Source organism: Gorilla gorilla, chromosome 7, assembly GCF_029281585.2.
Source record: "Gorilla gorilla gorilla isolate KB3781 chromosome 7, NHGRI_mGorGor1-v2.1_pri, whole genome shotgun sequence".
In the NCBI taxonomy this organism is placed as follows: Eukaryota; Metazoa; Chordata; class Mammalia; order Primates; family Hominidae; genus Gorilla; species Gorilla gorilla.
In genome coordinates this window covers 41,713,871-42,002,228 of record NC_073231.2, presented here as the reverse complement: position 1 = coordinate 42,002,228, position 288,358 = coordinate 41,713,871, and the positions used below count along the sequence as shown (strand labels likewise).

General features: G+C 35.1%; 1 protein-coding gene, 1 long non-coding RNA gene and 1 other non-coding gene across 6 annotated transcripts; 1 reads left to right on the top strand and 2 right to left on the bottom strand.

Annotated features, from left to right (window-relative positions):
• Window positions 1-36,487: 36,487 nt before the first annotated feature.
• Window positions 36,488-36,595, bottom strand: LOC115935670 (U6 spliceosomal RNA). The gene has a single exon (XR_004071290.1). It is a non-coding gene; the product is annotated as a U6 spliceosomal RNA (small nuclear RNA).
• A 31,982-nt stretch (window positions 36,596-68,577) lies between these two features.
• LOC129523963 (uncharacterized) lies at window positions 68,578-195,622 on the bottom strand. The gene is made up of 3 exons (XR_008667598.2): window positions 195,484-195,622; window positions 193,550-193,650; window positions 68,578-68,670 (listed from the first exon to the last, which is right to left on the bottom strand). It is a non-coding gene; the product is annotated as an uncharacterized lncRNA (long non-coding RNA).
• PKIA (cAMP-dependent protein kinase inhibitor alpha) lies at window positions 153,337-240,353 on the top strand. 4 transcript variants are annotated; one of them, XM_004047175.5, is made up of 4 exons: window positions 153,698-153,910; window positions 209,869-209,997; window positions 235,504-235,681; window positions 238,887-240,353. In XM_004047175.5, the coding sequence occupies exons 3-4, from the start codon at window positions 235,531-235,533 to the stop codon at window positions 238,964-238,966; spliced, it is 231 nt and encodes a 76-aa protein (XP_004047223.1). In that variant the 5' UTR covers window positions 153,698-153,910; window positions 209,869-209,997; window positions 235,504-235,530; the 3' UTR covers window positions 238,967-240,353. The 4 variants fall into 4 exon arrangements, with proteins under 4 accessions (XP_063565272.1, XP_004047224.1, XP_004047223.1 ...); XM_063709202.1 differs by lacking the exon at window positions 238,887-240,353 and having other exon boundaries at window positions 153,337-153,910; window positions 235,504-235,520; XM_004047176.5 differs by lacking the exon at window positions 209,869-209,997 and having other exon boundaries at window positions 153,691-153,910.
• Window positions 240,354-288,358: the final 48,005 nt, after the last annotated feature.

Genomic DNA, 288,358 nt, shown 5'->3' with positions numbered 1-288,358 from the left:
ATATAATAGGCTGTCTGCAAGCTGCTGAGCAAGGAAGCAAGTCTGAGTCTGAAAACCTCAAAAGTAGGGAAGCCAATAGTGTAGCCTTCAGTCTGTGGCCAAAGGCCTGATAGCCCCTGACAAAGCACTGGTAGAAGTCCAAGAGTCCAAAAGTTGAAGAACTTGAGTCTGATATTCAATGGCAGGAAACATCCAGCATGGTAGGAAGATGAAGGCCGAAGACTCAGCAAGTCTGGTCCTTGCAACTTATTCTGCCTGCTTTATGTTAGCTGCACTGGCAGCTGATTAGGTAGTACCCACCAAGATTGAGAGTGGGGCTGCCTCTTTCAGTCCACTGACTCAAATGTTAATCTCCTTTGGCAACACCTTCACAGACACACCCAGGATCAATACTTCGCATCCTTCAGTCCAATCAAGTTGACACTCAATATTAATCACTACAATAAGAAACCCCCAAATTAAGAACTCAAATATTTTGCAATGGGCTACAAACAAACCTTTGCCCTGGGGGGAAACATTATTTTTCTTATACAACAAACCTTCCTTTTGTTCTGAAGGGGGGGAACTATCTACCTTCCAAAGCTACTTACTATACAAATACCTCTGAAAATACACTCTGGAACGAAATGGTTTTTTTTTTTTTTTTTTTTTTTTGAGACAGTGTCTCACTCTTTTGCCCCAGGCTGGAGTGCAGTGGTGCAATCTCAGCTCACTGCAACCTCTGCCTCATGTGTTCAAGCAATTCTCCTGCTTCAGCCTCCCCAGTAGCTGAGACTACAGGTGCCTGCTACCACAACCAGCTAATTTTTTGTATTTTTAGTAGAGACAGGGTTTCACCATGTTAGCCAGGATGATCTCGATCTCCTGACCTCATGATCAGCCCACCTTGGCCTCTCAAAGTGCTGGGATTACAGGCGTGAGCCACCAGGTCCAGCCTGGAACAAAACCTTTCAATACATCTGCTTGCAAGATATGCAGAAATACAAGGAACCCATGGACAACTGGCTTCCAACATCCTCCCAGGCCTAAAATAATATATGACACAATGTATAAATTCAATATATGTCTTTTGAGTAAAACCTCCAAGAATTTCTATTTATAACAATATATTCTATCTCCACAAGAAAGATAAATCTTTTTTTATATCTTGGATATAAAAGGAAGTCTGAAATAAGAAGTTAAGAATCAAAACTTGTAGGAAGATTTGCTACAGGAGAGTGGCAAGTGGAAATTACAAACTATATTGCCTTTCTCATCTGTAAATATAAATTATAAATTTACCTGTTAACTTTTCAAAGGATCTCTCAAAGTAATCTCTCTTAGTCCCTTCTTGACTCAATCTGAAAAGGATGTACTGCTATGTTTTATTAAGGCAAGAACATTTAGTTTAACCATGCAGCTGAGGTCTTTTATGCTTACAGTATGCAATTCCTAGATATTATATAAAAAGTAGATAATTAAAGAGGTCTAGAATCCAGCTTCTTTGTGGACAAATGGGAAAATATTCAGCTAACTTTCTATTTCTGTCTCTTTTCAATCCCAGACCCCCAACTTAAAAAGAGTAAAAATTAAATTTTGGCCTTCAAGGTAGATCAAGACAGAGTGGGACTTTTGGCCAGGCTTTTTCTGGGTCCCTCCAATCAAAATCCTCTAGACAAAAGAGATCCATATACTAGTCCAGTCACACTCTTTGGTATTCTTACCTGGGACTTTAAGCCAAACCCTTATATTAAGCCATACATAAATTCCCCCTCAGCCTTGCTTTGTCCTTTGAAAGAGGTAGATGGTTAAGAACAGGATCTGATTTTCAGGACCTTTTCTGTATAAATATCTATTGGCAGTCTAATTCTGTGCAATACCCAGCACATAATAGAACAACTATGAAAGAGATGGCTTCTGTGTCTTACAATCATTTTCTGTATTCTGCCTCATGTTTTTTTTAAAACAAATAGAAAATGCTATAAAATACTTATTTACATAATTTAGCAAACAGCAAACATAACAGTGTTCTTTTTCCATATCTATATAGTTTTATCTTCAAGAATATTATGCCACTTTCAGTTACAAATTACTTTGTATATACTATACTGCCTTTCCTTGGTATGTTTAAAATTCATATAATTTCAGTTGTTGCTTATTTTTTTTTGGTCATTGAGTTGGATTCATTTTGTGTTATTCTGAGAAATACACTTACATTGTGGATCATTTATATGTTCCCTGTACAGCTAGCTAGTCTGACATTTAAATTGCTTATTTCAGTAGTTTAAAATCATAAATGTCTAAATTTCTTTATTTAACTTTTATTGAGATTTCTTGTTTTTCCTCGTGAATGTATTTCTCAGATCAGTAATATTATTTGGAATAATTCTAATTTTATTACTGAGAATTTTTTTTATATTTTTTATTTTTTTATAATTCAAACAAACCAATTATTTATCACAAGTATTCATATGTTTGCAATTACTTTTAAATTAGTTGCTTCTTGTCTTAAAATGTATAATGATTATCTTCAGTGCTCAAAATACCAAAATAAATAATTATTGCATGACATTACAATATTTTTATATTCTATACTTTTATTCCTCCTGTCTTTGACCTTTTGTTCAACCATAAATATACCTCAAACTCCTTAACAAAATCTTTAAATGGTTAATGATGGAATAAATAATTAAAAAGTAAAGACAAAAGAAAGATGTTGCCTCATGATCTTTTGTAGTCAATATTTTTCTGTTCTTCAAAGGACAATTAAAATATTCTGTCAAATCTACACTTGCTCTGCTTATTAAAGCCATTTTTGCATGTAATAGAGAAATATTTTTAGCAATTCAGAACTTAATTTCTGATTTTAAAAATGCAACAACACCATAGTTTCTAGATAATAACAGACCCTCAAAAATATTAAAGGAACAATTGCTTTATTAGCCAGATGTACTGTACTATAAGTACTTTATATCATTTTCTGTAAATTTCCTATTGGATCTGTATAATAATTTTCCCAATTTTTCAGACAAAAATTTGAGACTCAGATTATACCATTTATGGTAGATAAACCAGAAATTAAAATCAAGTCTTTCCATATCCAAAGCTTATGCTCTTTCAATATACCATGCCACACATTTCTGTGTATCTTAATTTGGAACAAAGTCTATAGAAAACTTGAACAATCATTTTTTGATGGCCAAGTTATTTAAAAAAAAAAAAGGAAAGATTTTTCCTATTCTGTTCAACTTTAACTGTCTTTTTTACTTTTAAAATTTTCCAAAAAGCAGCAGAGGTAGAAAAACACTTAAATAGGGACATCACTTGTAAGGTCTCCTCTTATGAAAGTACTATTTATAGCTTGCAGAATATTTAGTTAGCAAGAGATACTTGTCTTCTTATTATGCAGAGAGTGCTGCATTTTCTGTGACTGACCTTCTTTTGCATTTCAGCGACGATTAAAAATCACGATGATATTGCCGTCAGGCCGACTCCCATGACTCTTCCCCACCTTAGCCCAAACCAGTAGCCCTGCAATTTCTTTTCAAAATGTCTTATTAGGTGAGAGATACAGTTTGAATTTTAAGATCAAAAGATATGCTAAAAAGAAAGAATCTTTAGTGTTTTTTTACTGAACATTCAAACCCTTGGAGTTTTTATGTCACTTGCTTTGTGTCTTTCTATACGCTACCTTGTATTTCAAATTTTCTTCCTGGAGCTTTTCTAGTTTGTAATCTGTCCCAGGAGCAGGTTTAAATGACAGGCCTCATGGAATATATTTTTAAGATCTAAAGAGGAAAAGATGGAATATTGCCCAAAGGGAAGAAGTATTTACTCGGAAAGAGAAATTCTCTAAAGAACACGTGCACCATGAGTAGGTCCACTTTTACTATCCCTGTAGCACGGCTGTGTAGACTTAACAGGCCACGTTAGGTGGTCAAAGGAGACTTAGGGAAAAAGCAGAGGAGCAGAGCAGGATGATCTTAGGATGGAGAAGAAAAAGAAAAAAAATACATGAAAGCAGTACGGCATGCCTGTTAAATATGAAAAGAAACCCCAAACCAGTAGATATAATACAGGTGTTAACAATGGGGACCTTAGATGGGTCAGCCCTGGGGCACCAAACCTTCTAGTAGAAAAAATATTCAAAGAGAAAAGAACCCTTTCTTTTGAGGCGAGAAGGCTTCAAACAGAAAGCATTCTCTCCAGAATAAAATATGTTTGAAAAAGGGAAGATCCAATTAAGCTTCCAGAACTGGAATATCTATTAAATTTCCTAAAATGTTGAGTTTAATTATCATCCAAGGTGAATCTAACATGAGAAAAATGGTACCAGTTACTCAGTCGCTTTGGTAATGATAGATAGTAGGAGTATAAGAAACCAAAGACTTTGTGGAAACTTGAGACTATTTTCAGGTGAAATACACTGAAGCAAAATATAAACATGGTGTTTAGAAAGCCATGGGAAATAATAAAGTTTAACATCACACCTTCCAATTATAATTAAAAATATAATTTTCAAATAAGTAAAAGGAGTCTATACTATGGTCTCAAAATTTTTAAATGTTATTTTTTGAAGTGATTTGTTTTCAAAATGCCAAACAACCTTTTTCTCAGAATACAAATGCTAAAATTAAAATCTTTGTTAAAAAAATCACACATCAAAAAATGAAAAAAAGTAATGTTCAAGTAAACTTTAAAATTTTTATTTATATTTCTCTATACTCCCCTTTATAATGACATAACATTTTGCAGATGATCTCCTGTGACTGTTGTGAAGACAGTATTTTAGTGGTGTGCCTTTCAGTGGCTGCTATTGTAATACTGTTTCAAAGAGAGAACTTCATCGTGCTTCTCTCAAAACCTATCCTCCACCCTCTAGGTCACTTTTATAAGGATGAGAAAAGTCCACTTGCAGAAGTGCTATTTGACTGCCTCTTTTTCACATCTCCCTGACAAAATGCATAAAGTTGTAAATACCACATGTTGATGCACTTTTGTTCAAGATACAGTCTCTGGCTCACATTATTTTTTTTCCTTTATATGTTACAATGTATGTACATAAAGGTCTGTATTAATCAGCTTGGGCTGCTATAACAAAACAACACAGATTATGTGATTTAAACAACATAAATTAATTTTCCTACAGTTTTGGAGGCTAGAAATCAGAGCTCAAGGTGCCATCAGGGTTGGTTTCTGGTGTGGTTTCTCTTCCTGGCTTGGCGATGGCTGCATTCTCACTGTGTACTCAGGAGGCCTTTCCTCTGTATGTACACAGTGGGAGAGAGACCTCAGGTGTCTATTCCTCTTATACACACACTATTAGGCCCTAATCCTAATACTGGATTAGGGCCCCACCCATGTGACCTCATGTAACCATAATTACCTCCCTAAAGCTTCTTTCTGCAAACACAGTCACACGGGGAGTGAGGCCTTCAGTATATGAATTTGATGGACACAATTCAAGCCATAATGATTTCCTAAGATAGTTTTCTCTATCTTTAGTCTCTCATTACTAACTTTTCTTTGGCCTAAAAATTGTCCAAGTTTCCTTAACTAAAAAAAAAAAAATTTAAAAATAATGTTTTCTTTCATTAGCCCTTTCCTTGAAACGCCCTCTGTACTGCTTGTCATTTCTTAGAAGTGAAGTCAAACTTTCCTCATGTCATATTCATAATTCCCTTGCTATAACAATGCATCTGCTCCCACAACTCTACTGAAGTGGCTCCTTTTATGTTGATTTGCTTTGTTCATCAAATCAGAAAGTTTCTTTTCCATTTGTATAACCCTTTTGGAAACAACTGAATCTATTGATATTTATTTTTAAATTACATTTCTATACATCTCATGGTAACATTATAATTTCTTCTGACATATCACCTGAATTTCTGGCCATTCTTTTTTTTTTTTACATTGTTTCTCTATGTACTCCTTAATTCTTGGTATTGTATACAGATGGTCTTCTTCTCATCTCCTATATACTCGCTCTCTCTTACTCCAGTGTCTTAGCATACCATTTAATATATTTGTTTCTTCAATTGCCTGGCACCTTTCATAGGCTCCCAGCATCTCTCTCTCTCTCTCTCCTTTCATTTCCCTACTTTAGTCTTCACCACTCTCTTCCAGCTCCCACAGGAGAGGATCTATTTAACTCAAGACTCTCAGTAGAAAATAATAAAAAGTTATTACTCTGCTAAGTAAAGCCCATTACAGATCAGGTAGTTCCGATTCATTTTAGAGCCATGCCATCTGGAATACATGGCCTCTAATACCTCTGGGATAGGGGACCAGACAGATGGAAGAAGGACAATGGTTCCCATTGACCTCAACTCAGAAGTGATAACATCATTTTTCACATTTGCCATTGGCCAGAATTAATCAAAGAACATCAGTCTAACAGCAATGGAGGATGAGAAATGTAGGTGAGCATGTAGGGTATTTCATGAGCACAGACTTTCCAGGTGACACCACCTCCCACCAAACTCTTATTTCACAGAGAAGACATATGCCATAAGGCAAAAACACCCCAACTAATTCTCTTTATGTACAAGCACAATTTTCTATGTAACTTGTTAATATCTATTCTCCCTTTGTTGGCTTTTTTTTCCATTTATTTTCTCATCTCACTTGTATCTTTAAACCTTTCCTTTATTAGCAATTTCACTTTGGCATATGAACATGTGAAAGCCCACTCCTTTCTCCCATTAAAAAGTGGTCATGCTTGATGATAAATCATCCTTCCAATACTTTTTTCTCTCTTCCCAATTTTACAGCAGAACTTACCAAAAGTTTCACTTATTCTCATTGTCCATATTTTCTCTCCTTTTATGTACCTCATAACTCACTGCAATCTTGCTATTTTCCTCTTACTTATCTCCATTGGAATTGCATGCACTGGCAACTACTTTGTAGCCAAACAGAATGAATATTGTTTGTCGTATGTCAAATTTCTGCAACATTTAATGTTATTGATCAAAATTTCCATCTCAAAAGTCTCTCATGGTAACAACAATAACACATCTTTATCTACTACTTTTTCCTCCTATCTCTGGACTTTCTTTATCATTCTCTTCCACAGGGCACTCTTTGTTGCCCAAGAGGTAAATATGTTGCTTTTTAACTGTCTTCTGCCCTTTATGGATGATCTCAGCTCTAATGGCAAGGATGGTATCTTATTCATTACTGTATTACCACAATTTAGTACCATGTATGGAACATATTAGATTTCCAAAAAATATTTGTTAAGGGACTAGGTGAATGAACGAATGGATAAACAGAAATAATTTCAATTGGAACTTTGAATTATCTTCTGAACTCCAAAAGTTCGCCTTCTTATTGATCTCAACTAACAGGAATCTTTTCCTAAACTTCCTTCATAGCATTCATGATCCCTCTGAATTCTTGACAGACCATAGAACTATGGTTGCCAAAAGCTATCTGTGCACTATAATCATCCTGTCATCCGAATTCAATATACATATTTCTGGGTATCTTCTGAGAGCTACTTAATCAGAATCTGTGGCAATGAGGTTTAACAAGTTACTCAAATGATTTTTATGCAATGAGCCTAAAATTGGTCCATTTTATGGTCCATGTATGGAAATGACAAACATAAGAGATAAATTTTTTTTACTTTGCAAACTTATACAACCCTTCCCTTTAGCCCTATCATGTTAAAGAAAGAATATGAGCAGGTACTCCAGGCATCCAAACTTCATAATGATTAGATTTTGCATTTTTAAACAGAGTAAAAGTTAAAGCAAATCTTCCCAAGATAAAAAAAAAAGACCACACATTTTCACTAAATGACCTTGCTTCAGGAAAAAAAACAAGTTAAAGAATTGTAATACTGTCTAACATGGAAAACAAATTTTAAAAATTTTGACCAATAAGCCATATGCTTGGTATCACTTTGCTTTAGTGTTCTTTTACACCTTACTCAACAGCTTCTATTTTATAATATTCATAAGTAACCAATTTTGTTGAAAAATACCTATCATTTTCATAGAAAATATAAAATTTTATTATACTTCCAATTCAACCTACCTTTGAAGCTTTATTTTCCACCAAGCAGAAGCATACACCCTATGCTCTAGTCAAAAAAGTCTCTTTTGTAATCGTGTGTGTGTGTGCGTGTGTGTGTGTGTGTGTGTGTGTGTGTTTCTCACTTCCAGGTTGTCCCTTCTGGTTGATATGTCCTTTACCTTTTCTTCACTAGAAAATTCCTACTCACATTCAAAATTCAATTTAAATATCTCTTTATTACTCATGTCCTGTTCCACATCTCTGAGCAGGGTTATCTGCTTCCTCCTCTGTTTTGCAGAGTTATGTTTTCATGATGCATTAAATAGCATACCCCTATTGGCTTATAATTAATTGTTTATGTAGCTCTTATAGTACCTTTGGAGTTCTCTGAGCTGTTTATCCTGGTAATCCTGACACATAAACATAGTGCTTGCCATATAGTAGGTGCTAAACAAATCTTGTCTAATTGAATTCAGGTACCTTGTAACCTCATAATTTGCAAACCGTTAATTTAAATGACTTCAGATTACTCTTCCTTTCTTAACTTCTATTACTATAGAATTTGCCATCAAAATACCAAGGTCACTGAGGTGGGAGGATCACTTGAGCTCATGAGTTTGAGACCAGCCTGTGCAACATGGCAAAATCCCATCTCCACAAAAAATGCAAAAATTAGCCAGGCATGGTGGCTGGTGCCTGTAGTCCCAGCTACTCAAAAGGCTGAGGTCAGAGGATGGCTTGAGCCCAGGAGGCAGAGGTTGCAGTGAGCCAACAACCAAGATCACGCCACTGTACTCCAGCCTGGATGATAGAACCAGATCTTGTCTCAAAAAAAACAAAAAAAAACAAAAAAAAAACAAAAAAATCAAAACAAGATAAGCATCCTGCAAAGTTAGTGTTCTTACGGCCTTCATGTATATAGTTGCTTCCTTTATAATTTTATCTTGTATACAACTGCTAAACATAATATTAAAAAAAAAAACTCCTTGCCTATTAAAAAACTTCTGTTAGCTCTTTCCTCCACACTGCACCAAACTTTTTTACTTATTTCCTTAAAAATATCCTGTCTTATTTAAAGTATGCAAAACTGCCTTTTCCACTCTTGGCTCTCATCTTCAATGGTATCACATCATTACCTACGGACCACGGACCAGCACAACCACTGACTTATGTTGGTTTCCTCGCTAAAGGTTGAAAGAGGCTAGGATTATCATGACCAAATATTAAGTGAACAGAATGATGACAGGATTCGGTTCCATGGGAAAATTTTTACCTGGGACAAAATTGTTCTCAGAACTGAAGGTACTGCCTAAGTCAGTTATGTTTACTTCAGACTCAAATCAATGTTTTGTGTTTACCAGAGCCTTGGTTACATGCAGAAAAAGTGCTATAAAGCTCTTATTGTAAATACAGTCAGTGTGCAGGGCCACTCTCTCAGATGCCCCTGGGTCCTCAGCATAACACCTGGGGGAGTGGTAAACATTTGTCAATGTTTGGTGACTGACTCGATAGATCTTGTTAAACCTCACCATCAAACATCTGAATTATTGAACGAGCTTCTCAAAGCTTTCATTCTCAAAGAAGAAACAAAAGAAAAACAGATGTAAAGAAATTTCAAATTGTACAATGTTCTGGTTGTCAAATTTCAATAGGGATCCTGTGCAATGGAGAGGCTGGCTGGTGCCAATTTCACATTTTGTTCTTTGGTATCTGGTCAAAGTCTGATCTGCCACAGAGCTGACAAGCTGAGAGTGCTCCATGCTCCACAGGCACATGGGAATATTCTACTTTTCTCAATGTTTCCACACTACATAGGTCAAGGACTACATTCACAGTGAAAAGAGTTAAGAGTAATCATCAGCAGAGAGTTTCTTCCATTTTCAAGGTGGCCACATTAGAGTCTGGTTTAGTCAATACTGCCTCTAAAATAGATTATGTATTAAAATGAGAAATCTATCACCTACTATGGCCAGAGAGATTAAGGGAGTTGGACCAGCTGACCGCAAGAGACACCTTTAATTCAAAACCTAAACCACGAACACAGTGATTGTGATTGAGGAGCTTTACAGCACATAAGGGATTCAAAAAGCATATTAATCCACCTCCAGTAACACTGCCAATTTAAAAGGATGATTAACCTTCTCTCCCACTTGATTCAACCTGGCATATATATTATTCCACTCTAACTGCTAGCAGACCCCATGCTTATGGCTTCCATTAGGTAGCATTTAGTGTCCATGAAAACTTTCTTCAAGAAGTAATTACTTTTGAGACCATAGACATTTCAGATGGGAAAAGAGAAAAAGAAAAGAGGTACAAGTAAAGGAAACTAGGAAAGAGGAAAATACCAAAAAAATACGGGCAGGCTGATTCAAAAAGGTAACATAAAGGTAATTTAAGTAATATTAGATGAGCATATGTTCTGTCTCTACTTCAGATGAAGTGCTCTTGTCTGTATGTCAGGAGTTGTGTTTATCTGTTTTGCCATGCTATAAAGAAACAACTGAGGCTGTGTAATTTATAAAGAGAAGAATTTTATTTGGCTCAAGTTTCTGCAGGCTGTGCAATCATGGCGCCCACATCTGTTCAGCTTCCAGTGAGAGCTTTAAGATGCTTATAATCACAGTAAAAGGCAAATGGGGAGTCAGCATGTCACATGATGAGAGGGAGCAAGAAAGGAAGGAGCCGGTTCCAAGCACTTTTAAACAATCAGATCTTATATAAATGATTAGAGTGAGAACTCAGTCATTCCCCTTGGAGAGGGCACCAAGCCACTAATGAGGGATCAGCCCCAAGACCCAAACACCTCCCACCAGGCCACACCTCTAGCATTGGCGATCACATTTCAATATGAGATTTGGAGAGGACAAAACATCCAAACCATATAGGGGCTATACTTTCCTATTATCTAATATATGTCAAAAGCCTCTTGAAAGAGTTATTTATTGATTCTAGCTTCCTAAGCACCTAGTCTATGAACAGCACAAGCAAGGGAAGTCTGGGGTAGAATGGACCCCACAAAGGCTCTGGAATTCTCTTACTCATTACCTTTGAGACTAAGCATCCTCTTCTATGTAGTGTTCATAGTACCAAGTGTAGCTAGGACATGGAACTACAGAAGGTACCCAATACGGTGGATTAATAAAAAGTAGGTATTCAATATTACTTTTCCAACAAAACATCTTGTTTTAGGAAAACAAATACGATTTCTTTGCAATGAGGCTTTCCTGCAAACTCTACACTTCTAAAGAGTACGTTTTGTGAACAATTTATTTGTTTGCCTCCCTCTCTTACTCTACTGACAATATTCAGGCAGGGTTACTTCCATGGAGTTTGACCTGTATTTCAGATCTACCTTCCTGCTCTTCCTTTCCACTCACCCTCATTCAAAACATTATGATCCTCTGTTACAATGCAAACAAACCTGGGAAAATTTGAAGCAAAATATCACTAACAGCCAGCTCTATTATGAATATACCAGGGGTTAAATTGTAAGTGATGAAGCCAGGATGAAAGCCTGTATTTGTCTGACTTCAAAAATCATCAGTCTCACTGCTGTATAATGCTGCTGCTCTGAAACTCAGATAAAGGCAGAGAATCGAGAGGAGACACCTGACGAAAAGGAGAAGGTAAACCAAGAGAAAAGCTTAATTATTTTAGAATCAGAAAAAGATTTATATTGTTTTACAGAATATGGTATAAGATAGTGTTAAAATAAAATTCCTCAGTCAGGCGCAGTGGCTCACACCTGTAATCCCAGTACTTTGGGAGGCCAAGGCAGGAGGATCACCTGAGGCCAGGAGTTCGAGACCAGCCTTGCCAACATGGCAAAACCCCATCTCTACTAAAAATACAAAAAATTAGCTGGGTGTTGTGGCAGGTGCCTGTAATCCCAGCTACCCGGGAGGCTGAGGCAGGAGAATCACTTGAACCCGGGAGGCTGAGGTTGCAGTGAGCCAAGATCATGCCACTGCACTCCAACCTGGGCAACTGGAGCGAAACTCAGTCTCAAAAATAATAATAATAATATTAATAATAATTCCTCAAAGTGAGAGAGCAACCTAATGGAACACTGTTGAGGTAGGGCCCTTAATAAGCCACACCATACTGTTGGTCCTATCCTGCCTGAAAGTCGAATGACAGGGGATACTGATTTGCATCACACTGGCATTAGAAGCTGACCTAATTTTAATAAAGTTTTACTTCATGGACTGAAGTTCATTTAATGAAAGGGTGAGCTCTTTCCTCAAGAAATGCCTTTATGAAATGATCAAAGAGGTAAGATTGGTGATATTAATTGCTCTAAGTGCAGAATTTTGTTTGGCAAAAGGAGGTATCAATCAGAAAAAGAAGTGACCAATAATTATTTTATATCATCGTTTCACAAGTAGGTATTAAACCTATTTTTAGATTAATTAACTTCTAAGTAAAGTTTACCAAATATATTCATTTAAAGAAAACCTGTGCAAGCCCCTGAAAACAATAGGTATTTTATCAGAAGTGACCAGGCCACCAGACACCTACCCCAGAGTTACTTCTGCAAATGGCTACTATATAGTAATTTCTGACAAGAAGAAGTAATAATCAAGTTTCTTTAAGAAGCCGGTAGGAAAAAAATTTAACATTTTATGATAAAATTTTTTTCAGCTGATTCCTCAGATCTTAGAGGCATGCATTAGTTCCCCCTAGGTGGGAGTGAATCTTGCCTCTAGAAAATGCTTCTTGAAAAATAGCATTAAAATCTTTTATTTCTTATTGCAAAAATTGCATATGTTATTAGAAGACCACGAAAATGCTGATATTCACTATAAAATTATGTTATAGTAGTGGAAATGAAGGTAAAAGCAACTTGCATTTTATTGTAATTCTACCAAAAGAAAAGGAGGTTCTTTTCCACAAAGACTCTCATCAATGCTAATTTGAAGAGAAATATTTGTAGCTGTCTTACAGCTTAGTAGTGACAGATTTGCACTTTTTTACCTGCCTGTCATGTGGAAAATGGTACACACTTTGGGTGGGGCTTCATGCTGTGGTAGGAAAAGAAAGAAAATGACACTCATTAACTCTGTGCTTTAACTAGCTCAGCTAATGGCCTTCAGGATTTCTAAACAGAAGCAATTAGAAAGAACCTTAAATTTTATGTGTTTCTTCAGAAGGATGAAAAGTTGAGATATTTTAATCCTGGATTTATTATTTGGAAGACACAAGAGTTACATTACTCTCTGTCAAAGCAGAAATCAACCTCTTGCAAGGAATAAATGTTAATTAGGACAAACAGATTAAGCATATTACATTAAGTATATTTGTTTCTTTCCTGAGCACTTCAGCTGCAGAAGCTCTAACCACAGTTTCCGGAGTGACCATCAATGCTTCTTAAAAATGCCAATACAGTTACAGTGTTCTATCCAATTAGCAGATGCATAGACCAGTCAGAATGCTGATGTATTCCTTAAAGGAGGTGCGGGTGGGAACCAAATGGAATCAGAGAATATTATCTGTCTTGTGTGCTTTACAAAACAAGACTCCTTCTATTTCTATTTCTTCTCATGACTCCTCCATCTCGTCCTTTTCCTACATTGTCTAGTATGCGTTGTACAAGTCTCCAATAAGAGAAAACAGAAAATGCTCGGGAAAAAGATGACTACTTCAATATAGAAAGTTTCCCCGTTCAACATGAGAAGAACCTAGAGTTACCAGGGAACATCCCCCTCCTGAAATAACTGTGTGAAACACAGAGACTTCCAAAATTTTCCCAAGTTCCCACTGAATGGGCTATAAGCGATTATAATTATTATTTCTTAAGAACAGTAGATAAAAGGATTCTGTTGTATGCTACAATCCTTAATGATTGTTTACCTTCCTTTTTTGTTTTTCTTGTCCCAGGTTCCAGGCGACAGTGGCAGTAACAGATACCCAGATGATATGAGGACAGAACTACAATGGTGCATTGAATGCAAAAAAAAAAAAAAAAAAAAAAAAAAAAAAAAAAAAAAAAAAAAAAGAGCCAGTAAAGGTTCCCGTAAATTTCTAAGGTGAATCAGTGTCAAACAAAGGAACAACCTTCCCCTAAGGGAATTAGGAGCAAATTTTTGCTCCTATTAATAAATTCAAGAAACAATTTTGAGCTTATCAGTGACCACTATTTCTAAAGCAACCAATAGCTTTATAACTACTAGTTTACTTAGACTTTATTTAATGCAATCATTCAGAAATGTTAAACAGTTCTCTAGAGCAGTGTTATGGATACAAAATGCTTTCATAAGCTCAATGTCTGTGTTTTTATGTTGTGTAAACACTGGAATTACAGTAGAAAATCTGGTAAACTTGAGAGGAAACACCAGATGTCAGCAATTTGCTGTGTAAGATTTAGAGTGGGCAACGCTGTTAACCTTCATCAGAAACAATATTGGTGGGCCAAACCACAGGGGCTCTCCCATCCGTCACATTCACCCAGGATAACGTGAATAAAGACCTGAGGTCAGTCAGACATGAGCCACTATGCACAGATTCCACTAGCAAGAAATGGCCTCAGCCGGCTCTTGTTATTGGAGAAAATAACCCTCTAGGAATCAGCAGGATTCTTATTTTCAGTGTTAGAGAAGGAAGGATGCTATTTAAACTTTGATCAAATGTTGTTCTTAATAGCTCTTAATTGTGCTGGGTACACAGGATTTCACATAGTAAGAATAAAAGATTTCCCAGAGAAAGAATTTTTTGTTGTTGTTTTGCTATAGTATGTTCATTGTACAGCACATAGAGATGAGGTCAAAATTTCTTTGAAAAAATAAAAGTTTATAAAGAGTACTATTAGGTTCCAGCCCCAGCTGAAGTCTGAGGGGAGTGGGTGGATAAGTGGCTAATAGCTGAAAGAACACTTGGGGGGGGCCACAGGCAAGCAAAATATGGTTTTATTCAGCAGCAGCTCTCTCACCCTGTCTGCTCTGTCTCAGCTGCTTGCTCTGGCCGCTCCCACACACAGCTGCGCAGCCGGCTCTTCCTTTAGGATCAGTAGCTTAACTCTTCTATCTCTGGGCATGAGCAAGCCCAGCTGTGTCCTGGCTCTCCCCTGTCCATCCGCAAGATGAACACAGCTCTGACTGTCTCTTTATCTGGGCATAAGTGCATCTATACAGAGTCAGCAAGGCAATTACACCTTTTACAGACAATAGTGGTGTAGAGCCAAGTGATGGCCTTCCCATGTTATGGCTGCTTAGCTGTGTTTACATTATACATGGAATTGTGTGCCTGCGATCCAATCCCGCTGAGTCATGAGGATGTTCACCTCGGCCACTCCTTGATTGAAGTGAATCCATGTACCTTACAAGTACATTATGATCTATTTTTAAAATATACCAAATGAAAGGAACATGATGAAATTGAAAATATGGAAGAAGAGAGATGAACTTCCCTGATGTTCAATTGTGTCCCATCCTCTGGTGTAAGAACATGGCGACTACATAACTACTTTAATCCTGGTAGATTTTCAAAAAATAACAGAATCTTCCAGACTTTGGTAGCCCTTGATAATTGCCTCTTGCCTCATGCCAACTCTCTCACACATACTTTCATCAGCTACCTTCAGAGTTGTTTTCCTTTGTATAATTATTGCAGTAGATTGTTAGAATATTGGCCCCCAATGAATCATGCCACACTGTATTCCTCACCACTGTGTGGTTCTCACCTACATTACCCTAGGTTAAGTCGTGTGACTCATTTTGGCCCAATGGTATGTTAACATCTGAGGCTCGGACGGCTCTTCTGAACCAGAGCTTATCCTTATGGAACACTTGCCATCTGAAGAAGCTTGAGGTAGCCTGATGGAGACACCTGGCCTGGCCAACAGTCAGCCCCAGTGGCCAGACCTGTGAGAGCAATCAGCCTCATCTGATTTGCTAGCTGATAATAGACTAATGGGTAACCTCCAGTGAAATCAATGTAGATCCACCCAGCTAACATCAGCTTGAATTGTTAATTCACAAATTATGAGCAGATAAAATGCTTGCCATTTTAAACTACCAAGTTTAGGTGTGATTTATAATATAGCAATAGATACAAGTACTTTAGCATTAGATTATCTCCCAATTTTATGCCACTTTTTTCTTCAAATGAGTATCCCTTTCTCCCAGATTCCAGAAAAGAGAGAACAGCTAATATAGCTTTAACACCTTTCTTCAATTTAAATATATATATTCATAGGCTTAAAAATAACTGTCTTTAGTAAACTCTAATTCCTTGTCACAAATTGATTTGCTTCATTTACCATAAAAAATAATGCAGAATTATAATAACCTCGTAAATTTTGAAGCTCTCAAAGTGTTTTACCTCTTGCTTTCAAGTCAGGGTGTACTTTATGTGGACATTCACTTTTGCAATGTGATTCCAGGAAAGGAGAGGTTTCATTTTAAACCCTGAGTCTAAAGCATCTTAGGATATTTTACCTGAGGAAAATGACATATTAATCCATTATCGGCCATTAAGCCTGCAGTTTTCTTTATTTTCTAAATTCCCTATCTTATGCAGACGGTACAAAACTGCCATGATTAGGAGAAACGTAGTACAGAAAGAGCCCCCCAAATGGGATAGTGCCCAATCATGTCATTATACTGAAGCGGGAGAGCTATGGGGCAACTTGCCGCCAGGAAAAGGAACAGGTAAAATGTAATGAGGATTAAAATAATGAGTCCTATAATTTAATTTTAAATATGAATGTCAAAGGATTCTGGGAATTACGGTGGCTACAGAGAAGGTGTTTCTGTCTCAGATATCCTACTCCTTCCCCATAAGATACACCCACACACACAAAGAAAGAAAAAAACTACGATAGCAAAACCAAAAATTTGCTGACAATATCAATAGCATGATGTCCAAATGAACTGCAACATACTACCACGTGGGGACAAAGCAATGACAGCAAAAAGACCTACATGTGGTATTTCACTGTGCAAGGAAGTTGGGGGAAGAAGATGTAATTATATTATTTCAGAGAGCAGGAGAATTCCACAATTGCCATGAAGAATTCACTGAGAACAGCAGCAGAAACTAAGAGTTGGCATTAAAGACTCCAATTTGCAGGTGAGTGCAAGAACTGCAAGATGGTCTGACAGTGCTAAAGTGGTCTAGTGTTAATGAAACCTTGACACTTTACCAAACCAAAGCACCCTTCCAGAACAAATTCCCATGCTTAACAAGACAGGGAAAGTGAAGGTCCTGAAAAAAGGAGGGCAAAGGAGGAAGATTTTAGAAATTATAAGGCCTTTTTTTTAAAAAAAAAAAAATCACATTATGAAAACAATAGAAGAAAGTGAACACTGGTGTTTTGAAGCTAGGACATATATTCTGATCTACCTTTCTCTCCTAAAGGGGAAATCATTTTATTTAAAACTGGGCAACAGGCCAGGCGCGGTGGCTCATGTCTGTAATCCCAACAATTTGGGATGCTGAGGTGGGCAGATCACTTGAGTGAGGTCAGGAGTTCGAGACCAGCCTGGTCAACATGGTGAAACCCTGCCTCTAATAAAAATATAAAAATTAGCCAGGCGTAGTGATGGGCACCTGTAATCCCAGCTACTCAGGAGGCTGAGACAGAAGAATAACTTGAACCCAGAAGGCAAGTGTTGCAGTGAGCCAAGATCACACAATTGCACTCCAGCCTGGGCAAGAAGAGCTAAACTCTATTTCAAAAAACAAATTAAATTAAATTAAATTAAATTAAATTAAATTAAATTAAATTAAATTTTTAAAAGTGGGCAACAGAAAAGTAGTCTAGTTAAATTCTAAAGAAATTTAGTAGTGGGGAAATAAAGGAAAATAAGAATGGGAAGAAAGTCCTAATACATACTGAATCACGTCAGAAAGACATGCTCACAAAAGAGACAAAATCTGTTACCTAATAATTCAAAAAAGGATATAGGAATTTAAACAGTGATATAGCTAATTTAAACATGACTGTTGAAAGGAATGTAAATTAGTGCAACCATTATGAAAGACAGTATAGAGGTTGCTCATAAAATTAAAAATAGGACTATCATATGATCTAGCAATCCTACTACTGAGTATATATACAAAGGAAATGAAATCAGTATGTCAAAGAGATATCTGCACTCCTAAATTCATTGATTCACAATAATTCACAATGCATTATTCACAATAGCCAAGAAACAGAATCAAATTTAGTGTCCAACAATGTATAATGGATACAGAATATGTAGCATATATACACAATGGAATACTATTCAGTCATAAAAGAGAAAGAGGCGGGACGCTGTGGCTGAAGCCTGTAATCCCAACACTTTAGGAGGCTGGGGCGGGTGGATCACGAGGTCAGGAGATTGAGACCATCCCAGCCAACATGGTGAAACCCCGTCTCTACTAAAAATACAAAAATTAGCTGGGCATGGTCACACCTGCTTGTAGTCCCAGCTAGTCGGGAGACTGAGGCAGGAGAATCGCTTGAACCCAGGAAGCGGAGGTTGCAGTGAGCCGAGATTGCGCCACTGCACTCCAGCCTGGTGACAGAGTGAGAATGCCTCAAAAAAAAAAAAAAGAGAGAGAGAATGAAATCCTATTTGGAATAGCTTGAATAAGACTGGAGGACATTACATTAAGTGAAATACTGTATGATTTCACTCATATATGGAATCTAAAAACAGTTGATCTCATAAGAGTAGAGAATATAACAGTTACAAGAGACTAGCAAAAGAAGGTAGAGAGGGGATAGAGGAGAGGTTTTCGAAGGGTACAAAGTTACAATTACCAAAAAGAGTAAAATCTGGTGTTCTATTGTACAGCAGAGTGACTGTAGTTTACAGTAAGGTACTTTATATCTCAAACTTCCTAGAAGATAGGATTTTGAATGTTCCCACCACAAAGATTTAGTAAATTTCTGAAGTTATGGATATGCTAATTACCCTGATTTGATCATCATGCAATGCATACAAATATCAAAATATCACATTGTACACCATAAGTACAATTGTTATGTGTCAACTAAAAATTTTAAAAAAAACATAAAACAGAATTAGCAAAATTCAGAAATAAATGATTGAAGAATAGGAAGATTTAAAAAGAAAGTTGAAAGAACTCAGTAAATAATCTTTTTTTATTATACTTTAAGTTTTAGGGTACATGTACACAATGTGCAGGTTTGTTACATATATATACATGTGACATGTTGGTGTGCTGCACCCATTAACTCATCATTTAGCATTAGGTATATCTCCTAATGCTATCCCTCCGTCCTCCCCACACTCCACAACAGGCCCCAGTGTGTGATGTTCCCCTTCCTGTGTCCATGTATTCTCATTGTTCAATTTCCACCTATGAGTGAGAACATGCGGTGTTTGGTTTTTTGTCCTTGGGATAGTTTGCTGAGAATGATGGTTTCCAGCTTCATCCATGTCCCTACAAAGGACATGAACTCATCATTTTTTATGGCTGCATGGTATTCCATGGTGTATATGTGCCACATTTTCTTAATCCAGTCTATCATTGATGGACATTTGTGTTGGTATCAAGTCTTTGCTATTGTGAATAGTGCCGCAATAAACATACGTGTGCATGTGTCTTCATAGCAGCATGATTTATAATCCTTTGGGTATACACCCAGTAATGGGATTGCTGGGTCAAATGGTATTTCTAGTTCTAGATCCCTGAGGAATCGCCACACTGACTTCCACAATGGTTGAACTAGTTTACAGTCCCACCAACAGTGTAAAAGTGTTCCTATTTCTCCACATCCTCTCCAGCACTTGTTTCCTGACTTTTTAATGATCGCCATTCTAACTGGTATGAGATGGTATCTCATTGTGGTTTTGATTTGCATTTCTCTGATGGCCAGTGATGATGAGCATTTTTTCATGGGTCTTTTGGCTGCATAAATGTCTTCTTTTGAGAAGTGTCTGTTCATATCCTTTGCCCACTTGTTGATGGGGTTGTTTTTTTCTTGTAAATTTGTTGGAGTTCATTGTAGATTCTGGATATTAGCCCTTTGTCAGATGAGTAGATTGCAAAAATTTTCTCCCATTCTGTAGGTTTCCTGTTCACTCTGATGGTAGTTTCTTTTGCTGTGCAGAAGCTCTTTAGTTTAATTAGATCCCATTTGTCAATTTTGGGTTTTGTTGCCATTGCTTTTGGTGTTTTAGACATGAAGTCCTTGCCCATGCCTATGTCCTGAATGGTATTGCCTAGGTTTTCTTCTAGGGTTTTTATGGTTTTAGGTCTAACATTTAAATCTTTAATCCATCTTGAATTAATTTTAGTATAAGGTGTAATAATCTGTTTTTTTTTTAAATCACTTCTTGAATGAAGGTTAAACTAAAAGGAACGCAAGTTTGTATAAACACAATGGATGATGTCTCCTTGGAAAAATAGCTAATTTTAAATCCATAATATGAAATGAACAAGATGTTCCCAGAAAGCTTAGAAGACAACCAAAATCTCCTGAGAACATCTTAAAAGGACTCAAGGGCCACTTGTATAGAATCTATGTTTCTAAGATGAGACAGTTTCAGGACTGATAATTATAATAACCTCATTCAAAAAAATAAAAGAAATGAAACAATTGATCATCTTTAGGAAAAGCTTTAAAGTCTTTTTTTTTTGTAAACTGATAAATCTTTTTTTCTAAAGAAGCATTCTTTTCTTTTAAAAGAAGCAATCACCCAGCCATTCCTATTTGCACTGAAATTCAGAGAAGCCACTTTAAGGACAACATTCTAGCTAATAAAGAAAGAATAGTAATACAATTAGTAGAATATCTCTTGGCATTCTTTAATAGGTTATGGATGTAGCCATTGATCATTAATGGCTGTGACATCACAATCAGACAACCAGATGCTTGAAAACTCCTTTGGAATTAATCAACATCACCTACAAAGTAAAAATGCCAAAAAATCAAACCTGAATCTGGTTCAACCCTATAGATTTTTTGACCAATTGACAGCATACAGAGCTCAAAAGAGCATGGTAAATGTACAAGCGTGAAGGGGAAGCAATCAGCATAATCCAGCCAAGATTCTACAGGATGACTGTTTTGGATTCAAAAACAAATAAATAATTGCAAGAAAATAAAAACAGATGGAATTTTTTTAAATTTTATAGTTTAAAAGATATTGTATTTGGATTTGTATTTTAAAAATGGTTAAGAAAATTAAAGTACATCTATAAGACCATCAAGAAAATGTGAAATGTCTGAATATTTATTGATTTTAAAGAATTATTGTTATTTGGGGGTGTGTGATATTGACATTGTGGCTACGTTTTAAAAAAATTGAGTTCTTACAATATAGAAATATACATACTAAAATTTTTACTGAGAAAAAGAAGTTTGGAATATGCTTCAAAATTTCTGGGCTTATGGTGATGGTAACATAGGGTATAAAGAAAATACATTTGTCATTTGGTCAGTAATTGATATTAAAGAGACTGATTGATGAACATTTCTACTTTTTTCTAATTCTGTAGCTATTTGGAAATTTGCATACTAAGACATTTTTTGTAAATGCAGATAGATTTGAAATTTGTTCTTCTGAGCTCTATGAAAGAATAAAGTAATTCTTAAGCTAGGAGTCTTCTTTTCTAGCCAATAATTCTAATTATAATTCTGTCTCACATCTCTAAATCTGGAACTCTGGAACCCAGACTGACCTGAGGTCTGTGAGTGGTAAAATAGACAAGAACAATAAAAAGGATTTTAAATCTTACCTAGAAGAAGACAACAAAGAGGGATGGCCTGTGCTTGGTCTGGGGCAAACAGAGTAATATCAATATAATACAAAAATATATGCTTTTTTTCTGAAAACCAGTATAGACTTTTACTGTGACTTTTTTTCACTTTTAGTATTAAAATAAATTTACTGTTTGGGCAACATTTAAATTATCATATATTCAAAGCCTAGAAATGACCATCTAGGCTGAAATTAAGTTAAATCTATGATATAGTTTGGCTGTTTCCCCACCCAAACCTCATCTTGAATTGTAGCTCCCATAATTCCCACATGTCATGAGAGGGACCCAATGGGAGGCAATTGAAGCATGGAAGCAGTTCTTTTCTGTGTTTTCTCATGATAGTGAATACATCTCATGAGATCTGATGCTTTTATAAAGGGGAGTTCCCTTGCACATGCTCTCTTGCCAGCCACCATGTAAGATGTGACTTTGCTCCTCATTTGCCCTCCACCATGATTGTGAGGCTTCCCAAGCCGTGTGGAACTGTGAGTCAATTAAACCCTATTTCTTTAAAAATTACCCAGTCTCAGGTATATCTTTATTAGCAGCATGAGAACAGGTGAATATAGTAAATGGGTACTAGGTAGTGGGGTGCTGTTGTAATGATACCTGAAAATGTGGAAGCAACTTTGGAACTGGGTAACAGGCCAATGATGGAACAGTTTGGAGGGCTCAGAAGAAAAAAGGAAAATGTGGGAAAGTTTGGAACTCCTAGAGACTTGTTGAATGGATTTCACCAAAATGCTAATGGTGATATGAAAAATGAAGTCAAGACTAAGGTGATCTCAGATGGAGATGAGAAACTTCCTGGGAACTGGAGAAAAGGTCACTCTTGTTATGCTTTAACAAAGAGACTGGCAGCATTTTGCCCCTGCCCTAGAGATCTGTGCAACTTTGAACTTGAGAGACTTCATTTAGGGTATCTGGTAGAAGAAATTTCTAAGCAGCAAAGCTTTCAAGAGGTGATTTGGGTGCTGTTAAAAGTATTCAGTTTTATGTACTTCCAAAGATATGGTTTGGAATTGGAACTTATGTTAAAAAGGGAAGCAGAGTATGAAAGTTTGGAAAATTTGCAGTCTGATGATACAATAGGGAAAAAAAACCATTTTCTGGGGAGAAATTCAAGCCTACTGCAGAAATTTGCATAAATAACAAGGAGTTGAATGTTAATCATCACGGCAATGGGGAAAATGTCTCCAGCGCTTGTCAGAGACCTTTACAGCAGCCCTTCCCATCACAGGCTCAGAGACCTAGGAGGAAAATGGTGTCCTGAGCTGGGTTCAGGGTCCCTGTGCAGCTTAGGGACTTGGTTGCTTCCAAATTGCTCCAGCCATGGCTAAAAGGGGCCAAGGCACAGCTCAGGCCATGGCTTCAGAAGGTGCAAGCCCCACGTCTTGAAAGCTTTCACATGGTGTAGAGCCTGCAGGTGCACAGAGGTCACGAATTGAGGTTTGGGAACCTCTGACTAGGATGTATCTCAGAAGTTGTATGAGAACGCCTGGATGTCCAGGCAGAGGTGGCCTGCAGTGGCGAAGCCCTCATGGAAAGCCTCTGCTAGGGCAGTGCAGAAGGTAAATGTGGGGTACAAATCCCTCACAGAGTCCCCACTGGAGATCTGCCTAGTGGAGCTGTGAGAAGAGGATCACTGTCCTCCAAACCCCAGAATGGTAGATCCACTGACAGTTTACATTGTGCACCTGGAAAAGCTGCCAACACTCAACACTAGCCTGTGAAAGCAGCCAGGAGAGGAGCTGTACCCTGCAAAGCCACAGAGGCAGAGTTGCCTAAGGCCATACAACCCCACCTCTTGCATCAAGGTGACCTGGATGTGAGACACGGAGTCAAAGAAGATCATTTTTGAGCTTTAAGATTTGACTTCCTCACTGGATTTTGGACTAGCATGGGGCCTGTAGCTCCTTTATTTTGGTGAATTTCTCCCATTTGGAATGGCCATATTTACCAACCCCCCACCCCATTGTATCTAGGAAGTAACTAACTTGCTTCTGATTTTACAGGCTCATAGGCAGAAGAGACTTGCTTTGTCTCAGATGAAACTTTGGACTGTAAATTTTGAGTTAATGTTGAAATGAGTTATGACTTTTGGGGACTGTGGGAAGGCATGATTCATTTTGAAATGTGAGGACATGAGATTTGGGAGGGGCCAGTGGTGGAATGATACAGTTTGGCTTTGTCCCTACCCAAATATTATTTTGAATGTAGCTCCCATAATTCCCATGTGTCATGGGAGGGACCCAGTGGGAGGTAATTGAATCATGGGGGTGGGTCTTTCCCATGCTGTTCTCATGATAAGTATCATGATAAATATCACAAGATATGATTTTTTTATAAAGGGGAGTCCCCCTGCACACGCTCTCTTGCCTGCCACCATGTAAGATGTAATTTTACTCCTCATTCACCTCCTGCCATGACTGTGAGAACTTCCCAGTGATGTGGAACAATTAGTCAATTAAACCTCTTTCCTTTATAAATTACCCAGTCTCAGGTATACCTTTATTAGCAGTGTGACACTAATACAATCTATTCTGGCAATTATTGTGTATTCTCCCATCTTGTTTGCATTGACAACACTGTCATGAAAAAGTATAATGAGTTCTCCAAGTCATTAGTTCCAGGATTCAACATAGGATTTTTGTAACTCATATCCTCCATTCTCTACCCATTTTCAGGAACCTCTGCTTTCAGACGCATTTAATTAATTGATCCCTGAGATTACTGTATATGGCACATCTTTCCAATGAGATCAAAATCTCCTTTAAGAAACCAGTATTATTCACATAAATTCACTGTTATCTCCCCATTTCCACACAGCTGCTTTCAAAATTATTGTTGCTCAGTGTATGATTGACCATAAAGAAATTACAGAAACAAATCTATTATATCTAAATTAATAGTAACACATTAGAAATGTGGAGGTAGAAAATGGAGGTAACATTAACAATCTCAGATTATAAAATGAATTATCCCAAAAACTATTGCCCAATCTATTGATTATAAACAAATGCTTGTAGGCTGGGCTCCATTTAAATTTAAAATTAAGGGAAATGTTACAACAAATTTCATTACAAAAATGTATATTTTAATACCTAAAATTTTTAGCTCATCTTTTAGTTTTAATAGAATAGATAAGATACAAAGTATTCATTCAGACTCATAATGATTCATTTTCTATTTTTTCTTATGAAACAATCAGTTAGAACTATTATACTAATTGAAAAAAAAAATGGTGAGTTCTTGAATTGAGTAAAAATTCACCAATTTCTTCTTTCTCTGTTTTCCAAGGTTTGGTATTTGGTGTTAGTACAAACATCAAAGCCTTGACCCAAAATTGAATCTAGCAATTGTAAAATCCTTCATAAGTATTACTTTCTAGGAGTACAAAATAAAATCGAAATTGGAAAACCACTGAGTATGTGCTGGGGCATGACTCATCAGTGATTTACCTAATGTGAGATAATCTTCACACTGCACAGACTAGAATTTGAATTTCCAGGTAGACCATTAAACCACACCTTATCTTCCCTCCTTAAAGCCATTGGACATGCACCTGCCACCTGACTTTTGAGATCTGCAAAGATACCACATTTAGATCCTTTGTCTCTTTCAACTTCCCTAACTCCCTTTTCTGGTTTCAGAGATGGCAACTCCCAGATCTGTAAGGGTACAAATAGTGTGGTTAAAAGGGCAGCTTAGTCTACTCTTGCAGCCAAGTCACTCACAGAATAAACAAGTTGGCTTACAAAATTGTTAGTTTCTTCAAGAGTTTTGTTAAAAGGAGTCTCAGCTTAAGCAAACAGCCTTGTCTGCCATCTGAAATAACTGTGGAAATTAAATTTCATAATTATGAAATATGTATATGAATTCAATCCTACATGCATAATTTTACTACTTCTTTAAGCCTGGGAAAATATACAGGCAAAAGAAGACAAAAGAGAAAATTTGTCTGATACCTCATGCTCTCCTCATCATCTAGCACCTTGTTTTTTTCCCTTTGTCTTCAGAAAATTATATGTTTCACAGAAGAAAATTTTTACAATTATTTGCTTAGTTGTCTCCATTGTTAGTAAAGTTCCCAAAATATTATTACTTCCTCAGTACTTTCTAAAAGAAAGCAAAAGGCCCAATTTTGTTTTGCTCTTGAGATTAAAGGTATAATATACTGCAACCACAAATAAATGATAAATGTTTGAGGTGATGGATATACTAATTGCCTGATTCATTCATTACACAATCTATGCATGTATCAAAACATTACATTGCACCCCCTAAAAATGTGTCAATTATGTGTCAATTAAAAATAAAAATAATTTTTAAAACCTCAAGGTTTACAGATATATTATTTTGAAACCCAAACACGTAGAACTATTTAATCTCATTCTAAATAACATTTTGTTCTCGTCTGCTTTCCACTGATATTTTTCCTGCTGCAATTGTACTTTACTGTTGGTGCTACATGTCATTGTTGGATTTCAAGTTCTGAAGCTGAGTTGCATACTCTCCCTTTTACAGAAAAAGAAGAATGGGTTTTATAATGACTGTTTGCCTTGAGAAGCCTCCTTTTCTACTCTCTCCCTGTTCATATCTACGGGTGGGATGCCTAAGACAGATGAGTGGACTCTTGCCTAGTGATCTAGGAGTGAGTTTTCTAATTATTTGATCCATATTCAAAGCAGCTCCTCCCTAAATGGTGGGCTTTCTACCTGTGGGGTGTAGCCCAAATCTAATCTACTGCTGGGATCTATCACCAGCAGCAGAGATTTCTCTCCGTGATAAAAACACTTAGGTTTTGTCTATTGTTACTTTGGCCATTTGCAGGACCTGACTGAGTTTTCATGATGATAAACAGTCAAATGGTGAGGCTGGTGGAGAAAAGCCGCTGCCCTGAGCATACCAAAGACCAGGAGTGAGCCTGAACAGCTGGCCTGGCTCCTGCTCCAGCTTGGGATGAGTCTGGGAACAGTAGAGCTGTGATCCTTGTGGTAGATTCTCGGCAGCCTCAGGCAGCTTTTCAAAGTTAGACGCTGAAAACCAACAAATGGAACTACGAGGAAGAATAACGTAAATGCCCTTACTCTACTTATAGTTCTCTTTGGGACTTTTTCCATCGAAATGCTACTCTCAGCAATTCTCAAATCAGAAAAATTAACATGGGACAATAGTTTCTAAGTTGTTCATTATCAATCCCTACACTAAAGCAAAAGGTAAAAATTTGAGGTACTCTGGTAAGTAAAATATCTTTTAAATTTTTATTATTTACGAAGATAAGATTTAACAAATACAAGCAGACCCCCTTTTATTGAGCTTTCCTTTATTGTGCCACATTTTATTGTTGTATTAGTCCATTTTCATGCTGCTGATAAAGACTTACCTGAAACTAGGTAAATTATAAAGAAAAGAGGTTTAATTGACTCAGTTCCACAGGGCTGGAAGGCCTCACATCATGGCAGAAGGCAAGGAGGAGCAAGTCACATCCTACATGGTGGCAGAGAAGAGAGAGCTGGTGCAGGAGAACTCCTCTTTATAAAACCATCAGATCTCCTGAGATTTATTTACTATCATGAAAACAGCAGGGAAAAGACCTGCCCCCATGATTCAATTACCTCCCAATGGATGCCTCCCATGGCATGTGGGAATTGTGGGGAGCTACAGTCCAAGATGAGATTTGGGTGGGGACACAGCCAAACCGTGTCAATTGTGCTTCACAGATAATTGTGTTCTTTACAAATTGAAGGTGTGTGGCAACACCGCCTTGAACAAATTCATTGATGCCATTTTTCCAACAGCATGTGCACGTGTCTCTGTGTGACATTTTGGTAATTTTTGTAATATTTCAAACGTTTTCATTACCGTTATATCTGTTATTGTGATCTGTGAACAGTGATCTTTGATGTTACTATTGTAACAAAAGGGGCGCCATGAATCATGCCCATATAGGACAGTGAATTTAACTGACAAGTGTCATATGTATTCTGACTGCACCACTAACCAGTCATTCCCTTATTTCTCTCCCTCTCCTCAGGCCTCTCTGTTCCCTGAGACACAACAATATTGAAATTAGGACAATTAATAATTCCACAGTGTTCTCTGAGTGTCTAAAGGAAAGGAAGAGTTGCACATCTCTCACTTCAAATCAAAAGCCCGGAATGATTAGGTTTAGTGAGGAAGGCATGCCAAAAGCCAAGATAGGCCCAAAACTAGGCACCTTTTAACCAAACACCCAAGTTATTTGTGAATATGAAGTAAAAGTTCTTTAAGGAGATTAAAAGCACTAATCCAGTGAACACACGAATGATGATAAAGTGAAACAGCCTTATTTCTGATATGCAGAAAATTTTAGTGGTCTAGGTGGAAAAATCAAACCAGCCACAACATTCCCTTAAGCTAAAGCCTAATCCAGAGCAAGTCCTAAACTCTCTCAAATTGTATAAAGGCTGAGAGAATTTAAAAAAAAAAAGTGCAGCAGAAAATAGTTTCAAGTTAGCAGAGGCTGGTTTTTGAGGTGTAAGGAAAGAAGCCATCTCTATAACATAAAAAGTACGAAGTAAAGCCTCAAGTGTTGATATAGATACTGCAGCAAGCTATCCAGAAGATCTAGCTAAAATCATTAATGAAAGTGGCTACACTAAACAATAGATTTTCAATGTAGACTTAACAGTTTTATAATGGAAGAAGAGGCCATCTAGAACTGTCTTAGCCAGAGGAAAAGTCAAGGCCTGGTCTCAAAGCTTCAAAGGACGAGCTTTTTTTTTAGAAGCTTATGCAGCTGGTGACTTTAAACTGAAGCCAATGTTCATTTACCTTTTAAAAAAATCCTAGGCCTCTTAAGAATTATACTAAATCTAATCTACCCTGCCTATGCTCTATAAATAGAATAATAAAGCCTAGATGGCAACACATCTGTTTACCACACAGTTTTCTAAATATTTTAAGCCCACTTTGACCTACTGATAAGAAGAAAAGGATTACTTTCAAAAGATACTGCTCATTGACAATGTGCTGAGTAATCCAAGGGCTCTGATAGAGATGTACACAGAGAGTAATGTTTTTATGCTAACACAACATTCATTCTGCGTCTTATGAATCAAGGAGTAATTTCTACTTTCAAGTCTTATTATTTAAGAAATACATTTTATAACACTACAGCTGCCATAGATAGTGATTTCTCTGACTGATCTAGGCAAAATAAATTTGAAAACTTCTGAAAAAGACTCACCATTCTAGATGTCATTACGGACATTTGTGATTCATGAGAAGAGTTTAAAACATCAACATTAAATAGATTTTGGAAGTTGATTTCAACCCTCATGATGACTGAGGCATTTAAGACTGCAGTGAAGAAGGTAGCTGCAGATGTGGTAGAAATAGCAAGAGAACTAGAATCCAAAGTGGAGCCCGAAGATGTAACTGAATTGCTGCAATGTTATGATCAAACTTGAATGGATGAAGAGTTTCTTGTTACACATGAGCAAAGAAAGTGGTTTGTTAAGATAGAATTTACTCCTGATCAAGATGCTACGAACATTGTCAAAACGAGAACAAATAATTTAAGTATATTCCACACACTTAGTTGATAAAGCAGCAGCAGAGTTTGAGAGGATTGCCTCCAATTTTGAAGAACATTCTACTCTGGGTAAAATGTTATTAAATAGCATTGCATGCTATACAGCAATAATTTGTGAAACAAAGAGTCAATCAATGTGGCAAACTTTATTGTTGGTGTATTTTAAGAAATCACCACAGTCAACACCCTGGTCAGTAGCCATCAACACTAAGGCAAGATCTTCCACCAGCAAGAAGATTACTACTCAGTGAGTGTTGTGTCTTTTAGCAATATTTTAATTAAGGTGTACATTGTTTTTTTAGACATAATGCTATTGTGAACTTAATAGACAACAGTATAGTATAAATATAATTTTTTTTTGAGATGGAGTCTCACTCTGTCACCACGCTGGAGTGCAGTGGCGTGATCTTGGCTCACTGCAACCTCTGCCTCTGGGTTCAAGCGATTCTCCTGCCTCAGCCTCCCAAGTAGCTAGGATTACAGGCGCACCACCACACCCAGCTAATTTTTGTATTTTTAGTAGAGACGGGGTTTCACCATGTTGGTCAGGATTGTCTCCATCTCTTGACCTCGTGATCCGCCCGCCTAGGCCTCCCAAAGTGCTGGGATTACAGGCATGAGCCACCACGCCCCTCCAAATATATCTTTTATAGGCACTGGGAAACCAAAAAAAAAAAAAAATTTGTGTGACTTGTTTTATTGTGATATTTGTTTATTGCCATGGTCTGGAACCAAACCCACAGTATCTGTAAGGTACACCTTTATCTACTGTGTGCCGGGGAAAATAAACATAATAACATGCCTACCTTAAACACAGACTTTTTTCTAGTATTACTTTTTTAAACTTTAAGCTATTTGATATGTGTGTAAGGGGATAAGCAGACAATGATAAAATCCAAGATATATCTTCCCACATTTGAACAAGGTTAGACTTCAAATTACTCAATAGTATTGTACTATGATCTTAGTGGATACTGAAAGATCTTCCTGTCTCAAAGTATCTCTGTTACATGAAGCCTAGAGGTGCCTCACACTTGAGTCAAGATACTCTTTATTTGTTTGAATCATTAAGTCAGACATTTCTTGTTAACAATGAGTGCAGTTTTTCACCAGAAATCTACCTATCACGTAGCTCAGAGAAAAACTCTCAGAGAAAGGAAACCCGAATAGGCAAAATGTCAAGGTTCCACCTCCCACACATAGGCTACTGAGAGGTTTGTAAGACTCACAGAGGCACCTAGGGACACTGGACATTTAGTAAATAGATCATGAAAGAATGCTAGAAAATAAGACTACCACTAGGCAAGGAGAAACTAAGTAGGTTAAGTTTGTCTTTTATACTCTTCCCCCTTTTTCTATAGCACTGCTGTTTCCATCCAGGGTCTTTTTTGCATCCTCAATAGATTTACACACACACGCTCATGCCTTCACATGCCCAGACACACACACACATACACATATAACAGAGAGACTCCAGTTTGCGCCAATGAAATTCAACTCATACCAACTCAGAAAAACACATAATGCCCTATATTTTACACACTTTGAAAATACTTGCATTTTTATAGAAATACTTGCATTTTATCAACTCAAACCCTTTCTAACGAAGGAAATCTTTTTCTAATACTGAAAGTTGGCAGTTGGCAAAGAAAATTTGGGTTCCACCGAAACAGGCCTAGCCTCTTCCCACCACCATCTTTCATATACTTGGGGGAAAATGTATCACCACATAGGCTGCAAAGTCAAAATCAAGCTTTACCAACATTACAATTTCACATAGAGCTCCTTGACTTGTACTAGACATTCAACATATATTTGTTGAAGGGAAGAAAAATATATGAAGGAGGGAATTGTCTGAAACTATAGTATACAACACTTAAGTGACTATACATCAATTTATATACCTAATTTTAGGTAGAATTAAATTATAACTTGAAATTTTAAAAATATTTTTGGATGGCAAAATATTTTGAAATATTTTTGAGATGTCAAGCCCCAATGTAAGTTTATATATTCAGAAAAAAAATATTTGGTCCAAGTGAAGAAAATCTTTAATTATTGTTCTTTCATTCTGAAGGAAACAAAGATTTCAATTTCCTTCCCATGAAATACGATTATGTGACAAAAAGACAGTAAATATGTTATATTTTTAAAAACTTCTACAATCAAATTATTGGCATCATTAATCAGTTTCAATAACTCTGAATGTTTCCCATCTACTCTTTAGCTTCACCCATGGAGTTGAGCAACCTACTTTACAGCTTAAAAATACGCTGTCCCAGATATCTAAATATGCAGTTCACAGGTTCCACCACTAGAGGGCAATAAAAGTTGATTCCACGCCATACCATGAAAATAAAAGGGAGTTTAAATTTCACAGGACGCTTTTCTGACCAATATTATATGTAATAACTTAATGGATTATATATACATTGATTATGAAAAGCAGCAGCACACATCACTGGTCAATTTCTATTGCAAGGGAGAAGTAATTTGAGTCTAGAAAAATCTTATACTTACAACATAAAATTCTACCTCCACAGAACTTACTCACCAATGAAAAATTGTAGGAATAATAGCTTTCTGTGACTCAATAACCAGATTACCATTATCAAGAATAGAATTTATCTTCCTATGATGCTCAAATGCACAGGAAAAATGCATATCTAGGAGAATGGATAAACTCTGAGTGACATAGGAAAATAAATAATTCTGTAAATGGAAAAAGCATGAATGCGTTCAGGAAGGGGCAGTTTGCTCTGCTCTACTGTGGATACACACATAAAGAGTCCAAGAAACATAAAATCACTTCCAGAAAGTAATTGGCAAGAGAAGAGCATTATCATGGATGGAGAATAAACGAAGAGATTTTTATGTCTGTGTTTGTTTATTTTTAGAGACAGGATCTCATTCTGTCACCCAGGCTGGAGTGCAGGGGCCCCAATCATAGCTCACTGCAGCCTCAAACTCCTGGGCTCAAGTGATCCTCCTGTCACAGCCTCCTGAGTACCTGGGACTACAGGTGCAAGGAGAGATTTTTTTAAATTTTTATTACTTACTTATTTCTCTACTTGATTTATCTTTGAAATATAAGGAAACATTCAGGTAAGTATCCCAATGGAATAAAGGAACTGAGGATGCTACTGGAGCCCAGCCAATGGTTGAACACCTTGTAATAATGCTAGTGAAATATAGCCAAATCATTTGAACTACAAACATCCTCTCTGAAAACAATTTTAAAATATCTACCTTAATTTAGGTGTTAAGAAAGTTATATTTTCTTTAATTGGGTCAAATAAATAATAATGTCTAAACCTCATGGATATAAACTAATCTGACTCCTACAATTTGGAAAATGCTTCTTTAAAGGAGTTCTCTGACTCCTGTTATAAACCAAAATAGTAACTGTTGTAAAGCATTGTTGCTACAGAAACTGTATATTTTATATTGTATTCAATAATCACTATATAAAATGAGAAATTAATCATCATACACTAATTTAATTGGTGGAATTAATATTTAACTACTTTTATTGAGATATACTTCACATACAATAAAATTCACTTGTTTATAGTATACAATTCAGTGATTCTTTTAGCATATTTACAAAGTTATGTACATTCATCACTACAAAAAGAAACCGCAGACTCATTACCAGTCACTCCCTAAACCCTCTTTCTCCCCAATCCTCTGCAACAACTAATCAATCTGTCTCTAGGGATTTGCCTATTCTGGACCTTTTATATAAATTGAATCATACCATATGTGGTTTTTTATGTCTGGCTTTATTCAATTAGCTAAGGTTTTTAAGGCTCATCCATGTTATAGCATGTATCTGTCTTTGAATGCTTTACATGGCTGAATTACACTCTATTGTATGAATATACCTCACATTTATACATGCATCAATTGATGGAAATTTGGTTTGGTTCCACTTGCTGACTATAATGAGTAATGTTTCTATGAATATTTGTGTACAAGTTTTTATGTAGATATGTTTTCAGTTATCTTAGCATATACCTAAGAATGGAATTATTGAGTCATATAACCCTGTTTAATTTTTTGAGCAACTGTCAAACTGCTTTGCAAAGTGTCTGCATGCGGGATTTGAGGGTTCCAACTTCTGCAGTCCTCATTCCTCGCCAACACTCGTTATTGTTTATCTTTTTTATTAGAGCCATTTCATAAGCATTTTAGAATCAGCTTATAAACAAGATTGCAAAAACAATTTGTGAAGTGGTATATCATTGTAGTTTTGATGTTTATTTTCCTAATGACTAATAATGTCACACACCTTCTCAAGTGCATATTAGCCATTTGTAACATATCTTTTCGGAGAGATTCTTGTTCAAATTCTGATGCCCAGTTTTAAATTGGGTTGTGTTTTTATTGTAGCATTATACAAATTATTTTATATTCTTCATTCTACTCCTTGATATCAGATATATGGTATATGAATTGGAGATATGTTCTCCCATCCTATTTATTGTGTTTTCACTTTCTTAATCGTGCCCTTTGAAGCATAAAAAGTTTGAATTGTAATGAAGTTCAATTTATCTATTTTTTCTATTGTTGATTATGCTTTTGGTGTCATATTTAAGAAACTGTTGCTTAACCCAAGGTTATGAAGACTTATGCCTATGTTTTCTTCTAATAGATATGTGTATATATATTTATATTTAGATCTGTGACCTATTTTAATTTTTGTAGAACATGTGAGGTAGGCATCAAATTCTTTTGCATGTGGTTATCAGTCACTGAAGAACCATTTGTTGAAAAGATGATTCTTTCCTGCATTAAATTATATTGGCAACCTTGTTGATAATCAAATTGATCATAGATGTATTGATTTATGGACTCTGAATTCTATTCTACCAACATATATATCTATTGTTATACCAGCATTACACTATTTTGATTACTGTTGCTTTGTAGTAAGTTTTGAAATTGGGAAGTGTAACCTCTCCAGATTTGGACTTCTTTTTCATATTTTAACTATTCCAGGTTCCTTGCATTTCCATACAAATGTTCAGATCAACTTGTCAATACATGCAACAAAGGCAGCTGGTATTATACTAGGAATTGTGTTGAATCTGTAGATCAATTGGCAAGTATTACTAGCCAAACAGTATTGTCTTGCAATTCATGAACACAGGCAGGCTGTTTTTTCACTAATTCAGGTCTTCAATTTCTTCCAATGATGTTATTTAGTCTCCAGTAAACAAATCTTGCACTTCGTTTGTCAAATTTATTTCTAATTATTTTATTCTTTCTGAGGCTATTGTAAATATATTTTTTCTCCTACTTTTTAGATTGTTGATTGCAAGTGAATAGAAGTATAATTGATTCATATATATTACATTTTGCAATCTTGCCAAATAGGTTCATAAACTTTAATAGATTGTGGATTGTTTAGAATTTTCTACATGCAAGATCATATTATCTGTGAATAGTTTTATTTCTGGATTTTCAGTCTAAAGGCCTCTTATTTTTCTTGTCTAATATTCCTAGCTCGAGCCTCCAATACAATGTTTTTGTTAATTTTGCTGACTTTTTCAAAGAACCAACTTTGGCTTCCATTTATTTTTCTATTGCTTTTTTATTTTCTATTTGATTTGTTTTCATTCTGGTCATTTTTTTTTTCCAATTGCTTTGGGTTTTTCTTTTTTAGTTTCTTAGGGCAGAACATTATGTTATTGATTTGAGATATTCCTTTTAATAAAGATGTTTATAGCTATAAATATTGCTTTCATTGTATCCCATGAGTTTTTATTTGTTTTTAATTTATCTCAAAGTGTTACTAATTCCACTTTAATTTTCTGATTTGACCCATTATTTATTTAGGAGTGAAATGTGTCCACATTTTTGTGAGTTTCACAATTTTTTCCTGTTAATAAATTCTAATTTAATTTCATTGTTGCCAAGGAGCATACTTTATATTGCTTACATCCTTTTACATTTATTAAAGTTCATCATATGACCTGGCATATGTTCTATCCTGAATAATATTTCATGTAAACTTGAAAAGAATGTTTTTTCTACTGCTGTTGGTTAGTGTTCTATAGATATCTGTTAGGTCTAGTTGGTTTATAGTGTTGTTTAAGTCTTTCTTTTTCTTTTGCATTTTGTGTCTAGTTGTTCTGTTATTGAAAGTGAAGTACTGAAATATTCAGCTACTATTGAAGACCTGTTAATTTTTCCTTTCAATCATGTCCATTTTTTCTTCATGTATTTTTAGGTTCTGTTGTTAGGGGCATATATGTTTATAATTCTTATATATTCTTGTTGGGTCAATCATTTCACCATTATTAAAATTTATTTGCCTCTAATAAAAATTTTCATCTTAAAGTATATTTTGTCTGATATTTGCTTAGCCACTTCCAATTTTTTTCTTTTTTACTATTCTAATGGCATATCTATTTCCACCCTTTTATATTCCACGTGTCCTAGAATCTAAAGTGTATCACTGTAGAAAGCATATGTTTGTATATTCTTAAATCCATTTTAAAATTTCTGCCTTTAGATTGAAATGTTTAATTCTATTACAACAAATGTATTACTAATCATTTAGAATTTATGTCTGACATTTTGCTATTTTCTATATGTCTTGTATCTTTTTTGATTCCTCTTCCTCTATCACTGCATTCTTTGTTGTAAAATAGTTATGTTCTAATGACCACTTCTAAACTCTTATCTGTTAACTATATTTCTGAGATAAGGATTACAATTAACATCTTAACTCACACTAATTATTTTTAATTCCAACCTAATATCAATGATATTAAAAAAACTTGCTTCTAAGAAGTTTTATTCCATCAGCTGCCTTCGTGCTTGTATTGTCATAAAAACTACATCTATGTACATCATATACTCAAAAACACAGATTTATAATTACTGCTTTATAAATTTGTCTTTTAAATCAGAGAGGAGAAAAAAGTATTACAAACATTTTATAGACTTGTCTTTTAAATCAGAGAGGAGAAAAAAAGTATCACAAACAAAAAGTACATTTATACTGTTTTTAACTTTTACCTATATAGTTACCTTCATCAGTGCTCTTCATTTCTTTATAAGTATTCAGTTTACTGTATAGTGTCCTTTTATTTACATCTAAAGGAATCTCTTTAGTAGTCCTTGTAGAACTGGTTTGCTAGCAACAAATTCTCCTAGTTTTTATATAAAAATATTGAAGACTTCACAAATTTTCACAGAATCCTGGTGTAAACACCATGTTAATCTTCTCTGTGCCATTCTAATTTTAGAAATATATTCTGTGGACATGAGCATTTAATATCTACTCATATAGTATAAAATTTGAAACGTTATAGAGGATGAAGTTATAGACACAGACTTGCTATTTGTTTAGGGGCCATTTCAAGAGCACACTTGGGCAATATTAATATTGATGTTGCAACTTCAATGTTACAATGTTGCTGAAAGATAAATAGACGAACCTCAAGTCATAGATGAACATCATCATGCAGCAAGATGACTAGCAAGATAAACAGATAAGCCCTAAGGTATCAAGATAAATAGATGAACCGTGAGTCATGACTTTTTGCTGATATGTAAGATTAAGCTTAATTACAAGTTGTCACATTTTTGCTGGTTTTCTTTAGTTAAAAAAGATCCTCTATCCTTTAGCATAAGTGAAATAAAAACATGGTAAATTTTGCATTAATTCCTAAACAAAAACATAAGCACTTTCAAAAATGAAACCCATTAGCAGAGCTTTGTGTTTCCTGGGAAAATTAAATATATTCCACTGCCTTAAAAATTCATACATATTTTGAAATTTATATGTGTGTAAATTATTCCAGCATTTTAAATGATTTCAGTGCACACATAATTTCTTCTACCACCATCCTCTTCATTCCTTCCAATTAATTTTTTTAAGGAATTTTTTTTTCTTTCTTTACCTTTTGTAGTTGTTGTTCCTTATTACATTTAGGTATGTTGAGGCCTCCTCTTCTGAACTCATTTTCTGCTGACAAATAAATAAGGCCTAGGTGCTTGTTCTGGCTTCCGAGGATGTTTAGGCTCAGACACGCTGGACTAGGCATAACCTAGCATCACTCTGTTTCTGAAGAATCTTTGTGGAGCTGATGAGCTTCTGAACACCTCAAATAGACATTTAAGAAGACTAAACACTCTGGGGGGTGGTGCATTTTATTTCCATCTTTTTATTTTCATCATTTGTCTGGATAATACATGCCTTTGGAATAAAATTCAAAAGTAACTGGTGAATGAAAAGTAATTCTCTTACATTCTTTTTGCTTTAGATACCCAATTCCCTTTCCTAGAGTCAGTCACTGCTACCAGTTTTTTATGTTTCAAGGGTAGTTTAGGCATATATGAGCATGTGCCATATAGAGGCTGCTTTCTTTGATTAGAGTAAATTTGCAGGTTTTTTCTGAATTATACTCTGCAGGAATCCGAAGTCTCTTGCTAAAATGAGACTCAAAAGGTAGAAGCCAGCTTTAGCGTGACCTTTATTGTCTCCTCATGGTCTCATCCAATCGGTATCGTCTTTACATCTCATCAATTAAAGTGAGATCCATTCACTTTTACTGTGCTGATCCGCTCATCAGGGGGAAAGGATGTTATGTGGTGAGGTTTTAAACTATATGGATTGACACATTCATGACCTTGTTGAAATCTGGGCTGGGTCTCTCTGTGCTTGGGGCACAACCCTCAGGTTGCTTTCTGCCTTTAATAGCACCTGGTGGGTTCCCTTAACCTCTCTCTGGGGTTGAATCTCTTACTTTCTTTGTCCCACATGATTCTTATTTTTGGTTTTCTACTTCATATTTGTGAAGAATATATTACAGTTGCTTCCTGGGAAATGGCATGTGAAAAGCAAAATGTTTAAAGATCCTTTATCTCTCCAATATCTTTATTAAGTTTGCACATATATGGAATTCTAGGTTAGATCTCATTTTCCTTGAAAATGTTGAACATATGAATTCATCAATCTAGGTTCCAGAGTTGATGTTCAAAATTCTAAAGTAATTATAATTCTCAATACTATACATGTTTATTATTTGTTTCCCTCTTTTTTGTGAACAATTAGAACCATATCTTTGCTCCTAAGTGGTGTTCTTAACTTTACCATGATATGTTTAATTTAATCCATTATCTTGTGTGCTTGGTGGGCCTTTTAGGTAAAGAAATTTATGTCCTTTGTCTTCAGAAAACTATTTTCATGATTTCTCCCTCTACCTTTTCTCTGCTCCATCTTTCTGAAAATTGTATTACGCAGATATTGCATGTCTTGTATGAGTTTTCTAATTTTCTTTTTTCTATTTGACTTTTTGTTCTATTTCTTGATAGATTTCTCAAACTAATCTTCCAAATCTATTTTTTTCCCATTTGCTCTCTAATATGTTTTAATGTTTTTGTGAAGAAGGCAAAGCGTTGAAATAGGGATACCTATTTGAGTAGGTATTCCCAAACAATAGCATGTAAAGCAAGGGACTGGGAACTGTAATATACATGCATTTTCATGCAAAATGCTTAACACATAGCAGACTCTCAATAAATGAATGGCCATGGGATGGACGGATGGATAGATACATAGATAGATAGATAGATAGATAGACAGATAGACAGATAACATAGCCTACATTCTAGTCTCAATTTATGCATCTTCCTCACATCATCTTTGGCATGCCATGCCCTCTCTTGGTTTGTTTCTAACTAGCAATTTCAGACTACATTTTTCTCTCTGCCATTAACAGCTCTAACATTATTTGATACTATCAATCAATTAATTTGTATTTTTATTAAATGCATAAGCTTTGATCTGACTATCCCGAATAACAAATTATATATGACTGATACATATATATAACATATATGCATATGTGCATATATGTTTTTCTAATTTACAAAGATTTAAGTTATCTCATATATAGGACTTACTATACAGACAGACAATAACTAGTAACTTAGGATAGGTAAAAGAACTGAGCTCTCTATTATTTGAAATAAATTAAAAATCCACCTGAATTTACTTTTTTAATTTTCTGCAACACCTTAAAAATTTACTTTTAGTAAATAAATCAGAAAAGCAGCAGTACTGTGATTTGGTAAACTGAGTTCTTTGCATACATTTCAAAATGATTTCTTATATAATATATTATACACAGACGCAGCTATCCATACTGGTTCATTAAAATGTGGAACAGTTTCATACAACTCCAGTCATTTAGCAAGGGTCACATGAAAAATTTTCTTGTGACATGGAACATTGCAAAAGTTTTATATCTCTTGATACTGATTAAACAAAGGCTATCAAGCCTTCTCATACAATAATTTCCTATTTTAAAATAGTTTAAAAGTAAGCCTTCTAAATTCAATACTTTCACATATTTAAATCAGGCAGACAACAGCCAGATTTTTAAAAATCTTTGGGTCTGTTTGCCAATCCACTAGTTAAGAAGTATGTTTTTCATTCATCTTTCTAAATGAAAGCAGCCTTGTCTGCACTGATTTCATCATCTCCATTGAAAATGTTTATCTGCCAAATGAAAAAGAAGAGTACAAATTAGAAACACTGATATATCTTCTGACATTATTTATGTAGGAGCTAGTTCTCAAGTTGTCATTACATTTACCACATGCAAATTAGAAATGATTTGTTTGGAGACCCATAACTATTTCTAGATTCAAGATGTTTGGACAACTGTGGATAAAGTTTCATTATCAGACTCAACTAAATATGCTGTAATTATATATAAATGAGGATAATTTTTGCTCTATGAGCTTAAGTTATTAATCTACACAGGCCAAGTATACAGAATACCATCATTCTTCAAAATTATACAAGAGTTTTTCCCAGCCAACTATTTGAGAAGTGATGTTTGAAAAGTAAGGTCAATGATTGGTTGGACAGACAATGTCCACGTTTCTATCTGACTTTCCATGTTTCTTCTGGTGTGTGAAACCCAGGCTAGCTTTGTACTTCACAAAACCTTGTGTTTCCCAGTTTTTTATCATTCATCGTGCCTGAAATTATTAGTTAAATGTCTATTTTATCCAATAAACAATAGGTTCATAAGGTCCAAAGGCTCTGCTGTCTTATTCTCTTCTATATGTCTAGTGCTACCATATTTGATTTCAGCAAATGTTTGTTTAATTAATGGATTAGTAGATGAGTGAGACATGAATCAATGAGAGGAAACCTAATGTGGGCTGTCAATTAAATTATGGTATGGAAATTAGAAAGTTAAAGTTTTAATTAATGCTGTGTTTTATTAGATTTTACCATGGCAATAATTTGGTTAACTTTGATATGCAAAATGTTATGTGCATGGGGTTTACGAATAGTAAAAAATTATGGTATAGGTACATTTCCAGTTACCTGAGTCCTAGAGAGAGTAAGGAATCAACAACTAACAATAACAACAACAAAACCATTCAAGTTCTGTGCTGTATTTAAGAAATAGGGTTTAAGCATTCACCAGTATACTGAATTATGATTGCTAGACTAATTAGCATCATAATTCACTTAAATCACCTATGAGATGCAGACCTCTCAGAATACTTATCATATTAATCGAATTAAATTTCACTGAATTTTGAGTTTTTCTAGTACATCAAAATTTTGTACTTAGGTAAAGATGAGATTGACATTTCCAACAACTGTTCTTTTCTCAAGTATAGAAAATTTTTGCTAACTTTGCATTTTGCGCTCTTTTTAAAGCAATTTTCTGTTTTCTTTTGCTATGTTAAGGAAATTTTGTTTATAAAAATATGCACTGTTTCCCTGCAGACATATAAACATGACTAGAATGCTACAATAGCACTGCTTTAGATATAATCTTAAAAAATTCCCTTATGTGAAACAGCATAGCCCAATGATTCATGAAATTGCTAAGTGTTGGGCATATTCCTTCTTATAAGACTAAGAGTTTATTCAAAACATTTTTCTTTAAACTTGGAAATAAAAAACACAAACTCCACTCAGTGTGTCAGCATTTATATTAGGATGAATTTCTTACTCATGGGAAAAGCTTTAATTAAGTGCATTGGAAGTTTCATATCAGTAGCACCTCATGGTGAAAAATTCAAATGTTTCACTTCCTAGATGGCTGGGAATAAAACAGAAAACACAGAAAAAGAAAAAGGAAAAACAGAAGGGAGGTCCTTTATCTGCCTATCAACAAAACTATTAACCTACCTGCTTCTGTACTGTGTACTCAGCCTCCCTCCTCTGGAAAGGAAGAAATGTCTATTCCCTAAAAAAGGTCTTGTTCTCTCTTGGTGCTCAGGATCCCATCCCAGATTGCCAACCAGACTTCCCATTTGAAACTGTCTTCTTTGTTCCACATCATCAATTTCTCCTTCTATACTTGACTATTTTTCAAAAAATGTAAGAATGCTCTAGTATGTCTCATTTTACTTACTTTTTTTTTTAAAAAAAAGCATGTTCCATTATCTCATTCTGAAAAAAGCAAATTTCCCTTAATTGAAAAATCTCTGTCCAGGTACTATCTCATGTCTCTTCTAACAATCACAGCAAAATATATAAACACATTTTGTATCTCATCAGATAAGGTTTTCCTTGAGTACCCAAGGTAAGGTCTTCATTACTGTCTATCATGTTTCATTGTTAATTTCCTTTATTTTTACCTATCACAATCAGAACTTATTATATTTATCTAATTCATTAACTTTTAGATTTTATTTTCTTTCTCCTCCAAGTACCATGTAGGTTCTTTGGGGCAGATTCCTTTAACTCTCTTGTTCATCACTGCATCTTAGGCTCCTAGAAGTGCTCAGAACATAGTAGTTCCTCAACAGGTATTTATTGAGTGAATGAAAGAACCTATACCAACCAGTTTCTTTGGAAAAATTAACAGTATCTGAACCCTGGGATTAGAGGTCAACGCTAATTACAGTGCAAACGAGGCAAAATGTTTTGTTACCACCTTGTATTTATCCTTTCTCCTTCTTTCTTCCAGATACCTAGTACCCTTTTCTCTTTTCATTGTAATATTCTATCTAGTATTTTGCCCTTTATACAGACCTCAATTCTCAGTAATCATTTGTTTCAATAATCACACAATTCAAGTAGTCCATCTCTCTTTAGAAGAGTATTAAGAAACAAGCTATTTAATTCATCATATTTATAATAAATTTAAGAATTTTTCTGCCTACTTTCCCTGAGTGCATCTTAAATTTTTCAAAGAAACAATTACATCATAGCTGTGTTTGGCAGGAAATCAGGTTTTGTCCGATTCTTCAAACATCTTCATTAATTCCCAAAAAGATCTATTTAACTATTTCCCAAACAACTTTTACCACTTTTTCCACTGTCATTGTATATTGGTCCTCAGCATAGCATACATAATTTCTAAAATTACTTTCATAATTTTTATCTTTCCAAACCTTCTTTTCTTACTTTTCTCATTTCTGTGAATAGGACCATCATCTACCTTTATCGTATTTGACAATCACCATAAGACTTTATTGCTCAAGGTACAAAAGAGTTATCAACTTACTTCTCTCTCTACTTATTTAGTTGTCAAATGATGTTAGTCCTACCTGCAAAATGACATAAAATACATAAATTCCTCTTCTTACATATAACTTTTACTTGTTCCATTTTAGTTGTGAACCTTGCACCATGCCTTCCAAGGTAGGCCCTCCTTTTACATAAATAAGCCTTGTCCACACAATCAGTATATCTTGCTAAAATGCAAATGTTTATGTCATTCCCACAACAAGAAAATAATCCCTTCACAATCTATACCTTGCTTTACTTCTCAAACCTAACTCTCGACCTTTTCATATACAACACATGACAATTATAACTAAAATGTCAACTTTTATTGAGCATTTATCCCATTCCTTGTGGCATTCTAAATGTTTCACCTGGAGAAACTCATTTATTTCTTACAATAACACATTGAGAAAAAAGCACTATCATTGGAATCAATTTAAAGATGAATAAAGTGATGCCTACAAAGGTTAAGTAATTATCCCATGTAGTGAGGGGAATCAGGATACAGTGTTTCACTGTTTCCAAAAAAAAAAAAAAAAGAAAAAGACAAAATAAATAAAGACTGTGCTTTTGCTCATTTCCATCATCACTGTTGTGTAAAGAAACTTAGGCTCATAGAGGGTAGGTAAACATCCTAATATCACAATTTCAGTAAAACTCTTGAGTAGCTGAGCCCAGGCCAATCTGAATCTACCTTGTGTCTCCTTTACTACTCCAGCTCTTAGAGCATCTAGTCCTTAAGATGAGCCAGAGAACCCCAAAACACTCACTCTTCCAACATATTTTAGGTATTGACTGCAATTTGATGACTTCATTAAATGCCTTGGGCTATACATGACAACGTTCGAAAAGGAAAAATGTTATGAAAACATCTGGTCTACTTCATTCTCTCCAAATTCCATCTACCAACAGTTTAACATCAATCTGTGAGAACGTTAAATGTATGCAATTTTCTTTAAAACAATGAGGAAAATATTATTTTTTATGAAGTAAAATGATGTGATTAAAGCACTAAATTCAGTCCAGTTATGACTATGAGCAAGGTTAGAAATGAATTGAGGTCTCCATATCATATAGGGCATTAGTGAAGTCATTCCAAGGGTCAATAACCAGGAATGCTTCAATGGCTCAAATATACCCATGAGTGCTCACTCAGGCTGCATGTAGGTTCAGAAATGACTTCTGTTTTGAATGAAGATGAAAAGAGGTACTAAAATTCAACAGAATTTTGTAATTATAAGTCAGACTTGGCAAATAGTTTAATAATCTAACACAAACAACAACCCTAAAATTATTTCACTTTTTTCCTACTAGGCACAAAGAGTCAGAAAATATTTTAGACATTCCTCATACTGAAAGGAAAGTAAGCACAGCTGAATGTCACTGTAGGCTAGGAAATTAGCATACAGATTTTTTGCTGTTGGTGATCATAGACCATGTAATTCCAAATAAACAGTAATAGAATAGTGTCCATAGTCCTAACACAAGGTCTACATTAATCATCAGTTAATTTTTAAAGTAAATTCATTGCCAGTAGCTATGAATCATAAGAATCCTTTAGCCCAATAAATACATACTTTTATATTGTGTAAATGTTCTCTATCTTGGTAAACAAGTTTAGCTATTGATAATTGGTATGGTACACCTGCACACATTCTCTAAGTATTTGGACTGACAATCAAACTGTGTAACTTTGAAGAAGTTTGAGAAGAGCAGAGCCCAGCCCAGATGATGAACACTGAGCTTGAATATACTGGAGAAGATGTAAATGTTAGCACAGCAATTCTTTTATTGCATTGAGCTTTTTTTACTTTTAGAAACTACATATCAATAAAGCTACAGGTGTTCAGTCTCCCAACAGGCTGTTACCAAGTCACTCGAGTTTATTTTTTCTACTTTTCAGTTTCTCCAATAACATTATTCAAACGATGAACCAATTTCACTTTTAACTATTAAGTAATTTAATATTGACCATCTGAATAATTCTAAAATATATTTTTGTGAAAATTTATTATTTGGAGTTTCAACATTTAATAAATGACAATCTAAATAGTTATTACTCATTGCAAAATGGTCAAACACAAGGTTTAGTTGTTTCAAGGTGAAACCTTCCTTACTTCCAATAATTCTTCCATTAAAGGGCCAAACATAATAATGCCAATTCCAAAGGCAGAACATATGAGCAGAGCAATCTGTTTAAAAGAGCATTCCTGTGGGGAAAATAGAAAAATACAGGAAAAATATCTCTATTAGAAGGAAAAGGCAAATAGCGAAAATAATGAGCTTTGAAGTTAGAGACAGCAACTCTCTTTAAAAATGGTCTAGCAACTACTTATATACAGCATTGATGGAACATAATTCACAATAAAACCCACAAGAAAAGTCATAATTTCTGTAATTGCTATTGTCAGTAATAATTTTTAAAAACCCTTCTTTTTTAAACTAAATTTTGCAACATCTACTTACAGGTGCTGACAGCATCTTGTGTTTCACTGACTTTTTTTACTAGAAGTGCTATTAATGTGATCATAATCAGAAAAATTCACACTGAAATGCACTAGTTTGAACGTGAGATGTGCTGGCAAGCCACTCTCATTACAAGTGACAAGGGATCTGATGCCTTTGTCACCCCATGAATGTTCTAGGTTGATTCTATCAAGCAAGGTACTTTTTCTCCTGCAGCTCCACATTTCTGCAATTTAGCACATTTCAAGATAAAAGAGGTCACGTGCGTAACCATCACCAACATTACTTATTACTTTTCTTCTGCAGTCTTTCATATCCAACTTGAGTGTAAACCTCATGGGGGCAGAAGCAAGAACTATTTTGATTTTGCTCACTGGACCATCTCTATTGCTTAAAATAGTATCTGGTGCATGGAAAGTGCTGAATGTTTGTTGAATGAAAAAAATGAATGAACAAATACTATTGCAAGTTGATAACATCTGTCCCTTTTAAATACTTACAATTTTTTAATAAAATAATAAAAACAGAATTAAAAGTTCAATAAGCATTTATTCCATTCTACTTGAATGGAAGTCTTCATATTTACAACAACAGCAAACTCTAATGTTCTATGCTGGGTACTGTGCATACAGAACTTTTTATACCAACTGTGAAGTAGATATGACTATTGCTCTTTTACAAATGGGAAAATGAACCTTATAAGAGACATGTAAATAGACCAGAGAGAGTAAGCGGTACGGTTAAGATTGTAACTGATGTTGGAAAAGCTCATATATTAAGTCAAATTAAGTTTGGCTTTATAACAATCATGACTTAAACTCAAAGCTGGTGTGGCAGCTGTACTCTCTAAGGTTCTTAGGAGCTGACACTTCATCCTGCTCCCTTCTCTAATGTACTTGAAGTGTCGTTTTTGTTCTCAGATGCCAGGTAGCAAGATGGAGAGAGAATTAAAGATGAGTAGTGAGGAATACATAAAAATTGCCTGTTAATAAAGGCTTCTAGAAGCTAACACATTTGCTTACATTTCATTGACCAGAATGCAACCACTGTAATAGGCCGAGATATGTCCTCAAAATTCATATATGGAGGTCCCAACTCCAGTACCCCAGAATGTGACCTTATAAAATAGGCTGAAAACAGGGCATTGTGGATGTAATTTGTTGAATTTATACCAGAGTAGGGTGGGCCTCAAATCCCAAATGACTGGTGTCCTTATAAAAAGAATGCCATGTGAAGAGACAGACATGAACACAGTGAGAATCCCTTGTGAAGACTGGAGTTATGCTACCACTATCCAAGGAGCAACCAAAAGCCGGAAGAAAGGCCTGGAACAGATCCTTTCCTAGCACCTCAGAGGGATCATTGCCCTGCTGATACCTGGATCTTGGACTTCCAACACCCAGAACTGTGAGACAACACATTTCTGTTGTTTAAGCTACTTAGTTTATGGTACTTTGTTAGGGCAGCCCTAGCAAACCAATACAGTAACCTTTAAGGTGGTTTGGAAAAAACTAGCTCTTTGGCTCTAAACTAGCTAAAACTTTTTTTTAAAAGAGGAAAATCATTATTACAGGGTGAAAAACACTTTCTGTCAAACTGTGCTACACTCTGAAAGGTGGTCTTAAAACTGAATATTTCCTTGAATCTGTCACTATCAATTGTGAAAAGTATATTAGTATATTATATTTTGATTCACCTAGAAAGAAAAAAATGCTAGCAATTGAATTATCATAGGTCATCCACTGTAAGTTTCATTCTTATTTCAGAGATATTAAATGTAATAAAAAGAAATAGACATCTTAGAATCAATGAAATACAGTAAATGATCTATATACAATTTAGTTATAACAGTGAGCACAGAAGACATGTTGTTTACATGGGCTGGGATTCAATTCTTTAGATTGTATAAAACTTAGACTTATTTGTCTTACTACAGGATTTTATAAAGTATATATAAGACAATAAGATACAGAAGATATAAATATGTCAATATGAGTGTTGATATAGATACAAACATATAAAAAGAAAACACTTCTTTGATTAACCTTGTTCAAAATGTTTCCAATATATTAATGGAATGTAATATCAATGGTATTATACATTCCATTTAAAATAAAGTAAATTTTGATAAAAATTATGCTTATTCTAGAAAAGGATAATTTTTTGTGTGGTGGTTTTATGAAAGAAATTCAATACTTCTTTCCCTACCAAATAAAAAATAATAATACTGCTGTAATTGGGAATAATAAAAAAACTAATAAGTAAGGTCATAAAACTGTAAAGTCATCAAATGCAGTAATAATTAATTTCCTTGTTAAAAATTTTTGCTTTTATTTTCCATTTCTTTATGAAACTCAGTCCCATTTACTTGAATTATTCTTCTCATTATATATTGGCTTCCTTAGAAATGACTGTGATTCTTTCTCTTTAGTCCCAAAGGAAAGTTTTAATTGTGTGTTGCCATGATAAGTTGAATTATTAAGATACATATTACCATATATTCCTACAACTTTCTAATTTTAGAGGGTTTTATCAAGAATGCCACTTACTTTAGATGTAGCTGAGATCTAGAAAAAAAGCAAAGCAGACCATTTGTATTACCATTCACTTACTCAACCAGGGCTGGAGAATGGAAGCCAGGATCTCCCACCGTGAAAGCTTTGATAACTTTTCATTGATGAGCCTACAATTGTAGCAACTGAGCTGTGAAACGAACCAGCTATTCATTCTAGTATTAATAACTATCATAGTATTTGGAGGTAATAAAAACAATTTGAGATTCAACTCCATCAATAAACGGCTAAAATTTTAGTAAATATATTAGCAAATACATACACGAAAAAGTGAAGAATTTGAAGAGTGAATTTGTGAGGTAAAAAATGCATCTGTGAAGCAAAGAGTTGGGTTTCTCATAAAGATTGTTAGATGTTGTGGCTTTAAGCAAAGCAGCCTCTGAGCAGACACAGGGGTGGGGGTAGAATTTGGTGGTGATAGTAATTCTAGCAAGTGAAAGGGAGAACGGGGCAGTGGAGACATGCATAGCATAATGGAGGTAAGAAGAAATCCATTCTAAAAATTTAAATGAATTTAATCATTGGTAAAAATAAAGGTGCTACAGAAATGATGCATTGGGGGTACAGTAAATTTAAGAGCTCTAGATTGCAAGAGGTTCATCTTTAGCAGAAATGTATTATATGAAACAAATAATTTAAATCACGAAATTAGTATCAGAGTTTCTATCCTTAAGATTTTAAGGAATCAAGCAAAAAAAAAGATTTCTCTTTTTCAAATTTTTTACAACAGAATTCAATTTGAAAAATACCGAATGAGGCAAAAATTCAGCAAAATAATTCTGTTGGCACATGGCCTGTCAAGGAATCTCTTCTTACTTCGGAGATGCCTAATCTTATCTCCATTTCCTTGAAAGCTCATCACAATGTCAGCTGCTTCATGTAGCCTTTCCTGATCCGCATAAGCAAATGCAATGGCTCTATATGGCATTTATTCAATTATACATATTCTCGTGAACATTTATATGCTTGACTTATCTGCATTCTAGATCTGGAGTTGGCATCCTTTTTCTATGAAGGAATAGGCATTGAATATTTTAGCCTTTGTCAGTCATTTGGTCACTTTCCCAGCTATTTAATTTGGCCATTTTCATATGTAAGCAAGCATAGATGGCACACAAATGAATGAATGTGGCTGTGTTCCAATTAAACTTTATTTATGGACACTGAACTTTGCATTTCATAGACTTTTTACAGGCCACACAATATAATTATTCTTTTGATTTTGTTTCCAACCATCTTAAACGGTAAAAATCCTTCTTAGTTTGCAAGCCACACAAAAGCAGATGGCAGACCAGATCTGGTTCCCAGACCATGGCTTGCCAACCTGTGCTTGTGACTTTTTAAGGTGAGGTATCTCCTAAACTCATCTATACTATCTCTGTGTACCTATTGCATTGCTTTGCATTTAGTAGATGTGCTATACATTTTTTCAAAGTGAATGCTATGCTGACATTATATGGATAAGCTGCAGTGAAGAAAAATGGAATATAGAGAAAGTTCATCCTTTGTTCTGTCCTGACTGTCTTCAAGCAGGTTGCCTTATTTTCCTCTTTTGTAGTGTGCTGTTCTTTTCCATTAAGTAGTTACCACAATAATTATGCATTTATTTTGTGGGTTTTCATGTTTATTACTATATCCATTTATATTGCTGCTATAATAAATTACCACAAACTTAATGGCTTACAGCAATACATATTTATCTCATAGTTGCTGTAGGTCAACAGTGAGATGGCTTGGCTGAGTCTCTGCTTAGATTGATACAAGGCCAAAATTGTGGTGTGAGCAGGGCTGTTCCTTTTTCACAGCTCTAAGGGAGAATCTTCTAGACTCAGGGAGGCTCTTAAAAGAATTCAGTTCCCTACAATTGTAGGACTGAAGTTCTTATTTCCCTCATGGCTGATGGCCTGGGATTATTCTCTGCTCCTAAATGCTGCATCATTCCTTGACCTGTGGACATTTGCCTTCAAAGGTAGTAACCACTGATCAAGTACCTCTCATGTCTCATCTGTCCTGTGTTTTCTTCTGCCCCTTCATCTCTCTCTGACTTCAATCAGGAGAGTCTCTGCTTTCAAGGGTTATTATAATTAGATTGGCCCCCTCATATAATCTAGAGAATAATTAGCTCAGCCCCCTCATATAATCTAGAGAAATCTCTACCATATCAAGATCAGTGACCTTAATCACAACTGCAAAGTCCCTTTTGCAACGTAACATAACATATTCAGAGGTTTCAGAATTTAGGGCATGGACATTTTGAAGGTGGTTGGGAGAACTTGCTCATCATACTTTTGGGTACAATGTTCAATATTTCAGTAATAAGTACACTAGCAGCCCAATCCTCACCATTTTGCGTTTAATAACCATGTAACAAACAAGCACATACTGTAAAATAAAAATGTTTTAAAGTCGCATATTCCTATTCTAAATAGTAACCACACGTACATTTCTCAATAGTATTTGTCAATGTTGAAATTTACATTACTTTATGTAAACTTCTACACATGAGGGAAAACACTGTAATATTTGTACTTTGAATGTAAATATTTTACATATAAAAAGGATATATTATTAAATGTGCTATATGAAAAAAATCATCCTATCATTCAGTTTGAGAAATACATTACTATTATTATTATTATTGAAGTCCTATTCACACCTCTCTCTTAATGCATCCTCCTCTCCAGCCCTTTATTGTTGGTAGGGACTATTTCCTACCATTGCGATTTTACAGATGCACGTGTGTAGCTATAAACAAACAGTGCTTAGGTTTATTTGTTATTGGACTTTGTATAAATAATTTATTTTCAATATTGCATGGCATACCATTATATCTGCACATGTGTAAGCATGCATGTATATAATATATAATGCACACAGTTTTACATATATAATTTTATATATAACATATTTATAAATTATATACATAATTTTATGCCTTGTTTTGTCAATGGATATTTAGATATTTAGATTATTTCTAGCGTTTTTTGCCAAACAATATGGATATATTCATTCATTTCTTCTGCAATACATGTGTAAGAATTTCTCTCAGGATTACACAGAATAAATGGATTTTACATTTCAACATTATTAAACAACAAATCTTTTCCCAAAGTAATTTTACAGAAACCAATTCTCATATAAAGAGTATAAGACTTAATGCCCTTCCACCAATACTTGGTTTTATTAGACTTGTTAATTTTGGTCTGGTTAGAAATAAAATGGGTTTTTCTGGTTATTAATGAAGTTGAAAATATTTTCATATTTGTATTGGTCTATATGTTTTAATATTTCACATGCTTCTTGAAATAATTGTCATTTTTCCCATTGTTTTATTCTTATTTTTTGTCTCATAAATTAGATTTTTGTGTGAGGTAAGGTCTCTTAGCATCTCGCTTGCTTGAAATATCTTTGTTTCACCCTGTTTTGGAAAACTGTCATGTGAGATATGCAATTCTTTGTCAACAGATATTACTTCTACAACTTGTGAGTATTTTCCCACTGTCTTTTGATGTTGAGAAGTTCAATTTCAGCCTGATTCGCTACTTTGTGGATGATATTTATTTTGTCTCTGGTGGCTATGTCTTTGGTGTTCTGTGGCCTCACCATGTGGTGACTACATATGTATATCTATATATTTATTATGTTTAGCTTATGTGGTGGTTTTAGAGTCTGAATTTTTACTTCTTATCAATTGCCAAAAAGCTGTAAACATTGTATATCCCCCATTCTTCTCTGTTCTCCTTTTAGAATAGTTAGATACATGTTAGCTCTTCTTGTTATCGTTTTTGCCACTTAAGCTATCTTTTAAAAAGTTTCTACATCCTAGCATCTATGTGCAGCACTTATGTTATTAATTCTTGCATAGTAATTTATAATTAGTTTATAATTTTTTAGTTTATGGTTTATCTTTTATGCTATATTCTCTAACTCATCCATGGAGATTTTGATTTGAATTACTATAGTTTTTAGTTCTAGAACTCTACAGAAGAAAATTATTCTCTGTGTTCCCACACATTTTTCAGCCTTCTTGATAATGATGCTGTCTGCTGGGTTTTGAGCAGTGATGGTCAGCCTAGTTCTGACTACCCAAGTATTATAAATGTTGACATTCCTCTACAAGTGCTTCAGTCTTCTTTGAAGAGGAACCTGCTTTTCCTCTACTTTGAAGAGGAACCTCAGATGAGCCTGTTTGCTACCCTTCAATTATACCTTAGCTTTAGCCAAGAGGAGAACCTTATGTTGAGATGGCAGAGCTGTGAGGTTCATTCAGCTTGGATATCTAAGTTGCTGCATAGAGGACAATTGCCAAGGGGAGTTACCTGACTCTTAGCAGGCTTTAAGGGTGTACAAGGAAATTTTGTTGTTGGGGTGGCTTTTTGCTGCAACATAGCCTTGCCTACCCTGATTAATCCAAATTTTCAATGTTTCCTTTTCCAATTCTACTTGTTTATCTCTTATTTTTTACTTAATTTTTTAGACACAGGGTCTCAGTCTGTCACCCAGTTTGGAGTGTGGTGGCCCAATCATAGTTCACTGCAGCCTCAAACTCCTGGGCTCAAGTAATCCTCCTGGCTCAGATTCCCAAGTAGCCGAGACCACAGGTGTGTGCTACCATGCCTGGCTTATTTGGTTACTTTATATATCCTCTTAACCTTTGTCCACTTTTTTGAATATATATTTAATTCTGTGAGCATTTTATTCTTTTTGTTTTATATTCTATAAGCAATGACTTCAATCTGATGTCCTTGGGGTTTAAATTGTTCCCTGTTGGTTTTTTCACTGCATGTATTTGATATTTCTTGTAGTTATACATTCATATTTGATTGCATTTCATCTGTGGAAGAATACAAAGAACCTAGGTTAAGAATGATTCCCTCCAGAAAGGCTTCTGCTGCAGACAGAATATGCCAACCAACTGAGACCCCTGTTACTTAGTATCTCAGCTTCCAGTTTTCCTGACCACTCAGCTAGTATAAATGAAAGCCCCAAACTGGTGTGAGGCAAGCAAGCCTATGACATATATTCCTAAGAGCCACGTGCCCCGCCATCTCTGGCTATTGGCAAGAAATCCAGGTTTTAATGTCTGTTTCCTTTCCTTGCCACTGGATTTTTCCAGCCTGCTCTTTCACTGAGGGTATACACTTTTGGAGAAGGAAGATTTAATTACAATTTTCAGATCTCATTTCTCTTCTTCCATAGGCCTAATAACTTGAACCTCATTTAGCTAGTCCCTGAAATTCCAGGTTGTTGTATTCTCCCCATGCCCAAAGAAAAGCTTCAGATTTCATGTTGTCTTGAAATATTGATTTCAGCTTTTAATTCCTTCTGTGTTGTTGAGAGATTTCCTTTATTGTCTTGATAATTCAGCTATGCACTTAAAAATATGTTTATTTTAGCTTAGCTCATGTTTATATGTTTTTAAGGGAAGACTCTGAAAGAAAGAAAACTATGTATGTCTTTATAGGCAGTTATATTCCTACCACTTAGTACTATATGAACACAAAAACATACTAATAAGTGTTATAGAACAATTTAGATTGAAGAAAAAAAACACAAAAATAAGACAAACTAAATATTTGCTGATTTCTCGATGTTTTAAGAATAAAAATATAAAGATTAATATAAAACAATCAGCCTAGTTCTGACTACCCAAATATTATAAATGTTGACATTCCTCTGCAAGTGCTTCAGTCTTCTTTTAGAGTAATACAACATTACCAAAACAAATACTTCTAATTAGAGCTAATTGAAAAGTAAAGGATTTATTCATGCATTCTTCCAATTAACATACATTGATTTACAATTAAATATTATATACTATGCTTAGCACTGGAGATTCAGAGATAAACTATATGATTTAAATTACTTATATTTTAGGTGAATACTGGAGTTATACCTTTCAAAATAATATTTTACTAAGACTGTGTTATTGATGATTCAATCTCATTCCATAAACATTTATTGAGCACCTAGGGAAAATCTAGCAGTGAAAATAAAGGAGGGGGAAAAATGCTATAATTATATAGAATCTTCTTTATTACTTACTGACACTGTATATCTTAAAAGAATTGACTCATCTATGTATGTTATCCCTTGCCTTTCACCTCTATTTGGATTATTTATTAATCCTTGACAAAAAAGATCAATATATTGTGAATTCATTTATATACACTTAATATCAGTGAGATAAAATATAATTATGAAAGTTCTATTACATGAAGAAGTACAGACAGAACTATTATAGATACTTAGAGAAGAGCTATGCCTCTCTCATTTCCTGTACTTTGCTGTACAAGTAGATATACTATTTCTTCCATTATGAATTAAAATATTCTTAAATTTGTTGAAGAATTTCAATAAAGCCAATGAAAAGAATTATTAATCCCCTTGGATAGTAGTGGGAAATGTACTGTAATTGGTAGGCTTCATATCAGAGTTCTTGGAATTTCTCCAACTGCATTAGCAATTGGTCATCTTAATTACATGGTCCATTAGCTGAAATCTGCATCACAAAACTACCACGCACAATCCTTGCCAGCTCTGATCCATTCATTGTGAGGTCAAAGTTTCCTTGCTCATTGCAAAATGAAATGAGATATATTAAGTTAAAGTATTTCAAGCTCATTAAATATACAACTTCAAGTTATTCACCATATCACATACAGAAAATAACTGCAATTCTAGAGACTATGCTTCCAATACTTTCAGAATTTTTATAATGTAAGATAGTTCTACAAAAATCTGGACACATTCAAAAAATTTAAAAAGAACATGTCAATCACTGAGCTTCTACTTTCTATGACTTATAATTACCCACAATATTGACACAAATGTCTCAGTCTCACTGATCATAATCATTAGTGTGTTTCTAAATAAAAAGTAGATTCAGAGCCAACTTCATCATTGTCATCAGGCATTTGGACAGAAATATCCAGGGAATCTGAAAGAAAGCCACTTTGCAATGTTTCTTTTATCACTGTCCTTACCCAAAAGTTCTTATATAACAAATTATTTAATGACTTTATTCAATATTCATTTCTTCACTCAGATATTAATATTTCTGAGTATTTACTATGTGCTCCATGCTGGTACATCAAGATAAATACAAGATACTCCCTGAATCCAGGACACCCATGACCAAGCCCATTTTATGTAACAGAGTGCAAATTTATCAAACGTTTTTATCTAGTCCAGAAACTTTATTCCTCCATTTCCTTTCAAAGGACATAATAGAAAAATTATTCTGATTTCTTGCAAAAAGACAAAGACTATGTTTATACATTTCTTGAATTTGTTCTAATGTATCAAAATATTGAGGTTAACCTAGAGTATAGTATATGATGAACTCAGGCTAGCATTATTCTAAATCATTCATATTTTTGCAAATTACCCATAAGATAAGCCATTCTAGAATTTGCCTGGTACTCAAGACATGTTTATTGATTTATATATTATGACCCCCAGTTTTCCTTTAATAAAGGTGGTAACAAGTATCTGTTTCCTATATTCCCATATTTCCTTCTAGTTCCCCCGAATCCTTAGAGATCACTGAGAACATTTCAAACGCATGTGCAAGTTCTCATAGTAACTGAGCTCCATTGTTGTGAGTTGGAAGAGCTGCTAAGTAGTCACTTTACACTTTTCATTCAATCATGATTTCATATGAATGCTTATTCTAAAATAAGATAAAGATTCTAAAAATATTTCCTTTTGACATGAAGCAAAATAGAAATGGTTGAGTAGAACTACTTTCTTGAACTCTTTGCATTACAACTTTTGTTTCAGTGAGTAGTCATGCCTTAATATTCTTCATTCATTGAACAAAATAACCAAAAAAAGAAATTAAAAAGCATTTTTGTTGTCCATATATTTTTTCCCTGCAGATCTAAGCATCCTTGGTGTATCTTACATTGCTCTGTGTTACTGTAAAGAACATCCTCAGCTAAACGTCATCCAGGCCATCTTTTCCACCAATTCTTTTAAAATAATGCCTTATTGGATTGCTGTCTATCTAGCTATATCTCTCTACATATATTACCTTCCCCATTTTCTTTATCACTAAGATCAATGTAATTTTAGAGTCTAATATGCATTTTGGGAGCCTCCCAACCTTTTTAACTCATCCCCCCTTTTAGTGGGTCAAGCAGTGGCATCAAATCTGTTGTGGTGGAAGTTTTAGAGAGTATATAACTAAAGTCGAATCATCTTATGCAACTCTGGCTGTCTGGAAACAGGAATAAAGCAGTTTCCTGAAAGAAACTGTGTAGATAGGATGAGCTCTATAGAGTTCAATCTAGTTTCTTATCCTATTAGGCCTAGGAAGAAGAGATAAAAGAACCATTAAAGTGGTACAGACATGTCCTGACCTTGTGATTGCACCCTAATCTTTGACAATGGTTACCTCCTGTGATCAGCGAAGAGGCTGCTAATGCTGAGGAATTTCAGCAATGATGTTCTTTTTTGGCGGTGGCAAAGGTAAAGGGAACAAAATCACACTTTGTGTTATTTTCTAGGCTATGGCTACACAGTGTTATTGAAATAGGTTAGAGGAAACTGAGACAAACTTCTACCACCTTGGAAGCTAAGACACAAGTGAGAGCAGGGAGAGGTGACAATTTTAAAGAGATAGCCAAAGAACAATAGGGTATTTTATTATTATTAGCATCATCATCATCATCATCATCATCATCATCTAGTACTATGACCATATTTCTAGGTTGATATTGCCTGGGAGCTCCTTATCTCTGCAGAATTTACACTTTTCCTTTTATAGCATTTTTGACACATGTCTAATTCCGTCCAGCATTCCATTCACTAGTAATTGAGAACTCTAAGGTGACAAGGCCCTTCTCACAAGAACTCCATTACTCTCTTATTAAAATACAATTTTTGCTGTTTTAAAAATTAGGTTAAGAGTAGGTCACATCACTCCTTCTATCTTCTATTTAAAATTGAATAAAAATTTCAGCAGCTACCTGAACAGTTGAAGATACAGAAAGAGAAATAAATGTTATTTGAATGTCCATTATGTTCCAAGTACCTGTATTTTAAACTTTTACATATATTATATTTAGTATTTTAACATCTCAAACTTTATATTTTGAGATAAACTGATCGGTGTTTAGGAAGAGAAGAGAGAATATGGGGAAAGATGGATGAGATGGAAAGATCAGAAACTCTGACCCTCACAGAGTTTAGAATGCAGAAACACAATTACGTGGCTCTCCACTCTACTGCTGAGCCTCATCTCTCTTTGGGATGGCATCATGCATTTCTTCGTCTGGGTACACTGGCATACTACCATAGTCAGAAAATGATAATTTTCTTTCCTTTTTTTCTCATTCCTAGTAGACTCTTTGCTTAAAGGCAGGGAGCGACCATTCAGGGCTAATTAGCTCTTCTCCCTGGCAGACTGGGTTCCATTCCTGTATCTGTCTCCCTACCTGCCTGTCTAATGTGAATATAGCTGCACCCCATGGAAGTTTCTGTTCTTATCTCCACACCCAGGACTTAGCCTATCTCATTCCCTACCACACCAATAATAATAATAATAATAATGATAATATAAATAAATAACCGAATCCTTCTAAGGAATGGGGTGCTTTTTGGCTAAAAATTAAAAGAGTTCATGGAAGGGCTTTTTACAGCTCAGAGCACAAAACTTTGCTTCAAAATTTCTGTTTTCTTTCCAAGCTAGGTCCACAGCATCAGCTCCTATCCCTTTTAAATTCTGCCTTTCAGTTTCTCTTTCTCCTTCCTCTGACATTCTTCACTTCCACCTTGGCCCTTTCATGTCTTTTGTTTGCTTCAAATGTGGATTAATTTATCTCCTCTAATACACTGCATCCTACAGTCATCATTTATAAGTCTCCAAGTTGACAAAAGGACAGCAAATAACAGATCCTCCCATTTGTTATCTCAATCCATCCTCCTTATAAAGTGACTGTAAAATTATCATATGACATACATTTTTGTCACATATTTAACACTTTTTGAATGTCTTTTATGTACAAGACTCCTTGTGAAGTGTCAAGAAGGTAGAAAGAAGTAATATACAACCACTCAGAAACTGCCTCCATCGATAAAGGCACTCACAGATAAATACATAATTAGATGAACAGGATATACACAGATACATATTCAATGATACAGGTAGCTTAGGTGTTAAAGGATGAGAGATGAGAAAGGTTGAGTAAGATAGCAGTCACACGTAGGTAGAGCTATGAACTAAAAGTTTGGTCAGCGATGTTGCCCCACTTCTGAGTAAAAAGAATTCTTGAAGTCTTAAGCACAGACAACATGAGGAATGGGAGGGACAATGATGAGTCGTGCATCATTAGGCTCACAGTGATTCATATGAGCTGTGCTTGTGTTCCCTCCAGTGAAATCTCCCTTGGTTTCTGATCCACACTTTGGATTTCCATACCATAAGCAGTCCCACTGTTCCTGCCCCCATTTGTAATTATTTTGTCCTGGGTACTTCCTCCATTTTTATCCCCTTATCACATCATTCCTAATATTTTCAATAAAATTACATTTTGTAGATTTACCCAAGCCTTTTTTCTCCCTCCCACCACTGGCCACTGAATTTTCATATTGAAGGGGTCTTCATAACATAATATCTTGATAAATATAAAAGATGCAGTCACCTTCAGGAAAAGATTCCTTCTTGAAGTATTTTAAACCATGGCCCAAAGAAGCACATTTTTGTTTATTAAAATAATATTTGTAGCCAGTCATCTTTTCCCAAATTTTCAATTGTTTTCCTAAATCTCATGCTTTATGAGAAAGAATAAATAAAATGCTCCCCTTATTTCTAAATCATTTTTCCCCCAAGGTAGCATATATGCCATAAAAATTACTTTCTGGTGTTTCTTCATCCCTATTCTTCCTTACCACTTGTATGAGTGATTGTACTCATTCAACAAATATTTAAATGAGCCTTTGATTCTGTTAGCTTCTGGAGATATTGGTGCAAAAGATGACTTCAAAGATCCTGAGTCAAATGGGAAAAACCATGCAACACGATGACTAGAATGAACATGGTATCCTCAGAGTGTTATAAAAACCCAGAGAACAGGTACATACTTCTTAACTCCATGGGGGTTAAGGCGTGTGTGGAGGCAGCAGGCTCAGGGAAGGCTTCCAAGAGGACATAACACTTGAGCTATTGCTACTGCAATCAGTTGCACCATCATCTATCAAAATGTTTAAGTTGGAAGCCAAGGATTCAGCCACTTCAACTCATTCTCCCAAACATTTCCCTCAACAAGTTCTGTTGATGCTGTCCTTTGCCTCCTTAAAACCACTTGAAAATTTGCAGTTTTCTCCGTCCTTGTGCCCTATCTTATTTACACTTCTAAAAAAAGAGAGAGAGAGAGAGAGAGAAAACTATTTCTGGTGTATATATTTGTGTAGGAAGATAGTTTTTGGAGATTGCATTTATAAAACACAATAAACGTTCTCCCTTTGTTGACATGAAAAAAAATACACTTCTATCTTTCTCTAGAATACAGGCAGTCCTTGACTTATACTTCCGCTTACGACTTTTTGACTTTATGATGGTACAAAAGAAATAAAGTTTTTATCCATTCATCATTGATGAACACTTAATGTTGATTTCATATCTTGGCTATTGTGAATAATGCTACAATGAACATGAGAGTGCAATTATCTCTTCAAGATACATTTCAATTCTTTTAGATTTATAACCAGAAGATTGCTAGATCATATGGTATTCCTATTTTTAACTTTTGAGGAACCTCCACACTATTTTTCGTAATAGCTATAACAATTTACATGTCCCAAAACAGTGTGCACATGTTCCCTTTTCTCTACATCCTCATCAACACTTGTTTTCTTTTGACTTTTTGATAATAGGCATTCTAACAAGTATCAGGTGATACCTTATTGTGGTTTTTATTCATATTTATCTGGTCATTGGTAATGTTGATAATTTTTTCATATAATTGTTGGACATTCATGGGTCTTCTTTTGAGGAATGTTTATTCATTTCCTTTGTCCATTTTTTAAATTGGATTCTCTGCTTTCTTGCTATTGTTTGAATTCCATATATTGTTTGATATTAACCCCTTGCCAGGTGTATGATTTGCAAGTATTTTCTTCCATTTCATCGGTTGTGTCTTCACTTTGTAGCTTCTTTTGCTGTGCAGAAGCTTCTTTGTTTGGCACAATTCTATATGTCTATTTTTTCATTTGTTTTTGCTTGTGCATTTGGGATCACACCCAAAAAATCATTGCCCAGACCAATGTCAACACTTTTTTTCTATGTTTTATCTAGTAATTTTAGTGTTTAGGTCGTACATTTAGTTATTTAATCTATTTTGAATTGATTTTTGTACATTATTATGGGTTGAATTTTGTGTCATGAAAAAAGATGTTGGAGTCCTAACCCCAACTTTGTCCTCAAATTTGACTGTATTTAGAGATAGGGTCTTTAGAGAGGGATGATGATAAAATGAAGTAATTGGGGTGTGCTATATTCTGATATGACTAGTGTCCTTATAAAAAGAAAAAAACATGGATGCTGGGATAGACATGCACACAGGGAGAATGCTGAGTGAAGATTAGAGTTCTGCTGCCACAAACCAAAGAACTATCAGAAACTAGGAGAAAAGCCTAAAAGCAGATCCTTTCCTAGCACCTTCAGAGGAAGCGTGATGCTGCTGCAAACTTCATCGCAGACTTCCAGCCCCCTGAGCAATTAGATAATAAATGTCTGTTGTTTAAGCCACACACTTTGTGGTACTTTGTTATGGCAGCCTTGTCAAACTAATCATACCTGATGTGAGATACAGATTTAATTTTATCTTCTGCATATGGATATCCAGTTTTCCCAGCCTAATTTTGAAAGAGATTGTCCTTTCTTCATTATGTGTTTCTAGCATTTTTACTGAATATCAATTGATCATAAATGTGTGAATTTATTTCTGGGCATTCTATTCTGTTCCACTGGTCTATGTGGCTGTTTTTATGCCATTATCAGGCTGTTTTAACTACTATAGGTTTATAGTATCTTTTGATATCAGTTAGTGTACTACAACCAGCTTTGTTCTTTTGCTCAAGACAGCTTTGGCTATTTGGAGTCTTTTATGTTTCCATATGAATTTTAGAGTCTTTATTGTATTTCTATGAAAAATAACATTGTAATTTTGATAGGGATTACACTGAATCCATAAATCACTTCAGGTAGTACGGACATGTTAATAACATTATTTCTTCCAATCAATGAACGTGGAATACCTTTATGTTAGTGGTTTTCCAATTCCTTTCATCAATGTTTTATGGTTTTTAGCGTACAGATCTTTCCCCTTCTTCCTTAAATTTATTCCTAAGTATATTATTCCTTCTGATGTTATCGTAAATGGTATTATTTTCTTAACTTCTTCTTTGTATAGTTTGTTGTTAGTGTGTTGAAACTCTACCGATTTTTGAATGCTGCTTTTGTACTCTGGAACTTCACTGCATTGATTAATTAGTTCAAACAGTTTGTTGGTAGGGTTTTAGGCTTTCCTCCTTATGATATCTGCAAACAGAAACAATTTTACCTTTCAATTTGAATGTATTTTATTTATTTTTCTTGACTAATTTTCTGACTGGAACCTACAATACTATATTGAATAGAAAAGTTAAGAATGAGCACCCTTGTCTTCTTTTCTTCCTGATCTTAGAAAAAAAGTTTCAACTTTTTACCATTGAGTATGATGTGATCAGTGAGCTTGTCATATATGGTCTTTATTATGTTGAGGCATGTAGTTATATTTATGTTCTATACATTATTTATTAAGTATTTTTATAATGAAATCATGTTGAATTTTTCAAATTTTCTTATGCATCTATTGAGATGATCATACAATTTTTATTCTTCTGTTAATGCGGTATATCACATTTATTGACTTGCATATGTTAAACTATCCTTGCATTTCAGGCATCAGTCTCACTTGACCATGATGGCTGATCTTTTAAATCTGCTGTTGAATTTGGTTTCCTGGTATTTTCTTGCGGACTTTTGGATCTATGTTTATCAAAGATATTGGACTGTCAGTTTTGTTTCTCACAGTATTCTTGTCTGGTTTTGGTATTAAGGTAATGGTGGCCTCATAAAATTGAGTTTGAAAGTATTCTCTGCTCTTCAATTTTTTTGAAAAAGTTTGGCAAGAATCAGCATTAAGTCTCCTTTAATTGTTTGGAAGAATTCTCCTGTGAATTCTTCAGGTCCTGAGCATTTTTTTGTTGGGTGGTTTTTGACTCCTAATTAAATCTCCTTATTGGTTATTAGTCTGGTCATACTTCTCTTTCTTTATAATTCAGTCTTGTCAACTTTACCTTTTCACAAAGCCAACTCTTAGTATTATTGATCTTTTCTAGTCCTTATTTATTTCTGTTCTAATCTAGTCCTTATTTCTGTTCTAATCTAGTCCTTATTTATTTCTGTTCTAATCTTTATTATTTCCTTTCTTCGTCTATCTTTGTGCTTAGTTAGTTCTGCTTATTTTATTTTTCTGAGGTGTCAAGTTAGCTGTAAAGAAAGATTTGAGGTTGGGCATAGTGGCTCACACCTGTAAATCCAGCACTTTGAGAGGCCAAGACAGAAAGATTCTTTGAGGCCAGGAGTGCGAGACTAGCCTGGGCAACCCAATTTCTACAAAAAAATAAAATAAAATAGTAGGTATGGTGTTCCATGCCTGTAGTCCTACCTACTTGGGAGACTAAGTTGGGAAGATCATCTGAGCCCAAGGATTCAAGGTTATAGTTAGCTATCATTGCACCACTGCACTCCAGCCTGGGCAACAAAGTGAGATCCTGTCTCTAAAAACAAAAACAAAAACAAATTAATGTAAACAACTACCACTATAAGTTTTCCTCTTAGAACTACTTTTGCTGCATTTCATAAGTTTTGGTAGTTTGTCTCAATATATGTTTTATTTCCCTTTTGATTTCTTCTCTGACTCATTGGCTGTTTGAGAATATGTTGTTTAATTTCCACATATTTGTGAATTTTCTAATTTTCCACCTTTATCAATTTCTAGATCCATACCATCATGATCAGAAAAGATACTTGATATGATTTTAATTTTCTTGAATTTATTAAGAGTTTTTTTGTGGCTTAACATATCATGTATTCTAGAGAATGTTCTGTGACAGCTTCAAATATATATATATTCTATATATATGTTCTATATATGTCTATTAGGTCCATTTGGTCTCTACTGTCATTCAAGTCTGATATTTTCTGATTGATTATTTTTTCCTGGATGATCGATATATTGTCGAAAGTGGGGTATTAAAGTTCCCTATGGTTATTGTATTGCTACCTCTTTCAACCTTCAGTTCTGGAATATTTGCTTTATGCATTTAGGTGCTCTGATATTGGGTACATATATATTTACAACTGTTATAGCCTTTTGATGAATTGATCCCTTTATCATTATTAATGACCTTGTCTCTTGTGATAGTTTTTGACTTAAAGTCTATTTTGTGTGATATAAATCCAGCCTGCCCATTCTCTTTTGATTACCATTTAATTGAATATCTTTTCTAGTGCCTTCACATTCAACCTATGTGTGCCTTTAAACCTAAAGTGAGTCTCCTGTAGGTGGCATATAGTTGGATCTCATTTTTTTAATCCGTTCAACCACTCTACGTCATTTGAATAATCCATTTACATTTTAAGTAATTATTGATGGATAAGGATGTACTGCCATTTATTCATTATTTTCCAACTATTTTGTAGTTTCTTTCTTTTTCTCTTGCTATCTTCTTTTGTGATTTGATAATTTTTATAAAAGTATTCTTTTATTCCTTTTCCTTTATATTTTGTGTATCTACTACAAGTCTTTTTTGTGGTTATAATGGGGCTTAAGCAAAACATCTTGTAGTTATTAAAGTCTGTTTTAAGCTGATACCAACTTAATGTTAACCATATTTTAAAACTTTGGAAACTTTAACTTTTCCTCTCCCAATATTTTATTCTATTGGCATTACAATTTACATCTTTTTATACTGTGTTACCATTAACAAATTACTGTAGCTATAGTTATTTTTAATTGTTTTGTCTTAACATTTGTTTTCATAGAACAATCTAATTTTCAACTTTATGTTAAAAACAGAAATTTTGATTTAACAAAGAGCTATATTATTAGTATAAGCTCTAGAATAGCCAAACCTTATAGACTTCGCTTTTATTTATTTCAAAGTCTGTGTCTTGTTCACTCTTACCTTCACTCCTCAACAGTAGGAACTTGACAAGTTACTTCTATAGACTAAATATTCAAAGACAACAGTTAAGTGTAAATTAAAAAAAACTAAATTGCACAACTTGAGATTCTTTCTGTGTAAATACAGCATGAAAAAATAAGTTTGGGATCCAATTTATTTTTCTCCAAATAAATTTCACTGGGTTTTATGTCTTTATTCCTGATGGTTTGTATCATTTTAGAGTGAACATTAAAAAAAAAACAACTAGTGGACACAGTATTATTCATAGAGAAATTTGAAAGAAAAAAAATCTGAGGATTAATGTCTGCAATATTCACTTTTGACAGCCTGTGTTCAAGCTTGGGTTGTCTGGTCAACATTTGGGTCTGATTCGTAGTTTCCAAATCATGGTGCATAGTGTTCTAAGTCAATTCCCTAGGAGAGTTTTAAGGATAACTTTTCCACAGATTTTCTCAATTAAAGATGCATCTAGCTCTTTGCCCACATCACCCACATCTGCTCATAAAAAAAAAATGAATAATGGAACACACATGTGCTGACTTATTATTCATTTCAGCCTTTTGCAGGTGCAAATGCAAGTTTTAAGGTGCAAAGTGGAGCCACAAACATTGTGGGCTTGTCCAGCTGAAATTCTAGGCTTTAATCACAACTAAGTAACTCCTAAGGTGATGTGATCATAGGATATTTTACTCACAAAAAGGGTGTAATAAATATTATAGGTTTAACTGGTGTATATTAACAGATGAGGCTACATTATTTAGAGAAAATGAAATGCAGATAATTTTCACCATATTTGGTATTTGATAAAGAATTATTTTTATATGTTAACCTAAAATTCACCTTAGTATGTTTCATAAAAACTTTTACCAAATAAAACAGGAAATAAAATACTTTTATATGTATACATAACTGAGTCAGGGATTTATATTGACAATTAACTTGAATCTACCATCATTACTTCATCTCTGCAGCTGGAGTAGACTTCTAGCAGACAAACTAAGTCAACATTTGGTTACAAGAAGGAATAGAGGGGCTCATTGGTGCAGATAATCCTAAACAGCAGAAAATCCCAAAATCATTTATTTTCAGCTTGGATATGTATTTGAAGTATTCTCTTTTTTCCCCCAGCAGATACTCACTTGTAATTTCATTTTCCAAAGATTCTTTCATAATATGTCTTACTAATGATTAAATTGCCAAAGAACTTTCATTAGCCAGCACATAGAAGAGTATGCAAGAATGTGTCCCTTGCCAGTTAAGATGATATAGGTGACATGGCTGTTGGAAGATCAAGAACAGAGCTTTTTTTCTGAGGAAACAACTATATCCAGAACCACCTCTTGTGACCAGATTTCCATGAAGTTTATTAGACATGGTATGCTCTGCAACTTCCAATGCCCAACTATATTTCAATCGGTACTTTGCTTGAGAAGAGAAAATCCCTTTCTTCCTACTCTGATGAAAAAAAAAGAAAAAAAGAAATATAGCTGTCTGGTTTCTTTATGAATTAGAGAAACCCAGTTTTCATAGAATGACACACACCACACACCATACCACACCAACACAACACAACACACACTCACTTGCTTTTATTTCACATTGTAAATATAACATAGTATCATAATTATGGAAATATTTTATTTTCCAAGCAACAGATGTGATTATATCATTATCCAATAAAATATAATAGAAAAGATATTGTCCAAGGACACTTATTTTTAAAAAATTATAGTGATAGTGGAAGAGAGTTCAAAAGTCAATGAAAGAGAGAGGACATTTCCCTCTTGACTTCATACTTAAATATATTAATCTTATTTCATCAAACCCAAGGCAGAGAAAACTGAAAACTTAGCTCTGTTTTTACATTTTACTCATATTATAAAACCTCTCAACACAGTCCTCCCTACTCTGCTTCTCCAAATCTAAATCCTGCCCATTTTTCAAAATACAGCTTAAATCCTGACTCTTGTAAAGCGTTCCCTGACTGTTTCATCTGGAAGCAATCTTTCCTTCTTTTAAACTTCCACAAGACTTATTTTCCACACCACTCATTTAGCACTTACTATTTACTGACTGGTAGAGATATAATGCTTTCAGAAATGTTGAATCCATAATAGAGATTTTTATCCTTTTGTATTGTACACAAATTTTTATTTTTAAAGTAAAATAAAACTATGTTTTTTACTTTTTCTTTATGGATCTAAAATTTACTTAGATTATCGACTACATCATCATAGCTAAATGGAAACATGTAATGCTTATTGTATGCCAGATACTCTTCTGAGGAACTTAGAAATATTAGCACTCTAACTACTTTATGAATATTAGATTAATAATAGAAGTTATATATATAGTAATAGTAGATGCATATGTAAATATGTATTTTTGTGTGCACTGTATATATATATACATACACATATGCATATATGTGCATTTTTATATAAACTTTGCTTACATAAATATCCTGGAGAATTGAAGTAAAACAATATTTATTCAGGTTTTTAATTAAAATACATCAATAAATTATTAATAATTATAGATTTATTATTTATTATAGATTTATTATTTACTATAGATTCATTAAAATTATGCTATTTTTTCACTTTTGTAACAGATAATAATAAAGACTGCTAAATAATAAGAAACCCAGAATATCTTAACACTTTACATCTTTGAAGAAGATAAATTTAAGAAGGAAAAATAATTCATATACTTTGTGTCACACAAAATTAGACTTTATGTCTCTGAACTTAGGATACCCTCCTCTTTATCTAGCAAACATATGTTGACTTTAGTTTTCTAAGGAAAAAAATGTGGACAAAAACGAAACTTAAACAAAAAATGCTCAAAAATAGTCTGGAAGTCCTAGATTTTAGTCTAGCATCAAACTTCAAACAGGTGTAAGTGGTTAACTTCTTTCTTCTTTGGTCTTTTCCGTGGTTTCTTCCTCTAGAGATGGGCACCAATTTGATTAATAATATTAAAGTATTACATCTTCAAATTTCAAAATCTATGTTATGATTTTGCCCACAATGGATGAAAACCTACTCAAGTGAATTTTAAGAACCATACCTATCATCAATTTTTTAAATCATGTAACTTAATTTTAATGAAATACAGGCAAAACTTTCCATTTCCAGAAGCTGATACAGATAAAAGTAATTATAATAAAATTACAGGACTCATATCTTATCTACATTAGCCTTTTATAGGTTTAGAAATTTCTTGAATCAGTGTCATTATTAGAAGTGTGCCGAAGACAATGGAAATGATTTAAAGCAGATGAGCAGAAAAAGGTCATTCAAAGTCCTGGTCTCTGTTCTGGGTGAATCCTTGGAAAATTTCCAAGGATTCTAGACTAACAGATACTCTGCCTTCTTTCCATGTGCCTTTTTAATGTCTAGTGTTAAATGCATTGCTTGCTCTGCAGTTCAGTCAAATGCAATCACACTTCTATCACTGTTAATTCATGAATTGTGTCTCCAACATCTCCTAAAAGAGGGCTTTCAATTTGAAATATATTTGTTAAAAACATGTAATGAAATGAATAGATGGCAAGAGCATAGCTTAGTGCCTGTACCAAAAGTCAGCGGGAAAAGTCCACTGCAAACAAGGCTTCAGACTTTTCTTTTAAACATTTCTTATTAAAATAACAGTGAACTTAAAAGAGGAATATCATTTTTATCTCTGTTTGTAAACTTTCTCTTTGTTGTGTTACTTTACTATCATCTGAAACTATAGATTATTTCCAATGAAACAAAAACTCAGAGTGAGAGTCTAGGCCTTGTGAGCTCTCTAAGAATCAATCAATCACTCTCTCCTCTCTTTCTCTCTCTCTCTCTCTCTCTCTCCATCTGTCCATCTATCTAGGCATTTCTGGTTGTCTGGCAAGCTGGTTCCACTAATAATTGCTTTTTAAAGAGAAGACCAATAAGCCTCATGGATATGGTCATTTAAAGGCTAACCAATACAATCCCCCAAAAATAAATATTCAAGCTATTGAGGCGCAAAGCCCATCTTTTAGCCACCCAGGCACTGTACTCAATTAAGAAGGAATTTCCTTTAAAGAGAAAAGTTAGTTGAGGGACAAACCTCAACTATGACTCAACTTCGGGGGTTGGGAATCAGGTGGAGGTTTTAGTTCTCAGCCTACAAATCATAGTTCATATGTCTGCCTAGGTAGTTCATTGAGTAGAATAAAGTGTACCTTAAAATTGTAGGCAACTGTACCCTCTTGCCTAACCTCAAGTATCTGAAACATCATAAGGGAGAGAGAATATATAAATTGACAAACCCAATATTTAATAAGAAGCCAACAGCAAAGAACCATTCTGTTGTTTACAAGTTTTAGTAATGGATTATCTTTTTACTGTGGTGATGCAAGAGCACAAAAGGGAAGAACAATGCCCACTTCATAAAGACAGAGAATATTACTTGAGTAAGCTCACCTGGGTCATTGGAGAAGCAGATAAAGGCCTTACCTTATGTAGGCTGGTTATAGGCAGTAGAGAGACACTGTGGATGGGAGGTAGAAGACAACAGGAATGTACACAAACATTATGAGATGGTCCCAGCTAGAAAGAACAGAGGAGAAGGTGTGTTATAAATTATTTTGGTGATCTTTGCACCAACCCAAAGGATTATGAAAACTGAAGAAACAATAAACGTAGCAATTTTTATATTACATAGATTGATGAAATCAAGTGCAGGTTATAAAAGCTGGGTAGCCAAACATAATTTACTTATCTTAAAAATGTCTTTTTTTGTTTTACATTTAGGAGGCCAAAAGGCCATCATACAGCATTTCAAGTTTTTTTCTTGGTCAAAAGTCATCTTGTACTATTTTATGTACTAACATTTAAGGCCTTCAGATTGTTACTGACTTATTGTTAATTATTTTTAGAAGCACTTACCTTTTCTCACTAAAACTAGGTTACAAGCACCTTTGAAGAAAAAAGGAACACATGTAGTATCTATTTGATTCTCTCGCAATGTGTAACAGAAACCTAGTACAGACGTTTGATATACTGAGGTTCATACATAGAGGGATATTCATTTGAACTCACACATTAACTATGTCTTGTCTACCAATGAAAAATACAAGACAACAGCTGAGATCGCTGCCATTAATATTAAGTAAGATTTATTATGGTGCCAAATTATATTCTAAAGTTCTACTCTATAATAAATTAGAAAATGAGTGAGGTATCACCTCACAAAACTTTTGTTTCTATATTTTACTTATTTCCTTTTATGGGTGTCTTGTTATTAACCATCTGCTAATCCTGTGTCTTTCAAAGCCATTAAAACACAAGTTCATGGTTATGATTAGATTAAACTATTTTTAAAGTATTTTTTATCAGCACCTTTTCCTTTCTGCAACACAGGACATAATTTAGTAGAAAGGATACTGGGGTGGTGACTAAATAATTTGAGAAAAAGGCTAGAGCAAGTGTCTTGTGTATAGAAAAGTAGAATGGTAATAATCCATACCAGGGAGGGCATCCCCAAAAGTGGACCAACTCCCCCCACCCCAAACTTCCTTATTTGAAAGATTTTCTAATTCAGCTGCGTTTTGCTTATTGTATTTATTTTTGTTGCACTTTGGGAAGTAAACTGGAATTCAAAAAAGAATTATTTCCTGCCCTTTGGTGCCATCATGAGGCCAGAATAACAAAATACTAAGAAAAGTTGATCTCCAGGGGAACCCAAGGTTTTGATATTTTTCTTTAGGGGGACCCGAGTTTTTGATATTTTCTTTTTATTCCAGATGTAATTATCCAGAGAATGAGAGTTTACTTCAGCAATGTAATTACCTTCACATTAATTGAAACCGTACAAACTACAAACCATAGCTCATATGCCTACAAGGGTAATTCAGTGAGTGGATTAAAATGTACCTTAAAGTTGTAGGCAACTGTGAAATTCTAGTTTTGTCAATTTGGAATCAATAAAATATTTATGTTTTGATGTTACATAACCATATACTAAAGCTTTTAGAACCAAAGCTTTTTAAAGTATTTTAAATCATTCATAGCAATATTTTAGCTTTATATATTTATTTAATGTATTCACCCTGTGGTATTGTACAATAGCATATAAGACAGTATGATATATTATCTGAGATGCCTCAAAACACAAGGTTATGATATAATAAGAGAATATGCTATTTTGTAAATAAAAGCAATGACAATAGGAAGAATATTGCAAATCAATGCACTAGAAAGAATGGCTAATGAACATCCAAAGACTTTCTACCCAGACAAAATCAAAGTAGTAGAATAAATCAGATGATTTGGTATTTAAAATATTACCACAAAATGAATCTGAAAATTACAAAAATATGTTTTATTAAAAGTTTCAAACTTGAGGCGGGTGGATCACGAGGTCAGGAGATCGAGACCATCCTAGCTAACATGGTGAAATCGTGTCTCTACTAAAAATACCAAAAATTAGCCGGGCAGGAGGTGGCACCTGTAGTCCCAGCTACTCAGGAGGCTGAGGCAGGACAATCGCTTGAACCCAGGAGGCAGAGTTCCAGTGAGCCAGGATCGCACCACTGCACTCCAGCCTGGGCAACAGAGCGAGACTCCATCTCAAAAAAAAAAAAAAAGTTTCAACCAAACATATCTTGTTCTGCTTTCTCTGTTCTATCTGTATTATTATTCTGAGGCTCATACTACATGGATTCTCAGCTTTATTTTACAAGTATATCAATAGAGTTAATAAGATGTTCATTAGACATCTACTTTTTCAGACTATATGATTTTTTTCTGAATTGTTCAAGTTTTCTCATGTGATGAAATTGTGATACTTACATGATGCCTGATAATGCCTAAATCTGAATTCTTCCCACTCACTCTCAAAATTCTGTTCACTTTTCTCTCATTTTGCCTTCGTGACATTTAGAAATTGAAGAGCACTACAAATTCTATCCATACAATATGGGCTCTCTCTAAAAGATGGAAAGTTTCACTAGACATATGTCTCGCTTCTCTCAGTTTTTCTTATTTAGTGGAAAAGCCACAGGCAGAGGAAAATATAAAACTGCTGAACTGGTTTGTATTTGCTTTTATTCTTACACTATTCTCTTCTCATTTTGTTTACCTAGCACCTCTATGGAATATAACCATATTTTCATAATTATCAAACAAATAAACACCATCATCAACTTTAGTTGTAGTAAAAGTAGCCTGAATTGCTTTCTTTTCCTTTTTTTTTTTTTTTTTTTTTTAGTCTCAGAGACAGGCCTTATATATGGAAATAGTAGTAATTTGTTCTCGTTTAACATCAGTCACGATCTCCTTTTGGGACTTGGTCTCCAGCATTCTTTCAGTAGAATCACAGTGCTAATCTCAGCTTGGCTTTGGGCATATGCTGCCCTCCTTTGGCCTCTGTAACACTGTTCAAGACAGATTATTAAAGCTAACATTTATCCCACAGATGAACAAAAGTCTCCCTCAGCTGTAATGGTATTAAAGTTTCCTATCACCAATGGGAGTTATCAAAAAAGAGATGGTTTCTGCCCTGATAAAATGTTCACAGACCTCCCACTCCCAGTCTGAGACTAGCACTTATCATGGAAGCTTGGGAACCATCGTCACTGGAGATGAAAGAGAGCTCTCTGGTCACCTATAACCTCCTTCTGGCAGGGCAAGACGATTCCTATGTTAGACGCTATATAATGTTCAAATATTTAAATTCCATCTTATCATAATTCTATTCATCTCACATACTGACATGGTCTCTTTCCATTCCAATGACATCATATCTTGCTTTTACTTCATTGTATTAAGTTTCCTCAGAGAAATAGAACTATTAACATATATATACACTATTTGAATATATTTAAATATATTACATGTTAAGTAACATATATTTATATACTATTTGAATTCATATATGTATACATATTCATATATCTATCTATATATATATATGTGTTGCTTAACAACAATATTTTCTGAGAAATGCATTGTCAGGCAATTTCATTGTTGTGTGAACATCACAGAGTACACTTCCAAAAACCTAGATGGTTTTGCCTACTACACACCTAGACTATATGGTACAGCCTATTGCTCCAAGACTACAGATGTGTACAGCATGAATACTGTAGGTAATTGTAACACCATAGTATTTGTATCTCTAAACATATCTAAACTAAAAAGGTACAGTAAATATACAGCATAGAATATTTTTTCATGGTACACCTGTATAAGATGCTTGCCATGAACAGAGATTGCAGGACTAGAAATTGCTATGAGTGAGTCAGTGAGTGGTGAGTGAATGAAGTGAAGGCTTAGGATATTACTATACACTGCTGTAGACTTCAAAAACACTATATCCTTAGGATATACTATATTTTAAAAAGTATTCTTATTCATTAATAAATTAACCTATTATAGTTACTTTTTAAATTTATAAGCCTTTTAATATTTTAAGTTTTGACTCTTAAAATAACACTTAAATCACAAACATATTCATATAGCTGTAAAAAAAGTTTTCCTTCTTTACATCCTTATTCTATAAGTTTTTGTCTATTTTTAAGTATTTTTATTTTACTTTTGAAACTTTTTGTTTAAAAACTACCACACAAATACTCACATCAGCCTAGGCCTACACAGAGTGAGAATAATCAATATCACTGTCTTCCACTTTCACATTTTGTCCCACTGGAACTCTTTGGGAGCAATAACACATAATATCTCTTATGATAATAATGCCTTCTTCTGGAATACCTCCTGAAGGACCTGCCTGAGGCTGTTTTACAAATAACTATTTTTAATAAGCAGAAGGATTATATACTAAAATAACAATTAAAAGTATGGTATAGTAATTGTCCATTCATGTCCTTAGCCCAATTTTTGATGGGATTGTTTGTTTTTTCTTCCTCATTTGAGTTCGTTGTAGATTCTAGATATTAGTCCTTTATCGGATGTATAGATAGTCAAGATTTTCTCCCTCTGTGGGCTGTCAGTTTACCTTGCTGATTGTTGCTTTTGCTGTACAGAAGCTCTTTCATTTAATTAAGTTCCACCTATTTATCTTTTTTTTGTTGCCATTCCTTTTGGGTTCTTGGACATGAAGTCTTTGCCTAAGCCAATGTCTAGAAGGGTTTGTCCGATGTTATCTTCCAGAATTTTTATAGTTTCAGGTCTTATATTTTAAGTCCTTGATCCATTTTGAGTTGATTTTTCTATAAGGTGAGAGATGAGGATCCAGTTTCATTCTCCTACATGTGGCTTGCCAATTATACCAGCACCATTTGTTGAATAGGGTGTCCTTTCCCCACTTTATGTTTTGGTTTGCTTTGTTGAAGATCAGTTGGCTGTAATTATTTGGGTTTATTTCTGTGTTCTCTGTTCCATTGGTCTATGTGCCTATTTTTATACCAGTACCATGCTGTTTTTGTGACTCTGGCCTTGTAGTATAGTTTGAAGTTGGGTAATGTGATACCTCCAGATTTGTTCTTTTTGCTTGGTCTTGCTTTTGGCTATGCAGGCTCTTTTTTGGTTCCATATGAATTTTAGAATTGTTTTTTCTAGTTCTATGAATGATGGTGGCATTTTGATGGAAATTGCATTGAATTTATAGATTATTTTTGGCAGTATGTTCATTTTCACAATATTGATTCTACCCATCCATGAGCATGGGATGTGTTTCTATTTGTTTGTGTCATCTATGATTTCACTCAGCAGTGTTTTATAGTTTTCCTTGTAGAGGTCTTTCACCTCCTTGGTTAGGTATATTCCTAAGTATTTTATTTACAAATGGCCAAGAAACATATGAAAAACTGCTCAACATCACTAATGATCAGAGAAATTAAAATCAAAACCACAATGTGATACCACCTTACTCCTGCAAAAATACCCATAATAAAAAATTAAAAAATAATAGATGTTGGCGTGGATGCAGTGAAAAGGGAACACCTCTGCACTGCTGGTGGGAATCTAAACTAGTACAACCACTATGGAAAACAGTGTGGATATTCCTAAAAGAACTAAAAGTAGAACTACCATTTGATCCAGCAATCCCACTACTGGGTATCTACCCAGAGGAAAAGAAGTTGTTACACAAAAAAAGATACTTGCACACACATTTATAGCAGCACAATTCACAATTGCAAAACTATAGAAGCAGCCGAAATGCCCATCTATCAATGAGTGGATAAAGAAATTGTGGGAGATATACATATATATACGCATATATATATACACATATATATACGCATATATATACACACATATATATACGCATATATATATACACATATATATACGCATATATATATGTGTGTATATATATATATGTATGATGGAATACTACTCAGGCATAAAAAGGAACAAATTAATGGCATTCACCGTAACCTTGATGGAATTGGAGACTATTATTCTAAGTGAAGTAACTCAGAAATGGAAAACCAAACATCACATGTTCTCACTCATAAGTGGGAGCTAAGCTATGAGAATGCAAAAGCATAAGAATGATAAGATAAACTCTGAGAACTCGGAGGAAAGGATGGGAGGGGGGTGAGGGATAAAAGGCTACAAACTGGATTCAGTGTATACTGCTTAAGTGATGGGTGCACCAAAATCTCACAAATCACCACTAAAGAACTTACTCATGTAACCAAATACCACCTGTTTCCCCAAAAACCTACGGAAAAAATTTTTTTTAAATGTAAATAAAGAGAATAAATAGAATTATCCTGATACAAAGTAAAACACTCATAGAGGACATTACAGGCAAATGTATAGAGTTTTCATCTTTGGAAAAGACCACCTGCAATTTTACACCAAAATTTATGCTCTTAATTTGTCTTCTACTATAGAAACATGTACTGAGAGATTTTTGAACTTTTGATCATATAATACACTCCAACATGCTTTAATGATGATGTGTCAGTTTAAAAAGGTTCTAGTAAGAATCAAAACATATAGAATGAAATTTAACATTAACGTTTCTGATTTTGCAGAAATTTTAAATTCATTGGATGAGGTATATATAAATGGTGCTTCAGTAATCAAGGATTCAAATTTTTAAAAAAGTATAGTACAGTAAATATATAACAGACCAGTAACATTGTCATTTATTGTCATTATCAAGTATGATGTACTGTATGTAATTGTATGTGCTATACTTTTATTCCACTGGCAACACAGCAGGTTTGTTTACCTCAGCATCACCACAAACAAATGAGCAATCCATTGCACTACAATGTTCTCATGGCTACAACATCACTAGTCAATAGGAATTTTTCAGCTTCATTATATTCTTATGAGACCATTGTCATATATGCAGCCTTTCATTGACTGAAATATTGTTATGCAGCACTTGAAAGAGAGAGAGGTTATGAAAATTAGCTCATGCAATTATCCTGGCCAAAAAAATCCCATGATTTGCTGTGCAAGCTGGAGAATCAGTAAAATCAGTAGTGTAATTCAGTCCCAGTCTTAAGGCCTGAGCACCAGGGGAGCTAACAGTGTAAGTCCCAGTCTGAATTCAAAGTCCTGTTAATCAAGGGCGCTGATGTCCAAGGGCCGAAAAAGATGGATATCCCACTCAAGAAGAGAGAGCAAATTTGCTCTTCCTGTATGTTTTTGTTCTATTTGAGCCCTCAGCAGGTTAGATAATGAAAGCTATTATCTATATTCAGTCTACTAATTCAAATGCTAATCTCTTCCAGAAACATTCTCACAGACACATCCAGAAATAATGTTTTATTGGATATCTGGATGTTCCTTAGCCCAGTCAAGTGACATAAAATAAACTATCACATTCATTATGTAGTTTGGGGAAGAAAAAAACAATTTACGAGACAACTGAATATCTGATTCAACTGAAATCTAAGAAAATATTTCAATTTATAACAGAAATTATTACACAGATTATAGAAGGGAACAGGGAAGAAAGTCAGAGATTATCAAGAGCAGGGAGCCATTACTAAATCCTGGGTGGAAGAGAGAAATGGGTGAGGCAGTGTGGGAAGAGCCCAGGGGCTGCCGTCACTTGGTAGAAGGTGGAATTACATAACTATTAGGTTGGTGAAAAAGTTATTGCATTTTTTGCCATTTCTTTCAATAATACTATCTAAGAGGAGCCGGAACAATTCAGGCTCCAGACACAAATGGAACACCTGAAACTTCTCTTCCCTTTCTTCTCTCTTCCTGCTGCCTTCCAATCTCTATCCAATGACTCTTACTGAATAGACCCCTACCAGATCTCTCAATAAGGAAACTTGAGATACAAAGAAATCTTAATAAGAAGACTTGACAGCCTGCAGGGATTAGCCTCCCAGGCACATAAAGCAGAGCAGTGGAATGGGGAGAAATGGATCTTGAGCCAAACTGTGCCAGTACTGGCACAGAAGCTTAGGCTAGTAGGGAAGGAATATCCTTGGATACTTGTTGCCAGAAGAACAAAATTGTAAGGCTATAAATGTCTAGTATATATGTGGGGAAAAGAAAGAGATCAGACTGTTACTGTGTCTTTGTAGAAAGAAGTAGACATAAGAGACTCCATTTTGTTCTGTACTAAGAAAAATTCTTTTGCCTTGAGAGGCTGTTAATCTGTAACCTTACCCCCAACCCTGTGCTCGCAGAAACATATGCTGTGTGGACTCAAGGTTTAATGGATTAAGTTTTAGGGCTATGCAGGATGTGCTTTGTTAAACAAATGCTTGAAGGCAGCATGCTTGTTAAAAGTCATCACCACTTCCTACTCTCAAGTACCCAGGGAAACAAAACACTACAGAAGGCTGCAGGGACCTCTGCCTAGGAAAGCCAGGTATTGTCCAAGGTTTCTCCCCATGTGATAGTCTGAAATATGGCCTCCTGGGAAGGGAAAGACCTGACCGTCCCCCAGCCCGACAACTGTAAAGGGTCTGTGCTGAGGAGGATTAGTAAAAGAGGAAGACTTCTTTGCAGTTGAGATAAGAGGAAGGCATCTGTCTCCTGCTCGTCCCTGGGCAATGGAATGTCTCGGTGTAAAACCCGATTGTATATTCCACCTACTGAGATAGGAGAAAACCACCTTAGGGCTGCAGGTGAGACATGCTGGTGGCAATACTGAGATGTTTACATATGTGCACATCAAAAGCACAGCACCTTTTTCTTTACCTTGTTTATGATGCAGAGACATTTGTTCACATGTTTTCCTGCTGACCCTCTCTCCACTATTACTCAGTTGTCCTGCCACATCCCCCTCTCCGAGATGGTAGAGATAATGATGAATAAATACTGAGGGAACTCAGAGACCAGTGCCAGCGTGGGTCCTCTGTATGCTGAGCACCGGTCCCCTGGGCCCACTTTTCTTTCTCTATACTTTGTCTCTATGTCTCTTTCTTTTCTCAAGACTCTCGTTCCACCTGACAAGAAACGCCCACAGGTGTGGAGGGGCAGGCCGCCCCTTCAATATACCGTCTCTAGTTCACCGTTTTGTGATTGGCATCATTGTTTATGAATCATGCTGCTATAAACACACATGCACACGTATGTTTATTGCGGCATTATTCACAATAGCAAAGACTTGGAACCAACCCAATGTCCAACAGTGATAGACTGGATTAAGAAAATGTGGCACATATACACCATGGAATACTATGCAGCCATAAAAAATGATGAGTTCATGTCCTTTGTAGGGACATGGATGATATTGGAAATCATCATTCTCAGTAAACTATCCCAAGAACAAAAAACCAAACACCATATATTCTCACTCATAGGTGGGAATTGAACAATGAGATCACATGGACACAGGAAGGGGAATATCACACTCTGGGGACTGTTGTGGGGTGGGGGGAGGGGAGAGGGATAGCATTGGGAGATATACCTAATGCTAGATGACGAGTTAGTGGGTGCAGCGCACCAGCATGGCACATGTATACATATGTGACTAACCTGCACAATGTGCACATGTACCCTAAAACTTAAAGTATAATAAAAAATAAAATAAAATAAAATAAAATAAAATTATCCACGGTTGGTTCTCCCAAATCAAATTAATAAAAAAAGCTTTTTCTACAAAAAATGGCACATAAATATTTTTTATTTCTTTGACATTGTGCAATTAAGAATAACATAATTTATTAATGTTAGTTTTTCTTTATAAAAGATATTTTTATCTGGTTAAAATGGAGTTACTGTGAAAATAATTTTCACCTAAATTAGTTTTACATTTTATTCTCTGCTGCTAGTAATAAAAGCACATCTCCCAGAAGTGATGAAAGCATAATTTCAAATGGTTCACAGTAAGGGAGTTTTCACTTTTGATAAACTGTGTATAGTCAAAAGCATGATCGCAACTTTATACCTATTTTATTTCCATTAAATCCATCCTTAAATTACTATATTAAAGAACTTCTTGTCCTACTAATAATTATACTATACTTTTTTAAACTTTTAATTACTGAATGCAATAAATTTTTAGACTAAGAAAACAAACTCATTTCTAGTGTACTATTTCTGTAATATATTAATTTTTATAAAATATTCTGTTTTATTTATACTATCATAATTATCATTGATTTCAGATCTTGTTTTTTGTTGGAGTAACTGTTCATGTGATGCATAGTAAAACACATAAAAAGACATATAAAATACCCCCAGAATATAGCCCATTCTAATTGCCTATTGCCTGTCTTTTCCAGATTTTTGTATAATATCTATGAAGTTTAAACTGATTTTAAAATTCTATGATTTTGGTGGTAATCTATCAGAAAATCTAAATTGAGAAAAACAGTAAGCTGACCCTCTAGACTATAAATTCATAAAATCAAAAGCATGCCATATTCCCCCTTTCCTTAACTAAATTGTCTGTAGTTCAACCTGAGGATAATTAAGGCAATGCTTTATGTGCTATTTTGATGTTAGCCAGGGTAGTCAAAATTTTAGTCATAATAGGCAAATTATATTCTCTGACCTCAAAACATGGAACCCACATTCCTCCTTTTATTAAGTTACTGTTCTTTCCTTGTTCTGAGCAGTATCTGTGCTTTTTCTCAGAACTACTCTATTGTTACTTGACTTCCCAACCTTCTTGTGTTTTGATTGTTACAACCTTGGTAATAACGTAAGATTAAATAATTCATTGGCTTACCATTGTGTTAGAAAATAAAGTTTAATTTTACTAAAATGGCACATAAAACTCTTTATAATCTAGCCCTATCAGCCTCATCTCCACTGTTTCCCTTTCTCATTTTTACTGCAACATTATCATATTGCATACAGTTCTCAAAACATGCAAATTAGTTATTTTGAACATGTTGTTCTTCCCAGCTGAAATGGTCTTATCCATATTAGTTCTTCAGGGTGATTTCTCATTCTTCAATGACCATGTAAATTACCATATCCTCTGGGAGGTCCTTTGTAGACAGTTAACTCCTCTCTTCTTAAATCACCAAACAGCATGATGATTACTCATTTAGATGTAAAACTTCCCAGTGAGCATCTTGAAGACACAGTCCATGTGCTTATCATTGTACTTGCAAATGATAAGGTGCTCAACAAGTATTCTGATGAATTAACTAAGAAATTTGCATTGTAAGCTCCTAAAACACAGTGTATTTGAATTGAAAAAGATTTCATACGTATTAAAAGAATTTTGTGATGGTTTTTGATAAATCTATTTTTGAACATTTGTAAAAATAGGAAAATCATTTTATCAATGGTCTATAAAGGAAATAGAATTGCAAATCTTCAGCATTTTAACTTTAAATACTTAAGCCAGACATATGCTGCCACCTTTGAGCCTATGGATTTTTGTGCTACTTTTCTAGATGAAACTTGAAGCATGTGGCACTTTAAAATGATCAGTAAATCTTTAGTTAGGGTTAAGGAAACTCTACCCTTCCTTTGACATCTAGGAGTAATTGAGCTGGTAAGAATCTGTGGGACACACGATTTCCTCAAAATCAAGGAATCTTTATTAGTATGATAGATCTTCATATGCTTTCATTGAACATTTTCTATAGTGAGTAACTCATCCCATTTTTGGTCAGTTCCAACTATTAAAACATTTCTTCCTTTACACAGCAAAATTCTACTCTCATGATGTCCCACAGCTGTTTTGTCCCACACAAAGGTCAATGATTTTCATCTGACTCTTCACATGTTTGAGGTTTAGTTGCATTAATTCTTGAAGTTAAAATGAAAAAAATAAGACTATATATATCACTCTGGATCAATTTTGGCACAAACATAAAGAAAAAAAGATATCTTTCTATATATAAAAATAATAATTTGTATAAAGTTTTTAACACATAAAACCCATTATATTTTATTGGTATATAATATTTGCACATATTTATTGGGTACATGGGATATTTTGTTACATGCATAGAATGAATAATGATCAAGTCAAGGTATTTAGTGTATTAATCACCTGAAGTATTAATTATTTCTATGTGTTGGGAACATTTCAAACCTCAGTTTCCTCAGTGATCATATAAAATTAGCCCTTGACTACTCTTCTTCCAAAAACAAAGCAATATCCAAAAGACCCAACTGTTTCAAAGTGACTTACCTATGTCACTGAACAAATCCCAAGAATACTTTTAGAAATAAAAAATATGCAGCACAGAAAAGGTAAATTCATAATATCTAATAACCCATCAAAATGTACCAGGCAAACAATCAAGCTGAAAAATACAACCCATAAAGAGAAGTAAAATCAATTAATCAATTGAGACTATATATTTTACAGATAAAACACTGTAGACAAGATCATTAAAGTAATCACTGTAACTATCAACCATATGTACAATAAAACAGAGTGGAAATGAGCATATTAAGTAGAGAGATGGAAGATAAATATCAAAATTACCCTTCAAGAGTTTAAAACACAATGTTTGAGATAAAAACTACACTAGGTGAGATTAAATACATAAGATTTTTGATAGAGTTGGTTAAATTCTCTATGATCTGAATGATTTTCTGTCTATCTGTTTCACTAATAATAAAACAGGGAAGCTGAATTCTTCTGTAATTGTAGGTGGTCTCATTTCTCATTTTTCCTCGGGTATCTTAAATTTCTCTTTTTAGGAGCATAAATATTTGGAAGTATTATTTCTTTTTGATTAATTGACCTATTTGCCATGTTGAAATAATACTCTTTATTCCTGCTCTATTCTTTGTGCTGTGGTATCTATTATACTTTGCCTGATGTTATTACAGGCACTCCAGCTTGGTACATATGTCTTCCAATCCTTTGCTTTTAACTTATATGTTTCATTATATAACTGGTTACTTTTGTTATATAACTGGTTATTTAACTGGTTAAAGTGTGTTTATAATAGGCGGCGTTTTGATAAATATTGCTTTTATATCCTATTTGGCAATCTCTTATATTTAACTGAAGTATGTAGATCATTTTCCTTTAATGTAATTATTGATAATGGTTAGGTTTAAATCTGTTTATGTTATAAACTCCAAAATACAGTACATAACATTTATTTAAAGAGTCAACAATTTTTAAAAGAGATTTAATAAGAAATAAACATCAGAAAATAAACAGCAAAACAAATCCAAAACAACGTAAAGTAAAAAGACCAGTGTGAATCAAAGAAAGAGAAAACAGAAAAATAACAGAGAAAATCAATGAAACCAAAAACTAGTTCTTTCAGAAGAAAAATAAAATTGATGAACTTCTAACGAAGCACCTGGGAAAAAACCTAGAAATAACATCATACTTAATAATAAAAGACTATATGATTTCCTACCACTCAGGAACAAGGTAAAGATATCTTTTAGATGAGGGGTTAGAGAAAAATAATCAGGATAATTATTCATAATATTAAATACCCTAAAATCTGTTTTCAGCTCACTTACTGATCCAAATTACCTACATTAAAAATTATAGATGGATGATACAATGTAGATAGATAGATAAATTCAGTTTCTTCTTGCTGTTTCAGAAATGACTAAAAATAATACTCCACTTTTAACAAAGTCATGATTTTAAAAGTGCTAGATAAAATGCTATTATCTTACCTAAAATCTGATGCAAAAGCAGAGAAAACCATTTAGCTCCTCCTCTCTTTCCTTCTCTGTCTAAAACAAAGTGATTTAGTGAAAACACAATCTCCTGAAAGAATAAAGACCTTGGTCTTACTCTGAGCATCGGCATTAAATTTGTTACCTAAGTATATAAGCTCATTTATCTGGTTTCAGTTTTCTAATTTAAAATATAAAGAAGTTAGAGTAAACAGTGCTTGTAAAACTAAAGTCTCAGGGTAATCAGTGGACATATTCCTCGTGACTTACAATTCCTACCTCAGAGTTTTATTCTTTTAAGAATATCAGCATTTTTCGGGTTCCAAGATGGCCAAATAGGAACAGCTCCAGTCTGCAGCTCCCAGCATGAGCAACACAGAAGACCAGTGATTTTTTCATTTCCAACTGAGGTACCAGTTCCATCTCACTGGGGCTTGTCAGACAGTGGGTGCAGCCCACGGAGCAGGGTGGGGCATCGCCTCACACGGGAAGCACAAGAGGTTGGAGAATTCCCTCTCCTAGCAAAGGGAAGCCATGACAGATGGTACCTGGAAAATCAGGACACTCCCACCCTAATACTGCACTTTTCCAATGGCCTTAGCAAACTGCACACCAGGAGATTACATCCCGTCCCTGGCTCAGCAGGTCACATGCCCACAGAGCCTCGCTCGCTGCTAGCACAGCAGTCTGAGATCGAACTGCAAGAGGGCAGCGAGGCTGGGGGAGGGGCGTCTGCCATTGCTGAGGCTTGAGTAGGTAAACAAAGCAGCCAGGAAGCTCGAACTGGGTGGAGCCCACCACAGCTCAAGGAGGCCTGCCTGCTTCTGTAGACTCCACCTCTGGGGGCAGGGCATAGCTGAACAAAAGGCAGCAGAAACTTTTGCAGACTTAAACGTCCCTGTCTGACAGCTTTGAAGAGAGTAGTGCTTCTCCCAGCACAGAGTCTGAGATCTGAGAGCGGACAGACTGCCTCTTCAAGTGTGTCCCTGACCCCCAAGTAGCCTAACTGGGAGACACCTCCCACTTGGGGCCAACTGACACCTCATATAGCCGGGTGCCCCTCTGAGACGAAGCTTCTAAAGGAATGATCAGGCAGCAACATTTGCCGTTCTGCAATATTTGCTGTTCTGCAGCCTCTGCTGGTGATACCCAGGTGAACAGGGTCTGGAGTGGACCTCCAGCAAACTCCAACAGACCTGCAGCTGAAGGTCCTGACTGTTAGAAGGAAAACTAATGGAAAGGACATCCACACCAAAACCCCATCTGTATGTCACCATCATCAAAGATCAAAGGTAGATAGAAAACACAAAGATGGGGAGAAACGAGAGCAGAAAAGCTGAAAATTCTAAAAATCAGAGTGTCCCTTTTCCTCCAAAGGAACGCAGTTCCTCGCCAGCAATGGAACAAAGCTGGATGGAGAATGACTTTGATGAGTTGAGAGAAGAAGGTTTCAGACGATTGGTAATAACAAACTTCTCCGAGCTAAGAAGGACGTTTGAACCCATCGCAAAGAGGCTAAAAACCTTGAAAAAAGATTAGACGAATGGCTAACTAGAATAACCAGTGTAGAGAAGACCTTAAATGACCTGATGGAGCTGAAAACCATGGCATGAGAACTGCGTGACACATGCACAAGCTTCATTAGCCAATTCGATCAAGTGGAAGACAGGGTATCAGTGATTGAAGATCAAATGAATGAAATGAAGTGAAAGAGAAGTTAGAGAAAAAAGAGTAAAAAGAAAACAACAAAGCCTCCAAGAAATATGGAACTATGTGAAAAGACCAAATGTACATCTGATTGGTGTACCTGAAAGTGACAGAGAGAATGGAACCAAGTTGGAAAACACTTCAGGATATTATCCAGGAGAACATCCCCAACCTAGCGAGGGAGGCCAACATTCAAATTCAGGAAATGCAGAGAACACCACAAAGATACTCCTTGAGAAGAGCAACACCAAGACACATAATTGTCAGACTCACCAAGGTAGAAATGAAGGAAAAAATGTTAAGGGCAGCCGGAGAGAAAGGTCGGGTTATCTACAAAGGGAAACCCATCAGACTAACAGCAGATCTCTCAGTAGAAACACTATGAGCCAGAAGAGAGTGCGGGCCAATATTCAACATTCTTAATAAAAGAATTTTCAACCCAGAATTTCATATCTAGTCAAACTAAGCTTCATAAGTGAAGGAGAAATATAATCCTTTACAGATAAACAAATGCTGAGAGATTTTCTCACCACTAGGCCTGCCTTACAAGAGCTCATGAAGGAAGCACTAAACATAGAAAGGAACAACCAGTACCAGTCACTGCAAAAACATGCCAAATTGTAAACACCATCAATACTAGGAAGAAACTGCATCAACTAACGAGCAAAATAACCAGCTAACATCATAATGACAGGATCGAATTAACACATAATAATATTAACCTTAAATGTAAATGGGCCAAATGCTCCAATTAAAAGACACAGACTGGCAAATTGGATAAAGACTCAAGACTCATCAGTGTGCTGTATTCAGGAGACTGATCTCACGTGCAGAGACACACATAGGCTCAAAATGAAGGGATGGAGGAAGATCTACCAAACAAATGGAAAACAAAAAAAAGCAGGGGTTGCAATCCTAGTCTCTGATAAAACAGACTTTAAACCAACAAAGATAAAAACAGACAAAGAAGGCCATTTCACAATGGTAAAGGGATGAATTCAACAAGAAGAGCTAACTATCCTAAATATATATGCTCCCAATACAGGAGCACCCAGATTCATAAAGCAAGTCCTTAGAGACCTACAAAGAGACTTAGACTCCCACACAGTAATAATAGGAGACTTTAACACCCCACTGTCAACATTAGACAGATCAATGAGACAGAAAGTTAACAAGGATATCCAGGAATTGAACTCAGCTCTGCACCAATCAGACCTAATAGACATCTACAGAACTCTCCACCCCAAATTAACAAAATATATATTCTTCTCAGCACCACTTCACACTTATTCCAAAATTGACCACATACTTGGAAGTAAAGCACTCCTCAGCAAATGTAAAACAACAGAAATTATAACAAACTGTCTCTCAGACCACAGTGCCATCAAACTAGAATTCAGGATTAAGAAACTCACTCAAAACTGCTCAACTACATGGAAACTGAACAACCTGCTCCTGAATGACTACTGGGTACATAACGAAATGAAGGCAGAAATAAAGATGTTCTTTGAAACCAATGAGAACAAAGACACAACATACCAGAATCTCTGGGACACATTTAAAGCAATGTGTAGAGGGAAATTTATAGCAGTAAATGCCCAGAAGAGAAAGCAGGAAAGATCTAAAACCGACACCCTAACATCACAATTAAAAGAACTAGAAAAGCAAGAGCAAACACATTCAAAAGCTAGCAGAAGGCAAGAAATAACTAAGATCAGAGCAGAACTGAAGGGGATAGAGACACAGAAAACCCTTCAAAAAATCAATGAATCCAGCAGCTAGTTTTTTGAAAAGATCAACAAAATTGATAGACTGCTAGCAAGATTAACAAAGAAGAAAAGAGAGAAGAATCAAATAACTGCTATAAAAAATGAAAAAGGGGATATCACCAGCAATCCCAAAGAAATACGTAATATCATCAGAGAATACTATAAACACTTCTATGCAAATAAACTAGAAAATCTAGAAGAAATGGATAAATTCCTGGACACATACACCCTCCCAAGACTAAACCAGGAAGAAAGTAAATCCCTGAATAGACCAATAACAGGTTCTGAAATTGAGGCAATAATTAATAGCCTACCAACCAAAAAAAGTCCAGGACCAGATGGATTCACACCCGAATTCTACCAGAAATACAAAAAGGAGCTGGTACCATTCCTTCTGAAATGCTTCCCATCAATAGAAAAAGAGGAAATCCTCCCTAATTCATTTTATGAGGCCAACATCATCCTGATACCAAAGCCTGGCAGAGACACAACAAAAAAAAGAGAATTTTAGACCAATATCCCTGATGAACATCAATGCAAAAATCCTCAGTAAAATACTGGCAAACCGAATCCAGCAGCACATCAAAAAGCTTGTCCACCAAGATCAAGTTGGCTTCATTTCTGGGATGCAAGGCTGGTTCAATATACACAATTCAATAAACATAATCCATCATATAAACAGAACCAAAGAAAAAACCACATGATTATCTCAACAGACGCAGAAAAGGCTTTTGAGAAAACTCAACAGCCTTCATGTTAAAAACTCTCAATAAACTAGGAATTGATGGGACGTATCTCAAAATAATAAGAGCTATTTATGACAAACCCACAGCCAATATCATACTTAATGGGCAAAAACTAGAAGCATTCCCTTTGAAAACTGGCACAAGACAGGGATGCCCTCTCTCACCACTCCTATTCAACACAGTGTTGGAAGTTCTGGCCAGGGCAATCAGGCAAAAGAAAGAAATAAAGGGTATATTCAATTAGGAAAAGAGGAAGTCAAATTGTCCCTGTTTGCAGATGACATGATTGTATATTTAGAAAACCCCACCGTCTCAGCCCAAAATCTCCTTAAGCTGATAAGCAACTTCAGCAAAGTCTCAGGACACAAAATCAATGTGCAAAAATCACAAACATTCCTATACACAAATAACAGACAAACAGAGAGCCAAATCATGAGTGAATTCCCATTCACAATTGCTTCAAAGAGAATAAAATACCTAGGAATCCAACTTACAAGGGATGTGAAGGACCTCTTCAAGGAGAACTACAAACCACTGCTCAATGAACTAAAAGAGGACACAAACAAATGGGAGAACATTCCATGCTCATGGATAGGAAGAATCAATATTGTGAAAAAGGCCATACTTCCCAGGTAATTTATAGATTCAATGCCATCCCCATCAAGCTACCAATGACTTTCTTCACAAAATTGTAAAAAACTACTTTAAAGTTCATATGGAACCAAAAAAGAGCCCGCATTGTCAAGACAATACTAAGCCAAAAAAACAAAGCTGGAGGCATCATGCTACCTGACTTCAGACTATACTACAAGGCTTCAGTAAACAAAACAGCATGGTATTGGTACCAAAACAGATATATAGACCAATGGAACAGAATAGAGCCCTCAGAAATAATACCACACATCTAAAACCATCTGATCTTTGAAAACCTGAAAAAAAAAAACAAGATATGGGGAAAGGATTCCCTATTTAATAAATGGTGCTGGGAAAACTGGCTAGCCATATCTAGAAAGCTGAAACTGGATCCCTTCCTTACATCTTATACAAAAATTAATTCAAGATGGATTAAAGACTTAAATGTTAGGCCTAAAACCATAAAAACCCTAGAAGAAAGCCTAGGCAATACCATTCAGGCCATAGGCATGGGCAAGGACTTCATGACTAAAACACCAAAAGCAATGGCAACAAAAGACAAAATTGACAAATGGGATCTAATTAAACTAAAGAGCTTCTGCACAGCAAAAGAAACTACCATCAGAGTAAACAGGCAACCTACAGAATGGGAGAAAGTTTTTGCAATCTACCTATCTGACAAAGGGCTAATATCCAGAGTCTACAAAGAACTTAAACAAATTTACAAGAAAAAAATCAACCCTATCAAAAAGTGGACTAAAGATATGAACAGACACTTCTCAAAAGAAGACATTTAAGCAGCCAACAGACACATGAAAAAATGCTCATCATCACTGGCCATCAGAGAAATGCAAATCAAAACCACAATGAGATACCATCTCACACCAGTTAGAATGGCGATCGTTAAAAGGTCAGGAAACAACAGGTGCTGGAGAGGATGTGGAGAAATAGGAACACTTTTACACTGTTGGTGGGACTGTAAACTAGTTCAACCATTGTGGAAGACAGTGTGGTGATTCCTCAAGGATCTAGAACTAGAAATACCATTTGACCCAGCCATCCCATTACTGGGCATATACACAAAGGATTATGAGTCATGCTGCTATAAAGACACATGCACATGTACGTTTACTGCAGCACTATTCACAATAGCAAAGACCTGGAACCAAGCCAAATGTCCATCAATGATAGACTGCATTAAGAAAATGTGGCACATATACACCATGGAATACTATGCAGCCATAAAAAAGGATGAGTTCATGTCCTTTGTAGGGACATGGATGAAGCTGGAAACCATCATTCTGAGCAAACTATCTCAAGGACAGAAAACCAAACACCACATGTTCTCACTCATAGGTGGGAAATGAACAATGAGAACACGTGGACACAGGGTGGGGAACATCACACACTGGGGCCTGTCATGGAGTGGGGGGAGAGAGGAAGGACAGCATTAAGGGATATACCTAATGTAAATGATGAGTTAACGGGTGCAGTATACCAACATGGCACATGTCTACATATGTAACAAACCTACACGTTGTCACATGTACCCTAGAACTTAAAGTATAATTTAAAAAAAAAAAAGTTGATCTCATAGAAGCAGACAGTACAATAGTGGTTAATAGAGGCTGGAAAGAGTAGTGGGGGAAAGGGGATATGAAGAACTTGGTTAACCAAAACAAAATCACAGGTAGATAGGAAGAATAAGTTTAGTGTTCTGTAGCACTGTACACTGATTATAATTAACAATAATTTTTTGTATATTTTCAAATTGCTAGAAGATTTTTAATGTCCCCAACACAAGGAAATAATAAATGTCTGAGGTCATAGATATGCTAATTATCCTGATTTGGTCATTATGTATTGTCTACACATATTGAAATATCACATTGTACCCCATAAGTATGTATAATTCTTGTTTAATTAAAAATAATAATAATAAAAGTTTTAAAGCCCCCTAAAAAAAGAATATCAGCATTTTTGTATTATCTGTAAGATGCTTCATAACCCACAACAAACATGAAATTGAGAACTCATAGTTCCATTTGTACTTACGCCAAGCAGTATCTCATTAACTGAAATAGTCTGGCAAAAACAGTTCGTGGAATAAAATGTAAACAATTTCTTCCCACCAATTGAAGAATAACGCATATCAAGACAAGCAGTAGACATAAGATTTCACAGGAGTACTAGATAAAATTGTGAGAGAATTGAGCCTTCCCATATATTAGTATAGGCAATATAAATATGCCGAAGACAAAAATAATATGTAATAATTCAGGATCATTTTCAGCTTTTACAAGTTTGAGACAAAATTGAATTTTAGCAAAAGAACCACATGTAACATATTAAAATCATCTGTCACTTATCACTTTAGTATTATTAATCTGTGGTCCTCGATACAATTTTATTAATTTGTCTTGGTAGTATAATTTTATTGGAGCTTAGATTTATACTAATTTTATGTTTATAAATATTTAGAAGATAAAAATTATTTAGGTCAACACCAAAGAAACTACAAGAATTTTGTTTGCTGCTTTTAAATTTCATAAATCACCCAATCTAAGAAACATTGATTTAAATATTCTCTAAGATTCTTTTCTCCTCTAAAGTACTATGACATTCACCTCTCCCTACATATATACCACATATAACCACTAGACATCAGCAAGACACTTGAATTAAATGTGATTTTCTTTATCTTCCTCCTGTTCTCCATGAAATGTAGGATTACAAGAAGTCTGTTATATCTACGCAATATATTTAAACTACCAACCTTTTAATCAAATGCTCTAGGAAATTTTCTATGACTCTCCCTAATCTTTGCTTTATCCATTTTTTTCTATTATAATGCAACTCTATTCTTTTGCTTTATCTTTGTTATAACAGCACACACACACATACACCCACTCACATGCCTCACTACCTATTTGTAATACTGTTGAGCTAAAAATTTAGTAGGTAATATGGAAATGATGGTAAAAAATGAAATTTGTGTATATTTAATAGATTGAGATTGATCGACCTGCTTTAGAAAAGTAAATCTAGTAAGAGTGGAATTATGAAACAAAAGAGGAAAGACTGAAAATAACAATATTTAATATTTACTGAACATTTACTATGTCCTGATAACTTTTCTAATCATTTTTATAAGTTATTTTTTAATGCTCGTAAGACTCCATGAGGAAGAAGATGTATTGGTCACTCCATTTTGCAGATGAGGAAAATTAGAGACTCAATCACGCCGCTAATTAAAAGCAAAGCTAGACTTTCCAGCCAAAATATCTGACTCTCATCTATTATTTCCAGATCACTCTAGAGATATGATATAGTACAAAGTCAGATGAAGAGATCCTACATGAAGACAGTGGCAATGAGTTACAAGAAAGAGTAATATGAGTTAGAAAGATACTTGAGGTAAATCGAGAGGATGTTTTTACTGACCAACAATAAGACCTTACATTAAAGGATGTATTAACTCAGAGAATTTCAGCTTAGATAGTTGAATGGATATGTTTGTCATTAATCAAAATGAAGAATTCAGTAAGAAAAGTAGGTTTAAAATGGTGGTAGCTAATGAGCTTTGATTTGGGTTTCTGCAAAAGCATTCTGATTTAACAGTTATTTAGTGAGTGCCTACTATGTGTCAGACACTATTCTAGGCAATTGAAGTATATCGACTAACAAAAACAAAATTCTCTGTCCTTCTGGAGCTTACATTTTTATAGGAAGAGATGGACAATAAAAAACAATCACCATAAATAAGTTTTAGATGGAGAGGAGCTGCATCTTCAATGCCATTTAAAAGAACCAACTTAGATGGAGCAAGATGGCAAGTGGGGCTCTCCAGCAGTCATCTCCTGACAGAAACCTCAATTACAACTGTTCATGCATGAAATTATCTTCACAAAAGCTACAGAAATCTGAACAAACAAGCAAAGCTGTAAAACCTCCTTGGACTACAAAGACATGTAAATCTGTACTTGGACAATAGGGGGATTGATTCTCTATGACTATGATACCACTTCCCCTGAGCCATTATGATACCATATGTGGAAAGTTCCCTTGTACTTATGGTTTCTACACTAGAAAAAGTGAGGTGGAGGCAGGCTTTAGCTTTTTGACCATCCTGGGTCCCTCTGCTGGAGACTGGTTCTTGCATTAAACTATGAGAAGCATGCAAAAACTGACAGAGCTGAACCATCTGAGGCCAACTAGGGACAAAGAGAGAAGGTAAGTCTAGCAGCTGCCAGTGCACAAAATTTTACACGACTCTAGGAGATCACAGTGCACAAAATTTGACAGTGACTCTTCATACTTGCCAGAAGAGATGCCACAACAGAGAGGCTGTTTAGGGGCACCTTGCTGCAGGAAGCATGGTCCACAGATCTTCTGGACTTGAAGACCTGGCTAGCTCTCCCACATGGCCCAGGTACCCTCCATTGATGTCCCATGGACACATCCTGGTAATACATTGCATTAGCAGCAGAAACATCACAAGATTCATATGTAACCTGGGCTTAGGGCCCCTTTAAGTGCTAAATAGAATGTGACAGTCAGCTCAGAACTTGTCAACAAGCCAACTAAAATAGAAAAGTCACAAATTTTGGCCACAGATACTGGAATGCATACCTGATTCATCAGTGCATAGGCAGCGAGGAATATTTGCAAGGAATAAGAAAAGCCTAGAAGAGATGGCCTAACCAAATGGACAAAACAAAGAACCAGCGACTGAACAAAAGACAGACATGAATGCACTGGCAAAGTATTCAAAGTGGTTGTTTTAAGGAGACTCAGTGAACTTCAAAAAAAAAAAAAAAAACACCACAGAAAAACAATTCAGAAATTTAGCAGAGAAATTTAAAAGAGAGATTGAAATATAAAATAAATTCAGAAGTATGAAAGTTCAATAAGCCAAATGAAAATGCAATAAAGTCAACAGCAGAACTGATAAAACTGAAGAAATAATTTGTGACTTTGAACATAGACTTTGTGAAAATACAGTCAGTGGAGAATAAAAGAAAAAAAGAATGAGGGAGAATGAAGAAAATGTATAAGATCTATGGGACACCACCAAAAAGCGTAATTCTACATGTCATTGTCTTTTAAAAAGCACTAGAGAATGAAAATGTTGAATAGCTTATTCAAAGAAATGAGAAAACTTTCCAAACCTAGAAAAAAATAAAAATATCCAGATATGAAATATCAAAAGTCACCAGTCATATTTAATCCAAATAAGATAACATCAAGGCATATTATTATCAAACTCTCAAAGATTAAAGACAAAGAGAGAATTCAGAAAGCAGCAAGAGACAAAAAGCAAGTGACACATATAAGGGAATTCCAATATGTATGGCAGCAGACTTCTCAGCAGAAACCCTACAGGCGAGGAAAGAGGGACATGATAAACTCAAAGTGCTGAAGGAAAAAAGCAACCTCTCAACTGAGAATACTGTATGCAGCAAAGCTATACTTCAGAAATAGCTTTGGAGAGATAAATACATTTCCAGACAAATAAAATTTAAGGGAATGGGTTGCAACCTGACCGGCCATACGAGAAATGCTAAATGGAGTTCATTGAACTGAAAGAAAAGGACACTGGTGTGTCATGCAAAAGCAGCATCCAAAGGTACAAAACCCATAAGTAAAAGTAAGTATCCAAATGCAGAATAACCTAACATGGTAAACCACTTATATCTTTAGTAGAGAGATTAAAAAAAATAGCTACAATAACTTGGTAAGAGATAAGAAATATAAAAAGATATAAATTAGACATCAAAAACTCAAAATACAGGGAGCAAGGGTGTTTAAGGCAGAGTATTTTTGTTTAATTTTCTTAACAAATTAAATTGTTAATCAGTTTTAAATCACCTGTAAACTATAAGATGTTCTTTCGCCAGGCGTGGTGGCTCACGCCTGTAATCCAGCACTTTGGGAGGCCGAGTCGGGCAGATTACAAGGTCAGGAGATCGAGACCATCCTGGCTAATATGGTGAAACCCCGTCTCTACTAAAAAATACAAAAAATTTGCCAGGCGTGGTGGCGGGTGCCTGTAATCCCAGCTACTCGGAAGGCTGAGGCAGGAGAATGGTGTGAACAACCTGGGAGGCGGAGCTTGCAGTGAGCCGAGATGGCACCACTGCACTCCAGCCTGGGCGACAGAGTGAGACTCCATCTCAAAAAAAAAAAAAAAAAACCAAAGATGTTCTTCATAAGCCTCATGGTAACCACAAGGCAAACACATTTAATAGATACACTAAAAATAAAAAGCATAAAGTCAAAACATACAGAGAAAATTACTTAGCCACAAAGGAAGACAGTAAGTGAAAAAGAAAGAAAGAATCTATAAGACATCTAGAAAACTAGTAACAATATGTCAGTACGAAGTCCTTACCTATCAACAATTACTTTGAATATAAATGAATTAAATTCTTCAACTAAAAGATATAGAGTGGCTAAATGGCCTTTTTAAAAAAGCCAAGATTCAATTACATGATCATATGCTAACTACAAGAGACTCACTTCACCTGTAAGCACACACATAGATTGAAAGTGAACAGATGGGAAAAAATATTCTGTGCAAAGAAAACCAAAAAAAAAGCAAGATTAAATATACTTATATTAAATAAAGTAAACTACAAGTCAAAAACTACAAAAATAGACAAACATGGCAATTAATAATATAGGGTCAATAAAAGAGTATATCACAATTATAAATATACATTCACCCAACATTGAAGCACCTAATCAAATAACACAAACATAAATAGATCTGAAAGAAGAGATAGAGTAATACAATAATACCATAAGACTTATTACATTAATAAGATCATCCAGATAGAAAATCAACAAAGAAACATCAGTTGTAAAACTCACTGTGGACAAAATTGACCTAACAGATATTTAAAGGGCATTGTATCCAACAGCTGCAGAATTCACATTTTTCTAAATTGCACATGGAGCATCCTCAAAATAGATCATATGTTAGGCTATGAAATAAGTCTTAAATTCAAAAAAAATCAAAATCATAACAACGATCTTTTTGAATTAAAATGGTGGAAAAAATAGAAATCAACAACAGGAGGAACTTCAGAAACTGTACAAATACATTAAAATTAAATAACATGCTCCTAAACAATCAATGGGTCAATAAAGAAATTAAAAGAGAAAGTGTAAAATGTTTTAGATATATAAAGATGAACACACAACATACCAAAACTTATAGGATACAGCAAAATCAATTCTAAGAGGGAAGTTTATAGCAATAAACACAACAACAAAAATAATCTCAAACAACCTAATGGTGCATCTCAACAAACTTGAAAACAAGAACAAACTAAACCCAAAATTGCTAGAATAAAAGAAATAATGAAACTTAAAAAGAAATACAGAAGATCAATAAAACAGTTGCTATTTTGAGAAAAACAAAATTGAAACACCTTTAGCTAGACTAAGAAAAAAAAAGAAGACTCAAATAAATAAAATCAGGGACATTCAAGGAGACATTACAACTGATACCACAGAAATACAAAAAATGATAAGATGCTAAGCAATTATATGCCAACAAATTGGAAAACCAAGAAGAAATGGATAAACTTCTCAGCACATATAATCTACCATGACAGAATAAATAAAAGGAAATCTGAACAGATCAACAATGAGTAAAGAGATTGAAGCAGTAGTAAAAAGTCTCTCATTAAACAAAATTCCAAGATCTGATTGGCTTCACTGCTAAATTCTACAAAACATTTAAAGAGTAACAAATACTAATTTTTCACAAAATATTCCAAAAACTTGAAAAGGAAAGATTTCTTCCAAACTCATTCTACAAGGCATTACCCTGATACCAAAACCAGACAGGGATACAGCAACAAAATTATTGGCCAATATTCCTGATAAATATGGATTCAAAAAATTCTCAAAAAATTATATGCAATCATAATTCAATAGCACATTTAAAAGATCATTTACAATTATCAAGTGGGATTTATCCCAGGTATGCAAGGCTGGCCTTACATATACAAATCAATAAATGTGATACATCACCTAAACAGAATGAAAGGTGAAAACCATAAGATCATTTCCATAGACACTGAGGAAGCATATGACAAAATTCAACAGAACTTCATGATAAAAACTCTCAACAAATTAAACACAGAAGGAATTTACCTCAATATAATAAAGGTTATATATGATAGACCAACAGCCAACATTACACTAAACAGAAAAAAGTTGAAAGCCTTTCCTCTGCAATCTGGAGCAAGACAAGAATGCTCATTTTCACCATTTTTATTCAACATAGTACTGGAAGTCCTAGCCAGAACAATTGACAAGAGACAAAATAAACAAATAAAAGACATCAAAAATGGAAAGAAGGAAGTCAAATTCTCCCTATTTGCAGACAACATGATCTTATATGTAGAAACCCCTAAAAATATATATAACTAATAAACAAATACAGTAAAGTGGCAGCACACAAAATCAACATGAAAAACTTAGTAGCATTTCTATTAGCTAATAAAAAACTATCTGAAAAAGAAATCAAGAAACAATCTCATTTGCAATAGCTACAAAAAATAAAATGTCTAGGAATACATTTATCCAAAAAGGTGAAAGATCTCCACCATGAAAACTATAAAGGATTAATGAAAGAAATTGAAGAAGATGCAAATAAATAGAAAGACATCTTGTGTTCATGGACTGGTAGAATTATTATTGTTAAAACATCTATAACTACCCAAATATATCTGCAGATTCAATGAAATTTCTATTAGAGTTCTATTGTCATTTTTTACAGAAATAGAAAAAAAGAAAATTCTAAAATTTATATGGAACCACAAAATACCCTAAATAGCCAAAGCAATCTTTAACAGAATAAACAAAGCTGGAGGCCTCGCACTGATTTCAAAATATACTACAAAGGTATAGTAACTAACACAACATCATATAGGCATAAAAACAGACACATAAGCCAGTGAAAGAAAGGAGAGAACCCTAAAATAAATCCATGCATTTATACAGCCAAATGATTTACAACAATGGTGCCAAGAATATACAATGGAGAAAGGACAGTTTCTTTGCTGGATGACGCTTGGAAACTGGATATGCACATACAAAGAATGAAACTACACTCCCATTTCTCATCATGTAAAAAACCAGTGCAAAATGAATTAAAGACTTAATTGTAAGACCAATAACTATAAAACTATTAGAATAAAACATAGTGAAAATATTACATGGCATCAGTCTGGCAAGGATTATTTTAGACAAGATGTCAAAATGACAAACAACAAAAGCAAAAATAAACAAAAAGTTTGCGCCAAACTAAAAGCTTCGCACAGCAAAGAAAACAATCAACAGAATGAAGAGACTAGCTAGATATGTGGGAAAATAATTGCAAATTATACATCTAAAAATGAGTTAATATCCAGAATTTCTTAGGAACCCAAACAACTCAAAGCAGTAATAATCATCATCGTCATTATCTGTATATGAAATGGACAAAAGACCTGAACATATTTTCTCAAAAGAAGACATACAAATGGCTCACAGGTATATGAAGAAATACTCAACATCACTAACTATCAGGGAAATGCACATCAAAACCACAGTGGGATATCACCTCACCCCAGTTAGAATGACTACTATCGAAAAATTTAAAAATAGCAAATGCTGAAGAGGATGTATGAAAAAAAGAACTCTTGTGTACTTTGGGGAATGTAAATTAGTATGAACATTATAGAAAATAGTATGGAGAACCCTCAAAAAATTTAAAATAGACCTAGATATAAAACAGCAACCCATCTTATGGGTATATACCCAAAGGAAATAAAATCAGTATGTTGAAGAGAAATCTGTACTTTCATGCTTAGTGCAGCACTATTCACAATAGTAAATACATGAAATCAATGTAAATGCCCATCAATGGATGAGTGGGTAGAGGAAATGTCATATATATATATATATATATATACACACACACACACATATACAACAGAATATATTTAGCCATAAAAAGATGAATTCCTGTAATTTTGCAATAGCATAGATGAGCCTGGAGGACATGTTAAGTAAAATAAGCCAGACACAGAAAGACAAATACTCCATGTTCTCATTCATGTATGCAATCTAAAAATTTGATCCCATAGAAGTTGAGAACAGAATAATGATTACCAAAGACTGGGGAGAACAGAAGGAGAAGGATATGGGGAGAGGCTACTCAACAGATACAGTATTACAGTTATGAAGAATATGTTCTCATACCTTACTGCACAGTAGGGTGACTATAGTTAACAATAATGCATTGTATTTTCCCCATAGCTAGAAGACTTTGAATGTTCTCACAAAAAAGAAATAATAAATGTTTAAGGTGATAGATATAAGTACCATGACTTGATTATATTATACGTACATTTATCAAAACATCACATTGTACCTCATAAATAGGCATAATTATTCCTCAATAAAAAAATAAAGAACCAACCTACTTCACAATCATAATTATCATCTTTCTTACATCTGTTGTATGCAATAGATACCATGCTCCAAATAAATTAACTCCCTCCTCTACCTCATCACAGGTAGTCATAGGTAAAATGTTTAGTAATTGCCATGCCAATTTACCTTTTTACTCATAATATTGTCTTAGCCAGACAACATGGAAGCTGAGCCTAAAGATAAGCTTACATGCTAACACTCTAGTCTGTAGTATCTCAAGTCTGGTCTGCCCAACAGGTCCATCTGCATTGCCTTGGAACTTGTAAAAATGGCAAGGTCTTGGGCCCCACTGCAGATATATTGAATCAGAATGTCTAAGGACAAGCCTTGACATGGGTACTTTAAAAGTTCTTCAGGTGATTCTTTCATTTACTAAAGCATGAAGGATAGTGTTTTATAGGATGATAGAGTTAAAGTAATGGAGAACTGAGGCAGGGAGGGAAAGGAAGCAATATAAAGCTGCACAATAAGATCAGCCAGTTGTTTTGTCTGCAAAATACAGCTCCAAACAAGCTTTACAGAAACCCTAATCCATTGAAAGCATAAAAACTTCTCTCTTACCTTTTTCTCTCATTGCTCAAACTTGACCCCATGGTTTATTGCTTCTGCGGCACACCAGGTCCCTTCATGTGGCTACTGTGAAAAGTATACCCCATTCCATAAGTGTGAAAGTAGTAGGAGGGGCAAAATGTATGCTCTGCAATTTTTCAGATTACATCCAAGCATGTTTCCTTATTTGTACATTTTATTTTTTCATTTTATCTTATTTCTGAAAAAAGATGAGAATTTTGTAAAATGAAATAAAAAGGCATTCTTTTGTTTTCCTGGAGACAGTCTCATTCTATCCCCCAGGCTGGAATGGAATGGCATGATCTCGGTTCACTGCAACCTCTGCCTCCCAGGTTCAAGTGATCCTCATGCCTCAGCCTCCTGAGTAGCTGGGATTACAGGCGTCTGCCACCACGTCCAGCTAATTTTTGTATTTTTAGACGGGGTTTCGCCATGTTGGCCAGGTTGGTCTCGAACTTCTGACCTCAGGTGATCTCGCTTCCCAAAGTGCTAGGATTACAGGCGTGAGCCACCGCGCCCGGCTGACATTCTTTTGTAAATGATGATCTTGCATCTCTCCTAGATAGAGTGTCAGTAATTGACTTCTGTTACTTTTCCCTTATGCAAACACATACTCCAGTAAACCTTGAAAGGAGAATTCCAGCTCTCAATTCCCATTTGCATATTTTTACCTGGAAATGGAAGTAAAACTATTGCCCCTTCAGTTTTAGCTTTCATTGTTAAAAGTTTTTTTCACTGCCTTCAAAATTCCTGCAGGAACTTGTGGAGAATGGGGGTCGGCAGATCTATTATAAGCTTTGTGTATCTTTACTGAGCATGTGAAAAGCTGAAGAAGCCAAGATGGTAGCAGAGACCCCTCATTACCTATTTCACATGTCATGAATTCTTCCTTCAAAGGCATTCTTACTTGCTCCTTCTCTTCCTTTCCCACAGTCACCTGTCAAGCAGAAATCCTGATCATCACCCCACCTGGATTAATGCAAATGTCTTTCTACTCAGAGCTCTAGCACTAGACTCACCACCTCCACTTCCAACTTTTCCACTGCCCAGCTGAGAATAATTTTGAAGAATTGGTACTTCCTACATTGAAAAAAATTTTGACATTCTTTAGCTTAGTTTCAAAAACCTCCTTTTAGATGACCCTGCTCTACCATCTACCGCCTATTTTGCAAATCTACTCCAGGCAATAAGCCACATGATTCTTCAATGTTTTTCTCTAAAACACAGGCTATTAATATATTCATAGCATGATTCCACAGGATAAACACGGTTATCTGAACTTGCTATAGCACTTTAGTTAAGAAACTAGGCTTGCAAATGAGGTAGAAACAAGAGATAAAATCTAAAGAAAGCTATACCACTGATAGAAAAATTAAGTGCTTCAATGCTAGGGTAGTGTCATCAGTTAATTGTGAATCCTTTTTATGCAGGCACTTGGATTCCTCTCCTCTCCTGTCCTCTCCTCTCCTCTCTTCAGTGGTTGGTTGTGAACCTGGGCGAGTGTTATCACCATTTTGAGTCTGCTCATTGCCACCGGAAAAAAAAAAAAAAAAGATTTTTCCTTAGAAAGTGACAAGCAAAATGCCAACTTGGGCCATCTGGTACCTACATAATTAATTTTAAATACCAATCAAGCTAAATTCAGCCTGGACCATTAATGCAGATGGGCTTACTCCCCAAGAGTTATAGTTTCAGGAATCAAATGAAAATGGGACTTTGCCATTGTTGCAAGTGTGATCAAGTTTTAAAACATGCTACTAAGAGTTACTGAAAAAAAATATTTTACTAGTGAGCATATGGTTTTATTTACTGTTACTCTTTCATCCCTAAATATTTATATTCAATATTCATTTTGAAATTGGTACGAAGCCATGACAAAGAGTCCTAGGTATTTGGCAGCACAAAGCTGCACAATTTATCAATATTTGGTAAAACAGAAACAGCTATTATACAGACCAGATGGTCTTTGCATATGAAACTTTAAATAATGGATATCATTTATATATAAATTATAGGGTGAGAAATAGAGTATAAACAATGCTTTAAGAGCATAGCAGAAGAGTGACTTTTTCTATTTATCCCTCTGTTTCTGATTCACAGGGACCTAAGCAATCTTCAGCTGCCTTTATGTAAATATGCAGTGAGAATAGATCATAAAAATTACTACAAAAGTGTAGATAATAGATCTATTGATGGATATTTAAGATTATCTGATCTCTCAGTTTTAGAGATTACAAAACTGAAGTACAGAAACTTTAAATGATTGAGTTGTCCATTTTCAGGTCTGTGGGTTCCGAGTTGGTATGCTCATTCTTTTTGCCAACCATCCTACTCATGCTTCCTCTTTAGATAGAGTGCTAAGGTTAGTATATTATAAATATTCACAAAGTGGTGACAACTGATTATGTACAAGACCAAAGACATAAAGACAGAAAAACATATACATCATCTGCTTGATACAGAAGGTAAATAAGGAAAAAATTAAAAGACCACCATTTTAGAGTAGAGTAGACTTGAGATGGCAACAAGGTAATGTCATCATTATTACTTAAGTCAGCCACACTCTGTCCAAATGTGTTAATAGCCAGGGAGATCTTTTAGAAGCAAATTTAATAGACGATCTATTTAGAGGTCAGGCCTGAGTTTAATATTGCCAATGTTCTAAAATTTTCACATACATACATACATGAATAAATTATCTGTGTTTTACTTGTAAGAATACCAACAATCATTTAAATTTTTATCTGAAATGACAATAATTTTTGTCTAAAATTTGGAACACCAATTCCACTTGCACAACTCTCTGAAGAATAAAGATGAACATAATTCATCCAAAAAGTATTCAAAATAACATTCCTAATGTAATTTTAAAAGTCCAAGCTACAATAAATAAAATATCTTTAAAGTCCTAGAGAATAAATTTAAACTGGATTAAACATTTTTAAAAACTAGACTGAATATTTTTTCAAAAAAATACACAAACTCTCATTTAAGGCACTGATATTAATATGTTGTACAGATGCTTATTCCCTTCCAAATCCAAAATTTAAAAAACGTAACCCAAGCAAAAACATTCCATTACAATGAAAGGGAAATTATAAAGTAGTAAGGAAAAGCAAAAAATGAATCCAAATGCAAGAACAATATACTCATCCCTACTTCAAATAAATACATAAAATATATCATATACCTCTTCCCTCATTAATAAAATAATTTTTGAAATTGTGGAGACTGCCACACAAAGATATCTGAGGGAACACATCTTTATTCCCTTAATTTGTGCCAACTAAAAACAAAAAAAAGAAAAATAGACAAGAAACTTTTTTTGAATGAAACCAAAAGACAATCTTAACACTACACTGCAATCTGTGAACAATAGCTGCCAAATACAGTTAAGGTAACAAAAATATAAATGGGGAGCGAGCTCTAGAGATATTGTATGTGACCAAAGTTAAGTCGCTATCTACTTAAAATTGTCTATTACAAGACTCATTACCTTAGCACCATGATAACGACAAGGAAAGAAATTATAGCATATAACTTATCAATATTAGATTTTGAAGAAATAGAAAACTTAAACAGACCAATAATAAGTGAGGAAATTCAATCAATAATAAAGAGTGCCATAAGAGACACACCCAGACCTGATGGCTCCACTGCTGAGAGAGAGAAAGGAAAAAACCTTAGCACCAAAAAAAAAAAAAAAAAAAAAAAAAAAAAAAAAAAAAAAAAAATTATCAAGCCACAAAGGTAAACAAGCGAGGAAGAAAGAAACAAAGGATCTACAATGCAACTAGAAAGCAATTTAAAAAATAGCAGGAGTAAGTTTTTGTCTAACAATCATTTTTACATGAATGCAAATGGATTAAATGATCCAATTAAAAGATATGAAGTTGCTGAAATAATTGTTTTAAAGCAACAATTATTTGTTGCCTACGGGAGAGTCACATCACTATTAAAGATATAGAAAAAAAGTGGAGGCTTGGAAAAAAATATACGATGCAAATGGAAACCAAAAGCAAATAAAAGTAGCCATATTTGTATCAGATAAAATAGACTTTAAGTCAAACACTGTAAAAAAAAAACAAAGATTATTATATAATGATAAAGGGATCAATTTTATAAGAAGACATAACAAAAATAAATATATATGTACTCAGCTGGGTGCGGTGGCTCACGCCTGTAATCCCAGCACTTTGGGAGGCTGAGGCAGGTGGATCATGAGGTCAGGAGATCGAGACCCTCCTGGCTAACACGGTGAAACCCCGTCTCTACTAAAAATACAAAAAATTAGCCGGGCATGGTGGTGGGTGCCTGTAGTCCCAGCTAGTCAGGAGGCTGAGGCAGAAGAATGGCGTGACCCAGGAGGCAGAGCTGGCAGTGAGCTGAGATCGCACCATTGCACTCCAGCCTGGGCAACAGAGTGAGACTCTGTCTCAAAAAAAATTAAATATAAATGTACTCGACACCAGAAAACCCAGATAAAAAGCAAATATCATTAGATCTACAGTTTAATAAATAAAGAGATAGACTATAATACAACAAAATAATAGAGGACTTCAACATCCCACTCGCAATGACAAACAAACCATCTAGACAAAAAATTGTCAATTAAGCATAAGACTTAAACTTAGGCCAAAGGAATCTAAAGGACGTTACAGAACATTATATCTAACAGCTGCAGAATACACATTCTTCTAACTGCACATGGAATGTTGTCCAGAATAAACCACATATTAGCCCTCATAACAAGTCTTATCAAATTTAAGAAGACAGAGATAATATCAAGTATTTTTTGTGACATTAATGACATGACCAAAAGTCAACAACAAGAAAAACTTCAGAAACTTTAACAATACGTTGAAATTTTAAAATTTGCTCCTTAACCAGTGGGTCAATAAGTAAATTTAAATGGAAATTTAAAATGTCCTTGAGACAAATGAGAATGAAAACATACCATACCAACTCAGCAAACCCCTGGACAGAGCCTCCAGGGGCAACTGAAAGCTCTCTGCCACTGCCTTTGCAGTGGAAATGCCCTTGCCACCTGTGAACTAATGAAAGAGCAAACACTGTAAGTGCCTTATCCACACCTCCAACAAGCCGCAGTCAACCCTAGGAGAGGAGGTCAGTCCATCTCCCATGGTTCCCACACACTCCCATGACCTTTCACCAGACAGGGCACACCTGGCTTAGGCCCACAGCACAGACCCTCCATCTTGGGCTGACTGCCCTGAGCAATTGCTGACCTGCATCTCTCTGGGGTCCCCAGGAGTCAAGCAAATGACTCTTGGCCACAACCACTACTAAGATCTCTTCCTCTGCTGCCTCTAAGCTGGGGAAAGAACATAAACACTGAGATTACACCATAGCTGCAGTGGGCAAGCCCAGGAGTTCCAAGTAATGAATGATAGCCAGCACTTAAGGGGGAGAGAAACCCACACTTTCAGAGCACTGAGAGGGAACATGGCTGCAACTGGGAGGAAACATGGGGGAGCCACACAACTGAGCAAGAGCCTACCAACTGACGAATAAGCCTATGTATCACCTGCTGGATCACACCCCAAAGCTTCAAAACCAAAAATACCTTACTAACATACCCTGCACTGAAACCAGAGACAAGTCAGCTTCTGATAACTCAAATGGGCTCCAAAGAATGTCACATGTCCTCCAAATGACCTCCAAGAAGTTCTCCAAGAAGAGTCCTTAACCAGACTGAACTGGCTGGAATGACAGAAATAGAATTCAGAATATGGATAGGAACAAAGATCATTGAGATTCAGGAGAATGGCAAAACCCAATCCAAGGAAAATAAGAATCACAATAAAGTGATACAGGAGTTGAAGGACAAAATAGCCAGTATAAAAAAGAACCTAATAGGTCTGACAGAGCTGAATAACACAAGAATTTCAAAATGCAATCACAAGTATTAACAGCAGAATGAACCAAGCTGAGGGAAGAATCTCAGAATTTAAAGACTTGTTCTCTGAAATAAGACAGTCAGACAAAAATAAAGAAAAAAGAATTAAAAAGAATGAACAAATCCTTCCAGAAGTATGGCATTATGTAAAGAGGCCGAATCTATGAATCACTGACATTTGTGGTCCACATAACTGGACCACAAAACAATCCTCAACAAATTTAACAGAACTGAAATTATACCAAACACACTCTTAGACCACAGCACAATAAAAATAGAAGTCAACACAATGAAAATCGCTCAAATCCATACAATTATATAAAAATTAAATGACTGCTCTTGAATGACTTTTGGGTAAATAATGATATTAAGGCAGATATCAAGAAGTTATTTGAAAATAATGGGAAGATACAACATATCAGAATCTCTGGGATTCTGAGCTAAAGCAATGTTAAGAGAGAAATTCATAGCACTAAATGGCCACATCATAAAGTTAGAAAGATCTCAAACTAACAAAATAACTTCTCAACTGAAAGAACTAGAGAAGCAACAACAAATCAACCACAAAGCTAGAAGATGAAAAATAACAAAAGTCAGAGCTGAACTGAAGAAAACTGAGATACAAAAAAAAAAAAAAAATCAAAAGACCAATGAATCCAGGAGTTGGTTTTCTGAAAATAAAATTAATAAAATAGGCCACTAGCTAGACTAAGACGGAAAGAGAAAAGATCCAAATAAACACAACTAGAAGCGATTAAGGGAATGTTATTGCCGAACCCATAAAAATAAAAATAACCATCAGAAAGTACTGTGAATACCTCTATGCACACAAACTAGAAAACCAAGAAGAGATGGATAAATTTCTGGACACGTACACTCTCCCAAGATTGAGCCAGGGAGAAACTGATTCCCTGAACAGACCAATAATAAGCTCCTAAATTGAATCAGTAATAAATAGCCTACCAACCAAAAAGAAAAAAAAAAAAGCCCAGGACCTGATGGATTTAGAGCCAAATTCTGCCAGACCTACAAAGAAGAGCTGGTACCATTCCTACTGAAACTATTCCAAAAAAGTGAGGAGGAGAGACTTCTGCCCAATTCATTCTATGAGGCCAGCATCATCTTGCTACCAAAACCTGCCAGAGACATAACAAAAAAAAGAAATCTTCAGGTTAATATCCTTGATGAACATCAATGTAAAAAATCCTCAACAAAATACTTGCAAACCGAATCCAGCAGCACATTAAAAATCTAATTCACCATGATCAAATAGGCTTCATCCCTGGGATGTAAGGTTGGTTCAACATACAAAAATCAATAAATGTGATTCATCATATAAACAGAACTAAAGACAAAGAGCACATGATTATCTCAATAGATGCAGAAAAGACTTAATACAATTCAAAATCTCTTCACATTAAAAACTCTGAATTCATTAGGTCTTGAAGGAACATACTTCAAAATAATGAGATCCACCTGACAAACCCACAGCCAATATAATGCTGAATGGGCAAAAGCTGGAAACATTCCCCTTAAAAACCAGCACAAGACAAGGATGCCTTCTCTCACCACTTCTATTCAACATAGTATTGGAAGTCCTTGCCAGAGCAATCAGGCAAGAGAAAAAATAAAGCACATTCAAATAGGAAGAGAGGAAGTCAAACTATATCTGTTTGCAGTCGACATGACTTTCTATCTAGAAAACCACATAGTAGTCTCAGCCCAAAAGCTCCTTCAGACAATAAATAACTTCGGCAAAGTTGCAGGATACAAAATTAATGCACAAAAATCACTAGCATTCCACTATACCAACAACAACCAAACTGAGAACAAAATCAGAAAACCAATCCCATTCACAACTGCCACAACAACAACAACAACAACAACAACAACAACAACAAAAACCTAGGAATACAACTAACCAGGGAGCTGGAAGATCTCTACAATGAGAATTGCAAAACATTGCTCAAAGAAATCAGAGAAGACACAAATTAAGAAACATCCCATGCTCGTGGATAGAAAGAATGTCATTAAAATTGCTAATACTACCCAAAGCAATTTACAAATTCAATGCTATTCCTAGCAAACCACCGTGACATTCTTCATAGAAGAAAATATTTTAAAATTTATATGAAATCAATATATAGCTGAAATAGCCAAGGTAATCCTAAGCAAAATGAACAAAGCTGGAGGAATCATGTTACCTGACTTCAAACCAAATACAAGGCTACAGTGACCAAAACAGCATGGTATTGGTACAAAAACAGGCACATGGACCAATGGAACAGATTAGAGAGCCCAGAAATAAGGTTGCACAATCTATGACCATCTGATCTTTGACAAAATTGACAAATACAAGCAATGGGGGAAAAAAAACACCCTATTCAATAAATGGTGCTGGGAGAACTGGCTAGCCGTATGCAGAACATTGAACCTGGACCGCTTACTTACACCATATACAAAAATCAACTCAAGATGTACTAAAGACTTAAATGTAAAACACAAAACTATAAAAACCCTGGAAGACAATCTTGGCAATACCAACCTTGACATAAGAACAGGCAAAGATTTCACAAAAAAGATACCAAAAGCAATCACAAAGAAAGCAAAAATTGATAACTGGGATCTAATTAAACTTAAGAGCTTCTGTACAGCAAAAGAAACTATCAACAGAATAAACAGACAACAGGATGAGAGAAAATTTTTGCAAACTGTGCACATGACAAAGGTCTAATATCTTGCATCTATAAGAAACTTAAACAAATTTACAAAAGAAAAACAAACAACCCATTAAAAAGTGGGCAAAGGACATAAACAGACACTTCTCAGAAGAGGATATGCATGCAGCTAACAAGCATATGAAAAAAAGCTCAATATCACTGATAATTTTAGATAAATGCAAATCAAAACCACAATGAGATATCATCTCACACCATCAGAATGGCTATTATAAAAAAGTCAAAAAATAACAGGCGCTAGCGAGGCTGTGGAGAAAAGGAACTCTTCTACACTGTTGGTGGGAATGTAAATTAGTTCAACTATTGTGGAAGGCAGTGTGGCCATTCCTTAAAGAGCTAAAAGCAGAACTATCATTCAACTCAGCAATCCCGTTACTGGGTATATATCCAGAGAAATATAAAACATTCTACCATAAAGACACATGCATGTGAATGTTCACTGCAGCACTGTTCACAATGGCAAAGACAAGAAATCAACAAAATGCCCATCAATGATAGACTGGATAAAGAAAATATGGTACATATACACCATGCAATATTATGCAGCCATAAAATAGAATGAGATCATGTCTTTTGCAGGAACATGGATGGAGCTGGAGGCTATCATCCTTAGCAAACAAAATGCAGGAACAGAAAATCAAATATCACATGTTCTCACTCATAAGTGGGGGCTAAATAATGAGAACTTAGGAACACACAGAAGGAAACAACAGACACTGGAGTCTACTCGAAGGAGCAGGGTAGAAGGAGGTAGAAAAGCAGAAAAAATAACTATTGGGTACTGAGCTTAATATCTGGGTGATGTAATCATATGTACAACAAACCCCCATGACATGTGTTTATCTATGCAACAACCCCTCACATGTACCCCCAAGCCTAAAATAAAAAAATGTTTTAAAAGAAACTTTAGAATAAAACCAGTAGCAAATTTAAAAACTAAAAATTATACTTTTAGCACCAGAGAAAGCTGCTAACATGTTTATCAGTTTTAAAAGGTATAATTGTCATAGTATGAACTGTTGCGGGAAGTCAGGGACCCCAAATGGAGGGACCGGCTGGAACCACAGCAGAAGAACATAAATTGTGAAGATTTCATAGAAATTTATCAGTTTCCAAAATTAATACTTTTATAATTTCTTAGGCCTGGCTTTACTGCAATCTCTGAACATAAATTGTGAAGATTTCATGGACATTTATCACTTCCCTAATAATACTCTTATAACTTCTTATGCCTGTCTTTACTTAAATCTCTTAATCCTGTTATCTTCGTAAAATGAGAATGTATGTCACTTCAGGACCACTATTGTACAAATTGATTGTAAAACGTGTGTTTGAACAATATGAAATCAGTGCACCTTGAAAAAGAACAGAATAACAGTGATTTTAGGGAACAAGGGAAGATAACCATAAGGTCTGACTGCCTGCAGGGTCAGGCAGAATAAAGCCATATTGTTCTTCTTGCAGAGAGCCTATAAACGGATGTGCAAGTAAGACAGATATCGCTGAATTCTTTTCCCAGCAAGGAATATCCTGGGGAAGGAATTCCACTCCTGAGGGGAGGTCTATAAATGGCCACTCTGGGAGTGTCTGTCTTAGGCCGTTGAGATAAAGACTGAAATACGCCCTGGTCTCCTGCAGTACCCTCAGGCTTACTAGGACTGGGAAATTCCAGCCTGGTAAATTTTGGTCAGACTGGTTCTCTGCTCTCGAACCCTGTTTTCTGTTAAGATGTTTATCAAGACAATACATGCACAGCAGGACCTATACCCTCATCAGTAATTCTAATTTTGCCTCTGCCTTGTGATCTTTATTGCCCTTTGAAGCATGTGATCTTTGTGACCTAATCCCTGTTCGTACACCCACTCCCCTTTTAAAATCCCTGATAAAAACTTGGTTTTGCAGCTCAGAGGACATCACGGACCTACCGATATGTGATGTTACCCCTGGAGGCCCAGCTGTAAAATTCCTCTCTGTGTACTCTTTCTCTTTATTTCTCAGACAAGCCGACACTTAGGGAAAATAGAAAGAATCCACGTTGAAATATTGGGAGCGGGCTCCCCCAATAATGAACTATCCTCCTTTAAATTGAAAATTTGACATGTTATAACATGTGTACAGCTGTGAAACTAATTCTGCCCTCAAGATAAGCAACACATCACTCAGCTCCAAAGTTTCCTCATGGCCCTTTGGAATACCTCCTTCTTTCCTTTCACTGCCACTCGTCATCTCTAGGCAAACAGTGATCTCTTTATGTCAGTATAGATTAGTTTGCATCTTCAGAAATTGTATTACTTTTACTGTCTCAGTTCTTCCATTTATCATAATTATTTTGAGTTACAACCATGTGATTTTTGTATCAATAGTTTCTTTTTACTGATGAGTAGAATTCTATTTTATGGACATACTACAGTTTATCCTTTCAGCTGTTGGTAGAAATTTGTGTTGCTTCCTAGTTTTTATTGGTCACAAGTGAAAACGTCATGAATATGCACATATATGAATATGCATATATGTATGAAGTAATTTCACTGGGTAAATGCCTATGTGTGGAATGGATGCATCATATCATCAAATTATTTTTACATTTTTGAGAAACTGACAAACTGCTTTCCAAGGTGTATTTAGCATTTTACTTTTCCACAGCAGTACATGAGAGTTTTCAGTGCTCTAGATTCTCATCAATACTTTGGATAGCCAGACTTTTAAATGTCAAATATTCAGATAAATATATAGTGTCATCTCCAATAGCAAAGACATGGAATCAACCTAAATGCCCATCAATGACAGACTGGATAAAAAAAAAAATGTGGGACATGTACACCATGGAATACTATGCAATCATAAAAAAAGAATGAGATCGTGTCTTTTGCAGGAATATAGATGGAGTTGGAGGTTATTATCCTTAAGAAACTAACTTAAATATTGCATGTTCTTACTTATAAGTAGGAGCGAAATGATGGGAAGCCATGAACACAAAGAAGGAAATAACAGACACTGGGGTCTACTTGAGGCTGTAGACTAAGAGGAGGGAGAGGAGCAGAGAAAATAACCATTGGGTACTAGGCTGAATACCTGGGTGATGGAATAATCTGTATAACAACTCCTCGTGACACAGGTTTACCTATATAACAAACCTTCACATGTACCCCCAAACCTAAAAGTTTAATAAAATATATAGTGGTATTTCACTGTAGTTTTAATTTGCATTTCTAAATGACTAATTATATCAAGCATCTTTTTATATGCATTTTTGTCATTCATGTTTCTTCTTTGGTAAAGTGCCTCCAATTTTTTCACTATTTTTATGAGGTTTTTCTTACTATTGAGTTTCAAAAAACATACGTATATACACAGTTGATCCTCATTATTCTTGGATTCCGTATTTGTGAATTTGCCTACTCAATAAAATTGATTTGTAACCCCAAAATCAACACTTCTTTCCCTTTCACAGTCATTAAAGACATGAACAGAGTAGCAAAACATTTGAGTTCCCTGAAATGTGCATGTTTCTAGCTGACACAGAATAAGGCAATATTCTGCCTTCTTGCTTGAACTCTTATACTGTAAATAAATGTCCTTTATGAAGTCTATGTTTTTTTCACATTTTTGTGCTTTTTCAGGGTAATTTTGCTGTTTGAAAATGTCACCAAAGCATAGTGTTCAGTGCTATCTCATGTTCTCATGCATGAAATCTGTCATGTCTTAAAGAGAAACTATGCATGTCAGATGAGTTCTGTTTAGCCATAAGTTATGGTGCAGTTGGCCATGAGTTCAATGTTAATGAATCAACAATGTATATTAAGTAAGATGTCTTTAAAAGAAACACACACAAAACAAAGTTTGCATTTATCAGTTGACGAAGGTATTGTGACTGGAGGCTCACACGTATAAAGTATCTAACCCTGTATTTCCCTAGGAGCAATGGCTTACTATTCACTAATTCAGAGTTCACAGCAACGTGACATTACAGAATTTAACTACAGTGAATACCAAGTATATATATTATATAAATACTTTATCATATATATCCTATATGATATATATCCTATATATATGAGGATCCTTTTTTATAAATATATATTTATATATATAATTTTTATATATATAATTTGCAAATATTTTTCTAGGACATAATTGGTCTTTTCATGTTCCTAACAGTATCTTCCAAAGAATAAAATTTTTTAATTTTGATGAAGTCTAGTTTTTTTCTTTTATGAATCATGATTTTGATGTCTTATCTAATAAATCTTTGCCTAATTCAAGGTCACTTTCTCCTTTCCCTAGTTTTGGAGGTATTATAGGTGGTGTCTTGACAATAAACAATGTCAGAGAATGAGAAAACAATGAGTTTCCAAACTATCCATTAACAGAATATATAAACAGAAACATACCTTCATATGATTGCTGAACAAATAATAGTGTGAATCATGAAGACTGAGTGCAACAGCTGTTTCTAGACTCTAATTGTTTATTAATAGTTTCTAATAAACTTACCTTAACCCAATTAGTATACTGATTAGATATTATTAAGACCTTGTATCCAAGTCAAAATAAATAATGCAGGGAAAGCACCTAGATACTATCCACCCTCAAAAACTGATTTATTTACATGACAACTGTTTTTGTCAAACTTTAAGTTTCCCAAATTTGGCAAATGAGAAAGTGCAGACAAGAGATAGTAATGTACAGGGTTTTAAGTAATGGTACCAAGAGATACATAAAATCAGGCAGAAAGGGAGTTGGGCAGGAGAAAGACAGAGGCAGATACAGAAGGAGACAGAGTTTAACACTGACTAATTGAATTATGGTGATGAGGCAAGGACAATAAAATTCTCAGTATATTTAGTCTGAAGTAATAAATCCCAGAGTGATATATATATATATATTTTTGTGTGTGTGATTATCTCTTATATTTCACAAGGTGTTCATCTATAAACAGAGAATAATATGAATCATCTCTGTGACAGAAAGTATACACAACATCCCCTAATGTTCTATCCTTAATTGTGGACTTTCTGGATGAAATGGCATTTGACATAGTTTTAATTTGGGCACTTGACAGTATAGGCAAGACGAAAAACATAGTTCTAGGATTTGCCTAGGCAACATGGATACAAATCAGCTAAGAAGTCACTTTTAGGCCAGGCGTGGTGGCTTACATCTGTAATCCCTGCACTTTGGGAGGCCGAGGCAGGCGGATCATCTGAGGTCAGGAGCTCGAGACCAGCCTGGCTAACATGGTGAAACCCCATTTCTACTAAAAATACAAAGAATTAGCTAGGCATGATGGCACGTGCCTGTAATCCCAGCTACTCGGGAGGCTGAGGCAGGAGAATCGCTTGAACTCGGGAGAAGGAGGTTGAAATTAGCTGAGCTTGCTCCATTGCACTCCAGCTTGGGCAACAACAGCGAAACTCCATCTCAAAAAAAAAAAAAAAAGTCATTTTTTAAAGTTAACTAAAAAAGAAATAACACTGGAAACCCATGAAATGAAAAGTATCACTTGAAACTGGTTAGGCTAAAAAGGAATAACATAAAGTTGGAATGAATAACTGTATATGTTTAGGAATATCACTATTTCCTTAGAGCCTAATATATTTTATTATCTTTCTCATTTTCTTTTTCAAAATTCAAAGTATTATGTACAACATGAATTTTAGGATTGTTTAACTATAACTACACACCTATGTATATTTTTGAAATAGAACTCTGATCAATTTTGAATTTTCAGTTTCAAAATCTGAAAATTGAGGAAACAAAAAATGAATAAAATATTCAATATGGTTTTCTAGACCAAAATTCATGCCCTCTTTTTAACCTAAATAATGCATAACAGAACTGAGAAAAATGTCTGTTTAGCAAAGCACATACTACCATCACTATAATATTAGGAATAAATTATAAATACGGTGATGATAAATTTTAAATGAAATTATTTTCATCAGACATCTTAACACCTAGAAGTCATACTTTATTTAATATATATACTTATACATAGATAATTTATGTACATTATATATATAAAGAACAATGCCTATCACCATATTTGAAGTTAATGAAAAAATACAAAATAAATGCTCATTAGGTTTAGCCCTTAATGTCACTAAATAGATGGCTCTAACTGCTGTTCCCACTTTAATGACAGCATAATCTGGAATCTAAAGGTCATACCAGGTATAGGTCACCTCTGGACACTCTCTACATCTTAAAAGTAAGTCAGCCATTTCTTCTAACTTTCCTTTCCAAGGGACAGATTAACAAGAATCTATTGCATTTAATATGGCTTCTTAAAGACAGCTTTAGCAGAACAAAAGTACTTTTTTTCTAAGTAAAACTTCACGGTCTCTATTTACTTTTAACCAAAGAAACCATTTCTCTCCATTTAATTACTATTAATATGTCATTTTTCCCTCCTTCAAGGCTCAGCTTAAGTATTGCCTCTTAAATTTTATTATCCTATTTTAACCATGATGAATAATTCTGTTTTATAAATTTGTGTAGCACTTATTTTATTCATATTGCTATATAATTACACAAATTTATTAGAGAAAAGGAAGATATTCGATTTTTCTATATTCTGTATGGCAAATGTAAGAATAGCAGACATATAGTAGAGAATAGTTATTTATTAAATTAAATTAAGAGAAATTTGTTTTTTTTTTGGAATACTCTAGCTACTGGAAGTCCTCCGTGCATGCTAAAATAATCATGACTCCAATATCTATCTTCTACGCATATTCCCTCTGCCCTTATTATCCTACCCTGTACCCCCAAACAAAACTTCATCTACTTGCCAAAGCTTTGTTCATCCTTCAAGGCTTCACTGGGTTACCTGATAACCAGCTCAATTAATGAAATGAAAGGGCGTTCTGGAGTATGGGTATATTTGTCTGATTTGGCTGCCATAACAAAATTCCATAGGTTGAGTGACTTAAACAACAGAAATTTATCTTCTCAGGATCTGGAGGTTGGAAGTGCAAGATCAGCGTGCCCAACTTAGTTAGATTCTGGCTTGCAGATTCTCTTCCTGGCTTGCAGATGGCCAGCTTCTTTCTGCGTGCTCAAATGGCCTTTCCCTGGTTTATTTTCATAAGGGCACTAACACCATCATAAAAGCCTGACCTTTGTGACCTTGTTTAATCCTAATTACTTTCCAAAGGGCCCATCTCCAAATACCATTACATTGGGGATTAGGGTTTCAACATACAAATTTTGAAGGGACACAAACATTCAGTCTATAATAATTGGAAAAAACAAAGACTTTGGATTAGCTGGGCCTGGGTTTAAATCTTGTTCTACTATTTCAGACATATGTGACTTTGGCTGACTTATACTCAGAGACTCTGTTATCTGTGAATGGAGACTATCAATACTAACTTCATAATTATAATAATCACAACCATCATGATAATTTTTGAGCATTTACTATAGTTTTTTACTATATAGCATTCACTAATAGTTTTTTCAATGACTTTATAAGTATTAAATTATTTAATTATCTGAATAATCCTATGAGGCAAATGATATTGTTAGCATGATTTTATATTGGGAAACTAATATGGAAAAGAGCATAAATTACCTCACAGATCTGATATAAATATTAAATAAATATGTAAACTACCCAGTATATAGTGAAATGTATACTTCTATCCCTTTTACATATGCAACAAGCTGTCAAAGAAATAAAAATACTAAGTATTTATATCACCAAAGAAAGAACTGTTATGACTGGCATACTTTAGCAATTCACATTATCATCCCCTAAAAATACCAACTTGTCTTTAAAAACTGCCCAAAAGAACTTAATCACAACACATTTTTAGTTTTAAGCAAACAAATAATGTAGTAGCAAGAGGGATTTGAGTTTTTCTTCTATTTTCCATGATCTTAAACATCAAAAGTTATCAGTGTCAATCCTTATCAATTTAAAGTGTTCTCTATCCAATAGTTCCTCCTAATAATTCTTGCCATTTGAAACAATACTTAATTAGAAACAACATATAATACCAATATTAGAATATCCCTGCTTTATTTATATGTTTAAAGCTTCCATGTTGATCCAGAAGCAAATTATCCTTATGATTGCCAATCTAAAAAGAAAAGATGGAAAAGGATATTTGCTAAAAATGTTTTGAAAAAACATTTTTAAATTCAAGGCAATGGTTTATATGTTTAAGGACTTGCCTACCCCAATGTATTTTCTTTAAGTTTATGTTATTTCTTTACATATTCAGATATGCTTCTTCAGAATGCTAGTAGCATATTAATTTCATAAAGTAGATTAGAACTTCATGATCTTGGTTGCACATCAGAATCTCTAAGAATCTTTCAAAAAATGCCCATGTTCAGGCCTTACTCTTCAACAATTGATTTAAAATATCTGTAGGTAGAGTCTGGATATGAGTATTTTATAAAAATATTTTAGTTGAATTTGATGTGCAATGATTAAGGTAAATGTTCAAGTCAACAACACTCATATGCATTGATATCCATGACGAAGCACTTTTCAGATTACACAAACCACTAAATCTTGGCTTAAATAACAGAAATAAAGAATATAGTCACAAAAGTTTCCCCATAATAAAATCAGAATCCTGACAGAAAGTAGGACCAAGAGGCTTAATATGGTAATAAACTTGGCAGATATATCTAAGAATCCTGTGCCACAAGATTTTAACTTTCTGAGATACTTTTCCACTTGCTAGGGGAAAACAGCCTCCTTTTTCCTAGTCAATATATAATTTTGTCCTTTTCTTAAATCGCCTGAACTATTCAGGGCTTCCAGGCAATACACAGGAATAAACACCTAGAGAAATAATGTCCCCACTAAGAAAAAAAGTACTTTACTTTTGACTTTTTTATGTGATTTGGCATATAAAAAGCTTATATGTATGGGTAAAATCTTAATTTACCCTGAAGTGGATCCTAATACAATGCAGAAATGGCTTCTTAAAGTTTGAACATGTAATTCAAATGATATGATATGATATGGTAGAACAAATGATATGATATGGTAGAACAAATGATATGATATGGTAGAACTGTCTTGACAGATAACTGAGGGAGGTGTTGGAAGGCTTAAGATGAGGGAGAAGTTAAAATAAATATAGTACATGAGAACAGAAAATCTTCCACACAACTATAATCACCAGGGTATCCCCAGGTGTGTTCTTTTCATTAAGACAAAAATGGGCACAGGGGTAATTGAGAAACTCAGTACAGGTTGTCTTTTCATGATAGAGCTGGCAGTAGACAATGCTGAAATGTTTCTGGGTCCTTCATATGAACGAGTATGATAGAGGTATTGATTAGAGACCTTATGGTGACATGTAATTATCAGAGACAATGTGAATATAATACACCACAACAGGAAGCAAAGCCAGAGTGGTACTTTTTCCTGAAGTCTTTGGTGGAGAGTAATAAAACACTGTATCTCTAGGTATAAGATGGATGGGAAGTAGGCTGTAATATTTCATGATTTATATAAAAAAGCAAATCAAGAATTGACAGGCAAAAGGTTGGTGTTATCTACATAGATTATCAAAATCACTCATCCAGGACAGTCTCTTCAATAAATGGTGCTGAGAAAACTAGATATCCATATGCAAAAGAATAAAACTAGACCCCTGTCTCTTGCCAAATACAAAAATCAAATCAAAATAGATTAAAGACTTAAATCTAAGACCTCAAACCATGAAACTACTAAAAGAAAACACTGGGAAAACTCTCCAGGACATTGGTCTAGGCAAAGACTTCTTGAGCAACACCCCATAGGCACAGGCAACCAAAGCAAAAATCAACAAATGGGAGCACCTTAAATTAAAACGCTTCTGCACAGCAAAGGAAACAATCAACAAAGTGAAGGGAAAACCCATACAATGGGAGAAAATATTTACAAGCTACCCATCAGACAAGGGATTACTAACCAAAATATATAAGGAGCTCAAGCAACTCTACGGGAAAAAATATAACCTGATTAAAAATTGGACAAAAGATCTGAATAGACATCTCTCAAAAGAAGACATACAAGTGGGAAACAGGCACATGAAAAGGTTCTCAACATCATTGATCATTAGAGAAATGCAAATCAAGACTATGATGAGATATCATCTCAATCTGGATAAAATGGCTTTTATCCAAAAGACAGGCAATAATAAATGCTGGCAAGGATGTGGAAAAAAAAGGAACCCTCATACACTGCTGGTGGGAATGTAAATTAGTACAATGACTATGAAGAAAAGTTTAGAGGTTCCTCAAAAAGCTAAAATAGACCTACCATATGATCCAACAATCCCAATCCTAGGTATATATCCAAAAGAAGTGAAATAAGTATATTTAAGAGATATCTGCACTCCTATATTTATTGCAGCACCATTCACAATAGCCAAGATTAGGAAGCAGCCTAGGTGTCTATCAACAAATGAATAAAGAAAATGTACATATACGCAATGAAGTACTATTCCCACAAAAAAGAATGAGATCCTGTCCTTTGCAACAACATAGATGAAACTGGAGGTCATTATGTTAAGTGAAATAAGCCAGGCATAGAAACAGAAATATTACATGTCCTCACTTATCTGTGGGAGATAAAAATTAAAACAATGAAACTCATGCAGATAGAGAGCAGGAAGATGATTACCAGAGGCTGGGAAGGGTAGTTGGGAAGTGGGGATGAAGGAGGAATGGTTAATGAGTATAGAAAAATAGTTTGAAAGAATAAATAAGACCTAGTATTTGCTAGCACAACAGGGTGACTCTAGTAAAAAAAATTTCATTTTTCATTTAAAAATAACATAGAGTACAATGAGATTGTTTGAAACATAAAGGATAAATGCTTAAGGGATTGATACCATATTTATCCTGATGTGATTATTATGCTTTGTATGCCTGTATCAAAACATCTCATGTACCTCATAAATACATACACCTACTATGTACCCACCAAAAATAAAAAGTATATTAAAGCAAAACAAAATTACTCACCCAGTTTCTAGGTCTGAGTCAATTCTTATGCCCTATCAATAGAAAAGGAGTCTAAATCCTCTTGAGAAAGAATTCTGTAAAGCTGTGTCAAATAAACAAAAATAGAAACAGTAATATATATGGTCTTTATTTTTCAAAGAGAAGTATAATAATTTACAGAGTAACTGTTCCCTGGAGAAGGGGAATACCATGATCCTTTGAAGTCTATGGATATAAGTGCTGAGCTGACACTGACAACAAGAGAAATGAAATGTCACTATAGTCTTCAGATTAGAGTGTGGGTAATGGAGACCAGATACTAGATGAAATCCTGCCCCAAAAGTATCTTAAAGTATTACTAGTTGGTCTGGGAACCCATATTTTGGGCATTTTTCTGTTTCTTTTCTTTTTTTTATTTTTTTGAGATGGAGTCTCGCTTTGTTGCCCAGGCTGGAGTGCAGTGGTGCGACCTTGGCTCACGGCAACCTCCACCTCCAGGATTCAAGCGATTCTTCTGCCTCAGCCTCCCTAGTAGCTGGAATTACAGGCACCTGCCACCATGCCCAGCTAATTTTTTGTATTTTTAGTAGAAACGGGGTTTTACCATATTGGCCAGGTTGGTCTCGAACTCCTGACGTTGTGATCCACCCACCTCAGCCTCCCAAAGTGCTGGGATTACAGGCATGAGCTACCACACTTGGCCTTCTGTTTCTTGAATTCATAATTAGAAGAGGTATACTTGCTTGCCGATATTGCTCCTATTACTTCTCAGTTCTCTGAATTAAGAGATATGATGCTGGCCAGGCCGGTGGCTCACACCTGTAATCCCAGCACTTTGGGAGGCTGAAGTGGGCAGATCACCTAAGGTCGGGAGTTTGAGACCAACCTGACCAACATGGAGAAACCCCGTCTCTGCTAAAAATATAAAAATTAGCTGGGCGTGGTGGGCATGCGCCTGTAGTCCCAACTACTCAGGAGGCTGAGGGAGGAGGATGGCTTGAACCCGGGAGGCGGAGGTTGCAGTGAGCCAAGATTGCGCCACTGCAATCCAGCCTGGTGACAGAGCGAGACTCCATCTGAGAAAAAAAAAAAAAAAAGAAGTATGATGCTATAAATGACTAACAGGAAGTCTCTAAAATTTTGCTTGCTTGGAAAAAATAGTAAGTCACAACAATATGGTATCCAGATAAAATTTCAGAGATTTCTGAAACTGAAGATTTAAAAGAGTGTGAGGTAATGATTCCCTTCTTTTCCTCTTTCAATGCAACAGTGTATTCCCTGCAAAAATGAGATGGACTGATGCAAGTTAATAACAGACTACTAGAAACTTGATCACGGGGTACTTTTAATCACAGCTACTAAGTAAATGTGTCACTTTTACTGGAACAAAACAATCGTTTCTGATAATTGATATGTGATGAATAATCTTGTGAATATGCTCTTTTCAACTCCCAAGAACAAAAAAAAGATCAAAGCAGTTTGCATTCACATTTACATGGGAAGGATAGTAGTATGCATTCATGACTACCCTGAACCCATGTTGATTCATATACTCTTGTTCTCAATATATTTCACAAAGACATTAATTATCTTGGTATGTTATTAGAGTTTTAAATCATCTAGTTACTTTACATGAGATTAAAATATTTTTAAATAATTTTTTAGCCCAGCTGTTGTCCTTTGAAAATGTACAACAGAAAGAAGATATATTGCTATAAGGACAAATGAGTTAGGCAACATAACTATCTTCTAAACAAACACTGCTCTTGGTATTTCTTCATCACCTCACTCATTACCACCCTAGTTTAATCCATTCTCATCTCTTACTGTGACTAATGCAATACCTCTAACTAATCTTATCATTTCTACCCTTGGGTTTCAAACCTTCAAACAGACGCCAAAGTGATCTCTAAAAGAGGGAAATTAATATACAGCAGTCCTCTCCTCAGACTCCTCAATGACTATTCCACTTCCATAGAATTCAATCTAAACAATTCACCATGGTTCTGGTGTCCAATGTCAGTGAACTCATTTTCTACTACTTTGTATTTTTCTGAACTTATCTTCTGCTACCCTCCCCTCAACCAGTCTTCTCTATGTTCTTGCTTCCCTCAAAAACACACCAAGCTTATTCCAACTTCAGGTGTCTTTCACTTGCTGCTCTCCTGGGCTGAGAACTTCTTGGCTTAGATTTTGCATAGCTTATTCAATCATTTTATTCAGGCCCCTATTCATATGTCAGCTCCAGAGACAGAGTCTCCGGGACCCTATTTAAATTGGCCACATCCATTTCCCTTCATATATATTATCATTTTATGCCTTTACAATGCTTTATTTTATTAGAACCATCAAATCTTATATTTATGTTTATTTTTTTCATTTGTAAGAATCTAATGTATGCTTTAGAATGTGAGTTTTATAAAGGCATGGAGGTATTATTGATGTTTATCATTATATTTCTAGGACCCAAGATAATGCCTAGAGCATAAATTTTTGTTGGATAAGTAAATGAACTAAGGCTATTCTATAACAAAGGAAACACAGTAGACTTAAAAACTTACATCAGTTTGTACTCAAATGTACTTGGATAAAAATAAACATAATCCATTTGTTTCTGATGGTAACATATTTTGCCCTTGTCTACAAAGTATATTTTGGCTAAATATAATTATTAGGATTTTAGAATGCAAGTAACCTTTTCTCCTTCCCGGGTTGGATGTTGAAAGAGAAAACATGCAAGAATCATTGGTGAAATGGAGAGTAAAACATTGAAGTCATTAATGACTTTAATCAACATCCTAAAATCTCTATTCCTAAATTCTGAGAAAACTCAGATTGGAGGACATGACTTGAGTAAGAGGCTGAAGTGGAGGTCTCCTACCTACATATTTACTCTATATGGTGTGTTAAAAAGAAAAACTTCAGCTGAATTAAATTTAAAGGAGTTTAATTGAGCAATGAAAGATTCACAAATTGGGCAGCCCCCAGAAACACAGAAGATTTAGTGGGATTCCAGAGCAGCCACATGGTGGAAGAAGATTTATAGACAAAAAAAAAAAAATGGGAAATGACATACAGAAATCGGAAGTGAGGTACAGAAACAACTGGATTGGTTACAGCTTGGCATTTGCCTTTTTTGAACATGGTTTTAACAGTTGGCTGTTTTGTTGGCTAACACTCAGTGATTGGCACAGATGTGGGCTATAGTCTGTTTACATCTCCACTTGTTATAATTCATGATGTACAGAAAAAACCTTTAGGCTGAACTGAAATATGTAAGGAGGCAGCTTCAGGCTAAACTTGATTAACAGGTGAGACCTACATTTACAAATGTTTCTAAATTATGATTTTGTTGGTAGAGCAAAATACTCTAAGACACACCTCACATACTCAATAACCAGAAGATCAGAGAAAACTGTCAGTTCCTGCCCAAGAAAGACCTGCCAATGTCAAGCCTTTCACTCTCCCTTCAAACATGTAATATGCTCCCACTTCAATCTTATTTTCAGAAGATAATTTCACATGCTAATTTATAGAGAAAAAGCATTCATATAACAGAAACTCCCTCAAAATTATTTTTACTAACTCTCCCCACATCTATGTGTATATTTTTATACCTACCCTATCCTTAAAGTGGAGAAAGTATTCCTTCTCAAGTAAATTACCCTGGTTGTGGTCTGAATCCCTCTCCCTCTTGTTTCCTGAAGAGACTTGCCTCATCATTTAAGCCATCCTTGCTAATTTCAGTCATTCTCTCTCTGCTAGATTCTTCCTACATCCAGCATGTTCTCCAATATGTTCAAGTGTATCTAATATTGAAAACGAAAGTTAAACTAACTTGTTCGCAAAATCCCTCTTCCAGATACCATCCGATTTTTCCTCCTTTACAGTCAAACTTATTCTAAACAGTTAATTTTGTCTGGGAACAGCGGCTCACTCCTATGATCCCAGTACTCTGCAGGGGAAGAGGCCAGGGGATTTCGAGGCCAGGAGTTTAAGACTAACCTGGGCCTCATAGAAAGACTCCATCTCTGCAAAAAAAAAACTTTCAAAAATTAGCCGGGCATGGGTGGCATGTACCTGTAGTCCTAGCTACTCAGGAGCTCGAGGCAGGAGGATCACTTGAACCCAGGAGTTCAAGGCTGCAGTGAGCTACTACTGTGCCACTACACTCTAGCCTGGGCAAAATAGCAAGACCCTGTCTGTCTCTGTCTCTGTCTCTGTCTCTATATATAAATATATATTTTTAAATATATATATATTTCCTCACTCATCACTCATCTGCTACTCTAATCTGGTTTAAACCCCTTTTGCTTCATCAAAGATCTTGATGAAGTGATTGAATCCTATGGGCTTTGATTACTCCTTATGTCAGTAAGTTACCACTGGTTTTCCTCTCCCTTTTTCTTACAACCATCTTTTTCTTTCACTTCTGTAATACCAGTTTACCTGATTTTTCTTCTATTTTTCTGGTTTCTTCTTTTTCATCTTCCCTTGAGACTCATCTTTCTCTACCAAATTAATAAATATTGTTTCTCAGGTCTCAGCCCTACACCATCATCTTAGTCTGTGACCTTTCCCTCACATGATTTCAGCTACCCTCATGATTTCAGTTATCCTGTTTACACTGGCAATTCCTAGATGTGTATCTCTACAGACTTGTTCTGTAAGCTTCAGAAACCTATATCCAACTACTAATCCGGCACCTCCACTCTGGTGAGACAAATATGTCCAAAACGAAACCCATAACAGTTTTATTCCTAAAACCTGATCCACTTCTATAGCTTCCAATGCAGTAATGGATCATAGCCATTATTCTGCAAGCCAAAGATCTAGGGGCATCTATGAAATCTCAGTGTCTCATTCCCCATAGAAGTCTTATTATTTATACCTCCAAATTACTCCCAAATCCATCCTCATCTATTTCCACTACTCTTACCCTAATTGAAGCTGCCTACACATTTCTCACTGGGAAAACTGCAGCAGCCCCTTAACTCGTCCCATCACATCCACTTTTGCTTCATTCCAATTTGTTTTTCATGTTGCACCCAGGTGATCTTTTCAAAATTAAAACCTAATTATGTTTCTTCTTACTTGAATTCATTTTCAAAGATTTCTCGATTACTCTCTGGAGAGAAAACAGAATCACTATTGGCTAATAGAGCTTCACTCCTAGGGTTGAGGAAAGGTCCTGAAGCACATGGGTTACTATTAGCTGAGCAAAAAGAACATTCTCTTATTCAGGAAGAGGAGGATTGACAGCCAACACTGTCTGCTACCCTACCTTTTAGTGAGGAACCCCTCTGAAAACATCGTTCTACTGTACTTTGCTTGGTGGGTATTCAAGTGGTTACAGATGGACATATGTAACCAATTTTCATTGACAAGAACAACCTTTTGTGGTATTAGTAGTGACACTGAAATGGCCCACACTTTTAAATAGTTCTTCTGAAAGCTGACCACTACAGTCACAGCTAGGACACAGAATGCATTCCACCACCTAACCGGATTGCCTTTATTTCAAATAGCACTTCCCTGTCCTGGAAATGTAAATGGTCCACAAAGAGCAGCTACATTTCTTTATTGTTAGTGTGCTTGCACCTTTTTAAACATCAGCTCTAGTCATTCAGCTTTCTCTGCCTATTTCCTTGTTTTCCTACTGACTCTATTGTGCACACCACAGCATGTCATTTCTCTCACTTTCTTTCTGTTTGTTCCTCACTGTTTCTCCTTTTCCTATAATGCATTCCAGACACATATCTCTGTGTCCTCAATATATGCAGAAACAGCATGAATTCCAATCATCAAGACAATAACAAAACCTTAGAACAGACAAAAAGAACATCCTTGCAATGGTGTCTTGTTTACTGAGTTGGTGGTTTGAATAGACTCTGCAGGGGATTATCTCTATAAAGCTATTGTACATGATATTGAGTTTTAAGGTCACTAAACAGTATGATTGACTGTAGATAAATTGAACCAGAGATGAACTTTTTTTTTTTTTTGCCTTTCCAGTCCATATTCTTTGTTCATATTCTATTTTTCAGTACCACTCCCAACCAACCATTGCCCCACTTCTGGATCCCACAGCTTTAAAGGGTCCAGGCCATAGCTCCCTACTGAGCCCTTACCTCTGAATTTTGTGTATCTATCTATGGCCAGTGGCAGGTCTCTGGATTTTGTGTATCTCTATGGCCAGCCATGAGATCCACCTATGATATAACGTTTGGCAATATATATGTAAACTTATCAAAAATTACTGGCTATGCTTTATTTAACCCCTAATATCTGAATAAGATGAATTAAATAAATTTGATGTATTAAGTCAAGGTTATCTATGAGTTATTTTAATAGCTTTCCAGATTATATTTTAGTTTTAACAGCAGGCCCTTAAAAAATAACCCAGTGACCTATATATAAATTTTAAGTGCCCTATTGTGGTCAATAAGTCTTACATCACATAGGGAAAAGAGTGGTCATAGCTACTGGAATCCAGAGGCAGGTCTCAGAAATTTGCTTTAGTCATGTGTGAGTTAAAAAATTGTGTAACTACCACCATGCTACAGAGTGTGGAACCTGGTAGTCAACTTTGCACATCACATTTTGTACTAGTAAGATTATGTGGATAAGAGACATAATAAACACAAACTGAATAAGGTAAATCTGAAAAGTAGATTCACATTTCAAAAAACGAAAATTGAGTTAGTACCTGCTAAGTATGCCATTTTTTAAAGAAACTAATAATAATTTAAGCATATTTTAATAGATGTAAATTAACTTTTAATATGAATACATTGGCTAAAGTATTAGTTACTCTTTAGGGGAAAGTAATGATAAGAAAGGGACATGACAGAAGTTTCTAGGGTCTTGATAATATTCTGTGAAATTTCATAGAGCTCTATTTTATAATTTGTGTGCATGTGCACAAGTGTGTGTATAGACATATATTTAATTTACTTTTTTTAATATGTCAAGAAATTTGAAGTGATATTTTTTAAAGAAGTTTGTCTCTTTTCCATGTAGGCCTATTCATTCTAATTTTGTATTCCTTTTAGTCTGTGAGTGGTCAATAACCAACTTTAGCAGGTTTGCTGAATTGAAAAAAAAAATCAATAAAATACTCAGTGGTAAATCTGCCCAGACAGGATAAGTTCATAAATCATTGCAACCTCTCTGTCCATGAGGCAGCGTCAACATGGATCAGTGATAAGAACCACTTATATCTGAATGCAGTAAAAACATTGATACTAGACCTAAAGTGTTCAAGGTTCCTCTATTTCTTACATTACAAGTGAGGGTAAAAACCCAAGAGCCAGACAAATTCATAGGAATTGAGAATTTCAAAACATTTTAGAGATCATTAATCACAACCCTTTCATTTCATAAATGACTAAATAGTAACCAAGAAATTAAATAACTTGTGTAAGGACTCTCCCAACTTTGTGACAGAAATAGAATCAGACCTCAAGTCTCCCTCTTCTCAAGTCAGCACAGTTTCTGAGTTTCCTCTCCCCCATCCCAAAGAAAGCTCTTAACACATAGTTTCCCCTTATCTGCAGGGGATATGTCCCAAGACCCCAGTGGATACCTGAAACCACAGATAGTATATACAGGGTTTGGTACTATGTGCAAATCTATTTTTCCTTCCTCTCAATTTCATGGCTAGAAGATTCATTCTTACCGAGACTTTAGCAACTTCACCATAAGATTTTTTTCTTTATTAAATTTAGAACTTTTATCTTTTTGGTTAAAAGCAGCACTTTTATGGCTTCTCTTTGGCATATACAAATTTTCAGCATGACTAATCTTGTGCTTTGGGTAATTTAATTTGGGTAATTTTAGGTAATTTAAGTAAAATAATGGTTACTTGATTATAAATACTGTGATCCCTCAGCAGTCTATCTGATAATCAGGAGGGCTACTAAGTGACAGGCAGATTGTGTATGCAGCATGAAGACACATGTCCCAGGTGGGACGGAGCAGGATGGCAGGATGGTGTGAGACTTCAACATGATATTCAGAAAGTTGTGCAATTTAAAACTTATGAATTGTTTATTTTTGGATTTTTCCATTTAAGGGAAGACCAATGTATGTGTGTATATGTGTGTATGTACATATTTTCCATGCATTCCCACCATATTCTTTTTTGAAAATAAAATGTTTCAGCTGCCATGGAGTTTCTCTATTAATTACTCTTCAAATAACATCTCTAAAATTGCTTCAGAATCATTTTAGCTATTAGAATGTGTATAGGTCAACTATTAAATTGTGGCTTCATTCATTAATTGACATTATTGAGTATCTAGTTTATGCCACACACTGCAAGTAGTGTTGATACTCAGAAATAATCAGGGAAATGGTATTTGTCATTGTAGTACATTAGGTCAATTGAGGAAACAGATAGATATTAAAATATTTATCAAAAAAGAAGTGTGTGTAATAAAGCATTTGACTCCATTTATGTTTGACTGCTGACAGCTTTTGAAATGTACCACTTCCTCTTCCCTTTCTGCCCTACATCTGGGCATGCAGGTAAGAAAGCCCCAGTGCTCCCCACTTTTGTTCCAGTGGGATACACCCATACCACCTCTGACACACACACACATTAGACATACATATATACATGAAAATTGCCAAGAAGAAAATAGACTTCATTTTTAGCAACCACCCAATTATTCTAGAGTATTTTTGAGTACCTCCTATGTGCTGGAAACAGTACTAGGAGGTATGGCAGTTAGACAGTAAACAAGACAGACATGGCCTCTACCTTCACAGAATGAAGGAGGAGATTAAAACAAATAATTACAGTGGAAAGATAAGTGTTTTAATAGATACGTACAGAAAACTGTGGGAGCTTATACATAGGCTAATAAGTCAAGTCTAGGAACTCATATTAGGCTTCCTAGAGGAAGTGATGTTCATTTATTTATATGTAGCTTTTAAGTTCAGGGGTACATGTGCAGGATGTGCAGGTTTGTTACATAGGCAAACATGTGTCATGGGGGCTTCTTGCATAGACTATTTCATCACCAAGGTCTTAAGCCTAGTATCCATTAGTTATTTTTTTTCCTGATCCTCTCTCTCTCCCCACCCTCCACCCTCCAATAGGCCTTACTGTGTGTTGTTCCCCTCTATGTGTCCGTGTGTTCTTATTATTTAGGTCCCACTTATAAGTGAGAACATGCAGTATTTGGTCTTCTGCTCCTGCTTTAGTTTTCTAAGGATAATGGCCTCCAGCTCCATTCATGTCGCTGCAAAGAACATGATCTCTCTCATCAACTGAAATGCCCATCAATGATAGACTGGATAAAGAAAATGTGGTACATATACACCAAGGAATACTATGTAGCCATAAAAAAGGAGGTGATATTTAGACCAGGACAAAAAGGGTAAGAAGTGGAGGAAGGATAAGAGAGAAATGCAGTAACTCTTAATACCTCCTTCTCACTGCCCACCCCCACCACCCCTAGCTAAAGTTTATTTATCTCTTGGAATTTTGCAAAAGGAAATTTCCTATAACAGTGTGGCAAACTGTTTTCCTGAGCTAGGAAGGAGGAAGGAATAGAGAAAGTCCCTAGTGGGCAAATGAAGAAAGAGCAGAAGATGAATTTGAGTGTGCCCAAATTCAAAATATAATTTAAAACATTGCTTTAGAGTGATGTCAGTAAAATGGTGGAGTAGACAGCTCCAAGCTCTCATCTCTCCACAGAGATTGCAAAAACAAGCAGAACAGTCGGAACCAATTTTTTCAGAACTTTGAGTAACAGGCAAAGGTTTATTGCAACCAAAAAAAAAAATGGTGGGAAAGCTTGGTAGCATTTTTACTTGCTTTTAAAAAACCCCATCTTCTAATATCATTTAGAAGAGGAAATCTGGTATTCACAGGGTGGCAACTAGAAGGAGCAGAGCAGATCTGATTCACAAATGATTGTGTCTGCTCTAATTTGGATGGGCTACATAAAGAGCTGATGCAAGGTGTTCATCTCTATATTACCTAATTTAAAACTCAGGCCAAAAAAAACAGTGGACATTGCTCAAAAGTACTGCAAACTGAATGAACAACCATCAGTTGTGTGGAACAATAATGTTTTGACAATATAGTCAAAGCATTATTATCTTTGTGACTATCTAAGGCCTGTATCAAGTGAGATTTATCCTAGGAATGCAAGAGTGGTCCAACAAAAAATATAATCAATGCAATATACCACATTATTAGAAAGCAGGAAAAACACCCACATGATAATTTCAATTGATGCAGAAAAGACATTGGCAGAATCCAACACCTTTTCACAGTTAAAACATAAACTGGAAAACTAGGAATAGACAGGACCATCTTCAACATGAGAAAGGGCATTTATGAAAACTACACAGCCAAAGTAATACACAACAGTAAAAGACTGAAAGCTTCTCTCCTTAGATTAGGAACAAGGCAAGGATGTCCACTTTTGCCACTGTTATTTAACATTGTACTGAAAGTTCTAATTGTACCCATAACTTATACCATATACAAAATTATGCAAACTGTTCAAAACTGAACTGTTTGTTCAGTTTGTAGTATTTTTTTAATCAGTGTCTACTGTTTTTCTGGCCTGAGTTTTGAACCTAAACATAAAAGCTAAAACCATAAAATTCTTTAAAATACATAGGGATAAATCTTTATGACCTAGGATTTGGCAATAACTTTGGCAATAAATTCTCACCTCAAAAATGCAAGCAACAAAAGAAAATACATAAATCTGACTTTGTTAAAATTGAAAACTTTTGTTCGGCAAAGGACATTACTAAGAAAGTGCAAATACTACCTACAAAATGGGAGAAAATATTTGATGTCATATATCTGATGAGGATTCAATATCCAAAACATATAAAGAACTCCTACAACTCAACAATGAAAAGACAAAGAAAATTAAAAATGGGCAAATAACTTAAAATATTTTAACTCTAAAGAAAATATACAAACAGCAGTAAACACATGAAAAGATGTACAACATTATTAATTATTAGGTAAATGCAAATAAAAACCACAATAAGATACCACTTTACACCTACTAGCATGGCTATAATAAAATATGAAAGGGAAAATAGCAAGTAATGGCGAGGAGGTAGAGAAATTGGAACCCTCATATTTTGCTATTGGAAATGTAAAATGGTATAGCCACTGTGGAAAACAGTATGGCAGTTCTTCAACAAGCAAAACATGGAATAACTATTTGACACAGCAATTCTGCTCCTAGATTATACACCAAAGAGTTGCAAACAAGGACTCAAACAGATATTCTTACATCAGTGTTTTGTACCATTACTCACAATAACCAAAGGTAGAAACAACCCAAGCGTCCATCAACAGATGAACAAAATGTAGTATGAAAATATGATGGAATATTATTCTGAAATAAAAAGAAATTAGTTCTGATATGTGCTGCACCATTAATAAACCTTGAAAACATGAAATATGCTAAGTGAAATAAATCAGGCACAAAAGGACAAATATTGTATAATTAAATAAAATATATAGAATATGCAAATTCATAGAGACATAAAATATTGGGTACAAGAGCCTGGGAGGAAGATGAATAGGAGAGTTATTACTTAATGGGTATAGAATTGCTATGTGGGGTGATGAAAAAGTTTTGGAAATGGTAATGGTGATGGTCGCTCAACATTGTGAATGTACTTAATGCTACAGAATTGTACATTTGAAAATGATTAAAATGACAAATTTTATGTTACTTGTATATTATCACACTAAAATATTCAAAATAAAAACATAATGGGTTTATACTGCAAGAAATGTACATTTTTTAAGATCAATAGTTAGAGGAATAGGTCTCCTTTCAAAGTCTTTGTCTTCTTACTTGAAAAGCGTCTTCCCAATGTACACAGAAGCCCAAATGCAGTAGACAGTGTGTTTGGAAAATAGAATATATGTAAATTCTTTAAAAACTATATAAAGTATTTCAAAAAGAGATGACTAATCCAATGTAGGCTGACAGTTAAATAAAATATGTTGAAAATATGTAGGTCTCTGAGAACTCCTTAACAAGGTCTTAGGATCAACACACTGAAAGAAATGTTCTAAGTTTTTGAATTGTCCTTTTTTTAAAAAAAATTAATATCCAGATGCTCATTTTGAAATAAAACTATTTATTATTAAAAAACCAATAAAAAGATAAATTCTCCAAATACTGTATTTCCAAAAGTGTGCTTGGCCAACTATTTCCTATAAAATTGCACTTACAAGAAAATCACAAATATAGTTATTATTTCTTTGTTATAAATTGTAATACAATTTCTACGTGCTATCACTTAAAATGTAAAGGGCTTTTTAAAAAATGTTCAATACTGATACCTTAATTTTTTATGTTCTCTTCTTCTTTTTAATCTATAAATACATTTGGATACTTTTTGAAATATACATGTTTTAAATGTTTCTCTTGAAAAAACTTGCACCTAAACAATAAACACCAAGTATCTATACACTACAACACATTTGAGAAAAATTAATATCAGCAAAATCATACTATTACTGAATATCTTTTCTCTGTGGGTATACCACTTAACTCTATGTGTCTTTATGATTCTTATTTATAATAATGGCAATATAATTTTGTAAACCTATTTTGTAAGGTAATTAAAAAGAATTTAAATTATGGCAAAACCACCGATAATCAGTATATAATAAGATGTTTGATGAAATATGTAAACTCTCCTTTTTTAATCAATATTTATAATAAAATTGTAGCTTTTTTAATTCTTTTTTAACTTTGCTGGTCTAGTAAATTTGGCAAGAAAACAATAAACAGATTTTATTCAATCATTTGTCAACACAGTAACGAATTCCCACATTGCTTCAGGATGTAAACCATGTGTCCTGTGAAGGATTCATTGACAAATGCATTTATGCTTTTCTGCTCCATTGACAAGCTTTTAAACATAAAGAACTGGTCTCTATGATTTATATTCTGATTTCACGTAGGAAGTAGGCTATGCTAGATAAAAATTTAAATACACTTTTGATGCTCGAGGCTAAATGTACATATCCATCTAAATGAAATTGTGCCTTCCCATTAGAACAGGTATGAATAAAACCTAATATGATATTTAAAAATTCACAATTAAGGCAAATATTTATATTTATATAAATATGCATATTTTGAAATAGTACAATAAAGAAAAGATAGCTAGGTGGAAAATGATAAAGATTAAATTATCTACAATTTAATCCAGTTATAAAATATTAAGCATTAATCTATGATAATGTTCACAGAGAGAGGAAAAAAATGTGTCTCTTCTGCAGCTCCCTCTTAGGATTGAAGTGTCATTTCTCCAGAAGACCCGTTCAGATAAACATTTATTTCACATTGGACAGCACTGTCTTAAGACGTGTTAGTAATTTTAGGCTTCATACCATGAAGATTTAAAATTTTTTTAAAAAAACTTGTTTTCTCTCTCACTTAAGCATTTACATGTAGACAGTTTGAGACTAGCACAGTGATTCTGGTGTTGAATAAGACAGAGGCAACTTCAGCTTTTTACTCCATTCTCCCTAGGATGTGATTCTAATCCTCATAATCTAAGATCATTCTCCACCTTTCAAATCCATAATGAATACACCAGGATGGAGGAAATGGGGATAAAAGGACCCATTCCTCTCTTTGGGACATAACCCAGGACTTCTACAAGTCACTTCTGCTCACACACTAGTGTCCAGAACATAGGCATAGGGAGATGCTAACTAAGAGGAGAGGCAAAGGGAAGTATCTTTATCCTGAGTATTTTTGTGTCTAGGTAAAAATTACAAATTCCATTAAGGTATAATAAGATAATAGATACTGTGGGGAAACCAGTAGTCTTAGCCAGTCCACTCCTTTTGTCATTCGATTATCAATGTGTATTGTTTTTTCTACAATAAAAACATTTTCGCTTTCTTTCTAAGAGAGATAAGCACCAAGCCTCATCACCTTAGTGCATCCAGCAAGAAATCCAGGATCCCGTAGTGATTCTTCCCTCTACAAATGTAGCCTTTGTGGATAATTAATTTATAAATTAAACTTATCTGCTCCCAAAACAAATATACGATAAGAGTTCACATTTACAAAAGTGTCATGGCAATTTGTACATCCCACTGGACAGCAGTAGCAAACATGTTCTTTTCTGCAAGTAGAATCAATTTCTTTATAAGTTACTTCGCAGCTGCTGGTTCTACTTTCTGCAGATAACTCTTTGCCTATCACCTTCCATAGCTATATTTGACATGAACTTTAAAAAGAATGGTATTTTTAGGGGCTTTTACAGGCCACTTACTGCTGGTGCAGATTTAGGAATCAGACATTGTCTTAAGTCAGGCTTGTAGTGTCATTGGCAAGCAAATCCCTCAAACACTTGATAGAGTTGACATTTGTTTCCAGTGAACTCCATGTGCGAATTACCACAGGCAAAGTTATCATCTAGCCACAACTTTTTCAACCTCAGTACACATACTGGCCTCTGTATTGCACTCATTCCACTCCATCCCAACTCTCTTGAGGTTCTCTAAAAGTACAATTTTGGCTAGTGTTTTAGGCTAGGTCTTCCCTACACCCAACACAGAGCCCAAGATTTTTCTTATGTTCAAGTAGCTTATTTGGGAATCTGTTTGCAAAGTGCAAACATGAGAGATTGGAAATTGAATAGGGAAGGAAGAAAAGACAGATACACAGATAGATATAGATGTATATCCTATTAGTTTTGTTTCCTTGGAAACCCTGACTAATACAGGTACTAACAGGCAAAGTGAGTTAAATCTTACACAGAAAGGCTGGAATCAGAAGTCAAGTTAGGAGGAGGTGAAGCACCTGCAGAGGTGTTGTCACAGTGGTAAAGTACTATCCTTAATCTGATCTTTGCTGCTGAATTCGCTCCCATTGTCTTGTCTTAACTTTTAAAGGAAAATGCTTGAAAAAGTTTTTAGGTCACAGTGATATTTCCTACAAAGACTACTGTTTTGTAGCCATGGCATGTAACTGCTTCCATTCCATGTAGCAAAACTGTCAGATTTTTGTGCCCTGAATGGTCCTGACTTATCATACTCTCAATCAGTTTCAATTACAGGCTGCAGGCAGATAGCACCTCCTTTTATCAAAGCAATATTCCCTTTCATCTCCGCTTGCAGGTTGGCTAGCTCTAGCCTGAGTTCATCTCACTACTGAAGAGCTTGTTTCAAGCAATAAGAAACAGCAAGACAACAGCATTCTGAAGATTTCCTTCTATATAGGGAATAAGAGTTAAATAAGCCCATTGCTATCCTTTAAAATGTGAGAAGCAATAGTTTTACTAACAACTTTGCCACAGCGTAACAAATATCACATATTCTTCAAAACACTGTATGAGTTACATAGGGCAGGGCCTATAGGTAAAGAGAAGAGGTCTAATGTTTGGAAGAGGAGAACTAACTAATACAGGAGCCCCAGATGAAGTGATTAGTGAAGTCAGAGGGAAACTAAGAGAGAGTGGCATCGAAGTGATAGGTATCAAGTGCTTCAAGGAGGGAGAAAGTGACTGTGCCAAATGCTCATAACAGGTTGGAAAGTGAGTTCTTAGAGCTGACTACCAGGTTCAGCAATGAGATGGCCATGAGTGACAATGATGGGAAATGCTTCTTATGAAAGTAGATTCCTAGGCTCCTTGTTTTTTAGGGGATATTCATTAATCCCAGGGAAACTTTCTACACTGTCTCCTGAAATGTAACAAAAAGAGTCCTTGCTTTTCAGCATAATTTGAAACAAACACTTCTACTAATAAGATTAGTAAAAAAGAAAAAAAAGGTCAATATTAAACCTAATGGCATTATTTACTCAAAATATAATTTCAAAAGACCTATATGTGTAAAATAAACCATTGCTAAAAGAGACATTTTTTAAATCAAATATTTGCCAATAACAGGAAAGGGCATCAAGTTTTAATTCTTAAAATTATAAAATCATTAATATAATCTAGTTTAATGAACCAAGTCAATATTTAGAAAACAGAAATTTTAGTAATAAATAATGTTAACTTTATGAAGAAAGTCAAGCAAACATGAAACTAAATTCTGATTTTCTAATATTCCTCTAAGTAGCTCAAGAATATTGTGCTATTCACAATTTTTCCTTTAATCAAAAATTAAAAATAATTATCATCACTCAGTATTTGGAGAGGAGGGAAGGGAAATGTGTTGGGAGACTAATCAAAGAACTGCGGATTGGATTCCTTGTTGACATTGTATACATATATAACTCTATATTACATTTATGTAATTACATATATTATGAAAAATTATGGTAGACTTTGAATTGGGCCATTAAATGAGTATGATTTAGGCAGTTAGTAGATCTGCCCTACTACATGCAAATAACTCCCCTGGTCTCTCTACTCTTTTTATGTAAAGGACAGACCAGTTTTTCCAAGGGGAATTCTTAAACTCATTAGATATGTGGTATTCATTATAATTAGTTTCACTTAACACCACAAAAAGGACTTGTTCATAGGCTATTTTACCCTCTTCTTCCTCTCTAGTTGATTAGCTGTGTTCATTTTTAAATGGAAGATATACTCTAGATATTTAAATGTAGGGCAACTCTCCCTTTCAAATCTCAGAAAGAAAGGCATGCTTCAGTTTCTGTATGGAGAGCTCTGATATCCTGTCCCTCTTGTGAAGGAGGAAGGAATGCCGCTTCCCCTGTTCTTCTTTGTCTTCCTCCTTTCATCAGCATTGAGCCTCTCTACGCTTTTTCAGATCAAAAGATAGTTTGTCTCATTCCAGGACATTCAATATTTGTACTTTAAAAAGTAAATGGAAAAGGTTAATATTTAATAATAAAAATAGAACAGTGATGGTATTAATTCTTAAATAGTATAAAACGTAGATGCCTTACTACATTAGAAAGCCTTCTTAGGACTTAAAGTTCAATGAATGGCAGTTAACGAAAATGTTTTGGCAACTTATTTGACAGTTTTACCAACAGGTTTTGATTCATCATGATGAATCTAGAGCATATATTGGTGCTAGGCATTGAAAATTAAATAATATCAAGACATTTTAAATTGCCTTATTTACATCTTAAAACTCACCTATAAAGGAAACTATACTTTTACAATTTATAACAAGAAAATCATGGAAATGTGCATATATGCAAAGAAAATGTAATTACAATACCAACTAATGTTAACTAGTCACTTTGTTAATTGCCTCATGTGTACTCAGCACTAACATGCATTTCTTTCATTAAATCTGAATATTAATAATTTTAACATGTCCATTTTATAAATGAAGAAATTAAGGCATAGAGAGATAAATGATTCACCTAAGGTCACCTTGTAAGGAGCAAAGTTAGACTCAACCCAGATGTCTGATTCTAATTCCCATGCTTTTAATCACTATGATACACTGCAGTTGATTAAAGTTAGAATTTGAATTTGAAAACTTAGATTCCAGTTTCTAGTGTGACTACATCACCATGCATTCATGTTCCAGGAAAAAAAACTAATATGTACTGACATTAATGACAATATTACTTTAGAGGAACATTCCAGAGAAAAAGAATACTATCCAAATGTATTTTTAAAGCTTATTTTTTTTGGGTTTGACTTTGTTTCCTAAGTTTATCACACTAGAATAAAAGGAAAAACAAAAACTAAAAAATTAAAAATCTTGGGTCGTGTGTGTGTGTGTGCGTGTGTGTGTGTGTGTGTGTGTATGTATGCTTACAAGTATGAAAATACAACTTGCAAGAAAAGACAAGATCCAAGTTTGCATTTGTGCAAATAGTAAATACCTGGAAAACCAGTGATCTCCAATACAATTAACTACCACTTTCCTTTTGTTATGAATCAAACTGAGTGTATTTAAAATTTACTGCATTTCAATTGAGGAAAGTATGTCTATGTTAGAATATTTATGAATGTAAAGTATGTTCATTCAGAAAATTTAGTAAATATCAAAAAATAAAGAAAATAAAAATTATCTCTTAATGTCCACAATACATGCTATTATTGCCAACATATCATATATACTTGTATGTATAAACATACATATACATAAATGATACATGTACATACTTATACATTATACATATATATTTATATTTTTAGATATTAAAGTTTTATATACTTATATATATTAAAATCATATTTATTGTGATTTATCTTATTTTTAGGATATTATTAGATGTGATTTTTTAAATTTCTATGTAAGAAATCACTTTTAGAGATGACTTTTAATAACTCCTATATACGATCTAGTTATGAGCCCTCATGAAGATGTGTTTCAAATGTGAAAAAATAAAATTTTCTAACTAAATACCTGTGGTATAGATCCCAAGGAAAATAAAATAGTCAGTGGCTCTTGATCCACAGGAGCAAATGCCTAAAGAGCTCTAATTTTTTAGGTTGGTTGAGCCATTGACAATGGTTATCTGTGGGAATAAATTACGTGAACACTAAGAATTGCAACGCTGGGAGTCCAGTGAACCTTGGTCATTCGATAAGAGATAAGCAAAACTCTGGAAGCTCAATGTGGTGGGTGCACAAAGATCTGGATCAACAGGGGGGTCTCGATCAGTGGATAGCATTACCTAACTGGTGTGGAAGACCATATGTCGGCAGCTACCAATGTGGTATCAATAAGCAGTGACAGGAAGGACCTGATCAGAGTTCATCCTTGTCACACTTAAGCAAATGTTGGCCTGCTACCCTCTTGAAATGCATAAAGTCCAGAGTTTTAAAATCATTCAGAAGAGAAGGTTTCCACAAGAGAGGAATATTGACATACACAATCTGGCAAATAGGAACCTGAGTTCGTTTTAATGTGAAAAACAAAAGATACATGATGGTATTGCCCTCTCAAGTTAATGAACAGTTCAGAAAACTTATCATATAATGCTTTCACTAATACCATTTTTAAGAAAATTTTGCTACATTTTGATATTAAAAAGTATCTGTTAGTCTACACTTTATTGGTGGTAATGTAAAGTAGCAGAGCCATTATGGAAGACAGTATGGAAGTTCCTCAGAAAAGTAAAAATAAAACTACCATACGATCCAGCAATTCCACTGCTGGGCTTAGATCCAAAAGAAAGGAGACCAGCATATTAAAGAGATGCCTGCACACTCATGTTTATTGCAGCAAGATATTCACAATAGTCAAGGTATGGAATCAACTTAAGTGGCCATGAATAGATGAACGAATAAAGACAATGTGGTATATCTACACAATAGAATACCATTCCGCCATTAAAAAAGAATGAAATTACGTCATTTGCCACAACATGGATAGAACTGGAAGACATTATGCTAAGTGAAATAAGCCAGGTACAGAAAGACAAATATTGCATGTTCTTACTCAAATGTGGGAGCAAAAGAAATGGTATCATGGAGGTAGAGAGTAAGAATGGTGTTTACCAGAGTCTGGGAAGGGAACAGCAAAGGAAGGAATAAAAATAAGTTGGTTAAGGAATACAAAAATATACTTAGATAAAGAAATATAGTCCACTATTTAATAATATAGAAGGGAAATTTTAGTTAATAATTTATCGTATATTTCAAAATAGCTAGAAGTGAAGAACTGTAATGTTTCTGACACAAATAAAAGTTAAATGTTTGAGGTGATGGATATCCCAGTTCCTCTGATTTGATCGTTGTACATTGTACACAGGTATCAAAATATCACATATACCCCAAAGTTATGTACAACAATTACATATCAACCTAAAATTCTACATTTTATTACTTATATGAGCTGCTGAGGAGGACACAAACTGACTAATGAATGACTGAAGGGGTGGCAACCTATTTCAGAAAAGGTGGCAGCAAAGGTCTTTAGGAGGAGGTGACATTAAAGCTGAAACAAAAGAGTAAGAAGCAAGATAAAGAGAAGGAATAAGAACACTACATGAAAAAACTAGCTACTAAAAAGCCCTGCAATGGAAAATCTTAGAGCATATCTGGGTAAATAATCAAATACCTGCATGAAGGAAATGCAGACAAGATGCAGTTGGGAGGACTGATAGGGGCTAAAATCTACAAGGCTAAGGATTCTGATTTTATTTTAGATGCAAGTGAAAGCCATTAAATAGTTTTGAAAAAAAATAGTTGAAATGGTCAGATTTGTATGGTACATTACATAAAAATTTCTCAAAGTAGAACAAGGGAGAAATTGTGGTAGCATAGACTAAGATCATGACCATGAAAATGAAGAGAAATAAGAACATATATTTTATATAATATATATATACACTTGAATATAGATTATAGAGAACTCACTGATGTATTCTATGTTAAATGAAAAAATGAAAAAAAATAAAGAATAAAGCCTTATTCCTAGGTTTTGCTTTGAGTCAGTATACAGATCATGATGTCATTCATTGAGAGAGAAAAGATTTGCAGAATATCAAATGATATAGAGTGATCACCACAATACCTTAAAGACGAAGTATATATGAGTATCTACAGATATATCACCTCTCATGTAACAAAAAAAGGAAATGTAAGAAAATGGACATGTATCTGCTCATTTGTGCAAAAAGAAATGTAGAAAGGTAAACCAGAAATTAGTGCAATTGATTATCTACAGGAAGCTGATAGAAACTGGGCAGAAAGAAGAATAGAGTGAGAATGGCGTAGAAGGGATGAAAAGGAATGACATTTCTATTAGTATGCCTTTTTGTATAATCCTGAGATTAAAAAAATGGAAAATCGTACATTTCCAGGTAAATATTTAAAATCAAGTAGGATTTGGAAAGATCTCAAAATGGAACACAAACCATGACAAATTAGCCTAACTTGATTACAAACAAATAACAAAATTACACTGAAGTGCAGAAAAACTAACCTAAACTTTAGGAAACAGTATCTTGACAATACACTTTTGAGCTTACACATACTGTAAGACTAAAGACAAAAAGAACTGTACACAAATATTGTACTTGTGTGTTAATCCATTTTCACACTGCTATAAAGAACTACCTGAGACTGGGTAATTTATGAAGAAAAGAGGATTAATTGACTGAAAGTGCCGCAGGCTATACAGGAAGCATGCTGGGAGAACTCAGGAAATTTCCAATCATGGCAGAAGGATGATGGGGAAGCAAGCACCCTCTCCACATGGTGGCAGGAGGGAGAGAGAGAGCAAGGAAGTTCTACACACCTTTAAACAACAAGATCTCATGAGAACTCACTATCACAAGAATGGCTGGGGGAAATCTGCCCCCATGAGCCAATCACCTAACACAAACTCCCTCCCTAACACTGAGAATTACAATTCAACATGCAATTTGGATGGGGACACAGAGCCAAACCATATCAACTTATTAATTTTTTTCACAATTCTTAAATTATTATGTGTATTCTAGGACTAAACAAGTAAGTAAATAGAATGTGGATCATGAGAATCCATTTCTCACTGTTAAAGAAAGAAGTATAAGGTATAAGGAAGGGGTCCAGTTTCAGTTTTCTGCATATGGCTAGCCAGTTCTCCTAACACCATTTGTTAAATAAGGAATCCTTTCCCCATTGCTTATTTTTCTCAGGTTTGTTAAAGATCAGATGGCTGTAGATGTGTAGTGTTATTTCTGAGGCCTCTGTTCTGTTCCATTAGTCTATATATCTGTTTTGGTACCAGTACCATGCTGTTTTGGTTACTGTAGCCTTGTAGCATAGTTTGAAGTCAGGTACATGATGCCTCCAGCTTTGTTCTTTTTGCTTAGGATTGTCTCAGCTATACGGGCTCTTTTTTGGTTCCATATGAAATTTAAAGTAGTTTTTTCTAATTCTGTGAAGAAAGTCAGTGGTAGCTTGATTGGGATAGCATTGAATCTATAAATTACTTTGGGTAGTATGGCCATTTTCATGATGTTGGTTCTTCCTATCCATAAGCATGGAATGCTTTTCCATTTGTTTATGTCCTCTCTTATTTCCTTGAGCAGTGGTTTGTAGTTCTCCTTGAAGAGGTCCTTCACATCCCTTGTAAGTCAGATTCCTAGGTATTTTATTCTCTTTGTGGCAATTGTGAATTGGAGTTCCCCCATGATTTGGCTCTCTGTTTGTCTGTTATTGGTGTATAGAAATGCTTGTGATTTTTGCACATGGATTTGGTATCCTGAGACTTTGCTGAAGTTGCTTATCAGTTTAAGAAGATTTTGGGCTGACACAATGGAGTTTTCTAAGTATACAATCATGTCATCTGCAAAGAGAGAAAATTTGACTTCCTCTCTTCCTATTTGAATACCATTTATTTCTTTCTCTTGCCTGATTGTGCCGGCCAGAACTTCCGATACTATGTTGAATAGGAGTGGTGAGAGAGAGCATCCTTGTCTTGTGCCAGTTTTCAAGGGGAATGCTTCCAGCTTGTGCCCATTCAGTATAATATTGGCTGTGGGTTTGTCCTAAATAGCTCTTATTATTTTGAGATACGTTCCATCAATGGCTAGTTTATTGAGAGTTTTTAAAAATTAACTCAAGATGGATTAAAGACTTCAATGTAAGACCTAAACCCATAAAAAACCCTAGAAGAAAACCGAGGCAATACCATTCCGGACATAGGCATGGGCAAAGACTTCATGAATAAAACACCAAAAGCAATGGCAACAAAAGCCAAAATTGACAAATGGGATCTAATTAAACTAAAGAGCTTCTGCACAGCAAAAGAAACTATCATCAGAATGAACAGGCAACCTACAGAATGGGAGAAAAATTTTGCAATCTATCCATCTAACAAAGGGCTAATATCCAGAATCTACAAGAAATGTAAACAAATTTACAAGAAAAAACAAACAAGCCCATCAAAAAGTGGGCACGGATATGAACAGACACTTCTCAAAAGAAGACATTTATGCGGCCAACAGACATAAAGAAAAGCACATCATCACTGGTCATTACAGAAATGCAAATCAAAACCACAATGGGATACTATCTCATGCCAGTTAGAATGACGATCATTAAAAAGTCAGGAAACAACAGATGCTGGAGAGGATGTGGAGAAATAGGAATGCTTTTACATTGTTGGTGGGAGTATAAATTAGTTCAACCACTGTGGAAGACAGTGTGGCAATTCCTCAGGGATCTAGAACTAGAAATACCATTTGACCCAGCAATCCCATTACTGGGTATATACCCAAAGGCTTATAAATCATTCTACTGTAAAGACACATGCACACATATGTTTATTGCAGCACTATTCACAATAGCAAAGACTTGCAATCAACCCAAATGCCCATCAGTGATAGACTGGATAAAGAAAATGTGGCACATATACACCATGGAATACTATGCAGCCATGAAAAAGAATGAGTTCATGTCCTCTGCAGTGACATGGATGAAGCTGGAAACCATCATTCTCAGCAAACTAACACAGGAACAGAAAACCAAACACCGCATGTTCTCACTCATAAGTGAGACTTGAACAATGAGAACATATGGACACAGAGAGGGGAACATCACACACCAGGGCCTGTCGAGGGGTGAGGGGCTGGGGAAGGGATAGCGTTAGGAGAAATACCTAATGCAGATGAGCGGTTGATGGGTGCAGCAAATATCCATGGCACATGTATACCTATGTAACAAACCTGCACATTCCGCACATACATCCCAGAACTTAAAGTATAATAAAACAAGAAAGAAAGAAAATAAGAAGTTACAAATAAAGAAAGAGTGAGAGAGGAGGAAAAAATAAACCCTGAGTTGGACTGGAATCCACGTATAAGTTTGAACTCATACTTTTATACAGATAATCATACAGATATCTATATATAAACATACATTCACATATATAAATATAAAAACAGATGTTTATGTGTATATGTTAGTTTTGTCTGCAATTAGGTAACCTGGTTAGTAATGAATATAACTCATGCCAAGATGCTGGGGCTATGGGCTACAGGTGTGTGCCACTACATCTAGCTAATTTTTGTTTTGTTTTGTTTTTGTTTTTGTTTTTTTTGTATAGACGGGGTTTCGCCATGTTGCTCAGGCTGGTCTCAAACTTCTGGACTCAAGCGATTTTCCCACCTCGACCTCCAAAAGTGCTGGGATTATTTATAGGCCTGATCCACCATGCCCAGCCTGTAATTACTATTATATAGTTCAAGGAACCAGAACACCTTGGAGAAATAATGGACTGAGAACTGGGACAGGGAAAGTAAAAGATAGGACTGGAGCATTTTGTCGTGCAAGAAAGGAAAGTACTACTCAAAAAATTGTATGGCCCTGTAAAAAAAAACACACAGGAGATGATTTGAAGGAGTCCAATGATCAAATCTGGAACAATTTGAGCAATGATGTAATTAATAATTGTAATTGATTTTAACACAGAGAATAAAATAAATATCCATAAGTATACACTGATATAAATAATATGCAAATGAGGGGAAAGGAACAGTGCTTCCTTACAGTTAAATTAATAACTGTTGAAGGAATTATGAGAATAGAAAATGACCATTTGTGAAACAACAAAGTAACTGGTAGAAGCAGGAATTATTGGCGGTTGCTAAAATTGGTATGGGAGGATGAAACAAGAAATAGAATAATCGAGCAATCCAAAATTATCTCCCCAGAAAAATGCATATTAAATGGTAAAATAATAATGTTGCTGCTATCCTTATAAACAAGTCATCCAAGTTAATACCACCCAGTAATAAGACATTTCTTGTATTCCCTAATATGGCACACTGAGTAGGGCATAACATCCTTTGATGCTCCTGCCAGTTATCGCATAACCTCAGTCTAACCATGAGAACATATCAAACAAACTCAAAGTGAACGAGATTCTACAAAATAACTGCCTAGGATTCTCCATAAACCCAAGGTCATGAAAGACTGAAAAACTATCCTAGATTGAAGGAGAATGAGGAGGTATAGCAAATACTGAGATAAGTGAACCTGGATATGAACCTAGACCAAGAGACAGTAGGCGGTATTTGAGTATAGTCTGTAAAGCAGTTAGCAGAATGGTATCAGTGCAAATTTTCTGACTTCCATAATTGTACTGTGGTTATGTAAAATATAAACACTTGAGAAAGCTGAGCAAAGGCTATATGGGAACTCATGCCTTTATGCATGAAGTGTTTTGGTAAATTAAGCTTAACAATATAGTTGGTAAAAACTTAGTTTGAAAATTTCTGAACCTCTTTTAATTTCTCATGAAGAAAAGCATCCTGTTTAGGAATATTACAAACGTGATGTAGAAGATAATATTTACAAAAGATTCAAAAGGTGTGGCAGAGGAAAATGTCAGCTTTGAATGATGGCTTTTCAAAACCTTATACAATTAAGTGTCATGATGAGCGGAATGCATGAACTACACAAATTTATGAGGAGTTAGAAAACCATAGAATTTTCTCACTGTAAAGACCCTTAGAATTTACTTTCTCAACTTCTTAGCTTCAACCTCTGCTGAAATATTCAGAGGCAGGGAGTTTATAATTTTAAAATGTGGTCTACTTTATTTCCTGAAAGGTTCCAATCATTAAAATGTTCATCCTTTTATGAACTTAAGCCTGGCTCACTGGTCTAACTTCTTCTGTTTGAAATAGCCTAACCCTTTTTTCAAAGGACAATGCCTCAAATATTTTAGAGCTGCCACCTAGTTCCCATCTGGTCTTGTCTCATTTCATCTATTCCCAGTTCCTTTAGCTATTTCTCATTTATTTTAGATTCCAGGCACATTATGGCATTGATTACTCTCTTTAGCGTAACAACTCATTTGTCAGATATGGTATTTTAAAACTGAAAGAGGTTGTTTATTGTTATCTGTAGAAAATTCAAACATAATATCTCCAATCAGGCAATAATTCTTCACCTAAAATGATTCATATACACCAGTTGACAAATAAAATAAAAAAATCCCAAAGGGTTTTATTCCTAAAGAGTTACAGTGTGCAGGTAATGTCAATTTTCTTTCCATGCATCAACAACATTGCCCTGTCACAAAGGAGAAGGGAACACTCCATTGATGTTGCCTAAGTGTGTTAGTATAAATATCGCACTATGAACTGGAAGTTAGATATTAGAAAGGATTGTTTTTTTGCCATAATACATGCATAATACAATTTTCCCTATTCTTTGAGCATTTCTCATCTTAATTACTCATCCATAAGCCCTTAAGCATGTTCCCTAACCTGCATCATAAATATCAAAGTGGACTACTTTGCTTTGCTTTTTATGAAATTATTATGCTTACTAACCAGTATTTGAGCTCTTCCTATGGACAAATCATTCTAGCTAGTGAAGTGCAGAGGTTCAGAGCATAAAGTTTAAAGTGTAACACCTAGGCTCAAGCAAGTAACTTAATCTAACTAAGGTCTCATTTTCTTGTGTGTGAAGTGAGAATAATTGTAATATAAAGTGGATGGTAAAAAACATTTAGGTACTATATATTAAGAGCTTATTTGACTTGTGGCAGTAAGTATGTATTTACTAGTGCCAGCATGATGACGATGATGATGATGATGATGAGGATGATGATGAGGATGATGATGAGGATGATGAAGTTACCAGCAGGTGTACATAATAAGAACTGGTGACTAAGCCACAAGATTACCTCTGTGTATATTTCCTTCCTCAGGCTAAACTCCTCTGCTTTCTATCCCTTGGCTCTAACTCTTCAACTATTAAACACTTCACAAGGCAGCTTAGGTCCTCTCTTCTATAATGCTTTCCTTAACTACTCTTCTAGAATTAACTTAAAATGTGTTGTGTATACTCATATTATGTACAAAACTCTGCAGCAAAATTTATAACACTTTATTGCAATTGGTTTGTTCCCCATCGGATTGCAACTATTTTGAGGAAAGAAACTGGGTCTTATCCCTGGAATATAAAATAGTTCCAAGCACACAGTAAGTGATCAATAGATAATGTTTTATAAATAAAATAGTAAATAAAAATTACTGATTATTTTATGCTACTTCTTGCTCTCTAGGAGCCAAGTCACAAATGCTTAGTTAAGTGCATTAAAGATATTTTTTCTAATATGGTATAGAAAACTATTAATAAAACGTCAGACTTATTGATGTATGCACAACATCAAGGATGGGATTTCTCATAATTTGTATAATTCCACATGCAACCCTAGCAAGTGAAGATTAATCAATTGTGGGCTGCCTTGTATTTATATTTATATAATCTCAAGCTAACTTAAAGAAAGCCATCATATCCTACTAAGTTGAAAAGTTTGAGACTTTTAATGTAAAATAATGGTGAGACTAGCTTTTTTAATTCTGTATTCTCTTATTATAAGATAATATTGACATTTTAACTTATTTGACTATCATCATTTCCAAATACAGTTAGTGGGGACCTTAACATAATAGCAAATTTGAAAACTAACAGAAGAGAAGTAAATGTCCAACAATTTGAACCTCTTTTGGTTAGTCTCCACATTTCTTTAAAAATAATTCCCGTTTACGACAATATCTACGCTTTCAGTCTTTTTTCCTACTAAAAACAAGAAAAAAAAAATAATGTTGACAGTTCCGAAATCATCCACAAGGGGGTAAACTTACAACACATGCACAACACAGGGAAAATTAGTAATAAACTGGATTCCTTGGAGAAAAAAAATGGAGTCATTAATGACATGAAGCCCATATTAGAAAGAAAACAATGCTAGTATAGCTCTTTGAGGATAAGATTTTTGTTTAAGTTCTACTTTTTATTCCTATTTTCAATGCCAAAGGAGGTATGTATATCTGAAAGTTGGAGTCAAATGTAACAAAATCATATAAATGTCTCTTTAGTGATAAGGAAAGCACTTGAAAACACTGTAAGCTCTCTTGTACTTATTTCTACTCTGACAGCTTTAAATTTTCTTTTTAAAATATATTTCTGAGATTACTTTATCAAAAATGTATAATCACCTAAGATGCTATCACCGTCTTAAGAGTCAAGAAATTACAGACAGGAATTCAACTAAAAGAAAAATGGAAAATTTCTTTACAACACAGTAAACTGAGTTCTAGTTGTGTTTGCCCTTAACACACTGTTATGAGTCAGGGTTTTCAGCCCTTGTGATTCATAAAGTTAAAATCAAGTATAAGACTATTGCTCACAGTCTAATGCTGTTCCCTACTTACCCAGATCAGAGTCCATGGTTCCTATTGGAATCATTCGTTGTATTCACTCCGAGCTCCGACGGCCATCATTCTCGGTTTTATTGGCTGCACAAAATGCCAACCCCAGCGAAACAGAACCCTAGGTCAACTCAGCACCCGCACCAGGCAGCCAACCATGGCTGGAGAAAACCCAGCAACTTTGCTAATTTGTCTCTTTTAAATTCATAATCATAAGCCTGAGTGAACTTGCTAGTACTTATTAGAAAACTCAGTGCAAATCAGTTCTCTTTCACTCCCTTCTAGGCAACTGTTTCAAAACTTCTCTTTCCTCACATCTCCAGTACCAATTCATCTTTCTAAATTCTCAGCTGCTTCTTATTTCATTGGGAATGCAAGTGAGAGCAAGGCAAAATTCCCAGAGCTCTGAACACCAAGTTTACCAACCTATCCGGGTCTACTTGAAGCCAAATGCTCTGCCTCTCCTCTCTTTTAGGGGAAGAAATACTTGTCCTCTGATCTAAGGCCAAATCCTCTCTCCTGCACTAGATCCCTTCTGAGTATCTCTTTTTTCCTGCGTCATCAGTTACTTGTTCTCTACTAGTTGTTCCCACAGCATACAAAAATGTCCATCTCAAAGAAAAAAAAATCCTTTTTTATTCCTATATCCTGCTCTAATTATTATGCATTTCTTGCTTATTTTTATAACAAAACTACTTTTAAAAGGCTGCCTTTTATTTTTTCACTTCATTTACTCATTTACACTATTTTTCTGTTCTTTGATAAGAATACAGAAATTGTTCTTATCAAGGAAATTAGGTATCTCCATGTTGCAAATCCTACACTCAGTTATCACTTCTCATATTAATCTACTAGCAGTGTAGGAGCAATAAACCCTCCCTCCTCCTTCTAACCCCTTTTCACTTTGCTTCTGGGACAACTTTCCCTATCTCCCTGCTCACTTCTTTTTATACCCTCTGCTGGATCCTCTGGCATGCCCCATGGCTCAGTCCTCAAACATCATCTATTCTCTTCCTACGCTTACCTCCAAGGTGATTTCATCTGATCTAAAGACTTTAGGTACCATGATGATTCATAAATTTTCATCTACAGCCATGATATCTCTCCCATGAATTTCAGACTAGCACATCCAGTTGTCTACTTCACATCTCCACTAAGATCTGATCAGAAACACAAAGTTAGCAAGTTCAAAAACAAAGTCTCAATCCCCCAAATCTCACTGCCTTTTTAGGCTCTAAATGAACACTCACTCACCTACCTTTCTAACCTCATCTCCTAACAATTTCCCCGTTTGATCATTTCACTACAAAGAAACTAACCTTTCAGTTCCTGGAACACATGACGCATATGCTCACCTACTTGTATGTTGCATGTGCTGAACCTCTTCAAGTGTTCACATATCTTGCTTTCACACTGTCTTCAAATCTCTGCCCAAGTGTCTCCTACCACCTTATATAACTACCCCTATACCTGTATTCTCTTTTTTTTTTTTTTTTTTTTTTTTGAGACGGAGCCTCAGAGTCTCTGTTGCCCAGGCTGGAGTGCATTGGCATGATCTCCGCTCACTGCAACCTCCGCCTCCTGGGTTCAAGCAATTCTCCTGCCTCAGCCTCCCGAGTAGCTGGGACTACAGGCATGCACCACCATGCCCAGCTAATTTTTGTATTTTTAGTAGAGATGGGGTTTTGTTGGCCAGGCTGGTGTCAAATTCCTGACCTCAGGTGATCCGCCTGCCTGGGCCTCCCAAAGTGCTGAGATTACAGGTGTGAGCCACGCCCAGCCCTGCATTCCTATTCTGCTCCTTCATGGCCCTTTCCATCAACTATCATGCCATATTAGTTGATGGAAAGGGCCATGAACGAACAGAGTAAAAATTCTGTCTCCTTTTACTTGGACAAAATATCCATGAAGAAAAGCTTTGTTTGTCCATGTTTGTATCTTCAGTGATTAGAACAGCAGTACTAGTACACTGTACTCCATAAATAATCTGCTGAATGAATATCAACTTGTCTGATGAACACAGTTCATTGAAGCTTATTTTAAACTTATTTACCTTTTTAGTAGCCTAAACTGTATATAATGGATGAAAAAAATTTTCATTCATCAAGTATGATAGAGACATAATTCTTTATTAAAATTATTTGATAATTTACTAAATTGTATATGGTAAGAAATTGATGAAGAAATTTGTCATTGATGACGAATGATAGAGACATAATTCTTTATAAATATTATTTGATAATCTACTCATTGCAGTAGAAAAGTTTTCATTAAACCATACCTTTCTTGAGAGGGGGATTTTATTGGTTTCATCATATTCTTAAAATAAAAGAAGTGAAAAAAATGTAAAGCATCACCTAAGTAGATTGTTTTATCCCATGCTTTCATAACAATTTTTTAAAGGTTTATTTGAGTATTTCTTACACCACAGTATGAAATGCATCATGTGCCATTTACTAGGTATGTCATCTAAGCAAATAGACATTTCACAATTAAATACAGAGTTCCAATTACAGCATAGTAGCCGTGTTACACAGACCTAGAATTTTATGTCGACTCCTTACCAGTATCAACAAAGTGAATTCTTCCTAATGTCAAAACAGTTTCTGTTCTGTTTATAGTCACTTCCCCTTCTTGCATTGTCCTATTTCTGTTCAATCTGCTGAAACTCTTCAAGATCTAATACCAATCTTCACATAAATGATAGATTTTTGTTCCCTGTATCATATATCAAAATGTTTTCATATTAGTATAGAAAATTCTTACTACCTATGATTACTTGAATGCAACTGTTTCTATTGCTAGCTTTGCATTACATTTGTATGTATTTTACATGATCTACTTTCTGACCTCATTAAAAGAGTAGATGTTTTGTCATAAAATTGTAAGACTTCTGTAGCACATGATTAATCAGCCCAAGCCTCGCAGACACACACAGACACACAAACACACAGTACCATTACCATGGAAATCCTTCTCCTACCCTTTCTCTTAAGTCAAAATTATGTAAAACAATATTGATTATTATTCACTAAGTGCCCAATTCTTTCCTAGTAGACCAAGTTCCCAGTTTCAGGCAGACCCCTACGGAGTGACGAGAACAGGAGACCTGGCAGGAAATGGGGTGACAGATGCTGGGGCCAAATCACCCTGACAACTCCTCTCAATAATAAATCTGAGAATCTAATCTCTGCTAAATTGTTAATGGCAGCAAATGAGATACTCAGTTACTCCTCCTGATGGTGTATTTGCATTTAAATGAGTCCTTTCTGGAAGGACTCCCTTAACCCAAAGGAGTGTTTCTAAATGCTGACAGCTCCCAGCACACAGGGCCTCTGGCTCTGGTTTCACATTTTCCCTTGCTGAGACTCATGATATCACTAGGCCATTTGATCTCTAATTTGAGAATATCCGAAAGGAAGCATTGCAGACCTCAAAGTCAAGATCCAAAGTTTAGGGTTTTTTTAAAAAAAATTTGTGCAATAACAAGTCATAGGTTAAAAAAAATTACATATTGCTGTATGTAAAGTTCCAAGAAGACAGATTCAAACCCTATATGTTGACATAAGACATTTCCCAATATCTTTCCCCTTTTCTTTCTGGTTTCCCTATGCCTCTTACCGTGCTGGAGTATCAGAAGCAGTTCAATCCTGCCATTTAATGTCTTTGACTGTTGTCTTTAACACCATCAACACACTGATTCCTTTCCATGAATAAAAAGTACCTGGTAAGAATACTTTGATAGATGAATGTATCTATATTATCACAAGAAACTATCTTCAGTGAGTCTGGCTTCGCAGATGGAAACTACACTGGGGGGGGTCAAGAAAACATGTTCTGGGACTGTCCCAAGTCGCCACAGTTGCATCCCTACTGCCTCAGGCAACTTGAAGGAAAAGATCAAACATCTTTCACTCTTGAGACAATTGTTGTCTTCATCTCAGAAACAAGACAAAGTCAGGCTGTGAGTGGTGGGGATCCAAGCCCAAGTCTGTTCAACTACAAAATCTCTAACCTTCACAGTCATCTCAACCTTCTGGTTCTCTTCACCTTCTCATCCTCCTGCCTCTTTACTTTACAAGGACTTTTATCTTCAGCATGAGATACCTAGCAAATCCTTCAACTAAATGATAAATTATGAAGGCTGAACATGTTCTCTCATTCAAGGTATTTAGAACTTGCAAAGGAGAAAGGGGACAGAAGCCTGCCCAAGTATGCAAGGATAACACTGACAGAGTATCAGCTCCCTGAAGCTCTGGAGTGGCAATTTCATGCCATCTCATTATAGCCTCACAGTAACAGTCTACAGTTTGTATTCTAAGTTTTGCCATGGCTCCCTTTGACAATCTGAAGCAACCTACACAACTCTTCTTAAAATGATGCTTTTCAATGCATAAAATATAATATGTAGAATTGGAAAGGAAACTAATTACGAAGTTTAAAATACTGTTATCAAAATATTTAAAAACAAAATTCATGATATACAAAGGTATGGGCATTTAAACTCATTAAACACAGTATAGGAGAGTTATATATATTTACTTAAAAATTGTGATACTGTGGGAAAGGGTTAACAATTTTTATACTGCTTTACATGTACACTGAAATTGAACAATTATAACAGTGAATGATGGGAGCCATGATTCTCACTATTGGAATAGGAATTTACAGACAAGCAAAGGGAGGAGGCTAGAATGATCTATGTGTTAAAGGATTAAAGTTGGAAACATAAGTATGTGCTCATATTTAGCTTAATACAGACACAGAATGGTCACATATAGAAATACGTATGTATATATGCATGGGTAAGTATACACGTATATTTCTTCACTGTCTTAGTTGAAAGGCCTAAACAAAATGACCCGCCAATAATGACCGTGTCTAGGACCCAGATCTTGATTTGTATTACCATTCTCCAGTAAAAGGAACAAGGGCTCCATGAAGAAATGGCTGATTCTTGGAATGAAGCAGGAAGTATACAAGTTGAGACTGGAGGAACTTATAATACCATAAAGTAAGGGATCGTTAACAGCCCTGCTGCTCCTGCCACACACACACACACACACACACACACACACACAGACTCACACATCAAAGGGGGTATGTCAAAGGAGCACAGGAACCTACTGAAAGAGCTTCCAATGGGCAAAACTGGAACAAATTGAACAACAAAATAAAGTAGTAATTGATTATTACCAAAAGCATAAAATATAATACATCTCCATGAGTCTATAATATTGATATCAATAAGTAATTGAATACTTGGTAGAGAATAGACAGCTCTCCTGTGCAGAATTCCATATACTTTATGTACACACTCTGCCCTCAGGGAGGTAGAGCCAAAGTCCCACTCCTTAGGTTTGGGTTTCATGTAGTTACTTCCTACAAGTACAGTATGGAAGGGATGGGCAATAACGTTACAGTAGAGAAACCTGACAAACACTGCCTCAGCCAGACAATCAAGGTCAACACATCACCAGTCATAAATCACATCGGTACTACAGCACCTTGATATGATGTGAGGAAAAGGGACTTTACCTCTTTCTTTCTCCTGCCAATAGTTCACAACTCCAGTCTTATCATAAGAAAAGCATCAGACAAATTGCAACAGTGAGGCCTTCCGGCAAACACTTGACCACTACTCCTCAAAACTGTCAAGGTCATCAAAAACAAGAAAAACTATCACAGCTAAGAGGAGCTTAAGGGGACATGACAACTAAATTTAGTGTGGTATCCTGGATGGACGCCTGGAACAGATTTAAGGATATTAGGTAAAAACCAGGGAAACTTAAATGTAGTTAGACTTTATTTATAGTTAGTAATAATGTATCAGTATACATTCATTGATTGTACCCAATGATATGGTTCAGATTTGTGTCCCTACCCAAATCTCATGTCAAATTGTAATCCCCAATTTTGGAGGAGGGGCCTAGTGGGAGGTGACTTGATCATGGGGGAGGACTTCCCCCTTGGCTTTCTGGTGGTAGTGAGTTCTCATGACATCTGGTTGTTTAAAAGTGTGTAGCACCTCCCCCTTCTCTTTCTCCTGCTCCAGCCATGTAGGACCTGCCTGCTTCCCCTTTGCCTTCCACCATGATTATAGGTTTCCTGAGACCTCCCCAATCATGCTCCCTGTACAGCCTACAGAACCACGAGCCCTTCTTTATAAATTACCCAATCTCAGGTAGTTCTTTATAGCAATGCCAGAATTACACCAAGGTACCTTACTATTGTATGATGTCAATAGGAGACACTGGGAATGGGATATATGGGAACTCCCTGTATTATTTTTTCAATTTTTCTGGACACCAAAGCTGAAAAATATAGTCTATTAAATAAAAAATGTAGTAATGATTTGATTATAACATCAGTGTAGTGATAGAGATATCTATAAAAACAGCAATAAGGAATTAGCTGTTGTTTCTATTGGAAACAAAGTCCCAGATACTCCTAACATTCTTGTGGTTTGTTGCCTACATTATGTTTAAAGGACATGCTAAATGCTAAATTTCAGTTAGAAGTTAGTGAAACTAAAAATGAGATTTTTCCCATTATACTTAATCTGTATAAAAGGAGTATATGAATAGAATTCCATTTATACAGATTAAGAATCTCCTGCTCTATGGTAATATTAACGGGCTAATGTTATGAAAGTGAGTCTCAGAGCGATGAATTAAGCTGTTCTAGCTTTCAAAGAGCATATATTCTATGACCAAGAATTCTAACTAAGTTTTGTGGGAAAGCTGTTGGCTACATTATCACCTAACTTTGGGACTGATAGAGGGATGGAAACATCTCATTTAGCAAAGGTGCTTCCTTGGCCTTGTGCAATTGCACTGTTTAGGTTGCTGGACAAATCCATAGTGTAAAGCTGGCCTGTATCAAGTGACGGTCAATTCAAACAGCAAGGCAAGTTAAAAGAGGGAACTCCATTCCACAGAACCCTAGTGTCAAGGAACCTCCCGACTGGAAAATGACTCAACAGCTAGGGGGAAACCCTGGCTCAGCTACAAAGAGAGCAAATTTAGTCCCACTTTTCCTTAAACATTCAACCCTCAAACCTGAAGAGATTTGGGAAAGAAGCAAAACGGGAGGGTGGGGGAGAGAGAACAGTCTTGTTAACAGCTAGTGTTAATTTAAAAAGAGAAGGAAAGGGCTTATATGAATACATGCTTATTTCATTCCCAAGGCAAATTTTCATAAATCCTTAGGGAAAGAGAGATAGTCATTTGCTAATCTAGACTCTGCTTTTTGATTCCCAAATGTTACAGCTGTCACCACAACAGTTTGCCCAATTATGTGGCAGGGAGGGGAGGGGGTCCAGAGCAAAGGAAGTAGGAGGAAGAGATGTTAGAGGGAACATCTGTGCACAAATGCACCATAAACACAACAAAATCATGGGGCCACCCCACTGTTTCTTTGAGCGCTTTCTCTGGTTGGCCCTACTTCTCCAGTCTTTTGGGAGATTCCCGTTCTATTACGTAGGCGAGAGGGCGAAAGGTTCTAGCTTTCAAAATTGTGAGTGGTTTGGCTGTGTGCATACGTGTGTGTGCGCGCGCGCGTGTCTGCGTGTGTGTGTGTGTGTGTGTGTATGCGTGTGTGTCTGTTGGCGGGGGCGGGGGTGATGGAGAGAGCTATGAAGGGCTTAGAAAGCTTCATTACCAATTTAAAATGTTTTTGTGGTGCTTGAATGTTTATCTTAAAAGACAATTCCTGCTCTCAAATTCGGCCAAATGAACAATGCTGATAAGGAAGATGAAGAGGGTGGGAAACCCACAGGGGCGAATGGAACAGTCCATTCAGCCGGGGTGACGGGGGAGCGCTCGGAGGAAGGACGCTATGCAGAGAAAGCCCCCCTGGCTCTTCTCTCTCAATCCATAATCCAGCGATGCTGCAGCTGTAAAAGCATTAATAGAAAATCAATCCACAACCTCGCGGGGCAGCGATCGTCGAGCGCCGTTTCCAGGCTGCCTTCCCTGGGGTCGGGAGCGGCCCCGCTCCCCCCGTGGCTGGCGCGGAATGTGGTGATCCGGCCCGGGGCGGGGATGACTTCATGCAGCCGGAGCTCGGCGGCGGGAGCGGAGGCTGCTGCTGGCAGGTGGGGCGCGGGCCGGCGCGAGCTGACCGAGCACTCGGCGGGCGCGGCGGGACTGCGGCCCGTGGCGGTGTGCGCGGGGACCTGCGCTGACTAGGTCCGGGGAAGGTAAGCAGCCCGGCACCGGTGCGCCCTGGCCGCACTGCGTGGAGCTTTCCGCTTGGTTAATAATGGGGTTTGCAGCACAGAGGGAAGAAGGGGAGAACCCCGCTGCATTCTGCAATGAGAAAAGGAGCAACAACTAGGATGGAAATGTTGGGCGGCCAAGTGCAGAGGTTGGAGGAGCAGTGTTACTGGGCAAACAAAGAAGGCGTTCTTGCCTCTGTACTCTTTTGAACGTGATCTACCATTTCACTGCCAGATTCGCGTAGACAGTGAAGAGGACTCAAAATGTAAAATAATTTGAGTTACTCGTTTGCTTTCTGTGCCTTTTACCTTCGCTTGAGTATTTTGAGGATTTGGAGCAGTAGGTCCCTGGCAGCAGCCTAAGGTAATCAGAAATCGTCCCTCTTCCTGTAGTCCTTGGTCCTCTCCCTTTCCAGTTATCAGAATGGGTCTGTGCCCCTCTCAATGTCAAAACACCTGCTTCAAAACTGAACCTTTAGAAAGAGCCTCTATCTGGAGGGGAAACTTCTCTTATCTCCTGGAGTTCAGCTTGGGTTGAGCAGCACTTAACATCGCTTCTTCCTTCATTTGCCATTTTCTCTGTCAATCATTTCATTGATCTTTTTCGGAGATGCTGTGCCCATTCACAGACCAACTCTCGTCAGCTCTTATCCACCACCTGGGTTCCATGACTGATTTTGTCAAGGTACCAAAAAGGGCATTGCCTCACACAGATTTCTTATTCGGTATTCTCCCTGTATACTGTTACCTGTGTCCTTCCCCCAAATGCATGGAATGAAATATCCTGCTTGTGGCCCTGTACCAACATGTTATCCCATTAACTCCCTTCGCTGTAGTCACTGTGGCTACTTGAAAGCTAGAGAGGACAGATAGAATCTACTGGAGTGTGAGGGATGTTCCCTATGCATAGGCATAGGTAGAAGTAAAAATGTGAATGCCAGTCCATCCAGTTTTTCTTGAAGCAATTTTAGTCCAGCTGGATTTTGAGACAGCTAGCTGTTAAGATTTGGGACAAATCCTTTCCAAAAGGCAGAGGAGTCCGTTTGCCTCTAGGATTCCTCAAGAACCTCAAAAGAGTTTCCAGTGAGGTTTTCCTCGTAGGCAGTCAGAAAGCCAATGGAGCTGCCCAATCTAAGCCTCTGGTTGAGTATCCTCTAGTTTGTCTTGCCATTTGCAGGTTCCTATCCCTCGTCCTAGGATTTTTCCCCACAGACCCCTTGCTACTGAGCCCAAGTGCCTATCCTTGTTGCCACCTAGAGATGTACATTTGAATAATATGCTGTGAAATGGTTAAGATGGCTGTTATGGGGATTGCAAACGTGCCACTTCACCAACAGAGAACAGTTGCAATAAGCCAGATTGTGGGGTATCTGTGTGCCAATGTTCTATTTAAAGGAAGATCTGTTATCTTTAAACTTGAAATTACAGAGACTGTCTGACTCAACAGCCATGCAATTTTATTTTAGTAAATTAAATTAGAAGATCAATGAAAAAGAGGGGCAGAGTTGGTAGCTTAAAATTTTACCTCTTTCTTTCCTCTTCAAATATTATTTTTAAGCAAAGATACTAGTATGGAAAATCATGTTAATCATATTATATATCATTATTGCCTTTCTATTACAAATTTCGTTTTTACAAAATGCACTTTAGAAAGATTTGAATTTGTTTCTTTGTCTCCATCTTCAGTATATGAGGCATAGGGTGAGGGCGTAGGGGGTGGGCAAAGCCCACTACTGCGTGATCCACTCCAGGAACTGCCCCTTGGGGTCTTAATAACCTTATGTCCCTTTTTTATTGTTGTTATTATGTGTCAAACAGGGTTTTGGTTTGAAATATTAACTTCTTGAGATTCTAGAATTTTTACTCAGTCACATTAACTATGAGGTAACAAAGAACAAGTTCAACAACAAACCCTCTATTCTACCACTTTTCTACTATTAAAATACTTAACCATATACATCATTATTCTGAAGAAGTAATAATACTAATATAGAATAATAATGAATTTTAATATAGTTATTCTAAATAACCTAAGGTATATTAAATACAGATTAGTACAACTGATCTTAGAAATACAATGCAGTTTCTGTAACGTTGACAGTCACCTTTCTGTTGAAGAGCAAGTGCCTGAGAATATCCTAATGATGGTTAGAAATTCGAAGTGTCTATCATTTAGTTTCTGAAGAAACTAAACTCTTTGGCAAGAAATAGGTTCAGGATTAGGAGACTGGTGCTGCCTAAGGTGGAATAATACTTGCTAGTGATTTTGCAGGTGAGTTGAACCCACTAAGTTATGGACTGGAGTTGGAGAAATCTTGTTGAGAAGAAAGAAAACAAGTTAGAAAATTTAATTTTCATTTTAGTACAACTGAGGAAGATAATCAAACTGAAGGGATTCCTGAATTTGGACTTTGTTGTGTTTAAACAAGTTTGAGGAAAGTTTCTAAATTTAGAAGCCTAAGCAGAAATATATGTATGATTTTATGTCTGAAACTGATTTATGACTTTATATCCTTTCCTTAAAATGTTTCCTAGGGAGAGGAAAAACTAATTGGCTGGTGTTCAGAATTGAAAGAGGAATGAAAAATGGAAGGACGTGCATGATTAGATACTAAATGAACTGCAGGCACTTTTGTGTTTGACAAGATAGAACTGAAGTCAATCTACTGCTCTCCAATTGTGTAAAAAAAAAAAAAAAAAGTTTAGTCTGCTAGACAGTGTTACCAGATATTTAGAGAGTAAAAATTTAGGAGTTGAAGTTGCCCTCTTCTAACAAAATATCTTTTTCTGGTGCTGCATTACTGCCATTAACTACAATTGAAATAGCCTTAAGATTTGAGGCTGAGGCAGGAGGATTGCTTTAGCCCAGGAGTTTGAGGCTGCAGTGAGCCATGATGGCACCACTGTACTTCAACCAGAGCAACAGAATGAAACCCTGTCTCAAATTAAAAAATAAAAACTTTTTTAAAAGTTCAGAAATGTTGAAATGGAAAAGGAAAAAGAATAGCAATAATAAGGCTCAAATAGAAATGTCATTTCTATTCAACCAGTGACTCCACTGAGAATGGGTAGAAAAAAGTGCTATTTTGAAAGTTGCCAATGACCTCTTAATTGCCAGATTTCTATAATATTTCACCCTGTTTATTTCATAAGTCCTCTTCTATGTTATTCCTGGATTAAATATTTGTGTTTAAAAGGTATTATTAAGTACTATGTATCAGGCACTGTGATATCTCTTAATCTAATTTGTCACTAATTCCCTTAAAGTACCCCATGCCCAACCTGAACCAAGTGGATCTTCTTTCCAATTTGTACCCCATGGTGGCATGCCTGTGTGTTTTCATTTATTCTCTTAGCCCATCCTCTTACATGTCGAAACCTTGTTCACCTCAGATACTGACTCACTTATGAAGCCTTCCCCATACCCAACTTCCTTCCCCAACCAGATGTGCCCCACTCTTGTTTAAATTCCCATAGCACATTCTATTTTGGGTTATCCTTTCATGTGAACATGCTTTGTCTGCTCTTCTAAAAAAAAACTCTTGAAAGCAGGGTCTGGGAATAAGTTTTTATTACCTGCAACTCTATGGTGTCTAGCTACATATATGTATTATAGGTGTTCAGCAATTTGATTTTAGTGAAGAAATAAGTTATTTTCCAGAGTTATAAATCTATCTACCTACACTCCTCTACCAGCCAAGTTCTCAATATATGTGCAAATGCTAATTTGGTTTTTTAAAAATCATTATAGTAATAATAAATATACTGAGAGTACATTCAAATCATTATAATCTACAAAAGGTATTGTGAGCTTAAATGTCCTTAAATGTATACTAAAAGCATGGTGAGCATAGCAAAACCAATCTTTAATGAAGACATTGTACCTGCTTTCAGTATTATTGCATTGAAGGCACCTTATGCATATGAGCATTTATCTTGTTTCAAGCCACTCTTCTAGGGACTTTCATCTTTGGTATCTCATTTGATGTTTATACTATATGTGAATTTTACACTAAGAAAACTGAGGCTCAGAGATGTCACCTGAATGGCAGAGATTTTTTCCATATTACCACCCGCTCTTTGAAGTGTAACAGAGTGAGGGAAAACATTGTAAAAACATAAAGTCAGAGCCATCAGAATAGTTTCAAGTTGTTTTGTGATTAATCTTTCCAGTGCTTTTTAAACTTTTAGGTTAACATCTCAAACTTTTGATAACTCAGTAAAGTCTACATCTTCTCCCCAAGTACATACAGAAGCATACACATATTAATTTTGCATACAAATGCAGGTGTTTGTGGATTCACTAAAGCTCTCTTTACAGAATAAAGAACATCTATTTGTGCTCCCTTGGACAATATGTGTGTCCTTTATTAGCCCTTACATTTCCAGTACTTGAGATAAGGTTTTCCTTCTGTTTTTCTCCTTACTTTAAGACCTGAAATGAGAGCCCTTCACCAACACTGACATGAAGACAGCTGATGACTAGGAAGCAAGTGCTAGTGAAAATAGTGACTCAAAGAACCTTGATTCACAAAAAAGGCATGGAAAGGGAGCTCTGAACGTTACACATTCCAAATGACTTATTTAAGGTTTTCCAATCAAAGCCATTTTTACAAAAAAGAAACTGTTCTCAGACTTAAGAGTATTGTACTACCACATACGTGGGAAAACATTGCCAGCAGTTGATTGGTGTAGTTTACTTTGGAATATATTCAGTTCTCTTAGGATGGACTTATTAACTGTCTCAATATTAATATTTCTTTATGGTAATGCCATCTTCAGTAATATATTTGCTTTTGCCAAGTTAAGGAAAGAATGATAATTTATGTTCATCCCTCCTAGGTTCTAAAACAAGTGCCAGCCTGAAAGAGCTGCATATCATTTTAGATTCATAAAAATGCATTCAGATTCTCAGCTGATACTTAAAGGGACTGGTACTAGCAAGCATGGTTCCTGATGTATTTAAAGAGCGTTCAAAGAGGTGTGACAAGAACAACATTAGTCTGGGGAAAAAAACAGAGATGGAAAGATAGAAAACTCAAAAGGACAACTTAAGTTGTTACCTTCTTTACATTTCCCAAATACCTTTTTTTGTACCAAAATAAGATTATAACTATATAAGTGTCTAAAATAAGTAAAATGTTATGAAAACTTTATAATGTGCTCCATATCAGGTAAGTTTATATTTTATAGATTTTATAATTAAAATTTTTTTTCTGGTAAAATATATGTAACATTTACTATTTTAGCTATTTTTAACTGTATAATTAACAATGTTGGGCAACTATCACCACTATCAGTTTTCAGAACTGTCTCATTATCACAAACAGAAACTCTATACACATTAAACAATAACCGTTCATTTCCTCAGCCCCTGGTAAACACTATTCTACTCTCTGTGCCTATGAATTTGCATATTCTAGGTACCTCATAAGTGGAATCACTTATGGAATGTTCTGGAACCCTTTCATACATATTTGTCCTTTTGTCTCTAGCTTCTTTCACTTAGTATAAATGTTTTCAAAGTTCATCCATATTTCAGCATGTATCAAAATTTCATTCCCTTTTAAGGCTGAATACTATTTCATTGTATGTATATAACACATATGGTAATTTTGAATTGCAAAACACTTTCAGTACATTGTCTATTACATTAAACATGGCTAGCATATAACACCACCATATTATCTTCCATAGATGTCAAGTAATATACACTATGAAGGTGCCATAATTTATTTGGTCAAAACCCATTGAAAAACATTTACTTAATTCCAAATTGTTTTGTGACTTCAAGTTATGTGGTAATAAACAAGAGTATATTAATACATATGTCTTTATATGTCAGTACTTTTACTTTTGATCAAAGAATGCTTGGAGTGGAATTGTTGGGTCAGAAATTATGCCCAGATATTTATAGTTTGAGTACTCTAGATACTGTAGTTTATAGACTATAAAAATCCTAACCTTCTGTAACAGATAGTATTACTGAATGTTCTGGAACCCTTTCATACGATCTTAAAAATGAATACAGATACTATAAGGAAATCAACTGAACATGATCCGAGCAAAGAAATATTCTCACTTTTTTCATTTCCAGTTCATGGAGGAAAAATGCTATACACAAGTATTGAGAGAGAAAGTCTCTCAATCATGCATTTTTTTATCATAGATGACAAAGTGCATCATAGATGTCAGTTAAGTCTTGTAATAACAATGTGGAATAGTAGAAACATCTCTAGCTAGTTTTTAGGGTTTTTGTTTGTTTGCACCAGCAATAGATTATTTGCATCAAACTAATCTAAAATTTGGTCTGTTTGTTCAAATTTATGTACCTACATTATGGTAAATCTTTTATTTTTTTTCTTAGTTTCTCTTTAATGTATTATTTTTAGTTTATTCTGAAATAGAATAATAAAGCCCAGTGATAACAGTGTCTTATTTAAGCTAAACTACAAAATATTTGGCATATGTGAAGTATAAACAGAATTGGCAAGACTTTTAACCATCCTCCTCAGCAGAAGACAGTCTCTATTGCATCGGCCAGGAGAGGAGAAACAGAAGGCTTGCTGGAGATTGCATTAGTTTTTACTTAAACATTAAAATGCTAAAAGGACAAAGATGAAGCAACATGTCTTATAATATATGTTTGAGTATCTACTTAAAACTAAAGGGTTGCTAGAACATTTATTTAGTTGGACAGACACACTCCACAGTGTAGCTGACCCTAGACATGTCACAACTGCATTTTAAAGTATGCTTTTTCTTCAGTTGATTGGGGTGGGGGGAATTATTAATAAACATTTCTCCTATGGTTTACCTCTATCTTTATGGTTGTCTGATTAAACCCTCTTTGAAAAGCAGACGTAAAACAAATCAGCATTCTGATCTTTGTCTGAATAAGCAACACCATGGCCATACCTTCTTAATGCACTGCTGTGGTTATGAGACCAAAGGGTAGAAGCAGCAGTTTTTTGGTCATTGCAATAGTCACAGCAACACAACCTGCTACATTCCTCACTTATATACTGCAGAATCTGACCAAATAAACACAGAAAAGTCAGTAATATCTTTAATGAAATTCTTGCACAACTCTCCACGATCTTTCATACACAGCTTCTCTGATAATTGAAATGTAGAGGAAAATAACCTGAATGTTAAGACCCCTTTTCCATTTCCAAAATGTAATTTTGCTGGGACTTGCAGAAATAACATTGAATCTGAAATTGGTGGGCATCCAATGGAGTCACTAGAAATAATCTGTCAAAATCACTCAAATACAAATTTAGATTTAAAGACCAGGAAATTCTAAAGAGTAACTATGGTAATATATTAACAATTTAGGAAAGGAACATTATACATATATATATATATTTATATATATTTTTATATATATGGGTTTCTACTTATAAGGTATAATCACTGGAGAATAATGGATTTTTAGAAAGGATTCATTCTGAAAAGACTATTTTACCACTTTTTTAAACTAGTGCCATCAAAAATAAATTGTGACAAGTCACTGTCATCCAAGTTAGTCTCTCACGTGGCTCTCAAGGAAGTGAGAAGTTCTTGGGGAAATGGCTTTCTTCAAATTTGTGCTTTCCTGCAGTGAGTCAAGCTGAGATAAAATGGGGCTGATGTTCTTAACTATTTGTTACATGCCCATATTTATTAGAATTACCTAATAATCAGTAAAAAAGAGTTTTATGATAACTAAAAATGTACCTATTGAGACTCTCCATTGATAAAAGTTGGCTAAGATACAGCTGGTGATCCTGTAGAAATCTAAATTACATTTTTTTCATCTTCTCCATATTAGAGAATAACTCAGGATTTCAAAGCAAAGCATGAAAAAGTAGCATTTGATATATTTTATCAATGTTAAGATTTCTGGGGAGCTTATCAGCATCATATACTAAGCATTCAATAAACGTAAATCGTTATTTCATAAGTAAAATATCAACAGCATAAAAATTTCTGTAACTCAAGTGGCCACTATGGTACATAGCTTTAATACAGGAGATTACAAAATATTAGTTGAACAACAAAATGAACTAATACCATTTATTTCTGAAAGCTACCCCCCAATACAAAATGATTGGTATTCTACACAAGCTCATTGTGATTGCTCTAGTAGATGTGGTAGGAGTAAATTATGGATAGAACTACCCTCTTCCCTGGTTCTTTTAAAACCATACTTTCTTCCCTCTGGGGTATTATGAGTTGGAAATTAGAGGTGAATCATATTTTAGTCTGGAATTTATCTAGTAAGCAGTTCAAGACACTTAACCATGCACCGTCTGTTTACCCAGGGCAGGAAAACATGACATTCCCCTTTTCAACTATAGCAGATGGGGACTTTTAGAAAACTCAGAATGCAAGATAGAGATTATAATGATGGAGTATTAGTCAGCACTTCTTTTGTCTGCATCTCTTTTTCAATCTCATTGATTGTAAAGAACACAATCAGAGATAAAGTACAGTTACTGTCAATTGAAAATGTTTTCAACCTGCATATAGGTGTGAGATAGTGGGCCTGTCACATCTTCACGAGATATGTTGGAGTGACTATTTCACCACAAAATTCAAACCTGACACTAAAATTATCTGACACTAAACAGTCCGTTAAATAAGAGGATGAATGTTGGCATCTTGCTCATCTATTTAGAAAAGAAAAATCACTAACATTTTTAGGCAATACTTAAATGTTTAAATTTTTTCTAATAAACAAAATGGAAAATGAAATAAAATGGCATTACAGTGTTATGAAAGCAAAGCAATTAGTTTAATCTCAAAATGTCTGACTGTAAAGTTGTAACAATTTTATTTTTAGAGCTCTCAGGCAGCTTTTAATCTTTTCAAGTTCAATCAAAAAGCTCTAACCATTATCATGAATATATTCTGATCACTGGGCTTTCCTCCTCCCTTTTGCTATTTATTTTTAATTTATTTATTTGGGGATGTTTTGGCTACCACTTATGTCTAGATCATGTCTTTCAGGAAATGAATTTGGGCTTTGAATCATACCTTTACCATTTACTAGCTGTGTGATTTATACGTTACTCAACCTCTGTGAGTTGTTTCCTGATATTTAAAACAGGAAAATCACCGAGTTGTGGTGAAGATGAAAGAAGATAACATAAAGGAGAACTCAGTGAAGTGTCTGAAATATACATGGTAAAGGTTAATGTTTTCCATTTTTATCATTTTTATTTCCACTGACAATTTACACAGCCAGACCTCATTACTACATCTTTTCCCAAATGTTCATGAATTATTTTTTCTACCCCTCCCCATGTAAGTTAAACTTAGCCTTGATATGACCCTGAATCTCACTGGAAAACGTCTTAATGCAGATACTGCCAGTGTCAGGAGAGGTTGGGTCCACTGTAATGCGAGGTTGTTAGGCTCTGATCAGCAGTGGCTGTGGGAATTAGACCTAGCTTCTATATTTAACTCTTCAAGTAGTTGATTGGATCACCTGGCAAAAGTCAATTGGCTAGCAATCCTTCACCTTATTTTCTTTGAATTGTACCACATGTCTAATCACTCGTTTCACTGGCTCATTATCAGAAATGATATTATGGGCATTAAATAAGGGTGCTTATTTCAGAAGCAAAGTGCCATATAAAATAGGAATGTCAAAAGCCTTTGAAGATCCTATTTGGCTAACTCAAATAGTTGTTGTTTCTAATATGTAACTATTGGAGAAGTTTCATATTATTAAGTTGTCCAAAAACAAAACTAACTCCGTTGTAGGTCATACTTTTGTTGGTCTGTGATACATTTCTATTTTATTGAAGCCCGAAGAATTTACAGAGACCGTGCAAGCATTATTATTCAGGGACTTGTTTATTATTAGGTGCTACTGATTAGATGTGATGAATAGCAAAACTGTTAAACAAAATAAAAAAAAAAAATAGAGCCTCACTTACTGTGGAATCTTTACTAGGAGAAACACCAGCCTATAAAAGCTGCATTTTTAATGACATATTTACATTAGTATGATGACAATTTTTGTTGGGCTTGAAAAGCACACAATTTTACATTTTATTTTTCTTATATGGATTTCTGTTATTGATATGGGCCATTTGGGTTTTAAAAAACAAGTACAAAAACTGTGTAGCACCTTATATTTAATATGTAAATCACATTTATTTACAGGGGAGAATTTTGTGGTGAGCAAGAACTGCAGCCAAATTTGTGATAATTTATTGCAGTTGGTAGAGTCTCTTCATGTATTCCTGGGAACAGAATAACTTCACTCTTTCACGTAAAAAGTATAAATCATCAGTGTAAGTTTGTCTTAAATTTCCAAACCAATATTGTTAATCCCTATTTAAATACTGAATTGATTGGCTGTTTACCAAAGGCTTGAGGGGTAAATTTGGGGCATAGTCTGAATTAAGATGAGATGTTGGAAACAATGAAAATACCTCCTTTAAACATGTATGTACATAAAAGTATACACATATATTACACATATTTTACGTATATTATAAACTATAATTATGTATATGTGTATCTATGTATGTATTCATTAATATTTTCTTCCTATTTCAAATATTTGATTCCTTGAAAGTTGGATTTCATTTAAAATAAAGAGACAAGTGCTTGGAAAAGCATGTGAAAAATCTTTGTTTCCAGAGCCAAGTTTAACAAGGAAAACTTATTTTTTCACTGGCAGTTTGTTTTTCAAAGTTATGAGAATATGTTTAAGATTTTAAAGTGATTTATTTAATAAATGAGTATGAATATGAATTTACCTATTTCAGATTGCTATATATGTCATATTAATTTTTAAGTGTATATTTACCTGTTTAAGCTTTTCTGAACTAGATCTTACCAGGTTATAACTACTGTCCAATTATATAAGAACAACAATATAGTTGCCTTTCAGCTTGAAAAATGCACCTGTTTCATTTTGTTATTTTTTTAACCCATAAGTTATTTGGCCTTCCATCAGCTTTTCTGTCTTGAGGAATACATTGTCCAATGCATAATAAATTATTTTGTACATCTATGTTTCATGCCGTAATTTTTTAGTGTCTCACAAAGTTCTAACTTGGAAGGTACTCTTTTAAATCAAGTTTTTCAGAATATAGACTTGTTCTTTGTGAATTGTCAGATCTGTTTTTTAGGTATTTCTCCCATTTTGGAGAATGAGTAGAGAAAACTGTACCATGGGACATTTCAGTTCTTTTTCTATACTTACCGCTAATAACATGCCTTCTCTTAGTAAAGCTAGAAAGCTGAGAACTGCAGTTAAATAGCCCCAAGGTAGGACATAGGCGAAAAATACTAAAATTTGTTCAAGTACAGTAAGAGAACCAAATTTGGTCTGGCATTTAATTTAGTCTTCCTCACTACCCTAACCCAAGTAGTGTACTAGTAACTAGACTTTTAAAAAACAGCCATTTGTTGATTAATGGTGCCTATTTTTGTTTCTGCTTCATTTTAACTTTGTTTCATAACACTATTATACAGAGGCTTATTTTAACAAATGCCATTAGTTGGATCATTGAGTTTTTCTTCTGCTTTATAACTGATTAGCTCTACAATTCAAAAATGCTTAAAGGCCAGACCTGTCAATTAGAAGATATAAGCACAATAGAAGTGATGTTTCTAAAATTAACTCTGGAATACATCTCTCTTAATGTTAAATGCATATAATCTGGGACTGGGTGCAGTGGCTCATGCCAGTAATCTCAGTGATTCAGGAGGTTGAGGCAGGAGGGTCACTTAAGGCCACAAGTTCAAGACCAGCCTGGCCAACATAGTGAGACCCTGTCTCTACAAAAAAAAACAAAAAAAAATTACAAGTCCAGGCATGGTGGCTCACGCCTGTAGTCTCAGCACTTTGGGTGGCCAAGGTGGGGGGATCACCTGAGGCCAAGAGTTAGAGAACAGCTGGTACTGTAGCGAGACCTCGTCTATACAAAAAAAAAAGAAATTCCTTCTGGATCATTTCTAGATCACAAATATTTGTGACATTTCTTTAGTGTTTTCATTTTTATTAAGTGTTATATACTCATATTTCATATAAACTTTGTATTAATTTTAATACTAGTTTAGAAATTTTAATTTAGTATAAATACATCAACTAATGTTGAAATTGCTAAAACTTTAGGGTCAAAATTAATTTAAAGGTTACTGGAGTTACTGTTCTGGTTTCTAGTAATTGATGTCTCCAATAAATGCATCAGAAAGACAAAAATAGCCATGGTTCAGAGTGTCTGCCCTATTAATAACATACCATGATATAGCTTACAGATATGGATATTAACAAAATGATTTATTTTAGAACATCATTTATAGCCTATAAAATGATTTGCCAACTGACAGGCAACCTTTGACAATAAAATATACCTGCTACTTCCTTTTTTGCAAATTCATTGTACCACATCAGTGTTATCTCAATAGTGTGATCAATAGATGACTAGTAATGCTCATTCTCTGTAATTCACATCTTACCAATTACTAACAAAATATGGAGTGGGCAACAATTCTATAGTATTTAATCAGATTTTCCTTTAAATTCAAGTATGATCTATATTCCTATGCTTTTATATCTACCACTTCACTTAAGTAAAAGAAAGTTTTCTAGAGTTTCTATGTCAGTTTTCAAGTGGATCAGTCTTTTTTAAACATTTTTACTTAAAAATTAAAAATACTAATTTGTGCATGGTTAAATATAAATATTGAAATAGTCTGAAATATATGAAATGATCAAACAAACAAAAGTATGGGAATATCCTTTAAAACATACAAACTTTGAATATATTTAGATTATTTAAGCTAAACTTTATTCATTTACATAACAGGTCACAGGTGTTGCCTTTACTATTAAATAAGATTCTTAGAGTAGAAAATAACATATAATTAATTTTTTTGTAAAATGTTAAGTGCAAAGACCAGAGCATTAAACAATAAATGATGCATAGAGGAAAATATTAAAAGGAAATTTAAAATGTAAAAGTCAATTATCAATGGTTAAATCAAGAAGCAGAGAGTCAGTGAGATCACGTTTTTTATTTCCAAATTTATTCAATGTGTATATATTACTTGTAGAACTGCGTAAAAAGAAATTCATGTTTGGATGTTCTTTACCATCTAAACATTGCTGAGAGTGTGGCTGAAATGTTCACTTTTTAGTAGATTTCTGGAAAATCTAGGCTGGCCTTGAAAATATTAAATATAGTAGAAGAAGGTAAGTTTTCCCTCATCCTAAAATTATGATAATAAATTATATTTTTAAATTATCACATAATTTTCAAAGCATTTTTATAGCCATTGTCTTATTGGACAATACCAACTCTCTAAAGTTGGCAGAACTAGAATTGTCCTTATTTTGCAGACAATGAATTCAAAGTTCATGAAATGTAGTAATTTGCTCTCTTAATCAGTATACACAATTACTAAGTGTTAGAGCAAGAATTCAAGACTGTTTTGCGCCATGGCCAATCTAGTGCTGCCCTCTATCCTATAGGAACTGGTATGTTTAAGAGTTAAGCATAAACATGGAAATAAGCCTGGTCTGCTTCTAGTTATAAATTCACTTACAAACCTCACTGGATCCTGAACTAGGAAAATCTGTAAGGGTTATTTACTTTCATCAACCCAAAGATGAACATGTTAAACAGGTTCTTAGATTTAATTAAACTTTTTTTTTCCACCATATCTTTGTGTCTATCAGCAGCTCCTCTTGAGTATACCATGGCTTCATTTAAAGAGTTTCATTGCTTAAAAAATAAACATTGACATTGCTGATCACTTACCTGTGTTAAATATGCCAGTCTAGTTTGCATTGACATAATGCTGACATGAGATTGTATCATTTTATTATACACACACACATTTACTAGTTCTAATTTAAGTAGTAAGTTTTGGTCCTTACTAGAACATGATTTATATAATTGGCAACCTAATGGTAAGATGCAGTAATATAATCTATCATGTTAAAAGATAACTGAAATTCACAGAATTCTCTCCTATAACTGCATTAGGAAGTTTTAATGGATTTCTACTAAGCTTCTCTTAAGGATAAAATTTTTTGAAAACAGGTCACTTATAAGATCTGCCTTAGTTTTTTAATGCTTCTGAAATATCACCACTATAACCTGCTTTTTAAAATAGCCTGACACCTACTAAGTACCCTTTCGCCGCCTACAAGAAAGCATTTATATTTTTAATTTTAGTGAAGAGTTCTTGATTTAAGAATTAGTCATTTGCTGTCATTTGAATTTCAAGTATGTTGTAAGTACTTGAGGTTCTTTCTGTATGAATTTTCAGCAGAGTTTTTACATTTTTCATCATTAATTTCATCTTTCACTTGGGATCAGCCAAATCAAAAAGTTTATGTTCTACCCTTTCTTAGTTCTCTTCATTGCAAACATTCAGAACCTTCTCAAAAATAATATCATGGCTTGAGACTGTTTATTGACAACCGATAATGCCAGAAATTAGTGATTCTGGTTTTCAGTTGAAAAAGCAAAATGAGAAACTGAAGAAATAGCGTTTTTCCTCCATTTAGCTGATCAGCTATTCACATCAGTGATCATTCGCTTTTGAGGCTAAGGATACAAACGTTAATGTTTTGTATATTCATAGAAGTGAAAAATAATATAACAGTTATTGTGCTTAGTCTGTGCTAAGCACTATTCTAAAACCAAATGAATTTCTCCTAACAGCAGCCCAAAAAGGTAGGCATTATTATTACCTTTTTGACAGATGGGCAAATTGAGGCACAGAACAATTGAGTAAAGTATCTGTAGTCACACAGCTAATAAAGCACACAGATAGGATTTAAACACCAGGTGGTCTGTTTTGAGACTCCACACTCCACCCCTATAGTTAATATAAGGGTTTGGATCCCTACTCTTTGTTGTATGGCCATTTAATTGCTTTGTGGAAAGACAGGGAAGGAGGAGAGAGAGGGAAGAAGGCAGGAGAGATGGCAAATTCCTGCTAGCTGGTTGACATGGTGTGCTATAATTTATAATGAAGTTCAATTTAAGGACTTGTAAAGATTTCAGTAGAATAGTCTTAAATGTTCACTAATGAAGTATGTGGTAATATCAGATGGAGATAGCAAGTGAATTTCAATTTAGTAATAACCATAATTGCAATTCAATAGCAGTCTCATATTTGGAACAAATAAAATTCAAGTAACTTTTTAACTTTTAAGTTCAGGGGTACATGTGCAGGTTTGTTATATAGGTAAACTTGTGTCATGGGGGTTTGTTGTACAAATTATTTCATCACCCAGGTATGAAGCCTAGTACCTATTAGTTATTTTTCCAATTTGAGTAATTTTCACAGCAATAATTCTACCTTTTCTTAAAATTATTAGGTATTTTTTCACCCCAACACTCAAAGCTTATTTAATATTAATAAAATTTTACCTTTTATAAAAGTCCATAAATTTTAGTAAGGTTGTAAATTAGGCTGAAATTACAAAACAAACAAACAAACAAATTTAGAGCTTTTAGCCAAAGGAAAGCACCCTCATCCCACTCCAGCTCACCCCTGCTCATTTCTATCATAACTGCTTCCCTAAGAAAGAAGAAATTTTTCTAGGCGGAGCTTGCAGTGAGCCGAGATTGTGCCACTGCACTCCAGCCTGGGTGACAGAGCAAGACTCCATCTCAAAAAAAAAAGGAAGAAATTTTTCTGATTGGTCAGATTTAATTGAACATTCACTGAGCCATATTTACTATTGCATCAGGTCACTGTGTATTTAAAGATACAAAGCAGGCTGGATGCAGTGGCTCACACCTATGTAATCCCAGCACTTTGGGAGGCTAAGGCAGGCAGATCACTTAAGACCAGGAGATCAAGACCAGCCTGGCCAACGTGGTGATATCCCTTCTCTACTAAAAATATTAAATACAAAAAATTAGCCAGGCATGATAGGGTGTGCCTGTAATCCCAGCTACTTGGGAGGCTGAGGCATAAGAACCACTTGAACCCGACAGGTAGAGGTTGCAGTGAGCCAAGATGGCACCACTGCACTCCTGGATGACGGAGCAACAGAGCGACTCTGTCTCAGAAAAAATAAAAATAAAAAAAGTACAAAGCAATGGTGCCCACATTCTTATTTGTCCAGCGCCTGGTCTTGTGAGAGCAAGTGCAGTGAGTATCCTTGAAGCCTAGACCTTCAAGGTCCTCTCCTCTCTTTCAATCCATGCACCAGGGTGGGCTTCATCTAGGAGAACAATGGACTCATTTCTGTCTTTTGCCTGTTGGTCCTTGCAGATGAGTCAGGTTTCATTTGGAGCCCAGCAAATCTTACATGCCCTCTTCTCAACATCTTCCTTTACACATGTCTCAGTAAATATTAACATGCTCTAAATATGCCCTTGCCATAACTCTGAACTCAGGATTACCAGAAAGTAATTCCAAAGCTGAGACATTTTCCATATCTTAATCAGCAGATAATTTGTACTTACATTAACACTGACTTGATTATTCACATGTTCTTTTGCAGTTTGAATCTATTTCTGTCTTCAAGTACTTAAAATAGATATAGATTTTAATCAAGATACTTTAGGACTTTTATTACATATTTATTATGTACCTTATTTCAGGTATTTATTGTACTAGGTGCTGGCAATAGAATGTTAAACAGAATGGTATACAACCTACATTCTAATTTTCAAACAAGATTGTTATGAAAGTGTACTTAAAATTCAAACAGGAAAAGAGGGCTGGGCACAGTGGCTCACATCTATAATCCCAGCACTTTAGAAGACTGAGATGGAGGAGTGCTTGAAGCCAGTAGTTCGAGACCAGCCAGGGCAACATAGCAAGACCCCATCTCTACAAAAAGCACTTTAAAAAAATTTGCCAGGTGTTGTGACGCATGCCATAGTCCTAACTACTCTGGAGGCTGAGGTAGGGGTATCACTGGAGCCTAGGAGGTCCAGCCTGGGCCGCAGGGCAAGACCCTGTATCTAAACCAACAAACAAACAATACAAAGCAAAACAAACAAACAAAAAGACACAAGAAAAGGGTACAGAAATTGCATGCAAAAAAACTCAGTTTAATATGCATGTTTGGCATGTTAGAGATAGAAAATATCTAACACAGAAGCTTTACAAGATTAAAGGTGGATTGTCACTTCAGCTGAACTTTGTTTTACTTAAAACAGGCAAGTGTTTATTCAAACCAAGCCACAAACTCAAATAGTAATTATCCAACTTTATAGTTTCTCACTAAGGATAGAATGCTTTTACTTATGACTTGTAGTAATATTAATATTTCAAGAAACTAACCATCAGTGTTTTCAAAATTAGGTTATTCCAGTGATAAAAATTTCAAGAGTTTCCCATCAGTTTTATTTCACGTCTCTAAAATTAGATTAAAATGTTACAGTTTTAAGTAAAAAACTAGTATATTGACTATTGACTCGGGTTCCAAGTTCTATCAGAAGGTAGGTCAGAGAAATCCCCAGCGCAAGAACACACCCAAATTTTAATTCTGAAATTCTTTCTTGGCGGATTAGATGTTGGTATCTCAACATCTGCAATGCCAAAGGATGTTGTCAAGTTATTATCAGCATTCAGTTCAGCACTAGGTTTTGAGAATTTAGAAGTTTTTTCACTACTTTTTCTCCTCCTACTCCATGACAGATTGCTTCCAATGCTAAAGGTATCTTGACTCATTCATGCACCATACATTCAAGAAATACATACATTTGAGTTACTGATCACATATACTATTCCAGATATGGTACTGGTCACTAAGGCATCAAAGATGACTAAGACACAGACTTGGCTCTCAAAGAGTCCCCAGTGTAGTGAGACTCTGCTTCTTACTCTTCAAGTAGTATCAATTATATGCAACCAGAAATAACAGGGAGTTAAGTAGCATTTGTATCATAATTAAATGTAGATTGGGCCATGTAATTTCTCAAAAATCAGATTCAATCAAGGAAAGCATAGACTATTCTTTGGGATTTGCCCTTGATGAGTATCATTATCTATTCTTGAGACGTAATAATAGAAGTTAGTGAGCAATTCTTCAAATACAGCCCTATGGAAGCCAAAATGAATATTTTCTTTAGTCATTGACTTTCTAGACATTGCTAAGGCATTTAAAGTTTCCCTGCCAAGAAATCACCAGTAAACAGCAGTGATGGTAGATGCAGGCTATTTACTGCCATGAGTTGAAAAAAATTAGTGAGCTACCTTTTGATTGCTTGTCAAGCATTTTGACATGTTAGGACAGAAAGCACTGTTTAAATGTAAAGAGCAGTTCGTGTAGAATTGCTGTAGGTCATCCTAATGAGGAAGTGATCTATCAAGTGAAAGACTGGAGAATGGGAGAACTGCCATGATGTAAGATTGATTTCTGCTAAAGAGACCTTAAATTTGGCTGTGTTTTAATTTGTGGTTGCTTCCAATCGTTTGTAAATTACCCACAGTAAGTACCCAACATAAAAAGCTATTCAAATTTACTTTCCAGCATACTCACATTGGGGATTTTTTTTTCCTTCTTTTTTCTGTTTCTCTCCCAGATCAAAAGAGGAGCAGTGGGTCTCAAGGTTTAGGGATGGGGTCCACTTGGAGTGACTGACTCAGTAAGCCTGAGTGCAACCTTGGGCCTTCCAGTTTTAACAAGTTCCTAGAAAATACTTTTGCTGCTGGTTTGTGGTTCACATTTGACCAAATCACTGCTGAAACAAAACTGTTGGGGGAGGAGGAAGAAAGAACTATGAATCACTAAGCCAGCCCCTGAACTTGCTCACCAAACTGTCCAGTCTGCTGTGAATGTAATCACTGCTGCTCAGGAACCTATCGAAAGTACGTTCAGCCCTCCGAATCTGGGGTTCTGCATCCATGGATTCAACCAGCAGATTGAAAATATTCAAGACAAAAAAATAAAAGATAACTATTACAAATAAAATAATAGAGTATAACAACTATTTACATCGCATTTACTTTGAATTAGGAATTAGAAGTAATTTAGAGAGGATTTAGAGTACCCGAGAGGTATGCATCCCTGGATTTTGGTATCTGCGGGTTTTGATACAGGGGTGTCCTGGAACCAATCGCCCCGTGCATGCTGCCAGGTGATGACTGTAAATGGTCCTCTGAATCAGTGACTGGCTGAGGGAATCAGGAAGAACAATCCTTACCTTTCTGCTCAAGCTCAGGCTCACAGTTTAATCTTTTAACCTCCCTCTGCATCAGTCTAAGTTTCAAATAATAATGGTAATTTATTTCCTCTGTTATTAAAAAACAAGACCAAAAAAAATACAAACAAAACTCTATCAAGACTGGTGGGGTATGACCTGTGTATTTTTAGCTTCTGAAATTTGTCCTATTACTATTTAAAATTAAAAGAATACATTTTTCTATTTATAAATATATTTAAGACTGCCAAATGATACCTGTTCCTTACCCAACATTAGTTATAAAGAAAAAAAGCAATTCCAAACAAAAATGATATTGCAACAAAAACATGATATATGTATTTTGTGAAAGAAGTACAGCTGCCTCAGAGACAATGAGAGGCTATGAAAATAAAGGAAAACCATCTGAGCTCTGGTTAGAGACTCTGGAAGTAGTGAGCACAAATTTCTTTGAAAGAAAAAGAAGAGGAGTCTGATGTAGGTAGACAATCCAATTCTAGTTACTGTCTTTATTTGTGATAGTCCATAGTCTAAAAAGGTGCAAATACTATTAACTAGCCTGAGGACAAGGTGGCAACTGCATTTCATTCTGAAATGGAAAAATCCAACGAAGGTAGAAGAAACAATTGCATGAGAATTATTACTCAATTATTTTTCCTCAAAAAGCTGTGTATCTTCTTTTTTGAACTTTGGGAAAGCATATATAAGAGTTTCTTTGACCCCGAATAGTCCATGTATTTACCCAGAAATATTTGTGTATCTTGCTACTGCAGCAGGATTACAAAATAGATTACAACTCTACTGTAGAAAGAAAATATGTTTTTATATAATCTATAACTTATCTGGGTAGCTAGAAAACATACACACACAAACACACACACACACACACACACACACACACACACACACTACATTTTAATCCTGGCATCTCAGTCAACTCCCATATCTGAGTGGTTCTTTCAAATAATCCTTCTGAGTCTACAACTTTACCTTTCCTTCTCTAAGAAGTGTCAGGGCATATGGCTGGAGGAACTTGGTATATAGACCTAGATAGAGCTCAGGGTTTTGGGGACCAGTTATGAAGGGGCTGAGGGATCTATAGGCCACTTCCTTTGATAAACCTCTGTACCAACTCTTTTCTTCCCAAAATTTCCCCAAGCAACAAGGTTTAGTTTTTTTGTTTTTTTTTTTTAAGCTTCTTACTCATAACCTTCTTTCATGGCAAACCCTGGTATTTTTTTCCTAGGTAGAAAATTATTTGGATTTATCCATCTAATTCTCTGATACAGTAAAAGATAGCTATAAACTTTTAGCAAAATTTATCTCTATGAAGATTTTAGACTTTGAAGCTTAACTGACTAAATTTTTCCAATACTTGCTCTCTATTGTCTGAAGGGTAGACATTTCCTTGCCTTGAAGAGGTGGAAAGCCAGAAGGGAACAAGTCCTTAAAGAGATAGTCTAAAAAGACCTTTCTAATCTACACCACCTCCAGCACCACCAAAAGTCTTCAATTTTATCCACATATTTGTTTCTATGCAATAACTGATATATTTTTGAGTTACTTTATTTCCCAACCCCCTCTCCGTCCCACCCCCCACCGCCAACAACTAGAATGCAAATTCCATGAGATCAGAGTCTTGGCTTTTTATTATTTTTTCATTGCAGGACCTACCTACAATAATTACTGGCACATAGGAGCCACTCACTAAATACTTCTAGAATGAAAGTAAATAAAAAGGTAATGCATCCTTACAGTAGATTATCCACTGCAAATTTTGGTTGCTACCAAGCATGCATCTTTTGTGCTACTGCCTCAAATGGGCCTTCTGCTGCAGACATACTTATCTATTGACAGTTCTTTTGAACCACCATTGCTCTTCATGTTTTCTTGCTTTAAATCATGCTGTTGCCGCTGCCTAGAAGGTTCACTTGTGAACCTTCTTGTCTTTCACACTCCTAAATTTCCTCAAAACATAAATCAGGTGTCCTGGTCTCCAAAAGTATTTCATGATAAACTTTTTCTTTCTCTAAGTCCCTGTGCTGACATATAACCCTCATACCCTATGCTGGCCCTAAACTTGTTCTTTCTCTACGTCCCTGTGCTGACATATAACCCCCATACCCTATGCTGGCTCTTAACTCACTCTTTATACTATTCTCTCTGATGGAAACGCATTATGGACTTTGTTAAGGGAGCCATTGAAAGCAGGGACTGTTTGCTATTTCTGGCATCAAAAGCAAAATGCCTGGTGCATGACAACTATTCATAAACATTGAATAAATGAACAACAACCCACCTTATTTCTCTCTCACGGTACTACTCTTTATTGTTTTAAACTTCTATAGTTATCCTGGGGAAATATGAGAGTAATGAGTTTTCTTGAAAGTCAGGTGCAGGGACATTTATGGCAATACCTGTCTTGAAGATCAACTACATCAAAGTTTCAAGACTAACTAGAATAATTCTCAAGGAGAAGGAAAGAGGCATTCAAGCTTATTTTGGAGTAGTAAATAACAGTGATTCTGGTGTCCAAACTGTCACAAAGACAACCACTGCCATATTAAGCTTCTAATACTAAGAAAAGTGTCAGGTATACGGTAGTAGATCCTGATGAAACTCTTCAGAAACTGTTTCTGCACTTTACCTCATCTGGCAGCTCTTGGTGTGTGCTGAGGTAATATATTAAATTTGTGGTGTAATTAGTTTAGAAATTATTCCCCTAGGGAACAAAGATGGTCAAGAGACAAAGCTTGATCTAAAGTTGACAGCCTGGGAGACAGGCCAAATTTGGAGGTGTTACAGTAGCATATGTGGCTTAGTATTGAATAGGTCAAAATATTAATGACCCATCCTACACACAACCCAGGGAAAAATGACTGGGCATTGTGAGAGAGTGTGGGTGTCTTGGCAGAAAGGTATTACATCTGTTTCTTCCACATCTATGAGTGAATTATGCATGCTATGACAAGGAGGCTTTTTTAAATATGAGAAATTTGAGGCAAAAATGATAGACCAAAAAAGTGCAGAGAAACAAGGTGAGTAATGAAAGGCAGAAGTGGTATATTGGCAGGCCTGGAAATCAGCTGTGAGTAATTTGAGTTAATTAAATGTGGCATAAAACATTTGGAGGAAAAGGTTGATGAGATCCAATTAATAGGCAAAAGAAATAATTTTCTGAACAGTAACATTTGGGCTATATCAAAGATAAAAGTGGTATGTGATAAGAGATTGAGAAAATGAACATGATAATTCTTTTGTCACATGAGGAAATCTGAGGTGAGGCTGAGAACCCTGTCTCAATGTAAGGAAGAAATCATCTTCAGGAAATGGCAGTTGCATAAAACAAAAAGGGAGACTCAGGGGCATAAGCAAGTGGATTAAAAACTTGTCTGATTTATTCATAAATGATCTGACTCCATTTACTTCTGTTTCTCAGATTTCTTGGGAATTGATAAGTGTATTTTCTCCATAGTACTTCTTGAGATGTAGAACATCTAACATCAATACTGATTATTGAGTTTTGTTGTTTTTCTCTAACTCAGAGATTTTTATTTTAAAGCAGCAGTAAGCAATCTATAATTCACAGCAGTAAACTATAATCTACAAGCCAAACCCATTCTTAGCTAAGAATGCTTTTTACATTTTTAAAAGATAAAAAAAGGAAAAAAAATGAAGAATATGTGATTATGTAGTCCACAAGGACAAAAATATTTATTACCTGCAGGGCTTAAATTTAAAGGGAAAAATTAATTAAAGAAATCCTCACATTAGAATTACATGTAATATATTTATATGTAATAAACCTAATTATATTACATATAATGCATGATCCTCTATGAATTTAATTTGAATGTGAAGATTTCTCTAATTGCATATAAACATACACCTACAGTTTTATGTGAGAGAACAATTCTGTCTTACACATTATATGATTTCACACCTTTGAGGATAGATTGCTAGATAAAAGAGATAGGAAAAAATATTTAGCAGTTTCATAGTTCATTGGGGTCAAGAAGAAAGAGGAGTGTGGCAAGTTCATTTTCTTTTTACAATTACAACATCAGAGAAGAAATGAAGTAAAAAAAAAAAAAGTGAATCAGAAGCCTGATTGTAGGAGATGCATGGAGAGAATGAATAAGGCAATAAAAGGGTGTAACTTGCTTCCCTACGAGTTCTAATGCTAGAAGGAAAACGAAAAATAAAAATGTAGGTCTCGAGGGTGCCAGCTCCACTGCCCCCCCTGCTACCCCTGTCCCTAGCAAGTATTAGGGAGGGTAAGAACTCTATCTGCTAAGCTTTTGCTGGCTTCTCAAAAGAGACATTGTATAGATAGTCCCTCAAATAGACATAAATATATATCCACATCTATTTTGGATGGTAGTATTTAGCTTCTTATGATTGTGTGTATAAAGCACTTCAAGCATGCTGCTCCTAGTCAAATCCCTGCAGGGCCAAACAAATTGGGGCAGTTCAAAGCCAAGAGAGATGGGAGAGGCTGTGACATACTGGGAATAGATTGTGCTCTTCCTAAAAGGATTAAAATTATATTAAATTAACAGCAAAGAATATAAAGCAGTCAGAAGTCACCAGTTGCAACTCCTGCTCTTTTTCCTGTGAACCGTTCCCCTTTTTCAGGTAGAGGGACAGAGGGGGTGGGGCAGGGACTTCTTTCAGTTGTTACCTTCTGGTTTTCCTTTTTTCGCAAATTTTTTTTTTAGACATTCTGTATGTGTTCATAAAAGTCACACATATGTATACTCTAATTACAATGATTCCATCTACAAAAATCTGTATTACATATAATTATTACATTTTATAATTATTACATTTGAGAAAAATTAGTTTTCTTCCCAAAGGAGGCCTATATAACTTTAATCTATTAAAATAAAATTAATTTTGAATAGCACATTAACCAGATGTTTTGCTAAGCTATTTCTGGATAATTTCCAAACTAAATTGGCAAATTTTATTTATTTTTAATTGACAAAATTTTATATATATATATATATATATATATATATATTTACAAGGTACATTTACAAAATTTTAAAACAGTTGTTACCTTCTTGAAACTATTTATTCTAATTTTATTCTAATTCAATTCAGCCCAACCTCAACATCTCTGCATTTCCCCTATGAATCCATCTACTATCGTCTACTCTCCAAATTCTTCCTGATAAATAATATTCTTATATTTTTTAAGCAGTTAAATTTATACCACTTACTATTTATCAGTGGCATTTAACTTTCACAAGTATTATCCACATTTTACAAATAAAAGTTGCACAGTTGGCAAGTGGCAATCTAGAATTCAGACCCAAAGGCTTCAACCCAATGGGTCATGCTCTTAATCATGAAGCTAAACCCACCTCAAAGAAGTATGAGGGAAATGAAAGGCAGATACTGGATCCCATATATACAACAGCTGTCAGGTGGAAATATCTGACAGAAATGTATTTCCACTGAACTCTTTTATTTCTCTAACCATTGAATTAAGCAATAGCACATCCTTATTAAACATGATCTCTCTTTAAACTTTTGATTATTTCATAAATTTACATATATATAGTAATGTGAACTTTTGTTAAAACATTGCAAAATATCAGTTGAATTGTATTTCAAATAAATATATCACTTTCCTCAATGTTGACTTAATGTGCACTACTGTTCATATTTTTCTGGATAGTCCACAATTATTCAAATGGTAATTAAAGTGTCAAAACCATGTTTCAACACTTGTTTTTATGTCCATGCTCCTAACAAAACAGCCCTCTTTGTTCTTCACATTTTCTGGCTTCTTCAGCTCAACTGAAATTTGGATTTCTTTTTTTTTTTTTTTAGATTCCCTCTACCATCTCCAACAGAAGGTTAGCTTTCTCTTTCAAGAGTATAAGAGCCAGGGGCTGGGTGTGGTGGTTCAGACCTGTAATCCCAACACTTTGGGAGACCAACGTGGGTGGATTACTTGAGCCCAGGAGTTCAAGACCAGCCTGGACACCATAGTAAGACCCTATCTCTACAAAAAATATATTTTAAAAAATCAGCTGGGCATGGTGGTGTGCACCTGTAGTCCCATCTACTCAAGATGATTGCTTGAGCCTGAAAGATAGAAGATGCAGTGAGCCATGATGGCACCACTGCACTTCAGCCTAGGCTACAGAGCAAGACCCTGTCTCAAAAAATACAGTAAGAAGAGCCATGCCACTCCTTGTATTTATGCCACTTTGTTTTTGCTTCTACTACCATACTGCACTGCCCTAGTTTGAACTTAATGTTAGGAAGTACTATGGCCCTCTCTCTGTTCAGGCCACTTCCTATTCACCCCAGAACCAGTGGCCATTTGTAGTCAACTACAGTTCACCAAGCTTTCTATTATTTCTTTAGCTCCAGCACCTATATTCATCTATCTCATAACTTCATATGTCATCCACATCTCAAAATTCAAACTTCTAAACTCCACTGCAACAATAAGAGATCAAATGAGCTTATGTGAGGTGATCAGAAATTAAGATATTGTAAACGTCAGAAATGTAAAAGGCCAACCACTATCTGTTCTGCAAATTAATATATTGTTAATACTAAAATTTGTAGTCCCAGCATACGTTTGCTTTTTTTCCAGAATTTGCTATATCTCTATCATATGCTAGGCACTGATTATTTGGTTTCATTTTTCTTCCTATTAAATAGTGACAATTTTTTTATAATTTGTTTTCCAGACAGAGTGACAGCTTGACAAAAAAATGTTGTGGTGTGTAACAAATACCAAGATGCCCCTCCTACCTGTACTCTCTTTTGTATTCCCAGTCATACCACCATAGTTTAAATTCTATTTTTTATTTCAACTTTTACAAAAGTGTCTTATCTCCTTCCTGTCTCGTATCCATCTGAAGATGAAGAGTGTTGGGCTCTTCCTTCAGGGGAAGGCTGTCACCACCTGCTGAATTATGCCCAAGATTTCAGCAGCTAGAACTTCCTCCTTCAGAAATGAAGAGAACCAACACAGGAAGTAGCATGAAGATGTGCCATAGAATTAAAGCAAGGTGATGCTTAATGAATCTTTCAGTGCCCTCTCAGAAATGTACACGCAAATATACGTGTGCCCAAGATTTTCAGTGTAATTTCAAAGGGATTCTCAGAACTCTACATGCCTTGAACACTGAGGTCAGAACCCTGATTCCAGATATTTTAAGATTTGCTTTTAAATAATGCAACCCAGAGAGCTGTGTGCTTGGATCAAATTGTTCAGATTCCTTGTAGCATTGCTTCTAAGTGTCCCACCCTATGCCTTTGACTTGCATTAATGGGCAAATTGTAAGATTCTTTTCTGTCTTTTGACAGAGGTCATCATCCATCATATCCTTCATATGTAGTCTGTATAAATGCACACAATGTCTTACATATTATTTCACCAGGCTAACAGATACCTGGAGTACAAACTAAAGTTTCAGGGACTCCAGGCTAGCAATCTTCTATAAGGAATAAACTAGCTTTTATAAAACAGACCTTATTTTTCTCATACTCTGTTTTTTCTAGTTATTCTCTTACTTTCCCATAAATTCTTTAATGTTTCAACTATATCATATGTACTGAAGTGAAATAATGCAACATCCTTTGTTCACACCTAAACCCAGGCATTAATGTGGAGGCCTAGAGGCTGGCATGGTGGTGCCAGTGATAATCAAAACAAGAGAATTCCTAAATGGATGCAGTTTTCCTCCATCACCTACCTGGAGATTGTTTTCCAATGCTAAAATCAGGCCAGTTTCAATTTTGCTTTAATTAAGAGAATTGGTGTTTTCTTTCATTGTTACTTTGTTTTCTCTAAAATTACGATGTCGTGTTGCTGCCCATTGAATATATCCAGAGTATACTCCGTATCCTGGCACTTCAGGCATTTCTACTGTTCCAACCTATAGCTGCAGCTCCGTTATTTCCAATTTCCCTAATCATAGGCCTGTGCTGCTGTCGAACTCCACAAGTCTCCTTTCAAGCGCTGGGAAGTTTCTGATCTCTGTGGCACTTTTCATGCTATTAACTATCCAGGAATTTGATGTTCTCACATGCAATACATATTAAAACCCATTTACTATAATATACTTATATAGCTAATAAATCAGACAAAAATTATTAAATGACACTTAAGGATTGCTATGTTGTTATACAATGTACATGTATACTACCTTCTAACTCGTGGCAAGCAAGTGCCTTCATGTTTTTGCTCCAACTTACTTCAACAGCCTCATGTCTTCTAACACTTAACTTTAAATTGTGTTCTCACAGTACTTGAAATTTCAATGTGCTTTGCTCTATATTTTCTAGGCCATTGCATGTGGTACTCTCTTTGCCTGAAGTTCTCTTTTTCCTCCATACTTCACCTGCCCACCACCCTTTCTCCCTGTAATGGGCCACAATCTACTTTGGGAAAGGCTGGTTTCCGTCCTTCTCATAGGTTCACCTAACATCCTATTCTGAATCATATTCCAGCACACTATATTTTGAAATTCCCTGTTCGTTGTCTTATTGCACTGTTTCCAGTGCCTCCACTGCACCTAGCACATGGAAAACACTTGAGTGAATGTTGCTGACATTGAAATATAGGTATTACTGTTTTGAAGAGCTATTTGATAAAAGTAATTGAAAGCCATAAAAATACTTTTCATCTATTAATCCAGGAATCAAAAACTTAAATGCTTTCAGAGGTCAGGCAGGTCATGTAAATGTCCAGTGTAGTACAGAAGATAACAACAGAGAGTACAGACTAATGTATGTACCTTATCTAAACACATTCAGATTCACATTTTTATAATTACTGTCCAAGCCAAACAAATTATAACCCCATCTTCAAATAATTTCTTAGAAGGAAAAAAAGATATATTTATTAAAATGTTACCTGCAGATTTATTTGTAATAAGGAAAAAGTAAATGCACATTAAATAGCCAGTAATAGAGGCCTGATTAAATATGGATTATATCCATTATATGTCATATATTCTTTATTATTAAAGAATCTCCCAAACGGTAATATATGGAAAATGCTTTCACTATTGGAAATAGTAAAGAAAAAAGCTAAATTACATGCTTTCTATAATTGCAACTAAGTAAACATATGCTTCCTTATTAAATGAAAAGAAAGGATTATGCAAAATGAAAATACCTATATTAGGGTGCTCAAAATAGAAATGATTTTTTAAAAATTCAACATTTAGTAATGCTTTTGTTTTTCCAACCCCAGTCTTTGGAGAAAATGTTGGGACTATCTTTTGGAATCTTAGAATTTGACACCTAGCAAGCAAAATCATGTTACTTTGGGTAAGAGCTGAAGAATATCAGTTGTGGGCTGAGATAGAAATACCATTGTCATGGCAACCACCAAAAATTTCATAGAAAAGGCATAGCTTGGATTTTTTTTTAATGGAGATGACTAACAAGATTGCTTTTGAAATAGTTCTGATATAGTGTGGGATAATATACAGTAACTCCGATAAACAGTTTTGCTGGAAAATTGAGATAAAGTGGCATAACCTTAAGATCAGAACTTAGAATCCCTAGTGTAAGCTTAGCATATTTTGTATACTAATTAGCTTTTACTGACATAATACTAATATGATACCAGTCTGTCTTCCCTGAATACAAAAATTATATATTTAGTAACATTATAATTCTATAATGATAATAATTCTCATCAATAAAAGAGCTTGGGTTTTCTTGTCAAGGGAGATTTAAAGTATTTTTCTGATTCTTTATGAAGACTCAATTATGTGTTTTCAGTGTTCCTCTATGATACTATATATAACCTACTGGAAACAGAAGCTTGTGGAAATACTGACAGCATCAATAGAAATCATCGTGACTCCTTCCTTGGAAAGGGCATGTTTCATCAGTACCGTTTGCCTCATTTATTAAGCTGAATTGTCATCTTAAGTGACAGATATTTTCAGTGTCCAAACTTCCTGCAAAGATTTATGTATTTTATCCCATTCTGTTTGAATTTAGATCAAGAATGCTCATTAGATTATTTTGTGAGCCCAGGTTTGCTAGAGTTTACAAAATCTGACCTAGCTCACTAGCCACAGAGAGGCTATCTTCATACAACGAAGGTTTCCTGAAGAAAGAATGAAATCCATGGCTTTGTCGAATACATCAACTAATACACTGAAACTGCTAATTGTGTGATTGTCCTGGGGACATGACTAGTTTATTTGGAAACTACTTGCAAAATCTGCTTTGCCTTGCAAAATTGCTTCCCCTGCAAAATTGCTTCTTCAATGGCATATCCAGTGGAGACCTTTCGGTATCTTGCACAACTAGTCAGCCTAGATATAGGATCATATAGTTAAGAAGGAAGAGACTGTCAGTAATTACAATTTTAAATTATAATTACAAAATTGTAATTATTTTAAGGGTGAAATTCTAATTGGCATTTTTTGTTTCATGTAAACTTCTGTTGATCTGCATTTATCATAAATAGCCACATATCCAAAGTATCACATTTCTCATGTCACATACAAACTTTTGACTCTAGCATTCAATGTAACGTTAAAAAAAATCAAATCCTATTACCTCAAAATAAGGGCTGTGTGCCAGGATTGGGAAGCATTACAAAATGAGTTAAAATTAAATGAGATGTGGAGCGGAGTTTGAAACCCATGCCGTTAAAACCTCATAACTGAAATTGGCACCTGATTGTTGTTCATTCAACTCTCAAACCAGTTAAATAGATACCATAAATATGTTGATTCTTGTAACCCGTTTACTCTATTTATTGTTTTCTGAAGCCACCAGTAAAACTAGTCTTTTTCACCAGCTACTGAAGACAGAGGTCATGTTATAAATCAAATGGAATTATTAACTTCTGTTTCCATTTTTAAGCATTTGACCACAAAATTAAACCTTGTATTTCTACATAAAAATCCAAGCATTATAATGTGAATGAGATCTGTCCACTCATTCATTCAACACCCACTTACTAAAATGCTATTTCAAAGACTATTCTAATAAGTTAAAAACTGTTTGAGGATCTTACTGTCTAGTTAGTCATACAGTTAATCATCACAAATACTGAAGGTTTGAATCAGAAAAGAAAAAAGAGAAAAAAGAAAAACAGTTTTTTTTTTTTTGTGATGGGAGTCTCGCTATGTCGCCAGGCTGGAGTGCAATGGCAACATCTCGGCTCACTGCAACCTCTGCCTCCCAGGTTCAAGCAACTCTCCTGCCTCACTCAGCCTCCCAAGTAGCTGGGATTATAGGCGCCACCACACCCGGCTAATTTTTGTATTTTTATTAGAGACAGGGTTTCACCATATTAGCCAAGATGGTCTTGATCTCTTGACCTCATGATCCGCCCACCTCAGCCTCCCAAAGTGCTGGGATTACAGGCGTGAGCCACCGCACCTGGCCTTACCAGTATTTTTAAAATGTTGCACACAAATAGCCATAAAGAGCACAGGGGTAGGACTTTTTCCATTGAAAAATATATGACTTCTCTATAATTAATTTATATATCTTAACCACTTATGTTACAAATGAGGAAAATATAAATCTACCAAAATCATTCTGTAAAACCATTTCTGCTTTGAGTCATATGAATACTTGTTGCTAATTTGAGGCTTTCTAAATTTAAAGACATAAGATGAGTAGTTAATGACTTTGAAATTTAATTAGGAAAGTGGTGACTGAGAGAGGACTAGACAGTATGTTGTTGGTACTAATTTGATTTATATAACCCTTTTCTAGTCAACCTTTTAAAAATCAGCCAGAGAGTACAAATTCTCCACCTTCAAAAATTAGGAGGTTTACTAATTTTTGAATCTGGGTGAAGTTTCCCAGATTAATCCAAATGCAACTAAAATGTGATGAAAGATGAAGCTCATCTTAGTTTTCTTAATCTACATGACCTTTGTCCAGTTACTTAAATTCAGAATTTTCATGTTCACAATTTGAACCAGGAGAAGTACCTCTCTAGGTTCACTTTTCTCTGAAATTCTAAGACTAAATAAAATATTAATAAAATGTCTCAATAATTATCTCACAAGTATATTAAGATAAATAGTATGAAATAAGTTTTAAAAAATATTAGAATAACAGTATTATTAGAAAATATATCTTAAAAGGGATTAAACTACACAGATATAAGGTTTGATGTATTTCCTTAAAAGATGAGAACTTACTACCAGAAACATGTAATATATTAATAGCCTCATTATGGAGGTGAGATTCTCTCTTTAGCAGAACACAATTAGGGAATATGTGAGTGATGTTTTATTTTTTATACATTGCCTTATTATGCATTTCCAGTCATGATCTCCTAGTGTAATTGCATTTAAATTGTGTTCTTAACCATATGTTAATTAAATAAACTCAATGTAAGGACCCAATCTAACTTTCCTGAGTAATGTGGAGTTAATAAAAACTGCAGCTCATTGGAATCTAGAGTATTACAGGATCTTTGCATACCTAGCTCTTAAACTGATTTGTTTTGGATTCCGGAAAACTTACCACCTTGGTTAAGTGGCTTGTGAAGAAATTTTGATATATACATCCACCTCACATAGATCTAATAGCTATGTGTTTGGAAAGTATTTTGTGGAAACAAAGAATTAAACAGCAAGGAAATTTGGTTTTCCTTAAGAACACTGAATCGTATAGAGATAGGATAATTTCTGGAGACAAATAGGCCTGTCAATAAAGGTCAAATATATGCAACTCCCTCCTTTTGCTGAAAATCTGTTATTCCATGTTGACTTAGATATTAAGAGAATACTATACTTTCCAATAATTATATTGTTATAATGCAGGGGATATAGTTCCCACCAGTGACTCTACATCTACAATATATGATGAAATAAAAGATATAATTATAAAATATCATACTATCATACTCAATTCATTGAGATAATAAAGTACATTCTAAGCCTTATTTAATGGACAAATACATGCACTATCAGGTGGTTACATGAATCTCCATTATATTTGAAAAAGGTATATGTGTTGACATTAAAACCACATTTCTACGGTGTCTTAAATGATAACTACACAAAATTAACACACTAACTTTGTCACTTATTTACACCAATAAAAGTCTGTTTCCAAACAAGAAAGCTGCACTGGGTATATGTATATGGGTGTTTATGTGATTTAGATGACTGGCATATTTTTAAAAACTGTCCAAAGGAGTTTGAAGTCATAATTTTAATGTAGCAGGAAAAGATAAAGTCATTCTCCCATATTTCCTTAATGTTCAGATGCTATGTGTTGTATGACATGATGTATATAATGTAAGTTACTAAAACTTTTTTTGGAAGAGAAAAAGCTAGAGTAGCAGATATGCACACTAAAAGGCAAAAATCTGGTTTTACAAGTTGTATAATAAAAAAGGTGGCAAGCTGAAAGTTTTTTTAACTTAGAACTAAATTTAAGCTTAACTTTTACAGCAATCTTTAGAAAATTTTGCTATATGGTCTTTCTTGAAGATTATTTGTAATTTTGTATAATTGATTTAGAAATTCCCATCAAATTTTAAAATTCAGAGTTCTAGATAAAACCATCAATTATCTGAAATCCTTTCTCAGTCAAGACTGCCCATGAAGCCAAGTGCCTTATTTGATCCTATAAGTTTCACTGAAAATCAGCAGTCTTTATTAATTTATAAATGATGGGCATGATTAACTGGTCTCAAGTTTGCTCACAATTCTGAACCCTTGAAATCACTGAAATACCAAAAAAAAAAAAAAAAAGTAAGAAGCTATTAGGAAAAGTGATTACTTGAGCCTACTCAGAGTCTCAGTGAAACAAAGGTCCATTTTGTGCCTAAGTGTAAAGAAATATATTTTTGAAAAAATTATATTTACAATTAGAAAATGAACTCTGAGGTTTCATTTATTGCTAGTCAAAGAGTTTAGAGCCATTGTAAATAGTTTCCTCTAGACCGTAATACAATGAGTTTATTTTAGTCAGCAATTACAATGACAAAATGCTAGGTATCATTGAGTAGAACATTAGGCAAAGATCCATTTCTTCCTCTTGTATAAAATCTGGATGCATTCTATTAAAGAACAGAATTAAACAGGCAAGCAAAGATGTATTCAAGACTATTTCAATAGGGGAGAAAGACTGAACTCAACTCTGCTGAAATAAAAGGGAGGCAAGTTTTTAAATGATGCGGTGAGCTAGTGAAAAATACTGGAGGATATTAGGGTAGAGTTTGTCAACGTGATTAGACATCTGTGTTTGCTAATGGGTGCTTAGCCAAGTTAGGGTCCTATCCTTCGTGCAGTTTGGGAAATAGGAACATTATTATCTTTCTTGTTTATTACATTTCAAAAAGATGGTTCCCAGGTCTATCAGAAAGACATTCTTGGGTTGTAAAATATTTACACCTCAAAGAGTCAGAGAAAGAATTTACAATTGCAAGTTTTCTAAAGTAAGTGATCTTGAAAAAGGGTGGTTAGAGGCCTAGGGTCCCAGAAGGAAGAAACCTGCCGGCAGTTCATCAAGCTAAGTGGGAACTTTAAGGCTGTGTTGATCAATCCAAACCTGGAACACAGATTCAGATCTGATTGCCAATGCAAGAAAAAAGCTTGAAAAGACAGACGCTCCCCTGATCACCCATCCTCCCTTATATGAGTTAAATATTTCATTTATTTCTGTTTTTTAAATTTTTTCATAGGTTTTTGGGAGAATATGTGGTATTTGGTTACATGAGTATATTCATTAGTGGTGATTTGTGAGATTTTGGTGCACCCATTACCCAAGCAGCATACGCTGAACCCAATTTGTAGCCTTTTATCTTTCACCCCCTTCCCACCCTTTCTCCCTCAAGACCCCAAAGTTCATTGTGTCATTCTTATGCCTTTGCATCCTCATAGCTTAGCTCCCACTTATGCGTGAGAACATACGATGTTTGGTTTATGTGTTACTATGGAGGCACAGGATTGCCAATGTCACAGATTTTATCTGGATGAATTGCAAGTTTTTGTCTGTTTATTACTCTTGACAAGAGACTATGAAGTTTATGAGGGCAAGAATCTTGTGTGTTTGTAATCTCAGGATTTACAGTAATGCCCCTCACCTCATAGTAATTCAATTAATACTTGTTAAAAATGACTGAATTTTAAAGATTTCAGAGAATAAGATAAGAAATAAGGATGTGGGAATAAGAGTGTGGATATTACAAAAGAATTAAGAGTCTTTAGTTTGGTAATATGAATGCTATAAAGGAATATGATCAGAGACATGTTCCTGGAGGTATGAACCATTCTAGTAAATCCTAGACAACTAAAAGTGGGCAATACCCAGTGAAGATAGGAAAAGGAGCTTATGTCTAATGTATGGTATATGGTAGACACCATGTTAGCATATCTAAATAGTCCTTCGTCTGGAAGAAAAGTATTACAGGCTCCACTTCATAAGTGCAGAAACTGACAGAGTAGCCATATAGCTACACTCACCCTCACCTCTGTTGCCCAGTTATAAAGCCATTAGACTTTGTTGCTGTAAACTTAAATTGTAATCGTTTAATTTTTAGAGAATAGAAAAAACAGAACTTTTAACTTTACATATTAGATGACACCCCCAAGAAAGGATCATCCACAAAATATAAATAGAATCTATGCAGTATTAGATATATATTTAAATGCTAGAGTCAGGGAAGGATAAAAATGGCTAATGTTTTGGGGTACCTTCCAAAACGTCTGAAGGGAGTGTCAACACAAGGAGAATCTGTTTCTTGGCAGAACCTTCAGCAATTAAATTCTGGTTTGGATGGTCATTGAGATGGAAGTTAGTGGGGCTCTTCCAGGTATTTAAAACATTCTCTGTGATTCTTTGCTAATGAAATATCTCTTTGTTTCCTTGGTTTTATTATCACTGGAAAGACGTTTAAGGGAACAATCTTTCTGTGTTTTCAGATGTGCATTGAGAATGCTGTTTAACTCCTATTATATGCTGGAGAGGTATTGATAGTTCCTGTATATGTCTCTGTATGTCAGGACAAGAAATATTAAAGCTGCTTGGTGCCAGTCCTATCTGGTTAAAAAAAATTATAAAGGAAGATATTCCTGAATTGAAGGGAGATGTCTGGAACAAGAGTAAGCAAAGTGGAGAGAATTTAATTAACAATTTAGTTCAATCTGAAAGTCCCATAAAATTCAAATACCCATGTTGGGCTGATATGATACTTATTTTCAAAACAATATGGCTTGAAACTTTTTCTAAAGAATTCGTGGTGAGAAAAAAACTAATGGTAATCTACTGAATAAAAGAAATATCTATTTTTCTAACAATTCTTTGAAATCCTTGACTTGTCATTTGACCGATTTTACCATTTTCTTAAAAAAAAGAAAAGGAAGTTGCATACTGGAAGGAAGGAAGACTTAGTGCTTTTCTGGTGCACTGTTGGCATTCTTCCAATTCTTCTGGAGAACATCATTCTATCATTTATGCTCCCGTGAGTCAAAATGAAAAAGTCCGTATAGCCTCTTAGACAGAAGTATCAGGATATTCTTAAAGGGGACTTATCCAAACAGGCATATTTAAAATAGTTATTAGTTTATCATTAAGCCCTAACAAGACTGCAAAGTTGCTTAGGAACAGAATCAGGCACCCTTAACAGGAACATGCATGGGAACAATGGTGAAACATAATTAAGCCTTAAAAAGGCAAATTCTTTGAATTAAATCGTGAAAAGACAATGTGTCATGGGAAGAATGAGTATTTTAACCTAAGACTTGTTCTCTAAGCATTATTTTATAGCTAAACCTAAGTGTCTTTCCATAGAATAAATAATGATACTTTTAGTCTTTATATAATTTAAGGCACTTAAAAAAGATTGTTTATCCAAGTTAGCTCAACAATAAATAATATCTCTATTTTGACCCATTAATTATCTTCAACATTGTAGAGATACATAAAGAAAGGAAGGCTCTTACAAAAATAAACACTACAAAATATTTGATGAACTGCAAGGGTTTTATTTTGATGTTATGTATAATTTAAACTATCAGAAACTCAAAAACTGTACTTTTATTTTTTAAATTTGAATATACATTTACATATACACACATAACGTATCTAATTCCCATTTGCAGGGAAAAAAAAAAAAAAAAAAAGCCTGAAAAGCACTGTCTCTTTTAGAGTTCTTTGACTAGTTTGACATTGGCTGACTTTATACTCCAATACCCGTAAAAGCACTGTCTTGCTTCATTTAGTAATAATGGAAACAAATCTGGTGCATGTGGGCTGTCTTGATATAATGCATAAACACCTAAAAAGTTCAGCCAGGGAATAAACTCAGGGTCCCGTCTGTGGAGGCAGAGAATCCCGGCTTGGATCCTAGTCCTATTTCTGGCTTTATCAAATCACTTACCCACTCTAGACCTCATACTCCTCATCTATAAAATGAGACTTCTAAGATCCCTTCACATCTAATACTTCTGAGTCTATGTCCATCAACTCTTAAGTGGTGTCATTCTTTTTTTTTCATAGAAGAATTGTTTGTTTTATTGAATTGGTTATTTGACTGCTGTCTCTTATGTAAATACTAGAAGTAGTAGGCCTATTTACCAACACTGTTAGAATATTAGGCAGAAAAAATTCCCTACTGGCTTCTTTTTGGGTTTATGTCTGATTACATGTTGCACTGCTAATTTTTGGTCCCTGAAAGCTGAAAACGTGCAGATGCAGACAGATGTAATATGCCGCAGCTTTTTGTATCAAGCCACTCTATTTTAAAACAACTGGATTTTTTTTTTTTTTTTGCAGTCTTTAGAAGAGGGTTAGATGACCAAATCTATTTTCCTTTTCTTGAGAGTTTTATAACATCACAAAAGGTCATCCTTAAACAGTCAGATAAGATTAACAACAAAATCTTGGAAAACAGCCAGTGCATCAACAAAACAAACCCAGTGGACTGTTTATAAATGTTAAGTTTAAACAGGCAGCAGAACACGGGATGGGGAGGAGAGGAGAAATACTTCATAGACATAGCAAAGAAATAATTTCCAGAGATGACCCATGACACTGCAGTGTTGGGAACCAATATCAACAAACAGACTTGGCACCCAGCAATATGTAGAGTGCATTTATAAAGATGTTAGAAGGAGCAAGTCGTAGATCACAAGTCACAGAAGCAGAATCATGGGCCATTCCCATACTGGGTTCTTCATGCCATTTTTAATGAAAAGATAAATTGGTGGAAATATTTTAATTGCAAAGAAGTGAAAAAGTGATTTTTAATGCCACCAATTGACACCAGGCCAGGGTTTTCACTATGCAACCTAGCATGTAGCCCTAAAGTCCTGACAGCTAAATAGTAGGGAAGACACTGTTCTCTTCCTTGCAAATACCACTTCCTTTATTAAGGATTCTAAAGGAAGAGAAAGCCTTTAACAGAGAACACCTGAGAGGAAAGCCACCAATATTTAAATCCAGGAACTTAATATTGACCTAAGGAGCAAGTAGGCTTAGGAAAAGGGCAAGCTACAGATATTGTTGAAGGCCTTGCACATTTAGTTAAAATTTTTTAAATTCTGAATAGAAATAGAGAATTCTCTGCAAATTGTATTTTATCCATGATTCGGATGTGGCCTGTTAGAAGTTTACCAGGATGAAAAGTAACCTGCTGAGGATTGCAGATGATACTAATACAGACATAATAACAAGCAGAGACTGATATTTGTAACAAAGGATTTCACCAGCTTTCTAAGAAAGGCTTTCATGGTTGACACAAGAATTAGATTGTAGTTATACCTGATATGAATTTTAGATTATGCAATACATAAAGATGCATTTAGGAGACATTCTCAATAAATTGCACATCATATATTGCAGTAGTAAATGTTACATTCTTTTCAATGAATAACTTTACAGTATTTTGTGGTTTAAAGAGACTAGTTTAAAAATAAAAGATTGTTTTAAATTTGAGAAATGAGCAAGTTAAAATAAGATGAACCAGATTTCTACAATCCACTTTCTGATGCTCAAAGTGGAGAGAGTACAAAATGGTGCATGACTGAGTCTATGGCAATCTGCGTTTTCTGCACTGTGTGAATCATATTATACATTCTGTAATATGAAGGGGTACAAGGCACTTACAGGTTGCATTTTTCAAACTTTTACAAAGGAATAGTAGTCACCTTCAGAGACTTCTAACTAATTAGACTTTAGACAAACGTATATTTGCATAAGTTTCATCAAGCTGCACTTTCTGAATTTCTTTCTCCCTTGAGTCTATTACTCAATTCACTCTGTTATCTAATACCCCTTACAGTAACTGTATGCCCTGAAATTCTCTTCCCTCCTCCACATCATCAAAACTTGCTTTTGGATCATTCAGACTGAGGTAAAAAAAAAAATGACTAAGATCTTAAAGTACAGATATTTGAATTTCAATAGAAAAGAAAGGCTAAAGGATTGAGGTTCTCAGGCAAAGAGACAAGAGTCTGCTAGGCATCAGAACTTTTTGGCTTCTCCCAGTTATAAGACTCGTCTTATAAGCCATATAGTTGGAGAGAAGTAGTCATTCAAAAGGCTCAAAATATAGGAAAACAAAAATAAAAATCACTTCTTAGTTCATAAATACAATGTAGGTCTATTGAAGAGAACATTAAAATTGATCCCTGTTTTCTGATCTCAAACTGGCCAACAGTGAAAAGGAGTTGGATAAAGCGGCCTTGGTGTTGGTGAATGCAAGAAGAATTGAGTGTATAATTACAAAAGGAAAGTGAGTGTCAATGTGTGTGTGTGAGAGAGTGTTTGTATAGAAACCACTCTAGAAAAAGATATTTAAAACTGCTAGTTATTAATGCACTGAAAAGAAACTATTAACTTCAAAATCATTCTATTGCTATATTAAGTCATATTTGAGGGACAAATCAATAGCAATGACTTTCTTGAAATGTCTCCCAACACTATGATTTTGTTTTATGGCACTGGTGGGTAAAGGGGTTTGGTCTGAAAGTACACAAACAGGTAATACCATCAGTTAAGAATGTTGGCAGTAGTTGAGCAAAAAAATAAAATGATAGCACAGTTTGTTTCCTTTGTCATTTCCTTTTATGTTTAGCAGTTATGTAAATTAAAAGAAATTGATCTTACTACCTATTATTTTTATTCAGTTACCAAAAGAACATTTGCTTTGAATGAATATGGATGCATTTTTCTTTTAACAGAATCAGGCAGCCAAACATGACTCACTGTTATTTACATGAGTCAGTATCTATTTGCCCATGTAATCTTGTTTCACTAACTTTACAGTCAGATCATTCTTGTTACGATCAGAGAAAAAGCAAGCAAGAATAAATGTGATGCCAATTAATATAACTACGAATTAGTATTTAGTAGTAGTTATTGATCATTTTATATGGGAAGTAAAAAAATCAATTATCTAACATTCCATTGTTTATTATTATTTTTAACAAAAATGGGATTTTGTTTTTTTTATACAATGTTCTGTTCTTTGTTAAGAAGTGAGGAAAAAAGCACTTACTGATCCTAAGCAAGTCAGCTCCTCGATTTGCCTGATGACGATGAATATGAATACAGGCTTTCTCTCCAGTACAGTTGCTCTTCGTCAAAAACAGGCTGGCTCTAACATATTTCACAAACACAGAAAAGTGTGCCAAGACACAGTCAGCAATTCTTTTTAATTTTTGAGATTTAAAATATTACTGTACTTTGTATGAGTTTTACATTTCTCATGGATAATTTTACTGTGAAATTTATGATGCTATAAAACTATGTTTATGAAGATACTATAGTAGGCTTCACATATCTCCATATCTTATATTGCTAACATTTAAATTTGAATACTACATCTTTATCCTTTCATAAACTAGAAGATAATTGTTCTGATGACTAGCAGAAGAAGCTGGCAGGAACGATAGATTTGCCACTCTTTGCTTTCTGTTATTTGTGAGTCTAATTACTCTAGTTGGTCAATTAATGGCAACACATGACAAAATCTTCCTACTAATTGACTCTAATTTCACTATTTTTTGTTACTGCTGAAGCTTTCTCTAATTTTGTATGTGCATATGTTACCCTACTTGTCATTTTTTTCCTCCTAACCTTCCTTATCAGAAAGCACATCTCACTAACTTTACAGTCAGATAATTCTTGTTATGATCAGGAAAAAAGCAAACAAGAATGAATGTGACGCCAATTAATATAATTACTAATTGGAAGCCACATTTTGAGGGCATTAATACAGAAGAAGAGTAGAAATGATAATAACTTGGTTTTAGGGAAGCTGTTAACATATAAATAGAACCCAAAATGGCACCACTGGTAGTTTTCCAGGGACTTAATATTTCTGACACACACTCAATTTGTGCCCATGGATAAGACATACTATTATAGGAGAATCAAAGAGTTACATATTTGGAAAAATCAGGTTATCAAAAAGAATAATGACATTGTTTAAACAATAATGCATTAAACTTTCCTTGTTTATTATGCTAGAAGTTGTATGAGATTATCTGAGTAAAAGCATTTCAATTACTTCAGCATTGTGGGACATGAAGTGTAAAAGAACTCAGAACATGGAAAAAAAAAGGAAAAAGAGAAAGGAAATGGCTGAAAGATTAATTACTTGGCTGTCAGCTGCTAGGGGAGTTTATTTATGTTCTCAATATTCATAAGGCTCTTGTCAAAATGGTATTATTAAATACCCATTTTATAGAAAAGGGACTGAGGCTGTTCAACTGTAGTTTATTTGATGGGTATTTATGCCTGTGATGGGGACAGCTATGTCAGGAACTTCAATTCCAGTTAAAGTGAAACCTGGCAGAGACATAGTTTTGATCCAAATTTTGACAGTAGTACAATGTTGCTTGTCCTTCTCCGGGATGGTTGTCTGTGTTTCCCCTGTAACATTTTGTCTGATTTGTTTGTACCAACTATTTGGTTTTGTAAATTTATGTGACACTTTGTTTTAAACTAATTATAAATGTAAATTAGACTAACTCTAAGATGTCTTTTTTCCACTAACTGGTTTTGTAGTAGCAAAAATCTGAAATTACATGCAAAATGCTGTTTACAGTTGTTTTAGTAAAGGGATGCAGAGCAGTCAGAGTGAGTTGTCAGATTCTCAAAACTAAATCAAATTATCTAATATTTTACATTAAATCAGGTAATGAATACCGCTTCTGGATCCAAACATTGGTTTAATTATTTATAATCTTTGCAGTGTCCCTAAAATATCTATTATCTCCGATTAACACTAAGGAAACTGAGGCATAGAGAGGTCCAAGTAAGTGGCAGGGATGGAATTCAAACCCAGGTCAGTTTCAGGCTTGAACTCCACTAATTCTATACCTTTAACTGCCTCTCTCACTGTAGGTAATTGTATTAGTCTGTTTTCATGCTGCTGATAAAGATATACCCGAGTCTGGGAAGAAAAAGAGGCTTAATTGGACTTACAATTCTACATGGCTGTGGAGGCCTCAGAATCATGGTGGGAGGCAAAAAGCACTCCTTTCATGGCAGCGGCAAGAGACGATGAGGAAGAAGCAAAAGCGGAAACTCCTGATAAACCCATCAGATCTCGTGAGAGGTACTCACTATCACGAGAACAGCACGGCAAGACCACCCCCTCCCCCCTCGCCCGACCATGATTCAATTACCTCCACCTGGGTCCTTCCTGTGACATGTGGGAATTCTGGGAGATACAATTTAAGTTGAGATTTGGTGGGGACACAGCCAAACCATATTAATAATCAACAAATGTTCACGTATTTCCTTTACATCAGGTGGAGTAAAAGAACAGGTGTGTGAAAGAAACAGAATCAATCATTAAGCAATACTTAAACCAGTGCAGATTAGTTTTAATGTAAATGTTATAATAATAATGCTAGTCAGCAGTTACTGGATATTCATATTATGTTAGAAACTGTGCATTTAATACATTATGGGTTTGTTTGTTTGCTTGTTTGTTTTGAGACGGAGCCTTGCTCTGTTGCCCAGGCTAGAGTGCAATGGCGCCATCTCGGCTCACTGCAACCTCCGCCTCCTGGGTTCCAGCGATTCTCCTGCCTCAGCCTCCCGAGTAGCTGGAATAACAGGCATGCGCCACAACGCCTGGCTAATATTTGTATTTTTAGTAGAGACAGGGTTTCACCATGTTGGCCAGGGTGGTCTCAAACTCCTGACCTCAGGTGATCCACCCGCCTCGGCCTCCCAAAGTGCTAGGATTACAGGCATGAGCCACCGTGCCCAGCCCTTTATGGGTATTTTTAAAGTTAAATCTCACATATATACTACCGACTGTAAGAAGTAGCTAAGGTGATCAAAACATCAACATGATCAGGTGTCAGCAATTAAGTGGAAAGGGGTTCCTGGGGGATGGTTTTGACCAAGACATTAAGGAGAGAAGGGATGGGCAGTGGTGGGAAGACTGAGAAGCTATTTATAGCAGGGAGATAGCACTAAACATGCATTGCTTGCTTAAGAACTGTGGACCCTGATAACCTAAAAAGTGTGGTTTTGATGAAAACTGAAGAGTTATACCTTTATGCAGTTAAAAAAAAATAGACTGGTATCTATCCATCCCTTCATGTTTGAACATAACTTAACTGGTTTGGAGATGTGTTGAAATGACTGATCTCAAGTTCTCTTTCAAATCTGATCTAAATGTCTGTGTGATGGAGATAGAGGCTATGGAGCTGCTTTCCCGAGCTCATAGATACAGCCCCCTCACTTTCGCCAGTGTTTTACATTCTGGCAAACCAGCATAGTTCTTTTTATCTGTAGTTATTGTACATCTAGTTGAGAAAACCCAATTTGATCTATTTATACCAAAGTACAAATGAAATCTGAATTCATCTGATTAGTTCTTCTGTAAAATTGTGTTCATTTCTATCACATATGTTGTAACATAAAGATTTTTGGTGATATCCTAGTCCCAAAGTGATAACCTAGTCCCAAAGTGATAACCTAGATCATCTGACTCTACATTCTCCATAGGAATAAATCATACGAATCTCTCTGAAGTAATGTTATAATTAATTACTAAAGGTAATTTATAATTATATATATGCTACTTTCATGCATATTTGATATCATTCCGACTTTCACTATTCATTTATCATGTTTGCAAGCCTTTTGTTAAAAACAGCTGGTACACAAATCATTTCCTGATTGCCACATCTGGAACCCTGATTATATTTGCATTTCACAGTCGTTAGCCTTTAAAACTAGAGCAGAATCTGGGAATTTGCAGACAAAACAGTGCTTCCTTCTGGCAGTTGCATAAAAAGACATTTTTAAATCTGCATTTCTGTTTAAAGAAAACTGATTTATTTTCATTCTAAATTTATATGACACTTTCTTTAAACTAATCATAAAATGTAAATTAGGTTAACTCTAAGCTTTTTCCCCACCAGAACAAATGACAGTAACATTTTGTACAAAAAGAAAATGTTTTTCTATTCACACCTTGAATCATTACTCTCCCTGTCTTTGAAAGTTAATTCTGATTAAGATGTACTGGTAGCTCATTGAAATCTTTGACAAAGCCAGCTTAGCTATTCTCTTGAGTAATGATTTACCTTACATTAAAATATCTTAAACATATGAACATTAATAACTAAAGTGATGAATATTACTAATATTGGGACTCAATTCATCAAGGAGAATACTTTGGGGAAGCAGATGGACTGTGAAGGGACAGGGATAATTTTTAACTATGGCCTTGATATTTAGACCAATGGCCAAGGAAAACCATGAAGAACATGAGAATGGGCTTCATTCATGTCAAGGAAGCAGAGTATTTGCTGATGGCTTAACATTTACTGGGCATATCCTAACAGGATAGCCTGAAAAGATATATAACATTTTATCTGAGTCATTTAATTTAACCACATCCCTCTGTGTTACTGTTATCTCTATTGGTAGATAGAAACCAGGCTCAGGAAGATTGAGAATGTTACCTAATTCTAGTAAGCTGCAAAACCTAAACTGATTTAATTCCAGAGCAAAGATCTTTCTACCTTATCAGCATGGGTCTTTACCTCTTTGAGAATATATGAGCTCTATGAGCCTTCTTCCAGAAAAATCCATAAATAAACAACATGAGACGTGGTATATCAGTACAAATCTCACTAAATGATTAGTGTGTTTGGACTTGCATCTCCTGGTAGATCTTTTGCGAATTTGCCTTCTTCTGAGATAGTGGGCTTTAAGTATTTTTTCTGAAGACACTCCCAAATTATACATATAAGAAACTATTTTCCTTTCAGGCTAAAGATAAATTAAACTGTATTTAACTACATATAGGTGCCACTGTTGGTCTAACACTCTACATATACCAGGATACAAGCTAAGATGGGTTCAAAAACTGTCCATTATACTGTAATTTGTTTCTGATATTGTGACATAGATATAATTTAATCAATTATAAGACAAGAAAAAAGAAAGAAATGCTCCTTCTTCCTCCTCAACATCATGTAATTAGCCTACCCCACTGCTCTAGGCTAGGCCAAGTTTTTTTGTTTTTTTTTTTCTCCTAGTACAGGTAGCATATTTTAGTAACTCTGTCACAATCTTCTCCACTTCAAGTACATCTCACATAAATCTAGCCTGTCCCACAAAGTTTGTGCCAGGCAGTCTTAGGGTCAGTTGTACCCACGTATGTATAATTTTGAACTTCTCAAGTAGGGCCATTGTAGTCAGTAGAGCACAGTGGTTGGTGCTGATGTCAAACTTTCTGAGTCCAAATACTGCTTCCATCTCTGACTAGCTATGTAACCTTAGATAAATCACTTAATGTTTTGAAAAGCATCTGTTTTCTCAGGAAAAGAGGATAATAAATACACCTACCTCACAGGGTTAATGTGTAAATTCATGTAACATGGGATAATGCACGTTAAGCATTGCACAGTACCTGCCTCTTGTTAGTAATAGCTGCTCTATTATTAATTATCCTCCTTGTATCCCCATTCTCAGCTCCCTTCTAACATATAATAGTTCTTCAGCAAATATTTACTGGCTTGAATTAGTTCTAAAACTTAGGCAATGCACCAACAGCAGAGTAATCGCCCTTAACCATCACTTCTCCCACTGAAAGGGAGAATAGACAGAAGCCAACTATCTACCCTTTTTCTACATAAAACCTCTTATCGAGCCTCCAGTTAATAAAGTAATAGTTCTGAAACCCCCAAAAATATTAGCAATTGTTGAAATCATGCTAGTTTGAAAATAGTTGAGTTTTCCTAACAAAATATGTCTCAGGATCCCAGGGTCACCAAGCTTATATTAATATAGTCTAGTTGGTACTAATGGTAATAATCAGTGAACTAGTCATTTTTGAGCTTCTTGGGCTCTTAAAAAATTTGTTATCATTAAGCCCACACTTCATAGAGTCACAGCTATTTTATTTTTATAGGAGACTCAACAGTCAAAGTAATCTCTTTAAAACCACAAAGCATATGATATATTTGTCCTGCTTAAAACTTCTAATGGTTATCTAGTGCAAAGACACTAAAACATAAACCACTTAATAAGACTTATAGGCCTCAAGTGCTCTGGCCCCCTTCAGTATCTCTTCCAGACCTTCATGGGTTCCAGGCATGTTTGCCTTTTTCAAGTCCTGGGATGCAGCAAGCTTGTAGCTATCATGTGGCTTTGCATTTACTGATCCTTCTGCTTAGATCAGTTTTCCTCTAATCATTTCAGTGTCATTTCAGATGCCAACTCTACTACCTTGGCCAGAGAGACCAGCCTACTCTGTGTCTGTCTATCCCATTAACCAGTTTCACTTGTCAATTTGTTTACTTATGTACTCTACCACCCTCCCCCACCCCACTCCCAACAACTAGGGCATTTGCTTAAGAGCAAGGACTTTGTGTTCATTCACCACCAAATCTTCCAAGGCTTTCAACAGAGACTGGTATCTGGTAGATGCTCAGGAAATGAGTGTTGAATTAATGAATGAATATGTGAAGGAATGAAAAAAAATGAGAGACACTATGACAAAAATATTTCTCTTTTGAAAGAACAATGTAACAAGGAAAAAATCTTCATTCAATTAAAATCAATCATACATCGTTACTAACATCACTTAGTAATTCACATGCAATACGAAATTTTTCTCTACTTTCTGGTTCTATCCATGTAATTAATTAAATTTTGCTGACTCTAAGACCAATCTGTGAGACATTATTTAACTTCCTTACTCTAAAATTTCAGCATTAACTTGGCAAGAGGCATCATCAATTAGTGGTCATCTGATCTTGCATAAATTATAATTAACCTTTCAATGCCTCAGTTTTCTCATTTGTAGTGTGGGAATTATACAAGATGTATAAGTTTATAAGAATAATCACATTAATAAAGCTCTTAGAATAGTGTCTTGCATCTGCCAAACAATATAGAAGTCTTGACTACTGTTACTAGTATTATTATTATGAGAATTAAGTGTGGAGAATAATCCTTCATACAGTTGTATATTCCACTGAATGTAAATGGAACTAACAAAATATTTAGAAATCAGATTAAAGGTGGGGTGGTAAAATATACCAAGGTAGAAGATTATGAGGGTATAAAAGCATAACAGTATTTTTGTCTTTTGTTTTACTTTATTTTTAAAAGAAGGAAAGAGTCTAGAAATAAAAAGACAAAAACTCTCCATTGGCTGTGGTGATATGGAGATCACTGGTGTCCTTCATAAGTGAAATTTCAGAGCAGTGGTCAAAGGTGTTGGAGTGAGGGAAGCCAGAAGAAAGTAAACTATCGAGTAAATAGGACATGAGGTGTGGAAAAAAAATCTATAAAGATAACAATTTTGAGAAGGACAGATGTGAATGAGACAAAGAAGATATTGGATGACCAAGGAAGGTTTCATGTTGCATATATACTTTTTACTATTTTAAATAGGAGTTAGTGGTCTAGAATATGTTTGAATTTTTATGGAATAATCTATAAGGAGTAGGTCGGCTGTGGAAGACTCAGTGCTGTGAAGTTCTTGATCAGATGAGAGAAAATGGAATAACCACTACATACAGTGTGAATGGCCTTTCACATTAACTCTAACAAAAAGGGAATACGAAGATCACTGAAGATGCTAATGGATAAATGGATTTGACAGTGGGCCATTTACTGGCTTCTATTTTCTTAATGAGATATAAAGCAACACATCAGCTGAGAGAGGGAAGTAAAGAAGAAAGATGGGAATTTGAGGAGAGTGGGGAAGCCTTATTTAAAAAAAAAGAAAAAAGAAAAAAAAGAATGGCCCTTAAGTAGAATGAGAAAGAATTTACTGGTTAGTCAGAGCAGTATTCCCAGTCTTGGAAGCCCGTTTGTGGTTGGTGTTTATTAATTTATTGGAATACAGATGTGCCCTGTCATGTGATTTTTCTCCAGTTACCTAGGAATAAGTTATGAAGAGGCAGAAAAGAGTGAGAGAAGACAATTAAGAGAAAATACAATTAGTATTTTAAATATATATGTGATGTTCAACTTTAATAGTTATCAAAAAATTTAAAGAAATGGAACGTGAGGGTCCAGTTTATTAATTTATCAAAATCAGTAATCACATATCACAATATCTTATTTTGGTAACGTACTTCATCTAATTTGGTTCAACAACTTGAAAAGTAATTTGGCAATGTCTAGTAAGATAAAAGTGGTCATAGCTTTTTACCCATTAATTTTAATTCTGGAAATTTACTAAAATAATTTATATTTAGAAAATCATTATATAAAGGTGTTCATTGTCCTGTCATGTGTAATAACAAAAAAATGGAAACAGATTTAATTTCAACAATAAGAAAATGATTGAGTAAAGCAAATTATATCCAATTAGTAGAAAATTACAGTCATTAAAATCATAGTTATGAGACTATCTAGCAAAAAGAATAATGCTTACTGAAGAGAGCTGATTTCAAATTTGTCAGCCTTGTGACAACTATGTAAACATATGACTATTTATTAAAAATCAAACAAAAATAAAAATTTAAAAGCTCTTCAACAGTAATGGGAATTTTTCCTTTTGTTTAAAATATTTTTAGTATGGTTCTTTTTTATAATTTTGTTCTTTAAGAAGAATGTTAAAGGAGATTTTTTTGGCCCCCCTTTAAAGACTCTCTGATTATTACATCTTACATTTTCAAATAAATAATTATTTTACCAGAAAAGATCAGACTTGACTGATTATACTTCCACATTATTTGGCAGAAAAATAAGAAATATCACTTATAATTGTTTTTAGAAAAAATTTCAAGATTTTTTTTTCTTTTTTGCTGTATTTTTCCTGGAATAGAGATTAAGCAAACTGCCTAAAATTCTAGTCATTATTTTTCATTATTTTTGTTTTTATTCATTATTCTGCCGTTCACAGGAACAGTAATGAATCTGCAGGTTGCATCCGCCAATTTCTTGTCTCTTATCCACATGATGAAGCCATGCTGATATGAACACATCCACTATTTTAAAAACTCTTCAGTTATTGAATTATAATTTGGTCTTCTGTTATAAGGATTTTATGTAAGTGTAAAATTTGGACTCAACTTCTGGAAGCCTTTTGTCTTCTTAGTCTAAACCTGAAAGATCCTTAATATTCACCCATATGACGAATAATTATTTGCATAGTTAGAAGCTCCTAAATTATTTATTAAGGATACCTGGCAGTGCTCTTGCTATTTCTCAGTAGCCCTTTATTGAAGCGTCTCTCTCCCTCTTTCTCTTGTACCTACATACACAACCCTAAAGTAATTAGGGTTTTTTTTTTTATGAGGATTGCCAGTATAATGTTTATAGTTTCTTTTACAGGGCCAGATACAAAGCAGGCACTCATTGCATTGTTAGTAATGTTATCACTTTTCTGTTATTATTTAGGTCTTCATTTTCCTGACTGTGAGTTTCCATAAGGAAATACAATTTCCACTACACAGAGTAACAACTGTTATCTGGAGAGATTTTAATTGAGTTCATTACTCAAAAAAAAACCCCAAAACCAACAGATCAGTTGTCTGCCTTTTGTGTTTGCCTTACACCAGTGTTCAATAAAGATTTAATTATTTAATAAGTTCTACTTTTCAAGAAAGTAGAACAAATTGATATGGTAAAAGAGATGAGAAAACTGTCCATGGAAAAAAATGATCAACTCACTTATGTGCTGAAAGCCCACCTTAGGAGAACTGCTGTTTTGAAAAACACAAAGGAAAAGTGTAAAAATGTATTGAGTAAGTTATAGTAATTATTTTTAAGAGCTAAGCACAAAATTTCCTGTTGATTTACGTATTTGGTACCAACAAAAATCATACGGAATTAGTCATATTAAGATAGAAAGTTGAGCTACAAATTCATAGTCTAATTTATGAAACATGTCTTTGTTGGCTGTTAAGTAAGATGGTGAGTGATCTCTGAGTAGCAGAAGGCAAAGAGAAAAATAGCCTTTTTTACATTATATTATACTTCTGGGTAAAATGTTTCATAAATCTAGCTACAAAGCTATATGTTCTATAGCTTTTAGGTAGCTGCTGTTTCAAAGATTTCCCCTGTGGAGATTAGATTTTGCCAAGGAAGGGATTTGTAAAAGTAATACAAATGCCAGTATCATTGGCAACCACGTGTGCCAGCAAAGTGAGCCTCCAATTCAAATTGATGAGCATACTATCCTGTAGTATCATTTCCTTGTGAGTTTTCTGTTTTGGAAAAGGTGGGTAGAAAATGTATTTTAAAAAGGCTTTATAGGCAGAAATAATAATACATCATTTTGAAAACATAAAATACTTTAGCTAAAGTTATTACAGCATCTTACATTAATATTTCAGCGTACATTAGACATTGCCTACAACCAATGTTTATGATAATCACTGCCCTCTGAAGTGGAATCATGCCCGTGGCAAACAATAATCTTAAAGAAGATTAAACATCGAAAAGACATTTAGCATTTAAAGATAGTTTGCTTTGATTTATTCAGTGAGTTCTTCCAAAAACATGTTACCAGGAATTATTGCTTATTGAATTGGAATTACCAACCATTTTAGAGTTATTTAGTTTTTTTCTTCTACATCAATATCAGTAAGCTAAAGCAAACTCAAATATTTATTGGGGACTGCAGAAACACAACCATAAAACAAGAAAACACTTGACTTTTTAAATAGACTTTATATTTTAAAACAGTTTTAATTCAGAAAATTTGAAAGTATAGTATAGAGATTTCTCATATATACTATACCCATTTTTCTCTATTATTAACAACTTATATTAGTATGTTACATTTGTTTCAATTAATGAACAAATATTAATATATTATCATTAACTGAAGTTCATACTTTCATCATGGTTCCTAGATTTTTACCTTATCATGTCACATTTGTGTTCCAAGATTCCATCAGGATACTGTATTACATTTAGTTGTCATGTTTTCTTAGGCTCCCCTTAGTTGTGACAATTTCTCATACTTTCCTTATTTTTGAAGACCTTGACAATTTTGGATAATACCGGTCAGGTATTTTGTACGATGCCCCACTGCTAAAATGTGTCTTATGCTTTTCTCAAGATTGGGAGTGTGCTTTTGAGGAAGACCACAGAGATAAAGGGCAATTTCGTCAAGATGACTTATCACTGCTGATGTCAACCTTGATCACCTGGCTGAGATAGTCGTCATCAGGTTTATTCACTCTTTCTTTCTCTTTCTGTATTATACTCTGGAAGGAAATCACTACGCTCAGCCGACAATAAGAAGCAGAGAGTTATACTCCGCCTTCTTTGGGTTGAATAGCTACAGAAGCTATTTGGAAGTTTTCTGCACTGGAGACTTATCTATCCCCCAGCCATTTATTTATTTAATCACTTGTTTACACCAGTAAGAATCTGTGGACATTAATTTTATACTTGGGATTATATACCACTTTATTTTGTTGCTCAAATCGTTCCATCTTAACCATTATGAACTCTTTCAATTGTTCCCGGGCTCAATAATTGTAGGTTTTAAAAAATCACTTCCTTAATTTCTCACACTACAAGATGGTCTACTTCCATCTTTTATATTTCTTGCCCTGGTTCTAGAATTGGTCCTTTCTCCAGGAAGCTCTAGTTCCTTTACTGGGGAGTGGTATTAGCACCAAGATCTGGGTGCTATATTTGCTCATTGTTACTGGGGTGTCATTGTTTCTAGGTTGTCTTAGCTGACTGAGTGAAGAGATATGTGTATGTATACTAACAATGTGTATACACATATCTATAATTTCTTATGTATGTTGCTATGCATATGTACATTAAGCTAAGGATGAGTTTATATTAATGTCTCCAACCCTAATCTATTACCTCATGAATCAGTCTAGCCTTCCTTATCTACAAATTTCACCTTCAACAGAACACTTGACTTCTGCAAGTGTGAAAATCAAATCGTAATAACCTTGTGAACTCTTAGGAAGCCATTTGTCTAGCAGAATAATTCCTAAAGGGCATGGTGTATATAGTCAAACTTCAATTTATAGCCAGCAGCACTTTTTAACATTAATAGACCACCATAATTCTGGTTCTGATAAGATGGAGTAGCTGCATTTCTCCCAGATATTTTCACTTTCCACTAAAACCATGAAATGAATACAATAAATAAGCATAGGAGGCACGAAATAGTGAAAACTGGAAGGCAGACTTACTTTGGGACTTAAGAAATGACGTGGCAATGAGTTCCCTGTTTTCTTTTTGCCTCCCACATAGCTCAGACAGGGCACCACAGGAGCCTCCAATCCATAACCACCAACAGACACAGACAAAAAAAGCTCCAAGAAAACTCTGTGCTTCTTAGCCAAAGTATAAGAAAAGAGATTTCTAACAACAGAAAACCTTTCTGGCAGTATGTACACCTCTCCAGTAAAACACTAATGAAACCATAGGTCATGGTTACAGCCATGATCCATGACTTTTGTTTCAGAGGGACCAGGTAAGGAGTTGATCATGCATACCACCCTACACTTGCCCTTCACAAGCAGGCAGCACTGTGGTTCCCCCACCAGAGTTGTTGCAGTGTGGTTCAATGGAGAGCTGAGCCTCCACCCCACCCATCAGGAAGGAGACTTAAGGAGATCATGCCAGACAGAGCTAATTACAAATGGACTCCCTGCACACAGCCATGGGGTCCAGTGGGGAGCTAAGCCCCCACCTCTACTTGCCATCAGCAACAGGATGTTGCAAGTTGGGTATAGGAGGCACTGTACTTTCCTTCAAAACCTGGGGTCAGGGGAGACCAGTGAGGAACTAAGCCTCTACACACACCTAACACCAATAGGATAGAATTAAGGTAGTGTAAAGAAAGAGAGTTGACACTTCATTTCCCTCTGCCTTGGTTCAGGGGGCCTGTTAGAGTGCTGAGCCTCCATTCCCATTTGAAGGCAACAACATGGTATGAGTGGTCCCATTCTCCTTGGGAAGGTGTCAGCAAGGCCAAAGGCGGAGCTAAACTTCTACCTCATCTGTCTGCAGTAAGGCCATGTGAGTCAGCGTCCCTCTGTTGCCAGTATGGTGTCAGCAAGGCCCAGTGGAACCTGTATATTCCCACCCTTTTAGCTTTCTTGCTACACCCCAATATAGGGGAGCTTCCTTCTAAAAATAATAAGTTAAAATAAGATCCAGAGTCATATAATACTCATAATGTTCACAATACAATTGAAAACTACCAATTATACCAAGAACCAGGTAATCACAAAATAAATGAAAAAAAATTATAGTCAGCACACACTAAAACTGAGATAAATCAGTTGTTGAAATTATGTGACAGGGATTTTAAATAAGATATCACATAAATGTTTCAAAAAGCAATTATGTATTTCTTAAAATAAATGAAAAAATAGAAAGTATAAGCAACAAAATAGATCTTATAAAATAAAAACCAAGTGAAAATGATAGAGCTGACAAATACAACAACCAAAATAAAAACCTTTGTTGGGCAGGCTCAAGAGTAGAGCAGAGATGACAAAGCATAGGATCAGTGACCTCAAGAACAGATTAATAGAATTTACCAAATAGATAAATAGAATTTACCAAACTTGAAAAACAGAGAGTAAAACATAGGCTTAGTGAAGAAGTGGGTAGGAACTCAGGAACCTGTGGAACAAAAAATAAAAAGCTAACATCCATATCATCAAACTCCCAGAATGAAAACAGACAGCCAGTGAGACGGAAAAATTATCTGAAGAAATAATGACAGAGCAGTTCCCCAAACTGGCAAAAGACATAAATGTACAGATTTAAGAACCTAAGCAAAATTCAAATAGGGTAGACACAAAGATATTCATGCCGAGGCACATCATAATTGAACTTCTGAAACATAAAGAGAAAGGAAAAAAGTCTGAAAAGCAGATAGAGAGAAACAATGCATTACTTACAGAGAAACACCAATTCAAATGACAGCAGATTTTGGATCTGAAACTATGGATGTCAGAAGTATTGGCATAACATTCTTCGAGTACTGAAAGCAAACAACTGCCATGCATGAACTTCATATCCAGTTGCTTCTTTGGCTTATATTAATGAACTATTAACTAAACTTTCTGTGTCTAGGATTGCAACTACCCTTCTCCAACAATCAAGTCCCAGTATTTCCAAAGTGACCTTTCTAAAACAAACAAATATCTGATCATGTTATGCAAATAAACCTTTCTGTCTTCTTTTCTTCTAACTTGAACTTTTCTGCTAAAAATCATTCAATGGCTTTCCATCTTCCTTACAATTAAATTCCACACTCTTTCATACATACACAAACCATTCTTTATCTGGCTGCTACCATGCTCTCTGTTGTCTTCTTTTTTTACACCCCTCTAAGCACTCTTTATACCAGTTGTATATGGCATTTCTTTCTGTTCTGTTCCTTAACCATTCTTTTTCTTTCTACTGTGAATTTGTCTTCTCTTTGACTCAAAAATTTACCTCTCCTTCACATTACACATCCATCTCCAGTATTGCCTTCTACAGGAAGACCTGCTAATATTTCTCACTTATTATTGGTCCACAGAATGAATTAAGACTGCTCTCTCTTCCATTACACTATGTAATAATTTGTACTATCTGGATGCCCCAATAAAGTAAATTCTTGATGGTAAGATAATGATTTTAATAAAGGTTACACTGAAGTCTAGCTTAATCCTTGGTATACATTAGGTGTTCAGTGAGTGTTAAATGAGTAATGAATGAATGGTCAACTTGAAATCTTAATTTTTCCTTTTTTTTTTTAACTAGGACTGTATCAAAGATACAAAGTTTTCCAGGAGATTAGACACTTAGGACCTTTAATTTGATTTAATAGGGGACATTGTTATCAACGCATTAGTACTTAATTACCTCAAAAGAAAACTGTCAACCCAGGAACTAAAGTTTATCCATTTGGACTTACAAGATAACCTTTAATACCCCGCTACCACTGTATCCGATGCTGTCAGAGGCCCACCTACATCTCCCCCTACACTCAGCATTTCAGTGCATACTGATAGAATTGTGCTGTCACCTGCAAATACCTCTTTAGGGCAGGCCAGAAGTGTGCAGGAGATAACATATCTGGTTGAAACTTTCAATCCATGACAGAGGGGATATGGGATATAAATACTTCGACTTTCTCACCCACTGGTGGGGATAACCCTGAGGAATGTTCTTCAGGGTTCCACAGGACTCCTCTGAGGGACTTGTAACAGTTCCCCCCAAGAGTAACCTGTTCAGTGCTGTGCCTCTCTTGGCTTTCTTTCATGCCTCTATTCTCAATTCCCACTCTACTCCTGAGTTTCCTTGCTCACTTTCCAGGAACAGTTTGAATTCAAATTCTTCTCTCAGGCTCCGCTTCTGAGGGAAATCAGTCTAAGACAATCCCAAATCACTTCTAGTCTCCTAATAGGCCAATGTTCCTTTCAGGGTCATCACTGGTACAGATGCTGAGGGCTGGCTCATTGTCTGTCGCTCCTAGATTCTAACGTTCTCAAACAGATAGAAAAGAGTATGACATTAAAGTTAGAAAAAAGGTATATGAGAATGGCCAATAAGTGGAGGGAAAGAGAGATCATGTCATTTGTTTTCCATAAATGATGAATGATAGTATAGAATTTGTGAACAGGTGGTCTATAACAGGTATGAGTATAATTTGAGAAGACTACTCCTTAGTCACCCAGAATTCTGCTATTATTGTTTCAAAATCACAGTGTTGGAACCTTTTTGCATAATTTGCTTCACTTTGACCTAATATCCATCTTTCTAAATCTGTCCATCTTTCTAAATCTCTAAGTAGTAGCCAACAGATTTATTCTCTCCCTCCATCTCATCACAAGAAAAGCCAAACACACACACACACACACACACACATTTTGTGTGTGACAAAGCTTGAACAGACATTAAAAGTCTCTGTAAATATCCTTCAACAAATTCCAATGTTTATGAAGAACTAAGTTTAGTCAAATTAATTTTTTGAAGATCTAAGTGAAGATAGAAGAGAAATCTAGATGAAGACTGAAGAACCAAAGTGAATATTAAAGAAAAGACAGAAAACTTGCCCTTTTTGCCCTCTAAATCACTGACTAGTAGTCAACAGATTTCTTTCCCCACCACCCCATCACAAAAAAAGCTGCACACACACACACACACACAATTAATTAACAAAGGCTAACCAGGCCTCTTTTGAAGACTGCTTGACTTGAAATCCCAAAATTCAACCTATACTCTCATCACGTGTTTGTGTTGTGAGAATTCATACTCATAACCATGAAAGTTCCTGAAGTTATGATACTGTTCAAACAACGGATGCTTCAACATTTGCTTAAAATTTTTAAAAATGAAACTTATATGTACAGATAATTTCCCTTTCTCTTGCTATCTCCATTTCAGTTTCCTGACTTTCTGAGAAGCCCTGGTTTCCCCAAAGAAGTGATTTCTGATAGAAATCTGAAGGTCACCTCCAAGAAAAAAGAGATCTAGTGTAGTCAATGAATTAAAGACAAGAAGGTTTCCAATCAGGTAGGAACACTAATTCTCAAACATTTAATTACCTTAAATATGTATGGTAATTAAAATTAAAATAAGTATGCTGAGAACTGGTTATGGTGTGACTGTCTGAAAAAATAAGTATCTAACCTACCCTACAAGGAACCTGTTCACAATCCCCTTGGAGGTTGTGATGTTTATCAGACAAAACCCTGGAGGGAAACTCATACAATAACAGCATGATGCTTTTTTCTATTTTTAGCTTGTTGTTACTAAGTACACTTAGTGAGCTCCATGCCTGTGGTTTAATCCCAGGAGGTTAGGCCTGTGGAGCAGCAGATTAACCCTTTCAGTATTTTCTTTTAAAACAAATCATTTTCGTAGGTTGTCTCCGTGACCCTCTATGAAGGTCACGAAAATTATGGGTCATGATGGCATTTAGTTCTTTAAGAGGAACAGTCCTAATGAATGATGTAAGGAAGTTGTTTTGGTTCCTATGGGGCACTTCTCATCTTGGTCTTGGGACAATCAAAGTGAGCACGTATAGAGAGTTGAAAGGGAGGTGAATGGAGCATGTGAAAGGGGAGCTCTGTTTTCATTTATCTATGCACGTCAGCATCCCACTGAGAATTTTCTTTTCATTTGCAATTTAAGACCAAAATTTGGGGCAAAAGGACATCCCATTTTATGGAAAGAAAAGAAAAAAACAGCAGTAACATCATAATAAGTGGCTCATCTTCTCATTTGCAGTTATATTAATATATACTTATTAATATATATATTTAGCACAGCACTTGATCCCTAGTCAGTACTCAAAATGAAGACACATACTGAATAATGGATGAATGAAGAGAAAAAGTTTGTCCTTGGATTGCTTTGTGTGTTGGCTTCTGTAGTCTCAGAACCCAGTACTATAACTAACACAGAAAATGTGGGCCATAAATCTTTTTGAATTAATGAGTAAGTCCCCATGATTCTAAGGACAATTATAAGACCAACACAAAACACATATTTGCCAAGGTCTGTGACAGAAGTATCTGTGACATGAAAGCCTGAATCTGAGTCTGCTGATATAGCTGACAATTTATCTAGTTCTGAGACTGCTTTTTAATAATTTACATATTATCCTTTACATTTAGGCATAGTACCTTCATTAGATGTACTATTCAATGATTAGCGCTTGGGGAGAAAATCCATCAGATAAATTTCTTAACTATATTACTTGCAAATTTTTCTTTTCTTCAGATTTATAACTGATACAGTAATTGTACATATTTATGGGGTATAGTGTGATGTTTAATGCATATATACATTGTATAATGATCAAATCAGGGTAATTGGTATATCCATCATTTTAAGCATTTATTATTTCTTTGTGGGGATAACATTCAAAATCTTCTCTTCTAGCTATGTTGAAATATACAATACATTGCTTTTTGCTATAGTCACCTTACTGTAAAACATATTTGTTAAAGCATTTTTATAATGACACAGTTAAGGGCAATTTCAGAATCACTGGCTGCTAAAATTGTTATTTATACTTTTCCATGGGTAGTACAGCTGCAGCAGCTATTTCTCTATATTCTGCTGTTGCTATCTGCTGCATTTCCAAGAGAGAACAAAATCCATTTCATTAAAGAAGGAAATGTAAAATTTAGCATAATCCAGTTACCACAAAGCCAAAACACTCACACACACTCTCCCAGGTGTGAAAGTGAACTAGTGATCTAAAATAGCACACTGAAACTGGTTTCAAAATAAGAGGACATTTACTCATATTTGATTATTTGATTATTTTATCAATTATGATATTCAGATATACTTCTAATAACAATTTTGAATTGCTAGATGGAGCATTCACTATGCACAATTTTTGTCTTTGTATGTACTTATCAATACGCTATAAGATTGTCTCCCACACCTTATTCTTTTCCTGCATTCTCTTGGGAACAGGAGATGTAGCTATCAGTTTTTTTTTTAATTTCTACACAGCCAAAAGACTAGTATCACTTAAATAAAGACAGAAAATTGCCCCAAAGTAGGGAGCTTCATTAGGTAGCATAAAGTTCTCATGTGAGAAAGGAAGAATTTCTTTTCTTAGCTGAAAGGTCTCTAAGTACAAAATTTTCATAAATAAATGTATCTGTGGTTTTGGATTAGATCTCCTTCTCCACAATTAATGTCTAAAGGTTATCTTCGGTAACCAGGAAATTTTTATTTTAAAAACATTATTATATAGTATTTGATACATGCAAAGTAATGCATGCAAATCTGTTATATGTAAGTTATGAAACATAATAAAAATAAGCTCTTGCAAACACACCACCAAAACTAAGAACTAGAATGAACGCTGCAGAATCTTTCTTTGTGCTTTTCTCTGGTTCTTTTTTTCTGTCATAAAAAGTGTAACTCTGCTCTTGGTTTCATATTAACATTCATTTAATTTTTATGTATTTTTTATTAAGTATGGGTTGTTTTGTGGTTTATAAAATTGGCATCATACTTTCTGTAACCGTGTTTGCTTTTTTTTCACTCAACATCATTATGTTTCTAAGATATCTATTTTGTTTCAGCTAGTGTTTATTCATTGTTATCACTGTATAATACAATGTTGTACAAATGTAAAAAATGTGTATATTATCCTGTTGATGTTATTTAAGTTGTTTTGGATCTATTATTAACAATGTTTTATGAGCATGTATTTTAATGCCTCCTATTATACACGTGCAAGATTTATCTTAACATGTGTAACCAAGATTAGAACTGCTGGGTCATTGGGAATTTGAATATTCAGCTTTAAAAGATAATGCCAAAATCTTTTTCAAAGTTACTCAAGTCAACTTTGAAACTCAAAGTAACTCAGTCAAGTTGCAGTCCTATGATTCTACAGCCTCACCAGTTAGATCAGCCAATCTAGTTAGTATAAAACCTCAATTGGTCTTTGTGCTAGTTTGCTAGGGCTGCCATAACAAAATACCACAGAGTCTATGGCTTCAGTAACAGACTTTATTTTTACACAGTTCTGGAGGTTAGAAGTCCAGAAAGGTGTTGGCAGGTTTAGTTTCTCCTGAGGCCTCTCTCCTTTACTTGAAGACTACTGCCTTCCTGCTATGTCATCGCATGGCTTTTTCACTGTTTGCACGCATCCCTGGAGTCTTTTTCTTCTTATAAGGAATCCAGTCATATTGGATTACAGCCTCATGTTTAAGACCTTATTTAACCTAAATGACTTCTTTAAAGGGCCTATCTCCAAATGCAGTCACACTGAGGACTCAGGCTTCAACATATGAATTTCTGGGAAACATAATTCAGTCTCTAATAGTTTTAGTTTGCGTTTCCCTAATTACCAATAGGTTGAAAATCTTTTCATCTGTTTAATAGTCACTATATTTCCTATTCTGGAAAATTCTGAAGAATATCTTATGTTCATTTTCTATTTATCTTTTCATACTTATTTCTCATTGTTATTTAAGTTCAATCAAGTTAAATAGGTTTTTGGAGCTTGAGCTTGTATCAACCATCTTGCTAATATTACCTGTTAATAAGAGTCGATTTTCTTAACAAAGAAGAATAAATGTAAAAAGTTTTTAAATGTTGTAGATCAACTCTGTTCCATAGAAGTTTCTGTGATAATGGGAATGCTGTCAGTGCTGTCTAACGCTGTATCCATTAGCCACGTGTTTTTTTGAAAAAATAGTTGTAAATAAAATAAAATTAAATTAAATTAAAATTTCAGCACCTGGGTCAAACTAGCCTGCATTTAAAGGGTTCAAAAGCCACATGTGGCTAATGAGTGAACTATGCAGCTTTAGGTGGTTAGACAATGGACCTCTGCAGTCCCAGGATTTTGTCTTTGACAGTGGCATAGTGAGATATTTTATGTAACAGTTATTCTGGCATTAAAAAGAAAAGTTAACTACCATTAGACCCAGCAATCACATTACTGGTTTTATATACCTAGAGGAATATAAATCATTCTATTATAAAGACACATGCATACAAATGTTCTTTGCAGCACCATTCACAATAGCAAAGACATGGAATCAACCTAAATGCCCATCAATGATAGACTGGATAAAGAAAATATGGTACATATACACCATGGAATACTATGTAGCCATAAAAAAGAATGAGATAATGTCTTTTGTAGGAACATGGATGGAGTTGGAGGCCATCATCCTTAGCAAATTGATTCAAAAGGAGAAAATCAAATACCATATGTTCTCACTTACTTTTTTTTATTATACTTTAAGTTCTAGGGTACATGTGCACAACGTGCAGGTTTGTTATATATGTATACATGTGCCATGTTGGTGTGCTGCACCCATTAACTCGTCATTTACATTAGGTATATCTCCTAATGCTATCACTCCCCTAACCATATGTTCTCACTTATAAGTGGGAGCTAAATGATGAGAATTCCTGAACACAAAGAAGGGAACAACAGACACTGGGACCTTTTGAGGGTAGAGCGTGGGAGGAGGGGGAGGAGCAGAAAAGATAACTGTTGGATACTAGGCTTAGTACCTGGGTGGCAAAATAATCTATGAGGCAAACCCCTTTGACATGAGTTTACCTATATAACAACCTGCACATGTACCACTGAACCTAAAATAAAAGTTTGAAAAAAAAGAAAAAAAGTTAGTTAACCTGGTCATTTCTAACTTTTCAAAGTAGCCTAACATAACTTTCATGACATACCTAAATTTACTAAGTCGTATTCATATATGACTACAATTTATATACTAAACTACTTCTTGACATAAATGTTCACTTTGTAGTAAGGTTCATTCTCCCAAAACAGCACATACCAAAGTATCAAGAGGTATCCTTATTCCTGATATGCTGTAATAGAACGAAGACCTTATCTGGTCTTTAGTGTAATTGGATGTTAATCTGTACCAGTCTTCATATTCAAAAATTCATATTCAAAATTATCTGCTAGTCCCATGATGGTTGTCTTTGTTTCATTAAGCTAATATAAACATGTATAAATAAAGTTTTGATTGTTTTCTCCTAAAATCTCCTATCTGTCCATGTGGAAATGTATCTCTTACTTTTTCCCCCTCTTATAAGCTGTTCTTACAATTTAATCCTCATGATTCTTATTTCTCCTAGTTCTAATTACTTAGAATTTTATTTTAAAATGTAAGATATCACTGGTAAGCCCCTTTTTAGTCATTTTATAGATGACTTATAGATGGTTGGAAGATATTCAAGACTGTGTTAAAGTAATAAATAATACTCAGTAATCAGAAAACCTGAGTCTTAGTCTTCACACAAAAATGAACCATGTGAATTCAAGTAAGTCATTTTATATGTAAACTTTATTCTGATTCTAAAATTGTTATGATCGTTTATAAAATTCTGTTTCACTTATGACAAGTCTCAAGCCTATTTTTAAAATCTATTTAAAAATTATGAAGACTCAAATATTTTCCCCTGAAATTGATATTAAACTGTAATCATTCATCTTCACTTACGGCATGCTGTAGCTGCAGTTGATAGACAAAATATTATGTCTTAACATTGTGTACTTGTATCTTAAATGAACACTTTTGTTTCAAATCATGTTCTACCTAAATTCTTGATGCCTTTTTCACATTTCCAGTTCCTATGCTGTTACAATCAATCACTTGTATTAGAAAAAAAATCATTATTTTTTTCTGTTTGCTAAAAGCTCTCTTTAGAATATCAAGTTTTAAGTTATTAGTACAACAAACTTTGGAAAATAAGCTGTCATAATTTCCAACATTGATGCTTTGTTTGACTGGCTTTTAGAACACCATACTCTCCTAGTTTTCTTCCTTTCTCACTTCACATTTCTTTCTGGTCTCCTTTGTGATGCCTCCATTTCTTAGTGTTTATTGCTAGAGTGCCCTAAAACCCATTCTTGGCCCTCTACGGTTTTCTGTCTGTGCACATGAGTTTTATTCTTGTCCCATTGCTTCAATAGGCAGATGACTATGACTCCCATATTCATACCTCTAGCCTTCACCACTCACCCAGGCTTGAGATTCATAATTCCCATTTCCCATTAAATATCTCTACTTTATATATCATAGACATTTCAGAATTAGCAAATACGATGAAATAGTTTACTTTTTTCTATCACTTTCACTCCAGTTGTTTCCATCTCCATTTGCTCAAGCCAAAAGCTTGGGATTCATCCCTAAACTTTCACTTTCCAACACTTTCTACATGTAGTCCATAAGAAACTCTTTCCACCTCTAACTTTAAAATCTGTCCTGGATCCCTCTACCTCTCACCATCTTCACCCTACAGCAAGCCATCATTGCGTGCCTCACCTAGTGCAACAGGCAGTCTCTTACAGGATCTTCCTCCTTCCCCTCTTGCCACGGTCCTTCTAGTTTATAACAAGTACAATAGCCAGAATAATCTTCCAAAGAAATTGAAACCAGGTAACATTCCTGTCCAAAACCTGGCTGCCATCACTTTTAAAATAAAAATTAAACTGTCTTCTTTGACCTACATGGCCTTAGTCAATGTTCCTTCTGCCTTACTGTCCAAACTCATTTACCACTTTCCCCCTCACACACTCGCCTCTAGAATGTTTTTCCCTAAAAGACTTTTCCAGCATTAGGACCTTTGCACTTGTTATTTTCTGAACCTGGAAGACCTGTAAGATTCCTCAAAATAAGATCTCAGAAGATAGTTGCATTTTCATTTTGTGGAGACATTTGGTGAGAGACATTTTGCGAAAGATACATACATTTTACTTTGGAGGGTATTTACACGTTTAGCAATGAGCAAGTTTATTAAATAACAAATGCAAAAGTGATAGAGCAAAGGTGTGTATTTTAAACAGAGAAATCTGAGGAATTGTAGACATGTGAGTTACACCATGGCTTCAATATTTAATGCATAAGAATCACCTGAGTTGAGTTCCAGACAACCATTTCCACCCATAAAGATTCTGAACAGGAAATCAAGATGGCCTGGGGACCTGCCTTTTGACAAGGTCTTCAGGTGATTCTGCTGCATATGGTTTACAGACAACCCTTTGAGAAATACCAAGCTGGTATATTTGTTCAGATACCATTTGTTCAGATAAACATGGGCTGGTGCAGAGCACCAGTGGTATGCAATTGAGGACCAGCAGATTACATGAATCCTGAGTGGCAAAAGAGGAAGACAATCCAATAAAGACCACTACAGATACTATCCCAAGCACTCTTGGCATGGAGACTTGAAAATCCGTTCATAGAAATGAACTGTTAATCATTGAATTGTGCTATATAATTTTTTAAGTTGCAAAGTGTTAAAATATTTAGATAAATATTATAAATTTTGTCACATATTTTATTGCTATAAAATGATGCATACATACGTCATAGGTATAAAGATACAGAGCATATAGATACAGATATGTAAAGAATATGTAATCTAGGCTTAATTATTTAGCTGATACTGCATATTGTCTTTATAACTTCCTAAAGAACCACTTCTAATATTCTCTAGGAAAAAATATTGTTTCTCTCCATTCTTTACCACTTTCCTTTCCTCATCCTCTTCCTTGTCCTTTCCTTTCTTAAACAATTTAGTACAAAAGCCATTCGATGAGGCCTAGTAAGCCTTTGTCACCATGGGCAGGGTGGGTATACAGGGTATTGCAGAGGTTGGGCATTCGCTATTAAAGCCCAAGAAGTAGAAGGAGGGTGTCTGCACCGAGGAGCATAGTGTGAGCTGTTGAAAGTTATTGGAAGGAGAAGGACATCTACATGGGGGAGTGGCCACAGCAACCACTCAATACAGATAGTTATAGTCTGTGCTAGGTGGGGAGAATGTTATATGGGGTAGAAAAGCGGTAGCAACAATAATTTGTTAAAATACAGGGAGACTGATCTAATAAGTGCGAATATTAAAGATGAAGGTAATCAGTGTTCGTCACTGTCTGAGGAGGAAGTTGAAGTATGATATAGGCAAAAGCTAGAATGAACTCTGGTGCTGGATGAAAATGGGGGAATGAAAGTGCTGGTTTTCAATATATTTAGCAAATATAGAATTAAACATAGATGTAAGGTATATATGTGTGTGACTATATAAATGTAGATGAACGTGTTTTCACATGTATGTATGTATGTATGTCTACATACACATAAATCCCATAGCTCAGTCTATTGCAAAGACCTGGGGCAGCTATTCCCCAATAGCAATGAGCAAACCGAGTGTCCAGATCTTGGTGTCTAGATACAATTCTCCTAGTGAAGGAACCAGAGCTTTCTGGAGAAATGGCTGATTCAGATCAGAGAAAGCATAAGATGACCCTAGAACATATTTTTCCAAGAAGCAAGAAACATATCAAAGAATGACGGAGAGATGTCAAAGGACATATTGGCCAAATTGAAAGGATTTCCCCTGGGCAAATCTCGAACAATCTGAGCTTCAAAATAAATAATAATAGAAACTCGTTATAGTTAATTTAATAAAATGGTCAATGAGTTTATATCAATATAAATAAATTGAATACACTATGTTCGGTGAGAAATAGGATATTTACATAAGCACAAAGTATCTTGCCACAAAATGTATTAATGTTAAAAAAGAAATAAATAACTTTACAGTGGAGAAGACTGGGTGGCACCTTTTAATCAAATGAGTAAAATTAGTATCCCAATAAGAGTACAAATTAAAAGTTTGCCCAAATTGTCTGTTGATAGGATGTGGTGAGAATAGAGCTTCACTGTGATTTTCCTGCCAAAGAACACATCTTCTGAATCTAATCATGAGACAAACGCAAACAGCTAAATCCTACAAAATAACTAGTCTGTGTCTTTAAAGGTTTTAAGGCCATGAATTTCAAGGGAAATCCAAGAAAATGTACCAGATAAAAGAAACTAAGACAGGACAACTCAATGAAATGTGATTTTAGGCTAATCCTTTTGTTATTAAGGGCATTATTGGGATAATTGACAAAACTTGAAGAAGTCTGAGGATTAGACAGTACTATAGTAACGTTATCAGTGTTAATTGTCAGGTTTTCTTGTTAATATTTGGATATGTTTGTAGGAAGCATTTGGGGTTGACAGGGTATTGTGTTGACAGCTTACTCTCAAATGGCTTGAGAAATAAGCCATTTTTACTGTCTTTTTTACTGTAATTTCAACGTTTTTGTAAGTGTGAGGTCATAGTTTTAAAATTATGAACAAAAGACAAGTCATCCCTGAGTCAGATAATCCTTCTTCAGGCAGCTAGTATAGTTAAAAGCTGTTTACAATGGTAGTGGGCTTCTAGCCTAGTGGTGCTAATCTATCTTGCTAATACCATGTAATCCCAGCAATATTTCGTGGTTTTTTTTTTTTTTTCTGAGGCTTTGGGATTTTTTTTCTAATGATGTTTGTATTAGTCCATTCTCACGCTGCTATAAGGACATACTCAGGACTGGGTAATTTATGAAGGAAAGAGGTTTAATTGAGTCACAGTTCCACATTGCTGGAGAGGCCTCAGGAAACTTAAAATCATGGTGGAAGGCACCTCTTCACAGGGTGGCAGGAGAGAGAATGAGTGCAAGCAGGGGAAATGCCAGACACTTTTCAAACCATCAGATCTTGTGAGCACACACTATCACGAGAACAGCATGGGGGGAACCAACCCCATGATTCAGTTACCTCCCTCTGGGTCCCTCCCACAACACGTGAGGATTATGTGATTACAATTCAAGATGTGATTTGGGTGGGAACACAAAGCCAAACTGTATCAATGTTTTTGTTCTCTTTTGATGTTCTTACTCTACGAATGTCTATAAAATTAGTAAAGTTCTCTGTATTACAATAAAATCAACAAGATTCATAAGAATGAAAATACGTTCTTCAAGAACTTTATATATTTCTACCTGCATTCAAATTGGAATAAATGGGCATGAAATTCATAAGAAAAAACAAATCATAAGGGACATTCACACTCGCAAACTCAAAACAGTTGAACATGTTTACCCTGTAAGAGGGCGATGATAAAGCAGCAGGGTGACAATTATATATCCAAACAGAAATGCAACCTTTTAAATCATCCATGTCAGGCCATGTAACAACTGGGCAATTCAGCACACAAGTTCAAAAAAATTCCTGTTTTCAACAATTTCTCAACTCCACACTTAGAAAAATGAAAAACTTCTCTTTAACTCTTAGAAACCTGGGCACTTATTTATTTAAAGCAAAGCTGTTGTCTACTGGCCTATACCTGGTTATAAATAGCAGCAAGACATGAGAACACCCAGGGACACTGAATGAGCTTTCTAAATATAGGTTTTTCTTACTTCAAAGGCCTTTTAGAAGAATACCATACTTTGTGAAGACTTGCCCTTTATGAAGGGCACACAGACACTAAGGTCAGCAATTTTTAGACCTTGAAAAGTTTTGAAATATGTCTTTAGTTTGAGAACCCACATTTTGGAGGCGTGAAAACTGAAGTGCAGAGAAATTAATATTTTTCCCACATCAGATGGCAAGCAAATACTGTAAAAATTATGGCATTGAAACCCCTGTCTTCTAGTCAATTGAATGCAGCTTGTAACAGATTGCAGTAACCGCTTGTTTTCATTGCGCTCAACACCACGTTCCTTCTATGCCTCATCCCTCTTGCTTTTGTGAGAGGGATGATAGCATTACCTGCAAGTATTAGCTGTAAGAAATATTTTTCAATTTTACTTTTTTGTAACTCACTCTCAAAATGCTGTTTCTGTGTTAAAAATTGGTGAGAGCATTTTCCTTTCTTCTTTAAATGACTCTCCTTGCATTTGCAGTCTTTTACAGTTGAATTACTGTATAACAGTAAGTCTAAAAACACATTTTAGTAGAGGAGATTATAGTTGGAGACAGCAAGGTGGGGACTGGAGTTGTCATACCTTAGAGGGAGATGGGAAAGAGACAATGTTGGCTAGACCTAATCTATTATAACCTTCCTTAACCTATTTATGCCTAGTGTTCCATTATCGGAACGGGAAGTTTGTGGGAGTCATTTATATCCCACTGCTCAAAGTCATGACCAAAATCTGATTTTTCAAAAAAGAAATTTGCAACCTCTGGCATCAATGGGTTAATTGAAGTCCCAGAATGATTTCTGTTGTTTGCATTGCCACAGGCGAGGGAGTATAGAAAGCAACAAGATTTTCATGTTTTCCCATTTCATATTAATTTCCTAAGGATTTCTATAAGACTTTTAAAAATATATGTAAAACAGCTTATTTTTAATTTTCCCCTACTCATTTGCATTTTAACATGTTGATAAGTAACATTTAAACTCAGTAGTTATGATTAACCCTGTTCTACAATTCTAAAAGTACTGGGAAGTGTGTGTGTGTGTGTGTGTGTGTGTGTGTGTGTGTGCTGCCTTTGCAACCAATCAAATATAGCTCTCAGTTGAAAAACAATTATTATCATATAGACAATAATTAGATTTGATAGTGGGGCCAGCCATTGGTAAGTTTAAAAGTCACCCTAGGTGATTTATATATGCAGTTGGGTTGAACACCTCTATTCAGATGAAGCACTTAGATGGAAGTATAGCCAAGCATGGCTATAATTTCACATCTGAAACCTGTTTTATCCTGAGTCATTTGCATAGTACTTATTATATGTGTTTATAGAGTCTTTGGTTGTGTTATAAGATATTAAAAGTTGGTGTGAATTAAAGAAGTGACATGCAATGATGAAAGCCTAGAAGATAAGCACCAGATCTTCTAATTATAACTCAAATGAGTTTGGTTGACACAAAATATTATGGGAATTAGACACAAACATTACTAATGCATAATGCTGGAATAAAAATCTTAGAGTTATGTAAATATGAAAGACATTCTAATTTGTACCACAAGGTAATACATTCAAGCATTTTTATTTGTATGTATTTACTTTGTACCCTGAATTGTGCAGAAAACACTTTTCTAAAATTTAGAGTGCAAACTAGAAAATATAAATCTCGAGTAGTTTATATTGTAGTCAAAGGAAAGATTTTGAGATCTTTTAACGTCTCAGTTCACAGAGACCTCTTCCTCAGACGGATTGGTTTTTATTTGTTAAAATTAATGTTTACCATTTTAAATAGTTTCTTGAATATTCCTGGTAATGGAATAGAGTCATAATAATAATTTCTAGTCCTGATAAGAGAGTCAATAGTAGAGCTGCTTGATATTGATAGTAATTTTGATAATATACAACATGTCATGATTTTCCAGATAACAACTTGTCTCTTGGCCAAAATAAATACACATATTGTTTATCTTGTTACCTTATAAAAATTTTTTATTTTGTTAGTATAGCGATTTGACCACTTTTTAAATTAATATTTTAAAATAGTTCAGTGGGTAATCTCATTTTGAAATGTCTATTGATTGATATATCCATTATATATTTTATATATATGGGTATATTTCTCATTAGCCAAATTGATACTTTCTTATTTACACTTACATTTAAATCACATTTCTGCTCTTCAGCATTTTCTTTTCTCTAGAGCCTATTCTACTGACTTAAACTAGCCTGAAAGATTTGAAAATTCTATTTAAAACAAGTGTATGGAAAATCTTTGAAATAACTTATAACAGTGTCAGAGAAGAAGAGTATTACACATTGTACTGAAGAGCATTCCATTAATAAAAAGATTAACAAAAAATTCTAACAACGTTCAGACATGTAATAGCAATGAAAAACATTAATTATAATACTGAACAATTACATTTTCGGTAGTTAAAGGGGATAAAAAATGCTATATAGGAAATTAGCATCTGCAGAGAAGATATTATAAGTTGGCAGTGATTATGTGTAGATTTAAAATATGTTGAAACATGGTCATAGCAACTGTTTTTCTTTTTGGTTGAAAAGAGGCATATCGAAGTGTTTAAGCACTTTTTCAATTGGAGTAGATATTTAGACACTGTACAGAAAATACTTGCTTGCAGAATAGCAGATATTAACATGTGTATGAAATGTGTGTTTTTAATTAACACATTTTCATTCACTCAGAAAAGAAAAGATCGCCGAGTTTAGCTTAAATGTAGCATTGTGGCATATTAAAATGGCATTCTTAGACTTTCCACGTTGCTGTTCCTTTTGCCTTCACTAAACAGCGCTGGCCTCTCATTTATCCAAGTTAGAAATCTAGATACAATTATAAAATTGTCAACCTAGAATCCTCTACCTTCATGCTTCCCACTCAATAAATCACTAATTTCTGACTCTCCTATTTCACCAGGCAGTCTTCTCCACTGTACCCCTGCTCCCTTATTCTCAGGGCCTACCATCTCTGCCTCAACCTGCCAATCAAAGTCACTTCTAGTTCATTATGAGCAGAGCCATTTTTAAGGTTTCTCCCATCCTGGGCAATTGCACTTTTGGAAGCTCCACACTACATTTTATCAAATATATTAAAATGTACCCAAATCACATATTTAATATAATTTATTACATAACTAAGTAGGAGATGCATTTCATGAGTTGTAATATTAGTGCTGATAATATTAATAAAACATGCTTTTAATCTCACTTTTGCATTTTCAAAAATATTTTGGAAGCTTTTTTTTTAGGTGTCAATATTTTCATAGGTCTTTCTCAAACTCATAGTCTCTACAGAGTGTGCTTTTACTATCACAAGGCAAAACAGCCCTAACAGTGAGGCAACTGAATATGAGGAACATCACCTGGATAATTAAACCAGATTTGTGGGAGATGGAATAGGAAGTGTTTGTAGAACAAATACAGAAATCAAGGAAAAGATGGTGGTGTCAATTAATACTCTGCATAGGAGATCATAATATTCAAAACCCAGATACTGTTGAGATATCAATAGACTATCACCCTATAGAGTAATACCTCAAAACATAATGTAAACTACTTACATATTTAAAAAGAAATATTGATGGCAAACCATTAACAGAAAGTGAAGGAAGTTTATACCCCATTGCAAACATTGGAAAATGGTAACTGTAAATGGTTAAATCACCTATTAGTTTCATGACTTAAGATTTCTCAACCTTTATTATTTCATCTTTTAAAGTGAGATAATGAGAATACTGTTTTGAGAGAGTTGTTAAGAAATTTAAATTATATAATCCATATACACAAATGTAATATCTGGCACATATGTGATATTTGTTTTTGTTATTGTTGTTATTCATAAGGCACTATTAAACTGTAGCTGTTTTGTTATTCTTATGGTCATTATTATATCTTGGAACAGACCAGAAAATATTACTGAGCTTGATTGGATCCTTTTTGTGATTTTAAAGATGAAAAAGTTAATATGAGTTATTTTGATAACTGTGTCAGTGTTCTAATATCCTTTGAAAATCTAAGTATTTATTTAACATAGGAGGGCAAGTCATAGATTAATGAGAGGTTATAGATTTTAAAAGTATCTTTCTTCCTTGGACTCTTACAGAGCCAGTAAAGGAAAAGATAAAACAAATAATTTGGCAAGTATTATATAACAAAGAACACCACCAGCCCCAGGCCCTTAATGCTTTTGTGATTTTGATGTGAATAAACCCTGGTCCCCTCTCTGACATCAGTACTGCTGCTGACTGGGTAAGACATTGGTCAAGTCGATTAACCTTTCGCTGCTTTAGTTTCTTCTTTTGTAATGTGCAGGTAATATTACTTGTCACTTGCCAACCAGCAGTACTTCTGCAGCTAATTGACTTTCTCAGCAGGGGTATTGCAAAGATTAGTGGATAAATGATTTATAAACCCTTTGAAATATTAAATATATGATATAAAAAGCCCTAACAAGAGGACAGAACAAATTATTCCATGCTTTAATTTGCTACTTTCGTCATATATATTTGATAAAAAACTTAAAAGAGGAAGCCATCAACAAAGTGAAAATAGGTTAGATTACTCGGGATTCTAGATGCTTTCTATTGCTCTTATTTTAAAAAATCTTTTGTTATAATTGTGAATATAAGAAAAGAAAGTGTGCTAGAGATCATAATTGTGTTTATTTCTTAAGTTTATAAAAAATATTTCATTAGACAGGAAAATGAACTGGGTAAGAATAAGGACACATATTCTCAGCCTAGTTTTACTATGAACAACTGTATGACCTCCATCAAGTTACTTAAACAAGGAGGATCTTGAGTAAGATAATCAAGAACAATCTACACAATACATTTTGTGGATTTAGGAACAAAATACAAAACTCTGTGCCATACGTTGTAGTGGATTCGAAAATCAAAGACCCAGAAATATAATATAAAGAGGTCAACATGAAAATAATAAATTCTCACATAAGGCAGAATTAAATCAACACAATAACAAAGTTATTTATTCTACCTGGAGATGGAGAAAGAGTGTGACTGGAAAGATGAGAACTGGTTGAGAAGACCAATAGGAGAATACCAAGAGCTTTGGTACTTTAAATACTTTGGGAGGCTGAGGCGGGTGGATCACCTGAGGTCAGGAGTTTGAGGCCAGCCTGACCAACATGGAGAAACCTCGTCTCTACTAAAAATACAAAATTAGCTAGGCATGGTGGCGCATGCCTGTAATCCCAGCTACTCAGGAGGCTGAGGCAGGAGCATCGCTTCGACCCAGGAGGCGGAGGTTGCGGTGAGCCAAGATCATGCCACGGCACTCCAGCCTGGGTAACAAGAGCAAAATTGCATCTCAAAAAAAAAATAAAAACAACAACAACAACAAAGTGCAGTGTAAAACGCTAAATACAATTTGATATGGATGACTATTGTGAAAAGACTATTGCAATAGTGAATAATTATTTGGTGAATAATTATTTGGTGAATAATCTGTAGTGATTATTTAGTGTACAGATTATTTGGTGAATAATCTGTAGTGATAGTTCCTGAGAAAACAGTTCTCCTAAGTTAATAGATACATGTGTAAAATTACAAGGGGAATTAAAAATAAAGCAGTGTAGAGGAAGCAGGGAAAATTAGTATCTACCTCTTTTCCTATATGGGAGTAAATGAAAGAAAAAGAGATGAATGTCTTAAAGAACATGCAGGGTTGATTGCTCCATTGCACTCCAGCCTGTGCAACAAAGCGAGACCCTGTCTCAAAAAGAAAGGAAAAAGAAAAGAAAAGAAAGATTTAAAAAATGCAGAGTTAAAAGATAAAAGATTTTATAACAGGGAAGATGTAAGCAATTTGCAAAGTGTTAAAGAAGTAGCTGAAGTAAAATTGTGACTCCAGAAGCAAGAGGCAGAATTGAAGGAATGATAATGAGGAAGAAGATAGAATCAAGAGCACCAGTCAGGTATTAATAATGGTGGGCAAAAGGACTCTTGAATAAAGAGATGGATGACTTTAAATGTGATAATAAAGAAAGAAGATTGAAGATGAATGATGACCTTGGTCTCCACAAAGTTATTAGGTAAGATTTGCTATGGAGAGTAAGAAAGCAAGATACAAATAAAATTTAAAGAGCATACAAAAAAAAGAAAGAAAGAAATTGTTTTTATTAGGGATAGTATAGGGGTAAACCAGGAATGAGTATAAGAATTTATGAGTAGCTTTGAGGTCACTCGTTGCCCAATTATAAAAATATTTTCTAAAGAAAGATAGTACTTCTGACGTTTTAAACATTTACAGGTAAAGAGTTCTCATTTTAAAGTTTTTACGTGTTAAACATTGTAGGGGGAAAAAGTACTTGAGTCTGATCTAAAGAAAGTTCGAGAGGAGAAATTAAGTAATGATGCCATTCGGGGGGGTGAAGAAGGCTGACATTTGCAGGAATGATGCAAAAGCAAGGCGGGGGTGGGCAGGGAACTGCTGGCACTTTTGCACTAAGCAAGTCAGTGGCACTGAACTCTCCTAGTGATCTATGTATTCTGCACCCCTACACACTCACAATTAGTATTTTTTTAGTTCCAGGTTTACCTAAGAATGTACTTGATGAAGGAGTAAAAAAAAAATTCATTTTCTTGAATCTCGACCTTTGAGTACACATGTTTTTAATATTCATGTGATGAAATGGGACATCTCATGAAGCACTTCTGTTGTGTATCAAACATGTGGTTATCACAAGTAAAGCACCTTGTGCAACTGTGGGTTGAGAGCTGAGCCAGACACTATTTTCATGGATCACCATTTTTACTTGAACGAACAAGTGACAGGCAAACTAGTTGTTCAAACTTGGACATTTGGCAGAAATTTTCTTGAAAATGAACAAAGTGAGCTTGTCACTTCTAGGAAAGCAAAATCTAACAGTGTCTTTTGCCAATGAAAAAATCTGAACTTTCAAACAAAAATTATGATTTCAGAAAACTTATTATCTGCCCTTGTGAACTTGTCAGTTTCCCAATTCTTAAAGACTTTTCAGATGAGATAGTTGGTGTTGCCAAAAAATGTGATATTGTATAATTAAATGTGCTACCATTTGGGAAATTTACATAACCCAGTGTACCAATATTTTCCAGATGACCAATGTCTGATAGTTTAAAAAAAAAAAAAGGAAAGGAAAAAAAATGCATGGACAAAAGACCATTTCAAACTGCAAGAAAGACAATGGGAACTTTCTAAAGGCAGAGTATGGAAAGCATATTCATATGACTTTAGATTCCACATTGAAAAAAAGCCACAATTATCTGAAAAGGCTATTAAAATTCTCCTCACTTTTCCAGCTAAAAAAAAATAATATCTCTGTTAAGCCAGATTCTCTTATATACTTCAACTAAAACAACATGTTAAGAGATACTGAATGCAGAAGCAAATATGAGAAACCAGATGTCTTTTATTAAGCCAGACATTTGCAAAATTAAGTCAGAGTTGCAAATGTAAATCAATGCCATACTTGTCACTAATTTTTTTTTTTTTGCTTTGGAGAATGTATTTTATTTTCATTAAAATATTTATATAAAGTGTAATGGGTTTATTCATAGTATTTGAGGTGAATTAATACTTATTTAATTTTTTTCAGTTTTTCTAATTTCCCATATGTTATATATTGGTAGATTTATCCCTGGAGAATGAAAGCTAAGTGGGGTTCTTCATAATTTTTGAGCATGTAATAGATATCTGAGACCAAAACAATTCAGAAATACTAATGTAGACCAAACACTAAACACACAGTAAACTACTCAAGGTCTTTAAACATACTTCCCATGATTTCACAAAGTCAAAGTTGAGAAGTTATATAATTGCATTTTGTGATAGTGGAAAAAGGGGACTCTTTTTCTTTCTTTCTTACTTAAAAGGAATCATAGTATTCAGATTAAAGAGAAGTCTTCAGTGCATGCTGATGACATTCTCTCCATTCTTTCCTCCAAGTCTGTGAGTCTCATTTCATGTGTCCCATTTACAGGAGTAAAATTAGCATGTTATCCAGTCACCATTTGGCTCATGACTCAATGTCACTATAAAAATCATTTTAGCAACATCATAGGCCCAACTTCTAGAATCCATCGATGTGGAACACTTCAGTTTGTTTAACGTAGGAGACGTAAGTACATGCTTTTCATAGCCTCTTGAAATCTATCTAAATCTGTAAATTCTACTATAGTAATACCTTATGCTTCATTCTCTCAAATAATTTGTGTGTAAGGAATTTTAAAAAGAAAACACAAAAAGGAAAAGATCAGCACAGATCATGAGTCTCAGTTTTGAAATCCATTATATAAAGAATTTGTAGAGCAGCAATATTGCTTCTGTTGCTAAAGAGTAAGAGAGTGAGGCTGTTTTAAGAATGGGGAAAAGAGAGAGCAAGCTTATTTCTAATTCATAGATTTTGATTGAATTTTTAGATGTCAGGTTTTAGAGATTTATGCTTTAAAATTTAATACAACTTTAAATAGTTCAGTATTTAAATAATAAAATGTCCATTTCCCTCTTTTCCCTATCCCATAAGGCTGAATATTAGTATAATTGGATCTTTTGTATAACTGGATACAAAAAAGCAACACCATATTACCTTGTCTGTATTCAATTCTATCATTTGGTCATGTCTAGAAAATTCCAGTCATAGCAACATAGACAGGAAACTCTAGTAAAGAATCAAAGTCTACTTTTAATAAGTTTTCCAGATTTTGTCCTGATTATTTTTATAAAGTCAGAATATGTGCTAGTTGCTGGTCTATTAAACTTCCATCTGCTGCTGACATTTATTTGACTTTTTTTGAATTTCTCAATTTTGGTGGGTGAATATCTGTCAAACATAATTTTTATGGCTGTTCTCCAGAATTTCAAAGTAAAATTACAAGTCGTCTATACAGGTATGCTTGATGTAAAATATATTTATCTCTCAGAGTCATATTACTAAATTAGAAGACCTGTGTCTAAATGCTTGACAGAAAAAAAAATAGCCACTAGGGAGGTAAAAATATCTATTTTTGAGCACTTAAGGGGAATTCACTAAAAGCACTATAATCATAGAGAAAATCTGGAGTATACAATATATGTTTTGTTTAAAAATGTAATTGTATGTGTTCCTTCATTCACATATTTGTTGTGTGCTATTTGTTAGCTATTGCTCTTTTATTGGAAAATAGATCTATTGTCTAGGGAAAGAAAATATAATAAGCAATGAAATATTACTTTTATAGTAATAGCTATTTCTATTACAATAATTATATTGGCTACTCTAACTGGATATCCAGTGCTTAGTTTCTATGTTACTTTAAAGGTGCAGAATTGGATGCACATGGAACTAAAAATATATTTCAACTATACAGGAATAATCTCTTCTCACAATTGTCTCTATTGTCTTTCATTCAATTGAAATGAAAGCTATATATGAAGATTTTAAAAGTAAGCACAATATACTTTTATGTCTTTCATAACCTCATTTCTTCCTTCATGTGTTCATTACTTGGGAGTGCACTAAATGAAAATTCAAAGTAAGTTGTTGCTTACCCTCATATAAGTAGAATTGCCACCAGGATCTTTTAAAATTCCCACATAGATAAATCATAACACGAGACACTTTCTTTTATATATACCTTCTCATGGAAAATGTTACCACGTTTCTCTGCCTCATTTTTGGTATTTCAAATCTTTTAAAAACTATTTTCAGCAAGGAGAATTAGATATAAACCCCTACAAGGATATGTATTATCATGGCAGTTAGAAATGATAATGGCAAAAAAACAGGGACCTTTACTGCAAAGTACAATGCCCTTTACACAAAACCCAAAGACATATACCCATAGTTTAAGTCATGGTAATATGTATGATTTAGTGGTTACTTAAAATCTCTGAGACTTATTTTCTCCATCTGAAAAATGAGGATTTGTTTTCCTACTTTAGAGCATTGTTATCAGATGAGAAATAATAGCACTTGTGCTTTTTTCAAGCCTGTTTGTTTGTTTGACACGGAGTCTCGCTCTGTCACCCAGGCTGAAATGCAGTGACCCGATCTTGGCTCACTGCAACCTCCGCCACCCGGGTTCAAGCGATTCTCCTGCCTCAACCTCCTGTGTAGCTGAGATTACAGGCGTGCACCACTACGCCCAGCTAATTTTTGTATTTTTAGTAGAGACAAGGTTTCACCATGTTGGTCAGGCTGGTTTCGAACTCCTGACCTCTTGATCAGCCTGCCTCGGCCTCCCAAAGTGCTAGGATTACAGGCATGAGCCACCATGCCTGGCCTAAGCCTATGTTTTTAAAAGCCATAGAAAGAGACTAAGAGTGAAAATCATTGTGAAAAGAGCTTGAATATCTCTTGTGACTCCACCTCTCCTTAAATATTTATAAGATGTATTTGCTAGATTGATGTGCGTGTTCAGTTCTAAACCTTTGAAGTAATGCAGAAACCGAATACTGTGTTGGTTAATGGTAATGCATATAATGAAATTATCTTTACAATTAATAACACTGAATTATTCCAAGTTCCAAAAACTTTATTCAAACTCTGACTTACTCATAGACAGGCTGCCTGGTAAAGTAAAAAGCATGGGCAGGAACTTTGCAGACTTAAGTTCCAAGTACTTAATTCATTAACTATGCGATTATGGGCAGATTAATTTATTAACTATGTGAATATGGGCAGATCACTGGAATTATCTGGTACTCAGGTTCTTCATCTATAAAAACTTCTAGACTGAAGTAGATGAATTTTTAGGATTTAGTAATTTAGTACAATCAGGAAGCAGGAAAGTTTTCTGTGGCCACTGATAAAAAGTGATTAATATATTTCTTCCTCATTGGTCAGTTCTATTTAACATATTCTTATTTAACAATGGCTATGTGCAAACAGCTCTGCTAGAAATTGTATGTGATTAAAATATTAACAAAATGCAGTAATCTATTGAGAAGGAGAAGTAACTATAGCTCTAGTTAGAATTTAAGTGCCCTGTAGGGTACAAATCAAACCTGTAGATCGCTACCTGAAGAGATAGGGAAATTAGGTAAAAGAGAAGATGGTGTTTGACTGAGTTTTGAGGGCTAAATCTACTTTAACAAGAAAGTTTGTTGGGGAAAAACTGTTACGGGTGGAGTAACAGACTTGAACCAGCACAGCAGCAGAGAAGCTCTGGAAAAATATTTCTCATTATTCTAAAACATACCATGTATGAGAGCAAGTGGTTGAAGTTAAAAAAAAAAAAAAGTGAGTCCTTTCCAGATCATGGAAGGCTTTAAAAGAAATGCTAAAAAATTCGGAATGTGTTCTATAGGCTGTGCAGCAGGCTTGAAAGGCCTTTGAGAAAGGCAAAATGGTAACACCGCAGCATTTTGGATAGGTTGGGACGTGGAGAAACTTAGGGAATAGAAAAACTCAGCATTTGTTTGATATGCATGTTCCTATGTTTTTCCTGTGTTTTACGGGGAGTAAATATGACTGGCATCAAATAAAAATCAGTATGACCTGGCAAGTGATTAGACATGGATATCAAGGGAGAGAAATGAGGGAAAATATATTCTCCAACATGTGTCATGTTAATGAGCAGTGGGTAATGGCATTAGAGGTGGAAGGAAATAAAATCAATAGCATGTCTTAAAAAGGCAGGTCAATTCATCCGAAAAAGAAAGAATGGTGATTACACATAGAAATGTTGTTTGAGAAAGGAAGAATTTTTAGAGAATTTGTAACAGATGTCCTGTATCTTCTCAGAGGAAGATGCAGAGTCATCTCTTAAGGTAGGTGGTGTCTGGTGTGTAGACTGGAAAGGGTTTGGAATCCTTCCCAAAGAGAACAGCATAAGGAAGAGTCAACTAGAGGTGAACAGAAGAATTTCTGAGCAACTCCATCCAAGTGTATGCTAATAATAGAGCCAGAAATTTCTAGTTGAGCCAATTGGCACAATTTTGTGACTTTTTCTGGTAACACTCAGCCACCCAGTACTGAGATCAGAGAAAATATACTATAGTGTTTTCCCAGCAGTGAAGTGTAGGTACGAAAGTAAAGATAACAATAGATCAAAGGGACTTCTTGATGCTAATAAAAAAACTACATAAAGTAGTGGGTAACTGATTCACGTAGGACTGGACCTAGAGGAAACTAAAAAGTGATTCAAGGAATTAAAGACAGCATCAGTATAAAGAATTGGTTCATTGAGTATAAGAGGAAAAGAAAAAGAAAAGGTGGCTGTGACGAGGGGAGAGAATTTCCAGATTCAGAATTTTACAAATGAGGTGGTTTTGGTTTATTTTTGTTTGTTTTACCTTCCAACTTTTATTTTAGGTTCAAGGGGTACATATGCAGGTTTGTTACATGAATAAATTGCATATTTCGAGGGTTTGTACAGATTATTTTATTACCCAGGTAATAAGCATAGTACCCTATAGTTTTTTGATCCTCACCCTCCTCCCACCTTCCATCCTCAAATAGGCCCTGGTGTCTATTCTTCCCTTCTTTGTGTCCATTTGTACTCAGTTTTTAGCTACCACTTATAAGTGAGAACATGCAGTGTTTGGTTTTCTGTTCCTGCATTAATTTACTTAGGATAATGGCCTTCAGCTCCATCCACGTTGCTGCAACAGACATGATCTTGTCCACTGTTGATGGGCATTTAGGTGGATTCTGTGTCTTTGTTATGGTGAAAAGTGCTGTGATGAACATACATGTGCATGTGTCTTTATGGTAGAATGATTTATATTCCTTTGGATGTATACCCAGTAATGTGATCACTGGGTCTAATGGTAGTTCTTAGTTCACTGAGAAATCTTTAAAGTGCTTTCCACAGCGGCTGAACTAGTTTATATTCCCATCAGTAGTGTAAAAGTGTTCCCTTTTCTCTGCAACTTCACCAGCATCTGTTGATTTTTGACTTATTAATAATAGCCACTCTGACTGGTGTGAGGTGGTATCTCATTGTAGTTTTGATTTGCATTTTTCTAATGATTAGTGATGTTGGCCAGTTTTTCGTATGCTTGTTGGCCACGTGTGTGTCTTCTTTTGAGAAGTGTCTGTTCATATCCATTGCCCAATTTTTAATGGAGCTGTTTGCTTTTGGCTTTTTTTAAAATTGTATTTATTTATTTTTTTGAGACAAAGTTTCACTCTCGCCGCCCAGGCTGGAGTGCAGTGGGCGTGATCTCACCTCACTGTGACCTCCGCCTCCCGGGTTCAAGTGATTCTCCTGTTTCAGCCTCCTGAGTAGCTGGGATTACAGGCACCCAACACCAGGCCTAGCTAATTTTTGTATTTTTAGTAGAGACGGGGTTTCACCATGTTGGTCAGGCTGGTCTCAGACTCCTGACCCCAGGTGATTCACCCACCTTGGCCTCCCAGAGTGCTGGGATTACAGGCGTGAGCCACCGCTTGTTGATTTAAGCTCCTTTTCAGTTCTGGATATTAGAATTTTGTCAGATGCATAATTTGAGACTATTTTCTACCATTCTGTGGTTTGTTTGTTTACTCTGTTCATAGTTTCTTTTGCTGTGCAGAAGCTCTTTAGTTTAATTATGTCCCATTTGTCAATTTTTGCTTTTGTGGCAATTCTTTTTGGAGTCTTTGACTTAAATTATTTGCAAGGGCCTATGTCCAGAAAGATATTCCCTATGTTTTCTTCTAGAGTTTTTACAGTTTTACGTTTTACTTTTAAGTCTTTAATCAATTGAAATTGACTTAGTCCTTGAGTTGATTTTTGTACATGGTAAAAGGAAAAGGTCCAGTCTTCAATCTACATGTGGCTAGCCAGTTATCCTAGCACCGTTTATTGAAGAGAGAGTCCTTTACCCATTGCTTGTTTTTGTCAATTTTGTTGAAGATCAGATAGCTTTAAGTGTGGCTTTATTTCTGGGTTCTTTAACCTGATTCATTGGTCTCTGTGTCTGTTTTTGTACCAGTATCATGCTGTTTTAGGTTCCCATAGCCTTGTAGTATAGCTTAAGGTTGGGTAGCATGATGCTTCTGGCTTTTTTCTTTTTGCTTAGGGTTGCTTTGGCCATTTGGACTCTTTTTGGTTCTTTACGAATTTTAGAAAATTTTTTTTCTAATTCTGTGGAAAATATCGTTGGTAGTTTGATAGGAATAGCATTGAATCTGTGAATTTGGGCAGTATGGCCATTTTAATGATAGAAATGAAAGGGTTTTGAGTAATCAGTTTTTGTACCTTTTGACATTTTATTTCCAAGATTTAATCAAGAGTGTTTGTTACTCCTCTCAAGTAATGACTTATCAAGGGGAACATGGGGAGCTGTTTTTCTGGACTAGAAGCGGTATTTGATCACTGAAAATATTTAGAATTGCTGGTGCATGGTGCATAGTGGTAATAAAAAGCAAACTGAATTTTGGCCCATTTCATTAACAGACTGTACAGACAATGCTCTCACTTAGTGCTTACCCCTAGGATGAACCACTTTTTACTTAACACCCCCCACCTGATCTCAAGTTCTCTCTGTAGTTGAAGAATGACTAAAATGGTATTAGAGAAAGATAATCTTATAATGTAAACTAAATGTCAACAAACTATGGCATGCAGGCCAAATCTGGCCCATTCTCTATTTTTGTTAATAAAGTTTGTTTATTACATTTGTTTTACGTATTGGCTATGGCTGCTTTTGTACTGTAAGGACAAAGTTGAGTAGTTGGGATAGAGATCATATGACCCTCAGAGCCTAAATATGTACTATCAGGCTTGATAATCCTACCTAAATGCCCATCAACAGTGGACGAGATCATGTCTGTTGCAGCAACATGGATGGAGCTGAAGGCCATTATCCTAAATAAATTAATGCCGGAACAGAAAACCAAACACTGCACGTTCTCACTTATAAGTGGTAGCTAAAAACTGAGTACAAATGGACACAAATATAATACATAATACTGTAGATTATGTAAAAAATACATAATAATATGTATTGTTAATTATTAATAATAACTATTATTACATTTAATATTAATATACTAATATTAAATGAATATTATTACATTTAATATTAATATATTAAATGAATATTAAATATTACATTTAAATATGTAAAAATGTACATATTTAATTATGTACATTAAAGGTTCCCAGACCTTTGATCTAAATACTTAGGACCAGAAAAGGCATTACTTGTTTTGTGAACCTGTAAACAGGACAATTGTTTCACATTCATATACTAGGTCGGTAGTTTAACAGCTGTCTTTGTTAAATGTTTAGCATTGACTACCATTATATTCACCTATTAATTTTCCTTTCTTTTGTAGTCCCTGCTATGTGGATATTTGGTAGCAATGACTGATGTGGAAACTACATATGCAGATTTTATTGCTTCAGGAAGAACAGGTAGAAGAAATGCAATACATGATATCCTGGTTTCCTCTGCAAGTGGCAACAGCAATGAATTAGCCTTGAAATTAGCAGGTCTTGATATCAACAAGACAGGTAAGTCATCTGGCACACATTTCTCTATGAGCATGGAATGATTTGCGGCATTTTACTAAGAGGGATTAAGGTACGAAAAGCCATCTTTGAAAGTAATCTAATGTAAAGAGTTTTAAACAATCTAAGGCGAGATGAAAGTCTGAGACTAATCTCTTAATCACTCCTGCTCTATTTTCAATGATGTCTGTTTAGAAGGCTTCCCACTCAAATGCAGAGTCCTTAATCTGATTTTATTAATGCAATCAATAAAACACATGGTGTGTTTTTTTAAATCCTAATTTCTATAAAAGCTGAAAATGCTCATGTACAGTATTTAACAAAGTTGGAGCTCCTACCTTTGACAATATCAGCCACCTCTAACATTTACTAGGTAGATATTTAACAAGATTCACAGGTAATTCTGATAGACTTCAATTCTAAGAACAATTTTAGTAAAAAAGAGTCTCCAGGGCTAATTTTATTAAGAATGGAAGTAAAATGATCTGTTACGTTAGTAAGTCTTAGGTAAAAGGGTCTTTGGTTTCCAATTCCAGTTAGAATGGGTTTGTGAAAAATTTGTCTCCTTACTGGGCCTTGAATTCTTACCCAAGGAGTCTATCTTCATTAATGAAAAAGAAAAACGAGTTTGATGGATTAAAAAACTTGACAGTTTTACTTCTGAGTATTAGAATAAGTCCCCTGATAGTTCCTCCACCCATAGCTTTTGCAGATATCAAAGCTGAATGTGTTTCCCTGAGAAGACTTGTGTAAAAATAACCTTTAAAAGTAAAAAGAATTCATGATTAGGGAAACCCTGATATTATGTGCATGGAAAGCACTTATCACAGTTTCTGACTCTTAATTATTCAATATGTCTTCGCTGTTAGAATTTTTAAGGTAAAACCTTTAGATTATTAGAAAACTGAGTCAGAGAATATGTATATCTAGATTAATGAAATGGCTTAGCAACATTCTTTAAAATATATAAGGATGGTATTTTATTCAATGGCTAAAGCTCAGTATTTCCCAGACTGGTCTTTTCAAATTCAGATTAATAATAAAACTTTAACACCACCACTTTGGAATATGTAGACCTGTATAAATCTTAGGTTTCATTGTTGTGCTGTTATTGCTACCAGTAGTTACTTCCCAGAACAGCTCTGAGAAAGACTGTATGGGGAATTATTCCAATTTCATAACATGAGATGGATAAATATATTTTTGCTGCAGTCTTGCATAAGATTTATATTTTATTTTTCATACAAATATGCTACTTTAAATAGTCTGCATTAATTTTAGCCACTCTTAATATTAGGACATTTTTATTCATAGTACAATTTAATTTCTTCTTTTTCTATTTTTCCTGAAGTTGAGAATTGTTAGCCGTAAGACTGTTTTATTTTCCTGAAAACATATTAAATTATTATAAATTATTTAAATAATAAATTAAAATGTAATATTAATAAATATAAATAAAAAAATTTCATATGCATTATTTTACACTTAAATAATTTAAAATAATTTAAATTATCTTTATACTTCCAAATGTCTTCTTTTCTAAATATTTTTGCATGTTAATTGCAATTCACTAGGCTCTTGCAACATTTTCTGTTTTTCTTAAAATTATAAAGTCCAAAACCAGGAACAGTATACAAAGCAATAACTTTGTTTATTCTAAGTACAAAAAACTAATAACTGTATAATATGAAGATCTAAAATAGAAAAAATGGCAAATATATAATGACAAATTCAACGTCACTAAGAATTGTGAGGATTTTTTTTGTAATTCGTAAATGTTTCAGCTTCATTTTAGTTTATACTCAACAATATTGTTGCTTCGTGTTTACCTTTATTTGTTAACAAGCATCTATTTAGCAACAGTCTCTATGTTTTCAGCATAATGCTAAGCCCTGAGAAGTGTCCCCAGACATCTAGAGGGTCCCAAGCCCCATGGGAGTCAAGTTCCTCATCTTGTATTTATACAATCACTTTCATCCTGAAATATTCTACTGTCTTACATATGCCCTAATTTGACTTCATTTCTTTGATTACCAAAAGCTTCTCCTGTTTACCAAGTTCTTGTTGCATGCTTAATTTACACATCTCAGAACCAGGCCATCTGCACATCATGCGAGCCTCTCACAATAAAATAGTGCATGAAAATTATATATAATGTCTGGTCATACCCTTGGTACTGCTTTAGAAGAAAATATTTTTATGTAGAAGAATTGGTTTTAATTTCCCTAAAAATTTAATGCTGTTGGAGTATGGTGAGGTGCTTTGTGTGTACTTGCTAAGAGTAGAGGAGAAACTGCCTTATAACATTATGGTCCAAAGAATAGGCCATCCGACTTACCTGCTTTTATTTGAATTATGATAACAAACCCTTAGCAAATATTGATTTGTTTATATTATTGCAACACCTGAAAACATTTTGTTTGCCAAGCCATACTGGCTGCCTGATAACAAAATATCGCATGCAGATATTTGAATCTGAGTCTAGAATTGCCAACAGCTTGCACTTATATAAAGTGACCTAATATGGAGTGAAAGCATTGAAATGTTTGCCATACCACTGGCTAAGATTGCTACTGAGGGTGCAGTTATGAGGGTGGTTTTATTGGAATTGTGCACATGTTCTCTAAGGGCAGACCAGAGGCCATTGTAACTATTTGACAAGGGACTGGCCAGCTGACATAGTGTCCTTTCATTTTCAACTATTGCTTTTACTTTGAACTAATAGAACCTCTGAGAAATTAGCTGGGTTATCATCAAGTGCTATAAAAAGGAGAAAATGCAGTTTTAAAATATTTCTTCAAATAAGACAATCAGGCATAAAAAGGTAAACATGCTCCCACTTCTGATTTCTACTTAAAGACATTTCTGATTTCTGCAACCTGTGAAACTATATCTAAGTGACATGACCTGGCCTTGAGATTTCTGAGCTATTTATCCAAAGCTTAGCTGATCACTAACTACTCTGAAAATTTGAATATTATTTTGTTTTTGAGCCATGCTGTCCCAAGTTCACAGAATTAATCAGTCCTTGAAAACTTAAGCTGTTTTCTTAGTGGTGAACTGACTACCAAGAAAATATACTTGTTCCTTCGAGGGTTTCAGGCCTCTTTAGTATTTCTGAAGTTACCAATATGACATATTGAGAGTTGGTAAATAAAAGCAATCATTTTTATTTTGCCTTTATTCTGTTTTCATTTTTCTTTTGCAGAAGGTGAAGAAGATGCACAACGAAGTTCTACAGAACAAAGTGGGGAAGCCCAGGGAGAAGCAGCAAAATCTGAAAGCTAACACCCCACTTTGACCCTCGACCACACCTGAAAATGTCTCAAATCTCCAGGAGTATCTGGAATGCATTTGTTTCCATGAGTGAAAAGAGGAAAAAGAAAATGGCTGTGCTGCATTGCAGGAACCTGCTCATTATCATGTTAAAAACGAGGGCAGAGGCTGTGGCTGCAGGCAGACTTTTCCCTACCTCTGTCATTAGCAATGGTTGAAATCATGTGGCTTGTGTTTGGGCGTCATTTTTGTATGGATCCTTTCACTTGATCATATGACGAAATGCTTATAGAGAGTAGCACCGACCTAGATGATGATTCTTCCTGTAGCATCTGGCCCCTCACAATGTCAGAGGATTTAATTGTGTCTAATTGCGAAGGGTTGATTGAACCCCAGAGTTTAAATATCTCTGGCTCAAGTGTTCACCCAGTAAAAGAAAGATCCAGAAAGCACTGTTTTTAGCATTACGTATCTGTGTGTTACTGCTGTGTTATTTACACTGTTTTGTATTGTACAATATATATGCTCAGCACTGCCCCCTTCTCTGATTGCTTATGAAAAACAAAATGATGTACATTACTGTGAATTTTTATACCACTCATTTTTAAAAGGGCTGTCTTTTTATTTTAGTTTTCCGTACTGTGGTGGTGTACACAGGATAGAACACCCTTTTTTAAAACACAGTCTTTCCCCTTGCTTATTGTATGTTGATGAGTTGATTAAGTCTAACAGATTCATGAAGACTCCATTGCTTTATTATAGAGACATTTGAAAATATCCATTAATGTGAATATCACCTGAATTCAGTCTGTTTGGTGTCTGCACAGACTGGAATTCAATCTGTCAAATTTGTTTTATTCTCAAGTGGAGAACTTCTCCCACATAATATATATATATATTTTAATTTATGGGAATTTTGGACAATTGGAAAGGTAGAAAAGAAAAGCCAAGATCATACTAAGGACTGGAAATATTTTGTTCTATGGAATCAAATTTCTCACAATGCTGTATGATACTATTTAAATTTGGAGGACAACTTATCTTCACTAAGCTGAATCAGGTGGAGAAAGTAATCTCCTTGCAATCATGTGGACACCAATCACAAAAGTAAAGCCCTGGTGTTGTGTTTTCATGTCTTTTTTCAGCCCTCTCAGATCCAAATGTTATTATGCACTTTTTAATGTTTGTAAACTTTTACTAATAATTAGTGTGAATTGCATTCTGATACAATAATGATTATCATTAGAAGCTAACAAAATTCTCATTAATACTGTGTTTGATGGCCTCTGCTGTGTTTTAACATCGTGCTTCTTATATGGAAAGTTTTTGTGAGCTGTGTAATCCCTCTGGTCAGTATTATGAAATCATTTGTCAGTGGTAATAAATAAGGAACCAGTAATATGCCAATGGTTCATGAATTACTGGACAAATAGCAGACAATGGGAGTCCCTTTACAATAACGAGCCCACTTAGCTGTCCTTGAGGGCTTAGATACCTTTCCACGTGAAGTAGGTAGAGCAGCATTTCAATAGGTAATTTGTGTGGTTGTGCCAGAAACTCAGCCCTTCTATGTAATTACATACAGGATAAAAGGTAAGTCTGCTCACTTCTCCTTCTACAGGGCATTTCAACTGACTGGAATAAGGGCATGGGTTGCATTTAGTACTCAATCAGATATTACTAGAAAAAAAATTAATAATGTGAGCCTTTCCGAGAGCAGAAAGAGGAAAGATTAAATTTTAGAATGCTTCCTTCTGTCTAATCCATCAGGGGCCAAAATGCCCAGTAAAATTCAAACACATCACCTATTAATAGACTCACAAGTGAGAAAAGAGGTTCCTAGGGTTATTTTAGGCAATCCCTGGTAAACTGTTTAAACCATCAAACCCCTACAGTCAGTTTTCAGTATCCTCATTTAATATTTTAATAGGTTTCTTGTGAATTTAAACTTCTCTTCTTTCTTAAGGTTGTGAAATTCCAAACTGATTTTATGTGATTTTGAAAAGTTTAGAACCAGTGCTGAGTCTATGTGGAGGGTTTATATTCCTATGTGACATACTATTATTAATGCATGTGGTGCCATGCTTGTCTTTAAATATATAAATAGTGCTAAATTGCAAAGTCATATGGAGCTTTGGATTTAGTTTGACTTCTTACTACTGCTTTGTCTGCTATATTCAAACCCAAAGGCATTCCCAAGCTAGGGAGATAAAAATTAATTTTCCAAAATGTCCACATCCTATACATTTTGCTTATTCATGGCATCTTTCAAATTTTATTTTAGTTTCCTTTATTTGCAAGTCAAGAATACACATGGATCTGAATTTTTAAGGAGAGAAGGAAAGGGTAGGAAACCAGGGCCTTGGGTTTAGTAACAGGCATTGGATGCCTATTAACCAACTATTCTTATGCTAATGGCTTTGCAGCTCGTATTCTCCCATTTGATCCTCAAACAATTCTATTAGAGTGGTATTTTTATCCAGTTTCACAGAATAAAATATAAGCACTCAATAAAATATAACCTTTAGAAGCTTAAAAAGCTAGTAAGTGATGAACTGAGGATTTGAACCCATGTTTGTCACCAAGGAGCTTCCCAGTGCACATGTCATAAAATTAGAGCCAACTGCAGAGCTGTAAGGGAGCTTTTAGAGATGAACTTCTTCAGCTTCCATATTTTACAGAAGGAAACTGAATCCCAGAAGGAGAAATTGCCTTTCTCAAGGCTCCCTGGATGGGTAATAACACAGATATGAGTAGGTCACATAAAGTATATCTTTTTTAAAAAAAAGAAATTCAATTATGTCTTATTTGGGGGGTATATTTCCCAGAAGATATTTTTCTGGCATGTGGTCTGTAAACACAGCATGATTCATATTTTTTATGTTTCATGCTACTCATTTTGTTTAATTACCAACAAACATGGGGACTTTGGCTTTTTGACTTATTTGCAACAAGCATGAAATTGTTAAATTTACCTTTTATCAATTGTAATCATCCTATGCCAACATATTATCATAAATTCATAGAAATATTTTTCCAATAAATAACAGACATTGAAATCCAATTCTTAGATAATACTCCCAGAACAGCCAATGGTAAATGCCCTATACTTGATTCTTACTTAGATGCAGTGGTAATGCACCATTTTAGAAGATGAATGATACTGCTATTTCTCTTCAGGGAAACAATAATGGATAAAGAAATGTAACTGCCGGGCAGCAAAGCTTCTAAGTGAAACCTGTAGTAGTAGTAGTAGTAGGGAGAAAATGTGTAGTCATCAAGTGAAAATAGGAAAGGATCTATGATTTATGATGTCTTAATAGACCCTAAATTGTTCTTTAATTACAAGAGTGGCAGTCTCTGAAGTCATTTGTGAGCTTGTATGACTTTTGTATTTAGCAATGTTGCATGCTCACATAATTGATAATTAAAAGTAACACATTTTTCTGAAATGTACACAGTCTATTAAGAGTATTTATTGAATTCACACTATGTACTTTGTGCTAGAGAGTGCTGCAGGTGATAAACGAGAAATTCTATGCCTCAGTCATCCCGCAGTGGACAAACCCAGGACTCCAGCTTCTCTCTTTCCTGGCCTTTATTCTAATCGTTTTCAACTCCATTCCACTCGAGTAGCCCACTTCCTAGTCTTTGTCATCTACCAGAACCATCCCACCTCCTAGATCTTAACCCCCAATACCATGCCTATGGTTCTTACTTGCTCATCTGTAGGGAGATGACTTTCAGTCAGGAGAAAGACAGGTGTTTATCAGAATTCTTGGAAAGTTTTTACAGCACCCACCCTCTACCCACCCCCCACATAGATACATTCATACACAAACACTCTCTCTTAAAATAACTTTCTGCATGACTCTGATACCTTTCTTCCACCCACCTGCACCCCCACCACTTTAGAACCACTGACCTAGAAGTTCAAGGCTTCCTGATGCACCCACCCTGCCCACTCCACTGCAAGGCTTTGAAATGAGTCAGGAACAAAATGCAATCCTCACATTACTGCATTAAGGGTAATGCACATGGTTTTACTGCATTAAGGGTAAATTTTTAGGGTAAAGAAGCAAAGAGAGCTCTTCTTTTATCTTAGTGTTTCTCTCTTTTCATCATTTTATTTTTACCACACACAGGCAGTAATGACCAAACAGAGACCAAGGTGGAGCTCAAAAGAAAGTAAGCATCAAACAGCACTCAGCCTGAATCCAGGCAAGTTCTTCAGTCCAAAAAGCAAAGGGGATGTAAATACTTAAGTTCATCTTACTCAGATCGCAAGAATAAAACACCACATAGGGACTTGGGACCAACAAAATGCTAGCCAGTGAAATAAGTTGTAAAGCCTCTAGTGTCTCTACTCATTGTGTATTTCTTGTATCTGTCTAATTCAGGTGTGGGGATTCGGGATCCTTTTCATCTTTAATACTAAAGTCAAAATTAACAAAATTATATGACTATAACCTATTAACTTTCTAATTTGCACCACATCTTCTTTCTGATTGGGTTAATATGGATGATTCCTCAGCAACCTTCCTGCTAGTCTGGACTCTATTGTTCATCTTTCTCCTAGGTGCTCCTCAGGTTCCACATTTTCTTGCCTTTCTGCCATCTCTGCCCCATCAAAGTCAATTAGGCCATCTCGCTTCTCTTTACTTGTCTTCTGGATGACTGTAAAAAGTTTAAAACAATGCTTATTCATTGTCTGCAACCTCAATCTAGACATAAGTGCTGCACAGCTCTCTCTTTTCATGTCCCTGGGGACAGAGGAATCTTCCCACTTTCAGGCTAAGATTTATTCCTTCATTTGATGTTTTTAAACCACTTTATTCTGACTTTAACAGGATGTCTTAATTATCCTTTTTCTTTACTGACTTTACCCTTTTTCACAAATGTGCTCAAGTTTTCAATTTCCCATTTGCTTCATTACTTCTGTTTCTCAAAATAGTAATGTATACTCCCTATTTTCATGCTTCTCCTCCTTATTTCTTATTCTTTTGCAATTTGGCTTCCAATAAAATTTTTCTCATTATCAATGACATCTTTAGTAGCTCATCGTCTCTGCCATTGTCACTGAATCTCTGACCAATGTGGAAATTAAAAGGTGATGATGATTCAGAGGACTCAGATTAACCTAAAATAAAATTTAACGTTTTTATATTTTTAATTGATACTAGTATGACAGGGTATCACTGAATAATATAGTATTTTTCAACTATATAGAATCGACATATATCAAGAAAACATCAGCTTTCTCTCTTGTATAGAACTTCCATAATTTATGGATATGTCCTTGCTCTATGACCACAATCTCCCCGTAATGTTTGCTTGCTATGTACTCAGATCTTATAGTGCTCATTTCTTTATAGGAGTGGTTGTCACATATCTGGGCACCAACACAGAACCTAGACATTCATAGATAGGCAAGATTACCTTGTGATGTTGTAAAGTTCTGTGTTCCATTCTACTCTTCGATAAATGTTAGTGATATCACTTGTTCCTCTCAACAGTAGCCACATATGTGTAAAATCCCAGTCTTGCTCTACTTCTCTGAATTATACATAAACAAATATATCTACCCGAAATAGAGTGGATCATTTTTGTATATTTTATTAGCTTACTCAATGACATTTAATCTGGTTCACCATGGAATCTTTTTGATATGCTTCATTTGCCTTCCTTTTTCTTCCAGATGTTTTTTTATTTAGTGAGTTCTTGTTTGTTTCTCTCTGACACCTCCTCACTAACCTAAGACTGGTTCCTCCTTGTCTACCTCTCCACTAAATTTCATGGTTCCCTGGGTTTCCATTCTCATTCCTCTCCTTTAATCTCTCTCTCCAGATGACTTCCTCCACTCCCACATCAGCAACTATATTCCTATGGCGAATCTCATATCTTGATCTCTAGCCCAGGAGTCACTCCTCATTATCTGACCTATTGGATAGTTGAACATGGATTGCTCAAAGAATCTTAAAATTCAATGTTCTAATACTAAATCCAATGCATAATCCCATTTTCAAACCTGCTTTTCCTTATATGCTACAGATTTCAGATCATGGTAGCACTGATTTTCCACTGACCTTAAATCAAAATTTTTGGAGCCCTTTTAGCTGTTACCTCTTCCTCTGATTTGTGTGTTTGTTTTTTGGTCAATCAATTCTAATTCTTCACTATTGAAACTGTTCACTTCTTTTTATCTGCACTCCAACCCTTAAATCATTACTTATCTATTATTATGCAATGGCCTGCTCAGCATGACCTGCCTCATCCAGCACTCTTTCTAGCCATCTTGCCACCAGGTATATTGCTCTGATACATGATTTTGATCATGTATCTCTCCTAATTAAAAAATCCTTAAGTTTAGCCAGACAAACTTTATGGTATAAGTACCACATTGTATTTGTGTATAACTCCTTGCTCTGTGTTAGCTTTTATCCTGTTCCTAAAATGTGCTTCATGCTTGTGGGCAAAGTCTCATTGATCCTTTCAGACTAAGCCTCATTTCATCCTTTTCGGTAGAGTCTTTCTGACTCATCTCCATTCCCGAGCCCTACCCTAGGAAATCAGCCGTTCTATACTCCTTGCTCTCTAACAATTTATCCACAAATGGATCTCTATATCATAGCTATTTATTTGCATGCATATCTCTCCACCTTGAGTGTGAGCTTTTTGAGGGCATTAACTCCGTTTTATTCATCTTTGTATACTCACTGTTTATCTATGTAGGTTATTGCTAATCAGTACAAACATCAGTAGATATTTGTAAATAAATAATATCTGCCCTCCTGAAGCTCAAAATGAAGTTAAGAGAGAGAATCTACACATAGATCGATTAGGGAAAATGCAATTCAGAGATAAAATTCATGGTTGAAAATAGTGACGTCTCAAGAATATTGCATTGCAGAGGATAAAAACTTAATTCCTATCACCATTTTTTTTAGTTTACACAAGAGTAACTATTTTAAAATTTGTATTGCAAACTGGTGTGCTGCATTTGTACACACACACACACACACACACACGCACAAAGATTTGATAAGACATAGAGAAATGAGATGTCCAATAGGACAACACATAACTAGATGGGCAAATTAAGGTAAGCCATCCAGCTAAATAAGCCTTTGGTAAATTTATTTCTGGGAATTCTGTAGCAGGAATTATCTTCAGTTTGCTGGAATTAAGATGAGACAAAAGGGGGTTATATCTTACTCTTTTGGCCTAAGCGATACATTGTTCAGACAGGAAGATCTCCAGGAAGGATCTTGCAGGCCTTGAACAGAAGTTCACTGGAGTTTCTGAGAATATGCCTTACAGAAATGCACTCAAACAGCCTAAAGAAATGAGAGTTCTAATAACAATAGAATAAACCTCAGTGTCAGGAATTCACAGGAAAAAGGGGGAAAAATAGAAGAAAGGGATTAAGAAACACATTTTTATATACTCAAGAAAGAAAGCTCACTGATATACATGTATAGAACCTTAAAGACTTTTTCCTGAATAGTGTTATCTTTTAAAAAAACACTAGTAATAAAATTAACTTTGGAGATCTAACAAGACTAAAGAAGTACTGTGAACTTTTGGACTCTGAAACTAAGAAAAAGACTGACAAAGGTGATGATGTAGGTTACTGCTAATAGAACATGTTTAAACTTTGGCTGCCATGATTCATTTTACACATTGCTTGAGTAGGATGGTGTGACTATTATGACTGTCCTGTTGAATTTCTAAGTTTTCTTTTATCCCACATCCTCTTTGAAATTCACAAGCCAAGATATAATCATGAAGTTTTAAGGGTAAAAAAACCTATTCTGCCTTCTCAGATAGTCCTAAATACAATTCAACAAATCATCAAATTTGTCTAGGAAATAAAATTTGAGCATTTACTAACTTTAAGTCTTTTTTTATTAGGTGTAATAAAAGTGAAATTTTTAAAAGACCACAGAATCCAATAGACCAATAAAAACTGAAATAATAATGGGGACAATAGTTTTTCTATCAGTATTTCCAGTCTTCCCCCATCACCACTCCATCTTCCTTTTAAGAACCTATTATTCAATTCTACCGTCTAATGAGAATTTAGTTTTTTCTCAGCTGATTCCTAGGCCTTTTGCAACACAGAATTGGGAGAACAGATATACAAGTTAGAGAGATAAGAGGAAAAAGAAGATTCTCAGATAAACAATGCTAGAGGTTTCCTTTGTTGAGTATAAACCAGGTAAAGATTGAAACAGATTTTTAAAAAGTTGTTTAACATGTTTAAGTCAACATGTGTAATTTAGAATAAAGATTTACAAGGAGGATTTTTAAAGCAGTGATATGGGTTTTTAAAATAAGTTTGAGAGGTTTGACAAGTAAGACATTTAAATGAAAATACAGAATGAAACAAAATTGGGAAGGAGAGAAAAGGGCCTTTTATAGGTTCTGAATAAGATCTTTAATATCCTAAAAGGTATGTAAGTAAATATTGGGAATTCTCTTCAATTATTTCTGGTTTTCAGATGAAACTTTTTTGAATTACGCTCTATACAAAGAGGAGGCCACAGGGGACGTGATGGTTTATTAAAGGATATTCATTTAATAGAAATGGTAACAGAAGCACATACATATCTGTGATAAATGTCTGAAACTGCTAAATAGTAGCAAATGAACATGGAACATCTCATACAGATTCTGGGAAAGAAACCTCACTTGACAGGATATATTATGAAAAATGAATCACTGAAATTATTTATTGGAATAAGTATTTCACTGAAGAAAGAAAAATTAGGCATTCTGTGTAGAAAAACTGACATAAACTAAGGTACACAGGTAGGAAAACAAGATCATATAATTTAAAAATAATCCCTGTTAGCCAGAGCACAGTGTGTAGATGCTAAGTCTGAGGAGAGACACTAGACTAGGTGGAGAAGATATCTGAGACTCTATGGAGAAGGACCTGGAAGCCTCCAAAGCTGATGAAAGTCAGTGAGGATTTGAGGGTGTGCCTGAAATAGTTCAGAAGTGGCTGGCAGGCCAGCTCCCAGATCAGTCAGAGAAAACTGTAAACATCAAGGCATGTCCCACACACAAGGACCCTGAGCCGCAGATAAGGCTTGTGCTGAGGAGCCTAACACAGAAATGAAAGAATTCTGAAAGTGAGAGTTAAATTTTTGAAGGTAGGCTAAGGGCTAGAGATGAAAGTAGACATAGGACTTATTCAAAGGTTAATAATTTAGTAGCTGGAAAAGCCAAAGAGATGTCAGAGGGTAAATGAGAAGCAGCAGAGATGCATACAATGAGGCACAGACAGGGTTCTTTCTGGCAAAGCAGCTGCTGCTGTCCTTTATCCATAACCTACTCATGCCCTTGCCCTGATTCACTCCTCAGTTTTTAAAGGCACCCTCTGTCTCCACTCATAACATGTGGTTCAAGTATAAGAGAAATATGTCTTTTTATATTGCACCATAGGAAGGGGGTAGAAGACTTTTCTCAGAGTAATAGTAACTATTATGTTCTGAATATGTTTCAGATGCTTGATTATATTACTTCTTTCTCATAGTTACTCTGAAATATGAATATATTTATTTCCTTGTAAATGAGCAGTCTTAGACTCAGAGAACTTAAGAGCCTTCTCTTAGGCCATGTAGGTTTTATGTTGCAAAGGCAGGACTGAAAATTATGTCCATCTTCTCTGGTGACAATTCTCATGCTCTTTCAACTACATGTGAGCTACCCAATAGAACAATAATACGAGCTGAACATGTAGTTTTACATTTTCCAGTGGCCACATTAAAAAAATAGAAAGAAAGCAATAAAATAACTCAATATATCCAAAATATGGTTGTTCAATACCTAACCAATATAAAAATTATTGACACATTCTTTATTTCATACCAATTCTTCAAAATCCAGTATCTGTTTTGGCTGATCTCAATCCAGACCAGCCAAATTTCAAATGTCTTGGCTACTATTATACAGCACAGAACTCTATACCGTATTCTGCTTTCTGACAATTAAACAAGGAGAGGATTCACTTTTGCAGGATGGAGGTGTACAGTGTGCATATATGTGTATAGTTCTTTCTCAGTGATGCTCAACTCTGGTTTCCTGTCCAAATCAGCTGGAAAACTTTTTAAAGATTAAGAACTCAGCCAAATTTCCATAGATTTTGATTTTATTGTAAGGAGAGGTTCAGGCATAGGTATTTTTTAGCTTTGTATTAAAGTATAATAAATATTTTAAAGTACCCATAAATGTTCAATTTGATGGATTTTTCTAAAATGAACACTCAGGTAACCAACATCCAGATCAAGGATCCAAGTATCATAACATACTGGAAGCTCCTGTCATGTTCCTTTCTAGTCATCACTCACTAGAAAGAACTGTATCCTCTGAGACTGGTGAATGCTAAATCCTCATCTGTCCCTCCAGAGTAGGCTCTGAAGTTCGGCCCAGAATGTTCACCTAATGCATTTATGAAGGCTCATTGCAAGTCACTCTTCTGTGGAGTTCCACTGTCATGTTTCTCAGGTCAACCTGAAGCTCCCAAAATCATAACTCACCTGCAAACCTATTCATATTTTAGAAGTGTTTACCCAAGGAAGTACAGGTCCTTCAAACCACTATATCCCCTCGTCCATGCAGGTCCCATCTCCATTCAGTTCTGAACCATCAAGCTGGCTCCACCTCTGTTCAGCTCTTCTTAGCTGCATGATCCCAGGGATTTGGTCCTGTCCTTGCCTTTCCTGAACTATCCATCTATTTTTTCATCTGAGTTTCCTTTCCCTCATTATCAAAAGATCAGATGGATGACAACTTTGTGAAGCCAGTATCACAGATTTCAGTTCCCTGCTGAACAGGTTATAAGTCCCAGGCTTACTCCCCTTTTCTTGGTACATAATTTCCCAACATTTTGTTCTAGCCCATCTCATTACCACACAGATCCTCTGGTCCCATAAGCTAATTTCTGTAGAAACAGCATTTGTTCTTCCTGTTGGTCATTTATCTGCTTCAGATTTAAGTAATTTAAAATATATTTACTATGAAAACTCAAAATTGTTGCCTTTAATACAACAGCATTCCCTCACTGACATAATCAGGAAGTTATCATCAATTAAAATATTTCCTAACTCTAGCCAATCTGAAAAGCATAAAAGTGGACTGAATCCTTAGGCTCTATGATTTAATAAGTCCTGAATAAACTGCTTCTAGATGTATTAAACACCCAGCAACATTTGGCCTGTCATTTACTGGAATTACAATTGCTTCACAGTGTCGCTTTTTTCTGTGCTCTCAGAACAATGCTTTGTTGTACTTCCAGCCCATACAAGAATATTTTGAATGAGTCTGACTTTGCAAAGACAGCACTTGCTGTTGAGAAAGGGAAAACATGACCATCTGTTCTCTCCCTTCGTGGATCAATCTGACAATATCCTAATACAGCTGTCTTCCTTCTTGACTCCATCCTACTCAGCCCACCTGCCTGCTTCTGCCAGTTTCCTACTTGAGCTTCCTCACTTACATTGTGTCTCTCCACATTCCTCTCCTCCTACTCACATATCACTATTCTCCTTCATTTTATCTCTTCATGATTTTTATAATTTTCAAGAATGCCTAATCAGTTGCTCTCCATTCTGCATCCTCCCAGTTTCAACTTTCTTCCTCAATCTCTCTACCCGGCACTTCCTGCACACCTCTCAGCCACTACCCACCTTTACGTGGGAGGAAGAGAAAAAAAAGAAATGAGCTCCAGACTCAAGCTGCTAGATGTGATTCAGTCTAAAGTTTGTTGGAAGCATGGAGCCCCTCGGTATTGGTGAGGAACAGGTGGTACAAGGCAAAGTAGGAGAGGAGGGATGCATAAATAATGCTGGTGGTAAGAGTAGTCTTCACCTCTATTATTCATCAACTGAATGACACCTCTGAGTCATTCATCAACTAGGAGAGAGGTGGTGGGTGGTACCCAGTTCCACTAACTGCTGCCACCATGAGAATCAGAAATTTTACGAGTTCCCCAAATATCAGAGAGACACCTTGATTTGTCATCTGTCTATCCAGTGGAATTCCAAATGACTGACAATTTTAGAAAACACTTGGAAAAAAATATATATGAAAAGTTTATTTTAATCGCCATAGCCTCAGAATCTATACTCGTTACTCATTAAATGTATGATTTTAGACAATTTACTTCACCAATCCCAGTCTCAGTTTCCTATCTGTAAAAGGAAATAATATAGCATCTCTTAGGAATGTTGACTGATAGCTCCTAAGAAGAATGTTAAAAGGTTGAGATTAATCAATAAATGTAAAGTATTGGGAACAGTGCCTGGCATTTTATGTAAATAAATATTAGCTTCTAATATGGTTGTTGTTTTGTTGTTATATGAGATATGTTGATTATAGTCTTAAATGACTCAGAGAGCAGTCAAATGGCTTTTAGCTCTCATAAATTAGTACCCTCATCTGCACAGAGATTTTATTCATTTATTTACCGAACAGATATGAAGGAGTTTCCACCTAATATGTATCAGATATTTTCAAGATGCTTGCTATCCAGTGACTTAACCACAGTCATAAAACTCAGTTTAATTGCATCCCAGCAAACCAAATATTTATATTAGAGGGTTTCCTCTAGTTTAGTATAGAAAATCCAAATTTGGTGGCACAAAGTATTATTAACTATTTGAATCAAGAGTTATGAAATGAAGAGAAAGAAATGCAGAGATAGAGAAAAAGAGACAGACAAAGAGAGAGAGAGAATACTTCAGGACTATCTTCAAGTCAACATAAGAAATTCAGTCCTAACTTTTTCTTAACAACTGTTACCTTTGCAGTTTCACAATGTCACTAGATAGTAGAAGGGGGCATAAATTCTCTTAATTATATAAAATATAAAGCCATCAGAGATTGGCACTGGAAGGACAGTAAGAAGCATCGGACAGACTTAGTCATTTGATGACATTTCCTTTGGCACCTCTGACAGCTACTTTCTTGATAATTTTCTGATTTAAGTGCAGATAAAATCCCATTCTCTTGGGTCCCTGAGTAAAACTGAGACCAGGCAGAGTCTGGTAAACATTGAGGAAGAACAAAAGGAAGAAAAACAGAAAGTATAGATTGACCAGCTGACTAAAGGAAGATTTTTCTTTTTAATTTTTTTAAATTTTTATAATCTAGTTAACCTCAGCCCAGGATCTCCAGGCCTTTGTTTTTGTGCATGGGGTCCTCCAAAGAAAGATTAGGTACTGTCTAGAAAATTTCCCCTTTTTAGCTGTAGGCTCTTCCTCCCATTCCAGTTTCTGGCCTAAGAGAGACTCCTCTTCTGCTAGTTAGATATATCATGAAAGCTGTCTTTCAATAAATACCTACTTTCACGTATAGTATTAATTATGTAATTAACGTAACACTGACATGTTATTCATTCACACTGATGAAGTATTTTCTGGCTGAAAAGATAGTCCTGAAACTCACATATTCTTAACAAGATATATAGGGGCTATGATGATTGTCAATCTATTTACTCAACTAGAAAAGCTAACTTTTAAAATTATTTATACAATAGTAAAATAAAAAGTATTTTCCTCCCAGACCTAAGAAAACTCCACATAACAGACATTCTGGGTAATCAAATATTTACTATAAGTGTCTTTGAATAAATACCTGTGTTTAATAAAGCATATTTCTCAATCAGATAGGAAAGCCAGGTTACTTAACAATAATTAAACCAGTCTTTCATATATCACAAGTAAAAAAATAAAAGTATATCTTTATATATTTCTGTGTTTTTCTATGTTTCTATATTTCTATTTTATAATCTTTATTTCTATAAATATGACAAATAATAAGTAATAGATATCTGCCTCCTGGTGGCCATATGCAGTTCTAAGAGGGAAAAAAAATACCCTGTGTCTCTTAAAGCACAACAAAAAGATTTTGTTTTAGAAAACTGCTTACTCAGAAAAGCAATGTAGGTTGGCTTGATACAAATCAGGGAACAAGTCAACAGTGGTAGCCAATATGACTGTCTTCCAAGAACACTGTGGAACACAACAGGTCCCCTTTTTCACTCAATCGACTTGTGAGCCATTAATATATGCACATAAGCTTCAAAATATTCTTAGGAAAACCAATTTGAAATGAATTAAAATGTTTGCCTGGCAATTCTAATATATTTATCAAGAATATCTTCCCTAAGACTCCGAGATCTTATAGTACAGTTTGCCTTTGTTATCTTTAGCTAATCAGAATATGCTTCATGTAAGTTTTCCTGATCTAAAATCTCCTTGGTCAATCAGATATGGCCAAAAAAATACAGGCTTTTTTGTTTGTTCAAGTGTCTTTACTTGGCAACAGAATAAACCTCTTGGGAAGTACCAAACATGCCTTGACAGAAACATAGCACTGGAATTACCTGCTAGAAATGAAGGAGGCTTTGCCAAAACAATAATTAACTGAAGCAAATTTTTAAACTATGAATTATCAACAATCTTAATTTTTGAAGCATTGCCTTAGTAGAAAATATATTGCATTTTGAGTAAGTAATAAATATTTGACTTAAATACTTATAAACTTTACAGAATATTTTGAATACAAGAAACACATATCAATAGACAATAAGAGCAGCTAAGATTATCACATAATTTTTAAATGATTAGATAAATTAACCCAAGACTAATTAAGTACTTAAATCACTTTTTGTTGGAATATGAAGATGCTGTTGGGAAAGTGACACAGAAAATATTTACGTTTTACTCGAAACACGTTAGTGATTAGTGCTGGTCTGCAGATGAGAGAGGATTGAATGGTTATTATTTTAACACAGGTAACAAACATAACAAACAAGTTAACTGAACCCATGCCACTTAACACACAGGTATACAAGATATTTCTTTAAACTCTATCAGAAATATTTTCTTTCTCCCTTTTTTATATTATTTTTTGAGAAATACAGCACAGTTATATTATCATAGATGAACGCTTGCTTAAACAACTGAAGAAACAATTCACAAGAAGAGATAATATATTTGATTACTAAAGACAAACACTCATTATAGCTCTCTAATATTAATTATAATTTTTAAAAATACTGATAGAAAATGTTAAGCATATATCAAGTAAAAAGTAGTGTAATGAACTTCCATGTAGCCATTATCCAGCTCCAACATTCTTGGACAATCTTTTTTTGTCTATATTCCCACAGGAAGTATAACCCACTGGATTACTTTGAGGACAATCCAAACATCCTATCATTTTAGTTTTAAATACTTCGGTTTGCATCTCTGAAATAGTGTTTTGCCCATAATCATAATAGCATTATTATAACTTAAAGAAAGAATAATGCCTTATTATCAAATAGTCACCCTTCCAGTTTGCAATTGTCTCATAAGTGACTACATAGTTAGTTGGTTTAAATCTGGATTCATAATAGATCCATATACTGTAATTATTATTAAGTCCCTTGAAACTCTTTTTATTATTAGGTTGGTGCAAAAGTAATTGCAGCTTTTGGCCTTAAAATTAATGGCAAAAACCACGTTACTTTTGCAACAGCCTAATAATAGGTTTTATTATTTAGAACAGTTTTAGATTTGCAGATTGATTGAGTATACATTACAGAAAGTTCCCATATAAACCTTGCACACAATTCCCCCAATTATTAACATCTTACATTAGTATGGTAAATTTATTAGAACTAATGAACCATGCCTGTAATCCCAGCACTTTGGGAGGCTGAGGCGGGTGGATCACTTGAGGTCAGGAGTTTGAGACCAACCTGACCAACATGGTGAAACCTTGTCTCTGCTTAAAATACAAAAATTAGCCAGGTGTGGTTAGGGGCGCCTGTAATCCCAGCTACTCAGGAGGCTGAGGCAGGAGAATAGCTTGAACCCGAGAGGCAGAGGCTGCAGTGAGCCGAGATGGCACCACTGCACTCCAGCCTGGGCCACAGAGCAAGACTCTGTCTTGATAGATAGACAGATAGATAGATAGATCGATTGATTGATTGATTAATAAATTATTAACTCAAGTTCATATGTTATTCAGATTTTCTTGTTTTCACCTAATGTCTTTATTCTAGGATCTTACTCAGATTACCACATTGTGTATACATCTTGTCACAGCTCTTTAGGCTCTTCTTGCCTATGGCAATTTTTCAGAATTTCCTTCTTTTTAATTACTTGATGGTTTTGATGAGTATTGAGTCAGATGTTTTGTAGGTTGTCCCTCAATTTAAATGTTTGATGTTTTTCTCATGATTAGACTGAGGTTATGGGTTTGAGGGAAGAAGACTGTGAAAGCAAAGGGCCATTTTCATTATGTCATATTAAGGATACGTATTATCACCCTGACTTATCACTGTTGATGTTGACCTTAATTACCTAGTAGAAGGCACTTTTGTCAGGTTTCTCCCTTGTAAAGTAATTCTTTTAATTTCCCTCTTTGCTATACTGTACCTTTGATGAAGAAGACATGATTTGAAGCTCACACTAAGTTGTGGGGACTCATGCAACTTCGTTTGGGGTGAAGTTTCTGCATAATTTCTTTGAGGTTCTTCTGCATGGGAGATTTATCTCTTCTCTCCCATTAACTTATTTATTCAGTTCTTATAGATTCAGATATTTATGTTATGTTTTAGATTATAATACAGTGCTTCTTTATTTATTACTGAAATAGTTTCAGCTTTGGTCATTGGAAACTCTTTCAGTGAGCTCCTGTGCCCCTTTGACATACCCCAATCACAAACCAGTGTAAGATATTTTGGGGGTTTCGTTTTGGTTTTCATTTTGGTTTTGGAAATTTAATACTTTCTTACTTTCTGGCATGACAAGATGATCTAGGCTCCTCTTGAATATTTCTGCCCAGTTCTAGAATCAGCCATTTTCTCCAAGGAGCCCTGATTCCTTAATTGGAGAACAATATTAGAATTCAAGATCTGGGTACTAGATCCACCCATTGCTATTGGGGTCCCATTTCTTTTAGGCTGTCTCATCTGACACAACAAATAAATATATGTATGTGTACCAAGCTATGTATATATGCACAGAAGTTGGGTATCTCTTATCTGAAATTCTTGGGACTGAAAGAGTTTTGAATTTTGGAATTTTGGGGGGATTTTGGAATATTTGCATTTACAAAAATAGATATCTCTGGGATGTGACCTAATTCCAAACATGAAATTTATGTTTCATGTATACCTTATACACATACCGTGAAGATAACTTTGTACAATTTTTTTTTTGAGACGGAGTCTCGCTTTGTTGCCAAGCTGGAGTGCAGTTGCGCGATCTCCACTCACTGCAACCTCCGCCTCCTGAGTTAAAGCGATTCTCTTGCCTCGGCCTTTCTAGTAGCTGGGACTGCAGGCGCGTGCCACCATGTCCAGCTAATTTTTTGTATTTTTAGTAGACAGTGTTTCACCGTATTAGCCAGGATGGTCTCAATCTCCTGACCTCGTGATCCGCCCTCCTCAGCCTCCCAAAGTGCTGGGATTACAGGCATGAGCCACCGCGCCCGGCCTTCATATAACACTTTTAAATATTTTTCTGTATGAAACAAAGTGTTAACTGTGTTTTGACTGTGATCTGTCACATGAGGTCAAGTGGGGAATTTTCTACTTGTGGCATTGCTGGTTCTCAGAAACTTTTGGTTTTCAGAGCAGCTTGGGTTTTAGATTTTCAGGTGATGCATGCTCAACTTGTACCTGTAAGTATTTCTAGATGTTATCATCTGTATCTATATTGCATTAGACATAAGTTCATACTAATATGTCCAACTCTAATCCATTATGACTTGAATCATTTTAGCCTTTTCCCCTTATTTATATAAAAATTCCCATTCCAGCAATGAGAAAATTGGCTCCCACTATCTAACATCCATTTATTTATTGTTCCATTCCAGTTTACATGTGTAACTATGTCACAGTTGCTAGCCTATACCTACATGGGACACAAATTTATCAACTAGAATACAACACTTATGCATGCTGTTCTTTTTGCCTTTAATCATACAAACTCCATTTATTTCTAAAGTTACTAAAGTAGATACCACTACACTAAGTGAGATTGTCCTGTGCGTTTTTAATTCAGTTAGATTGTCTTGTGACAGCCTGCATTCGTTCCTGGGATCCTCTGACTCCCTAAATATGTGTGTGTGTGTGTGTATGTGTATATATACACATGTGTATATGTGTATATGTGTATATACATATATACATGCACATACATATATGTGTGTATATGTGTATATATACATATGTGTATATATGTGTATATATACATATGTGTATATATGTGTATATATACATATGTGTATATATGTGTATATATACATATGTGTATATATGTGTATATATACATATGTGTATATATGTGTATATATACATATGTGTATATATGTGTATATATACATATGTGTATATATGTGTATATATACATATATGTGTATATGTGTATATATACATATATGTGTATATGTGTATATATACATATATGTGTGTATACATATATGTGTATATGTGTGTATATACATATATGTGTGTATACATATATGTGTATATGTGTGTATATATACATATATGTGTGTATACATATATGTGTATATGTGTGTATATATACATATATGTGTGTATACATATATGTATATGTGTGTATATATACATATATGTGTGTATACATATATGTATATGTGTGTATATATGTATATATGTGTGTATACATATATGTATATATGTGTATATATGTATATATGTGTGTATACACATATATATGATACATATATGTGTATATATACACATATATACACGTATATATACACATATATACACATGTATATATGTATGTATACATATACACATGTATATATGTATGTATACATATACACATGTATATATGTATGTATACATATACACATGTATATATGTATGTATACATATACACATGTATATATGTATGTATACATATACACATGTATATATGTATGTATACATATATACATGTGTATATATGTATGTATACATATACTTGTGTATATATGTATGTATACATATACATGTGTATATATGTGTATATATACATATATATGTATATATACACGTATATATGTATATATACACATGTGTCTATGTATAGATATACACATGTGTATATGTATAGATATACACGTGTATATGTATATATGTATGTATACGTATATACACACATATATGTATGTATACGTATATACACACATATGTGTGTGTATACATATATACACACATACGTATACACACATATATGTATGTATATATGTGTATATATGTATGTATATATGTATGTATATATGTGTATATACACGTATATACGTATATATGTGTATATACGTATATATGTATATACACATATATACGTATATACGTGTATATACACATATATGTATATATGTGTATATATACGTATATACGTATGTATATATACACATATATATGTATATATATACGTATGTATATATACATATATGTACATATATGTATATATACATATATGTGTATATATACATATATGTGTATATATACATATATGTGTATATATACATATATGTACATATATGTATATACACATATATGTATATATACACATATATGTATATATATACATATATGTGTATATATGTATGTATGTATAGACATATATGTATATATGTATGTATGTATAGACATATATATGTATGTATGTATAGACATATATATGTATATATGTATGTATGTATAGACATATATATGTATATATACGTATGTATGTATATACATATATATGTGTATATATACATACATATATATGTATGTATATACATATATATGTATACATAAATTTCATGTATTAAAGCTAAATCTTTGGGCTGTAAACTCTTGTGGGTTTTAACAAATGCATAATGGCATGTATGTATAATGGCATGTATGCATCATTACGGTATAATACAGAATGGTTTTACCAGCCTAAACATCATCTACGCATCACCTATTTACCAAGTCCCCCTATCCTAAGCTCCAGGCAACCACGGATATTTCATTGCCTCTATAATTTTCCCTTTTCCAGAATGACATATTTTTAAGCAGAGTATGTAGCCTTTTCAAACTGGCTTCTTTCGCTTAGCAATATTCATTTAAGTAATATGCATGTGTCCATGTCTTTTATGATTTGATAACTTTTTATAGCTGAATAATATTTCCTAGTATAGATGTACCACAGTTTGTTTATACATTCACCTATTGAAGGACATTTTGCTTGCTTCCAGTTTGGGTCAATTAAAAATAAAAGACCAGTAAACATTTGCATGAAGGCTTTTGTGTGGACAAAAGTTTTCAACTCAATTGGGTAAATACCTAAGGGCATGCTTGCTAGAGTAAGTGGTTGAACTATGTTTACCTTCCAAAACAATTGCCAACCTTTCTCCAAAGTAATTGTACCGTTTTGCTTTCTTACCAACAAACAATGAGAATATCTGATGCTCTGTACCCTCACCAGCATTTGGCATTTTTTTAAATTTTACTCATTCTAATAAGTGTGTAGTGATGTCATTACTGTTTTATGTTGTGAAGTTCCAATTTTTTCCTTTTTTTTTGAGACAGCCTCACTTTGTCCCCCCAACTGGAGCACAGTGTTGCAATCATAGATCACTGTAGCATCGAATTCTTGGACTCAAGCGCTCCTCCCACCCTTGGCTGATATTTTTATTTTTTGTAGAGGTGGGATCATGCTTTGTTGCCCAGGCTGATCTTGATCTCCTGGCATCAAGGGATCCTCCTACCTCAACATCCCAAAATACTAGGATTACAGGCATAAGCTACTGTGCCCAGCCTTAAGTTGTAATTTCTTAATGAAAACTGATTTTGTGTATATTTTTATGAGCTAAATTACCATCTGCATATCCTCCTGGTGAGGAGCCTGTTCAAATCTATTACCCATTTTTTAGTTGGGTTGTTTTCTTATTGAGTTTTGAGAGCTCTTGCTATCGTTGTGATACATGTCCTTTATCAGATAGGAGTTTTTTAAAATAATTTTTCCCAGTATATGGCTTCTTTTCATTCTCTTTACAGTATCTTTTACACAGCAGAAATTATTAGTTTTAATAAAGTTCAACTTACCTATAATTGAGTATTTCCAATTCTTCCCTCCCTTCCCTTTAACACTGCTGTCATCCATTTCACTTATCCATGTGCTATAATAACCCAATGCATTGTTACAATTATCCTTTTGAGTAGTTTTCTATTAAATCAATTTAGAATAAGGCAAGTAAAAGATTTTATTTTACCTTCATTAATTCCTTCTTTGACCCTTTTTTTCTTTATGTAGATCCAAGTTTCTGACCTCTATAATTTTTCTTTTATGAAATTTTTTAACATTTCTGGTAGGACAGACTTGCCGGCAATGACATTCCTCAGCTTTCATTTGTCTGAGAAAGTCTTTATTTCTCATTCACTTTTGAAGGACAGTCTTACTGGATATAGAATTCTAAGTTGGGTTTTTTTCTTTTAATACTTTAGATATTTCATGGTACTCTCTTGTTTGCATAGTTTTCTCTATAGCTAAGGTCATAAGGTATTTTGCTCTTTGTTTTTTTCCCTCCGCCTTCTTTCAAAAATTTTCTTCTTGTTTTTGGTTTTCTACAGCTTGAATATGATAGACCTAGGTACAGACTTTTTTGGTATGTATCCTGCCTGGTGTTCTCTGAGATTCCTAGATCTGTGGTTTGATGTCTGGATGTCTGTCATTAATTTTTAAAATTCCCAGCCATTGTTATTTCAAATATTTTTTCTGTTCCTTTCTCTCTTCTTCTCGTCTTCCCACTATGCTTATATTTATTTTTTTCTAAATGTTCTAGTTCCAGGATATTCTGTGCCATTTTTCATACTTTTATCATACTTTTTTGAATTTCATTAGGGAAGTGTCTGCTGTCATATGGAAGCTCATCAACTCCCCTGCCATGTAGGTATTCCTAATTTCTGTCACAGTGCTTTTGATTTCTAGCATTTCCTTTTGTTCTTCCTTGGAGTTTATATCTCTATATTTACATTATCCATCGAGTTTTGCATATTATCAACTTTCGCTATTAGTAACTTTGGCATATTAATCATAGTTTTTTTGTTTTTTTGTTTTTTTTTGAGACAGAGTCTCACTCTGTCGCCCAGGCTGGAGTGCAGTGGCAGATCTCAGCTCACTGCAAGCTCCGCCTCCCAGGTTCTCGCCATTCTCCTGCCTCAGCCTCCCGAGTAGCTGGGACTACAGTCGCCCGTCACCACGCCCGGCTATTTTTTGTATTTTTAGTACAGACAGGGTTTCACCGTGTTAGCCAGGATGGTCTTGCTCTCCTGACCTCGTGATACGCCTGCCTCCGCCTCCCAAAGTTCTGGGATTACAGGCGTGAGCCACAGCGCCCGGCCTAATCATAGTTATTTTAAGTTTCCTGTATAAGATTTCTGAAATCTTGTCACATATAAGCCTAGTTCTAATGTTTGCTTTGTCTCTTCAAACTCTTTTTTCTTGCTTTTGAACACGCCTTGTAATTATTTGTTGAAAGGCTGATGTGAAGGGTCAGGTTCTTGAAACTCTTTTGATGCACATGTTTTTTTCTGACTCCGTTTTTCTATCTCTGTTTTTCTCTTAATGACATTTCATATATAATATGTCAAAGAATACAATGTACTCTGTTATTTATATATTTAGAATATATTCAGGCGTATATGTATGCACACGCATACAAAAAACATACCAACATAATATGATTGTTGGGATTGTGCAAGTCTTTTTAGCCTCAGAGTATAGCCTACTCTGTACCATTAAATTAAGGTCTTACAAAATCACTTGAAATTATTCCTATGTAGTTATGAATTCACATCCATACACAATTAGGGTCATTTATTTATGTATTATTCATTTATTTATTTCGCTTTAATTTTAATATAGTTGTTTACTGAATTTTGTTAATGTTTCCAAAACAAATTACAGTCCTCCCTGTAATTTGGGGGGAGGATTGTAATGGGGGGGTTATTTTGAGTACCACTGTGCATACTAAAATCCACAGATATTCAAGTCTCTTCTAGCATAGTGTGTATATTTAGAGAAATTCAAGTTTCTATCTTTGTGCCTCTATACAATTTCCTCTCTTCCTCATAAGTAGCCATTATATTTTTCATATTTTGTTCAATTTTTACTCTAAATAAATGCACATATGCATTGGGATGCTTGGGATGTGCGTCTTTTTTTTCCCACCTGGCTATTTTTGATTTACAATACCTGCTGGAGTTCACTGCATAGCACCACATAGAGATAGCCATCATTCCTTTTTATATCTCAGAGTCTCTCTTGTCTGAATATATCATCACAGTTCACTATTGATGGACACCTGAATTATTTCCTATGTTTTGCTCCTACAGATAATACAGTAATAGATATCAATGGGAATAATTTTGTGTGTGTGTGTGCATTTAGGAATAGGAGCTATGAATCTGAGTGAAAATGCATGTATACTCTTGCTAGATATTGACAAATTCCCCTCAATAGGGATGAACTATTTCACATTTCAATTGGCAATATAGAAAAGTTCAATTTCTACAGAGATCACTAAGAGAGTATTTTAATTTTTATTTTATTTATTTAATTTTTTTTTAAGAAACAGTATCTTACTCTGTTGCCCAGACTGGAGTGAAGTAGTGCAATTAAGGTTTACTGCAACCTAAAACTCCTGGGCCCAGGAAATTCTCCCCTCTCAGTCTTCTGAGTAGCTAGAACCATAGACGCATGGCACCATGGTCATCCCAGCTTTTCTTTTTTTTTCTGAGACAGGGTCTCACTATTTTGTCCAGGCTGGTCTTGAAATCCTGGCCTCAAGTGATCCTCCCACCTCTGCCTCACACAGTGCTGAGATTACATGTTGGGCCATAATGCGTGGCCACTAACACAGTATTTTAAGTGAGGAAAGGTATGACAGTAGAGTTAGAATTTGTGTTTAATTCGTTATACACCATTTGCCTTTGCTTTTATTAGAACTGTCCAGATACATTGTCCATTTTTCTACAGTACCATTAGTCTTTTACTTTAGTCTTTTGAGAAGATAGATAGATAGATAGATAGATAGATAGATAGATAGATAGATAGATAGATAATATACAGGTAGATAGATATTTTGTTAGTGATCTAAGTTGGAAATTTTTTTATTCCCAGGTTGTCCTTTAAAAAAATTGATTTTGGCATTTTTGTAAAATGTAAAAATGTTTTTTATGTAGTCAAATGTGTCCATGTTTTTCAGTATTACTTTTGGGTGTTGAGTCATAGGAGAATTTTTCTATTTCCCAATTTATAGAAGAATTCACTAATGTTTCCTCTGGTTCTTTTATAATCTTACTTTTTACATTTAAGTTTCTGATTAATTTGGAGTTTGTCATGACAGAACAGATGCAATTTATCTTATTTTATATGGATTTCTAATACCATTTATTAAAATGTCTGTCTTGACTTCATATATTTGAAAAGCCACCACTGTCTTATTTTAAATATTCATATGGAATTGGATCTATTTCTGGACTTTGTTTTCTGTTCTATTTTTGGTATGTCCAGTCAATTAAGCACACCATATCCTTTTAATGATAGAGAAAAAATATAAGATGCTTTAATATCTGCTAAGGACAATAGTTTATCACCTATGCTATTGTACCCCCTCCCCAAGGTTTTTCTTAACCATTCGTTGTTTATTTATTCTTTTAAATGAACTTTATAATCAATTTTCATCTCCAGAAAGAAAATTATAGTGGTATGGTTATTGGAATTATTTAAAATTTTAAAATTAACCTAGAAGGGATTGACATCACTTTGAATCTGTTTTTCTCTTCAGCAATATAAGTTGTTTTCCATTTATTCATTTCAACTTTTGCACCTTACAGGAGTATTTTATAGTTTTTGTCACGTAGGTTTGGGACATTTCTTTTTATGCTTATGGCAAGTTTGGAAATTTTTTTGTATTTTTGTTTAGCTGACTATGTTTTGTTTTTTGCTACATAAGAGGGATTTCTTTTTATTCCATTAAATATTCTAACTGGTTTTATTTACCTGTATGAAGACTATTTATTTTTATATATTGACCAATTATTTGTTGTATGTTTGCATTGATACTTTCTTAGTTTTTCTGATATATGATTGTATAATCTGTAAATAAAAATAGTATTAACTCTTCAAAACCGTTGTCACTAAATGCTTTTGTTCTCTATTTTATTGGCTACTATTTACAACTTAGTGTGAAATAACAGTGAAGCTAATAGGCATCCTTGTACAGCTCATTTTACTAGAGAGTCTCTGCTACTTTACCATTAAGTAAGATACTTGTTCTTGAGTTACTGTATCTGTAAAGTATCATGTTAAATAGGAGTTCATCAGTTTCTATTTATTTGGGTTTTTAAACATGAATTGACATTTTAGGCCTTCCTATACCTAAGAAGAGGCTAGTATTATTTTCTTACTATACCCTTTTGAATTGTTAGATTTCAATTTACAGTTTTCTAATATTGAATATCCCTTAGATTCCTATAATAAATATCACTTTGTCATGTTTTTTTCTCATTAGTTTTTTTACTTTTAATTTTTTTGAATATCTAACACTTAAATATTTGTGGGTACATGTGACATTTTGATGCAAGCATATCGTGTGTAATGATCCAATCAAGATAATTCAGATAACCATCACCTCATGCATTTATTATTTCTTTATGTTATAAATATTCCAATTCCACTCTTCTAGTTATTTGAAATATACAATAAACGATTGTTAACTATAGTCCTCACACTGTACTACTAAATGCTTAAGCTTATTCCTTCTATCTAGAGGTTTTGTGCCCACTAATCATTCCGCCTTTACCCTCCCTCCCCACTACCCTTCCAAGCCTCTGATAACCATTATTCTACTCTCTATCTCCTGAGTTCTAATATTTTAGCTTCCACATTTGAAGGAGAACACATATCTCTCTTTATCTACCTGGTTTATTTCACCAAACATAATGTCCTCCAGTTTCATTCATGTTGGAAATGAAAGAATTTCACTTTTGTGGCTGAATAATATTCCCTTGTGTAGATATACCATATTTTTATCCATTCATCCACTGACAGATACTTAGGTTGATTCTGTATCTTGGCTATTGCAAAAGGTGCTGCAATAAACATGGAGGTGGAGCTATATCTTTGATATACTGATTTTCCTTTTTTGGGATATATATTCAGCAGTAGGATTGCTGGATTATATGGTAGCTCTGTTTTTAGGATTTTGAGAAACCTTCATATTGTTCTCCATAGTTGCTGTACTACTTTACATTCTCACCCACAGTGTACGATGATTCCCCTTTCCCTGCCTCCTTGCCAGTCTCAGTTATGGTCTGTCTTCTTAAGAAAAAGCCACTTTAATTGGGATGCAGTGATATCTCATTGTAGTTTTGATATGTATTTCTCTGATGGCTGGTAATGTCAAGTATTCTTTTTCATATACATTTTGGCCATTTGTAGGTCTTCTTTTGAAAAATGTCTAATCAGATATTTCCCCCATTTTTGCTATTGAGTTGTGTGAGCTCCTTATATATTTTGGATATTAATCTCTTGTCAAATGAGCAATTTACAAGTATTTTCCTCCAACACCTAGAAATAAATTTAATCAAAGAAGTGAAAGATTTCTGCAAGGAATACCATAAAACATTGATAAAATAAATTTAAGGGGACACAATAAAATGAAAAGATATTCCATGTTCATATATTGGAAGAATCAATATTATTAAAAAATCAATACTATCCAAAGCAATCTATAGATTCATTGCAATACTATCAAAATACCAATGACATTATTCACAGAAATGGGAAAAAAGGCTTAAAATTTGTATAGAACCACAAAAGATCCAGAATAGCTAAAGTAATACTAAGCAAAAAGAACATCACATTACCTGACTTCAAATTATATCACAAAGCTATAGTGGCTACAGTAGCTGAAACAGCATGGTACTGGTATAAAAACAGACACATAAACCAGTGGAACAGGGCAGAGAACTCCAAAATAAGTCCATGCATTTACAGTCAACTCATTTTTGGCAAAGTCATCAAGAATAGATATTGGGAAAAGGACAGGCTAATAAATGGTAGTGGGAAAATTGATATTCACATACAGAAGAATGAAGCTAGATCCCTATCTCTTGTCACACGCAAAAATCAACTCAAAATGGATTAAAGACAAATTTAGGACCTGAAACCCTAAAACTTCTAGAAGAAAACATTGGAGAAGCACTCTAAAACATTGGACTGGGCAAAGATTTCCTGAATAAGACCTCCAAAGTCCAGGCAACCAAAACAAAAATAGACAAATGGGATCACATCAAGCTGAAAACCTTCTGCATAGCAAGGGATGCACTCCACTAAGTGATGAGACAACCTACAGAATGCTTTATTATTTTTAAATGTGGTGATAGATTTTGTTTGCTAATATTTCACTTAGTATTTTTTGAATTAATATGTGTCAGCGAGATTGGTCTCTTGTAAAATTTTCTTATTTTTCTACCAAGTCTGGCAAGGTTTTTATTAAATTTTAGAAAATCCACATTTCTCCATGTGTTAGCCTACACAAGTTATCTGAAGAACATTTTTTGCCTTCTTCAGCTGGACCTGGAACATATCTCAATGGAGAAGTGGAAAACCTCCTACTCTGAGGTGGAGAAAGAAGCCAATGTCCAGTCTCTGCTTCCAGGAGTCCTGGTTTTGGATGACTATAAGTCCCATTTCAAACTCTAAAGAATATTGGTATTTCACATTTCAGGAAGTATAAATAAGAATACATTGTGATTCAGCTTCTGATAAAGTCTTCCTTGGAAAAATAAGTTGTATGAGAGATGCAGCTTTACGAACTCACTGAAATAGTACCTCCTTGTGACCCAAAATCTTCGGCTCTTGGTGAGATTAAATGCTCAATATGCAATACACTTGAACCACATTATTAAAATCTCCCATTTCAAAAATGCCTTCTCGGTGTTAAGATTGTCTTTCAACCCGGCCGGGCGCGGTGGCTCACGCCTGTAATCCCAGACCTTTGGGAGGCCGAGGTGGGCAGATCACGAGGTCAGGAGATCAAGACCATCCTGGCTAACATGGTGAAACCCCGTCTCTACTAAAAATACAAAAAAAAAAATTAGCCGGGAGCGGTGGTGGGCACCTGTAGTCCCAGCTACTTGGGAGGCTGAGGCAGGAGAATGGCGTGAACCCGGGAGGTGGAGCTTGCAGTGAGCCGACATAGCGCCACTGCAGTCCGGCCTGGGCAAAAGAGTGAGACTCCATCTCAAAAAAAAAAAAAAAAAAAAAAAAGATTGTCTTTCAACTCTCAGCATTGATGAAAGTATAAAAATCGTCCACTATAAAAATGTTTCTGCATTTTTACTGAAAGTCATAGTTGAAAATATTGAGCAATGTTCCTGGCCTATAGAAAAAAATGTATCCTAAAGTTAATGTAAGGTCAGACAGAATGCATCTTTTAAAGACATTAAATATGGCATATGCTTCCTAGAAAATCCAGCCTGAGAGACATGTGAGACATATAAGTTTTGAATAAAACAAAACAAACAAACCAGAGATTCATTCAGAACTAAAGAAAATTATGGAACTCAAGGGACCTCTCCGACAAGCGGCACCTCACTGACTCCAACATTGAAACAACTTCTTTCCCTAACAGGGTTCCACAGCTCAATGTTATAATTAGCGACTACCTTAACCCTAACCAAACTGAGTTTAAGTTGCTTGGCACATCTTAGGCACTCAGCAAACAGTTATCTTCTCTTTACTGCCAATTATTCCTCCATATTCCACTTGATTTTTCACTGGGCAGCATTTTTGCTCATGCAGACAACATACATGTAGCTCACAGCCACAGCCCTTGAATGACCAAAGTATTTCCACAGTCACAGACTTGGAAAGGTTCACATTTGTGGAGAACTAGTGACCTGTATGAAGAATTTTAATCTAAAATTTATAAGTTGTCTACATTCTAGTGTTTTAATAGAAGGGATAGTATTTCTTGATTGTTCTCTTCTACTATTTCTGCTGAGTTTAAGAAAAATAACAGGTAATCGTGATTTCTCTTCTCTACATCTACCATACTGCACTTTTGCTCACTTGAAAATGGACACTGCAGTACTGCTGAAATAGTTTCTTCTTTACAAGTGCCAGGGTAAACTCTGGATGATCTGAATTTTCAAGCATTGCACATGTCAGCATTCCAGTGAAAAACAAGCACAGAAGGGAGTTATTTCCATTCACCCAAAAAATCCACAGGCTTGAGTTGACTTGTCTTGTATGCCTAAGGAAACCACAAGTGGTGTCATACTGCTGTAAACTAAAATATTTCCTGCTATTCTTAACAGGATATAAATCTATCTTTTGGCTGCCCTGCAGTTGTCTTTGTCTGTTAAACAAGACACCAAATGGCCCCTTTATGTCCCAGGTTGCCTAATAGGACTGTGTATTTGCTTTGGGGATGGAAAGCAGCTTAATTTAAAGAGAAACATAATTATTATGCTTTCCTAACTTTGGTTGAGAATGCCACATTTATTTCATTAAAAAAAAACATATCATTGAGAATAAGTAGAGTTTAGTAAGGAAGATTTTATTATAAATGCCACAGAGAACATTCTCCCATAGGAAATTAACTAGTGTCTACAGTTGCCTTAAAAGATTTACTATTCTGAGGATATGGGAAAAAATGATACATCTCTGTGGTAATTATTTTGATTTCAATTATGGTTGAATCTACTGTGTCTCATTGCTCTGAAATTGTCATAGACTAAATATTTTGCATGTTTTATGGACTACAAAATTTGACTATAAGAAGAGTCATCTACTCATGTTTCTGGACAAACTATGTTGTACATTCTCCTTTTTAGTCCCTAAAATTGTGGAGATAAAATTAGTCTAAAAAGAAATATCAAGGACAACCTTAAGAGAATAAGTGTGTTACAAATGGATAATTTAGAAAATCAGGAAGCAGGGGAGGGGTCAATATGTGTTAAAAGGTCTTCTTTGCACCTGGTCCTCATAGCAGCCTTGGATGTTGAATGCTTGTATCCCCTTTTATATAAGAGGATATGCAGATGTAAAGAAATTAGTTCATTTTCCCAAAGCTATCAACTATGAATGGCCTATTACGTATTCAAATTCAACTATGAATGGCCTATTGCATATGCAAATAGAAAGAATCTTCCATGCTCCACAGAAAGGAATTAAACAGCTACCTTTACTTTTGGTATAATGGTTGTATAAGCATCAGGTACATATTTAGAAGCTACTGTTACCATCATCTCTCCAACTCAATTCCAACTCCATGCCTCCAAAACAGACACTGGTCCTGTAACAAAGGACAGAGGAGGACACTTAAATATGCTATAATAAAACAATAATTTTTGCAATCGGATACTATTATGAAATCCAATTTGTAATCTCTCTCTAATTCATAAAGGATTCAGATATTTGTAGTAGACATGTCTTGCTTTAACAATCTAAAGCATATTCTAGAACCCTGTACTTCCCACTGTCAGTCTATGTTTGTTGCTTTTTGCACTTGTGTATACATTCATCTTCCAAATTATAAGTTCCTTTGAGGGCAGCTATTGTAATATCAAATTCTATTTTCCTTCTGCTGCAAAAATCATCTCTTAACATACTATTTGACACACATATATATACACATACACACCTGATATATTTAATATTAATTGTTCTAATTTTATTAAATAAGACTATAGTAGGAGCCCTCTTGTAAGAAGCTAATAGGATTTAGTTATTTTAATTCCTGTTACTTCAAAAGTTCTAATATTCAGCTTTATACGTGCTTTGTTGGGTATAACATGTGCTCTGAAGTAAGAAGGTTTTTTACTAATTTTGATGTCCTCCCTGGTCTCTGGCCAATTTGTGACACCATGTTTATTTTTAAGATCTGACAGAGGAGGGCTGAACATTTTTGTTTGTGTAAATGAGAATCGAAACATGATCCTTGGCCTGTATTCACCACTAATGAGTGATTAAACCAGAAGGAGATTGTATTCTAGGGGTGCAGCTATTTCTGCCTAAAGAGGACATGGTTGGAGAAAATAGAGCAGAAATATATACTATAAAATTAAAAACAGTTAATTTAACATGAACAGAAAGTGGATATGGTTAACATTTTCTGCATATTTTGAGTTAGTCTGGAATTTGTAGCATGATCAATGAAGCATAGTGACACACTTTGAGAGAGATATTGGAAGCCAATATTCATTCATGGGTAGAATGATAAATGAGGCAGCATTATGAATAAACACATTACCAGATTTTTAAAATCGTATTTGGAAAGCATAGTGGCAGCAAGATCTTTTTTCAGTTGTTTGAAAATTGAAACAGTTTTCAAAGAGGCATGGCATTGTAGTAACAGCTACCTTTTTATTGTGATGGGAGGTATGACTTTAATCAAGCATGACACATTTGACAATAAAGAACATGAAGACATTGTTCTGTAACATGAACAGGAAGAGATGGGGGACTGGATACTGCAAAGGATATTCACGTGCAATAACTGTACATTAAACACAAAAATGAGGGCTCCTTCATTACCTATTATTCTAAATCTAAATAAATAAATCTCTATCACATGGACCCATGAAATTTTTTACATAATTTTTAAAAATCAGTTGTTGACATAGACCTCATTTTTGACTAAGGTAGAGGAAGCAACAGGAACTAGATTAATCCTCATATTTTGTACATAATGACAACATATACTAGCTATTTTTAATCTAAGAATATTATAGATAGAACAAAATATAAAGATATACACAACAGAATACAATTTGGCATTATCACCCTTATCACACTCTCCTCTCCTACAAGGCATACTCTGTTCTCTTTTGCTTTCCATGGCAACATAACCCTCATTTTTTGTTTCTTTCTCTTGCTTAGGCTTTTCAGTGTCAAACCTTTCAGACTCACTCAATTCTTCTGATATCTTTCAGAATTAGAGTTCCTGAAAGTATCCTCACAGCTATGCTTATGGCATGTATGATTAAGAGTGGAAAAACTCCAGGAGGTAGGAGAAGCTCTACATCTTTCATGTCATTCTAAAAGATACTCTCTCCTGGTTTTCTTCCATGTGTCAGAAAAAAGAAATTCTGAAAGTATTATTAGGATTGTTGTGTTTCAACTTTTAACAAAGAACTTTGGCTATCCGTATATCAAGCTATTTTCCTCTCTGAATGCAAATATTACTGCTGGTTACAGTGTTTCCTAAAAATTCGGATTAACTTGCTTTTCTTAGAAACCTTTGGATTATTCCAGAAACAATCTTACATATAGGCTCAGCTATCCTTATTTTCAGAGATAGAAATGGCCTTCTTGTTATACATTTCTATCAAGTAGAACTCTTAAAAATATGTAATCAAAATGCTTAACAGATTCAAAATTTGATTTTCAAAATAACTTTACCACAAGGAAAAAAATAAACATAGATGGAAGTTAATTATGCTTTCTAGTTCTGTAGAGTGGTACTAACCATAGGTAGAAATTGGAGAAGCCCAGAAGGGAGATTTTGGGGGGAATTGTGATGCATTTAATTTTAAATATATTTTCTTTAGGATTATGAAAAAGTATTTAAGAGAAAATATCCTCCAGATTATGGGAAATGGGAATGCCTAGAGTTCTGTTATCTTGGTAACTATGTTGGCATTATTGCTACTCTTCACCTAATCCCAAGAACTGGGCATATGTCATTGCAGAAGTTTTAAAGATTACACTCCTTAAATGGTTTCTGTACTATGAATAAAGTACAGAAATATACTTCTAAGATTGATCTAGATTCTTTTTAGTCACAGGTTCCTGTTTTCTTGCTCTAAAGTAAACAATAATGAATAAAATAATGTTCTACCTATGGCATCTACATGACTTTCCCACTTTCCATCTCTTATTAGAACTGTTGGCAAAGGTGACAAACTACAGTATTTCTAATGCCCTCTCCAAACATCTACAATATTTCATCCTTCCTTTAAATACTATTTTTTACCAATTTATATTTCACACAAAATCCTCATATTTTAGAGCAACAGAGAATTTTTACAAACCTTGGAAACTGTAAATCATGGCAGATGGAACACAAGTTGTCCACTTTATATGTATATTTCATAACTGTTTATGAGCATAGGTTAAACAATGCTAATTTAAAAATAAATATAAAAAATTAAATAATTCTAAAGAACAAAACAAATTCCTTTGTTTGAAAATAAAAGAAAAACCCTAAACTCATGCTAATGCGAATAGAAATGCATTCAGAAAAAATCCTAAAATTATCTTTTCTCACTTGGTAAGAGATATATTATACTATTTGCTTCTCAGAAGATATACATTTCTGTCTTACAGATGAGAATGCAGGCATAGATAAATATATTATTGTTATTTGCTTCAAATCATAGTAAGTAGCCAAAACAGGATTCAATAACCAGAATTAGAGTTTTTACTTAATTTCCAAATTTTAAGAATTTATTTTAGCCATGCTTTATACCTTGATCAGAATCAAACAAAATTTAGGAAATGTGAAATTTAAATATACATATATAAAATGGCACTGACAATTATGTATTCATGAAAAACACTATTTTTAAGATCTAGAAAATAACACTATGAACTCTGGTTACATTATTAAAATATAAACACATAATTCCTAAATATGTTAATTTTAAATAAGAAAAATAAAATAAAATGAACTGAACATTCCCTAATAATCATAAGTATAGAGTAAGATTATCCCTTCTCCACGAGCAGCTGTTAAACATGTTTTCTTTCCTTTATTTAAAAGAAACAACAAGTTAACTTTTGACAAAACAGTGTAAAGTTATTAACTATTTCTACAGTAGTTTGCTTACATCCTGGAAAGTGATGAAGTTTAAATGTAACCAGCTAAGCCCCAATAACTATAACTACTTTAATAAAAGAAATTTTGCAGATGTTTTCTTTTTGTGTGGTTCTCATACTACTGCAGTTTCCCCTAGCTAATTCCTAATGAAAAGCCACTAGAGGGTGACCAAGCATCATTTCCTTTTCTTTTCTTCTCTTGCTCTGGTTACTAATATTATTTAGGTTATATTAACATTGTATATATCTCTTAATATGAATTATTTCATATGTATTCTTGGAGATTTTTCATTACTAGAATTGTTTGAACAAAAGTGAATTCAATACCAATTAGTCACAAGAAGTTTAATTATTTCTAACACTCTCATTTTGCTTGGTCTTAAATAAAAGATATGATGAAGCATTTGCAATCCTTTTAAAGTTTAAATAAAGGTCAAATGAGAATTATGAAATTTTTACTCCACAAGAAGTGCATTATTCAGAATTCTCCAGAGAAACAGAACCAAAGGATATACATTTTGGAAGAAATTTATTATAAGAAATTGGTTCATGCTAACTCTTATATTAACAGAGGCAATTATGGAAGTTGAGCAGTTCTACAATCTGCCCTCTGCAACCTGGAGATCCAGGCGAGCTGGTGGTATAATTCAGTCCAAGTCCAAAGTCCTGAGAACCAGGAGTGCCAATGCCAAGGCTGGTGAATATAGATGTTCCAACTCAGACAATCAGGCAGAAGGGAAAAGTGAATTCCTTCTTCTGCTGCTTTTTTTTTTTTTCATTCTTTTCAGGTACTCAGCAAAGTGGAGCATGCCCAGGCACACGGAGGAGGAGTACCATCTACTTTACTGGGTCCACCTACTCAATACTAATCTTATTCAGAAACATTCTCACAGACAGACCAAAAAAAACGTTTAATCTGGGCACCTCTTGGCACAGTCAAATTGAAACATAAAATTAATCATTGCAAGAAGTAAATTTTTGTTCCCTCTGGACTATATACATTATATAATTAACCACAATTTTGAAAATAAAATATATAATTCTGAAAACAATGTCTTAGCATATCTTAGCCTTTGAAAAATTATTTGATAACATAATAATTATAAGCAGCAGGTATATTTTGAGAAAATCAATCAATTTCTTGGCGTACAATCAAATTTTTGTTTTATTCTATTTTTTTCCTGAAGTATATCCTGAGAAGTCTTACTAAAATATACATTAATAATTACAAATAAAAATAATAGTATAATTTTATAGTATAATTATATATATATAATTTAAAAAGATTTAAAAAGAAGTCATTTTAATATCAAGGGTCTGAAGTATATTAAGAAACTTGAGAAAATACAAATTATTGACTGACATTTCTAGAACAATGATCAACTATACAATAAATAAATATTTTATTTACAAAAATGGAATGAATATTTATTATTTAAATCAATGACAACAGAAAGAGAAGTAGTTAAAAAATAAGTATTTACCTGTCAATTCTCCCAGTCTTTAGACCATGAAGCAGGCTATTATTAATAAGGAGGTCAATACTTTATTCTTGTTTTTCAGACAGTATGATCTGGAGTTGAACTACTGAGCTTTGTTTGAATCTGAGCTGTCATTTGCTAATTATGTGACCTTGAGAAAACTAGTTAACCTCTTTAAGTCACGGTTATCTCACCCCTAAAATTGGGAGAATAAATAGTTCCTATCTCAGGGGATTGCTCTGTGGATTCCCTAAGATAATGTGTATGATGCATTATGCAGTATGTGCGGCACAGAACTCCTACTCAATAAATGTAAATTATATTAATGATGAGCTTTGCATCTTGATGAGTAGGTTGGGCAAAAGATATCATCTTTATATACTTCTAGTCTTGGTTTGCAGACAGATTAGTTACTGCTATAAACTATTCCTTCCTCTGTTAGCTTTCAAATTCTCCTTCACGGTTCCTCAAATTACCCATTTAAGGATTTTGGATACCTAATTTAATTTAACAAACATTTATGAAATCATATGTAATAATTGCAATGCTTATAAACCCTTGCTTAGGGCCTGGCAGTATGGTAGATTCAATGAGACATTGAAACAAAATATAAAACGGTAGTCTATCATAAAAGGTGAGAGGAGAATGAGCTGGAGTAGTTGAGGGAAGGGGAAGGGAGAGAAATGAAGGGAGGATGAGAGAGATTGAGAGAGGAGGGGAGGGGATGGGAGGGGCGGGGAACTAAGTTTCCTCACTCAGGCAATGCAAAGAGGCCTTAAGATTATAACCATGTTCAACATATGATAGCACTACCTATCATAGCACTCTATATTTAGTCACCTGCTTAATGGCTATGTTCACTAAGGGACCTGAGGTCTATTAAGGTAAGATCCCTGACTATTCCTTACCTCTGTATCCTTGGTCTTTGCCTGGCTCCTGCCACTTGGAAAGGATACAAAAATATTTATTAAACTAATAAATAAAAACTATCTTATCTCCTGCGGGTGATATTTTTGATAAATTTTATTTTTAGCACAGTTCAGTTTGCAAAACATTTGGGAAGATAGTACAGAATGTTGCCATATACCCCCTAATGTTTCCCTTATTACTAACATCTTTCATTAATATGTTACATTTGTTACAATTAATGAACCAATATGAATACATTATTTTTAACTAAAGACTATACTTTTTTTCAGGTTTATTTAGTTTCAACCTAATGTCCTTTCTCTGTTCCAGAATTTCATCCAGGAAACCATACACCATTTAGTCACTCTGTCTTTTTTTAGCTCTCTTTCATGTGACACTTTCTCAGATTTTCCTTGTTTTTGACAATCATGAAACTTTTGAGAAATACGGGTCAGGTATTTTATAGAATGTCTCTCAATTGGAATTTCTTTGATGTTTTTCTTGATGAATTTTTTGATGATTGGTCCTGGGCTATGGGTTATGCCTTTGAGGAAAGAATACCACAGAGGTAAAGTGCCATTTTCATTACATCATATTAAAGGTATCCACGACTGATCACTGTTGATGTTGACCTTAACACTAATCTTGGCTGAGGTAGTGTTTATCAAGTTTCTCCACTGTAAAATTATTATTTTTCTAGAACTCCTGGGCTCCAGTGATCCTCCTGCCTCAGCCTCCCAAAGTGCTGAGATTACAGGTGTGAGCCACTGCACCTGGCCAACTTACTCTTTTTATCAAGTGATTTATGTTCAGATCCAGTTTATGTTGATCTGTCATTTCACTACTCAAGAAAAATCTTAGTTCTTTAACTTCTACATTGTCTGGAGGACTCTAACATAAACCTCTTCTTAGTTGTAGGATGATTAAAATCAATGAAGAGAAATAGTTGGACTAGTGACCAAGGCCTTCACCATCATTTTTTTTAGACTACAGTTGCTTACCTTAGCTTTTGAAAAACTGGTAACTCCTACTCAGTCATTCACTTAAATTTTCTATCAGGCATGATAATTGATGGTGGTAAAGAAAAGAAAGGAAGTCGGAGGAGAACATGAGAAGTAAAGGAATAGAGATTAAAGGAAAGACCCTATAGTTGAAAGACTATCAGAAACATGTAATTTTCAGGGTATTGGAGCTGAACTGTGACACTCAAAAATATATGACTATGTACTAAACCTTGGAAGCCTGTGAGTGTTACCTTATTTGGAAAAATAATCTATACAGATGTAATTATGTTAAGAGTCTTGAAATAAGAAGATCATCCTGGGTTGTCCACCTGGGCCCTAAATCCAATGTTAAATGTCCTTATAAGAGACAAACAGAGGGAAGACACACAGAGGAGAAAGCCATGGGAAGACAGAGGCAGAGACTGCAGAAATGCAAGAAATGGAGTCTCCCTAGTCCACCCCAAGGGAGCATGACCCTGCAGCATTATACACTTTTGTCCTCCAGTACTGTGAGAAAATAAACTTCTGTTGTTTAAGCCACCATGTTTATGGTTATTTTTAATGGCCCCTTAGGAAATTAGTACAGGAGGACTTCTTTACAAATCATCACAGTTATCAATAAAGAATACATAAATGATCATAGCTAAAAACTGGAAGATTTATGTATGAAATGTGTGTGCTGAGTAATGCGAAGTTTTGCAGTGGAATAGGATGGCCTAATTAAAGTATCAGTGACTTTTTAGTTTTTCAAAGTGCTCCTAGATCTTCTTTGGTTTTATTTTTATGTTCATTTTCATGGACATTATTGGTACTACAGAACAGGTGAAACTGACTTAAGTTTCTCAGTTTAAGGATTTGATGTATTTTCTTTTTCTTTTCTTTCACAGTTTCAGCATATTTCTGACAAATACACTTTTCCTGGCACCCTTCTCCCACAAAGGTAGAGGTGGCAGTACGTGTGGTTTTGGATGAAACTCTGATGCTGTGCTTATCATTACTGTGTATTGAAAATACATACTGTTCAGTGCTCAATTATTTCATATCAAGAAAAAGTAGAAATTGGAGTTTATAAGACTCTAATAATAGTAAATTATTATGCATGAGGCATTCTGTTAAGTATATTCACGTACTGTTTGATTTATTCTTCACAACACCCTTATTAGGGGCTACTGCTGGGTCTTGTAGATGGAGAAATTTAAGCCAATGAGCTTGTTAAAAGTCATACAGCTGAGAGGAGATAGGATTACAATTCTAACATGGATCTGTCATTGTCCAGAAATATATCATTTAATCAAAATACCCTTTATAAGCAGATAATCACCCTATCTTAACAGTTTGACGCAGAGTCAATATTTAACTAATAGTACATGAGATTAACTTTATATTGCCTAATGGGGCAATAAATAAGGCAATGAAGAGGTAGGCCTTCAAGAACATGTCTTTCTTAGAGGAAAAACTGCCCAAAGCTGTCCCTCCAAAATAGGCTGCAGAATACTACTAGGATCACAAAATGTGGATGTTTTCAGATAAAATGTGTCCTAGAGTTAGTATAAAACTCTTGTTTTATGAATGAGGAAAATGAAGGTAGAGGTGTTTATTGATTTGCTCAGGGATTACATAGTGATAGAACTTGGACTAGAAGTACTGGTATTCAGAAGGACTAAGGTTATTAATGTTGCACCTCTTGGCATACATACTTTAAAACAGTCAAGTCCAAACTACTATGGAAGAAACTTTATTTATAAAAAACTTTTTACTAAAAATTTTTGTAATGGAATATTTGAATTACAGTGGAAAAGCATATGCACCAAGAGACTCCAGATGTGACCATTAAAGAGAAGAATTTTATCAAGTAGAAGTAATTTATATGCTTTTGGCTCATTATTAGTTATATTACAGCCATTTAAAAATGCACGCTTACTTCCAATATTTTGTAAAAGGGTCAACCAAGTAGGTCTGTTATGCTGCCTGAAGAAATAATAAGTTCATCTTTGACCTAGTCTCTGCCTGCTTCTAGTTTTTTGCCTATTCTAATTAATAAAGCAAGTAAGCTAAATTAAGAAATCAGGCCGTGTGTGGTGGCTAACGCCTGTAATCCCAGCACTTTGGGAGGCCGAGGTGGGCAGATCACGAGGTCAGGAGATCGAGACTATCCTGGTTAACACGGTGAAACCCCGTCTCTACTAAAAATACAAAAAATTAGCCGGGCATGGTGGCCAGCGCTGAGACAGGAGAATGGCGTGAACCCAGGAGACGGAGCTTGCAGTGAGCCAAGATAGTGCCACTGCACTCCAGCATGGGCGACAGAGTAAGACTCCGTCTCAAAAAAAAAAAAAAAAAAAAAAAATCACAAACTGGTATTTTGTTTTGCCACCACAATTTTTAAAAATTTATATGCAATAAAATAATTGGGTTTTCTGTGTACAGTTTTTTAATTTTCAGTACATGCATAGATTCATGTCATCACCGTAATAATCAAGATACAGAACATTTCCATCATCACAAAATATTCCTTGTACCATCCCTTTATAGTCATACTCTTTCTCCTCTGCCACTCTTACTCCCTGGCAACCACTGATCTGTTCTCTGTCTCTGTAGACTTGCGTTTTCTGTCATATAAATGAATTAACAGAGAATGAAACCTTTTGAGACTAGCTTCTTTCCCTCTGCATAATGCCTCTGAGATTTGTTCATGTTGTTGAGGGTATCAATAGTTTTTTTTTTTTTTTTTTTTTAGATCGCTGACTAGTTTTTCACTGTATGGATGTGCCAGAGGTTATCTATTCAACTATTGCATGGGATTAGAGTTGGTTCCAGTTTTGGGCAATTATGAATAAAACTACTGTAAACATTCATATACACGGTTGTGTTTAAACATAAGTTTTCATTTTTCTAGGATGAGTACTTAGGAGCATCATTGCTAGGTCAAACAGCTAAGTGTGTATTCAACATTATAAGAGACCTCTAAACTATTTTCCTGAGTAGATGCCACATTTTGCATTCACAACAGCAAAATATTAGACTTCAAATGGCTCTGTATTTTTACCAATCCTCAGTACTGTCAATATGTTTTTATTTTAGCCATTCTAAGAGGTGTTTAATGGTATGAAGTGATATCTCAGTGTGGTTTTAGTTTGCTTTTGCCCAGTGGGCTATTCAGAAACATGTTTGATTTCCAACTATGCCTGCGTATGTACATGTGTTGGGGGGATTTTCCATACATCTTTTTAAATGATTTCTATTTAATCCCACTATGTGTAGATAATGCATTGATTTTTTAAATTATTTTAATTTGTTTTAGCATTATGGCTTATTTTGGTGAATTTTCCATGTGCCCTTGAAAATTATTTGCATTTCTTCTACTGTTGAGTAGAGTGTCCATAAATGCCAATTAGTTCCAGTTGATGGATAGTGTTGTTTAATTTTTAAAACATTTTTGATTGTTGCTTTGTCTCTTTGTTCTAATTTTAATTTAATTTTTAATTTTTATGGATACATAATAGTTGTATATTTGTTCTATTCATTACCCAGAAAAGACAGTTTAAATCTCCAACTCTAATTTTTAACTTCTCCATTTCTCCTTTCAGTTCTATCGGTGTTTCCATCATGCATTTTTGAAGCTCTATTGTTTGGTACATAATCTAATTGATATGACTTCTTGGTAAATTGATGCTTTTAATCATTGTGTAAAGTCACTCTTAATCTCTCACAGTTTTCCTTGCTGCAAAGTCTACTTTATTTGTTGATATAGCACTCAAAGTTTCTTAAGATTAGTGTTTTCATGGTTTATATTTCTCTACCCTTTTGCTTTTAAACTACAAATCATTATATTTAAAGTGAATTTCTGGCTGGTTGCGGTGGCTCATGCCTGTAATCCCAGCACTTTGGGAGGCCGAGTCAGGTGGATCACTTGAGGTCAGGAGTTTGAGACCAACCTGACCAACATTGTGAAACCCCATCTCTACTAAAAATACAAAATCAGCTGGGTGTTGTGGCACATGCCTGTAATCCCAGCTACTTGGAAGGCTGGGGCAGGAGAATTGCTTGAATCCAACAGGCAGAGGTTGCAGTGAACTGAGACCCTGCCACTGCACTCCAGCCTAGGCAACAAGAGCAAAACTCCATCTCAAAAAGAGAAAAAAAAAGTGAATTTCTTGTAAACAGCATATAGTTGCTTCTTTTTGTTGTAATAATTTTATAGTCTGCCTTTTAAGTGATTTGTTGAAACTATTTACATTTAATGTAATTTTTGATGGATTTGGAGACATATCAAACATTTTACTATTTGCTTTATCTTGATATCTTCTGTGTTCTTGTTTCTCTGTTTCCTATTTCCTACTTTCTTTTGGATTGCTTGAATATTTTTTAGTAATCCATTTAAATTTATTCACTGAGTTTTAGCTGCAACTATTTCCATAGTTATTTAGTTGTTGTTCTTTTTTTCGACTTATATTGTGAATATTTTAGGCATTATAGGCCATGCAATCTCAGTTGTAAATACTCAGCTTTGCCGCAGCCATTTACAAATTAATGTGGATGACAGTGTTCCAATAACATTTTATTGGCAGCTGGTCTATGGGCTGTAGTTTGCCAAACCCTGCTCTAGAGACCAAAGGCCTAGCCACCATTCCCTACTTCTCCATGCGAATCACTTTTTCTCATCCAGCCCTATGAAATTGACCTTGCTTTCCATTGTTATAAGTAACAAGAGTCAGTTATCATTATATTACTATTTTATCAGAAATGCATGTACTTATTAGAATTTAAATATTTATTTAAATTGACAAGTAAAAATTGTATATATTTATAGTGTACAACATGATATTTTGAAATATGTATACATTGTAGAATGAGTAAATCAAGCTATTTAACATATACCTTACCTCCCATAATTATCATGTTTTTTTCAGTGAGAACATTTAAAATCTACTGTTTCAGCAATTTTCAAATATACAATATATTATTATGATCTGTAGTCACTAAGATATACAACAGCTCTCTTGGACTTATTCATCCTAATTTAAATGTTGTCCTTTGACCAATATCTCCCTATTTCCCCCCTGCCCCTCAGCCTTTGGTAACCACGATTTTAGTATTTCACTGAGTTCCACATGTTTACACTCCAAATATGTGAAATCATTAGGTATTTGTGTTTCTGTGCCTGGCTTATTTCACTTAACATAATGTCCTCCTGATTCATCCATGCTGTCACAAATGACAGAATTTCCTATTTAAGGCTTAATCATATTCCATTGTGTATATATGCGACATTTTAAAAATTCATTCATCTGTTGTTGGAAACAATGTCCATTTCTTGGCTATTTTGAATATTGCTGCAATGAACATGGGGATGCAAATATCTCTTTGACATATCTATTTCATATCCTCTGGATCATATGGTAGTGGTAGTTCTATTTTTAACTTTTTGAAGAGCCACCATACTATTTTTTATATGGCTGTACTAATTTACATTCTCACCAACAGTATACAAGGACTCCCTTTTCTCTACATCTTCACTTGCTTTCTTTTGTCTTTTTAATAATGCTGTAGAATGGACTTTAAAAAAAAAATAGGATCTTTCTCTGTAGCCCAGGCTAGAGGGCAGTGGTGCCATCATGGCTTACTGCAACCTCAACCTCCTAGGCCCAAGGGATCCTCCCACCTCAGCCAACTAGCTGGGACTACAGGTGTGTGCCACCATACCCAGTTATTTTTTTTTTCTGTAGAGGCAGGATCTCACTATGCTGTCCAGGCTAGTCTTGAACTCCTGGGCTCAAGTGATCCTCTTGCCGTGGCCTCCTAAAGTTCTGGGACTACAAGTATAAGCCACTGTGTCTGGCTGAGAATGGGCTTTTTAAATTTGAGATTTCTGTCGCTGTTTTCGTTTTTGCTGTTTATTTTTATTACATCAATTCCCCTTAATTTACTGAATATCCAACTAACCACCTTTGTAGTAAAACGCAGCCAGCCAGATAATATTTCCAGGAGTGGTTGCTGACTTTATTGCCTTCTGAAATTTCAGACAATGCTTATTAATATCAGTACAAAGTTACATTGAAGGCTGATGTTAAGCAAACAGCCAATTCAAATTTTTGCCTTGAGAAATTGAGAAATGGTAAAGAGAATGAGGGATTGAGAAAGGATGAAGACAAGTCAGATAAGAGAAAATAAAAGTGAATTCAACATTTCTTAAAGAAAGTAACATGAAACATTATTAGCCTCAATCTTTTTATTAGTTTTTCTAAAAATCAACTCAAGATGGATTAAAGATCGTAAAACCCAAAACTATAAAAACCCTAGAAGAAAACCTAAGCAATACCATTCAGGACATAAGCACTGGCAAAGATGTGATGATGAAGATACCAAAAGCCATTCTAACAAAAGCAAAAATTGACAAATGGGATCTAATCTGACAAAGGTCTAATACCAAGCTCTATGAGAAAGTTAAACAAGTTTACAAGAGAAAAACAAACAATCTCATTAAAAAGTGGGCAACAGACATGAACAGACACTTCTCAAAAGAAAAGACACTTCTCATACTTTCGGCCAAAAATCACATTAAAAAAGCCCAACATCACTGATTATTAGAGAAATGCAAATCAAAACCACAATGAGATACCGTCTCACACTAATCAGAGTGGCTATTTGTGGGGGGTGTATGACAACACATTCAAGCTTATGGGCAAGGCATTTGAGGTCGAGGCATGGAAAAATGCTGAGGCACTGTGTGCATATTGTTTGTGCGTGAGACTGTAACTCCTTGACTCTCAAAACACGACAAGGAACAGGATGTGTGATAAGGAGTGCTGAACACAACACCTAAGAATGTGGTTTGAGTGTTTTTAGATGTAATAAACAAGGCCATTTGCGTCTCATGACCCGAGCACAAATAGCCACCTGGTAGATATTTCTTGTTTGCCTGAACTGTAGTTCAACAAACCTTCTCAATAAATACGTGGCAGACGGATCTTTTTAGATTCATCTTTGTAGATGCTTTAGCTCAGGCTCAGGTGGACGGCCGTCTTTTTCCTCATTGCTCACAGCACTCCCTTGGAGGAGTTGCTCCTCACCCCATTCAGCTATAATTGTCTGAATACTTATTTCTCGGTGTTCACCGCAGAGCAACCTGCAAGTAGTGACCCTGACATGATTGCCTTTAAGTTAAACGCATGGAGTAGGATGACTCACCAGTCTTCGGGGAATACCGGTAAGGGACAGTCCCGACCCGTTTTCAGGACAGGACCAACCCGTATAATACTAGGGGTTGGGTTACCATGGGCTAGGAGTTGACCAAAAAGCAGAAAGTATTTTTTAAAACAGTGCAACAATTACTTAAGGCTATCCAGTTCACGGTAGAGTCTGGAGCTTTGCATAAGCTTGTGCTTTTAATTCGGCAGGAATGCCCTTGGTTCCCTGATCAAGGAACATTAGAGTTATGGGAGCAGGTGGGATGCTGCCTGAAAAGAGGATTTGAGCGGGGCAATTTTACCAGACCACCTGGAGTCTGGTACGCTCTGCGTTGTACCCTCTTTATATTCCAGATCGTAGTCAGTCAGATCGCCCATTTTCTTCACCTGAAGGGAATTCAGAAGATTTACAGGGAAAGGAAACACAGGAACCAGAACAATAGGGAGGGGTTCCTCCCCCCACTATTCCCTTCAGTGCAGCATAAAGAAGAGACTTTTTCTCGCGATGATGAAGACGGACCAGAGCCTTTTCCTTTCCCAATAGAAAAGCCATTGCCCTCTTTTCCTCCACCCTTAAGAAGACCTTCATCCATTGGCCCCGTTCAGGCAACAGCATCTCCCACCCACCTTGAGGAGATTGGAGGCCACCCAAGAGACGGTTATTGGATAAGACCTCCAGTCAGCGAACATCTATATGACTCGGTGGCCGCATCCCCTCGACAAACTTCCCTACTAGAGAGATGCCTCCAGGAGGGACTTAGGGAGACCCTGAGGCGCTTTTTGGTGCATTCCCTGTCATTGTTCAAAATAACAGGAGACAGCATGAAAGCTTGCCTGTCACTGTCTTTAAGGAGTCAAAAAAAAGTATCCGCGAAAATGGTGTACATTCATCCTTTACTCGAGATGGTTGAGGCTCTGGGAAATGGTTATGAGATGATTTTGCATGATTGGAAAACTCTGGTAAAAGTTTTGGTCTCAGCTGCTGAATATACCGTGTGGTGGAGTGAGTATAGTGATCTAGCCATGCAGCAATCTTTGCAAAATTTGGTTAATAATATCCCAATACAGCTTGATATGCTATTGGGAATAGGGCCTTTTGCTTTAGCTCAGGCTCAGATGCACAGTCATCTATTTCCTCAATGCTCGCAGCTGGTGATACAGGCATGGAAGAGAATACCCATGGGACAATCCCAGGGTTCCTCTGTGATAGTTAGACAGGGTCCCACAAAAACATACATCGAATTTATCATCTGATTGCTGGCTGCAATCGAAAGACAGGTACCCCATCCTGAAGCCACCAAACTTCTTATGTTGCAATTGGCTTTTGAAAATGCAAATAAAGATTGTCAGGCAGCAACAACCCCAGTCCGAGCCACTGCCACTGCCACTGAAATTGGTGTGTTTACTAAACTGTGCCAGGATGTAGGCACTACAACTCATCTGGCTCAGACTTTTCCTGCAATGATGACCAGGGCCATGTGTTATAATTGTGGTTGAACTAGGCATATGGCCAAAGAATGCTGACAAAAGGGAGTCCCAGAGAAATCAAAGGCCCCTAAAATACCCACTAAAGAATGCCAGTGATGCGGTAAATGTAAACACTGGGCTAACAAATCAAAATTTGATAAGGAAGGAAACCCATTATCAGGAAACGGGAAAAGGGGTGAGACCTTCAGCGCCCAGAAAAGTCCATGGAGGAACACCAATCTCCAAACTTGGGGAATGGCTTTCCCTCCCGAGTCAGGACCGGAAGTAGCATCCATGACCTCTCTTCCACCACCTCTGGCAGCGCAGGGCTGGACCTTGCAGTCATAATGGACATGGTGCTTAAAGAGCAAGATGGGGTCCAGCTGATTTCAACTGGGATCTATGGCCCATTACCCAGAGGGACATTTGGATTGATTATTGGAAGGTCTTCTAGTACACTTAAAGGAATTCATATTTTCCCTGGAGTTACAGATTCGGATTATTTAGGAGAACTAAAACTTATGGCACAGGTGTCAGGGGTCCACACCATCTCTAAAGGAACTCACCTTGCTCAGATTATTCTTATTCCTGATCTTCAAGGTAATGCTCAACAGAGACCACAGGGCTTCAGGATTCGGCCACTCAGGCATGAAAGTTTTTTGGAGTAGTTTAGTGTCATCTCATAGTCCATACTTGGAAGTAACAATTAATGGAGTTATTTTTATGGGAATTATTGACACAGGGCCAGTCAAACTATTATAGCTAAAAAACAGTGGCCTTCAGATTGGTCTTCCTCTCCTGCCTTATGTTCTATCATGTGTGTTGGAGGGTATCAACAGCAGTTAAAAAGTGGCATATCCTTCCACTTTTGGGTCGGGAAGGCAAGGTCGCCCATCTTCAGCCCTTTATCTTAGAAATTCCATTTTCTCTGTGGGGACAAGATGCCCTAGAAAAGCGGGGCTTAAACCTCTCTGTCCCACCGCCCTTGTGATAGGGGCCACTGCTCCTTTGAAAATTATCAAAATCAAGTGGAAAACTACCACTCCGGTATGGGTGGAGTAGGGGCCCATTAAGAAGGAAAAACTGGAGCATATTCAATGTCTAGTACAAGAACAACTAGATGCTGGCCACATTGAGCCTACTACCAGTCCCTGGAACACTCCTATTTTTACTATTCCAAAAAGGTCAGGAAAATGGAAGTTATTGTATGACCTCCATGCTATTAATGCTGTGATGTTTCCTATGGGACCTTTGTAACCAGGATTGCCTTCTCCGATTATGATCCCCAAAGACTGGCCTCTTATTGTAATTGATCTAAAGGATTGTCTTTTTTTTTTTTTTAACCATACCCTTGCATCCTGAGGATTGAGAAAAATTTGCCTTTACCATTCCCACTTATAATAATCAGCAGCCAGTTGAACGCTATCAATGGACAGTTCTACCCCAAGGGACGATGAATAGCCCTATTATATGTCAGCTTTACGTACACGAAGCTTTGCTTCCTGTGTGTCAATCCTTCCCCCAGGCAAAAATCTTCCACTATATGGATGATATTTTGATAGCTGCTCAGCAACAGTCATTACTGCATCAACTTTATGCAATGGTAGTACAGCATATGTCACAGTATGGTCTTGTTATTGCACAAGAAAAGATTCAGCTGATGGCTCCGTGGCTCTATTTAGGAAGTCTTATTTTGTCTACTACTCTTAGGTCGCAACTTACAAAAATAATTCTCCCACAGCACTTAAGCCTTAATATGTTACAGCAAGTCCTAGGACAGATTAATTGGATACACCCTTATTCAGGCATTCCCACAAACTCTTTGACTAATCTTTTTGACACCTTGAAAGGTGGCCCTATTTTAAATTTGCTGTGAGACCTCTCTCCACTAGCACAGGCAGAGCTTAACGCTGTGGAGCAAGCTTTGGCCCAACAGTGAGTCTCACATTTAGATTCTGACAGACCTATAGATCTTTTTATCTTTAATACCCCTCATAGCCCTACAGGGATGGTTGGGCAAGTTGGAACAGATGTCTCTCCTTTGGAATGGCTTTACCTGTCTTGTAACCCTTATAAACATATGCAAAAGACCACAGATTTAATAGCTTCTCTTCTCATAAAGGGACACTGACGTTGTGTCCAATTGTCAGGATATGACCCTGCTACTCTTTTCCTACCTTTAAGCAAGGAACAATTTCATACTCTCTTAGCTTGTGATCTTGATTGCCAAGTCGCAATGGCTTACTTTATTGGTAATATCAGTTTCCATTTACCAGCCTTTAAGCTCCTGAACTTTTTATAAACTGTGCCTGTTAAATTGTATCTATTGTTGCCTCTGAGCCCTGCTTCATGCTACTACCGTCTTCACAGATGCTTCAGGAAAAACGGGAAAGGCAGCTATAGTGTGGCAAGGTGCCATGCAAACTGGCAGAAAAAAAATCCACAAACATTTCAAAACTACACAACAGGCAGAGTTAGGTGTCCTAATATTGGCCTTACAAACTTTCTCTCACCAAGACATAAATATAGTGATTCCAATTATGTGATGTAAAGTATTATTCATTTAGATCTCACACATCTGAAAGGTATTACTAATGAACCCCTACTAACCCTATTTCTCAAAGTATAGACTCTCCTCTCTGCCCATCATCAGCCTCTTTACATCACACATATTCACTCTCATTCTGGACTACCTAGTCCCTTATCAGAAGAGAATGCTCGAGCTGATGCTCTGGTACGACCACATATGTCGTTTGCAGACTCTCCTGCATTTTTGCGAGCTCAAGCTGATCATTCCTTTTTTCATCAGAATGCACACAGTCTTAAACAGCAGTTTCTTTGACACTTGCTCAAGCTCGCATGATTATTAAAACTTGTCCTGATTGCCAACAGCATTCTCTCTCCTCTTTTTCATTGGGACTTGGGGCCAACCCATGAGGTCTGGTACCTAATGCTATCTGGCAAACTGATATTACTCAGCATTCACCCTTTGGACACTTCACATTTCTCCACGTTACTGTGGACACTTATACGAGCCTGACACATGCTACTCCCTGAACTGGAGAAAAAACTAAAGATGCAATTTCTCATCTTTTTAAACTATTATGACCTTGGGTCTTCCACAAACTATGAAAACTGATAATGGTCCTTGCTATCTTAGCACTCGATTTGGATATGCATCGCAACTTCGGCACAAACAACACAAAACTGGTATTCCTTATAACTCAACCGGTCAAACCATTGTTGAACGAGCTCATTGAGCTTTTAAAGTATATCTTATATAAACACAAAGGGGGAATATGGGGCTCTCTCCTCGAGAACAGATAGCAATGGTCTTATTTACTCTCAATATTTTGAATACTGCACAAGATGCCTGGACGGCTATTGATCGTAGGATGAAGCCAGTTGAAGTCACAAAAAGAAAGGTGTTAATTTGAGACATTTGTACAGGGAATTGGGAGAA

What these genes read in the sequence shown, in the direction of transcription:
- PKIA (XM_063709202.1), top strand. Translation starts at nt 153,441, where the DNA reads ATGAACAATGCTGATAAGGAAGATGAAGAGGGTGGGAAACCCACAGGG.